Raw genomic sequence first — 288,358 nt, 5'->3', positions numbered from 1 at the left:
CTGTAGACTATAACTCCTAATTATAGTCAACATAGAAAATGTTTATCCAGATATATCAAAACTACCTGTGGGTACATAATTTGGCATCATTCCCAAGATCTTTAGCTAATAGCAAAATTAAATTTGATAAAAATATCTTTTTCTCTTTGGGTAAAGTTCTCCGTTTTGAGATCTTGCTCCATACAGGATCTTGAGTCTCTAATAATCTCTTTCAAGAGCTGAGCATTGTTTGTGCGTTGACATTCAAAGATTCTGTTAAATCTCTCCTTCCACATCCACCAAATAGTGCATCTGAAAGTAACCTTTGCCAGTTGTGTGAGAGGCACCTTTCTTGAGAAACATTGCATGAGGTCGCCTAGTTCTTGGTGCAAGTTTGGTTGCGGTAGTCTATTGAGTTCAAATCGCTGGAGAATCTCCTTCCATATCCATTTTGTATAATCACAAGCAAAATAGAGGTGGTCAACAGTTTCTTCTTGTTGCATACAAAGGGAGCATTGGTTAACATGATAGATACCTCTTCTTTTTATATTGTCTATTGTAGGTAGTTTATTGAGAAGGGCCTGCCATGTATATAAGGAATGTCTTTGTGATCCCAGTCGATCCCATGTCCAACTGCTTGGGAACCACTTGTTATTTCTTTGCCTAATTTGATTCCATGCAGATGTGACACTAAATTTACCATTGTAATGAGGCCAAATAAGTATATCTGAAGAGTTGTTCCTGATTGGAATAGCTATAATAGTCAGCCAAAGTGATAACATTTCGGGAGAAATAGGATTAAGGAGACACCAGGTACCGTTAGCAATGAACTCGGAAACCTTCCAATCTTTGGGAGCCCCAAGATCTTTTCGTATTCTATCACCATATAATTAAAATATACTCTTCCCATTCACCCAAGGATCATACCACATATTAGTACTAGTTCCAGAAGAGATTGCCTAAGAAATGTGTTTGATTAGCCAATTCCTTGCCTTTAAAATTCCTTTCCAAGCTACAGAGTGGTATGTTCTTGTTGAAATTTCCCAGATTGATTCTTTTGAAAGATACCTATCAGAAACCTAATATGACCATAAGGAACATTTGTTTTGCAAAAGATCCCACAATTACTGTACCAGACATGCTTGATTCCAATCTCTAGTATTTCTCAAGTTTAGCCCCCCTTCATCTTTCGATTTACAAATGCTATCCCAATTTACCATATGCATTGCCTTATCATTTGTGCCATTCCAGAAGAAGTTCATTAATAACCGTTCAATATCTTGGAGAAGTCCAGCAGGTAGAAAAATGCATTACACCAATATATAGAGTAGGAGTGCAATACCGAACGGATGAGTGCGAGTCGTTCTGCTTTTGATAGAAACCTATTTTTCCAAAAAGAAATTCTATTCTTTATTTTTTGCAAGATAGGTTGACAGTGGGTTTTGTGAATGCCTGTGGATATGAGCGGGAGACCCAAATAAGGAACTGGTAAGCTTCCCTCACTAACCCCCAAAGTTTGTGCAATAAAGACCTTATCCTCAACGTAAGGGCTCATATATACTTTTCGTATGATTTAACTGAAGTCCAAAAACCATACCATAGTCATTCATAATAGTAGCCAGGTTCTTAACTAAAGTTGGTTCATTTTGGAGAAAGATAAGTAAATCATCTGCAAATGTTATATGTGATATATGAATAGAACCAGCAATGGGTACCTTAAATGCTGCCATTTAAGACTGCGTGTTCCAACATACAGCTAAGTCCTTCCATAGCAATAGTAAAGAGATACGGAGAGAGTGGATCACCTTGTCGGATGCCATTCGTGCTCCCAAAAAAACCAATAGGTAAGCCATTAAAGAGTATCGAAAACTTTGGAGTTTCCAGGCAAAATTGAATCCAATTAACCCATTGCTGTGGGAAGTTCATATTGAGGAGCATCTTATAGATAAATTTCCTATTAATTGAATGAAAGGCTTTCCGTAAATCAGCTTTAAAATAGATTTTTGTCCCTCTTGCTTTTGAATGCAAATCTTTGACCAAGTCATTAGCAAGCAAAATGTTATGATGTATGCTTCTCCCTTTGATGAAAGCAGCTTGATTTGGGCTAATGATCTTGTGTATTACCTTTTGCATTCTATTTGCCAATACTTTGGAGATGATCTTGTAAATAAAGTTGCATAATGATATGGGTCGATAGTCCTCTAGTGAATCAGTCCCTGCATTCTTCAGAATTAAAAAAATAAAAGTACAATTCATCTCTCTAAGAATATGACCTGAAGAGAAAATATGTTGGCAAGCCTTAATCACATCATTTCATATAATAGACCAAGCAGTTTGGTGACTTAAAGACAACACATACAATTTCGTCATCTGTAATTGGGGCATTGAGGATTGAAATAGCTTCCGAATCAAGTTTTCTAGTCGGCTCCACATGAATGTTATTAGGTTTCCCAGCTTGATTGAGTAAGGAATAAAAAAATTGCTCTGTGTGTGCTTTAACCTCATCTAAATTCTCAATAAGATTATCATCTTTGTCTCTGCATTTGCTGATACGGTTAACAGCCCTTCGAGTAGCAATTGAAGCATAGAAAAATTTAGTATTGGAATCCACTAGTGTAAGCCAATGCTATCGAGACTTCTGCTTTGCAAAACTTTCCTCCTGTTTTAAGGCTTACATGAAGTTATTTCTGGCTTCTGTCTCTTTGTAGATAATATTTTCATCATTTGGCTAAAGTTGCAGCTCATGTTGTAATGACATTAGTTCCTTTCTGCAAAATTGAACTCTGGTGGTAATATTGCCAATGGTATTTGTATTCCACTCCTTTAGTGCTGCTTTACAGGCTTTGAGCTTTTGACATAAGATATAAGGGGGGGATCCATGCACATTAACATTCCAAGCAGATCTGATAACATCAAGAAATTGAGGATGAGTACTCCACATGTTAAAGAATCTAAACGATTTCTTGCCTCTTGGTGTCGCTTTGTCTGCGTGTATATACATTAAAGAATGGTCAGAAAACAAAGGAGCACTATACTCAAGAAGTGAATCTGGGTAAACTGTTAACCATTCATGATTAATCAAACACCTATCAAGTTGAGCCATTATTTTTCTGTTAGCAGCACCTTGATTACTCCAGGAGAGCCAATTACCCACAGATTTCATATCAAACAATGCTGCAGTGTCAATGTAATCATTAAAACTTTGAAGCTGGCTTTCTGAAAGTTGTCTACCCCCCTCTTTTTCATTTGTGTATCGAACAGTATTAAAGTCTCCAAGAACAATCCAAGGTACATTGAGACAGCCATTTACAATATTAGTCAGGTCAGACCAAAGAGTATTTCTTTCTTGCATACTGTTTGAAGCATATATACTAGTGAAATTGAATTGACAGCCATTCTTTTTGTCCTCTACCTTAAGATGAATTAATTGATCAGTAGCAGAAATAAACCAAGCATTAATAGAGTTAGGATGTCATAAGACCCATATTCTACCAAAAGTTTCATTTGAGTCATTGGTAAACAGTTCTGCGTCCGGCCATATTAAATTATTTTGAGCTTGAACGCGCGATTGTTTAATTTTCGTTTCCACTATAATAACAATATCACATGCGGCAGACTTGATTATTCTGTTGAGCTCCCGACATTTCTCCAGCTTATTAAGTCCGCGAACATTCCAGCATGTTATCTTCATTAGTCTATGGCGATTGTTGGCTATGTGGTAGGTCTCAAAACATCTTATTTCCCACTATCCTCATTTATCAAAACTCGATGGGGAATATCGTCATTCGATCTTCATATGCTGGAGAACGGATTCTTTGTTTGCAAGCTATACTCTGAAGAAGATTTGCAACGAATCCTCGAAGGATTCTGGACTATCCGCGGTCATCCAATGATTCTACGATGTTGGTCTCCTGATGTCCGTTTGGAGTTAGATAGCCTACAGTCTATTCCATTATAGGTATCCTTTCAAGGACTGCCTCTACATCTTTGGAGTCGATGTTTTATTGCAAAGTTATGCAGCACTCTAGGACAGCCACTCTACATCGACAAAGCAACAGCAGCTCAGACGAGATTAGCATTTGCACGAGCATATATGCTGGTTTCTTCCGACAAAGATCTTCCTAATGAGGTTTTCTATCATGATCTTGACGGGAACACTCGGAAGGTACATGTCTCATATTCCTGGAAGCCATAACGATGTCAATATTGCTTATCTTTTGGTCATGCAAATGGAGCTTGTCAGCAAACCCCAAAACCAACCACAAAGGTCTATCGACCACGTCAAGCACCTCAGCAACAAAGTGATTCTTCTCTAATGGCAGTAGCACCGATGGTGGCGAAAACTATTGAGCATTCCGACTCGCAAGGAAAGCACCGCGGACAGAAGGACAAATCCAAAACTTTATCTCTTCCTATAATGTCAGAGACTTCCACAACAGAGGTTTCCCATGGTACTATTGGACAAGAGAAATATAAGTCAGGAACTTAATCTCTTCCAATATCATCGGATCCGTCCACAATAGCTCAACGAACTCAAGCCCAAACAAATCTCGCAACAAACTCAGGCCACAACAAACATCGCCAACAAGGATATTCTGTCTCAACAAACTCATGCCCCAACAAACCTCTCTAGCCAGGCTACTCCAACAAGTACTATCCAGGATATTGTGCTCCAACAATCTTATCGAGCTTCAACAAACCCTGCCAATCAAGACCACATGATTCAAGGTACTTTAAAGTTTAAAAATCTGCAAGCTGTAGATGAAGTGGATAAATATAGGAATAAAGCCATAAAAGGTAAGGATATTGTGTGGGAGGAAAATACAAAACCGAAGGATAAGAAAAAGGATGGTACTATCCATCCAAAGTCGGAGGATGAATACCTTACCACCTTGCTATCGTAGTTAATCATGCACATATAAAATATACTTCGATCTAGACAATTAATATTCATCATCAAGTATGATTTCAAAAAGTATGTTCAAGAAAAATCATTGAGACCAAATGAATGATACACTCATTTATTTTCAAAATATTCATCATGTTTATTTTCATGAGATTCACAAGATTGGTAAAATAAATTCATTAATCTCAATAGGATAGAAAATTCATTTCCATTTCATACAATTGAGGGTATTCAAGTCTTTTGTGAAAACATGTATCATCATTTAAAATTGAAACATAAGTTTCGTCATTAAGCTATCAAGACCAAACACATCATGATATCACATCTATCATCAAAAGACTATCAAGAAATTCATATATAGATATACATGCACTAAGTCATCTTAATATGTCATGAGAATATCATCTTAATTTATCATAAAAACGATTAGACCAAAAGCATGTTAATCTAAAATGAGAGTTTCAAATCAACATTTACTTCAAAAGCTCATGCATGACATAAAATCATCAAGATACACATGCATGGATTAATCCTAAGCATTATCACATATCATATAATTATAATTCCTAATGTTGCATATATCATTCAACATTTTAAAACATAACATGCATGAAACCTTAGCAATATACTTTTCATGATCAAATTTTTTATTTTTCAATTATGCTAAAAAGAAAAACATGATATAATTTTTGAAAAATAATTTTTTATTTCCTATTCCTACTATCTAAATTAAGCACTCATGAAAAACTTCAAGTAACTTCAAAATAATTCAAGAGAGTTGAGTTACTTACCTTGTAGTCGAAGCCCGTCAAAGCCCAATTTGTCGTTTCACCTTTGGAAGTTATTTTTTCATCTTTGGTTGCTTTCCTCTTCTTTGGCCTCTTCCTCCGTTCAAGTTAATTATTTATTTTAGATTTTTGTTTAATAAACTTATTAAGATTTAGTGTTCGAAGTTCAAGTTCATCATTGTCCTCATCACTTAAGTTATCGCTCAAGTGGTATTCATTTGTCTGGAGTTCCAAATCCTTCATATTCTTTGGAAGGTGGTTCAAGTGCTCATCGGGTTCAAAATGTTCCAAAAGTGTCCTTTCATAGGTCATTAATGACCCAATTAATTCTTCTAATGGAAAATCATTTAAATTTTTTATCTCTTGTATTGAGGTTATTTTAGGATCCCACCTTTTTGGAAAGGATCTTAAGATCTTGCTTATGAGATCAAAATTAAAAAAAGATTTACCAAGAACTCATAGATTATTGATGACATCCGTGAAACGGGTGTACATGTTGCCTATAGTCTCGCTTGGTTGCATTCGAAAAAGCTCAAAATCATGCAATAAAATGTTAACTTTTGAGTCTTTGACTCTACTAGTTCCCTCGTGTGTGATTTCAAGTGTTTGCCAAATATTAAAAGCCGTTTCGCATGTAGAAATCCGATTGAACTCATTTTTGTCCAAAGTGCAAAAAAAAGCATTCATAGCATTTGCGTTTAAAGAAAAATACTTCTTCTCCAAATCCGACCATTCGTTCATCGGTTTAGAGGGAAGTTGAAAATCGTTTTCAATAATATTCCATAAATCTAAATTTATAGAAATCAAGAAAACTCTCATTCGAGTTTTTCAATAAGTGTAGTCCAATCCGTTAAACAATGGTGGACGAACAACCGATAAGCCCTCTTGAAAGCCATGAAGAGCCATTTCTCTCGGGTGTAAATCCAAAATGAAAAATACCAGTCTCTGATACTAATTGTTAGGATCGGAGCAGCACTAAGAGGGGGGGTGAATTAGTGCAGCGGATTAAAACTCATAAGTTTGAAAATGATTTCGTAAATATGTAGAGATTTTGTTTTGATAGTAACTTGAGTAAAATGAGAAAATGAAATCCGAAAGCTAACAGTAGTGTAAATGACAATTTCAGGAAGGTAAATACTCACACATTCAAGGAATGCACCAATTTAAAGTGGTTCGGTCAAAATGTCCTACATCCACTCGCGAAGCCTTCTTCAATGAGGCTCCCAACTTCCACTAGCAAATCACTTTGAAGGAGAAGGACAAATACTCCTCTTACAACCTTTTACAAGTGTTCACACTCTTACAAATTTTCAATGAGAAAGAAGGAGGTGAACACTCAAGCAATTGAAAACAAGGCTTGCTAAAGACTTTGCTAAGGCTTTATCTCAATCTCTAACTTCTTAAAAGGTTGTATTCTCTGCTAAGAATTGAGGGGTATTTATAGGCCCCAAGAGGATTCAAATTTGGGCTCCAAATTTTGAATTCTCTTAGGTTTTCGAGGCTGGCAGTGCCACCGCCTATCGGTAGTGGTGCCACCGCCTATCGGTGGTGGTGCCACCGCCTATCAGTGTCTGACACTGATAGTGTACTAGCGGTGCCACCGCCCAGTCCGGCGATGCCACCGCCCCATCTCACGGGTTTTGGGCAGTGCCACGGCTTAGTTCTCGGGTTCTGGGAGGTGCCACCGCCTAATCCGGCAATGCCACCGCCTACACTATTTCAGCTCACTGGTTAGGCTCCAAACTTGGCCTAAACTAGTCCGAATTCGGGCCCAATTGGCCCCTAACTGGGTTATAGGATTAATCCTTAATCCTAACCCTAATTATATGCAAACTATGAGCTTAAGAGATAGTTCTAAGCAAGTTTTTAACCAAAAACATCGAGTTTCCTTTCGGTGAGCTTTTCGACAAACTTCCAATGGACTTCCGATACACCCTTGGATTTCTTCCAACGGACTCCCAACAGGCTCTCGGTCTTGTGGCGAGTTCTGCGAGTAGCCAAACCTTCTCGGTGATCTCCGCGAACCTTCGACGATCTCTTCGGCAGACTTTTGAAAACTTCGACGAGTCCCCGATTCCTTCTCGGTTGGTTCCGGTAGCATCTCCGATGAATCTTTGGACACCCATCGAACTTGACTCCAGTAGACTTACTTTATGTCTTCAAGCTTTCGTAGTTAATCCTGCATACTTAAAATAAAACTTTGATTGAGACAATTAATACAAAGCAATAGTTAAGTTGTCCGACATGTCATTGGTCCTACGATGCTTTGTCCGATTCTTCGGTGCATCGTCCTCTCTTGCGGTCTATTGCCCAATCGGTCAATTGACTCCACAACTTCGATATCCTTGGCACAATGCCCGCTCTTCTTGGCCCAATGCCCGAATCCACGGCCCGAAGTCTTCTGTTGATACGTTGACCAATCCATTGGCCCGACGTCCAATCTTCTGACATGTTCCTCCGGCACAACATGATTTTCCTGCTTTAATTATCTCATCCTGATCGAAGCATCCTGCGTTACTCAAAATGCAGATTAAATCATAAACACATATCAAGTGGTTTCATCATCAAAATACGAGATTCAACACCTGTATCACTCAAAACGCAGATTAAAATATAAACACTTATCAATTGATTTCATCATCAAAATCCGAGATTCAACAGTCCTTACAAGTATTTGCATACCTGAATCTGTTATGATAAAGTTTATGTTTGTATCGTAATATTTCATATAAGCACATGCATTTCGTTGTTCCACATGTGCTTCTGATATGTGCCAATTTTATTATTCACAATGTCCTTTTGTAATCTAGTGTTTGTGAGATAATATGAACTTTTACTAGAAATGATAAGGTAGCTATGCTTAGAGCTCGTGATGCTCTATCGGCTCCCTATGACTTCACTCAGACATAGGTGGATGGAGCTTCTAGACGTAGGAGACTTATGTTTGGTGGTCATTCAGAAATGGATGGACCATATTATGTTATGATCCTACTTCACCATTTATGTATTTGATATGATATCCAAAGCTTTGGTTATATGCTTCTATATGTGCTTTGGATAAGAATGAAATGTATGCAATGTCAAATGCGACGTTTGAGTTCTGTTTTATATTTGTTATTGATATGCTCCGAAATATTTTATATGCCATTGAAATATTCTGAAACATTTCATACGCTATTAATATGCTCCAAAATATTTCATCCACCATTGATATGCTTCGAAATGTTTTATATACTATTGATATGCTCCGAAATATTTCAAATGCCAATGATATGCTCTAAAATGCTTCATATGCCATTGATATATTCTGAAACATTTTATATGCTATTGATATGCTCCATAATATTTCATCTGCCATTGATGTGTTTCGAAACATTTCATTAGCTATTGACATTCTCCAAAATGCTTCATATGCCATTGATTTATTCTGAAATATTTTATACTTTATTGATATGCTCTAAAATGTTTCATCCACCATTGATATACTTCGAAATGTTTCATATTCCATTGATATACTCTAAAACATTTTATACGCCATTGATATAGTCTAAAATATTTCATATGCCATTAATATGTTCTGAAACATTTTATACGCCATTGATATGCTCCGAAATATTTCATATGTCATTGATATGTTCTGAAACATTTCATATGCCATTGTTATACTCCGAAATATTTAATATGTCATTTTTTAAAACATTTCATATGCTATTGATATCCGAAATGCTCCTTACGTCTTTAATATACTTCAATTAGTCTTTACTCACTTCTTATAAACAAAACATTCTTCGAATGAAATGACATTGTAATTCTGAATTCGTTGAGTGGCTATCTATGAACTCTTGTATCATTGTCTTATATTTAGTATCTTATTTGTTTGAAATTGTCCTCTTTCACTATGGATATATTAGTCACTTGCTGAGCTCTATATGCTCATTTCGTTGCCATATAAATTTTTCATGATAGCTTATCGCTCACAAAAAAATATTTAAATTGGGCTGAGGTAATGGAAAGCTGAAAGATTTTGTGGTAAAACTTTAGTGGATGATATATTTTATTGTATAAGTACACTTGGTGTCAATAAAATGTTGATAGTAAATCTAAACTTTTTTATAAAAATTTAAAAGACCTCTCATGTTTAGGATTTTGTAGTGTTAAGTTTAATTTATATAGTGATATGAACATGTGGTAAATATTGGTTTTTGTGATTATATAGAATACCACACTTATGGATTATGAGGTGATTATTATCTTGGTGAGTTGGCTTTAGATTTTATGATTCATCCAGTGATGTGGTATATGATTTTAAACTGCATAGGTTTTTTGAATTATGAATTATGGAAGAAATTTTATCTTGAATATTTTTTTAGTGACCTCAAATGTGTATTTGGATCCTAAATTATTATTGAATTATAATATTATTGATTTTAAGCTAGGTTCACACTTCTTGAACGTTAAAATTTGGGGGGGCATGACAAGAACTAGTAAGAGGAATCCCTAGTATCAAGTTTGTCAAAGACAAAGTATATGATACATGTTAACTAGGAAGCAAACAAAAGGTAGTTTCAAGTCAAAGAATCAAATAAGCACCTCTATACCATTGCAATTGATCCAAATAGATTTATTTGGACCAATTGATACAACAAGCCTAGGAGGTAGCAAATATGCCTTTGTAATTATTGATGATTATAGTAAATACACTTGGACATACTTCTTGGTATATAAAAGTGATTATTTTAAGTATTTTTCAAAATTTTATAAATTTATTCAGAATAAAAAAGGCTTTATTATTGTATCTATACATAATGATCATGGTGAAGGCATTTTTCTTGGATATTCTTCTTCTTCTAAAGTATTTCTTGTGTTTAATAAAAGAACTTTAGTTATAGAAGAATCTAGTCATGTTGTTTTTAATGAGGTTTCTGAATTTAAGAAAAATGATTTTGATGATGATTTTGATTTTGATACTTTAAATTTGAATGAAACCTCTCCTCCCAATAGCAACTTGGATCCATCTTCTTCTAAAGAATCCTTACCTAAGGATTAGAAGTATGTAGATACTCATCCTAAGGAGCTAATCATTGGAGACACTTCAAAAAGTGTTCAAACTCATTCTTCTCTTAAAAATTTTTGTGCGAATGCAATCTTTTTATCTCAAATTAATCCTAAATATATTGACGAGGCCCTGAAAGATGATTAATGGGTTATTGCAATGCTTGAGGAATTAAATCAATTTGAGAGAAATAAGGTATGGAAGTTTGTTCCTAGACTTAGTGACTATTTGGTAATTGGTACTAAATGGGTCTTCAGAAACAAATAAGATGAACTTGGTATCGTGGTTAGAAACAAGGCTAGATTAACAGCCAAAGGTTTTAACTAAGAAGAAGGTATTGATTATGAAGAAACCTTTGCTTCTGTGGCTAGACTTGAAGCCATAAGGATTCTCCTTGCCTATGCTGGTTGTAATAATTTTAAGTTATTTTAAATGGATATTAATAGTGTTTTTCTTAATGGCTTTATTTCTAAAGAAGTTTACATTGAACAACCTCCCGGATTTGAGAATACTAACTTTCTTATTCATTTGTTTAAGTTGACTAAGGCTCTCTATAGATTAAAACAAGCCCCTAGGGCTTAGTATGAGAGGCTTAGTTCTTTTCTTATTCAAAATAATTTTATGCAAGGCAAGGTCGGTACTATATTGTTTATCAAATATTTTGAAAATGATTTTCTCATTGTTCAAATTTATGTTGATGATATCATTTTCAGATTTTCAAATGAGTCTTTATGTGAATCTTTTGCTAATAGTATGAGCCATAAATTCAAAATGAGTTTGATGGGAGAATTAACTTTTTTCTTAGGTTTATAAATCAAACAACTTTGTGATGAATTTTTTGTTAGTCAAATAAAATATGCTTTAGATCTATCAAAACGATTTAATATGGATAATGCTAAGGCTATTAATATACCAATGAGCACTTTTACAAAATTAGATATGAACATCAATGGAGAATGTTTTAATCAAAAGACTTATAGAGGTATGATAGTTTATTATACCTCATAACAACTAGTCCCAATATCATGTTTAGTGTTGGACTATATGCTAGATTTCAATCTAATCATAAGCAATCTCACTTAAAAGCTATTAAAAGGATTTTTAGATACCTAAAAGGAACTCAATCTAGGATTATGATATTAAAAAACTAAAAATCATGAATTGATTGTTTATACCGATGTTGATTTTGCTGTTTGTCAAATAGATAGAAAAAGTACATCCGGAACATGTCAAATCTTAGGTTATGCACTTGCTCTTACTCTTCCAAGAAGCAAAACTCTGTTGCATTATCTACAACTAAAGCTGAATATATAGTAGCAGGTGTATGTTATGCATAAGTTATATGGATGAAAAATACTTTAGAAGATTATGAAATTTATTTGAAAAATATTCCTATAAAATACAATAATACTAGTGTAATATGTTTAACTAAGAATCCAATTCAACACTCTAGAACCAAACATATTGACATTATGCATCATTTTATTAGGGATCATGTTAATAATCATGATATATCTTTAGAATTTATTGATATAAAGCCTCAATTAGCCGATATTTTTATAAAACCATTGAATGAGGAACAAATTGATTTTATCAGAAGAGAATTAGGCATGTTAAGTCTTCCGAACGCATGAGTTCCTCTTGTATATTTTTTGGATTTCTCAACTTTTGAAAATTGAGTTTTCCTTTCGAGATTGTTTCCTTCATTCCTTCTTCTTGCTATTTACAAAAGAAAAGATTTGAATTTTGGACTTTTGGTATTCACAACTTGATTCTTTGTTTTTCATGTGATGATCATGAATCCTTCCTCGTTCTATTTACAAAAGAAGAGCCTTGATTCATGGATTTTTGGATTAATGACTTGATCTTTTATGCGATAATCTATTCCTATGAATTCCTCTTCCTTCTATTTACAAGAAAAGGGATTTGATTCATGAATTTTTTTTTATGGACATCTTGATCCTTTATGATGAATCCTTTCTCTTTGTGATAGTAGAAGCTTGATTCAATGAAACTCATTTATTATGGATTTGATTTGATTCTAATCCTTTCATGAATTTGATTCTTGATTTTTTTCTTATAGAGAATGAATTCCTCCCTTACTCTTCTTCCTCTTCTTCTTATTTTTATGATGAAGGAAGAAAGAAACTTGCACATCTCTAGAAGAACCAAAAAGCTCTTGCACATCTTAAGCAAAAATGCTAGCTTGCACATTTGAAAAAGCAAAAGCAGTTATCATGCAAAGTTTTTGCTTAACTTCTCATTTTTGCCAGCTTAGGTAAATTGGTGTAAAACTTATTTGAACAGTTTAAAACACTTGCATTGTTGAATGATTCTCCTTTTCGTTGATGACAAAGGGGGAGAAATGATGAATATATAGTATCATGAAATGATGATTGGTATTATGATAAAAATGTTGATTTAATACATGAAGTAATAAATGATTATAATTTTAATGTCTTGGCATCATGTATGTTATGCCCAAAATTATGTATCATGAATGCTTTAGTATCATCTATGATATGCCAAAAGTGATGTTGATTTATTTTTGGTGTCATGCATGAAGTGAGGATAAAATATAAGGTTTTAAAATTATGCATATTTTAATTTGAAGCTATAATAATGCACAACATATGAAATTTTGATATGATATATTGCATTCAATCACTATGATCGAAAGTGTTTAACTTGAATTCAAAGGTTGTGATTCCTTTTGAATTCAAATTTGTCTTATCTTAATATGGCATATAGATAGGGGGAATTAAGATTAACTCCATCATTAATTGGTTGTCATTATAAAAAAGGGGGAGATTGTTGAATCCCAGATTTTGATGATGAAATCAATCGATAAATTATATGTTGAGAAGAGTGTTATAGTATTAACTACAATAATGAATAATGTATAAAGTAGATGTTGGGACGGAGTCAAAGATCAAACAATACGTTGAAGATTCGGATGATGTGCCAAAAGCTCACCGAGAGTTCCTCGGGAGTTCGTCGAGAGTTCATCGGGAGTTCGCCAAGAGTTTGTTGGGAGTTTACTAAGGGTTCGTTGGGAGTTCAATAAGAATTCAGCAGGAGTTCACCAAAAGCTTACCGAGAATCACTAGAAGTTCGTCAAGACTTCACCGGAAGAACAATTGACATACCGGACAAAGATTGCTTAGTTAATGCCTTAATTATCATAGTTAGAACTAGATTGAGTTAGGATTGGAAGGTAATCCCACTAACTTAGTTAGGGGCCAATTGAGCCTAAAATAGGGTTGAGTTGGGCTAGATGGATGGCCCACTCGGCCACTTAGAGCCATGCCAAACGGTGGCACTACCCGTGGTGGGTGGTGGAACCGCTTGAGGCTCAACCTCCCAAGTGGTCTAGGCGGTGGTACCACCCAGACTGAGCAATGGTACTGCCGATAGTTAATTCTGTCAGGCAGTGGTATCGCCCTGTCAGGCAGCGATACCACTAGAGCCCAATCTTTGAGGCTCTGTCAAGCAGTAATACTACCAGACTGGGTAGTGATACTACCCAATATCAGAGTGTCAGGCGGTAATACCACCCAATAATAGCGGTGGTACCGTCGGTACCTTGGAAATCCAGGATAAGACACTTTTTAGCTCTAATTCTAAAACCTTTAGGGCCTACAAATACCCCACTCCTTTCTTCATGAAAGGATAACAAAATAGCAACAAAGTGTGAAGAAATCTTGAAGTGTTGGGGTGTAAAAGTTTTGTAAAAGTGCTAAGAGGTGTGAGACTTATAAAGATTATCTCCTAAAACTATGAAAAGGAGAAAGCATTGTAAGAAGGTGGTTGGTCTTCGCCTATTGAAGGAAGACCATTAGTGGACACTAGTGACCTCAACGGAGGAGAAATCGGAAGTGGACATTGGTCACAATGATCAAACCAATATAAACTTAGTGTGTTTTTTCCTTACTACTTACTTTCATTACTTATCTGCTTATTTCACTTTATATTTGTTAGGATCAAGAGCGGTATTAAGAGGGGGGGTGAATTAGTGCAGCGATAAAAAACGTTGATTCCGAAAAATATTCATTTTGATTCAATCCGTTTCGGAAAGATATTGAACTTGAAAGCTTTCATAAGAGTGCAAAGAGAAGGTTAAGAAAGTTTGTAGTAATGTAAATTGCACAAATAGAAAAGCAAACCATAATTTAGATTGGTTTGGTCATTGTGACCTATATCCACTTTCGATTCCTCCTCTGTCGAGGTCACCGACATCCACTAATGATCTTCCTTCAATAGGCAAAGACCAACCACCTCTTTACAGCGCTTTTACCTTTTCATGGGTTTATGAGATAACCCTTACAACACTCACATCTCTCTTGAATGATCTCAACACTTAGAAAGGGAGGAGGAGGACTCTAGCACTTTTACAATACTTTAACACTTCAATGATTAAAGATTATGCCAACACTTTCATGTCCTTTCATGCAGAAAAGGGCAAGGTATTTATAGGCTCCAATGGCTTCAAAATTAGAGCTAAAAAGTGTTACATCCCTGGATTTCGAGGTACTGGTGGTACCACCGTCATTATGTTAGGACTCTAGCTAGGAGAGTCCTAATTAAGAGGGACATTCATGTAAAATCTACCTAAGCCAACCCCTATTAAAGAGGTGAAGAGGCCAGCTAGGATTAGGAGATTGTTTCTTAGAGAAGAATTAGGAGTTGTAAAGGAATATGAGTCTTGAGTAGGAGTCCTATTAGGAGTTGGTTAGAAGTAGGAGTCTTGAGTAGGAGACGTATTAGGAGTTAGGGTTTAGAAGCCCTATAAATAGCCATGTATTCCTTCTCTTTTCATAAGCAGTAGATAAATCTTTACTGCAGCCTTTGAGCAGCAACTTGGAGGGAGGAACCCCTATAGAGTTCCAAGGAGGCCGATCCCCTAAAGATATCAACCCCAAGTTCAGAATCTGCAAGGGTTCTAACACCTAGTATCAGAGCAGCATTCTTGGCATCTCACTGCCCTTCCACAACCATCCATCAACCCTCCACATCCACCCAAAGTAATTTCCATAATTGTTTAAAAGATCATCGTCAAATTCCGTCGTCATCTCCACCACCACGGATCATCCTTTAATCTCCCCATGAATTGCAACAGGTTCTGGTTTCCTATCTTACTGCTACTGCAATTTAGTTATCCTTATTTGAAAATCTAAAAAAAATTATTCCTATATTGCTGCATAAACTTTTTGTCATAAAGTTTTCATCTCTACGACGAAAGATACATTGAAGAATTCCAACCATATAGCACCGTCTCTTTGATCTTGCTACTATATTTTTTCTATCCAAATCTCTACGAAACTTTTATAACATCTTTGACACTTACTAATAGTATATTTCCCTTTAGTTTTGTTAAAAAATACTCAATAAAAACTATTGTTATTTTATGTCTATTCTGCTATACTTGAAAATCTGCACCGTAAAATTTCAGCCACATAGTACTATTTGTTTGATCTTGATACTACATTGTTTCTATCCAAATCTGTACAAAATTTTAATGATAGCTTTGATACTTCATAACAGTAGATTTCCCTTTGGTTTCATTAAAAAATTCTCAATATAAACCACTAATCTTTTACGTCCAATCTGCTATATTTAAAAATCTGTGCTACAGAAAATTTTAGCCGCATATTGTTGCCTTAACCCATCTATTTGCAATCTTTTTTGAATGAAAATTCTTATACACTTCAAGATCATTTTGGCTTCCATCTAAGATTGATCTATTGAGGAATTCATCTCTAAAAACAATTTTGTGTTGCTGCAAATTTTCGTCGTATCCCGCTGAAATTTTTCGACGAGAATTCTACTATCATAACTTGCACCAATTTCCTTGCTGTTATACTGCTGAAATTTTCTTGATTAAATTAGACATCCTTGCTATCATATAAACTATGATTTTGCTATCAATTCCCTCCTCAATTCTCTCAAGTTTTTGGTGAAAATTATGTCGAGAAACCGTTGTTTCTTCGACAACAATTCTGCTCTTATAAGACAGCACATACTTGCTGCAACTTCCACTGATTTCTATCAAACCTTTGCTGTCATCTACTATAGATCCAAAACTTTTATCCATAAATCTAAAATTTCACCAAACCACACCCTCAAACTGCACCCAAAACAGCCACAAAACAAGCCTAAATCGTAGCCTACATCCATCGATCTACCAATCCTTTCGACCATCACTTCTCTCAACCTACACATGCCTTTAACCTGACAACAAAAGAGAGATCTTAACATCACATATTTGGAGGGATATACTATGGCATCTAGTGTAATATCCCCATTTTTGAAAATTTAGTAAATGCTTATTTGTAAATATGAGGATTATTTAATAATTTTTTATATTAAATAATATTATATTAAAGTTTATGGCTAAGGACCTAAGAGTAAATATTAAATGTTTGAGATGATTTATAGAATATTCAGAATTGAGTAAATAAAAATAAAATAAAATAAAATGGAGGACATGTGTCATTAACAAGGATGAGCCACTTAGCATTTATTCTAAAGTTGACACCTAAACCCCCATGCATGCTTGCCACCTCACTATTTTAGCATGAGCCAAACCTAAGTAATTTAAGGCACCATTAAAAAGAAAGTTTTCAGCCAACGTTAGTTTGAGGAGAAGAAGAAGAGAAGAAGAAGAGAAGAAGAAGAAGAAGAAGAAGAAGAAGAAGAAGAGGAAACTTTGTTTGAGGTTTTGCATCAACTCCCTATATTTGGGAATCAAACTCATCTAAGGCAAGTGATCTAACCTCTTCCTATAGAAAACCTTAATCTCTCTTTCTATTTTTATTCTGCAAAATTTGAATGATTTCAACTGAGAACCAGACCTTCTTTCGTTTTGATATAAAGATATGAATCTGTAATTTTTTGGTAATCTGACCTCTATGTAATATTTCAGTCATAACATTTTGTAGCAAACTCTGATTTAGACAAAACCTATTCCATTTGAAAGTAGACAAAAATATCTTTATTTTGACACTAAGATCGAATGATATGGAGTTTAAATGCCTACTAAGACTTCTATTTCAATTAACCCTATAGATTCTGCAAAATAGGGACTGAAATTTCTGACCTTCTGTTACTAAATTGCTCATAACTCTCTAGAGAAAATTCTGAACTAAGCAAAACTTAGTTCTTCGAAAACTAGATTCGTATATCTTTCTTTTGACACCTAGTTGGAAATTTTGAAGTATGTTTGCCTTCTGAAACTTCTGTTTAAATCGATCCTATCAAGTCTGCAAAACAGGGATGATCATTTCTGACCTTCCTTTACTCTATTTGTTGTAACATCCTGTTGAGAACTCAAAAAATTATAAATCTGAGTTCATCGGAAAATAGATTGATACGGATTTCTAATGACACCTATTTTGTATAAATTGGAGCATAATTGGTCATCCAAATCGTTCATATAATGTTCCTATCAAATTTTGCCAGAATCGAGCTTTGGTCGATTTCAGCTTTCTTTGTTTCTTCTCTTTGGAAATCGATTTCGGCAAAAACTCTTACTTCAGTTAAGCTTTACATTATTACCTTTAATTCCTGTATACTTTTGTCCTTTATTTATTTGTACATCTGCAGCTATCATCTAAAGATCATGTTTGCATCGTAATGATTCGGCACATGCATCCCATTGTTCCGCAATTGCTTTCGATATGTGCCTCTTCCAGTTTAATTTCATTGGACATTGAATTCACCTAACCTTCTTATTTCAATTAAGCTATATGTGATTTCTTGAAATCCTTGTATGCTCTTGCTTTTGTTTTCTTTCAAATCTGAATACATTTATGAAAGATTATGTTTGTGTCGTATTGACTCGAAAGGCATATGTATATTTTGTTGTTCCGCATGTGCTTCTGATATGTGCCAATGTTATTGTTCATACTACCCTTTTTGTACTCTGGTGTCTTGTGGGATATTGTGAACCTTTGCCAGAAATGGTAAAGGGAGTTATGCTTAGAGCCCGCGATTGCTCTGCCGGCCCCATTGACTTCACTCAGACGTGGGTGGATGGAGCTCCCAGACGTGGGAGACTTATGCTTGGTGGTCATCCAGAAATGGATGAATCACATTATGTATTGGTCCCACAGCGCCATCTATGTTTATTGATATGATATCCAAAGCTTTGTTTATGAGTTCATATTATGCTTTGGATAAAAATGGAATGCATGCTACATCAAAAATGACATACAAGCTTGTGTTTATTACTCGGTTCACTTGTTATACCTTGAAGTGTTTCGTATGTCATTGTTATGCTCTCAAACACTCTTATGCCTTTGATATGTACCTAAATGCCTCATGTGCCATTTGATACATGCCTAAATGTTTCTTTTGCCAATGAAATGCTCCAATTTCCTTTCTCCTATTGTTATGTCTAATGCCTGTTTTTGAACGAGGTAAACCTTTGTGATTTTATATCAAATGAGATGACTTCAAATGAACATTTGTATTTCTACTTTGTATCTTGGTACTGAACCTGCTTGAACTTCTCCTATCGCCATGGATATGTTAGACACTTGCTGAGCTCTTTATGCTCACCCCGTTGCTATATAAAATTTTCAGGGTAGCTTGCCACGCACTGAAAGCTAGAATTGGGTTAAAGCAGTGAAAGGCTAGAAGATTTTTGAGCTAATCTTTGTTGGATGATGGTTTTTGTTGTATAGTAAACTTTACCTCTGATGTAATGTTAAGGATCTATTGATACTTATGTGTTGTAAAATGTTAAAGGACCGCTCATGTGTATGGAATGATGAGTTTAAGATATGTAAGGATAAGAACTCATGGTAAATAATTATCTTTTTGTGATTGTATATACTTCTATGATTATGGATTTGTGTTGTGGTTGATGTTTAGTTGAGTTGCCTTTAGATTTCTCGAATCTTTGAGTGAAGTGGATAATGATTTATGTAACGTTCAGGTTTATGAATTGTGAATATTGATTTTGAATGATTCTTAGTATCCTCAAATTGTTAGTTTGGATCCTGGATTGAATTGATGATGAATTATAATATAATTGATTTTAGACAGGGTCACACCTCCTGAATATGATAATTCGGGGGGGGGGCGTGACAGAGTGGTATCAGAGCATGGTTTGAGGATTTCTAAGAATTTTGATATGCTAGATGTGTAATAAATTTTGAGGTTTAGTGATTTCTATTTAGAGACTGATCAAAAGTCTTCTTTTGTTATTTTTAGGAAGCAAGGATGACGAGGTCATCTAGTTCTCCTGTTGCATCTACTTCTGATCAATTGAGTGGAATTATGAAAACTCTAGAGGCGATGACACAAGTAATGCAACAACAAGTCCGACAAGGAAGAAATGATGAAGGTGGGAATTCAAACTAGACTGGGTTGGGAATTGAACAGTTTAAGAAGCTTAGTCCTCCCAGTTTTGGTGGTGAGCCTGATCCAATGGTAGCAGAACAATGGATGATGCGGATGGAGAAAATATTTGATGTTTTAAATTGCCCAGATGATAAGAAGGTTCCTCTTGCTACCTTCATGCTAGAAGGAGAGGCTGAGCACTGGTGGCGAACCATGAAGAGGATTTCTGAAGCTCGACAGGAGCCAATCACTTGGAAGGTATTTACAGAAAAGTTCAATGATAAATATTTTTCGGATTGTATCAGAGAGCAGAAAGAATTGGAATTCCTGAATCTCATCCAGGGAAATTTGACAGTAGCCAAATATGAATCTAAATTCACCGAGCTCTCTAGATTTGCCACACATATGATTGATGATGAATATAGGAAAACAAGAAGATTTGAAAGAGGATTAAGGCCAGCAATAAGAAGCCGGATATCAGTTTTAAAACTCCAAGTATACACTGATGTAGTAGAAAGAGCTTTCATACTTGAAAAAGACTTGGAGGAGATCCAAGAAATCAGGGACAAGAATAGCAAGGATAAGTTTGTTGGTAAAAGTAAGAGAGGAAATGAAGCAGAAAGAAGTAACAAGAAGGTAAAGATACCTAGATTTGAGGAAGGAACTCCATCGCAAAGAACTCTATCGTGTACAAAATGTGGACGTAATCATGAAATAAGTGAGTGTTTTTGGGTGACCGGAGCCTGTTTTGCTTGTGGAAAGTTAGATCATAAAGTCAGAGACTGCCCACTAAACAAGAAGAAATGAAGAAAGTTTATCCTCACCTTTTCGCTGAATGAGGTATGATAAATTTAGAGGACTAAATTTTCTTTTAAGGAGGGGAGAGTGTAATATCCCCATTTTTGAAAATTTAGTAAATGCTTATTTGTAAATATGAGGATTATTTAATAATTTTTTATATTAAATAATATTATATTAAAGTTTATGGCTAAGGACCTAAGAGTAAATATTAAATGTTTGAGATGATTTATAGAATATTCAGAATTGAGTAAATAAAAATAAAATAAAATAAAATGGAGGACATGTGTCATTAACAAGGATGAGCCACTTAGCATTTATTCTAAAGTTGACACCTAAACCCCCATGCATGCTTGCCACCTCACTATTTTAGCATGAGCCAAACCTAAGTAATTTAAGGCACCATTAAAAAGAAAGTTTTCAGCCAACGTTAGTTTGAGGAGAAGAAGAAGAGAAGAAGAAGAGAAGAAGAAGAAGAAGAAGAAGAAGAAGAAGAAGAGGAAACTTTGTTTGAGGTTTTGCATCAACTCCCTATATTTGGGAATCAAACTCATCTAAGGCAAGTGATCTAACCTCTTCCTACAGAAAACCTTAATCTCTCTTTCTATTTTTATTCTGCAAAATTTGAATGATTTCAACTGAGAACCAGACCTTCTTTCGTTTTGATATAAAGATATGAATCTGTAATTTTTTGGTAATCTGACCTCTATGTAATATTTCAGTCATAACATTTTGTAGCAAACTCTGATTTAGACAAAACCTATTCCATTTGAAAGTAGACAAAAATATCTTTATTTTGACACTAAGATCGAATGATTTGGAGTTTAAATGCCTACTAAGACTTCTATTTCAATTAACCCTATAGATTCTGCAAAATAGGGACTGAAATTTCTGACCTTCTGTTACTAAATTGCTCATAACTCTCTAGAGAAAATTCTGAACTAAGCAAAACTTAGTTCTTCGAAAACTAGATTCGTATATCTTTCTTTTGACACCTAGTTGGAAATTTTGAAGTATGTTTGCCTTCTGAAACTTCTGTTTAAATCGATCCTATCAAGTCTGCAAAACAGGGATGATCATTTCTGACCTTCCTTTACTCTATTTGTTGTAACATCCTGTTGAGAACTCAAAAAATTATAAATCTGAGTTCATCGGAAAATAGATTGATACGGATTTCTAATGACACCTATTTTGTATAAATTGGAGCATAATTGGTCATCCAAATCGTTCATATAATGTTCCTATCAAATTTTGCCAGAATCGAGCTTTGGTCGATTTCAGCTTTCTTTGTTTCTTCTCTTTGGAAATCGATTTCGGCAAAAACTCTTACTTCAGTTAAGCTTTACATTATTACCTTTAATTCCTGTATACTTTTGTCCTTTATTTATTTGTACATCTGCAGCTATCATCTAAAGATCATGTTTGCATCGTAATGATTCGGCACATGCATCCCATTGTTCCGCAATTGCTTTCGATATGTGCCTCTTCCAGTTTAATTTCATTGGACATTGAATTCACCTAACCTTCTTATTTCAATTAAGCTATATGTGATTTCTTGAAATCCTTGTATGCTCTTGCTTTTGTTTTCTTTCAAATCTGAATACATTTATGAAAGATTATGTTTGTGTCGTATTGACTCGAAAGGCATATGTATATTTTGTTGTTCCGCATGTGCTTCTGATATGTGCCAATGTTATTGTTCATACTACCCTTTTTGTACTCTGGTGTCTTGTGGGATATTGTGAACCTTTGCCAGAAATGGTAAAGGGAGTTATGCTTAGAGCCCGCGATTGCTCTGCCGGCCCCATTGACTTCACTCAGACGTGGGTAGATGGAGCTCCCAGACGTGGGAGACTTATGCTTGGTGGTCATCCAGAAATGGATGAATCACATTATGTATTGGTCCCACAGCGCCATCTATGTTTATTGATATGATATCCAAAGCTTTGTTTATGAGTTCATATTATGCTTTGGATAAAAATGGAATGCATGCTACATCAAAAATGACATACAAGCTTGTGTTTATTACTCGGTTCACTTGTTATACCTTGAAGTGTTTCGTATGTCATTGTTATGCTCTCAAACACTCTTATGCCTTTGATATGTACCTAAATGCCTCATGTGCCATTTGATACATGCCTAAATGTTTCTTTTGCCAATGAAATGCTCCAATTTCCTTTCTCCTATTGTTATGTCTAATGCCTGTTTTTGAACGAGGTAAACCTTTGTGATTTTATATCAAATGAGATGACTTCAAATGAACATTTGTATTTCTACTTTGTATCTTGGTACTGAACCTGCTTGAACTTCTCCTATCGCCATGGATATGTTAGACACTTGCTGAGCTCTTTATGCTCACCCCGTTGCTATATAAAATTTTCAGGGTAGCTTGCCACGCACTGAAAGCTAGAATTGGGTTAAAGCAGTGAAAGGCTAGAAGATTTTTGAGCTAATCTTTGTTGGATGATGGTTTTTGTTGTATAGTAAACTTTACCTCTGATGTAATGTTAAGGATCTATTGATACTTATGTGTTGTAAAATGTTAAAGGACCGCTCATGTGTATGGAATGATGAGTTTAAGATATGTAAGGATAAGAACTCATGGTAAATAATTATCTTTTTGTGATTGTATATACTTCTATGATTATGGATTTGTGTTGTGGTTGATGTTTAGTTGAGTTGCCTTTAGATTTCTCGAATCTTTGAGTGAAGTGGATAATGATTTATGTAACGTTCAGGTTTATGAATTGTGAATATTGATTTTGAATGATTCTTAGTATCCTCAAATTGTTAGTTTGGATCCTGGATTGAATTGATGATGAATTATAATATAATTGATTTTAGACAGGGTCACACCTCCTGAATATGATAATTCGGGGGGGGGGCGTGACAGAGTGGTATCAGAGCATGGTTTGAGGATTTCTAAGAATTTTGATATGCTAGATGTGTAATAAATTTTGAGGTTTAGTGATTTCTATTTAGAGACTGATCAAAAGTCTTCTTTTGTTATTTTTAGGAAGCAAGGATGACGAGGTCATCTAGTTCTCCTGTTGCATCTACTTCTGATCAATTGAGTGGAATTATGAAAACTCTAGAGGCGATGACACAAGTAATGCAACAACAAGTCCGACAAGGAAGAAATGATGAAGGTGGGAATTCAAACTAGACTGGGTTGGGAATTGAACAGTTTAAGAAGCTTAGTCCTCCCAGTTTTGGTGGTGAGCCTGATCCAATGGTAGCAGAACAATGGATGATGCGGATGGAGAAAATATTTGATGTTTTAAATTGCCCAGATGATAAGAAGGTTCCTCTTGCTACCTTCATGCTAGAAGGAGAGGCTGAGCACTGGTGGCGAACCATGAAGAGGATTTCTGAAGCTCGACAGGAGCCAATCACTTGGAAGGTATTTACAGAAAAGTTCAATGATAAATATTTTTCGGATTGTATCAGAGAGCAGAAAGAATTGGAATTCCTGAATCTCATCCAGGGAAATTTGACAGTAGCCAAATATGAATCTAAATTCACCGAGCTCTCTAGATTTGCCACACATATGATTGATGATGAATATAGGAAAACAAGAAGATTTGAAAGAGGATTAAGGCCAGCAATAAGAAGCCGGATATCAGTTTTAAAACTCCAAGTATACACTGATGTAGTAGAAAGAGCTTTCATACTTGAAAAAGACTTGGAGGAGATCCAAGAAATCAGGGACAAGAATAGCAAGGATAAGTTTGTTGGTAAAAGTAAGAGAGGAAATGAAGCAGAAAGAAGTAACAAGAAGGTAAAGATACCTAGATTTGAGGAAGGAACTCCATCGCAAAGAACTCTATCGTGTACAAAATGTGGACGTAATCATGAAATAAGTGAGTGTTTTTGGGTGACCGGAGCCTGTTTTGCTTGTGGAAAGTTAGATCATAAAGTCAGAGACTGCCCACTAAACAAGAAGAAATGAAGAAAGTTTATCCTCACCTTTTCGCTGAATGAGGTATGATAAATTTAGAGGACTAAATTTTCTTTTAAGGAGGGGAGAGTGTAATATCCCCATTTTTGAAAATTTAGTAAATGCTTATTTGTAAATATGAGGATTATTTAATAATTTTTTATATTAAATAATATTATATTAAAGTTTATGGCTAAGGACCTAAGAGTAAATATTAAATGTTTGAGATGATTTATAGAATATTCAGAATTGAGTAAATAAAAATAAAATAAAATAAAATGGAGGACATGTGTCATTAACAAGGATGAGCCACTTAGCATTTATTCTAAAGTTGACACCTAAACCCCCATGCATGCTTGCCACCTCACTATTTTAGCATGAGCCAAACCTAAGTAATTTAAGGCACCATTAAAAAGAAAGTTTTCAGCCAACGTTAGTTTGAGGAGAAGAAGAAGAGAAGAAGAAGAGAAGAAGAAGAAGAAGAAGAAGAAGAAGAAGAAGAGGAAACTTTGTTTGAGGTTTTGCATCAACTCCCTATATTTGGGAATCAAACTCATCTAAGGCAAGTGATCTAACCTCTTCCTACAGAAAACCTTAATCTCTCTTTCTATTTTTATTCTGCAAAATTTGAATGATTTCAACTGAGAACCAGACCTTCTTTCGTTTTGATATAAAGATATGAATCTGTAATTTTTTGGTAATCTGACCTCTATGTAATATTTCAGTCATAACATTTTGTAGCAAACTCTGATTTAGACAAAACCTATTCCATTTGAAAGTAGACAAAAATATCTTTATTTTGACACTAAGATCGAATGATTTGGAGTTTAAATGCCTACTAAGACTTCTATTTCAATTAACCCTATAGATTCTGCAAAATAGGGACTGAAATTTCTGACCTTCTGTTACTAAATTGCTCATAACTCTCTAGAGAAAATTCTGAACTAAGCAAAACTTAGTTCTTCGAAAACTAGATTCGTATATCTTTCTTTTGACACCTAGTTGGAAATTTTGAAGTATGTTTGCCTTCTGAAACTTCTGTTTAAATCGATCCTATCAAGTCTGCAAAACAGGGATGATCATTTCTGACCTTCCTTTACTCTATTTGTTGTAACATCCTGTTGAGAACTCAAAAAATTATAAATCTGAGTTCATCGGAAAATAGATTGATACGGATTTCTAATGACACCTATTTTGTATAAATTGGAGCATAATTGGTCATCCAAATCGTTCATATAATGTTCCTATCAAATTTTGCCAGAATCGAGCTTTGGTCGATTTCAGCTTTCTTTGTTTCTTCTCTTTGGAAATCGATTTCGGCAAAAACTCTTACTTCAGTTAAGCTTTACATTATTACCTTTAATTCCTGTATACTTTTGTCCTTTATTTATTTGTACATCTGCAGCTATCATCTAAAGATCATGTTTGCATCGTAATGATTCGGCACATGCATCCCATTGTTCCGCAATTGCTTTCGATATGTGCCTCTTCCAGTTTAATTTCATTGGACATTGAATTCACCTAACCTTCTTATTTCAATTAAGCTATATGTGATTTCTTGAAATCCTTGTATGCTCTTGCTTTTGTTTTCTTTCAAATCTGAATAACAAATCTGAATACATTTATGAAAGATTATGTTTGTGTCGTATTGACTCGAAAGGCATATGTATATTTTGTTGTTCCGCATGTGCTTCTGATATGTGCCAATGTTATTGTTCATACTACCCTTTTTGTACTCTGGTGTCTTGTGGGATATTGTGAACCTTTGCCAGAAATGGTAAAGGGAGTTATGCTTAGAGCCCGCGATTGCTCTGCCGGCCCCATTGACTTCACTCAGACGTGGGTGGATGGAGCTCCCAGACGTGGGAGACTTATGCTTGGTGGTCATCCAGAAATGGATGAATCACATTATGTATTGGTCCCACAGCGCCATCTATGTTTATTGATATGATATCCAAAGCTTTGTTTATGAGTTCATATTATGCTTTGGATAAAAATGGAATGCATGCTACATCAAAAATGACATACAAGCTTGTGTTTATTACTCGGTTCACTTGTTATACCTTGAAGTGTTTCGTATGTCATTGTTATGCTCTCAAACACTCTTATGCCTTTGATATGTACCTAAATGCCTCATGTGCCATTTGATACATGCCTAAATGTTTCTTTTGCCAATGAAATGCTCCAATTTCCTTTCTCCTATTGTTATGTCTAATGCCTGTTTTTGAACGAGGTAAACCTTTGTGATTTTATATCAAATGAGATGACTTCAAATGAACATTTGTATTTCTACTTTGTATCTTGGTACTGAACCTGCTTGAACTTCTCCTATCGCCATGGATATGTTAGACACTTGCTGAGCTCTTTATGCTCACCCCGTTGCTATATAAAATTTTCAGGGTAGCTTGCCACGCACTGAAAGCTAGAATTGGGTTAAAGCAGTGAAAGGCTAGAAGATTTTTGAGCTAATCTTTGTTGGATGATGGTTTTTGTTGTATAGTAAACTTTACCTCTGATGTAATGTTAAGGATCTATTGATACTTATGTGTTGTAAAATGTTAAAGGACCGCTCATGTGTATGGAATGATGAGTTTAAGATATGTAAGGATAAGAACTCATGGTAAATAATTATCTTTTTGTGATTGTATATACTTCTATGATTATGGATTTGTGTTGTGGTTGATGTTTAGTTGAGTTGCCTTTAGATTTCTCGAATCTTTGAGTGAAGTGGATAATGATTTATGTAACGTTCAGGTTTATGAATTGTGAATATTGATTTTGAATGATTCTTAGTATCCTCAAATTGTTAGTTTGGATCCTGGATTGAATTGATGATGAATTATAATATAATTGATTTTAGACAGGGTCACACCTCCTGAATATGATAATTCGGGGGGGGGGCGTGACAGAGTGGTATCAGAGCATGGTTTGAGGATTTCTAAGAATTTTGATATGCTAGATGTGTAATAAATTTTGAGGTTTAGTGATTTCTATTTAGAGACTGATCAAAAGTCTTCTTTTGTTATTTTTAGGAAGCAAGGATGACGAGGTCATCTAGTTCTCCTATTGCATCTACTTCTGATCAATTGAGTGGAATTATGAAAACTCTAGAGGCGATGACACAAGTAATGCAACAACAAGTCCGACAAGGAAGAAATGATGAAGGTGGGAATTCAAACTAGACTGGGTTGGGAATTGAACAGTTTAAGAAGCTTAGTCCTCCCAGTTTTGGTGGTGAGCCTGATCCAATGGTAGCAGAATAATGGATGATGCGGATGGAGAAAATATTTGATGTTTTAAATTGCCCAGATGATAAGAAGGTTCCTCTTGATACCTTCATGCTAGAAGGAGAGGCTGAGCACTGGTGGCGAACCATGAAGAGGATTTCTGAAGCTCGACAGGAGCCAATCACTTGGAAGGTATTTACAGAAAAGTTCAATGATAAATATTTTTCGGATTGTATCAGAGAGCAGAAAGAATTGGAATTCCTGAATCTCATCCAGGGAAATTTGACAGTAGCCAAATATGAATCTAAATTCACCGAGCTCTCTAGATTTGCCACACATATGATTGATGATGAATATAGGAAAACAAGAAGATTTGAAAGAGGATTAAGGCCAGCAATAAGAAGCCGGATATCAGTTTTAAAACTCCAAGTATACACTGATGTAGTAGAAAGAGCTTTCATACTTGAAAAAGACTTGGAGGAGATCCAAGAAATCAGGGACAAGAATAGCAAGGATAAGTTTGTTGGTAAAAGTAAGAGAGGAAATGAAGCAGAAAGAAGTAACAAGAAGGTAAAGATACCTAGATTTGAGGAAGGAACTCCATCGCAAAGAACTCTATCGTGTACAAAATGTGGACGTAATCATGAAATAAGTGAGTGTTTTTGGGTGACCGGAGCCTGTTTTGCTTGTGGAAAGTTAGATCATAAAGTCAGAGACTGCCCACTAAACAAGAAGAAATGAAGAAAGTTTATCCTCACCTTTTCGCTGAATGAGGTATGATAAATTTAGAGGACTAAATTTTCTTTTAAGGAGGGGAGAGTGTAATATCCCCATTTTTGAAAATTTAGTAAATGCTTATTTGTAAATATGAGGATTATTTAATAATTTTTTATATTAAATAATATTATATTAAAGTTTATGGCTAAGGACCTAAGAGTAAATATTAAATGTTTGAGATGATTTATAGAATATTCAGAATTGAGTAAATAAAAATAAAATAAAATAAAATGGAGGACATGTGTCATTAACAAGGATGAGCCACTTAGCATTTATTCTAAAGTTGACACCTAAACCCCCATGCATGCTTGCCACCTCACTATTTTAGCATGAGCCAAACCTAAGTAATTTAAGGCACCATTAAAAAGAAAGTTTTCAGCCAACGTTAGTTTGAGGAGAAGAAGAAGAGAAGAAGAAGAGAAGAAGAAGAAGAAGAAGAAGAAGAAGAAGAAGAGGAAACTTTGTTTGAGGTTTTGCATCAACTCCCTATATTTGGGAATCAAACTCATCTAAGGCAAGTGATCTAACCTCTTCCTACAGAAAACCTTAATCTCTCTTTCTATTTTTATTCTGCAAAATTTGAATGATTTCAACTGAGAACCAGACCTTCTTTCGTTTTGATATAAAGATATGAATCTGTAATTTTTTGGTAATCTGACCTCTATGTAATATTTCAGTCATAACATTTTGTAGCAAACTCTGATTTAGACAAAACCTATTCCATTTGAAAGTAGACAAAAATATCTTTATTTTGACACTAAGATCGAATGATTTGGAGTTTAAATGCCTACTAAGACTTCTATTTCAATTAACCCTATAGATTCTGCAAAATAGGGACTGAAATTTCTGACCTTCTGTTACTAAATTGCTCATAACTCTCTAGAGAAAATTCTGAACTAAGCAAAACTTAGTTCTTCGAAAACTAGATTCATATATCTTTCTTTTGACACCTAGTTGGAAATTTTGAAGTATGTTTGCCTTCTGAAACTTCTGTTTAAATCGATCCTATCAAGTCTGCAAAACAGGGATGATCATTTCTGACCTTCCTTTACTCTATTTGTTGTAACATCCTGTTGAGAACTCAAAAAATTATAAATCTGAGTTCATCGGAAAATAGATTGATACGGATTTCTAATGACACCTATTTTGTATAAATTGGAGCATAATTGGTCATCCAAATCGTTCATATAATGTTCCTATCAAATTTTGCCAGAATCGAGCTTTGGTCGATTTCAGCTTTCTTTGTTTCTTCTCTTTGGAAATCGATTTCGGCAAAAACTCTTACTTCAGTTAAGCTTTACATTATTACCTTTAATTCCTGTATACTTTTGTCCTTTATTTATTTGTACATCTGCAGCTATCATCTAAAGATCATGTTTGCATCGTAATGATTCGGCACATGCATCCCATTGTTCCGCAATTGCTTTCGATATGTGCCTCTTCCAGTTTAATTTCATTGGACATTGAATTCACCTAACCTTCTTATTTCAATTAAGCTATATGTGATTTCTTGAAATCCTTGTATGCTCTTGCTTTTGTTTTCTTTCAAATCTGAATACATTTATGAAAGATTATGTTTGTGTCGTATTGACTCGAAAGGCATATGTATATTTTGTTGTTCCGCATGTGCTTCTGATATGTGCCAATGTTATTGTTCATACTACCCTTTTTGTACTCTGGTGTCTTGTGGGATATTGTGAACCTTTGCCAGAAATGGTAAAGGGAGTTATGCTTAGAGCCCGCGATTGCTCTGCCGGCCCCATTGACTTCACTCAGACGTGGGTGGATGGAGCTCCCAGACGTGGGAGACTTATGCTTGGTGGTCATCCAGAAATGGATGAATCACATTATGTATTGGTCCCACAGCGCCATCTATGTTTATTGATATGATATCCAAAGCTTTGTTTATGAGTTCATATTATGCTTTGGATAAAAATGGAATGCATGCTACATCAAAAATGACATACAAGCTTGTGTTTATTACTCGGTTCACTTGTTATACCTTGAAGTGTTTCGTATGTCATTGTTATGCTCTCAAACACTCTTATGCCTTTGATATGTACCTAAATGCCTCATGTGCCATTTGATACATGCCTAAATGTTTCTTTTGCCAATGAAATGCTCCAATTTCCTTTCTCCTATTGTTATGTCTAATGCCTGTTTTTGAACGAGGTAAACCTTTGTGATTTTATATCAAATGAGATGACTTCAAATGAACATTTGTATTTCTACTTTGTATCTTGGTACTGAACCTGCTTGAACTTCTCCTATCGCCATGGATATGTTAGACACTTGCTGAGCTCTTTATGCTCACCCCGTTGCTATATAAAATTTTCAGGGTAGCTTGCCACGCACTGAAAGCTAGAATTGGGTTAAAGCAGTGAAAGGCTAGAAGATTTTTGAGCTAATCTTTGTTGGATGATGGTTTTTGTTGTATAGTAAACTTTACCTCTGATGTAATGTTAAGGATCTATTGATACTTATGTGTTGTAAAATGTTAAAGGACCGCTCATGTGTATGGAATGATGAGTTTAAGATATGTAAGGATAAGAACTCATGGTAAATAATTATCTTTTTGTGATTGTATATACTTCTATGATTATGGATTTGTGTTGTGGTTGATGTTTAGTTGAGTTGCCTTTAGATTTCTCGAATCTTTGAGTGAAGTGGATAATGATTTATGTAACGTTCAGGTTTATGAATTGTGAATATTGATTTTGAATGATTCTTAGTATCCTCAAATTGTTAGTTTGGATCCTGGATTGAATTGATGATGAATTATAATATAATTGATTTTAGACAGGGTCACACCTCCTGAATATGATAATTCGGGGGGGGGGCGTGACAGAGTGGTATCAGAGCATGGTTTGAGGATTTCTAAGAATTTTGATATGATAGATGTGTAATAAATTTTGAGGTTTAGTGATTTCTATTTAGAGACTGATCAAAAGTCTTCTTTTGTTATTTTTAGGAAGCAAGGATGACGAGGTCATCTAGTTCTCCTGTTGCATCTACTTCTGATCAATTGAGTGGAATTATGAAAACTCTAGAGGCGATGACACAAGTAATGCAACAACAAGTCCGACAAGGAAGAAATGATGAAGGTGGGAATTCAAACTAGACTGGGTTGGGAATTGAACAGTTTAAGAAGCTTAGTCCTCCCAGTTTTGGTGGTGAGCCTGATCCAATGGTAGCAGAACAATGGATGATGCGGATGGAGAAAATATTTGATGTTTTAAATTGCCCAGATGATAAGAAGGTTCCTCTTGCTACCTTCATGCTAGAAGGAGAGGCTGAGCACTGGTGGCGAACCATGAAGAGGATTTCTGAAGCTCGACAGGAGCCAATCACTTGGAAGGTATTTACAGAAAAGTTCAATGATAAATATTTTTCGGATTGTATCAGAGAGCAGAAAGAATTGGAATTCCTGAATCTCATCCAGGGAAATTTGACAGTAGCCAAATATGAATCTAAATTCACCGAGCTCTCTAGATTTGCCACACATATGATTGATGATGAATATAGGAAAACAAGAAGATTTGAAAGAGGATTAAGGCCAGCAATAAGAAGCCGGATATCAGTTTTAAAACTCCAAGTATACACTGATGTAGTAGAAAGAGCTTTCATACTTGAAAAAGACTTGGAGGAGATCCAAGAAATCAGGGACAAGAATAGCAAGGATAAGTTTGTTGGTAAAAGTAAGAGAGGAAATGAAGCAGAAAGAAGTAACAAGAAGGTAAAGATACCTAGATTTGAGGAAGGAACTCCATCGCAAAGAACTCTATCGTGTACAAAATGTGGACGTAATCATGAAATAAGTGAGTGTTTTTGGGTGACCGGAGCCTGTTTTGCTTGTGGAAAGTTAGATCATAAAGTCAGAGACTGCCCACTAAACAAGAAGAAATGAAGAAAGTTTATCCTCACCTTTTCGCTGAATGAGGTATGATAAATTTAGAGGACTAAATTTTCTTTTAAGGAGGGGAGAGTGTAATATCCCCATTTTTGAAAATTTAGTAAATGCTTATTTGTAAATATGAGGATTATTTAATAATTTTTTATATTAAATAATATTATATTAAAGTTTATGGCTAAGGACCTAAGAGTAAATATTAAATGTTTGAGATGATTTATAGAATATTCAGAATTGAGTAAATAAAAATAAAATAAAATAAAATGGAGGACATGTGTCATTAACAAGGATGAGCCACTTAGCATTTATTCTAAAGTTGACACCTAAACCCCCATGCATGCTTGCCACCTCACTATTTTAGCATGAGCCAAACCTAAGTAATTTAAGGCACCATTAAAAAGAAAGTTTTCAGCCAACGTTAGTTTGAGGAGAAGAAGAAGAGAAGAAGAAGAGAAGAAGAAGAAGAAGAAGAAGAAGAAGAAGAAGAGGAAACTTTGTTTGAGGTTTTGCATCAACTCCCTATATTTGGGAATCAAACTCATCTAAGGCAAGTGATCTAACCTCTTCCTACAGAAAACCTTAATCTCTCTTTCTATTTTTATTCTGCAAAATTTGAATGATTTCAACTGAGAACCAGACCTTCTTTCGTTTTGATATAAAGATATGAATCTGTAATTTTTTGGTAATCTGACCTCTATGTAATATTTCAGTCATAACATTTTGTAGCAAACTCTGATTTAGACAAAACCTATTCCATTTGAAAGTAGACAAAAATATCTTTATTTTGACACTAAGATCGAATGATTTGGAGTTTAAATGCCTACTAAGACTTCTATTTCAATTAACCCTATAGATTCTGCAAAATAGGGACTGAAATTTCTGACCTTCTGTTACTAAATTGCTCATAACTCTCTAGAGAAAATTCTGAACTAAGCAAAACTTAGTTCTTCGAAAACTAGATTCGTATATCTTTCTTTTGACACCTAGTTGGAAATTTTGAAGTATGTTTGCCTTCTGAAACTTCTGTTTAAATCGATCCTATCAAGTCTGCAAAACAGGGATGATCATTTCTGACCTTCCTTTACTCTATTTGTTGTAACATCCTGTTGAGAACTCAAAAAATTATAAATCTGAGTTCATCGGAAAATAGATTGATACGGATTTCTAATGACACCTATTTTGTATAAATTGGAGCATAATTGGTCATCCAAATCGTTCATATAATGTTCCTATCAAATTTTGCCAGAATCGAGCTTTGGTCGATTTCAGCTTTCTTTGTTTCTTCTCTTTGGAAATCGATTTCGGCAAAAACTCTTACTTCAGTTAAGCTTTACATTATTACCTTTAATTCCTGTATACTTTTGTCCTTTATTTATTTGTACATCTGCAGCTATCATCTAAAGATCATGTTTGCATCGTAATGATTCGGCACATGCATCCTATTGTTCCGCAATTGCTTTCGATATGTGCCTCTTCCAGTTTAATTTCATTGGACATTGAATTCACCTAACCTTCTTATTTCAATTAAGCTATATGTGATTTCTTGAAATCCTTGTATGCTCTTGCTTTTGTTTTCTTTCAAATCTGAATACATTTATGAAAGATTATGTTTGTGTCGTATTGACTCGAAAGGCATATGTATATTTTGTTGTTCCGCATGTGCTTCTGATATGTGCCAATGTTATTGTTCATACTACCCTTTTTGTACTCTGGTGTCTTGTGGGATATTGTGAACCTTTGCCAGAAATGGTAAAGGGAGTTATGCTTAGAGCCCGCGATTGCTCTGCCGGCCCCATTGACTTCACTCAGACGTGGGTGGATGGAGCTCCCAGACGTGGGAGACTTATGCTTGGTGGTCATCCAGAAATGGATGAATCACATTATGTATTGGTCCCACAGCGCCATCTATGTTTATTGATATGATATCCAAAGCTTTGTTTATGAGTTCATATTATGCTTTGGATAAAAATGGAATGCATGCTACATCAAAAATGACATACAAGCTTGTGTTTATTACTCGGTTCACTTGTTATACCTTGAAGTGTTTCGTATGTCATTGTTATGCTCTCAAACACTCTTATGCCTTTGATATGTACCTAAATGCCTCATGTGCCATTTGATACATGCCTAAATGTTTCTTTTGCCAATGAAATGCTCCAATTTCCTTTCTCCTATTGTTATGTCTAATGCCTGTTTTTGAACGAGGTAAACCTTTGTGATTTTATATCAAATGAGATGACTTCAAATGAACATTTGTATTTCTACTTTGTATCTTGGTACTGAACCTGCTTGAACTTCTCCTATCGCCATGGATATGTTAGACACTTGCTGAGCTCTTTATGCTCACCCCGTTGCTATATAAAATTTTCAGGGTAGCTTGCCACGCACTGAAAGCTAGAATTGGGTTAAAGCAGTGAAAGGCTAGAAGATTTTTGAGCTAATCTTTGTTGGATGATGGTTTTTGTTGTATAGTAAACTTTACCTCTGATGTAATGTTAAGGATCTATTGATACTTATGTGTTGTAAAATGTTAAAGGACCGCTCATGTGTATGGAATGATGAGTTTAAGATATGTAAGGATAAGAACTCATGGTAAATAATTATCTTTTTGTGATTGTATATACTTCTATGATTATGGATTTGTGTTGTGGTTGATGTTTAGTTGAGTTGCCTTTAGATTTCTCGAATCTTTGAGTGAAGTGGATAATGATTTATGTAACGTTCAGGTTTATGAATTGTGAATATTGATTTTGAATGATTCTTAGTATCCTCAAATTGTTAGTTTGGATCCTGGATTGAATTGATGATGAATTATAATATAATTGATTTTAGACAGGGTCACACCTCCTGAATGTGATAATTCGGGGGGGGCGTGACATCTAGGGAGGCAATCAATGCTAAATTTGAAGCCTTCGAGGCGTGAATGAAGGATAAGATTCGGACGCTCTTTACCGAACTCAGATTGGGCTGACCACTAAGCCCAAAGAAATCATATCAAGGAGAGGGCTTTGCCCAATCACACCAAGCCCGAAGAGATGACTTCCAAGGGAGGGGAGGCTCTATGACCAACCCCAACTATTCACGCATTAGATTGAACTTCCCTAGATGGGAAGAAGGAGGCCCGATTGGTTGGATTTCACGTGCAGAGTAATATTTTCGGTACCATAAAACCACGGACGCATCTATGGTGAAAATTACAGCTATACATCTTGAAGGGGATGCCATACAGTAGTTTGACTAGTTTGAACACACTTATGGAGTCCTTTCATGGTGACAATTTAAAGAAGGACTGTTGATCCGCTTCAAACCAATCGATTATGAGAATATTGACGGACAACTAGCAAAGATGCGACAAATCTCCACCATTCAGGAGTACCAAACCAGGTTGAAAAGGTTATCTACTCAAACTCATGATTGGCCTAAAAAATAGCTATTGAGGACCTTCATTGAGGGCTTGAAGCCAGAGATCTGAGGAGAAGTTAAAGCGCGACAACCGTACACGCTTATGGCAGTCATCTCTTTCGCATGACATCAAGAGGAGCAATTGAACCATGAATCTCGGTGGACTAGGGTTACTCCTTAACCAGCAATATTTAAGCTCTCAGCCCCCCCTACTGTCGACCGAGTCCCTACACCAAAGAGGTTAACAAGAGAAGAGCTTCGGGAGCGATATGCGAAGGGGTTATATTGGCATTGCGATGAGCCGTGGAGCCGTGAGCATCACTGTAGTAAAGGGAGACTTCTTATGATTGAATCAATAGAAGAAGCGGTCATTAAATATCCAGAAGAGAGCCTTGAACATAAAAAAGAAGATGCAGAAGAAGAGCCACAACCGACCGAAGTTACGGTACATGCACTAGCCAGCTACTCAAACCCTCAAACGATGAAAGTTGGAGGCCTTCTCAAACAACAACTGATCACTATTCTCATCGACACGGGCAGTACTAATAACTTTCTAAATAGTAAGGTTGCTATCCAAATGGCCTTACCTATCGAGAATTGCAGTAGGTTTGACGATAAGGTCGCCGATGGATGAATTTTGAAGTATGATCGTTGGCGCCTGCAAGTGAAACTGTTGTTGATCATGAGGCCTTACCAAGAGATAATTGCATATTTCTTCCTTCTCCCTCTTGACGATCATAAGGCCATGCTCAGAATTGAATTGTTGACGACATTATGTGATATTTCTTGGAATTTTATGAAACTAATTATAAAATTTTATAATAAGGGGAAACAGGTGATACTACATGGGAAATGTGGGGGTGACGTAACGACGATTTGTACACAACAAATGGAGAAGGTTTTGCATAAAGCATGCAGTGGCTTTTTAGTACAATTTAAGCAGCAAACTAAGGGAGAGCCAACAAAATTTGAAGATCCAAATCTACCTCCTTTGCTTGCTAAATTTTCAGATATATTTGATGAACCGCACAACCTACCTCTTACCCATCAGCATGATCATTATATAACTATTCTTTCAGGCAAACCTTCAGCAAATACTTGGCCATATCATTTAAACACATGATTAGGAAAATTATCATTCTCAAATCCGGAAGGTTGTTCAACATAAACTTCTTCGAAGATAAAGCCATTAAGAAAAATACTTTTAATATCCATTCAAAATAACTTAAAATTATTACTACTAGCATAGGCAAAGAGCATCCTATGGCTTCTAATCATACCACAGGAGAGAAGGTTTCTTCATAATTGATACCTTCTTCTTGGTTGAAACCCTTGGTCACTAATCTAGCCTTATTTCTAACCACGATACCAAATTCATCTTGGTTATTTCTAAAAACCCATTTAGTACCAATAACTAAATGGTCATTTGGCCTTGGAACAAGTTTTCACACTTCATTTCTCTCAAATTGATTCAATTCCTTTTGCACTGTGATGACCTATGAATCATCTTTCATAGCTTCGTCAATGCATTTTAGTTCAATTTTGGAGACAAAAGCAGCATTGGCACAAAAATTCTTAAGAGAAGAATGAGTTTGAACCGCTTTTCACATGTCTCCTATAATTAGCTCCTTAAGATGAGTATCTACATACTTCCACTCCTGCGGTAAAGAAGGTTCAGAAGAAGATGCATCCAAGTTGCTAGATGGAGAAAGGGATTTATTTAAATTCAAAGTATCAAATTTAAGATCATCGTCAAAATCATTTTTCTTAACTTCGGAAATTTCATTAAAAACAATATGAATTGATTCTTCTATAACTAAAGTTCTCTTATTAAATATTCAAAAAGCCTTTGAAATAGAAGAATAACTAAGAAAAATTTCCTCATCAGATTTATATCAAACTTTCCTAAGGTATCTTTTTCATTCAAAATAAAATATTTACATCCGAAAACTTTAAAGTATGAAACGTTGGGCTTTCTGTTGTTCCACGACTCATAAGAAGTTTTGAAAAGTAATAGTCTTACTAGAACCCTATTCATAACATAGCATGCTATATTTACGGCTTCAGCCCAAAAATATTTGGGTAGGCTGTGTTCGTTTAACATGGTTCTAGCCATTTATTGTAAGTTTCTATGCTTTCTTTCTACTACTCCATTTTGTTGAGGATTTCTTGGAGTAGAGAAGTTGTGGTCGTATCCATTAGACTCATAAAATTCTTGGAAATTATAGTTTTGAAATTCCCCACCATGATCACTTCGAATTGACGAAATCATAAAACCATTTTCATTTTGAACAAGTTTATAAAACTTAGAGAAATACCTAAAGCAATCATTTTTGTGTGCTAAGAAGTAAGTCCAAGTATATCTACTATAATCGTCAATAATAACAAAGGCATATTTGCTACCTCCTAGGCTTGATGTAGCAATTAGTACAAACAAGTCCATATGGATCAATTACAATTAGTACAAATAATAACAGATGTGCTTATTTGATTCTTTGGTTTGAAACTACCTTTTATTTGTTTTCATAGTTGACACGCATCACATACATTGTCTTTAACAAACTTAATGTGACGAATTCCTCTCACAAGTTATTTAGATGAGATTTGAGAGATTAGTTTCATGCTAAAATGACATAATCTCCTATGCTAAAGCCAAGCATCGTCATTCAAAATCGAAAAACACATTTCATTGTAAGGATCATTGATATCAATAGTGTATACATTATTTTATTTTAGTACAATCATAGATGTGTTTTTGTATGGTTTTTCAATGATGCAAGCACTAGATTCAAATTTTACAATATATCATTATCATACAATTGACTAATGCTTAAGAGGTTATACTTTAAGTCGTCAACCAATAACACATCTTTAATAAAAAGGTTGGATTTGTTACCTATGGCTCCTTCGCAAATGATTTTACCCTTGTTGTTGTCTTCGAAAGTGATAGATCCTTCGTCTAGGCTAGTAAGCTTAGAGAATTGAGATGGATCTCCGGGCATCTACTATCAAGGTACCATCTCTTGCTCCTAGCTTGTGATGATACATTTTTCTATAAAAAATGATGATTTTTTGGTACCTATTTGACCTTAGGTGCCTCAAAAATTAATCTACATATCTTATCATGTTGCATCGAGTCATTTGAGGTTCTTTTAGGAAGCCAAATCAATTTATGTAGATTATATCTTTTAAGTGGACATTTGTAGGCAATATGTCCAAGTTTGCAAAAAAAAAGTTACATTTGATGTGACATGAAACATGCAAGGTTGAGCCTTTAACAAAGGTGATTGTATTTTGGTTAGAGCAACTCATAAATCTAATTCCACTTCTCCTATGAACGCGACCCTTATTGGCAAGGATCATATTCAAATACTTGCTACCAACCTCAAATTTTTCTACAATTTTTTTGAGTAGTAAGTTTTCCTTTTTAAGTATTTCTAATTCATCACATTTCGTACAAGGAGTTAAACTACTATTATGCTCAACCTTTAATCTATCTAAATCACTAACAAGAGAAGCATGCTCCTTTTTTAACAATTTATATTTTTTACTAATTAATTTATATTCATCAAACAAATCATGAAAAGCACTTAATAATTCATCAAAAGATAAATTTGTGTCAATTGAATTACTTACCTCATCTCCAATAGCCATTAGCACATAGTGAACAACTTCCTTAGTGTTGGTTGGCTCCTCTTCTTCGGATGCACTTGAGTCGTCCCATATTGCTTTGAGAGCCTTCTTCTTTGGTTTCCTCTTCTTGGCTAGGGGACATTCGCTCTTGTAATATCTTGGTTTCTTGCATTCGTAGCATATTACTTGATTTTTCTTAGGTTCAAATTTATTTTTAGTGTCATTTTTAAATTTATTTATTTTTATGAATTTTTATGAATTTTTTGAATTTTTTTGTTAAGAGTGCCAAATCTTCATCAAGGTCCTCATCATTTGAGTTTTCTTTCAAGTGGTCTTTAAGAGTTCTTAGTGTCATATCCTTCTTGTTCTTTGAAAAGGCATCCTCAAGCTCTTCATGAGCTTTACAAGTCATCTAATAGGTCATTAGTGACTCAATTAGTTCTTCGAGAGGAAAATTATTTAGATCTTTGGCCTCTTGAATGATCGTTACTTTAGGATCCCAACTCTTTAGAAGGTATCTCAAAATTTTATTAATAAGTTCATAATCCAAAAAATTGTTACCAAGTTAAGAAATACGTGGGAAAACATGGCAGATCTTTTCGAGACTTCCATTCTCTATATGAGGAGAAAGACAGGTCAGTGGTAACATGTGCAATGTTTACTTCATAGAATCTGCTGTTTTCGATCCTCCATTGTTCTTGAGCTTGACTGATGTTTTCCATCTCAAGTGCTTTCCTTGATCTAATGCACGATTTCCACATTGACTATAGTGAAGTAAGTAGCACGTTGGATTTAGCAGCACCTTTTATTCATTGAATATCGGAGTACGTACTCTTCTTTGATAGATTCAACTCCTCTTTTTTCCTTTGTTAGCTAGTCATGCAAAATTAATTATACTTGAAATCTACAGAAAATTGAACGGACATGGTCAATGATTCTGCATATCTTCTCTATCTATTTTAATCGGCTAAGATAGATCTCAAATCGACTATTGGATCTGAGACCGATCAATACGTCAACCAATTCGGATATCAAATGTCCCGCCGATTCACTTAGTCAACTTCGCTATTTATATTAATGTGGTCAATGCCCAGATAAAAGCCCACTAACATGAGTTCGACCCCGAAAGTCCACCTATTAAGCCCATTTGCATGTTTCGGTGACATGAGTTATATCGATGTTGCCATGCTCGTGATCTTGGCTTTTAGACCATTGACAATATCCATAAATCGGGTGTACATGTCTCCAATGGTCTCACTTAGTTTTATTCGAAATAACTCATAAGTGTGCACTAAAAGATTAATTTTTGACTCCTTCACTCTACTAGTGCCTTTATGAGTCACATCGAGTGTGTGCCAAATATCAAAATGTCATTTCACAAATCGACACTCGATTAAACTTGTTTTTATCTAATGCACAAAACAAGGCATTCATAGCCTTGGCATTTAAAGTGAAAAGTCTTCTTCTCCAAATCATTCCAATCGTTCATTGGAAGAGAAGACTTTTGAAAACCATTTTCGACAATGTTTTGCAGCTCAAAATTCATTGAAATTAGGATGATCTTCATTCTAGTCTTCCAATATGTGTAATCCGTCCCATTGAACATAGGCGGATGTGTAATTGAATGACTCTCTTTGTTGCTGGCGAATGCCATCTCTCTTGGGTTTTAAACCAAACGAGAGTGAACCTCACTCTAATACAAACTGTTAGGATCAAGAGCGGTACTAAGAAGGGGGGGGTGAATTAGTGTAGTGAAAAATTCTTCTATTTTGTAAATTAATTCATACATTCGATGGAAATCGATTTGGAAAGATAGCAACTTGAAACGTAAGAGAGCGTAAGTATAGTGAAAGCAAGATGAGGAGGAGAAGCAATTTGCTATGAAATGATTTGCAGTTTAAAGTAAATTGCTCAAAATGAAATGTAAACCAGAATTTAGAGTGGTTCGATCAATGTGACATACATCCACTATCGAATTCCTCCTCTATCGAGGTCACTGGCGTCCACTAAAGGCCTTCCTTCAATAGGCGAAGACCAACTACCTTTTACAGCTCTTTCTCCTTTTGTCGGATTTAGGAGAGAACCCTCACAATCCTTACTCCTCTTTCTTTAATGGTTACAAAGCAAAGAGAGAGAGGAGAAAAACTATTAGGACTCTAGCTAGGAGAGTCCTAATTGAGAGGGACATTCTATTAGGAATCTAGCTAGGAGAGTCCTAATTGAGAGGGGCATTCATGTAGGAGGTGTTTTCTTAGAGAAGAATTAGGAGTTGTAAGGGAATAGGAGTCTTGACTAGGAGTCCTATTAGGAGTTGGTTAGAAGTAAGAGTCTTAAGTAGGAGTCCTATTAGGAGTTAGGGTTTAGAAGCCCTATAAATAGCCATGTATTCCTTCTCTTTTCATAAGCAATAGATGAATCTTTTTTGTAGCCTTTGAGTAGCAACTTGGAGGGAGGAACCCCTATAGAGTTCCAAGGAGGCCGATCCCCTAAAGAGATCAACCCCAAGTTTAGAGTCTGCAAGGGTTCTAACACCTGGTATCAGAGCAGCGTTTTTGGCATCTCGCTGCCCTTCCACAGCCATCCATCAACCCTCTACAACCATCCAAAGCAATTCCCACAATTGCTTAAAAGATCGTCACCGAATTCCGCCATCATCTCCACCACCGCAGATCATCTTTTGATCTCCCCGTGAATTGCAACAGGTTCTGGTTTCCTATCTTACTGCTGCTGCAATTTAGTTATCCTTATTTGAAAATCAAAAAAAAAAAAATTGTTCCTATATCGCTGCATAAACTTTTCGTCACAAAGTTTTCATCTCTACGACGAAAGATACATTGCAGAATTCTAACCGCATAGCACCATCTGTTTGATCTTACTACTATGCTTTTTCTATCCAAATTTCTACGAAATTTTTATGACATCTTTAACACTTCCTAACAGTAGATTTCCCTTTTGTTTTATCAAAAAATTCTCAATATAAACTACTGATCTTTTTTGTCCAATCTGCTGCACTTGAATTGCAGAATTCAAGCCGCATAGCACCATCATTTTGATCTTGCTACTATGCTTTTTCTATCCAAATTTCTACAAAATTTTTATAACATCTTTGACACTTCCTAACAGTGGATTTCCCTTTAGTTTCATCGAAAAATTCTCAATATAAACTACTGATCTTTTATGTCAAATATGCTGCACTTGAAAATCTATGCTGCAGAAAATTTCAGCTGCATATTGTTGCCTTAACCCATCTATTTGCAATCTTTTTTGAATGAAATTTCTTATACACTTCATAGATCATCTTTGCTTCCATCTAAGATTGATCTATTAAGAAATTCATCTCTAAAAATGATTTTATGTTGCTGCAAATTTTCATCGTAACCCGCTGAAATTTTTCGACGATAATTCTGCAATTACAACTTGCACCAATTTCCTTGCTGTTATACTGCCGAAATTTTCTTGATTAAATTAGATATCCTTGCTGTCATATAAAATATGATTTTGCTATTAATTCCCTCCTCAATTTTCTCAAGTTTTTGGTGGAAATTATGTCAAGCAACCGTTGTTTCTTCGATGACAATTCTACTCTTACAAGACAGCACATACTTGCTGCAACTTCCACGGATTTCTGTCAAACCTTTGCTACCATCTACCACAGATCCAAAACTTTCATCCACAGCCCTAAAACTCTACTAAACCACACCCTCCAATTGCACCCAAAACAGCCACAAAACAAGCCTAAACCGCAGCCTACATCCATCAATCCACCAACACTTTCGACCATCACTTCTCTCAACCTATACATGCCTTTAACCCAACAGCAAAAGAGAGATCTTAACATCATTGATTTGGGGCCTTATACTATGGCATCTAAGGAGGCAATCAATGCTAAATTCGAAGCCTTGGAGGTGCGAATGGAGGATAAGATTCGGACGCTCTTTACCGAACTCAGATTGGGCCGACCACTAAGCCCGAAGAAATCATATCAAGGAGAGAGCTTTGCCCAATCACACCAAGCCTGAAGAGATGACTTCCAAGGGAGGGTAGGCTCTATGACCAACCCCAACTATCCATGCATGAGAGTGGACTTCCCTAGATGGGAAGAAGGAGACCCGATTGGTTGGATCTCGCGCGCGGAGCGATATTTTCGGTACCACAAAACCGCGGATGTATCTATGGTGAAAATTGCAGCTATACATCTTGAAGGGGATGCTATACAGTGGTTTGACTGGTTTGAACATACTTATGGAGTCCTTTCATGGCGACAATTCAAAGAAGGACTGCTGATTCGCTTCAGACCAACCGATTACGAGAATATTAACGAACAACTAGCAAAGATCCGACAAACCTCTACCATTCAGGAGTACCAAACCAAGTTTGAAAGGTTATCTAATCAAACTCATGATTGGTCTCAAAAACAGCTATTGAGGACCTTCATTAAGGGCTTGAAGCCGGAGATCCAAGGAGAAGTTAAAGCGCGACGACTGTATACGCTTATGGCAGCCATCTCTTTCGCACAACATCAAGAGGAGCAATTGAACCATAAAGCTCGGAGGACTAGGGTCGCTCCTCAACTAGTAATATTGAAGCCCTCAGCCCCCCCTACTATCGACCAAGTCCCTACACCAAAGAGTTTAACAAGAGAAGAGCTTCGGGAGCGATATGCGAAGGGGTTATGTTGGCATTGTGACGAGCCGTGGAGCCATGAGCATCGCTGTAGTAAAGGGGGACTTCTTATGATTGAACCGATAGAAGAAGAGGTCATTGAACATCCAAAAGAGAGCCTTGAACATGAAGAAGAAGATGCAGAAGAAGAGCCACAACCGACCGAAGTTACGGTACATACACTAGCTGGCTACTCAAACCCGCAAACGATGAAAGTTGGAGGCCTTCTCGAACAACAACTGATCACTGTTCTCATCGACACGGGCAGCACTAATAACTTCCTAAATAGTAAGGTTGCTGTCCATATGAACTTATCTATTGAGAATTGCAGCAGGTTTGTCGTTAAGGTCGCCAACGGACGGATTTTGAAGTGTGATCATAGGTGCCGGCAAATAAAATTATTGCTGCAGGACCAAGAGATAATTGCAGATTTCTTCCTCCTCCCTCTTGATGATCATGAGGCCATACTCAGAATTAAATGGTTGATGACATTAGGTGATATTTCTTGGAATTTTATGCAACTAATTATAAAATTTTACAGTAAGGAGAAACAGGTGATACTGCACGGGAAACGTGAGGGCGACGTAACGACGATTTGCACACAACAAATGGAGAAGGTTTTGCATAAAGCATGCAGTGGCTTTTTGGTATAACTTGAGTAGCAAACTAAGGGAGAGCCAACAAAATTTGAAGATCCAAATCTACTTCCTTTGCTTGCTGAATTTTCAGATATATTTGACGAACCGCGCAACCTACCTCTTACCCGTCGGCATGATCATTGTATAACAATTCTTCCAGGCAAATCTCCAGCAAATGCTCAGCCATATCAGTATTCACATCTCCAGAAGGATGAAATAGAAAGGATTGTAAATGAGATGCTCAAAACAGGAGTTATTCGGCCATGTTGCAGCCCCTACTCTTCACCGGTGCTTCTCATACGAAAGAAGGATGTAATATGGCGATTATGTGTTGATTACCGAGCTCTCAATGGCATAACCATCAAGGATAAATACCCTATTCTAGTAGTATATGAGTTGCTAAGGGAGCACAAATCTTCACAAAGCTGGACCTTCGATCCGGGTATCATCAAATACGAGTATGCGAAGAAGACACACCGAAAACCACCTTTTGAACACACAACAACCACTATGAATTTTTGCTTTCTTCAAAAGAAGGTGGAATATCTTGGGCATATCATATCAGAGGAAGGTATGGCAGTAGACCCCTTCAAAATTGGAGCAATGCAAAACTGGCTGACCCTGAGGAACATAAAATTGCTACATGGCTTTCTGGGTTTAACAGACTACTACTGTAAGTTCATGAAAAACTATGGAGAGATTAGTGCACCAGTTACTTCCTTACTGAAAAAAGATGTCTTCCAATGGTCGGACAGAGCCTCCGCTATATTCGACAAACTTAAGATAGCCATGATGACGACGCCGGTGCTAACACTACCAGATTTCAACCGACCCTTCATTATTGAGGCCGACGCATCTGGAGTCGGAATTGGAGTCATTCTCATGCAAGATGGTCAACCACTCACATACACTAGCAAGGCATTATCTCTCTTCCATCAAAATAAGTCAACATATGATAAGGAGATGCTTGCCATTGTGCGCGCAGCAACGAGGTGGAGACCCTACTTGATTGGTCGACGATTTCAAATTAAAACCGACAATAAAAGCCTCGAGTACTTTTTGGAGCGAAAGATATCATCCCCTGAGCAGCAAAAATGGGTAACAAAACTTCTTAGATTTGATTATGAAATAACTTACAAAAAGGGGAAAGAGAATGTTCTTGCAGATGCGCTTTCGTAGCTACCCGAGCAAGCTAAAGTTTCGGCTATTTCACTTCCGACCTGCAACTTTCTTAAGGATATTAAGATGGAATGGCAGGAAGATTCAGAGACTAGTAAGATTATAAAAAAATTGGAGGAAGCACCAAGCTCCGTGGCTCATTACAATTGGGACTCAAAAGAATTACACTATAAGAGACGCATTATGCTTATGATAAATTCTACTTGCATCTTCACGAGTAGATTTTGGACCAAGTTATTCTATATGCAGGGTACTAAATTGAAAAGGAGTATGGCATATCACCCACAAATCGACGGTGAGATAGTTGTAAATAGGTGCTTGGAGACAGCCCAAAGCCACCCACGAAATATGACTACCCAAAGAGAACTCCAGATCCAGCGAAGTGCCATTATTGATCGATGGATCGTGACTCGACGACGACGACCCATTAATGAAGTTCTAATACAATGGGCGAACCTACCAATAGAAGATGCCACTTGGGAGAACTATAACGACTTGAAGATCAAATTCCCAGAATTCATGAATCATCAGCCTCGAGGACAAGGCTGATTTGAAGAGGGCGGGTCTGTTAGGACTCTAGCTAGGAGAGTCCTAATTGAGAGGGACATCCATGTAAAACTGTTAGGACTCGAGCTAGGAGAGTCCTAATTGAGAGGGACATTCTATTAGGACTCTAGCTAGGAGAGTCCTAATTGAGAAGGGCATTCATGTAGGAGGTGATTTCTTAGAGAAGAATTAGGAGTTGTAAGGGAATAGGAGTCTTAACTAGGAGTCCTATTAGGAGTTGGTTAGAAGTAAGAGTCTTAAGTAGGAGTCCTATTAGGAGTTAGGGTTTAGAAGCCCTATAAATAGCCATGTATTCCTTCTCTTTTCATAAGCAATAGATGAATCTTTTCTGTAGCCTTTGAGCAGCAACTTGTAGGGAGGAACCCCTATAGAGTTCCAAGGAGGCCGATCCCCTAAATAGATCAACCCCAAGTTTAGAATCTGCAAGGGTTCTAACAAAAACTCTAGCATTTTTACACCCCAAAGATTCAAGATTATAATCATACTTTCGATGCCCTTTCATGCAGAAAAGGGTGGTATTTATAGCCCCCAATGGCTTTAAAAATTGTAACATCCCTCATTTTTGAATTTTCGTATAAGTTTCTAATTATTATGTAAGTATCTATTTTCAATTTGATAAAAAGTCAAAGTATGAATCTAAGAAATTATTCATAAGATCTGGAGGATTTGTTAAAAAAAAAAATCTGAGGACCTATATGTAAACCCCGAGGACCTAATCGTAAATATAATAAATACAAGGACTAAACCGCAAAATACACTAGAATACAAATCCCACCGTTTAAGCCTCTCTGCCTTCATTCATAAGGAACCAGAGAAGGCAGCTACATGGAAGCACAGGAGAAAGAAAGAAAGAGGAAGAGAAGAAAAAGGGGGAAGAAGAAGAAGAAAAAAAATTTGGGGCTTCGAGGTTTCTTGCTCAAATCTTCTCATTTAGCGTCAAAATTCTCAAAGGCAAGTATTCTAACCCCATCCTACAGAAGTATTAGTCTATGTTCCTATATTGATTCTGAAAGATTTATACTTAGAATCCGATATTTCTCTCTTTGGACATAAAACCAAGGATCTGAAATTTTTTCGGTAAACTGACCCCTATATACTCTTTCATATATAATTTTTAGCACCAAATGTGGAATCAGGCAAGACTCAGCTTGTTTGAAATTAGACTCTTATATATTTCTTTTGACATTGATTTTATAGATTTTGGACACCGAATACTTACCCAAACGTCTGTTTCAAATGAGCCTATAGATGCTACAGAACAGGGATCAAAATTTCTGACCTTTAGATACTAAAATACCTATAAGTCCCTGTTGAAAATTCTGATTTGTACCAAACTAATTTCGTTCGAAAATAGACTTGTAGACCTTTCTTTTGAAATATATATTGAAAAATTTGGAATTCAAATTCCTACCCTATTATCTGTTGAATCTGACCCTATGAATTCTACAAAACAGTGATTTTGTTTTTGACCTTGTGTTACCAAATCAATGGTAACTCCTTGTTGGAAACCTTGATTCGTATAAAACTTATTTCATCGGAAAATAGATTGATTTATCTTTCAACAGTAGATATCTTAAGGGTATTGGAGCATAATTGATAATCTAAAATATTTGTTCAATGTGCCTCTTGAATCCTGACAGAAATCGAGCTTTGATCGATTTCGCGTATTCTGTTTCGTTCATTTGGAAATAGATTCCATTCAGTCCCCTTCGCTCAATTGAGGCTTATGCTAGTGCTTGAATTCTGGTATGCTCTTGCCTATAAATTATTTACATTCTTAAAATATTTTTATGTAACGTTTATACTATATCGCATTGACACATATAGGCACATGTATATCCCATTGTTCCGTATTTGCTTTTGATATGTGCCTATTATATTTTCATTCCTTTGGATATTGAATTCATCTAACCTTCTATTTGAATTGAGCTACATATGATTGCTTGGAATCCTGGTATACTCTTGCTTTCATTTCATTCCAAATCTGAATATATTTGTGAGAGATTGTTGCTTGCATCGTATTGACTCGTAAAGGCACATGTACGTTTTGTTGTTCTGCGTGTGCTTCCGATATATGCCCTTTTGTACTCTGGTGTTGTGAGATAATATGAACCTTTGCTAGAAATGGTAAAGGGAGTTATGCATAGAGCCTGCGATGCTCTACTGGCCCCCTCTAACTTCACCTAGACGTGGGTGAATGGAGCTCCCAAACGTGGGAGACTTCTGTCTGGTGGTCATTCAGAAATGGATGAATCACATTCTGTTTGTGGTCTCACTACACCTTCTATAAATTTGATATGATATCCAGAGCTTTGGTTATGTGTTTCTGTACATGCTTTGGATAAGAATGATATGAATGCAACGTCAAAGACGACGTTTGAGCTTCTGTTTGGTATTTGTTATTGATAAGCTCTGAAATGTTCCATATGCCGTTGATATACTCCGGAACATTTCATACGCCATTGATAAGTTCCGAAATATTTCATTCATTGTTGATATGCTTTGAAATGTTTCATATGCCGTTGATATGCTCCGGAACATTTCAAACGCCATTGATAATCTCTGAAATGTTTCATTCATTGTTGATATGCTTTGAAATGTTCCATATGCCGTTGATATGCTCCGGAACATTTCATACGCCATTGATAAGCTCTGAAATGATTCATTCATTGTTGATATGCTTCGAAATGTTCCATATGCCATTGATATGCTCCCGAACATTTCATACGCCATTAATAAGCTCTGAAATGTTTCATTCATTGTTGATATGCTTCAAAATGTTCCATATGCCGTTGATATGCTTCGGAAAATTTCATACACCATTGATAAGCTCCGATATGTTTCATTCATTGTTGATATGCTTCGAAATATTTCATACGCCGTTGATATGCTCCGAAACATTTCATACGTCATTCATATGCTCCGAAATGTTTCATTTATTATTGATATGCTCCGAAACATTTCATACGTCATTGATAAGCTCCGAAATGTTTCATTTGTTATTGATATGCTCCAAAACGTTTCATTCGTTGTTGATATGCTCCAATTACTCTATGCCCCATCTGTTATGAACCAAATATGTATGATTGAAATGGCAATTGTGATTCTGCACCTAATGATATTACGTCTATGAATTCGTATATTCTGCCTTGCATTTTGAAACTTTATCTCTTTGGAAATTGTCCTCTTTTGACATGGATATATTAATCACTTGCTGAGCTTTATATGCTCACCCCGTTGTTGTATAAATTTTTCAGGATAGCTTGTCGCTTGCTTAAATGTTAAGATTGGGCTGAGGCAGTGGAGAGCTATTCTGAATTATGGGCAAGTCTTGTTGGTTATTATGTTATTGTTGTATAAGCATATTTTGTATGAAATTAAATGTTGTCGATGAATCGAAATGGATATACTGTGTAAAAGTGTTAGAAGATCTCTCTTTATGATGATATGAACTTGTGGTGAATAGTTGGAGTTCTGATTGTATAATTTATTTAGCTTGTGGATTTATAAATGTTGTTCATGTTTGTTAAGTTGGCTTGGATTATCATAAATATGAATTATCAAGTGATTGATATATGATTATAAACAGCACAAGTTTTATAGATGTGGATTTGATAGAATGTTTTTCAGTGTCCTCAAATGTGTGTTTGGATCCTGGATGGATTTGCGATGAAAATTTTAAAATCATCGATATTATTTTTGAGGGGCGTGACAGAGGTGGTATCATAGCATGGTTTGAGGATCACTAAAATATTTGATATGTTGACGTGCAAAATATATTGAGGTATAGTGAACTATAGTGATTGGTGAAAATTTTCTTTGCTGCATTTTAGGAATCTAGGATAATGAGAACGTTTGTTCCTCCTATTTCATTTGGTTCTGATTAATTAAGGGGGATGAAAGGGTGGATCGAAGATACTAAATCAGAGTAGCGCAATGAAAGCATGGTAGACCTAATTTCATTGGTGGTAGAAAAATGGATAATGCGAATGGAAAAGATATTTGATGTACGAAATTGTTTCGATAATCAAAAAGATTTCTTTTGCTACCTTATATTGGAAGTAGAGACTAATTATTAATGGCAACAATGAAAAAATTTTTTGAAGATTTGTGGCAAGAATGATAAGGATAAGTTTACCAATAAAAATATGATTGGAAATGAATCAGAAAGTAATAACAAAAGGGTCAAGACATTTGGATTTAAAACGGGAAGTCACCACAAAAGACTCAATCATGTGTGAATTACAAGTTAAATTATGAAACAAATTTGTGTTTTCGGGTGATTGGAGTTTATTTTGCTTGTAGAAAATTGGATTATAAAATAAAAGACTGCCCTTTGAATAAGAAGAAAGAGTCACTGCCTCTTAAATCATCAGCTCATGTCAGAGTGTATGCTATCACTGAATATGATTCTAAAACTTCTGAATTAGTAGTCGAAGGTATTATGCATGTTTATGAAAGTATGCAAATATTTGTTTGACCATGGGTCCTATCTACGATTTCATTCGTAATATTTTGCTTGTCACTTGGGCATTCAACCTAGACCCCTACATTATGTGGTATATGTAAAATACAATCATTGGAGATTCTTTGATAACGAACTTGAATCTGGTCCTCTTGTCTGATTTTATTGGAGAACTTGAACTTTTTACTGATTTAGTTCTCCTAAAGATTTGGAGTTCGATATTATACTTGGCATGGATTGGTTATCTTCTCATCACGCTAGTATTGATTGTTGTAAAAAAATAATTACTTTCTGCATTCCAGATCAGCCTATATTTTACTTTGAGGGCATTAGGCATGATTTGCCTCCTTACTTGATCTCAGCACTTCAAGCTTATCGCCTTATGCAAAAGGGTTGTTTCTGTTATATGGTATGTGTAAAGGAGCATTCAAATCAGGAAACCCATCTAGATAAAATTTCTGTGGTCAAAGAGTTCCCTAATGTATTCCCAGATGACTTGCCTGGTTTACCTCTAGATAGAGAGGGTGAAATTGCTATTGATCTGGTCCCTAGTACAACCCCAATATCTAAGCCTCCCTACAAAATGGCACCACTCGAGCTAGAGGAATTAAAGAAGCAACTACAAGAATTATTAGATAAGGGTTTCATACGACCCAACATATCTCCATGGGGTGCTCCGGTACTATTAGTGAAGAAGAAGGATGGAACATTGAGGCTTTGTATTGATTATAGATAGTTGAATCAGGTGAAAAAAAAAAGTATCCCATACCCAGAATTGGTGATTTGTTTGATCAACTGCAGGGTGCACAAGTATTCTCTAAGATTGACCGGAGGTAAGGTTACTATCAGTTGAAGATCAAGGAGGAGGATATTCCAAAAACAGTTTTCAAAACTCGATATGGTCACTATAAATTCTTGGTGATGTCTTTTGGTTTGACTAATGCCCCTGCAGCTTTTATGGAACTAATGAATAGGATATTTCAACCGCTCTTGGATGGCTATGTAATTATATTTATTGATGACATATTGGTGTATTCAAGAAGTAATCAGGAGCATGAGGAACACTTGAGAAATGTATTGTCCATACTAAGAGAAAAGAAGTTGTATGCAAAGTTCAGCAAATGTGAATTGTGGTTGAATGAAGTTGCTTTCTTAGGCCATGTGATTTCAGGGAAGGGTATATCTGTTGATCCAAAGAAAATAAAAGTTGTAGTTGAATGGTAAGTACCAATAAATGTAATAGAAATTAGAAGCTTCTTGGGCATGGCAGGTTATTACAAGAGATTTATGGAGGGATTTTCTTAAATCGCTCAACCTCTCACCAAACTCACTAAAAAGAATGTGAAATTTGTATGGGGTGATGATTGTGAGCAAAGTTTTCAAGAGTTAAAAAGAAGATTGACTAGTGCTCCTATTCTCACTTTTCCAAGTGGTAGTGAGGGATTTATAGTTTATACTGATGCTTAAAGAAAGGGCCTTGGATGTGTTTTGATGTAGGAAGGGAGAGTATTTGCTTATGATTCTAGGCAACTAAAAGGTTATGAATTGAATTATCCAACTCATGATTTAGAATTGGCAGCAATTATTTTTGCTCTAAAGATTTGGAGACATTATTTGTATGGTCGATAATTTGAAATCTTTACTGATCACAAGAGTTTAAAATATATTTTCACTCAGAAAGAGTTAAACATGAGGCAACGAAGATGGATAGAACTTCTGAAGGATTATGATTGTGTCATCCGTTATCACCCGGGCAAAGCCAATGTTGTAGCTGATGCACTTAGTAGAAAATCTATAAGTTTTATGGCTAGTCTGTTCGTGAAGCAATGGAAGTTATTAGAAGAAAATTTTGATTTTAAAGCTTTGAGGAAAGAGCAAGACTCGATGATATTGATGGCCTCCATTCAAGTGCAATATGATCTTATTCAACAAATTAAGGAATGATAATTACGAGATCCACATTTAATCTACTTGAGGAATGAAGTAGAAAAAGTAATTGAAGCCAAAATTTCAAGTTTCAAAGGATGGCCTATTGAGATTTGGGGAGAGAGTATATGTACCAAATGAACCAGATATCAAGAATCAAATCCTAAAGGAAAGTCATACTTCAAAGTATACCATGCATCTTAGGAGCTAGAGGTATGATAAATTTAGAGGACTAAATTTTTCTTTTAAGGGGGGAGAGTGTAACATCCCTCATTTCTAAATTTTCGTATAAGTTTCTAATTATAAAGTAAGTATCTATTTTCAATTTGATAAAAAGTCAAAGTATGAATCGGAGAATTTATTCATAAGATTTCAAGAATTTGTTAAAAAAAAACTGAGGACCTATATGTAAACCCTGAGGACCTAATCGTAAATATAATAAATACAAGGACTAAACTGCAAAATACATAAAAATACAAATCCCACCATTTAAGCCTCTCTACCTTCATTCATAAGGAACCAGAGAAGGCAGCTACGTGGAAGCACAGGAGAAAGAAAGAAAGAAAAAGAGAAGAAAAAGGGGGAAGAAGAAGAAGAAAAAAAATTTGAGGCTTTGAGGTTTCTTGCTCAAATCTTCTCATTTAGGGTCAAAATTCTCAAAGGCAAGTATTCTAACCCTATCCTACAGAAGTATTAGTCTATATTCCTATATTGATTCTGAAAGATTTATGCTTAGAATCTGATATTTCTCTCTTTGGACATAAAACCAAGGATCTGAAATTTTTTCGGTAAACTGACCCCCATACACTGTTTCATCTATAATTTTTAGCACCAAATGTGGATTCAGGCAAGTCCTAGCTCGTTTGAAATTAGAGTCTTATATCTTTCTTTTGACACTGATTTTATAGATTTTGGACACCGAATACTTACCCAAATGTCTATTTCAAATGAGCCTATAGATGCTGCAGAACAGGGATCAAAATTTCTGACCTTTCGATACTAAAATAGCTATAAGTCTCTGTTGGAAATTCTGATTTGTACCAAATTAATTTTGTTCGAAACCAAACTTGTAGACCTTTCTTTTGACATATATGTTGAAAAATTTGGAATTCAAATGCTTACCCTATTATCTGTTGAATCCGACCCTATGAATTCTGCAAAACAGTGATTTTGTTTTTCACCTTGTGTTATCAAATCAATGGTAACTCCTTGTAGGAAACCTTGATTCGTATGAAACTTATTTCATCGGAAAATAGATTGATTTATCTTTCAACAGTAGCTTTCTTAAGGGTATTGGAGCATAATTGATAATCTGAAGTATTTGTTCAATGTGCCTCTTGAATCCTGACATAAATCGAGCTTTGATCGATTTCGCGTATTCTGTTTCGTTCATTTGGAAATAGATTCCATTCAGTCCCCTTCGCTCAATTGAGGCTTATGCCAGTGCTTGAATTCTAGTTTGCTCTTGCCTATAAATTATTTACATTCTTGAAACATTTTTGTGTAACGTTTATGCTATATCGCATTGACACATATAGGCACATGTATATCCCATTGTTCCGTATTTGCTTTCGATATGTGCCTATTCTATTTTCATTCCTTTGGATATTGAATTCATCTAACCTTCTATTAGAATTGAGCTACATATGATTGCTTGGAATCCTGGTATACTCTTGCTTTCATTTCATTTCAAATCTGAATATATTTGTGAGAGATTGTTGCTTGCATCATATTGACTCGTAAAGGCACATGTACGTTTTGTTGTTCTGCGTGTGCTTCCGATATATGCCCTTTTGTACTCTGGTGTTGTGGGATAATGTGAACCTTTGCAAGAAATGGTAAAGGGAGTTATGCATAGAGCCTACGATGCTCTGCCGGCCCCCTCTGACTTCACCTAGACGTGGGTGGATGGAGCTCCCAGACGTGGGAGACTTCTGTCTGGTGGTCATTCAGAAATGGATGAATAACATTCTGTCTGTGGTCCCACGTAGACATTATGTATGTTTGATATGATATCTAGAGCTTTGGTTATGTGTTTCTGTACATGCTTTGGATAAGAATGATATGAATGCAACGTCAAAGACGACGTTTGAGCTTCTATTTGGTATTTGTTATTGATAAGCTTCGAAATGTTTCATATACCGTTGATATACTCCGGAACATTTCATACGCCATTGATAAGCTCCGAAATATTCCGTTCATTGTTGGTATGCTTCCAAATGTTTTATATGCCGTTGATATGCTCCGGAACATTTCATACGCCATTGATAAGCTCTGAAATGTTTCATTCATTGTTGATATGCTTCGAAATGTTCCATATGCCGTTGATATGCTCCGGAACATTTCATACGCCATTGATAAGCTCTGAAATGATTCATTCATTGTTGATATGCTTTGAAATGTTCCATATGCCGTTGATATGCTCCGGAACATTTCAAACGCCATTGATAACCTCTGAAATATTTCTTTCATTATTGATATGCTTCGAAATGTTCCATATGCCGTTGATATTCTCCAGAACATTTCATACGCCATTGATAAGCTCCGAAATGTTTCATTCATTGTTGATATGCTTCGAAATGTTCCATACGCCGTTGATATGCTCCGAAACATTTCATACGTCATTGATAAGCTCCGAAATGTTTCATTTGTTATTGATATGCTCCGAAACATTTCATACGTCATTGATAAGCTCCGAAATGTTTCATTTGTTATTGATATGCTCCGAAACGTTTCATTCGTTGTTGATATGCTCCAATTACTCTATGCCCCATCTGTTATGAACCAAATATGTATGATTGAAATGACAATTGTTATTCTGCACCTAATGATATTACGTCTATGAATTCGTATATTCTTCCAAGCATTTTGAAACTTTATCTCTTTGGAAATTGTCCTCTTTTGACATGGATATGTTAGTCACTTGCTGAGCTTTATATGCTCACCCCGTTGTTGTATAAATTTTTCAGGATAGCTTGTCGCTTGCTTAATTGTTAAGATTGGGCTGAGGCAGTAGAGAGCTATTCTGAATTATGGGCAAGTCTTGTTGGTTATTATGTTATTGTTGTATAAGCATATTTTGTATGAAATTAAATGTAGTCGATGAATCGAAATGAATATACTGTGTAAACGTGTTAGAAGATCCTCTTATTTGGAATTTCAGAATGTTAAGTCTAATTTATGATGATATGAACTTGTGGTGAATAGTTGGAGTTCTGATTGTATAATTTATTTAGCTTGTGGATTTATAAATGTTGTTCATGTTTGTTAAGTTGGCTTGGATTGCCATAAATATGAATTATCGAGTGATGTGATATATGATTATAAACTGCATAGGTTTTATAGATGTGGATTTGATAGAATGTTTTTCAGTGTCCTCAAATGTGTGTTTGGATCCTGGATGGATTTACGATGAAAATTTTAAAATCATCGATATTATTTTTGAGGGGCGTCACATAGGTGGTATCAGAGAATGGTTTGAGGATCATTGAAATATTTGATATGTTGACGTGCAAAATATATTGAGGTATAGTGAACTATAGTGATTGGTGGAAATTTTCTTTGATGCATTTTAGGAATCTAGGATAATGAGGACGTTTAGTCCTCCTATTTCATTTGGTTCTGATTAATTAAGGGGGATAAAAGGGTGGATCGAAGATACTAAATCAGAGTAGCGCAATGAAAGCATGGTAGACCTAATTTCATTGGTGGTAGAAAAATGGATGATGCCAATGGAAAATATATTTGATGTACGAAATTGTTTCGATGATAAAAAAGATTTCTTTTGCTACCTTATATTGGAAGTAGAGACTGATTATTAATGGCAACAATGAAAAGAATTTTTGAAGATTTGTGGCAAGAATGATAAGGATAAGTTTACCAATAAAAATATTATTGGAAATGAATCAGAAAGTAATAACAAAAGGGTCAAGACATTTGGATTATGAAATGGGAAGTCACCACAAAAGACTCAATCATGTGTGAATTACAAGTTAAATTATGAAACAAATTTGTGTTTTCGAGTGATTGAAGTTTATTTTGCTTGTATAAAATTGGATTATAAAATAAAAGACTGCCATTTGAATAAGAAGAAAGAGTCACTGCCTCTTAAATCATCAGCTCATGTCAGAGTGTATGCTATCACTAAATATGATTCTAAAACTTCTGAATTAGTAGTCGAAGGTATTATGCATGTTTATGAAAGTATGCAAATATTTGTTTGACCATGGGTCCTATCTACGATTTGATTCGTAATATTTTGCTTGTTACTTGGGCATTCAACCTAGACCACTACATTATGTGGTATATGTAAAATATAATCATTAGAGATTCTTTGATAACGAACTTGAATCTGGTCCTCTTGTCTGATTTTATTGGAGAACTTGAACTTTTTGCTGATTTAGTTCTCCTAAAGATTTAGAGTTTGATATTATACTTGGCATGGATTGGTTATCTTCTCATCATGCTAGTATTGATTGTTATAAAAAAATAATTACTTTCTGCATACCAGATCAGGCTATATTTTACTTTGAGGGCATTAGGCATGATTTGCCTCCTTGCTTGATATCAGCACTTCAAGCTTATTGCCTTATGCAGAAGGGTTGTTTCTGTTATATGGTGTGTGTAAAGGAGCATTCAAATCAGGAAACCCATCTAGATGAAATTTCTGTGGTCAAAGAGTTCCCTAATGTATTCCAAGATGACTTGCCTGGTTTACCCCTAGATAGAGAGGGTGAAATTGCTATTGATCTGATCCCTAGTACAACCCCAATATCTAAGCCCCCCTACATAATGGCACCACTCGAGCTAGAGTAATTAAAGAAGCAACTACAAGAATTATTAGATAAGGGTTTCATACGACCCAGCGTATCTTTATGGAGTGCTCCGGTACTATTAGTGAAGAAGATATATGGAACATTGAGGCTTTGTATTGATTATAGATAGTTGAATCAGGTGACAAAAAAAAAAGTATCCCATACCCAGAATTGGTGATTTGTTTGATCAACTGCAGGGTGTACAAGTATTCTCTAAGATTGACCTAAGGTAAGGTTACTATCAGTTGAAGATCAAGGAGGAGGATAATCCAAAAATAGTTTTCAAAACTCGATATGGTCACTATGAATTCTTGGTGATGTCTTTTGATTTGACTAATGCCCCTGCAGCTTTTATGGAACTAATGAATAGGATATTTCAACCGCTCTTGGATGGCTATGTAATTATATTTATTGATGACATATTGGTGTATTCAAGAAGTAATCAGGAGCATGAGGAACACTTGAGAAATGTATTGTCCATACTAAGAGAAAAGAAGTTGTATGCAAAGTTCAGCAAATGTGAATTGTGGTTGAATGAAGTTGCTTTCTTAGGACATGTGATTTCAGGGAAGGGTATATCTGTTGATCCAAAGAAAATAAAAGTTGTAGTTGAATGGGAAGTACCAATAAATGTACTAGAAATTAGAAACTTCTTGGGCATGGCAGGTTATTACAAGAGATTTGTGGAGGGATTTTCTTGAATCGCTCAACCTCTCACCAAACTCACTAAAAAGAATGTGAAATTTGTATGGGGTGATGATTATGAGCAAAGGTTTCAAGAGTTAAAAAGAAGATTGACTAGTGCTCCTATTCTCACTATTCCAAGTGGTAATGAGGGATTTATAGTTTATACTGATGCTTAAAGAAAGGGCCTTGGATGTGTTTTGATGTAGGAAGGGAGAGTGATTGCTTATACTTCTAGGCAACTAAAATGTTATGAATTGAATTATCCAACTCATAATTTAGAATTGGCAGCAATTATTTTTGCTCTAAAGATTTGGAGACATTATTTGTATGGTCGACAATTCGAAATTTTTACTGATCACAAGAGTTTAAAATATATTTTCACTCAGAAAGAGTTAAACATGAGGAAACGAAGATGGATAGAACTTCTGAAGGATTATGATTGTGTCATCCGTTATCACCCGGGCAAAGCCAATGTTGTAGCTGATGCACTTAGTAGAAAATCTACAAGTTTTATGGCTAGTCTGGTCGTGAAGCAATGGAAGTTATTAGAAGAAAATTTTGATTTTAAAGCTTTGAGGAAAGGGCAAGACTTGATGATATTGATGGCCTACATTCAAGTGCAATATGATCTTATTCAACAAATTAAGGAAAGAAAATTACGAGATCCACATTTAATCTACTTGAGGAATGAAGTAGAAAAAGGAATTGAAGCCAAAATTTCAAGTTTCAAAGGATGGCCTATTGAGATTTGGGGAGAGAGTATATGTACCAAATGAACCAGATATCAAGAATTAAATCCTAAAGGAAAGTCATACTTCAAATTACACCATGCATCTTGGGGGCTAGAGGTATGATAAATTTAGAGGACTAAATTATTCTTTTAAGGGGGGGAGAGTGTAACATCCCTCATTTCTGAATTTTCGTATAAGTTTCTAATTATAAAGTAAGTATCTATTTTCAATTTGATAAAAAGTCAAAGTATGAATCTAAGAACTTATTCATAAGATTTGGAGGATTTGTTAAAAAAAAATCCGAGGACCTATATGTAAACCCTGAGGACCTAATCGTAAATATAATAAATACAAGGACTAAACTGCAAAATACATAAAAATACAAATCCCACCATTTAAGCCCCTCTACCTTCGTTCATAAGGAACCAGAGAAGGCAGCTACGTGGAAGCACAGGAGAAAGAAAGAAAGAAGAAAGAGAAGAAAAAGGGGGAAGAAGAAGAAGAAAAAAAATTTGGGGCTTTGAGGTTTTTTGCTCAAATCTTCTCATTTAGGGTCAAAATTCTTAAAGGCAAGTGTTCTAACTGTTGAATCTCAGATTTTGATGATGAAGTCAATTGTCATTTGTCGTCTAATCTATGTGTTGAGATAAGTGTGCAGGATTATCTACGATGAAAGTTAGACAAGCAGCAGGAGTTGCACCGGAGTCAAGTTCATGATCACATTGGAAGTTCGAGAGTTCGACGGAAGTTCGGACGGTCATCGGAGGTTCTGCGAGAACAGATCCGAGAAGTCCAGAAGCTTGCCAAACGAAGCTTGTCGGAACTTGCCAAGTGGATCATCGCAAAGTCCAGGAGTTTGCCGAAAGTCTGTAGGAGCATCACCGAGGGTTCATCGGATGATCGACGGAAGTTCGCCGGAAACTCGTCGGAAGAAGCGATTGACGCACCGAAGCAAAGCTACAGAAATTGTCCTAGATTTAATCGTAGTTAGCATGTTGATTAAGTTGGAAAATGAGAGGTGATCCCTTTGGCTTAATCTTGGGGCAATTGGGCCCTTGAAAGACTGAAATTGGGCCGAATGGAACTAACCATTCGGACCCTGATTGCACCAGGAGGTGCAACCGCCTAGGCCAGGAGGTGGCACCGCCTGGGCTAAGCCTCCCAGCGAGACTAGGCGGTGCAACCTCCCCAGCCGGGAGGTGGCATCGCCTGAGCTCAGTCTTCGAGCAAGACTGGGCGGTGCAACCTCCTTGACAAAGAGGTGGCACCGCCTGAGCTCAATCTTCGAGTAAGATTGGGCGGTGCAACCTCCCTGACAGAGAGGTGGCACCGCCTGAGCTCGATCTTCGAGCTCTGCCAGGCGGTGCAACCTCTCCAGTCAAGAGGTGCAACCGCCTGATCCCGGAATTCCGGGATTTGATCGTTTTGAGCTCGAAATTTGAATTGGGTTGGGGCCTATAAATACCCCACCCATTCAGCACTGAAAAGATACAGACCTACACCGAAATCTTGATCTTTTTTGTGATTCTAAGAGCTCAAAAGTGTTGTAAAGCCTTTAAGTCTCCTCCTTCTGTTCTTCAAGTTCTTAAGTTGTAAAGTGAGGAGAGAAAGGTCTGTAAAGGTTGTCTCCTGAGCCTATCAAAAGGAGAGAAACTGTAAAAGGGCAGTTGGCCTTCGCCTATTGAAGGAAGGCCTCTAGTTGACGTCGGTGACCTCGTCGGTGGAGGAAGCCAAAAGTGGAGTAGGTCAAGACTGACCGAACCACTCTAAATCTCTGGTTTGCGTTTATTTTGAGCACTTTATCATTACTGCAAACCTCCTTCATAACTACTGCTTTCTGCGCTTCTACGAACAAGTTCTAAGTGCTGTTCTTTCAGAATCTGCATTCAGACGTAAATCGGTGTTTTCATACATTACAGTTTACGTTTACGTTTTGATTCTGCAAAACTGTCTTCTGCGTCTTCACGAACAAGTTTCTAAGTGCTGATCTTTCCAAATCTGTTTTCAGACGTAAACTAGTGTTTTTCGTACGATATTTACATTACAGTTTACGTTTACGCCTTGATTCTGCAAAATTATCTTCTACGCTTTTACGAACGAGTTTCTAAGTTCAGATCCCTTTGAAACTGCGTCTAGACGTAAAATTACGTTTAGACGTAAAACTGTCCAAACTGTGTTTAGACGTTTTAGACGTAATCTGAGTGTAGACGTAAATCTGCGTTTAGACGTAAATCTGCGTTTAGACGTAAATCTGCGTTTAGACGTAAAACTATGTTTTAGACGTAAACTGAGTTTGGACATAAATCTGCGTTTAGACGTAAATCTGCGTTTAAACGTAAATCTGCGTTTAGATGCAAACTGCATTTAAACGTAAATTGTGTTTAGACATAAACTACGTTTAGACGTAAACTGCACTTAATCATAAGTTATCTTAGAATCGGCTTTTGCTTCAAAACTGATTTTTATCGAACGAACGCAGCTTTTGTTTTTAATCGCTAAAAGATTTCTGCTGCACTAATTCACCCACCCCCCCCTCTTAGTGCTCTTGATCCTAACAATTGGTATTAGAGCAAGGTTAACTCTCTAACGGATTAAAACCCAAAGAGAAATGGCATATGCCGGAAACCAAGAGGGGCATTCTATTACTCGTCCACCCATGTTCAGTGGGACGGACTACACCTATTGGAAGACCCGAATGAGGATCTTTCTTATTTCTATGGATTTTGAACTGTGGAACCTTGTCAAAAACGGTTTTTCAAAGTCTTCTCTTCCAATGATCGATTGGAATGAATTGGAGTAGAAGGCTTTTCGCTCTTAATGCAAAGGCTATGAATGCCTTATTTTGTGCACTTGACAAAAACGAGTTCAACCGTGTTTCAACTTGTGAAACTGCATTTGATATTTGGCACACACTCGAAGTGACCCATGAGGGCACAAGTAGAGTAAAGGAGTCAAAAATCAATTTGCTGTTACATTCTTACGAACTTTTTCGGATGAAACCGAGTGAAACCATTGGCGACATGTTTACCCATTTCACGGATGTCGTTAACGGTCTAAAAGGACTCGGAAAGAGCTTTTCGGATTTTGAGCTTGTTAATAAGATACTAAGATCCCTTCCTAAGAGTTGAGATCCTAAAGTCACGGCTATTCAAGAGGCAAAAGATCTGCGAAATTTCCCTCTTGAAGAATTAATCGGGTCATTAATGACCTACGAAATGACTTGTAAAGCTCATGAAGAGCAAGAAGACATCCTTCCAAAGAACAGGAAGGATATGACACTCAAAACTTCTGAAGATCACTTGAGAGAAAATTCAAGTGATGAGGACTGTGATGACGACTTGGCACTTCTAACTAGAAAATTTAAAAAATTCATTAAAAGAAACAAGTTTAAGAATGATACTAAAAATAAACTTGAACCCAAGAAGGATCAAGTTATTTGCTATGAGTGCAAAAAGCCGGGACACTACAAGAGTGATTGTCCCCAAGCCAAAAAGAGAACAACAAAGAAGAAAGCACTCAAAGCAACATGGGATGATTCGAGCGCATCTGAGGAAGAGGAGTCCAACACCGAGCAAGTTGCTCATTACGCCTTAATGGCTATTGGAGAGGAGGTAACGAATTCATTAAATGCTGATTTATCTTTTGATGAATTATTAAATGCTTTCAATGACTTATTTGACGAATGCAAGAGTATCAATAGAAAATATAAATTGCTGAAAAAGGTGCATGATAGTCTTACTTGTGAGTTTGACAAGTTAAAAGTTGAAAGTCATGATAGTTTAAATTCATGTACCAAATGTCATGATTTAGAAACCTTCCAAAAAGAAAACCTGCTACTCAAGGATACCTTGAAGAAATTCGAGGTTGGTAGCAAGTCATTGAACATGATCCGTACAAATAAGGGTCACGTTCCCAAAAGAAGTGGAATTGGATTCGTGAGAAGTTCTCACCAAAATCCAACCACCTTCATAAAAGGCTCCATCTTACATGTTCAACATCAAAACAAATGCAACTTTTGTTGCAAATTTGGACACAAGACACATTGTTGTCCATTCAAGAAAATAAGTCCAAACAAATTGATTTGGGTTCCTAAAGGAACCATGACAAATTCTATGCAACATGATAGAAAATATAGATCTATTTGTGAGGCACCCAAAAGCAAATGGGTACCTAAAAATTATCCTTTCTTGTAGAAACCCACACCATCCCAAGCTAGGAGCAAGAGATGGTATCTTGATAGTGGATGCTCAAGGCATATGACCGGAGATCCATCTCAATTCTCTAAGCTCTCTAGCATAGATGAAGGCTATGTTACCTTCGGAGACAACAACAAGGGTAAAATCATTGGCAAAGGAACCATAGGTAACAAATCCAACTTTTTTATTGAAGATGTCTTGTTAGTTGATGGTTTAAAACATAACCTCTTGAGCATTAGTCAATTATGTGATAAAGGATACATTGTCAAATTCGAATCCAATGCTTGTATTATTGAAAAACCCCATAAAAACATGTCTATGATTGCATTAAAACAAAATAACGTATACACTATTGACATCAATGACTTGTGTAATGAAATGTGTTTTTCAGTTTTAAATGAAGATGCTTGGCTATGGCATAGAAGATTAGGTCATGCTAGCATAAAACTAATCACTCAAATATCATCTAAAGAACTTGTAAGAGGAATTTCTTATATCAAGTTCATCAAAGATAATGTATGTGATGCTTGCCAATTAGGTAAACAGATTAAGGGTAGTTTCAAGACTAAAAATCAAATAAGTACCTCTAGGCCCTTACAATTGATCCATATGGACTTGTTTGGACCAATCTCTTCATCAAGTCTAGGAGGTAGCAAATATGCCTTTGTCATTGTTGATGACTATAGCAGATATACATGGACCTACTTCTTAAAACAAAAAAATGAATGCTTTAGATATTTTACCAAGTTCTGTAAACTTGTTCAAAATGAGAAAGGTTCTATGATTTCGTCAATAAGAAGCGATCATGGTGGAGAATTTCAAAACCACGATTTCCAAGAATTCTGTGAACTCAATGGATATAACCATAGTTTCTCTACTCCAAGAAATCCTCAACAAAATGGGGTAGTAGAAAGAAAAAATCGAAATCTACAAGAAATGGCAAGAACCATGTTGAATGAACACAGCCTACCCAAATACTTTTGGGCCGAAGCCGTAAACACTGCATGCTATATTTTGAATAGAGTACTAGTAAGACCCTTACTCACCAAAACTCCTTATGAGTTATGGAATAACAAAAAATCCAATGTTTCATATTTTAAAGTCTTTGGGTGTAAGTGTTTTATCTTAAATGAAAAGGATAACTTAGGAAAATTTGATGCTAAATCCGATGAAGGAATCTTTCTTGGTTATTCTTCGGTTTCTAAAGCTTTTCGTATCTTCAATAAAAGAACCTTAATTATTGAAGAATCCATTCATGTTGTTTTTAATGAGATTTCCGAAATTAAGAAAAATGATCTTGATGATGATGTTAATTTTGATTCCTTAAATGAAACCCCTTTTCCAACTAGCAACTTGAATGCATCCACTTCCGAAACATCCGTACCCAAGGATTGGAAGTATGTAGATGCTCATCCTAAGGAGCTAATATTAGGAGACACATCAAAGGGGGTTCAAACACGATCTTCTTTTAAAAATTTTTGTGCCAACGCCGCCTTTCTCTCCCAAATTGAACCCAAATGCGTTGATGAAGCCATGAAAGATGATTCATGGATTATCGCAATGCAAGATGAATTGAATCAGTTTGAGAGAAATGAGGTGTGAACGCTTGTTCCTAGGCCAAATGACCATTTAGTAATTGGTACTAAATGGGTTTTTAGAAACAAGCAAGATGAAAATGGTATCGTGGTTAGAAACAAGGCTAGATTAGTGGCCAAAGGTTTTAACCAAGAAGAAGGTATCGATTATGAAGAAACCTTCGCACCTGTGGCTCGATTGGAAGCCATAAGGATGTTCCTTGCCTACGCTAGTAGTAATAATTTTAAGTTATTTCAAATGGATGTTAAAAGCGCTTTTTTAAATGGCTTTATTTCCGAAGAAGTTTATGTTGAACAACCTCCTGGATTTGAAAATAATAGCCTCCCTAATCATGTGTTCAGATTAACTAAAGCTCTCTATGGTTTAAAACAAGCCCCAAGGGCTTGGTATGAGAGACTTACTTCTTTTCTTATCAAAAATAACTTCACAAAAGGCAAGGTTGATACTACATTATTTATCAAGAATTTTGAAAATAATTTTCTTATTGTTCAGATTTATGTTGATGATATTATCTTTGGCTCTACAAATGAATCTCTTTGTGAATCTTTTGCTAAAACTATGAGTCTTGAATTCGAAATGAGCTTAATGGGAGAATTAACATTCTTCTTAGGTTTACAAATCAAACAACTAAGCAATGGCATCTTTATTAGTCAAACTTAATATGCCATGAGTGTATTAAAAATGTTCAATATGAACAAATCAAAGGCTAGTAACACTCCTATGAGCACCTCCACTAAGTTAGAAATTGATGAAAGTGGAGAAAGCTTTGATCAAAAAACTTATAGGGGTATGATAGGAAGTTTACTTTACCTCACTGCAACCTGACCAGACATCATGTTCAGTGTAGGACTTTGTGCTAGATTTCAATCAAACCCTAAGATATCTCATCTCAAAGCAGTTAAAAGAATATTTAGATATCTTAATGGTACCACAAATCTAGGATTATGGTACCCAAAATCAGAGAATTTTGAGTTAATTGCTTATGCTGATGCAGACTTTGCTGGTTGTAGATTAGATAGAAAAAGCACATTAGGATCATGTCAATTCTTAGGACATGCCCTTGTTTCTTGGTCATCAAAGAAACAAAACTCGGTTGCATATCAACAACCGAAGCTGAATATATTGCAGCAAGTGCATGCTGTGCACAAGTTGTATGGATGAAAAACACTTTAGAAGATTACAAAGTTAATCTTAAAGATATTCCCATTAAATGTGATAACACGAGTGCATTTTGCTTAACCAAGAATCCAATACAACATTCAAGAACAAAACATATTGATATTAGACATCACTTTATACGAGATCATGTCACTAATCATGACGTAACCATAGAATTCATTGACACTAAACATCAACTAGCTGACATTTTTACAAAACCTCTAAGTGAAGAACAATTTGATTTCATAAGAAGAGAATTAGGAATGTTGATATGTCCGAATAGATAAACTTGCTAACATTATTTTTCGGACTATATTGCATCACTTGATTGCCATGTTTCTATGTGAAAATCTGCAACAAAATCTTGTCCGAATGCATCTTATTTATTCGAATGCTATAAAACAGATTTTCTCGTACACTTTCATGAATAAATTTGATGAAGTGATATGTATGTACTCCAAAATTCCTCTATAAGCTTTTAAAGCAATCTTTATAAAGGGGGAAGAAGTTTTTAAAGCAATCTACGAAAAATTCCTCTATAAGCTTGCTAATATTTATTTTCCTGGTATCATAATTACTATGCTTTTTGTTGATGACAAAGGGGGAGAAATATATGAATTGATAAACACTGCTATGATTATGCCATCCTTGCATCATCAAGAAATATATGAACATATGAACATGTGCTGAAGTTTGCATTATGCCCAAAATTGATCATATGAAGAAAATACAAAACTTGCTAGAATACTTCAAATGTGTGCATCATGTAATAGTGTTTCACAGCTTTATATGATAATGTTTAAACTACATGATGAATAGTTATAAACACAATCATACAAACTTGTTGATGTATGTCAAGCCTTGACATCATCTTTGAAGAGATACATCATGATGAGTATCATGATGGGAGTATTGATAAGTTTAACTGATCTAACTTATCAATACGTCACTTGAATTCTTAGGTCTTGAATTCAAGATTGACTTATCTCAACTATGGCATATAGACAGGGGGAGTTAAGGATAACTCAATTATCAATTGATTGTCATCATCAAAAAGGGGGAGATTGTTGAATCTCGGATTTTGATGATGAAGTCAATTGTCATTTGTCGTCTAATCTATGTGTTGAGATAAGTGTGCAGGATTATCTATGATGAAAGTTAGACAAGCAGCAGGAGTTGTGCCGGAGTCAAGTTCATGATCACATTGGAAGTTCGAGAGTTCGACGGAAGTTCGGACGGTCGTCGGAGGTTCTGCGAGAACAGATTCGAGAAGTCCAGAAGCTTGCCAAACGAAGCTCGTCGGAACTTGCCAAGTGGATCGTCGTAAAGTCCAGGAGTTTGCCGGAAGTTCGCAGGAGCATCACCGAGGGTTCATCGGATGATCGACGGAAGTTCGCCGGAAACTCGCCGGAAGAAGCGATTGACGCACCGAAGCAAAGCTACAGAAATTGTCTTAGATTTAATCGTAGTTAGCACGTTGATTAAGTTGGAAAATGGGAGGTGATCCCTTTGGCTTAATCTTGGGGCAATTGGGCCCCTGAAAGACTGAAATTGGGCCGAATGGAACTAACCATTCGGACCCTGATTGCACCAGGAGGTGCAACCGCCTAGGCCAGGAGGTGGCACCGCCTGGGCTAAGCCTCCCAACGAGACTGGGCGGTGCAACCTCCCCAGCCGGGAGGTGGCACCGCCTGAGCTCAGTCTTCGAGCAAGACTGGGCGGTGCAACCTCCTTGACAGAGAGGTGGCACCGCCTGAGCTCAGTCTTCGAGCAAGACTGGGCGGTGCAACCTCCCTGACAGAGAGGTGGCACCGCCTGAGCTCGGTCTTCGAGCTCTGCCAGGCGGTGTAACCTCTCCAGTCAAGAGGTGCAACCGCTTGATCCCGGAATTCCGGGATTTGATCATTTTGAGCTCGAAATTTGAATTGGGTTGGGGCCTATAAATACCCCACCCATTCAGCACTGAAAAGATACAGACCTACACCGAAATCTTGATCTTTTCTGTGATTCTAAGAGCTCAAAAGTGTTGTAAAGCCTTTAAGTCTCCTCCTTCTGTTCTTCAAGTTCTTAAGTTGTAAAGTGAGGAGAGAAAGGTCTGTAAAGGTTGTCTCCTGAGCCTGTCAAAAGGAGAGAAACTGTAAAAGGGCAGTTGGCCTTCGCCTATTGAAGGAAGGCCTCTAGTTGACGTCGGTGACCTCATCGGTGGAGGAAGCCAAAAGTGGAGTAGGTCAAGACTGACTGAACCACTCTAAATCTCTGGTTTGCGTTTATTTTGAGCACTTTATCATTACTGCAAACCTCCTTCATAACTACTGCTTTCTGCGCTTCTACGAACAAGTTCTAAGTGCTGTTCTTTCAGAATCTGCATTCAGATGTAAATCGGTGTTTTCGTACATTACAGTTTACGTTTACGTTTTGATTCTGCAAAACTGTCTTCTGCGTCTTCACGAACAAGTTTCTAAGTGCTGATCTTTCCAAATCTGTTTTCAGACATAAATCAGTGTTTTCGTGCGATATTTACATTGCAGTTTACGTTTACGCCTTGATTCTGCAAAACTGTCTTCTGCGCTTTTACGAACGAGTTTCTAAGTTCAGATCCCTTTGAAACTGCGTCTAGACGTAAAATTGCGTTTAGACGTAAAATTGTCCAAACTGTGTTTAGACGTTTTAGACGTAATCTGAGTTTAGACGTAAATCTGCGTTTAGACATAAATCTGCGTTTAGACGTAAATCTGCGTTTAGACGTAAAACTATGTTTTAGACATAAACTGAGTTTGGACGTAAATTTGCGTTTAGACGTAAATCTGCGTTTAAACGTAAATCTGCGTTTAGACGTAAAACTGCGTTTAGACGCAAACTACATTTAAACGTAAATTGTGTTTAGACGTAAACTACGTTTAGACGTAAACTGTACTTAATCATAAGTTATCTTAGAATCGGCTTTTCCTTCAAAACTGATTTTTATCGAACGAACGCAGCTTTTGTTTTTAATCGCTAAAAGATTTCCGCTGCACTAATTCACCCCCCCCCTCTTAGTGCTCTCGATCCTAACACTAACCCCATCCTACAGAAGTATTAGTCTATGTTCCTATATTGATTCTGAAAGATTTATGCTTAGAATCTGATATTTCTCTCTTTGGACATAAAACCAAGGATCTGAAATTTTTTCGGTAAACTGACCCCCATACACTGTTTCATCTATAATTTTTAGCACCAAATGTGGATTTAGGCAAGACATAGCTCGTTTGAAATTAGAGTCTTATATATTTCTTTTGACACTGATTTTATAGATTTTGGATACCGAATACTTACACAAACGTCTGTTTCAAATGAGACTATAGATGCTGTAGAACAGGGATCAAAATTTCTGACCTTTAGATACTAAAATACCTATAAGTCCCTGTTGGAAATTCTGATTTGTACCAAACTAATTTCGTTCGAAACTAGACTTATAGACCTTTCTTTTGAAATATATATTGAAAAATTTGGAATTCAAATGCCTATCCTATTATCTATTGAATCCAACCCTATGAATTCTGCAAAACAGTGATTTTGTTTTTGACCTTGTGTTACCAAATCAATGGTAACTCCTTGTTGGAAACCTTGATTTGTATGAAACTTATTTCATAGGAAAATAGATTGATTTATCTTTCAACAGTAGCTTTCTTAAGGGTATTGGAGCATAATTGATAATCTGAAGTATTTGTTCAATGTGCCTCTTGAATCCCGACAGAAATCGAGCTTTGATCAATTTTGCGTATTCTGTTTCATTCATTTAGAAATAGATTCCATTCTGTCCCTTTCGCTCAATTGAGGCTTATGCCAGTGCTTGAATTCTAGTTTGCTCTTGCCTATAAATTATTTACATTCTTGAAACATTTTTGTGTAACGTTTATGCTATATCGAATTGACACATATAGGCACATGTATATCCCAATGTTCCGTATTTGTTTTCGATATGTGTCTATTCTATTTTCATTCCTTTGGATATTGAATTCTTCTAACCTTCTATTTGAATTGAGCTACATATGATTGCTTGGAATCCTGGTATACTCTTGCTTTCATTTCATTCCAAATCTGAATATATTTGTGAGAGATTTTTGCTTGCATCGTATTGACTTGTAAAGGCACATGTACGTTTTGTTGTTCCGCGTATGCTTCCCATATATGCTATTCATTGTTCATACTGCCCTTTTGTACTCTGGTGTTGTGGGATAATGTGAACTTTTGCCAGAAATGGTAAAGGGAGTTATGCATAGAGCCTGCGATGCTCTACCGGACCCCTCTGACTTCACCTAGACGTGGGTGGATGGAGCTCCCAGACGTGGGAGACTTTTGTCTGCTGGTCATTCAGAAATGGATGAATCATATTCTGTCTGTGGTCCCACTACACCTTCTGTATGTTTGATATGATATCCAGAGCTTTTGTTATGTGTTTATGTACATGCTTTGGATAAGAATGATATGAATGCAACGTCAAAGACGACGTTTGAGCTTCTGTTTGGTATTTGTTATTGATAAGCTCTGAAATGTTCCATATGCCGTTGATATACTCCAGAACATTTCATACGCCATTGATAAGCTCCAAAATATTTCATTCATTGTTGATATGCTTCGAAATGTTCTATATGCCGTTGATATGCTCCGGAACATTTCATACGCTATTGATAAGCTCTAAAATGTTTCATTCATTGTTGATATGCTTCGAAATGTTCCATATGCCCTTGATATGCTCCGGAACATTTCATACGCCATTGATAAGCTCTAAAATGTTTCATTCATTGTTGATATGCTTCGAAATGTTCCATATGCCATTGATATGCTCCGGAACATTTCATACGCCATTGATAAGCTCTGAAATGTTTCATTCATTGTTAATATGCTTCGAAATGTTCCATATGCCGTTGATATGCTCCGGAACATTTCAAACGCCATTGATAAGCTCTGAAATGTTTCATTCATTGTTGATATGCTTCGAAATGTTCCATATGCCGTTGATATGCTCCGGAACATTTCATACGCCATTGATAAGCTCCGAAATGTTTCATTCATTGTTGATATGCTTCGAAATGTTCCATACGCCGTTGATATGCTCCGAAACATTTCATACGTCATTGATAAGCTCCGAAATATTTCATTTGTTATTGATATGCTCCAAAACATTTCATACGTCATTGATAAGCTCCGAAATGTTTCATTTGTTATTGATATGCTCCGAAACGTTTCATTCATTGTTGATATGCTCCAATTACTCTATGCCCCATCTGTTATGAACCAAATATGTATGATTGAAACGACAATTGTGATTCTGCACCTAATGATATTACGTCTATGAATTCGTATATTCTGCCTGGCATTTTGAAACTTTATCTCTTTGGAAATTGTCCTCTTTTGACATGGATATGTTAGTCACTTGCTGAGCTTTATATGCTCACCCCGTTGTTGTATAAATTTTTCAGGATAGCTTGTCGCTTGCTTAAATGTTAAGATTGGGCTGAGACAGTGGAGAGCTATTCTGAATTATGGGCAAGTCTTGTTGGTTATTATGTTATTGTTGTATAAGCATATTTTGTATGAAATGAAATATTGTCGATGAATCGAAATGGATATACTGTGTAAAAGTGTTAGAAGGTCTCTCTTATTTGGAATTTCAGAATGTTAAGTCTAATTTATGATGATATGAACTTGTGGTGAATAGTTGGAGTTCTGATTGTATAATTTATTTAGCTTGTGGATTTATAAATGTTGTTCATGTTTATTAAGTTGGCTTGGATTGCCATAAATATGAATTATCGAGTGATGTGATATATGATTATAAACTGCACATGTTTTATAGATGTGGATTTGATAGAATGTTTTTCAGTGTCCTCAAATGTGTGTTTGGATCCTGGATGGATTTGCGATGAATATTTTAAAATCATCGATATTATTTTTGAGGGGCGTGACAGAGGTGGTATCAGAGCATGGTTTGAGGATCACTGAAATATTTGATATGTTGACGTGCAAAATATATTGAGGTATAGTGAACTATAGTGATTGGTGGAAATTTTCTTTGATGCATTTTAGGAATCTGGGATAATGAGGACGTTTGGTCCTCCTATTTCATTTGGTTCTGATTAATTAAGGGGGATGAAAGGGTGGATCGAAGATACTAAATCAGAGTAGCGCAATGAAAGCATGGTAGACCCAATTTCATTGGTGGTAGAAAAATGGATGATGCGAATGGAAAAGATATTTGATGTATGAAATTGTTTCGATGATCAAAAAGATTTCTTTTGCTACCTTATATTGGAAGTAGAGACTGATTATTAATGGCAACAATGAAAAGAATTTTTGAAGATTTGTGGCAAGAATGATAAGGATAAGTTTACCAATAAAAATATGATTGGAAATGAATCAGAAAGTAATAACAAAAGGGTCAAGACATTTGGATTTGAAATGGGAAGTCACCACAAAAGACTCAATCATGTGTGAATTACAAGTTAAATTATGAAACAAATTTGTGTTTTCGGGTGATTAGAGTTTATTTTGCTTGTAGAAAATTAGATTATAAAATAAAAGACTGCCCTTTGAATAAGAAGAAAGAGTCACTGCCTCTTAAATCATCAGCTCATGTCAGAGTGTATGCTATCTCTGAATATGATTCTAAAACTTCAGAATTAGTAGTCGAAGGTATTATGTATGTTTATGAAAGTATGCAAATATTTGTTTGACCATGGGTCCTATCTACGATTTGATTCGTAATATTTTGCTTGTCACTTGGGCATTCAACCTAAACCACTGCATTATGTGGTATATATAAAGTACAATCATTGGAGATTCTTTGATAACGAACTTGAATCTGGTCCTCTTGTCTGATTTTATTGGAGAACTTGAACTTTTTGCTGATTTAGTTCTCCTAAAGATTTGAAGTTTGATATTATACTTGGCATGGATTGGTTATCTTCTCATCACGCTAGTATTGATTGTTATAAAAAAATAATTACTTTCTGCATACCTGATCAGGCTATATTTTACTTTGAGGGCATTAGACATGATTTGCCTCCTTGCTTGATATCAGCACTTCAAGCTTATCGCCTTATGCAGAAGGGTTGTTTCTGTTATATGGTGTGTGTAAAGGAGCATTAAAATCAGGAAACCCATCTAGATGAAATTTCTGTGGTCAAAGAGTTCCCTAATGTATTCCCAGATGACTTGTCTGGTTTACCTCTAGATAGAGAGGGTGAAATTGCTATTGATCTGGTCCCTAGTACAACCCCAATATCTAAGCCTCCCTACAGAATGGCACCACTCGAGCTAGAAGAATTAAAGTAGCAACTACAAGAATTATTAGATAAGGGTTTCATACAACCCAGTGTATCTCTATGGGGTGCTCCGGTACTATTAGTGAAGAAAAAGGATGGAACATTGAGGCTTTGTATTGATTATAGATAGTTGAATGGGATTACCTCCCAAATCAAACTCTAATTATCATTCTAACAATGATTAAGGCAAGCATGGTCCGGTATATCGATTCTTTCACTCGGCAATCCTCTGGTGAACTTCTCGACGACTCTTCCGACGAACTTTCGACCAACTCTCACTAGTATTCTGGCATGCTTCCGGCGATCTCCTGATGAGCTTTCGGTGAGTCTTCCAGCATCTTTCAGTGATCTCACGATGAACTCTCGATGAGCTCCCGGTATATCATCCGAGTCTTCGACTCTGCCCCATCATTTGCTTTATGCCTTTTTGCTATCGTAGTTAATCCTACATACTTATCTCAACACATGGATTAGATCAAATAATTTACCAATTGATTTCATCATCAAAATCTGAGATTCAACAAGTATTGGATCTTCATTCAACTAGTCAAGCCTCTTAGATTAGTGGATCTCTATCCAACAATCTCTTATGGGCTTTTATTGGATCTCGTCCATAGGATCCAATAATTCAACGGCTTATTGGATATCCAATAAGATAGGGGTTCCAATGAATATCTCATATCTGAACCTCCACTCATTGCAATGCCTACCATATGTGTGCAACCCTCTAGACCTAATATCAAGCTGGCTGTGAGTCATACCTATCAAAACTCCTTCTAGCTCTGTAAATTATTATCTCCATATTAATTCATTCGACTTATTGATTGCGGACGTACTAGGCTACTATGCCGTAGTCCCTATATGATATAGGGGAATTCAATCCATTGGACCTGTCTATCCTCAGTTACCATGTACCTATAGTTCCTCATCCATCTAATATCCCAAAGACCATATACCGGGCATGGTATTGTCAAACCCATACGGTTTCTACTCGAGTCTTGCTCTAATCGGATTCTTCCGGAGAAATTTCTCTCTCAATCCAAGTGACCTTGGTTAGGGATTTATCTAAGCAATAATAATACATGGGATATTTCTCTCATGACATCGAGAGTGGATGATCCTCTATCATCCTACACATGTAAAAAAATACTTCGATCTAGACAATTAATACTAAGCATTAATCAAGTTGTCCGATATGTCATTGATCCCTTGACGCTTCGTCCGATTCTTCAGCATATCGACCTCTCTTGCAGCCTATTGCCCAATCGATCAGTTGACTCTGCAACTCTGATATCCTTGGCACAATATCCGCTCTACTTGGCCTGATACTCGAATCCACGGTCCGAAGCCTTCTATCGATACGTCGACCGATCCACCGGCCCAACGTCTCTAATCTTCTGATATGTTCCTCCGGCCCAACATGATTTTTTCTACTTTAATTGTCTTATCCTAATCGAAGCATCCATCATCACTTAAAAGGCAGATTAAATCATAAATATATATCAATTGGTTTCATCATCAAAATACGAGATTCAATAGTTTCTAACCACAATACCAAATTCATCTTGCTTGTTTCTAAAGACCCATTTAGTTCCAATAACTAAATAGTCATTTGGCTTCGAAACAAGCTTCCATACCTCATTTCTCTCAAATTGATTCAACTCTTCTTGCATTACGATAACCCATGAATAGTCTTTCAAGGCCTCGTAATGCATTTAGGTTCAATTTGGGAGAGAAAAGCGGCATTGGCATAAAAATTCTTAAGAGAAGAATAAGTTTGAACCCATTTTGATATGTCTCCTATGATTAGCTCCTTAGGATGAGCATCTACATACTTCCATTCTTTAGGTAAGGATATTTCAAAAGAAGATGCATCCAAGTTGCTAGATGGAGAAAAGGTTTCATTTAAATTCAAAGCATCAAAATTAAGATCATCATCAAAATCATTTTTCTTAACTCCGGAAACTTCATTAAAAACAACATGAATAGATTCTTCTATAACCAAAGTTCTTTTGTTAAAGATACAAAAGGCCTTAGAAATAGAAGAATAGCCAAGAAAAATCCCTTCATCGGATTTTACATCAAACTTTCCTACAGCATCTTTTTCATTCAAGATAAAACATTTACACCCAAAAACTTTAAAATATGAAACATTGGGTATTTTGTTGTTCCACAACTCATAAGGAGTTTTGGAGAGTAATGGTCTTACTAGAACGCTATTCATGACATAGCATGTCATATTTATGGCTTCAGCCCAAAAATATTGGGTAGGCTATATTTGTTTAACATGGTTCTAGCCATTTCTTGTATGTTTCAATTTTTTATTTCTACTACTCCATTTTGTTGAGGATTTCTTGGAGTAGCGAAACTATGGTTGTATCCATTAGATTAATAAAATTCTTGGAAATCATGATTTTAAAATTCATCACCGTGATCACTTTAAATTGATGAAATCATGAAACCCGTTTCATTTTGAATAAGTTTATAGAACTTAGAAAAATACCTAAAGCAATCACTTTTGTGTGCCAAGAAGTATGTCTAAGTGTATCTACTATAATTATCCACGATGACAAAGGCGTATTTGCTACCTCCTAGGATTGATGTAGCAATTGGTCCAAATAAGTCCATATGAATTAATTGCAATGGTCTAGAGGTGCTTATTTGGTTCTTCGGTTTGAAACTATCTTTTATTTGTTTTCCTAGTTGACATGCATCACACACATTATCTTTAACGAACTTAATGTGAGGAATTCCTCTTACAAGTTCTTTAGATAAGATTTGAGAGATTAGTTTTGTACTAGCATGACCTAATCTCCTATGCCAAAGCCAAGCATCATCATTCAAAATCGAAAAATACATTTCATTACAAAGATCATCAATGTCTATAGTGTATATATTATTTTGTTTTAGGGCAATCATATATGTGTTTTTGTGTGGTTTTTCAATAGTGCAAGCATTGGATTCAAATCTAATGATGTATCCTTTATCACACAATTGACTAATGCTCAAAAGGTTATGTTTTAAGCCATCAACCAACTACACATCTTCAATAAAGAAGTTAGATTTGTTACCTATGGTTCCTTTACAATGATTTCACATTTGTTGTTATCTCTGAAGGTGACATATCCTTCGTCTAGGCTAGTGAGCTTAGAGAATTGATATGGATCTCCGGTCATGTGCCTTGAGCATCCACTATCAAGGTACCATCTCTTACTCCTAGCTTGTAATGGTAAATATTTCTACAAAAAAGGGTGATTTTTAGGTACCCATTTGACTTTGGGTGCCTCAAAAATCGATCTATACAATTTATCATGTTGTATTAAGTCATTTGATGTTCCTTTAGAAACCCAAATCAATTTGTGGGGACTATATCCCTTAAATGGACATTTGTACGCAACATGACCAAATTTGCAACAAATGTTGCATTTGTTTTGGGGTGAAACATGCAAGGTAGGGCCTTTAACAAAGGTGGTTGGATTTTAGTGAGAGCTAATCAGAAATCTGATTCCACTTCTTTTATGAAAGTGACCCTTATTGGCAAGGATCATGTTCAAGGACTTGCTACCAATCTCAAATTTTTCTAAGATTTATTTGAGTAGTAAATTTTTCTTTCTAAACATTTCTAATTGATTGTATTTTATGCAAGGAGCTAAACTATCATCATGCTCAATTTTTAGTCTATCAAAATCACTAACAAGAGAAGCATGCTCCTTTTTGACAATTTATATTTTTTACTAACTAATTTATATTCATCGAATAAATCTTGAAAAGCACTTAGTAATTCATCAAAAGATAAACTTGCATCTAATGAGCTACTTACCTCATCGCCAATAGCCATTAGCGCATAGCGAGCAACTTACTCGGTGTTGGTTTACCCCTCTTCTTCGGATGCACTTGAGTCATCTCATGTTGCTTTTAGAGCCTTTTTCTTCTTTGGTTATTTCTTCTTTGCTTGGGGACATTCACTTTTAAAATATCCTAGCTTCTTGTATTCGTAGTAAATGATTTATTCTTTTTTGTGTTCAAATTTATTTTTAGTGTCATTTCTAAATTTATTCTTTTTTATGAATTTTTTAAACTTTCTTGTCAAGAGTACCAAGTCATCATCATAGTCCTCATCACTTGAATTTTCTTTCAAGTGGTCTTCTTAAGTTCTTAGTGTCATATCCTTCCTGTTCTTTGGAAGGGTGTTCTCAAACTCTTCATGAGTATTGCAAGTCATCTCATAGGTTATTAATGATCCGATTAGTTCTTCGAGAGAAAAGTTATTTAAATCCTTGGCCTTTTGAATGACCATTACTTTAGGATCACAACTCTTTGGAAAGGATCTTAAAATTTTATTAACAAGTTCAAAATCTAAAAAACTTTTACCAAATCCTTTTAATCCATTGACAACATCTGTAAATCGGTTTACATGTCTCTAATGGTCTCACTCGGTTTCATTCGAAACAACTTATAAGTATGAAGTAAAAGATTAATTTTCGACTCCCTCTACTAGTGCCTTGGTGAGTCACTTTGAGTATGTGCTAAATATTAAAAGCCATTTGTCGGTAAACGCTATCTCTCTTGGGTTTCAAACCAAATGAGAGTGGCTGAGCTCTGATACCAATTGTTAGGATTAAGAGCGGCACTAAGAGGGGAGGGTGGGGGTGAATTAGTATAGCGAAAAAATTACAAATTTCAAAAGTCTTTGTTTCGATTAAACTCGATTCTGTTAGGATCAAGAGCACTAAGAGGGGAGGGGGGTGAATTAGTGCAGCGGAAATCTTTCACTATTAAAATCGAAAGCTACGTTTGTTTGATAAAAATGATTTTGATGTAAAAGCTGATTCTAAAATTACTTTAACTTAAGATTAAGTGAGATGACGTTAAAGTAAATCTATGAAGGCAGTTTGCAGTTTATGATGAAAATCAGAATGCAAGCGCAAACTGAAATGCGACGTTCGTACGATAAAACTGGTTTACATCTAAATGCCAATTTTGAAGATACTAAACTTTGAGATATGTTTTATAAATGTGCAGAAGGCAGTTTGCAGTTATGATTGAAATCAAAACATAAACGTAAACTGAAATGTAATGATCGTACAAAAAAGCTGATTTACGTCTAAACGCAGATTCGGAAAGCTCTGAACTTAGAAACTCGTTCGTAAAAGCGCAGAAGGCAGTAGCTATTTAGGAGGCTTGCAGTAAAGATAAAATGCTCAAAGTAAATACAAACCGAGATTTAGAGTGGTTCGGTCAATCTTGACCTACTCCACTTTTGCCTTCCTCTAGCGACGAGGTCACCGACGTCAACTAGAGGCCTTCCTTCAATAGGCGAAGGCCAACCACCCTTTTACAGTTTCACTCCTTTTGACGGGCTTAGGAGACAACCCTTACAGAAATTTTCTCTCCTCTCTTTACAACTCAAAACTTTGAAGAACAGAGGGAGGAGAACTTTTGGCCTTTACAACAATTTTGAGCTCTAAGAATCACAGAAAGAGATCAAGATTTCGAGTGTAAGTTCTGTTCTTTCAGTGCTGAATGGGTGGGGTATTTATAGGCCCCAACCCAGTTCAAATTTGGAGCTCAAAACTATCAATTCCCAGAATTCCGGGATCAGGCGGTTGCACATCCTGACTAGGGCGGTTGCACCGCTTGGCAGAGCTCGAAGACTGAGCCTCTGGGCGATGCCACCTCTGTCAGGGGCGGTTGCACCTCTCTGCCAGAGCTCGAAGACCGAGCTCAGGTGATTGCACCTCCTGACTGGGGCGGTTGCACCGCCTGCCAGAGCTCGAAGACCGAGCTCAAGCGGTGCTACCTCCTATCAGGGGAGGTTGCACCGCCTAGTCTCGCTCAGAGACTGAGCCCAGGCGGTGCTACCTCCTGGCTGGGGCGGTTGCACCACCCAGTCTCGCTGGGAGACTTAGCCCAGGCGGTGCCACCTCCTGGCTTGGGCGGTTACACCTCCCACAGCAATCAGGCTCCGAATGGGTTGATCCATTCGCCCCAATTTGGGTTTTTTTAGGGGCCCAATTGCCCCAAGATTAAGTTAATGGGATCACCTCCCATTTCCAACTTAATCATTGTGCTAACTACGATAATTCCTAAGACAATTTCTGCAGCTTGCTCCAGTGCGTCAATCGCTTCTTCCAGCGAGTTTCCGGCGAACTTCCGTCGATCATCCAATGAACCCTCGGTGATGCTCCTGCGGACTTCCGGCAAACTTCTGGACTTGCGATGATACGCTTGGCAAGTTCCGACGAGCTTCTTTGGCAAGCTTATGGACTTCTCGGATTTGTTCCCGCAGAACCTCCGACGACTGTCCGAACTTCCGTCGAGCTCTCGAACTCCCAACATGATCATTGTCATGACTCCGGCGCAACTCCTGCTGCATGTCTTACTTTCATCATAGTTAATCCTGCACACTTATCTTAACATATAGGTTAGACAACAAATGACAATTGACTTCATCATCAAAATCCGAGATTCAACAGATTCCGATGGAAATCATTTCATAAAGATTTTAACTTGAAAGGGTATGGGAGCATAGAGAAAGCAGTACGAAGCTAAAGTAGCTTACTAGAAAGGTAAATTACTCAAGACGAAATATAAACTAGAATTTAGAGTGGTTCGGTCGTTGCGACCAATATCCACTTTCGGATTCCTCCTCCGTCGAGGTCATCGGTGTCCACTAATGGCCCTCCTTCAATAGGCGAAGACCAACCACCTTTTACAAAGCTTTCTCTTTTTCATGGGTTTAGGAGATAACCCTTACAAGTCTCATACTTCTCTTGAATGATCTCAACACTTAGAAAGGGAGGAGGACTCTAGCACTTTTTACAACACTTTAATACTCCAAAAATTCAAGATTATGCCAATGCTTTCATGCCCTTTCAAACAAAAAAGGGTGGGTATTTATAGGCGCCAATGGCTTCTAAATTGGAGCTAAAAAGTGTCACATCCCTGGATTTCGGGGTACTGGCAGTACCACCGTCATTACTGGGTGGTACTACAACCTGATAGAGCTCGGAGACCGAGCTCTAGCGGTACCACCACCTGATAGGGGTGGTATCATGGCCTGACAGGGGTGGTACCACCGCTTGACAACATTAATTATCAGTGGTACCATTGCCCAATCTGGGCGATACCACAGCCTAGACCACCTAGGAGACTGGGTCACCGTTTGCCCTAGCGGTGCCACCACTAGTTGTGGTTTCAGGTGCTGAATGGGCTATTCAATCAGACCCAATTCAGCCCTGTTAAGGGCCCAATTAACCCTAACTGAATTAGTGGGATTACCTCCCGATCCTAACTCAACTAATGTTATAACTACCATTAAGGCAAGCAATTATTTTGGTATGTCAATTTTTCTTTCAGCGAGCCTCCAGTGAACTTCTTGATAAGTCTTCCGACGAGCTTCTGGAGAACTCCTGATGAACTCTCGGCAATCTTTGGATGAACTCTCAGCGATCTTCCGATGAACTCTCGGCGATATTCAGACGAGCTCTCGGCGAGCTCCCGGTACATCGTCCGAATCTTCGACTCTGGCCCATCATCTGCTTTACACCTTACCACTATTGTAGTTAATCCTGCACACTTATCTCAACACATAGATTAGGTCAAACAATTTACTAATTGATTTCATCATCAAAATTTGAGATTCAACAATTGGAGCATAATTGGTTATCCAAACAATTTACCGCTTTGTAGCTGATGCACTTAGTAGAAAATCTACAAGTTTTATGGCTAGATAGGTTATGAAACAATGAAATTTATTGGAAGAAAATTTTGATTTGAATGTTATGAAGAAAGGGCAAGACTCAATGATGTTGATGGCCTCAATCCAGGAGCAATCTTGATCTCAACTTTTCGTCGAAGGAGGTATGACAAATTTATATGACTAAATTTTTCTTTCAAGGAGGGGAGAGTGTAACATCCCTTATTTTTAAAAATTTTGTAAGGACTTATTTTTAGTGTAGGGACCCAAATGTAAATATTAAAAATATGATATGATTTGAGAAAGATTTATATTAGCTTTTATGAAAAATAAAAATGGTGGACATTTGTCACTAGCTAACCTAAGGTTGGTAATACCTATGTTTGTTCTAAGGATGACACATAGGCTTCTTTCATATATGCTTGCCACCTTGCAATCATTATGTTACCCAAACCTAAGTAATTAGATGAGAGATTAAAGGAAAACTTTGTTAGGATCAAGAGCACTAAGAGGGGGGGGGTGAATTAGTGCAGCGAAAATCTTTCAGTGATTAAAATCGAAAGCTGCGTTTGTTTGATAAGAACTGTTTCAATGCAAAAGCCAATTCTAAGATTACTTATGATTGAGTACAGTTTACGTCTAAACACAGTTTGCGTCTAAGCGCAGTTTACGCAGTTTGCGTCTAAATGTAGTTTGTGTCTAAATGCAGATTGCGACTAAGCGCAGTTTGCATCTAAGTGCAGTTTGCATCTTAGGCTCAGATTGCGTCTAAGCGCAGTTTGCGTAGTTTGCGTCTAAGCACAGATTGCGTCGAAGCTCAGATTGCGTCTAAGCGCAGATTGCGTTTAAGCGCAGTTTGCGTCTTAAGCGCAGATTGCGTCTAAGCGCAGTTTGCGTCTAAACACAGTTTTACGTCAAAACGTAGATTCGGAAAGATTTGAACTTAGACACTCGTTCGTAAAAGCACAGAAAACAGTTTGCAGTTATAAATGGAATGTAAACGTAAACTGCAGAGAAACTCGTTCGTAAAAGCGCAGAAATCAGTTTGCAGTTATAAACAGAATCAAGACGTAAACGTAAACTGCAAAGAAACTCGTTCGTAAAAGCGCAGAGAGCAGTAGCTATGTAGGAGGTTTGCAGTAATGATAAAGTGATCAAAATAAAAGCAAACCAGAGATTTAGAGTGGTTCGGTCAGTCTTGACCTACTCCACTTTTGGCTTCCTCCACCGACGAGGTCACCGACGTCAACTAGAAGCCTTCCTTCAATAGGCGAAGGCCAACTACCCTCTTACAGATTCACTCCTTTTGACGGGCTTAGGAGACAACCCTTACAAAAGTTTTCTCTCCTCTCTTTACAACTCAAACTTGAAGAATAGAAAGAGGAGAACTAGCAGTTTTGAGCTCTAAGAAACACAAAAAGATAGCAAGATTTCGAGTGTGTGTTCTTTTCTTTCAGTGCTGAATGGGTGGGGTATTTATAGGCCCCAACCCAGTTCAAATTTGGAGCTCAAAACGATCAAATCCCGGAATTCCGGGATCAGGCGGTTGCACCTCCTGACTGGAGAGGTTGCACCGCCTGGCAGAGCTCGAAGACTGAGCCCAGGCGGTGCCACCTCTTGACTGAGGCGATTGCACCTCTCTTGCCAGAGCTCGAAGATCGAGCTCAGGCGGTGCCACCTCTCTGTTAGGGAGGTTGCACCGCCCAATCTTGCTCGAAGACTGAGCTCAGGCGGTGCCACCTCTCTGTCAGGGAGGTTGCACCGCCCAGTCTAGCTCGAAGACTGAGCTCAGGCGGTGCCACCTCCTGGCTGGGGAGGTTGCACCGCCCAGTCTCGCTGGGAGGCTTAGCCCAGGCGGTGCCACCTCCTGGCCTAGGCGGTTGCACCTCCTAGTGCAATCAGGGTCCGAATGGTTAGCTCCATTCGGCCCAATTTCAGTCTTTCAGGGGCCCAATTGCCCAAAGATTAAGCTAATGGGATCACCTCCCATTTTCCAACTTAATCAACGTGCTAACTATGATTAGATCTAAGACAATTTCTGCAGCTTTGCTTCGGTGCGTCAATTGCTTCTTCCGACGAGTTTCCGGCGAACTTCTGTCGATCATCCGATGAACCCTCGGTGATGCTCCTACGGACTTCCAGCAAACTCCTGGACTTTGCGACGATCCACTTGGCGAGTTCCGATGAGCTTCGCTTGGCAAGCTTCTGGACTTCTCGGATCTATTCTCGCAGAACCTCCGACGACCGTCCGAACTTCCGTCGAACTCTCGAACTCCCAACGTGATCATGAACTTGACTCCGGCGCAACTCCTGCTGCTTGTCTAAATTTCATCGTAGTTAATCCTGCACACTTATAACAAAACTTCGATCAAGACAATTAATCCTAAGCAATTAACCAAGTTGTCCGGCATGTCATTGGTCCCTCGATGCTTCGTCTGATTCTTCGGCGCATCGTCCTCTCCTGCGGCCTATTGCCCAATCGGCCAGTTGACTCCGCAACTCCGATATCCTTGGCACAATAACTGCTCTTCTTGGCCCGATGCCCGAGTCCACTGCCCGAAGCCTTCTGTCGATACGTCGACCGATCCACCGGCCCGACGTCCAATCGTCTGACATGTTCCTCCGGCACAACATGATTTTCCTGCTCTAATTGTCTCATCCTGATCAAAGCATCCTGCATCACTCAAAACGCAGATTAAATCATATATCAAGTAGTTTCATCATCAAAATACGAGATTCAACAATCTCCCCCTTTTTGATGATGACAACCACTTGATGACGGAGTTAAACTTAACTCCCGGAGTTTAAACAAACTCCCCCTATCAATATGCCATATTGATAGAAACTCTTAGATTCAAAAATCTAAGCAACATGTCATCATAAACGGAGTTAACCTTAACTCCCAGAGTTTAAACAAACTCCCCCTATCAATATGCCATATTGATTGAACCTTGAATTCAAACTGAATTCAAGTCATTGCAATATTCATCATGAATACTTGCAACATGTTATCATGAACTTATGCATAAACTTATGCATGTCATGTCATCAAATACTTATGCATGTCATGTCATCAAATACTTCTCCCCCTTTGTCATCAACAAAAAGGAGAAGTACCACAATCAAGTGTTTGTGATATTGGTTCAACTCATTGCATGAAAAACATAATATCAAGTTTTATCATCATGCAATTTTGCTAGAAAATATAGCAAGTGTTGAATCATGCTTAGAATATTCAAGCTATCAAGTTTTAGATATGCAAGTTTTATAGCATACAAGATAGCACTTGGTATGAAAATTAGAGATGTTCAAGATAGCAAGTTCTACATCATGCAAGCTAGCAAATTAGAGATGTTCAAGAAGGCAACTCTTGCTTCTTGAAATATGAAAATTTTGTCCACTTTGCTAGATGCGCAAGTTAGCATGTTTTGCTTCTTGAGATAGGCAAGATAGCACCTTTGTTCTTTTTGTTTCTTAAGATGTTCAAGATAGCAATTTCTTCTCTTTTGAGAAGTGAAAATTTGCTTTCTTCTTGAATTGTGCATGCAAGTTATCTCCTCCTTAGTCATTGTCAAAAAGAAGGGAAAACCCTTTCCGTCAATTTCTAAATCATGACAAAGGTGAGTAATCATTTTTATTTCAAATTTCCATAATTGAGATAAACCTTGAATTCAAATCAAGACAATTTTAATCAAGGTTCATATCATATGCAATACATTACGTAGAAAGCATAAGTATTGCATGCATCATTTTAGCAACAAATCGTAACATTTCATCACATGGCAAGATATCATCAAGTAGAATTATGATGCAAGTTCTTGATATCTTAATATGATGAAAATACAAATATGGCACTTATAGTATCAATTCATATATTTCTCCCCCTTTATCATCAACAAAAGGAGAAGTAGCTCTAGCTATTTTAAAATATATGCAAGTTTTTATAACATGAAGCTATATTTTCATCACAACATATAAGCACAAAAGCATAGCAAGATTCTTAGGTTCAATCATGGCAATTCAACACTTGCTTCATGTGCAAGATTACACTTGCTTTTCTTTGTATGTTCTAACTAGCAAAAGCTTTCTCCCCTTTGTTTTTGTCGAAAAGAAGGGAGAAATCAATGGCCAAAAATTTTTAATTATTATACAGGCCATATTACAAAATCTTGTCATGATATCAAGAAAGTTCAAGAAGGACATGATCCATTCAACAAATCCTTTTAATAGAGCAAAGGAATTATATAACCAAGAATCATGATTAAAATATTTCAATATCATAGATCAAGTCATGATTCGTGATTCATCATAAAGCAAATTAATTTTCAGTCATCACATAAGGCATTTAAAGAATTTTTGAAACATAGAAGAATGATTAATTTAAGCATGTAATGTTTCAACCAAAATCAAGTCATGAATACCAATACTTTCATATTGTGAGTATCAATTCATGAATACCAAAAGATATTATTTGTGATTTCAATTTTGCAAGATCATGATTATGATTTAGACATAACTTATTCAAATCAAATCGTCAACTTGAAACTCATAATCAAGTCATTAAAATTAATTTTAAAATTCACAAAATATCATGAAATCAAAAGACAAGTTGCATTTCATTTGAAGAACTCCTTTTTGATAAATGTAGGGAGCATAATGAACGATCTTGATTTATAAAGAGCTTCATGTTATAATTATCAAGATCATGATTTTAATAATTATTCTCTTTAGCAAAGAATCACAAAAGCACTTTATTTTTGCATAAGAAATCTCATTGTATTATGATTTATAAATTTTTTTTCTGCACATGAATCATAGGAGATATGTATGTGAAACAAATCTTTGCAAGCAAAGACACTATCATTCATATTTCAAGATGGAATTTATAAGCATGAATCATTTCATCAAATCCATTTTAGAAAAATATTTTTCATAAGTGTATGAGAAAATCCAATTGTTAGGATACCAATTGTTAAGTGAATCCGAAAATGAAATTAGTACTTTCATGCATTCGGATAAGATTTTGCTATAGATTTTCAAGTTTAATTATGAAGATAAAATATGCTCATGATCATAAAAATTTATGTATCCAAAACATATAATTTCCAACATGTTATAGTGTAAAATCATCATAGCAATTAAGTGTTTTGAACATTGAATCAAGAATGTCCGAAAAATAATCTTAACACGTTCATGCATTCGAGCACATTTTTGCCATAGTTTTTCAAATATACTCATGAGAATAACACATGCTTATCGTTGGCTTAAAATCTCATGCATAAAATTGTTAATCAAAATATTTAATTTCATCATTATGCATTTCTTCAAATCGATCTTTAATCAAAATCGAGAAATAACAATGGAAATCAACGTAATACACATTATTACTTCTTAACCATGATTTCATATTTTCAATCAAGATCATTTTATTTGTTTGCAATATTATCATTTTCGAAATTACTTAGTATGATCATAATAAATTTTTTTTTTTTTAACATGTAATTTTTAAGAAAATTAATTCTAAACTAAAAGAGAAAAATATATCATGAAAGCATCAAGTAATTTCAAAATAAATTAGGGGGATTTCGATTACCTCATCATTTTAGGCTGTTAAGGCGTAGTTTGTCGCCTTGCTTTTGTTGACTTTCTCTTCTTCGGAGGAGCTCGATTCATCCCAATTTTTGTTCTTCTTCTTGCGTTTAAAGCAAGTAGTTTGATTCTTTTTGCTTTTTAATTTTCGTTTCATTTGTAGTTTAAGTTCACCATCACTTGAGCTTATGCTTGAGTGGTCTTCAAATGTTCTATGTCCCAAATCCTTCCTGTTCTTTGGAAGGTTGTTTTGTTCATCATTGTCCTCATCACTTGAGTCATCGCTCAAGTGGCATTCATTTGTCTAGAGTTCCAAATCCTTCCTGTTCTTTGGAAGGTGATTGTGTTTAACATGTTCATCGTGTGCATTGTGCACCATTTCATAAGTCATCAATGAACCAATTAGTTCTTCAAGTGGTAAGTTGTTTAGGTTTTTAGCTTCTTGTATTGCAGTTACTTTTGAATCCTAAGTTTTAGAAAGTGAGCGCAAAACTACGAGTTCAAAATCCGAAAAGCTTTTACCAAGTGATTTTAAACCATTGACGACATCCGTAAAACGGGTGTACATGTCAACAACGGTTTCGCTTGGTTTCATATGAAAAAGCTCGAAATCATGCAGTAAAATATTAACTTTCGAGTCTTTGACTCTACTAGTTCCCTCGTGCGTGATTTCAAGAGTGCGCCAAATATCGAAAGCCGTTTCGCACAAAGAAACCCGATTGAACTCATTTTTGTCCAAAGCGCAAAATAAGGCATTCATAGCCTTTGCGTTTAAAGAAAAATACTTCTTCTCTAAATCCGACCATTCGTTCGTCAGTTTAGAGGGAAGTTGAAAACCGTTTTCAACGATATTCCATAAATCCAGATTTAGAGAAATCAAGAAAACTCTCATTCGAGTTTTCCAATAAGTGTAGTCCAATCCGTTAAAGAACGGTGGACGAAAGACCAAAAAGCCCTCTTGAAGAGCCATTTCTCCCGGGTGTAAATCCGAAATGAGAAATACCCCGCTCTGATACCAATTGTTAGGATCGAAAGCACTAAGAGGGGGGGGGGGGGGGTGAATTAGTGCAGCGGAAATCTTTCAGCGATTAAAATCGAAAGCTGCGTTTGTTCGATAAGAACTATTTCGATGCAAAAGCCGATTCTAAGATTACTTATGATTGAGTACAGTTTACGTCTAAACACAGTTTGCGTCTAAATGTAGTTTGTGTCTAAATGCAGATTGCGACTAAGTGCAGTTTGCATCTAAGTGCAGTTTGCGTCTTAGGCTCAGATTGCGTCTAAGCGCAGTTTACGCAGTTTGTGTCTAAGCGCAGATTGCGTCGAAGCTCAGATTGCGTCTAAGCGCAGTTTGCGTTTAAGCGCAGTTTGCGTCTTAAGCGCAGATTGCGTCTAAGCGCAGTTTGCATCTAAACACAGTTTTACGTCAAAACGTAGATTCGGAAAGATATGAACTTAGACACTCGTTCGTAAAAGCGCAGAAGTCAGTTTGTAGTTATAAATGGAATGTAAACGTAAACTGCAGAGAAACTCATTCGTAAAAGCGCAGAAATCAGTTTGCAGTTATAAACAGAATCAAGACGTACACGTAAACTGCAAAGAAACTCGTTCGTAAAAGCGCAGAGAGCAGTAGCTATGTAGGAGGTTTGCAGTAATGATAAAGTGCTCAAAATAAAAGCAAACCAGAGATTTAGAGTGGTTCAGTCAGTCTTGACCTACTCCACTTTTGGCTTCCTCCACCGACGAGGTCACCGACGTCAACTAGAAGCCTTCCTTCAATAGGCGAAGGCCAACTACCCTCTTACAGATTCACTCCTTTTGACGGGCTTAGGAGACAACCCTTACAGAAGTTTTCTCTCCTCTCTTTACAACTCAAACTTAAAGAATAGAAAGAGGAGAACTAGCAGTTTTGAGCTCTAAGAAACACAGAAAGATAGCAAGATTTCGAGTTTGTGTTCTTTTCTTTCAGTGCTGAATGGGTGGGGTATTTATAGGCCCCAACCCAGTTCAAATTTGGAGCTCAAAACGATCAAATCCTGAAATTCCGGGATCAGGCGGTTGCACCTCCTGACTGGAGAGGTTGCACCGCCTGGCAGAGCTCGAAGACTGAGCCCAGGCGGTGCCACCTCTTGACTGAGGCGGTTGCACCTCTCTTGCTAGAGCTCGAAGACCGAGCTCAAGCGGTGCCACCTCTCTGTCAGGGAGGTTGCACCGCCCAGTCTTGCTCGAAGACTGAGCTCAGGCGGTGCCACCTCTCTGTCAGGGAGGTTGCACCGCCCAGTCTAGCTCGAAGACTGAGCTCAGGCGGTGCCACCTCCTGGCTGGGGAGGTTGCACCGCCCAGTCTAGCTCGAAGACTGAGCTCAGGAGGTGCCACCTCCTGGCTGGGGAGGTTGCACCGCCCAGTCTCGCTGGGAGGCTTAGCCCAGGCGGTGCCTGTTGGGAAATCATAGGGGGGGGGCGACATCATATGCGCAGCGGAAGAACAAGAAAACAAAAATCCCCGATTCCCAAAAAGATGTTCATCGTCGTGCGAAGATTGGTGCGCAAAATCCGCAAAAAACACAAAACTGCGTATAGAGATTATGTTACCTAGGGAGATCGTATATCCCTGTTTCCTTGCAGATCCTTAGGAGAGGGTGAAGGAGGTCAAGCGTCCTCCTCTCTAGCGGTGATCCACACAGCAGGGTTGCGACGACGCTCCTCAAAACTCCAGGCCTACTCTGAGGTGGAGAGGGAGAGGAGAATAGGAAGGGCAAGCAAAGACTCTAGCCTATGAGGCTGTTAATCCCTCCTATTTATAGAGATCCCGTGTCAAAACCCTAATGGGTCCTTTCCCTAGTGGGTATTGGATCTGCATCCAATAAGACAAGGGCTCCGTCGGATATCTCATATCCGAACCTCTACTCATCGCAATGCCTACCATATGTGTGTGACCCTCTAGGCCCAATATCGAGCTGGCCGTGAGTCATACCTGTCAGAACTCCTTCTAACTAAGTGAATTATTATCTCTGTAATAATTCACTCGACTCATCGACTACGGAAGTACTAGGCCACTACGCCGTAGTCCCCAGACAATACAGGGGAATCCAATCCATTGGACCTGTCTGTCCTCAGTTACCATGTACCTATAGTCCCTCATCCATCTAATATCCCAGAGACCGTATATCAAGCATGGTGCTGTCAGACCCATACGGTTTCTACTCGAGTCTCGCTCTAATCGGATTCTCCCGGAGAACTCTTTCTCTCTCAACCCGAATGACCCTGGCTAGGGATTTGTCTGAGCAAGAACACATGGGATATTCCTCTCATGATACCGAGAGTGGATGATCCTCTATCGACACTCAATAGCCCTCGTAAGGTCGACTACCACTCCCAATGACCAGCTGTACTAGATCTGGGAACAGCCAAACCTATAAGTCTGGTATCAAAGAGTGGAGCACTCATACAGGACATCCTTGGTGTCTCAAGTCTAAGAACCAGATACACCACTAGGACTACGGAATTGTTGTTTGACAATAAGGCATCATCAACCATCCAGCATTCCGTAAGCGGATCAATCAGTGAACTCATTCTCCAATGAGCACCTGTACTGTATCCCTAGTGTCCCTACACGAGCAGCTATGAGACCAGCTGCATCCATTATATGGACGGGTATACAGCACACCAGTCTATCCGGTTATCATGATGTCCCTCTCGAGTAACCTATGACCGGGATTATTTAGGATATGTGTTTAAAGGTGAATCGATCTCATTATCGTGATCTCATCACGATCCGATTCCCATTGCACAAATCCAAGGACATCACAATATATATGCATTTATGCAATAGTTATAAAGTGATATACGCCAAAATATAATAAGCAAAAAGATTCTGTATCAAGTCACACGTGCCATCACTCACGTGATTGGCTTGCTGGGCACTTATGACTAGCAATCTCCCACTTGACCTAAAGCCAATCACCTATGTGTCTGATCCCCATCAGACCCCTGTGACGCTCAAAGACAATCTGAGACAATGGCTTTGTTAGTGGATCTGCAATGTTATCTTCGGATGGAACTCTTTCCACTGCTACATCTCCTCGGGTCACGATCTCTCTGATAAGGTGGAACCTCCTCAGAACATGCTTAGATTTCTGATGAGACCTAGGTTCCTTCGCTTGAGCAATTGCCCCGTTGTTGTCGCAATATAGGGAAATCGGCTCCTCACTATCCGGCACGACTCCCAAATCTGTGATGAACTTCTTCAACCAGACTCCCTCCTTTGCTGCATCTGATGCAGCAATGTACTCCGCCTCTGTGGTCGAGTCAGCAGTGGTATCTTGCTTGGAACTCTTCTAGTACACTGCTCCTCCATTCAAGGTGTACACATACGCTGAATTCGACTTGCTATCATCGACATCAGACTGAAAACTTGAGTCAGTGTAGCCTTCAACCTTAAGGCTATTACCTCCATATACTAGTAAAAGATCCTTAGTCCTTCTCAAGTACTTAAGGATACACTTTACTGCTTTCCAGTGCTCCAAGCCTGGATCCGCCTGATACCTGCTCGTGACACTCAGAGCATGCGCTATATCAGGCCTAGTACATAGCATGGCATACATGATAGACCCTATTGCTGAGGCATAAGGTATCATATCCATGTTCGCCCTTTCTTCTGGAGTCTTTGGGGACATACTCGTAGAAAGCGATATCCCATGTCTCATCGGTATGAGACCTCTTTTGGAATTTTCCATGCCAAACCTTTTGACAATAGTTTCTATGTACCTGGACTGGGACAAGCCAAGCATCCTTTTGGATCTATCTCTATAGATTCTAATCCCCAAGATATAAGATGCTTCTCCTAAGTCCTTCATGGAGAAGTGTCTAGATAACCAAGCCTTTATTGTGGATAGCATTCCTATGTCATTCCCAATGATGAGGATGTCATCCACATATAACACCAAAAAGCTAATAGCGCTCCCACTTACCTTTCTGTATACACAAGGCTCATCTTCGTTCTTAACGAAGTCATAAGATCTGATTGCCTCATCAAATCTTATGTTCCAACTTCGGGAAGCTTGCTTTAGTCCATAAATGGATCTAAGCAACCTACACACCTTATCTGGGCAGTTCTTGGACACGAATCCCTCAGGTTGCATCATATACACCTCCTCCTCCAGGTTCCCGTTGAGGAATGCGGTTTTCACATCCATCTGCCAGATCTCATAATCATAGTGTGCTGCAATAGCCAATAGAATTCTGATGGATTTTAGCATTGCTACGGGTGAGAAAGTTTCGTCGTAGTCAACACCTTGCCTTTGACGATACCCCTTAGCCACTAGCCTTGCTTTATAGGTCTCTACCTTTCCATCTACTCCGATCTTTTTCTTAAAGATCCACTTGCAACTGATGGGTACAATACCTTCGGGTGCATCAACTAGGTTCCAAACCTTATTGGAGTACATAGAATCCATCTCAGAATTCATGGCTTCTTTCCACTTCCCGGAGTCTATACTCATAATAGCCTCCTCGTAGGTCTGAGGATCAATATCCTCTACATCCTCTGCTCTAATATGTCCCACATATCTCTCAGGAGGATGAGATACTCTATCAGACCTGCGTAAAGTTGAAACTTGTGTATTAGATACCTGAACAGACTCGGGCTGTAGAGATCCCGTGTCAAAACCCTAATGGGTCCTTTCCCTAGTGGGTATTGGATCTGCATCCAATAAGACAAGGGCTCCGTCGGATATCTCATATCCGAACCTCTACTCATCACAATGCCTACCATATGTGTGTGACCCTCTAGGCCCAATATCGAGCTGGCCGTGAGTCATACCTGTCAGAACTCCTTCTAACTAAGTGAATTATTATCTCTGTAATAATTCACTCGACTCATCGACTACGGAAGTACTAGGCCACTACGCCGTAGTCCCCAGACAATACAGGGGAATCCAATCCATTGGACCTGTCTGTCCTCAGTTACCATGTACCTATAGTCCCTCATCCATCTAATATCCCAGAGACCGTATATCGAGCATGGTGCTGTCAGACCCATACGGTTTCTACTCGAGTCTCGCTCTAATCGGATTCTCCCGGAGAACTCTTTCTCTCTCAACCCGAATGACCCTGGCCAGGGATTTGTCTGAGCAAGAACACATGGGATATTCCTCTCATGATACCGAGAGTGGATGATCCTCTATCGACACTCAATAGCCCTCGTAAGGTCGACTACCACTCCCAATGACCAGCTGTACTAGATCTGGGAACAGCCAAACCTATAAGTCTGGTATCAAAGAGTGGAGCACTCATACAGGACATCCTTGGTGTCTCAAGTCTAAGAACCAGATACACCACTAGGACTACGGAATTGTTGTCTGACAATAAGGCATCATCAACCATCCAGCATTCCGTAAGCGGATCAATCAGTGAACTCATTCTCCAATGAGCACCTGTACTGTATCCCTAGTGTCCCTACACGAGCAGCTATGAGACCAGCTGCATCCATCATATGGACGGGTATACAGCACACCAGTCTATCCGGTTATCACGATGTCCCTCTCGAGTAACCTATGACCGGGATTATTTAGGATATGTGTTTAAAGGTGAATCGATCTCATTATCGTGATCTCATCACGATCCGATTCCCATTGCACAAATCCAAGGACATCACAATATATATGCATTTATGCAATAGTTATAAAGTGATATACGCCAAAATATAATAAGCAAAAAGATTCTGTATCAAGTCACACGTGCCATCACTCACGTGATTGGCTTGCTGGGCACTTAATACTAGCAGTGCCACCTCCTGGCCTAGGCGGTTGCACCTCCTGGTGCAATCAGGGTCCGAATGGTTCGCTCCATTCGGCCCAATTTCAGTCTTTCAGGGGCCCAATTGCCCCAAGATTAAGCTAATGGGATCACCTCCCATTTTCCAACTTAATCAACGTGCTAACTACGATTAGATCTAAGACAATTTCTGCAGCTTTGCTTCGGTGCGTCAATCGCTTCTTCCGGTGAGTTTCCGGCGAACTTCCGTCGATCATCCGATGAACCCTCGGTGATGCTCCTGCGGACTTCCGGCAAACTCCTGGACTTTGCGACGATCCACTTGGCGAGTTCCGACGAGCTTCGCTTGGCAAGCTTTTGGACTTCTCGGATCTGTTCTCGCAGAACCTCCGACGACCATCCGAACTTCCGTCGAACTCTCGAACTCCCAACGTGATCATGAACTTGACTCCGGCGCAACTCCTGCTGCTTGTCTAACTTTCATCATAGTTAATCCTGCACACTTATAACAAAACTTCGATCGAGACAATTAATCCTAAGCAATTAACCAAGTTGTCCGGCATGTCATTGGTCCCTCGACGCTTTGTCTGATTCTTCGGCGCATCGTCCTCTCCTGCGGCCTATTGCCCAATCGGCCAGTTGACTCCGCAACTCCGATATCCTTGGCATAATAACCGCTCTTCTTGGCCCGATGCCCGAGTCCACTGCCCGAAGCCTTCTGTCGATACGTCGACCGATCCACCGGCCCGACGTCCAATCTTCTGACATGTTCCTCCGGCACAACATGATTTTCCTGCTCTAATTGTCTCATCCTGATCAAAGCATCCTGCGTCACTCAAAACGCAGATTAATTCATATATCAAGTAGTTTCATCATTAAAATACGAGATTCAACAAACTTAACAAAGGAGGGATACTTGTAGCAGCCAACGTGGGTTTGAGAGGAGAAGGGAAGAGGAATTAAAGTAGAATAATGGGAAGAAGCTTTGATTTGCTTGAGGTTTTACATCAATTCCCAACATTTGCTAAACAAACATTTCTAAGGCAAGTGTTCAAACCCCTTCTTACTGATATCTTGGTCTCTGATTTCATCTTAATTCTAAAAACTTTAGAAGATTTTGGTTTCATACTTGATATTCTATCATTTGAGAATAAAACTATGAATCTAGAATTTTTTTGAGATTAGACCTTTATGTATTGTTCTAGCTATAACTTTCTGCACCAATTTTAGATTTAGAAGAAACTAAATACATCCTAAAATAAACTCATAGCTCTTTATTTTGGTACCATGATTGATAAATTTGGAGTCTATTTACCTACTAAAACTATTATTTGAATTGACCCTATGAAATCTATAAAATAGAGACTATCGATTTTGACCTTTTAGTACTCTCTTGCTTATAACTCTCTATTGAAAACTTTGATTTATGTGAAACATAATTTATTAGAAACTAGACCCATAAACCTTTCTTTTTATATCTGATTTAAAATATTTAGAGTATAAATACCTATTGAATCATCTATTCTAATCAACTCTATGAATTCTGCGAAATAGAGATAATGTTATCTAACCTTTGGTTACTAAATTATTTATAACTCTTTACTGGAAACTGCTATTCATATAAAACATAATTTATCTAAAACTAGATTGATACATATTTTGAATGCCCTCATATTTTTGAAATTGGAGCATAAATGGTTATCCAAATAATTCATGAAATGTGCTTCTTAAATTATATCAGAATCGAGGTTGATTTCACCTATTCTTGTTTTATATATTTGGAAATTGATTTCAGCTAAAATATTTACTTCAGTTGAGCTTTACATTATTGCTTTGAATTCCTATATACTCTAGTCCTATAAGTATTTGCTTACCTGAATCTATTATGTAAAATTCATGTTTATATTGCAATGTTTCGTATAGGCACATACATTCAATTATTCCGCATATGTTTATGATATATCCCAATTTATTATTCATAATACTTTTTTGTACTCTGGTGTTTGTGGGATAATATGAATCTTTGTTAGAAATGGTAAAGAAATTCTTTGGACCTTTGCTAGAAATGGCAAAGGGTATGTGCTTAGAGCCCGCGATGCTCTAGATTATGTTTAGTGATTATTCAGAAATGGATGGACCATATTATGTTATGATCTCATTTCATCATCTATGTGTTTTATATGATATCCAGAGCTTTGGTTATGTACTTCTATATTTGCTCTGGATAAGAATGAAATGTGTGCAACGTCAAATGATGTTTGAGCTTCTATTTCGTATTTGTACTTTGATATGCTCTAAAATGCTTCATATGTCATTGATATACTCCAAAATATTTATTTGTTACTAATATGCTCCGAAACATTTCATACGCTATTGATTTACTTCGAAATGCTTCATATGCCATTGATATGTTCCGAAGCATTTCATATGCCATTGATATATTCTGAAGTATTTTATACACCATTGATATGTTCAGAAATGTTTTATCCCCTATTGATATGCTCCGAAATGCTTCATATGCTAATGATATACTCTGAAATGTTTCATATGCCATTGATATATTCCGAAGCATTTCATCCACCATTGATATGTTTCAAAATATTTCATCCGCCATTGATATGCTTCGAAATGCTTTATATGTCATTGATATGTTCCGAAGCATTTCATCCACCATTGATATGTTCTGAAATGTGTCATCCACCATTGATATGCTCCAAAATATTTCATATGCCATTGATATTTTTTGAAACATTTCATTCATCCTTGATATGCTCTGAAATACTTCATATGCCATTGATATGCTCCGTAACATTTCATACACCATTGATATACTCCGAAATGCTTCCTATGCCATTGATATACTCCAAAATGCTTCATATGTCATTGATATATTCTGAAACATGAATGGTTAACATGAATGGCTCATAGAGTGCTGCTAACAAAAAAATAATACTTCATATGTCATTGATATATTCCGTAATCAAGGTGCTGCTAACAGAAAAATAATGGCTCGACTTGATAGGTGTTTGATTAATCATGAATGGTTAACAGTTTACCCAGATTCACTTCTTGAGTATGGTGCTCCTTTGTTTTCTGACCATTCTTTAATGTATATACACGTAGACAAAGCGACACCAAGAGGCAAGAAACCATTTAGATTCTTTAACATGTGGAGTACTCATCCTCAATTTCTTGATGTTATCAGATCTGCTTGGAATGTTAATGTGCATGGATCCCCCCCTTACATCTTATTTCAAAAGCTCAAAGCTTGTAAAGCAGCACTAAAGGAGTGGAATACAAATACCTTTGGCAATATTACTACTAGAGTTCAATTTTGCAGAAAGGAACTAATGTCATTGCAACATGAGCTGCAACTTCAGCCAAATGATGAAAATATTATCTACAAAGAGACAGAAGCCATAAATAACTTCATGCAAGCCTTAAAACAGGAGGAAAGTTTTGCAAAGCAGAAGTCTCGACAGCATTGGCTTACACTAGGGGATTCCAATACTAAATTTTTCTATGCTTCAATTGCTACTCGAAGGGTTGTTAACCGTATCAGCAAATGCAGAGACAAAGATGATAATCTTATTGAGAATTTAGATGAGGTTAAAGCACACACAGAGCAATTTTTTTATTCCTTACTCAATCAAGCTGGGAAACCTAATAACCTTCATGTGGAGCCGACTAGAAAACTTGATTCGGAAGCTATTTCAATCCTCAATGCCCCAATTACAGATGACGAAATTGTATGTGTTGTCTTTAAGTCACCAAAGCACAAAAGCCCAGGTCCAGATGGATTTCCAGCTGAATTTTACCAAACTACTTGGTCTATTATTGGAAATGATGTGATCAAGGCTTGCCAACATTTTTTCTCTTTAGGTCATATTCTTAGAGAGATGAATTGCACTTTTATTTCTTTAATTCCGAAGAATACAGGGGCTGATTCACTAGAGGACTATCGACCCATATCATTATGCAACTTTATTTACAAGATCATCTCCAAAGTATTGGCAAATAGAATGCAAAAGGTAATACACAAGATCATTAGCCCAAATCAAGCTGCTTTCATCAAAGGGAGAAGTATACATCATAACATTTTGCTTGCTAATGACTTGGTCAAAGATTTGCATTCAAAAGGAAGAGGGACAAAAATCTGTTTTAAAGCTGATTTACGGAAAGCCTTTGATTCAGTTAATAGGAAATTTATCTATAAGATGCTCCTCGATATGAACTTCCCACAGCAATGGGTTAATTGGATTCAATCTTGCCTGGAAACTCCAAAGTTTTCGATACTCTTTAATGGCTCACCTATTGGTTTTTTTGGGAGTACGAATGGCATCCGATAAGGTGATCCACTCTCTCTGTATCTCTTTACTATTGTGATGGAAGGACTTAGCTGTATGTTGGAACACGCAATCTTAAATGGCAACATTAAGGTACCTATTGCTGGTTCTATCCATATATCACATATAACATTTGCAGATGATTTACTTATCTTTCTCCAAAATGAACCAACTTCAGTAAAGAACCTGGCTACTATTATGAATGACTTTGGTATGGTTTCTGGACTTCAGTTAAATCATGCGAAAAATAAAGTATATATGAGCCCTTACGTTGAGGATAAGGTCTTTATTGCACAAACTTTGGGGGTTAGTGAGGGAAGCTTGCCAGTTCCTTATTTGGGTCTCCCACTCATATCCACAGGCATTCACAAAACCCACTATCAGCCTATCTTGCAAAAAATAAATAATAGAATTTCTTCTTGGAAAAATAGGTTTATATCAAAAGCAGGACGACTCGAACTCATCCGTTCGGTATTGCACTCCTACTCTATATATTGGTGTAATACATTTCTTCTGCCTGTTGGACTTCTCCAAGATATTGAACGGTTATTAATGAAATTCTTCTGGAATGGCACAAATGATAAGGCAATGCATATGGTGAATTGGGATAGCATTTGTAAACCGAAAGATGAAGGGGGGCTAAACTTGAGAAACACTAGAGATTGGAATCTAGCATATCTGGTACATCAATTGTGGGATCTTTTGCAAAACAAATGTTCCTTATGGTCACATTGGGTTTCTGCTAGGTATCTTTCAAAGGAATCAATCTGGGAAATTTCAACAAGAACATACCACTTTGCAGCTTGGAAAGGAATTTTAAAGGCAAGGAATTGGCTAATCAAACGCATTTCTTATGTAATCTCTTTTGGAACTAGTACTAATATGTGGTATGATCCTTGGGTGAATGGGAAGAGAATATTTCAATTATATGGCGACAGAATACGAAAAGATCTTGGGGCTCCTAAAGATTGGAAGGTTTCCCGAGTTCATTGCTAACGGTACCTAGTGTCTCCCTAATCCTATTTCTCCCGAAATGTTATCGCTTTCGCCGACTATTATAGCTATTCCAATCAGGAACAACTCTTCAGATATACTTATTTGGCCTCATGACAATGGTAAATTTAGTGCCACATCCGCATGGAATCAAATTAGGTAAAGAAATAACAAGTGGGTCCCAAGCAGTTGGACATGAGATCGACCGGGATCACAAAGACATTCCTTATGTACATGGCAGGCCCTTCTCAATAAACTACCTAAAATAGACAATATGAAAAGAAGAGGTATCTATCATGTTAACCGATGCTCCCTTTGTATGCAACAAGAAGAAACTGTTGACCACCTCTATTTTGCTTATGATTATACAAAATGGATATGGAAGGAGATTCTCCAGCGATTTGAACTCAATAGACTGCCGCAACCAAACTTGCACCAAGAACTAGGCGACCTCATGCAATGTTTCTCAAGAAAAGGGCCTCTCACATAACTGGCAAATGTTACTTTCAGATGCACTATTTGGTGGATGTGGAAGGAGAGATGTAACAGAATCTTTGAATGTCAACGCACAAACAATGCTCAGCTCTTGAAAGACATTATTAGAGACTCAAGATCCTGTATGGAGCAAGATCTCAAAACGGAGCACTTTACCCAAAGAGAAAAAGATATTTTTATCAAATTTAATTTTGCTATTAGCTAAAGATCTTGGGAATGATGCCAAATTATGTACCCATAAGTAGTTTTGATATATCTGGATAAACATTTTCTATGTTGACTATAATTATGAGTTATAGTCTACAGCATGTGTAGTCATAACTATCGCATTCGCACTCTATGAGTTACTTGGCTTTGTCTATGACTTTTTTTTTGTAAGTAAAAGTAAATTGATTATGTGTAAAGTTTCTACAAATAGCTTTATCTATACAAGTCATAGACAAAGCCAAGTAACTCATAGAGTGCGAATGCGATAGTTATGACTACACATGTTGTAGACTATAACTCCTAATTATATTCAACATAGAAAATGTTTATCCAGATATATCAAAACTACCTGTTGGGTACATAATTTGGCATCATTCCCAAGATCTTTAGCTAATAGCAAAATTAAATTTGATAAAAATATATTTTTCTCTTTGGGTAAAGTGCTCCGTTTTGAGATCTTGCTCCATACAGGATCTTGAGTCTCTAATAATCTCTTTCAAGAGCTGAGCATTGTTTATGCGTTGACATTTATAGATTCTGTTACATATCTCCTTCCACATCCACCAAATAGCGTATCTGAAAGTAACCTTTACTGGCTGTAAATGAGAATATCATCGAAAAATACCAACACAAATTTACGAAGAAAGCTCCGAAATATATCATTCATGAGACTTTGAAAGGTTGAAGGAGCATTAGTGAGTCCAAAAGGTATTACCAAGAATTCATAATGGCCATCATGTATGCGAAATGCAGTTTTTGGAATGTCATTGTCACATACCCGAATTTGGTGGTAACCGGATCGGAGGTCCAACTTCGTGAAGACTCGAGCTCCTTTCAATTCATCAAGAAGTTCATCCACCACTAGTATTGGGTATTTGTCCTTGACAGTGATGCCATTTAAAGCTCGGTAGTCGATGCACATCCGCCAAGTTCCGTCCTTCTTACGTACAAGTAGCATCGGTGAGGAATAGGGGCTGCAACTTGGCCAAATCACCCCTGTTTTAAGCATCTCCTTTACGATCTTTTCAATTTCATCTTTCTGGATGTGTGGATATCAGTACGGTCGAGTGTTCGCTGGTGGCTTGCCCGGAAGGATTGGAATTCGATGGTCATGTTGCCGAGAAGGAGGAAGACCGCGCGGTTCAACAAATATGTCGGCAAATTCAGTAAGCAATTGGGCAATATTTTGATCTTCGATTTCTATTTTCTTCCCCTCTGGTTGCTACTGGAGGTGCATCAAAAAGCCACCATTTACCTTGTGTAAAACTTTCTCCATTCGTTGGGTTGAAACAGTGGTAACGTTGCTTCCGCGCTTCCCGCGTAGGATAATCTGTTTGCCCTTACAGTAGAATTTCATAATTAATTTAGAAAAGTTTCAAGAGACATCACCTAGTGTAGTCAGTCATTCTATACCAAGCACTGCCTCATAGTCATCGATTGGTAGGAGGAAGAAATCGGTGATAATTTCTTGGTCTTGTAGTAATAGTTTCACCTGCAGGCATCTTTGGTCGCATTTTAGGATTCTGCCATCGGCAACCTTTACATCGAACTTGCTGCAACCTTCAATATGCAGTGCCATCCGAGCAGCAACCTTATTATTCAGGAAGTTATTAGTGCTACCCGTGTCGATAAGAACAATGATCGGCTGTTGTTTAAGAAGGCCTCCAACTTTCATCGTTTGCGGATTTGAGTAGCCGGCTAGTGCGTGTACCGTAATGTCGGTCGGTTGTGGCTCTTCTTCCATATCTTCTTCTTCATGTTCAAGACTCTCTTCTAGATGTTCAATGACCTTTTCTTCTACTGGTTCAATCATAAGAAGTCTACCTTTTTTACAGCGATGCTCGCGGCTCCATGGCTCGTCACAATGCCAACATAACCCCTTCGTAGATCGATCCCGAAGTTCTTCTCTTGTTAACCTTTTCGGTGCAGGAACTCGGTTGATAGTAGGGGGGGTTGAGGGCTTTAGTATTGTAGGTCATGGAGTGATCCTAGTCCTCCGGGCTTCATGGTTCAATCGCTCCTCTTGAAGTCGTGCGAAAGAGATGGCTGCCATAAGCGTGTAAGGTTATCGCGCCTTAACTTCTCCCCGGATCTCCGGCTTTAAGCCCTCAATAAAGGTCCCCAATAATTATTTTTCAGACCAATCACGAGTTAGATTAGATAACCTTTCAAACCTGATCTGGTACTCCTGAATGGTGGAGGTTTGTCGGATCTTTGCTAGTTGTCCGTCAATGTTCTCGTAATAAGTTGGTCCGAAGCGGATCAGTAGTCCTTCTTTGAATTGTTGCCATGAAAGGACTTCATAAGTGTGTTCAAACTAGTCAAACCATTATATGGCATCCCCTTCAAGATGTATAGCTACAATTTCCACTATGGATGCATTCGCAGTTTTATGGTATCGAAAATATCTCTCCGCGCGCGAGATCCAACCAATTGGGTCTCCTTCTTCCCATCTAGGGAAGTCCACTCTCATGCGCGAATAGTTAGGGTTTGTCATAGAGCCTCTCCTCTTTTGGAAGTCATCTCTTTGGGCATGATGTGATTGGTTAAAGCTCTCTCCTTGATGTGATTTCTTCGGGGTTGGTGGTCGGCCGAAACTGAATTCAGTAAGGAGAGTTCGAATCTTATCCTCCATTCGTGCCTCAAAGGCTTCAAATTTAGCATTGATTGCCTCCTTAGATGCCATAGTATATGACTCGAAATCTGTGATGTTAAGATTTCTCTTTTGTTGACGGGTTAAAGGCAATGTATAGGTTTGATAGAAATTAGTGAAAGTTTGCTGCAGAATTATGTTGTCTTGTAAGAGTAGAATTATCATCGAAGAAATAGCGGTTTCTCGATGAAATCTCCACAAAAAATTTGAAAGATTTGAGGAGGGAATTGACAGTAATATCTCAGTTTATATGACAGCAAGGATGTCCAATTTAATCAAGAAAATTTTGGCAGTAACAGCAAGAAAATTGGTGTAAGTTGCGATAACAGAATTCTCGTCGAAAAATTTCATCAACTTACGATAAAAATTTGCAGTAATATAGGAACGAAATTTTTTTTTTTTTTGGATTTTTGAATAGGGATAACTAAATTGTAGCAGTAGTAAGGTAGGAAACCAGAACCTATTGCAATTCACGGGGAGATCAAAGGATGATCTGTGGTGGTGGAGATGATGACGGTGGAATTTGGCGACGATCTTTTAAGCAATTGTGGGAATTACTTTGGGCGGTTGTGGATGGTTGATGGATGGCATTGGAAGGGCAGCGAGATGCCAAGAACACTGCTCTGATACCAGGTATTAGAAACCTTGTAGATTCTAAACTTTGGGTTGATCTCTTTAGGGGATCGGCCTCCTTGGAACTCTATAGGGGTTCCTCCCGCCAAGTTGCTGCTCAAAGGCTGCAGAAAAGATTCATCTATTGTTTATGAAAAGAGGTGGAATACATGACTATTTATAGGGCTTCTAAACCCTAACTCCTAATAGGACTCCTACTTCTAACCAACTCCTAATATGACTCATACTCAAGACTCCTATTCCTTTACAACTCCTTATTTTTCTCTAAGAAACAACCTCTTACATGAATGTCCCTCTCAATTAGGACTCTCCTAGCTAGAGTCCTAACAAATCCAAAAGTGGATGTAGGTTAAGATTGACCGAACCACTCTAAATCTCGGTTTGTATTTACTTTGAGCATCTTATCTTTACTGCAAACCTCCTCAGTAGCTTACTGCCTTCTGCTCATTTACGAACGTGTTTCATAATTAAGTATTTTCCGAATTGGCGTTAAGATGGAAATCAGTTTTATCGTACGAATATCATATTTCAGTTTGCGCTTACATTCTGATTTCTACCTTAACTGCAAACTGCCTTCCTTACTTTACTTCAAATACGTTTTCGTAAACTTTCAAAGTTATTATCTACATGAAATGACTTTTACGTCGGAATCGGATTTCAACGTACGAATGCATTTTTAATCGTCGAAAGTTTTCCGCTGCACTAATTCACACACCCCACCCCCCCTCTTAGTGCTCTTGATCCTAACACTAACAATTAGGGCTTTTTGGAAAAAAATTATACTTTTACCGAATTTTAGAAAAATATAAGTTAATTAAAAAATTTAATTAACTATTATTATTTATCTAGTAGTCCTATATAATGATATGTACATGTGATGTATGATGTGGACGAGTGATCATGGATTATGTGATGTGATCATTATTATTATTATTCTTAGGCATGCAAGTCTCTATTTTTTCTCGTTTATTGTTAGGCCTATGTGCTTATGATTATGTTACAATTACATGAGAAGGTACAGTAGGAGCGTGGATGCGATAATGAGACCCACGATGCTAGGACAGACGATCGCGACGCATGGAGATGTGTCGAGATGCTAACAGAACAAATGAGGATGAGATGGATGATCACAGGGCATGAAGATGCACCGATGCACATATAGATCATGATTTGAGTGATTGGGCCTACTGGCTCGGGCCTGATCACATTAGGCTATGGTCTATGATCATTTGGTGTGATTGCTCATGTGATATGTAATTGTTGAATCTCATATTTTGATGATGAAACCAATCAATATGTGTTTATGTTTTAATCTGCGTTTTGAGTGATGCAGAATGATTCGATTAAGATGAGACAATTAAAGTAGGAAAATCATGTTGGGCCGGAGGAACATGTCAGAAGATTGGACGTCGGGTCGGTGGATCGGTCGACGTATCGACAGAAGGTTTCGAGCCGTGGATTCGGGCATCGGGCCAAGAAGAGCGGACATTGTGCCAAGGATATCGGAGTTGTGGAGTCAACTGGCCGATTCGGCAATAGGCCATAGGAGAGGACGATGCATCAAAGAATCGGACAAAACGTCGAGGGACCAATGATATGCCAGACAACTTGATTAGATGTTTAGGATTAATTGTCTAGATCGAAGTGTGTTTTACATGTGCAGAATTAACTACAATAGCTTGAAGACATAAAGTAAGTTTATCGGAGTCAAAATCGATGGGTGTTCGAGAGTCCGCTGAAAGTCCGAAGAATCGTTAGAAGTGCTGCCGGAACCAACCGAGAAAGAATCGGGGACTTGCCGAAGTTTTTGGAAGTTTGCCGGAAAGATCATCGGAGGTTTGCGGAGATCACCGAGAAGGTTCGGATACTTGCCAAAGACTCGTTGAACTCGTCACAAGACCGGGAGCCTACTATGAGTCCGCCAAAAGAAATCCGAGGGTGTATATGAAGTTCGCTGGAAGTTCGCCGGAAAGCTCACCGAAAGGAAACTCGATGTTGCCGGTTAAAATTTGCTTAGGGCAATATATTAATTTAGTAGTTTGCATATAATTTGGGTTAGGATTAAGGGTTAATCCTATAACTTGGTTAGGGGCCAATTGGGCCCGAGTTTGGACTGGTTTGGGCCAAGTTTGGAGTCCAACCAGTGAGCTAGAATAGTCCAAGTGGTGGCACCACCCAGAACTTGAGAGGTCCGGCGGTGGCACCACCAGTACACTACCGGACTGGGCAGTGGCACCGCCCAAAACCCGAGAGGTCCGATAGTGGCACCGCTAGTACACTACTGGACTGGGTGGTGGCACCGCCCAGAACCCGAGAGGTCTAGCGGTGGCACCGCCAGTACACTGTCAGTGTTAGACACTGACAAGCGATGGCACCGCCAGCACCCGAAAACCCAAAAGTAATTCAAATTTGGAGCCCAAATTTGAATCCTCTTGGGGCCTATAAATACCCCACAATTATTAGTAGAGACAACACCTTTTTGACAAGTTAGAAAGTGAGAAAAAGCTCTAGCAAAGTCTTGTTTTCAATAGCTTAAGTGTTCACCTTCCTCTTTCTCTTTGAAAAATCTGTAAGAGTGTGAATGTTAGAACTCTAGCTAGGAGAGTCCTAATTGAGAGGGACATTCATGTAAAACCTACCTAAGCCGACCCCTATTAAAGAGGTGAAGTGGCCGGCTAGGGTTAGGATGTTATTTCTTAGAGAAGAATAAGGAGTTGTAAAGGAATAGGAGTCTTGAGTAGGAGTCCTATTAGGAGTTGGTTAGAAGTAGGAGTCTTGAGTAGGAGTCCTATTAGGAGTTGGTTAGAAGTAGGAGTCTTAAGAGTCCTATTAGGAGTTAGGGTTTAGAAGCCATATAAATAGTCATGTATTCCACCTCTTTTCATAAGCAATAGATGAATCTTTTCTGCAGCCTTTGAGCAGCAACTTGGAGGGAGGAACCCCTATAGAGTTCCAAGGAGGCCGATCCCCTAAAGAGATCAACCCCAAGTTTAGAATCTGTAAGGGTTCTAACACCTGGTATCAGAGCAGCATTCTTGGCATCTCGCTGCCCTTCCACAGCCATCCATCAACCCTCCACAACCGCCCAAAGCAATTCCCACAATTGCTTAAAAGATCGTCACCAAATTCCACTACATCTCCACCACCACGGATCATCCTTTGATCTCCCCGTGAATTGCAACAGGTTCTGGTTTTCTACCTTACTGCTGCTGCAATTTAGTTATCCTTATTTGAAAATCCCAAAAAAATTATTCCTATATTGCTGCATAAACTTTTCGTCATAAAGTTTTCATCTCTACGACGAAAGATACATTGCAGAATTCCAACCGTATAGCACCGTCTGTTTAATCTTGCTACTATTTTTTTTCTATCCAAATCTCTACGAAATTTTTATGACATCTTTGACATTTCCTAACAGCATATTTCCTTTGGTTTTGTCAAAAAATTCTCAATATAAACCATTGATATTTTACGTCTAATCTGTAATACTTGAAAATCTGCACTATAAAATTTCAGCTGCATAGCACTGTTTGTTTGATCTTGATACTATGTTGTTTCTATCCAAATCTCTACGAATTTTTTATGATAGCTTTGACACTTCCTAATAGTGGATTTCCCTTTGGTTTCATAAAAAATTTCTCAATATAAACCACTGATTTTTATGTCCAATCTGCTATACTTAAAAATCTGTGTTGCAGAAAGTTTCAGCCGCGTATTGTTGCCTTAACCCATCTATTTGCAATCTTTTTTGAATGAAATTTCTTATACACTTCATAGATCATCTTGGATTCCTTCTAAGATTGATATATTAGGGAATTCATCTCTAAAAACTATTTTGTGTTTTCGCAAATTTTCATCGTAAGCCGCTGAAATTTTTCGATAAGAATTCTACAATCGCAACTTGCTCCAATTTCCTTGCTATTTTACTGCCAAAATTTTCTTGATTAAATTAGACATCCTTGCTGTCATATAAACTGTGATTTTGCTATCAATTCCCTCCTCAATTCTCTCAAGTTTTTGGTGGAAATTACATCGAGAAACCGTAGTTTCTTCGATGACAATTCTACCCTTACAAGACAGCACATACTTGCTGCAACTTCCACTGATTTCTATCAAACCTTTGCTACCATCTACCACAGATCCAAAACTTTCATCCACAGCCCTAAAACTCCACCAAAGCACACCCTCAAACTGCACCCAAAATAGCCACAAAACAAGCCTAAACCGTAGCCTATATCCACCAATCCACCAACCCTTTCGACCATCACCTCTCTCAACCAATACATGCCTTTAACCCGACAACAAAAGAGAGATCTTAACATCGCAGATTTGGCGGCATATACTATGGCATCTGAGGAGGTAATCAATGCTAAATTCAAAGCCTTCGAGGTGTGAATGGAGGATAAGATTCGGACGCTCTTTACCGAACTCAGATTAGGCCGACCACTAAGCCCGAAGAAATCACATAAAGGAGAGAGCTTTGCCCAATCGCACTAAGCCCAAAGATATGACTTCCAAGAGAGGGGAAGCTCTATGACTGACCCCAACTATCCTTGCATGAAAGTGGACTTCCCTAGATAGGAAGAAGAAGACCCGATTGGTTGGATCTCGCGCGCGGAGCGATATTTTTGGTACTACAAAACCGCGGATACATTTATGGTGAAAATTGCAGCTATACATCTTGAAGGGGATGCTATACAGTGGTTTGACTAGTTTGAACATACTTATAAAGTCCTTTCATGGTGACAATTCAAAGAAGGACTGCTGATCCACTTCAGACCAACCAATTACGAGAATATTGACGGACAACTAGCAAAGATCCAACAAACCTCCACCATTCAGGAGTACTAAACTAGGTTTGAAAGGTTATCTAATCAAACTCATGATTGGTCTCAAAAATAACTATTGAGGACCTTCATTGAGGGCTTGAAGTCGGAGATCCGAGGAGAAGTTAAAGCACGACAACCGTACACGCTTATGGCAGCCATCTCATTCGCACGACATCAAGAGGAGCAACTGAACCATGAAGCTCGGAGGACTAGGGTCACTCCTCAACTAGCAATATTGAAGCCCTCAGCCCCCCCTACTATCGACCGAGTCCCTACACCAAAGAGGTTAACAAGAGAAGAGCTTCGGGAGCGATATACGAAGGGGTTATGTTGGCATTGCAACGAGCCGTGGAGCCGTGAGCATCGCTGTAGTAAAGGGAGACTTCTTATGATTGAACCAATAGAAGAAGAGATCATTGAATATCCAGAAGAGAGCCTTGAACATGAAGAAGAAGATGCAGAAAAAGAGCCACAACCGACCGAAGTTACGGTACATGCACTAGTCGGCTATTCAAACCCGCAAACGATGAAAGATGGAGGCCTTCTCAAACAACAACCGATCACTGTTCTCATCGACATGGGCAGTACTAATAACTTTCTAAACAGTACGGTTGCTGTCCAGATGGCTTTATCTATCGAGAATTGCAGCAGGTTTGACGTTAAGGCCGCCGATGGTTAGATTTTAAAGTATGATCGTAGGCGCCCACAAGTGAAACTGCTGCTGATCATAAGGCCTTACCAAGAGATAATTGCATATTTCTTCCTTCTCCCTCTTGATGATCATGAGGCCATGCTCAGAATTAAATGGTTGATGACATTAGGTGATATTTCTTGGAATTTTATGCAACTAATTATGAAATTTTACAGTATGGAGAAATAGGTGATAATGAACGGGAAACGTGGGGGCGACGTTGTTGGGAAATCATAGGGGGGGCGACATCATATGCGCAGCGGAAGAACAAGAAAACAAAAATCCCCGATTCCCAAAAAGATGTTCATCGTCGTGCGAAGATTGGTGCGCAAAATCCGCAAAAACACAAAAACTGCATATAGAGATTGTGTTACCTAGGGAGATCGTATATCCCTGTTTCCTTGCAGATCCTTAGGAGAGGGTGAAGGAGGTCAAGCGTCCTCCTCTCTAGCGGTGATCCACACAGCAGGGTTGCGACGACGCTCCTCAAAACTCCAGGCCTACTCTGAGGTGGAGAGGGAGAGGAGAATAGGAAGGGCAAGCAAAGACTCTAGCCTATGAGGCTGTGAATCCCTCCTATTTATAGAGATCCCGTGTCAAAACCCTAATGGGTCCTTTCCCTAGTGGGTATTGGATCTGCATCCAATAAGACAAGGGCTCCGTCGGATATCTCATATCCGAACCTCTACTCATCGCAATGCCTACCATATGTGTGTGACCCTCTAGGCCCAATATCGAGCTGGCCGTGAGTCATACCTGTCAGAACTCCTTCTAACTAAGTGAATTATTATCTCTGTAATAATTCACTCGACTCATCGACTACGGAAGTACTATGCCACGACGCCGTAGTCCCCAGACGATACAGGGGAATCCAATCCATTGGACCTGTCTGTCCTCAGTTACCATGTACCTATAGTCCCTCATCCATCTAATATCCCAGAGACCGTATATCGAGCATGGTGCTGTCAGACCCATACGGTTTCTACTCGAGTCTCGCTCTAATCGGATTCTCCCGGAGAACTCTTTCTCTCTCAACCCGAATGACCCTGGCCAGGGATTTGTCTGAGCAAGAACACATGGGATATTCCTCTCATGATACCGAGAGTGGATGATCCTCTATCGACACTCAATAGCCCTCGTAAGGTCGACTACCACTCCCAATGACCAGCTGTACTAGATCTGGGAACAGCCAAACCTATAAGTCTGGTATCAAAGAGTGGAGCACTCATACAGGACATCCTTGGTGTCTCAAGTCTAAGAACCAGATACACCACTAGGACTACGGAATTATTGTCTGACAATAAGGCATCATCAACCATCCAGCATTCCGTAAGCGGATCAATCAGTGAACTCATTCTCCAATGAGCACCTGTACTGTATCCCTAGTGTCCCTACACGAGCAGCTATGAGACCAGCTGCATCCATCATATGGACGGGTATACAGCACACCAGTCTATCCAGTTATCACGATGTCCCTCTCGAGTAACCTATGACCGGGATTATTTAGGATATGTGTTTAAAGGTGAATCGATCTCATTATCGTGATCTCATCACGATCCGATTCCCATTGCACAAATCCAAGGACATCACAATATATATGCATTTATGCAATAGTTATAAAGTGATATACGCCAAAATATAATAAGCAAAAAGATTCTGTATCAAGTCACACGTGCCATCACTCACGTGATTGGCTTGCTGGGCACTTATGACTAGCAATCTCCCACTTGACCTAAAGCCAATCACCTATGTGTCTGATCCCCATCAGACCCCTGTGACGCTCAAAGACAATCTGAGACAATGGCTTTGTTAGTGGATCTGCAATGTTATCTTCGGATGGAACTCTTTCCACTGCTACATCTCCTCGGGTCACGATCTCTCTGATAAGGTGGAACCTCCTCAGAACATGCTTAGATTTCTGATGAGACCTAGGTTCCTTCGCTTGAGCAATTGCCCCGTTGTTGTCGCAATATAGGGAAATCGGCTCCTCACTTTCCGGCACGACTCCCAAATCTGTGATGAACTTCTTCAACCAGACTCCCTCCTTTGCTGCATCTGATGCAGCAATGTACTCCGCCTCTGTGGTCGAGTCAGCAGTGGTATCTTGCTTGGAACTCTTCCAGCACACTGCTCCTCCATTCAAGGTGTACACATACCCTGAATTCGACTTGCTATCATCGACATCAGACTGAAAACTTGAGTCAGTGTAGCCTTCAACCTTAAGGCTATTACCTCCATATACTAGTAAAAGATCCTTAGTCCTTCTCAAGTACTTAAGGATACACTTTACTGCTTTCCAGTGCTCCAAGCCTGGATCCGCCTGATACCTGCTCGTGACACTCAGAGCATGCGCTATATCAGGCCTAGTACATAGCATGGCATACATGATAGACCCTATTGCTGAGGCATAAGGTATCATATCCATGTTCGCCCTTTCTTCTGGAGTCTTTGGGGACATACTCGTAGAAAGCGATATCCCATGTCTCATCGGTATGAGACCTCTTTTGGAATTTTCCATGCCAAACATTTTGACAATAGTTTCTATGTACCTGGACTGGGACAAGCCAAGCATCCTTTTGGATCTATCTCTATAGATTCTAATCCCCAAGATATAAGATGCTTCTCCTAAGTCCTTCATGGAGAAGTGTCTAGATAACCAAGCCTTTATTGTGGATAGCATTCCTATGTCATTCCCAATGATGAGGATGTCATCCACATATAACACCAAAAAGCTAATAGCGCTCCCACTTACCTTTCTGTATACACAAGGCTAATCTTCGTTCTTAACGAAGTCATAAGATCTGATTGCCTCATCAAATCTTATGTTCCAACTTCGGGAAGCTTGCTTTAGTCCATAAATGGATCTAAGCAACCTACACACCTTATCTGGGCAGTTCTTGGACACGAATCCCTCAGGTTGCATCATATACACCTCCTCCTCCAGGTTCCCGTTGAGGAATGCGGTTTTCACATCCATCTGCCAGATCTCATAATCATAGTGTGCTGCAATAGCCAATAGAATTCTAATGGATTTTAGCATTGCTACGGGTGAGAAAGTTTTGTCGTAGTCAACACCTTGCCTTTGACGATACCCCTTAGCCACTAGCCTTGCTTTATAGGTCTCTACCTTTCCATCTACTCCGATCTTTTTCTTAAAGATCCACTTGCAACCGATGGGTACAATACCTTCGGGTGCATCAACTAGGTTCCAAACCTTATTGGAGTACATAGAATCCATCTCAGAATTCATGGCTTCTTTCCACTTCCCGGAGTCTATACTCATAATAGCCTCCTCGTAGGTCTGAGGATCAATATCCTCTACATCCTCTGCTCTAATATGTCCCACATATCTCTCAGGAGGATGGGATACTCTATCAGACCTGCGTAAAGTTGAAACTTGTGTATTAGATACCTGAACAGACTCGGGCTGTAGAGTGGTGCTTGAGCTTGGTTCTCCAACCTCGCTCAATTCTATCATTCTCCCACTATCTCCGTCAAGAATGTGTTCCTTCTCAAGGAACACTGCTCTCTTAGCTACAAAGACCTTTTGGTCCTCGAGATGATAGAAGTAATACCCACAAGTTTCCTTGGGGTATCCCACAAATTTACATCGCCCTGTCCTTGATTCTAACTTATCGGGGTTGTGTCTTTTAACATGGGCAGAGCAGCCCCAAATCTTAACTACTTTAAGATCAGGCTTCTTCCCTTTCCATATCTCATATGGTGTAGACACCACCGACTTAGTTGGAACTCTGTTCAGAAGGTAAGCTGCGGTTTCTAGGGCATATCCCCAGAATGAGATGGGTAGGTCAGCGAAACTCATCATGGACCGTACCATATCTAATAATGTACGATTTCTCCTTTCAGAGACACCATTGAGCTGAGGTGTATAAGGAGGTGTCCATTGGGATAATATCCCATGGTCCTTGAGGAAGTGAGTAAACTCTGTACTTAAGTACTCACCTCCTCGATCTGATCGAAGAGTTTTGATACTCTTTCCAGTCTGGTTCTCCACCTCATTCTTATACTCTCTGAATTTCTCAAAGGCCTCGGACTTGTACTTCATTAAGTACACATATCCATACCTTGAGAAATCATCAGTAAATGTAATGAAGTAGGAGTAACCTCCAATGGCATGAGTTGACATGGGTCCACATACATCACTATGTATGAGTTCCAACAACTCAGTGGCTCTCTCTCCAGTTCCACTAAATGGAGAGTTGGTCAGTTTTCCACGAATGCAAGGCTCACAAGTTGCATATGACACATAGTCGAATGGATCTAGATATCCATCATTTAGCAACTTTTGAATCCTTCTTTCATGGATGTGACCTAGCCTACAATGCCACAGGTATGCACTGTTCAACTCATCTCGTTTCCTTTTGGACACATTTATATTCATGATATGTGGAGTGGTGTCTAACATAAATAAACCATTATGCAATGTTCCTTTCGTGATGATCTTATCATCTAATAATATCGAACAACCATTGTTCTCAAAAACAAATTTATATCCACTAACTGTTAAACATGAAATGGAGATAATGTTTTTGATAATAGAAGGAACAAAATAACATGCATCTAATGCAATAAAAGCTCCACTAGGCAGATGTAGGGCGACCTCGCCAACAGCTAATACAGCAACTTTTGCTCCATTACCCATCTTGAGGTCCATCTCGCCTCTCTCTAGTCTCCTAGGCCTTGCCAGAACCTGCAACGAATTACATATATGATAAGCACTACCGGTATCTAATACCCATGTGTTATCATAAGAGTCTGACAAATGGAGACTGATCATGAATGTACCTGAAGCTTCATCAAGCTTTTGTTTCGCCCTTTCTGCAAGGTACTCTTTGCAGTTTCTCTTCCAGTGCCCATCTTTACCACAGTGGAAGCACTGGCCTTTGTCCTTTGTTGGGTCTTTCTTAGCAACCTTTGCTTTACCTTGTTTGCCCTTGCCCTTTCCCTTCTTAAGGGACCTTTCTGCTTTCCTTTTCTTTCTGGTCTCACCAGTGTAGAGAACTGGCTTCTCTTTCTTAATAGTACTCTCTGCCTCCCTCAACATATTGAGGAGCTCTGGGAGAGTCACCTCAAGCTTGTTCATATTAAAGTTCATTATGAACTGTGAAAAGGAATCTGGTAGGGACTGAAGCACAATGTCCACACACAAGTTATCCTCTAGGACCATTCCTAGACCTGTGAGTTTCTCTATCCACTCAATCATCTTTAGGACATGGTTCTGAACTGGTGTCCCCTCAATCATCCTAGCGTGGAAAAGGCTCTTGGATATCTCATATCGTTGAGTCCTTCCCTGTTCCTCAAACAATTTACGGACATGTAGGAGAATGGATCTGGCATCCATCTTTTCATGTTGTCTCTGTAACTCTGGAGTCATAGAGCCCAACATATAGCACTGAGCAAGAGTGGAGTCATCAATGTACTTCACGTAGCGAGCGATCTCATCCTCGCTTGCCCCTTCTTCGGGCGTAGGCATCACTGTATCAAGGACTTACATGATTTTCTCCGCTGTGAGAACAATTCTCAAGTTACGGAGCCAATCCGTATAATTTGGACCAGTGAGGCGGTTGACATCAAGTATGCCACGTAAGGGATTTGAAAGCGACATTTTCTGAAAATAAAGATGTAGCAAAAATGAATAACATGCAGATTTTGCAAGAAATAAACTATCAAGATATGGACTTCTATCTTAATATGCTCCCACTATTTTACTAACGAGTCACGCGACACCCTCAGCACGTGAAACGGAAGTCTCCGGCAGACTTCTAGTGGGGATCAGGATCCAATCAGCGTCTTAGTGTAACCTCGAGGGACTCGACCAATCACACTAAGCCTAAAAGGTAGACAACTCTTGCCGATCACAACTCCTTGTGATTCCCGTCCTGTTCGGCCTCCGAATCACCATGGCCTCGAGGGACTCGACCAACCATGATGCTCGGTTAAGTCAACACCTTCGTTACAAGATGAGTCTGATTTGATGATATACCCTCGAGGGACTCGACCAAGCATATCATGCCCTCAGGTCACCGGTGACATCTCTATGTCGTAAGCAAGATAGCGAATCGCGATATAGGTGAGTCTCGAGGGACTCGACCAACTCAACCTACACCGGGATTCGGTTCCTACTCATAACGATGGAAGGCCACGTGGGTCAATCTAATTGCCTCACGTTTACCGACTTAATATTATCGAGAGATGTTTCTATGATTTGGTCTCCTAATATGACATGTCACACATATACATATTTAATATATATCTACATCGCATGCAAATATATATACATATCTAGTATGTGTATAAGCAATCACACCAGATGATCATGGACCACAACCTAATATGATTAGGCCCGAGCCAGTAGGCCTAATCACTCACATCAAGATCTATGTGTGCAACGGTGCATCTCCATGCCTTGTGATCGTCCATCTCGTCCTCGTTGGTTCCGTCGACATCTTGATGCATCTTCATGCATCACGATCGTCCGTCTCGTGGGTCCCGCTATGGCTTCCACGCTCCCGCTGCGCCTCCTCATGTGATTACAACTTAATCATAGGCACGCAGGCCCGACAATAAACGAGAAATATAATGGAGGTTCGCAGACCTCAATAATAATAATCACAAGTACACACATCACACGGTCCATGATCATCCGTCCACTCATCATACATCACATGTATAAATAATCATCATCATGTAGGACTACTAGATAATAATAAAAATAATAATCAACTAAACCTTTTAATTAATTAATATTTTCTAAAATCAGGGATATATAGGGAATTTCTCAATTCCTAAGGGTATTTTCGTAATTTGGACAAAAGACAGAAACTGGAATTTCTCAAATTCCGAGGGGCAAAACTGTCTTTTGCGTAGAAAACCCTAATACCCTTTCCCCTTTTCGCTGCTGCGCCGCCGCCGCCGCCACCCTGCTGGCGGCGGCCTGTGCGGCGAGGGCGAGGGCACTGCCCTCGCCTGCAGGTGGCACGCCCGCTGGGGTCGCTGCCGCTGCAGGTGGGCGCCGCCGCCTTCGCGGGCGGTTCTGCCCGCGAGTCAGCGCCCGCAGGTGGTGCTGTCTCGCTGGCGGCCGCCCCTGTGGGGTTTTTGCCCGTGGGAGCAGCGGCCACAGGCACCGCTGCCCTGCGGTGCCTCAGCCCGCGCTGCTGCCCCGCGACGCCTCTGCCCGCGGGCTCAGTGGCCGTAGGCGCTTCTACCGAGCGGGCTCCCAGCCCCGCCGGCCGCAAGCCTGCTGCAAGCAGACCGCCGGCCGGCTGCTGCAGGCACAGCGCTTGCGCATGCGCCGGCGCTGTGCTGCCTGGCTGCGGCTGCGGCTGGCTGCAGGCATGCAGATCGAGGGCAGCAACTGTTGCTGCCCTTCCTTGCTTTTGCGTCAACGATTTTGACGTCAATATTCTTCCTAAACACAACACACGCAGTTCAAAAACCAATCATTCGCACGAACAACCTGGCTCTGATACCACTGTTGGGAAATCATAGGGGGGGCGACATCATATGCGCAGCGGAAGAACAAGAAAACAAAAATCCCCGATTCCCAAAAAGATGTTCATCGTCGTGCGAAGATTGGTGCGCAAAATCCGCAAAAACACAAAAACTGCGTATAGAGATTGTGTTACCTAGGGAGATCGTATATCCCTGTTTCCTTGCAGATCCTTAGGAGAGGGTGAAGGAGGTCAAGCGTCCTCCTCTCTAGCGGTGATCCACACAGCAGGGTTGCGACGACGCTCCTCAAAACTCCAGGCCTACTCTGAGGTGGAGAGGGAGAGGAGAATAGGAAGGGCAAGCAAAGACTCTAGCCTATGAGGTTGTGAATCCCTCCTATTTATAGAGATCCCGTGTCAAAACCCTAATGGGTCCTTTCCCTAGTGGGTATTGGATCTGCATCCAATAAGACAAGGGCTCCGTCGGATATCTCATATCCGAACCTCTACTCATCGCAATGCCTACCATATGTGTGTGACCCTCTAGGCCCAATATCGAGCTGGCCGTGAGTCATACCTGTCAGAACTCCTTCTAACTAAGTGAATTATTATCTCTGTAATAATTCACTCGACTCATCGACTACGGAAGTACTAGGCCACTACGCCGTAGTCCCCAGACGATACAGGGGAATCCAATCCATTGGACCTGTCTGTCCTCAGTTACCATGTACCTATAGTCCCTCATCCATCTAATATCCCAGAGACCGTATATCAAGCATGGTGCTGTCAGACCCATACGGTTTCTACTCGAGTCTCGCTCTAATCGGATTCTCCCGGAGAACTCTTTCTCTCTCAACCCGAATGACCCTGGCCAGGGATTTGTCTGAGCAAGAACACATGGGATATTCCTCTCATGATACCGAGAGTGGATGATCCTCTATCGACACTCAATAGCCCTCGTAAGGTCGACTACCACTCCCAATGACCAGCTGTACTAGATCTGGGAACAGCCAAACCTATAAGTCTGGTATCAAAGAGTGGAGCACTCATACAGGACATCCTTGGTGTCTCAAGTCTAAGAACCAGATACACCACTAGGACTACGGAATTGTTGTCTGACAATAAGGCATCATCAACCATCCAGCATTCCGTAAGCGGATCAATCAGTGAACTCATTCTCCAATGAGCACCTGTACTGTATCCCTAGTGTCCCTACACGAGCAGCTATGAGACCAGCTGCATCCATCATATGGACGGGTATACAGCACACCAGTCTATCCGGTTATCACGATGTCCCTCTCGAGTAACCTATGACCGGGATTATTTAGGATATGTGTTTAAAGGTGAATCGATCTCATTATCGTGATCTCATCACGATCCGATTCCCATTGCACAAATCCAAGGACATCACAATATATATGCTTTTATGCAATAGTTATAAAGTGATATACGTCAAAATATAATAAGCAAAAAGATTCTGTATCAAGTCACACGTGCCATCACTCACGTGATTGGCTTGCTGGGCACTTATGACTAGCAGACGTAACAACGATTTGCACACAACAAATGGAGAAAGTTTTGCATAAAGCATGCAGTGGCTTTTTGGTACAACTTGAGCAGCAAACTAAGGGAGAGCCAACAAAATATGAAAATCCAAATCTACTTCCTTTGCTTGTTGAATTTTCAGATATATTTGACGAACCGTGCAACCTACCTCTTACCCGTCGGTATGATCATTGTATAACGATTCTTCCAGGTAAATCTCTAGCAAATGCTCAGCCATATCAGTATCCATATCTCCAAAAGGATGAAATAGAAATGATTGTAAAAGAGATGCTTAAAACAAGAGTTATTCGGCCATGTTGCAGCCCCTACTCTTCACCGGTGCTCCTCATACGAAAGAAGGATGGAATATGGCGATTATGTGTTGATTACTGAGCTCTCAATGGCATAACCATCCTGGATAAATACCCTATTCCAGTAGTAGATGAGTTGCTAGATGAAAGGGAACATAAATCTTCACAAAGCTGGACCTTCGATCCGGGAATCATCAAATACGAGTATGCGAAGAAGACATACCGAAAATCACCTTTTGAACACACAACAACCACTATGAATTTTTGCATTCTTCAAAAGAAGGTGGAATATCTTGGGCATATCATATCAGAGGAAGGTGTGACAGTAGACCCCTTCGAAATTGGAGCAATGCAAAACTAGCTGACCCTAAGGAACATAAAATTGCTACATGGCTTTCTGGGTTTAACAGGCTTCTACTGCAAGTTCGTGAAAAACTATGGAGAGATCAGTCCACCACTTACTTCCTTACTGAAAAAAGATGTCTTCCAATGGTCGGACAGAGCCTCCGCTGCCTTCGACAAACTTAAGGCAGCCATGACAACGACGCCGGTGCTAACACTACCAGATTTCAACCAACCTTTCATTATTGAGGTCGACTCATCTGGAGTCAGAATTGGAGCCATTCTCATGCAAGATGGTCAACCACTCACATACACTAGCAAGGCAATATCTCCCTCCCATCAAAATAAGTCAACATATGATAAGGAGATGCTCGCCATTGTGCGCGCAGCAATGAGGTGGTGACCCTACTTGATTGGCTGACGATTTCAAATTAAAACCGACCATAAAAGCCTCAAGTACTTTTTGGAGCGAAAGATATCATCCCCTGAGCAACAAAAATGGGTAACAAAACTTCTTGGATTTGATTATGAAATAATTTACAAAAAGGGGAAAGAGAATGTTCTTGTAGATGCGCTTTCGTAGCTACCCGAGCAAGTTGAAGTTTCGGTCGTTTCACTTACGACCAGCGACTTTCTTAAGGATATTTAGATGGAATGTCAGGAAGATTTAGAGACTAGTAAGATTATAAAAAAAATTGGAGGAAGCACCAAGCTCCATGGTTTATTACAATTGGGACTCAAAAGAATTACACTATAAGGGACGCATTGTGCTTATAATAAATTATACTTGCATCTTCACGAGCAGATTTTGGATAAAGTTATTCCATATGCAGGGTACTAAATTGAAAAGGAGTATGGCATATCACCCACAAACCGACGGCCAGACGGAAGTTGTAAATAGGTGCTTAGAGACAGCCCAAAGCCACCCACCAAATATGACTACCCAAGGAGAACTTCTGACTCAGCCAAGTGCCATTATTGATCGACGGATCGTGACTCGACGACGACGATCCACTACTAAATTGCTAATACAGTGGGCAAACCTACTAATAGAAGATGCCACTTGGAAGAACTATGATGACTTGAAGATCAAATTTCCAAAATTCATGAATCGTCAGCCTCGAGGACAAGGCTGATTTGAAGAGGGCAGGTTTGTTAGGACTCTAGCTAGGAGAGTCCTAATTGAGAGGGACATTCATGTAAAACCTACCTAAGCCGACCCCTATTAAAGAGGTGAAGTGGCCGGCTAGGGTTAGGAGGTTATTTCTTAGAGAAGAATAAGGAGTTGTAAAGGAATAGGAGTCTTGAGTAGGAGTCCTGTTAGGAGTTGGTTAGAAGTATGAGTCTTGAGTAGGAGTCCTATTAGGAGTTGGTTAGAAGTAGGAGTCTTAAGTAAGAGTCCTATTAGGAGTTAGGGTTTAGAAGCCATATAAATAGTCATGTATTCCACCTCTTTTCATAAGCAATAGATGAATCTTTTCTGCAGCCTTTGAGCAGCAACTTGGAGGGAGGAACCCCTATAGAGTTCCAAGGAGGCCGATCCCCTAAAGAGATCAACCCCAAGTTTAGAATCTGCAAGGGTTCTAATATTGAACCACTTATAAGAAGGTTGTAAGAGTGGTATTTGGTCCATCCCCTTCAAAGTGATTTGCTAATGGAAGTTGGGAGCCTCATCGAAGAAGGCTTCGAAAGTGGATGTAGGTCACTTGTCCAAAAGACTATATGTCATGGAGTTCCTTGAATGTGTGAGTGTTTAATGTTCTGAACCATTTCTCTACTTAGTTGCAAATTATTCGGTTTTCATCTCCCTACTCTTGACTACCTTTACTTGAGCTATTTTAGCTAAGTCATCCTTCGTCGAATCGAAATCTCTATACATTTACGAAATTGATTTCAAACTTATCAGTTTTAATCCACTGCACTAATTCACCCCCCCCCCCCCCCCCCCCCCGCCCCCTCTTAGTGCCGCTCCGATCCTAACAATTGGTATCAAAGCAAAGCAAGGCTCACTCTCATATTTGGTTTAATACCCAAGAGAGATGGCTTACTCTGGCATGCAAGAGGGTCACTCTATTACACGTCCGCCTATATTTAATGGGACGGATTACACTTATTGGAAGACTCATATGAGGATCTTCCTTATTTCCATGGATTTTGAGCTTTGGACTATTGTTGAAAATGGATTTCAAAAATCTTCTCTTCCGATGAGCGAATGGGATGAATCGGAGAAGAAGGTTTTTGCTTTAAACGCAAAGGCTATGAATGCCTTGTTTTGTGCACTTGACAAAAATGAATTTAATCACATTTCAATTTGTGATTCAGCTTTTGATATTTGGAAAACTCTTAAGGTTACTCATGAAGGCACTAGCCAAGTGAAAGAGTCCAAAATCAATATTCTTGTGTATTCTTACAAATTTTTCTGGATGAAACCAAGTGAGTCCATCGGAGACATGTACACCCGTTTCACGGATGTCACCAATGGACTCAAAGCTCTTAGTAAAGGTTTTTCTAACTTTGAACTAGTAACTATAATTTTAAGATCCCTTCCAAAGAGTTGGGATCCAAAAGTTACGGCCATTCAAGTGGTCGAGGACCTTAAAACATTTCCTCTCGAAGAACTTATTAGGTCTCTAATAACCTACGAAATGAACAATGTGGCAAAAAAGGAACTCGAGAACAACCTTCCAAAGAATACAAAGGATTTGGGACATAGAACATTTGAAGACCACTCGAGCATAAGCTCAATTGATGGTGAACTTAAACTACAAATGAAACAAAAATAAAAAAGAAAAAAGAACGGAACTACTTGCTTTGAACGCAAGAAGAAAAACAAAAATTGAGATGAATCGAACTCCTCCGAAGACGAGGAGAAAATAAAAAAAGGCGAGATGACAAATTACGCCTTAATCGCATTCAACGATAATATAATTGAAACCCCCTTAATTTATTTTGAAATTACTTGATGCTTTCCATGATACACTTTTTTTTTCTTAGAATAATTATTTTTAAAAATTGCATGTTTTAAAAATTAAAAATGCAAAAATTAGGAATCATGCTTATCATTCTAGTAATTTTGAACATAATCATGAAAATTGTATGTTTATGATAAACAAAATGATTTTGATTAAAAATGCCTTATGAAATCGTGCTATATGTGGCTAAGAAGTAATAATGTGTATCATGTTGATTTCCATTGTTATTTCTTGATTTTGATTAAATGAAATCATGTTTGATTTGAAGTAATGCATAATGATCATGCTTAATGAGTTTTGTTTCAAAATTATGCATAATAATTTTTATGATTTATGGATTATCGATTTTCACGATAATAAAATAGGTTTTTTTGGTTTAAAAAATGATGCATGTTTTGATTTGACATAAATGAAATAGGCATGCTTATATGAAATAGTGTAAGTGTCATGCTTGACGATTGTATACTTAATGATGCATAAAGTTGTAATGAAAATATTGAAATTTTGATACCATGATTTGATGATTTTATGCATGAGATTTTAAAGTTATACATGATGATTTTTGTGGTTTATTGATCTTGGTGGTTTTCATGACGAAATTTATTTTTCGATCCTAAACATTGATGCATGGTTTTAACATAAGAACAAATATTTGAGCATGCTAATATAAAATCAATCACATAAATTAAAACAACTAAAAAGTGAAAAGTATTTTTCTGAAAAATTATTTTTCTCTATTTTATTGACTTTAATGAATCTATTTGATCATCTTAAAAATTATTTTGATGATTTTGATGATTTGAATGAGTTTCATCTAACCACGATTTTTATCTTGATTTCTAAAAATTATAACTTGAAATTTTATTTTATAAATCAAGATTGTCTATTATGATTCTTTCTTTTCACTATTTGAGTTATTCAAAAAGAATCTAATATGTCTCTTGATATTCAAAATTTATGTTCACTATTTATGCATCTCATCACCAAAATTATTTTTGATATTCTTCATGTGATGATATGAATGCATGAAACACTCATGTTATGATTTTTATACAATTCCGTATATTCATGAAATATATATCTTATCACTCAATTAATTATTCTTGATGTTCCTAATGTGATGAAATGAAATCATGCATGAAATACAAATGAGAAGTTAATGATCATGTATGATAGGATGTAATGAACTTTGACATTTAGATACCATCAATTGAAAGCTATGATCATGTTACCAAAATGATGTATCATGAATGCTTGAATATCATGTATGATATGCTGATAATGATGATTGATTTATTTGTATCATGTATGAAAAATGAAATGTATGGTTTTGAAATTGTGCATGTTCGGATTTTAAAATATGATGATGCATAATGATGAAATTATCTAATGAAAATATTAAACATTTTGAAACCATGTTTTATTGTCATGCATAATGATCATGCTTAATAAATTTTGAAATTATGCATGGTGATTTTTAAGTAATTTATGGATTATCGATTTTTATCATGATGAAATGTTACATTTTCAGTTTTAAGTATGATGTATGTTTTCATACAAAAAACTTGGGCATATTGATTTGAAATCATGTTTAATGATTTTACAATTCGAAATTATACATGATGAATCTTACGATTTACAGATTATTGATTTTTACCAAAATGAAAGTGCCTTATTGATCTTTATCGTAATAAATCTTACACTTTCAGTTTAAAACATGATACATGTTTTTATTTGGCATAAATGAAATAAAATCATATGAATTGAAACAACTAAAAAGAGGAAAATATTTTTTCTTGAAAATTATTTTTATCTATCTTATTGATCTTGATGATTATTAAGATAAATCTATATATACCATTTTGAATCTCCTGAAAGTAATGTTGAGATTTTGATGAATTTAACGATTTGAATTTGAATGAGTTTGTATTCAAATCATTTCTCGGATTTACTATTTGAAATTTTTTTTTAATCACGATCTCTTCTTTGTACACCTACAATTTTTGTTATTTATAAAAAGAAGAGATTTGATAAAATGAATCTTGTCTTTTGTAATTCAATATGTCTTATATTTCATGACATGATGTCGTTGGATTTATGGCTTATATGCCTTGAAATAATTGAAATATTTTACACTATTTTGTTCTTTCTTTATTCTTTCTTGTTTATAATGATAAAATGGAAAAAATTATGATCATGCATGGTGTTATGGTAAATAACTTTTTTAGCCGTGGCCTCGGGGCCGTCGCGGCTTGGTTTGGGTCCGGAAGGCGGGGATCTCCGCGGGGGCGCTCCTCGAGCCCGCTGAATCTCCGAAGGCGGGGATCTCCGAAGGCTTCGCACCTGCACAAAGGTCGGGTCGGGGTGCTCGACCCGACCCCTTCGACGATCAAGTCAGCGAAAGATGTGGAGGGGGTTTCGAGAGAAGTAGTGTTTTGGGGTGTGTCCCGCCTCCCTTCCCCTTTAGCATTCAAGGGTATTTATAGGGAAGCTTACTATGCCTGAACTGCCCGCTTGCAGGGGGCAGGCTGGTACTTCTGACAGTAGTGATGGCGTAGCATGTTGGACTTGGCTTTTGCAGGATATTAATGTGCCTCGGTCAGCGTTATGATCAATTCCGAGGTGTATGACATCATCTGGAGCAGCTGACGTTGTCCTGAGACTGTTTGCCATTTTTACCCTTATCATATTCCCCCCCGAAAGGAGCTATGCATCGGTTGTTGTAAGAGGAGTCCGATGCATGGCTTCTGTCTTCAGGCGGGCTGGCCGCGCAGACGCGGTTTCGGGGAGAATGGAGCCGAAGAGCCGAGGAGCACGACACAGGCGAGCTAGCCGCGCAGGTGCGTCCTGGGTGGCGTAAAGCCGAAGAGCCGAGGAGCACGACGCAGGCGGGCTGGCCGCGCAGGCGTGGTCTCGGGTGGCGTAAAGCCGAAGAGCCTAGGAGCACGACGCAGGCGGGCTAGCCGCGCAGGCGTGGTCTTGGGTGGCGTAAAGCCGAAGAGCCGAGGAGCACAACGTAGGCGGGCTGGCCGCGCAGGCGTGGTCTCCGGTGGGCAGGCCGCACAGGCGTGGGCTCGGCCGTCTATGGCCGAGGGATATGGCAAAGAGCCGGGAGACTCGATTCAGGCGGGCAGACTGTGCTGAGGTGCATCTCGGCGGTGTGGCCAAGGGACACCGCTCAAGCGGGCAGACCACACTGAGGTGAACTCGGGAGCATATGGCTGAGAAGCTCGACGCAGGCAGGCTGCGGCCGAGGGACGTGACCCAGGTGGGCAAGCCTCCCTGAGATGGACTTGGCAGTGAATATGGCAGAGGAGCTCGGCGCAGGCAGGCTGGACGCGCGGACGTGTCTCGGGGAGTATGGAGCCGAGGGGCACGTAGTAGGCGGGCTGGCCGTGCTGGTGTGTCTCGGGAACACGGAGCCAAGGAGCATGACGCAGGCGGGCTGGTCGCGCAGGTGTGTCTCGGGGATGATGGGAGCGAGGAGCACGACGTAGGCGGGCAGGCCGCGCAAGTGTGGTCTCGGGCATCATTCCACTGAGGAGCACGACGCAGGCGAGCAGACCGCGCAGGCATGGTCGCGAGGGCCATGCGGCCGAGTAGCACGACGCAGGCGGGCAGGACGTGCGGACGTGGTCTCGGGCACCATGCGGCCGAGCAGCACGACACAGGCGGACAGGCTGCACCGAGGTGGATCTCGGTAGTGTGTGGCCGAGGTGCTCGGCGCAGGCGGGCAGACCGTGCATGGGGCCGAGACAGCGGGCTGCGCCGTCAGCCGAGCAACTGAGGCGGGCGGCCGCGCATGGGGCCGAGGAGTCGAGGTAGCGGGCTGCATCGTCAGCCGGGCAGCTGAGGCGGGCGACCGCGCATGGGGCCGAGGAGTCGAGGCAGCGGGCTACACCGTCAGCCGGGCTGCTAGCGTGGGCGACCGCACATGGGGCCGAGGCAGCATGTTGGCTGTGCATGGGCCCAAGGGGCCGAGGCAGCGTGTTGGCTACGCATGGTGCCGAGGGGCCGAGGCAACGTGTTGGCTGCGCATGGTGCCAAGGGGCCGAGGCAGCGTGTTGGCTGCGCACGGGGCCGAGGAGTCGAGGCAGCAGGCTGCTAGCGCGAGCTGGCCGTGCATGGGACCGAGGCAGCAGGTCGCACCATCAGCCGACGAGCTGACACGGGCTGACCGCGCATGGGGTCGAGGCAGCAAGCTGCGCTGTCAGCCGAGCAACCGAGGCGGGCGACCATGCATGGGGCCGAGGGGACGAGGCGCGCGGGCCGGCCGCGTGCATGGGGCCGAGGAGCCGAGGCGCTCGGGCTGGTCGCGCGCGTGGGGCCGACGCGGGCGGGTTGGCCGCGCGCGTGGGATCGAGGGGTCGAGGCGCGCGGGGCCGAGGGGCCGAGGCGTGCGGACTGGCCGCACGCGTGGGGCCGAGGAGCCGAGGCGCATGGGCGGGTCGCGCGCGTGGGGCCGAGATGTCGAGGCACGCCGGCTGGTCGCGCGCATGGGGCCGACGCGGGCGAGTTTTCCGCGCGCTTGGGACCGAGGGGTCGAGGCGCACGGGGCCGAGGGGCCGGGGCGCGCGGACTGGACGCGCGCATGGGGCCGAGGCGCGGGGGCTGGCCGCGCGCATGGGGCCGAGATGCCCGAGGCGCGCTGGCTGGTCGCGCGCGTGGGGCCGACGCGGGCGGGTTGGCCGCGCGCGTGGGACCGAGGGGTCGAGGCGCGCGGGGCCAATGGGCCGAGGCGTACGGATTGGCCGCGCACGTGGGATCGAGGGGTCGAGACCATCCCCAGAAGTTGCTACTGCTGGTGCAGGTCGGCTGTAGTGGAGCAACCAAGGAGAAGGTTAATGTACCGTCATTCCGGGCCCTTCCTCTAGCGCCAATCTATTATGGTAAATAACTTTTTTAGCCATGGCCTCGGGGCCGTCGCGGCTTGGTTTGGGTCCGGAAGGCGAGGATCTCCGTGGGGGCGCTCCTCGAGCCCGCTGAATCTCCGAAGGCGGGGATCTCCGAAGGCTTCGCACCTGCACAAAGGTTGGGTCAGGGTGCTCGACCCGACCCCTCTGACGATCAAGTCAACGAAAGATGTGGAGGGGGTTTCGAGAGAAGTAGTGTTTTGATGATGTATGTGTCCCGCCTCCCTTCTCCTTCTCCTTTAGCATGCAAGGGTATTTATAGGGAAGCTTACTGTGCCTGAGCTGCCCGCTTGCAGTGGGCAGGCTGGTACTTCTAACAGTAGCGATGGTGTAGCGTGTTGGACTTGACTTTTGCAGGATATTAATGTGCCTCGGTTAGCGTTCTGATCAATTCCGAGGTGCGTGACGTCATCTGGAGCAGCTGACGTTGTCCTTAGACTGTATGCCATTTTTACCCTTATCACATGGTATGATGCAATTTGATAGATTAATACCATGATGATTTGAAATATTTATAATTTGTAATGATGCATATGCTGTTTATTATGATGATGTATGTGATGTATTGCATATGATGTGTATCATGAATACTTAAAATGATAAATGTTTGGTACCAACAATCATGAAGCGTATCATGTTAGATGATTTTACATTTTTTGCATGATGAGTTATAGTGATGATTGAAACAATGATTGAAATAATATGAATGATGATTTGGAATCATTTATATAATGATGAGTTTATATGTTTTGAAAATATATATGATGATTTAGTATTATGCATGCAATACTTTAACGTATGATAATGATGCATGCAATGATGAAATATTCATGATAAAATAATTGTTTTGACATTCAAGACTTGAATTTTCATCTATGCTATTTACCTTATAATTTAGAAATTAACGTAAAGGGTCTTCCCTTCTTTTTGACAATGACAAAGGGGGGGCAAAACATGCTAGAAAGCTAATTTGCTAGCTCGTACAATTGAAAAAAAAAGCAAAAATTATACTTCTCAAAAGAAAAGAAATTGCTATCTTGAACATCACCAAGGAGTGCTATCTTGCCAATCTCAAGAAGCAAAAAGTTAACTTGCACATCTAGCAAAACTTATATTTCAAGAAGCAAGAGTTGCTTTCTTGAACATCTCAAAATGACTAGCTTGCGTGTCTTAAAATGTTAAAAAATTTTTTGCTAGCTTGTATATTGTAAACTTGCTATCATACTACCATGTATATTTATGATGATAGCAAACTTGAATTTTTTTTCAAGTGGTCTTCTTGAGTTCTTAGAGCCATATCCTTTATGTTCTTTGGAAGGTTGTTCTCTGGCTCTTCATGAGCATTATAAGTCATATCATAGGTCATTAGTGACCCGATTAGTTCTTTGATAGGAAAGTTATTTAAGTCTTTGACCTTTTGAATGACCGTGACTTTAAGGTCTCAACTCTTTGGAAGGGATCTTAAAATTTTATTAACAAGCTCAAAATCCGAGAAACTTTTACCAAGTCCTTTTAGATCATTGACGTCATCCATAAATCGGGTGTACATGTCTCCAATGGTTTCACTTGGTTTCATTCGAAATAACTCATAAGTATGCACTAAAAGATTAATTTTTGGCTTCTTCACTCTACTAGTGCCTTCATGAGTCACTTCGAGTTTGTGCCAAATATCAAATGTCGTTTCACAAATGGACACATGATTAAACTTGTTTTTATCTAGGGCACAAAACAAGGCATTCATAGCCTTTGCATTTAAAGTGAAAGTCTTTTTCTCCAATTCATTCCAACCATTCATTGGAAGAGAAGACTTTTGAAATCCATCTTCTACAATATTTCATAATTTGAAATCCGTTAAAATTAGGAAGATCCTCATTCTCGTCTTCTAATATGTGTAATCTATCCCATTGAACATAGGCAGACAGGTAATTGAATGACCCTCTTGGTTGCTTGTAAATGTCATCTCTCTTGGGTTTAAAACCAAATGGGAGTGAACTTTGCTCTGATATCAACTGTTAGGATCAAGAGCGGCACTAAGAGGAGGGGTGAATTAGTGCAGTGGAAATCTTTCTTGATTTCAGAAAAATATTAATTTGATTAAAATCGATTCCGACGAAAATGGTTTCGATTCAATCCGTTTCGGAGAGAAGATGAACTTGAAAGATTTCGTAAAAGTGCAAGAGAAGATTAGGAATATTTGCAGTAATATAAATTACACAAAAGAAAAGCAAACCAGAATTTAGATTGGTTCGATCAATGTGACCTACATCTACTTTTGGATTCCTCCGCTGACGAGGTCACCGACGTCTACTAAAGGCCTTCCTTCAATAGGCGAAGGCTAATCACCTTTTACACTTCTTTCTCCTTTTGCCGGGTTTAGGAGACAACCCTTACAAGTCTCACTCCTCTTTTTTGGATGGTTACAAGGCTAAGAGATGAAGGAGGAGAACTCTTTCTAACTTTTACAATACTTTTAAGACTCAAGAATTCAAGATTATGCTAATACTTTCATGCTCTTTCATGTAGAAAAGGGTGGGGTTTTTATAGGCCCCAATGGCTTCAAAAGGAGCCAAAAAGTATCACATTCCCGGATTCTGAGGTACTAGCCATACCACTACCATTACTGGGTGGTACTATCGTCGCTGATCTGACACTGGGTGGTACTACCGCTGGTAGCATTCACTACAGACGGTATCACCACCCAGTCTAGGTGGTACCATCACCTAGTCTGGGTGGTACCACCACCTAGAAATCTTGGGGCACTGCTTTCTAGGTGGTGCCACCGCCAGCCATGTTTTCAGGGGCTGAATTTACTACTCAATTCAGCCCTCTTAAGGACCCAATTGGCCCCCTAATTAAGTTAGTGAGATTATCTCCCAATCCTAACTTAATTTATGCTCTAAATATGATAATTAAGATATAATCATAGCAATTCTTATTTCGGTGCATCAATTGCTCTTCTGGTGAGCTTCCAGCGTACTTCCGACGAACATCCGATGAACTCTCGACAATGTTCCGACGGACTCCTGACAAGCTCCTAGACTTTATAATTATCTTCTTGGTGAGTTCCGATGAGCTTCTTTGGCAAGCTCCTAGACTTCTCGGTCAGTTCCGGCAAAACTTTCGACGAATGTACAGACTTCCAACGAACTCTCGAACTCCCAATGAGATCTTGATCTTGACTCTAGCACAATACCTGCTTTATTTCTTACTGCTATCGTAGTTAATCCTGCACACTTTTCTCAACATATAGATTAGATCAAACAAATTACAATTGACTTCATCATCAAAATCTGAGATTCAACATTTCTATGATTTGGTCTACTAATATGACATATCACACATATACATATTTAATATATATCTTCATCGCATGCAAATATAAATATACATATCTAGAAGGTGTATAAGTAATCACACCAGATGATCATGGACCACAGCCTAATGTGATCAAGCCCGAGCTAGTAGGCCTTGTTAGGATCAAGAGCACTAAGGGGGGGTGAATTAGTGCAGCGGAAAACCTTCTACGATTAAAATCGAAAACTGCTTTCGTTCGATAGAAGTGATTTTGGTAAGAAAGCCGATTCGTAAATCACTTCAACTTTTGACTAGGAGAGATGCAACAAAGATATGAACGCAGTTTGCAGTTATAATAGAAATCAGAATATAAGCGCAAACTGAAATACGACGTTCGTACGATAAAAGTGATTTCGGTATAAAAGCTGATTCATAAACCACTTTAACTTGAGGTAAGGCAAGATGCAGTTAAAGCAAAGATATAAAGTCAGTTTGCAGTTATAATGGAAATCAGAACGTAAGCGCAAACTGAAATACGACGTTCGTACGATAAAACTGATTTGTGTCTTAAACCTCGATTCGGAAAGCACTGAACTTTGAAACACGTTCATAAAAACACAGAAGGTAGTAAGCTATTGAGGAGGTTTGCAGTAAAGATAAGATGCTCAAAGTAAATGCAAATCGAGATTTAGAGTGGTTCGGTCAATCTTGACCTACTCCACTTTTGGCTTCTTCCATCGACGAGGTCACCGACGTCAACTATAGGCATTCCTTCAATAGGCGAAGGTCAACCACCCTTTTACAGTTTCACTCCTTTTGACGGGCTTAGGAGACAACCCTTACAGAATTTTCTCTCCTCTCTTTACAACTCAAAACTTGAAAGAATAGAGGGAGAAGAACTTTTGGCCTTTACAATAATTTTGAGCTCTAAGAATCACAGAAAAAGATCAAGATTTCGGTGTAAGTTGATACCCTTTTAGTGCTGAATGGGTGGGGTATTTATAGGCCCCAACCCAGTTCAAATTTGGAGCTCAAAACTGTCAATTCCTGGAATTCCGGGATCCGGCGGTTGCACTTCCTGACTGGAGCGGTTGCACCGCCTGGCAGAGCTTGAAGACTAAGCCTCTGGGCGGTGCTACCTCCTGTCAGGGGCGGTTGCACCTCTTGCCAGAGCTCGAAGACCGAGCTCAGGCGGTTGCACCTCCTAACTGAGGCGGTTGCACCGCCCGGCAGAGCTCGAAGACCGAGCTCAGGCGGTGCCACCTCCTATCAGGGGAGGTTGCACCGCCTAGTCTCGCTCGGAGACTGAGCCCCAAGCGGTGCCACTGCCTGGCTGGAGCGGTTGCACCTCCCAGTCTCGCTCGGAGATTGAGCCCAGGCGGTGCAACCTCCTGCCTTGGGCGGTTCAACCGCCTGGCAGAAATCAGGGTCCAAATGGGTTGATCCATTCGGCCCAATTTAGGTTTTTTAGGGGCCCAATTGCCCTAAGATTAAGTTAATGGGATCACCTCCCATTTCCAACTTAATCAATGTGCTAACTACGATTTTTCCTATGACATTTACTGCAACTTGCTCCGGTGCGTCAATCGCTTCTTCTGGCGAGCTTCCGGCGAACTTCTGTCGATCATCCGATGAACCCTCGGTGATGCTCCTGCGGACTTCCGGCAAACTCCTGGACTTGCGACGATTCACTTGGCGAGTTCCGACGAGCTTCTTTGGCAAGCTTATGGACTTCTCGGATTTGTTCCCGTAGAACTTTCGACAACTGTCTGAACTTCCGTCGAACTCTCGAACTCCCAACGTGATCATTGTCTTTACTCCGGCGCAACTCCTGCTGCATGTCTCACTTTCATCGTAGTTAATCCTGCACACTTATCTCAACATATAGATTAGATAACAAATGACAATTGACTTCATCATCAAAATCCGAGATTCAACAATCTTCCCCTTTTTGATGATGACAATCAATTGATAATGGAGTTAACCTTAACTCCCCCTGTCTATATGCCATACTTGAGATAAGTCATTCTTGAATTCAAAACCTAAGAATTCAAGAGACATATTGATAAGTTAAAATCATTTGAACTTATCAATACTCCCATCATGATTCCCATCATGATGTATCTCTCTAAAGATGATGTCAAGGCTTGACATTCATTTTCAAATATAACAAGTTTAAATGATGTAATAGTAGTAATTCATCATATAGTAAGATATCAACATATAAAGCTGTGAAGTAAGATTTTGATATCATTACATGATGTACACATTTCAAATATTTTAGCAAGTATTGTATTTCTTCACATGGTAAGATATCAACTCAAGGCATAATACAAATTAATGTATGGCATCTGTTCATATATCTCTTGGTGATGCAAGCATGGCATAATCATAACATCAGTGTTTATAGCATTACTTCATATATTTCTCCCCCTTTGTCATCAACAAAAAGCATGGTAGTTGTGATACGTAGATTGGGTTGAATATTTCTTCCTCTTTTTTTGTTATAATCCTTTTTGCATGAAGGAAGAAAGCCATTTGTGATACCAACTATTTGTGAGTTTACTTTGAGTCAAGATATGTGTGTGAAACAGCTTTTTGCAAGTTAAAATACTATCATCCATATTTCAAGATGGAATTCGTAAGCAGGAATCATTTCATCAAATCCATTTCAGAAAAAAATATTTTTCATAAGAGTGTATGAGAGAATTCGATTTTTAGCATTCTAATTGTTAAGCGAATCCGAAAAATGAAATGAACTCTTTCATGCATTCGGACAAGACTATGCTATAGATTTTCAGATACAATACAAAACATTTTTGTATTCAACACATAATTTCCAACATGTTATTTAGGCATGTAATGGCAATCAAGTGATTTGAGCATTTAATAAAGTCTGAAAAATAATTTTAACTAATTTATGTATTCGGACACATCAACATTCCTAATTCTCTTCTTAGGAAATCAAATTGCTCTTCACTCAGAGGTTTTGTAAAAATATCAGCTAGTTGATGTTTAGTATCAATGAACTCTATGGTTACGTAATGATTAGTAACATGATATCGTATAAAGTGATGTCTAATATCAATATGTTTTGTTCTTGAGTGTTATATAGGATTCTTGGTTAAGCATATTGCACTTGTGTTATCACATTTAATGGGAATATTTTTAAGATGAACTTTGTAATCTTCTAAGGTGTTTTTCATCCATACAACTTGTGCACAGCATGCACTTGCTGCAATATATTCAGCTTCGGTTGTTGATAGTACAACCGAGTTTTGTTTCTTAGATGACCAGGAAACCGAGTTTTATCTAATATCAATATGTTTTGTTCTTGAGTGTTATATAGGATTCTTGGTTAAGCATATTGCACTTGTGTTATCACATTTAATGGGAATATTTTTAAGATGAACTTTGTAATCTTCTAAGGTGTTTTTCATCCATACAACTTGTGCACAGCATGCACTTGCTACAATATATTCAGCTTCGGTTGTTGATAGTACAATCGAGTTTTGTTTCTTAGATGACCAGGAAACAAGGGCATGTCCTAAAAATTGACATGATCCTGATGTGCTTTTTCTATCTAGTCTACAGCCAGCAAAGTCCGCATCAGCATAAGCAATTAACTCAAGATTCTCTGATTTTGGGTGCCATAATCCTAGATTTGTGGTACCATTAAGATATCTAAGTATTCTTTTAACTGCTTTGAGATGAGATATCTTAGGGTTTGATTGAAATCTAGCACAAAGTCCTATACTGAACATGATGTCTGGTCTAGTTGCAGTGAGGTAAAGTAAACTTCCTATCATACCCCTATAAGTTTTTTGATCGAAGCTTTCTCCACTTTCATCAATTTCTAACTTAGTAGAGGTGCTCATAGGAGTGTTAATAGCCTTCGAGTTATTCATATTAAACTTTTTTAATAAATTCATAGCATATTTAGTTTGACTAATAAAGATGCCATTGCTTAGTTGTTTGATTTGTAAGCCTAGGAAGAATGTTAATTCTCCCATTAAACTCATTTCAAATTCAAGACTCATAGTTTTAGCAAACGATTCACAAAGAGATTCATTCGTGGAACCAAAGATAATATCATCAACATAAATCTGAACAATGAGAAAATTATTTTCAAAATTTTTGATGAATAATGTAGTATCAACCTTGCCTTTTGTGAAATTATTTTCAATAAGAAAAGAACTAAGTCTCTCATACTAAGCCCTTGGGGCTTGTTTTAAACCATAGAGAGCTTTAGTTAATCTAAACACATGATTAGGGAGGCTATTATTTTCAAATCCAAGAGGTTGTTCAACATAGACTTCTTCGGAAATAAAGCCATTAAGAAAAGCGCTTTTAACATCCATTTGAAACAACTTAAAATTATTACTACTAGTGTAGGCAAGGAGCATTCTTATGGCTTCCAATCGAGCCACTGGAGCGAAGGTTTCTTCGTAATCGATACCTTCTTCTTGGTTGAAACCTTTGGCCACTAATCTAGCCTTGTTTCTAACCACGATACCATTTTCATCTTGCTTGTTTCTAAAGACTCATTTAGTACCAATAACTAAATGATCATTTGGCCTAGGAACAAGCTTCCACACCTCATTTCTCTCAAATTGATTCAATTCATCTTGCATTGCGATAATCCATGAATCATCTTTCATGGCTTCGTCAACACATTTGGGTTCAATTTGGGAGAGAAAAGCGGCGTTCACACAAAAATTTTTAAGAGAAGATCGTGTTTGAACCCCCTTTGATGTGTCTCCTAAGATTAGCTCCTTGGGATGAGCATCTACATACTTTCAATCCTTGGGTAAGGATGTTTCGGAAGTGGATGCATCCAAGTTGCTAGTTGGAGATGGGGTTTCATTTAAATTTAAGGAATCAAAATTAATATCATCATCAAAATCATTTTTCCTGATTTTGGAAATCTCATTGAAAACAACATGAATGGATTCTTCAATAATTAAGGTTCTTTTATTGAAGATACGAAAAGCTTTAGAAACCGAAGAATAACTAAGAAAGATTCCTTCATCGGATTTAGCATCAAATTTTCCTAAGTTATCCTTTTCATTCAAGATAAAACACTTACACCCAAAAACTTTAAAATATGAAACATTGGGTTTTTTGTTGTTCCATAACTCATAAGGAGTTTTGGTGAGTAAGGGTCTTATAGAACTCTATTCAAAATATAGCATGCAGTGTTTACGGCTTCGGCCCAAAAATATTTGTGTAAGCTATGTTCATTCAACATGGTTCTTGCCATTTCTTGTAGATTTTGATTTTTTCTTTCTACTACTCCATTTTGTTGAGGATTTCTTAGAGTAGAGAAATTATGGTTGTATCCATTGAGTTCACAAAATTCTTGAAAATCATGGTTTTGAAATTCTCCACTGTGATCACTTCTAATTGACGAAATCATAGACCCCTTCTCATTTTGAACAAGTTTACAAAACTTGGTAAAATATCTAAAGCATTCATTTTTCTGTTTTAAGAAGTAAGTCCATGTATATATGCTATAGTCATCCATAATGACGAAGGCGTATTTGCTACCTCCTAGGCTTGATGTAGAGATTGGTCCGAACAAGTCCATATGGATCAATTGTAAGGGCCTAGAGGTGCTTATTTGATTCTTAGATTTGAAACTTCCCTTAATTTGTTTACCTAATTGGCAAGCATCACATACATTATCTTTGATGAACTTGATATGAGGAATTCCTCTTACAAGTTCCTTAGATGATATTTGAGTGATTAGTTTCATGCTAGCATGACCTAATCTTCTATGTCATAGCCAAGCATCCTCATTCAAAATCGAAAAACACATTTCATTACACAAATCATTGATGTCAATAGTGTATACGTTATTTTGTTTTAATGCAATCATAGACATGTTTTTGTGTGATTTTTCAATGATGCAAGCATTAGATTCGAATCTGACAATGTATCCTTTATCACATAGTTGACTAATGCTCAAGAGGTTATGTTTTAAACCATTAACTAATAAAACATCTTTAATAAAGAAGTTGGATTTATTACCTATGGTTCCTTTGCCAATGATTTTACCCTTGTTGTTGTCTCCGAAGGTGACATAGCCTTCGTCTATGCTAGTGAGCTTAGAGAATTGAGATGGATCTCCGGTCATATGCCTTGAGCATCCACTATCAAGGTACCATCTCTTGCTCCTAGCTTGCGATGGTATAGGTTTTCTACAAGAAAGGATGATTTTTAGGAACCCCTCAAAAATAGATCTACATTATTTATCATGTTGCATATAATTTATTATGGTTCCTTTAGGAACCCAAATTAATTTGTTAGGACTAATTTTCTTGAATGGACAATAATACGTTTTGTGTCCAAATTTGTAACAAAAGTTGCATTTGCTTTGGTGTCGAACATGTAAGATGGGGCCTTTTATGAAGGTGGTTGGATTTTGGTGAGGACTTCTCACAAATCCAATTCCACTTCTTTTGGGAACGTGACTCTTGTTTGCAAGGATCATGTTCAATGATTTGCTACTAACCTCGAATTTCTTCAAGGTGTCCTTAAGTAGCAAGTTTTCCTTTTGGAGAGTTTCTAGATCATGGTATTTTATGCATGAACTTAAACTATTATGATATTCAATTTTTAACTTATCAAAATTACAAGTAAGACTATCATGCTCCTTTTTTAGCAATTTGTATTTTCTACTAATAATCTTGCATTCATCAAATAAGTCATGGAAGGCATTTAATAATTCATCAAATGATAAATCAGCATCTATTAAATTTGTTACCTCCTCTCCGATGGCCATTAAGGCGTAGTGAGCAACTTGCTCGGTGTTGGACTCCTCTTCTTCGGACACACTCGAGTCATCCCACGTTGCTTTGAGTGCCTTCTTCTTTGATGTTCTATTTTTGGCTTGGGGACAATCACTCTTGTAGTGTCCCGGCTTTTTGCACTCATAGCAAATAACTTGGTCCTTCTTGGGTTCAAGTTTAATTTTTGCATCATTCTTAAACTTGTTTCTTTTAATGAATTTTTTAAATTTTCTTGTTAGAAGTGCCAAGTCATCATCACAGTCCTCATCACTTGAGTTTTCTCTCAAGTGGCCTTCTGATGTTTTAAGTGCAATATCCTTCCTATTCTTTGGAAGGATGTCTTCTTGCTCTTCATGAGCTTTGCAAGTCATCTCGTAGGTCATTAATGACTCGATTAGTTCTTCAAGAGGGAAGTTGCTTAGATCTTTCGCCTCTTGAATAGCAGTGACTTTAGGATCCCAACTCTTAGGAAGGGATCTTACAATCTTATTTACGAGCTCAAAATCCGAAAAACTTTTTCCGAGTCCTTTTAGACCGTTGATGACATCCGTGAAACGGGTAAACATGTCGCCAATGGTTTCACTCGGTTTCATCCGGAAAAGTTCGAAATAATGTAACAGAAGATTGATTTTTGACTCTTTCACTCTACTTGTGCCTTCGTGAGTCACTTCGAGTGTGTGCCAAATATCAAATGCGGTTTCACAAGTCGAAACACGGTTAAACTCATTTTTATCAAGTGCACAAAATAAGGCATTCATAGCCTTTGCATTAAGAGCGAAAGCCTTCTTCTCCAATTCATTCCAATCGATCACTGGAAGAGAAGGCTTCGAAAATCCGTTTTCGACAAGATTCCAAAGTTTAAAATCCATAGAAATAAGAAAGATCCTCATTCGGGTCTTCCAATAGGTGTAGGTGTAGTCCGTCCCACTAAACATGGGTGGACGTGTAATAGAATGGCCCTCTTGGTTTCCGACGTATGCCATCTCTCTTGGGTTTAATCCGTTAGAGAGTTAACCTCGCTCTGATACCAATTGTTAGGATCAAGAGCACTAAGAGGGGGGGGGGGGGGGGGGGGGTGAATTAGTGCAGCGGAAAACCTTCTGCGATTAAAATCAAAAACTGCTTTCGTTCGATAGAAGTGATTTTGGTAAGAAAGACGATTCGTATATCACTTCAACTTTTGATAAGGAGAGATGCAGCAAAGATATGAATGCAGTTTGTAGTTATGATGGAAATCAGAATATAAGCGCAAACTGAAATACGACGTTCGTACGATAAAAGCGATTTCGGTATAAAAGCTGATTCATAAATCACTTTAGCTTGAGATAAGGCGAGATGCAGTTAAAGCAAAGATATAAAGTTAGTTTGCAGTTATAATGGAAATAAGAATGTAAGCGCCAACTGAAATACGACGTTCGTACGATAAAACTGATTTGCGTCTTAAACCTCTATTCGGAAAGCATTGAACTTTGAAACACGTTCGTAAAAACACAAAAGGCAGTAAGCTATTGAGGAGGTTTGCAGTAAAGATAAGATGCTCAAAGTAAATGCAAACCGAGATTTAGAGTGGTTCGGTCAATCTTGACCTACTCCACTTTTGGCTTCCTCCACCGACGAGGTCACCAACATCAACTAGAGGCCTTCCTTCAATAGGCGAAGGCCAACCACCCTTTTACAGTTTCACTCCTTTTGATGGGCTTAGGAGACAAACACTTATAGAATTTTCTCTCCTCTCTTTACAACTTAGAACTTGGAAGAACAGAGGGAGAAGAACTTTTGGCCTTTACAATAATTTTGAGCTCTAAGAATCACAGAAAAAGATCAAGATTTCAGTGTAAGTTGATACCCTTTTAGTGCTGAATGGGTGGGATATTTATAGGCCCCAACCCAGTTCAAATTTAGAGCTCAAAACTGTCAATTCCTGGAATTCCGGGACCAGGCGGTTGCACCTCCTGACTGGAGCGGTTGCACCGCTTGGCATAGCTCGAAGACTGAGCCTCTAGGCGGTGTTACCTCCTGTCAGGGGTGGTTGCTCCTCCTGCCAGAGCTCGAAGACCGAGCTCAGGCGGTTGCACCTCCTGACTAAGGCGGTTGCACCGCCCGGCAGAGCTCGAAGACCGAGCTTAGGCGGTGCCACCTCCTGTCAGGGGAGGTTGCACCGCCTAGTCTCGCTCGAAGACTGAGCCCCAGGCGGCACCGCCTGGCTGGAGTAGTTGCACCTCCCAGTCTCGCTCGGAGACTGAGCCAAGGCGGTGCAACCTCCTGCCTTGGGCGGTTCAACCGCCTGACAGAAATCAGGGTCCGAATGGGTTGATCCATTCGGCTCAATTTGAGTTTTTCAGGGGCCCAATTGCCCAAGATTAAGTTAATGGGATCACCTCCCATTTCCAACTTAATCAATATGCTAACTACGATTTTTCCTAAGACATTTACTGCAACTTGCTCCGGTGCGTCAATCGCTTCTTCCGGCGAGCTTCCGGCAAACTTCCGGCGAGCTTCCGGCAAACTTCCGTCGATCATCCGATGAACCCTCGGTGATGCTCCTGCGGACTTCCGGCAAACTCTTGGACTTGCGACGATTCACTTGGCGAGTTCCGACGAGCTTCTTTGGCAAGCTTATGGACTTCTCGGATTTGTTCCGCAGAACTTCCGACGATTGTCAGAACTTCCGTCGAACTCTCGAACTCCCAACGTGATCATTTTCTTGACTCCGGCATAACTCCTGCTGCATGTCTCACTTTCATCATAGTTAATCCTGCACACTTATCTCAACATATAGATTAGATAACAAATGACAATTGACTTCATCACCAAAATCTGAGATTCAATAGTCCTAATCACTTACATCAAGATCTATGTGTGTAGCGGTGCATCTCTATGCCCTGTGATCATCCATCTCGTTCTCGTCGGTTCCATCGACATCTCGAGCATCTTCATGCATCACGATCATCCGTCTTGTGGGTCCCGTTATCGTTTCCATGCTCCTGCTATGTCTTCTCGAGTGAATACAACTTAATTATACATACGCAAGCACGACAATAAACGAGAAATAAAATGGAGGCTCATAGTCCCCAATAATAATAATCACAAATACACACATCACACGGTCTATGATCATCCGTCCATACATCATACATCACATGTCTGAATTATTATCATGCAGTACTACTAGATGATAATAAAAATAATAATCAATTAAATTTTTTAATTAATTAATATTTTTGAAATCAGGGACATATAGGAAATTTTTTGAATTCTAAGGGATATTTTCATAATTTGGACAAAAAGGACAGAACTAGAATTTATTAAATTCACAAGGGCAAAACTATCTTTTTACCTAAGAATGCCCTGATCCCTTTCTCCACTACTGTTGCAACCATTGCCGCCACCTACTAGCAGCGGGCTATACGGCGGAGTGTGGGGGCGCGAGCTCTGCCTGCAGACGACTCGCCGGCGGGTGACATCGCACTTGCAGGTGGGCACCCCTATGGGTGGTGCTGCCTTGCCGAGCGACCGCCCCTATGAGTGGTTTTGCCCGTGGGAGCGACAGCCGCTGCAGGCCCCATGGGTGCCGCTGCCGCAAGCGCCATTGCCCTGCGGCGCCTCTGCCAATGGGTCCAGCACCGGCAGGCACCACCCTTGAACGCGGATGTAGTGCCCTGCCTGCACGCGACCGGCCTTGCGGCTACCGCTGCAAGCGGCCTGCCTGCACCCAGATGGCAGTGCTGCCATCTACAACGACAGCAAGGGCAGCAACAATTACTGCCCTTTCTTGCTTTTGCGTTAACGATTTTGACGCCAAAAGCTTTTCCAAAGCACAACACACAGTTCAAAACCAATCTATTGCACGAACAACCTGGCTCTAATACCACAATTAGAAAATCTTGGGGGCGACATCACTTGAGCAACGGAAGAACAGAAAACAAAATCCCCAATTTCCTAAAGATTTTTTCATCATCATGAGAAGATTGGTTCGCAAAATCTGCAAAACAAAAAACTACGTATAGTAAAGATTATGTTACCTAGGGAGATCGTATGTCCCTAAATCCCTATAGATCTCTAGGAGAGGGTGAAGCAGGTCAAGCGTCCTCCTCTCTAGAGGTGATGCACACAGCAGGACTATGATGATGCTCCTCAAAACTCTAAGCCTACTCTGAGGTGGAGAGGGGGAGGAGAATAAAAGAGACAAGCAAAGGATCTAGCCTATGAACCACTAAATCCCTCCTATTTATAGAGGTCCCCTGTCAACTTATTATTAGTACTCTAGCTTGGAGAGTCCTAATTGAGAGGGACATTCATGTAAAACTATTAGGACTCTAGCTAGGAGAGTCCTAATTGAGAGGGACATTTTGTTAGGACTCTAGCTAGGAGAGTCCTAATTGAGAGGGGCATTCATATAGGAGGTTTTTTCTTATAGAAGAATTAGGAGTTGTAAGGGAATAGGAGTCTTGAGTAGGAGTCCTATTAGGAGTTGGTTAGAAATAAGAGTCTTAAGTAGGAGTCCTATTAGGAGTTAGGGTTTAGAAGCCCTATAAATAGCCATGTATTCCTTCTCTTTTCATAAGCAATAGATGAATCTTTTCTGCAGTCTTTGAGTAGCAACTTGGAGGGAGGAACCCCTATAAAGTTCCAAGGAGGTCGATCCCCTAAAGAGATCAACCCCAAGTTTAGAATCTACAAGGGTTCTAACACTTATCCCTAATGGATCCTCCCCTATAGGGTATTGGATCTTCATCCAACTACCCAAGCCTCTTAGATTAGTGGATCTCTATCTAATAATCTCTTATGGGCTTTTATTGGATCTCGTCCATGGATCCAATAATTTTGAGGCTTATTGGATATCTAATAAGATAGGGGCTTCGACGGATATCTCATATCCGAACCTTTACTCATCGCAATGCCTATTATATGTGTGACCCTCTAGGCCCAATATCAAGTTGGCCGTGAGTCATACCTATCAAAACTCCTTTTAACTCAGTGAATTATTATCTCCATAATAATTCATTTAGATAATAATTCACTCGACTCATCGACTACGGATGTAATAGGGCACTACGTTATAGTCCCTAGATGATACAGGGGAATCCAATCCATTGGACCTGTCTATCCTTAGTTATTGTGTACCTATTGTTGGGAAATCATTGGGGGCGACATCATATGCGCAGCGGAAGAACAAGAAAACAAAAATCCCCGATTCCCAAAGCAATGTTCGTCGTGCGAAGATTGGTGCGCAAAATCCGTAAAAACACAAAACTGCGTATAGAGATTGTGTTACCTAGGGAGATCGTATATCCCTGTTTCCTTGCAGATCCTTAGGAGAGGGTGAAGGAGGTCAAGCGTCCTCCTCTCTAGCGGTGATCCACACAGCAAGGTTGTGACGACGCTCCTCAAGACTCCAGGCCTACTCTGAGGTAGAGAGGGAGAGGAGAATAGGAAAGGCAAGCAAAGACTCTAGCCTGTGAGGCTGTGAATCCCTCCTATTTATAGAGATCCCGTGTCAAACCCTAATGGGTCCTTCCCTAGTGGGTATTGGATCTGCATCCAATAAGACAAGGGCTCCGTCGGATATCTCATATCCGAACCTCTACTCATCGCAATGCCTACCATATGTGTGTGACCCTCTAGGCCCAATATCGAGCTGGCCGTGAGTTATACCTGTCAGAACTCCTTCTAACTCAGTGAATTATTATCTCTGTAATAATTCACTCGACTCATCGACTACGGACGTACTAGGCCACTACGCCGTAGTCCCCAAACGATACAGGGGAATCCAATCCATTGGACCTGTCTGTCCTCAGTTACCATGTACCTATAGTCCCTCATCCATCTAATATCCCAGAGACCGTATATCGAGCATGGTGCTGTTAGACCCATACGGTTTCTACTCGAGTCTCGCTCTAATCGGATTCTCCCGAAGAACTCTTTCTCACTCAACCCGAATGACCCTAGCCAGGGATTTGTCTGAGCAAGAACACATAGGATATTCCTCTCATGATGCCGAGAGTGGATGATCCTCTATTGACACTCAATAGCCCTCGTAAGGTCGACTACCACTCCCAATGACTAGCTGTACTAGATCTGGGGACAGCCAAACCTATAAGTCTGGTATCAAAGAGTGGAGCACTCATACAGGACATCCTTGGTGTCTCAAGTCTAAGGACCAGATACACCACTAGGACTACGGAATCACTGTCTGACAATAAGGCATCATCAACCATCCAGCATTCCGTAAGCGGATCAATCAGTGAACTCATTCTCCAATGAGCACCTGTACTATATCCCTAGTGTCCCTACACGAGCAGCTATGAGACCAGCTGCATCCATCATATGGACGGGTATACAGCACACCAGTCTATCCGGTTATCACGATGTCCCTCTCGAGTAACCTATGACCGGGATTATTTAGGATATGTGTTTAAAGGTGAATCGATCTCATTATCGTGATCTCATCACGATCCGATTCCCATTGTACAAACCCAAGGACATCACAATATATATATGCATTTATGCTATAGTTATAAAGTGATATACGCCAAAATATAATAAGCAAAAAGATTCTGTATCAAGTCACACGTGCCATCACTTATGTGATTGGCTTGCTGGGCACCTATGACTAGTAATCTCCCACTTGACCTTAAGCCAATCACCTATGTGTCTGATCCCCATCAGACCCCTGTGACGCTCAAAGACAATCTGAGACAACGGCTTTGTCAGTGGATCTGCAATGTTATCTTCGGATGGAACTCTTTCCACTGCTACATCTCCTCGGGTCACGATCTCTCTGATAAGGTGGAACCTCCTCAGAACATGCTTAGATTTCTGATGAGACCTAGGTTCCTTCGCTTGAGCAATTGCCCCGTTGTTGTCGCAATATAGGGAGATCGGCTCCTCGCTACCCGGCACGACTCCCAAATCTGTGATGAACTTCTTCAACCAGACTCCCTCCTTTGCTGCATCTGATGCAGCAATATACTCCGCCTCTGTGGTCGAGTCAGCAGTGGTATCTTGCTTGGAACTCTTCCAGCACACTGCTCCTCCATTCAAGGTGTACACATACCCTGAATTTGACTTGCTATCATCGACATTAGACTGAAAACTTGAGTCAGTGTAGCCTTCAACCTTAAGGCTACTACCTCCATATACTAGTAAAAGATCCTTAGTCCTTCTCAAGTACTTAAGGATACACTTTACTGCTTTCCAGTGCTCCAAGCCTGGATCCGCCTGATACCTGCTCATGACACTCAGAGCATGCGCTATATCAGGCCTAGTACATAGCATGGCATACATGATATACCATATTCCTGAGGCATAAGGTATCATATCCATGTTTGCCCTTTCTTCTGGAGTCTTTGGGGACATACTCGTAGAAAGCGATATCCCATGTCTCATCGGTATGAGACCTCTCTTGAAATTTTCCATGCCAAACCTTTTGACAATAGTTTCTATGTACCTGGACTGGGATAAGCCAAGCATCCTCTTGGATCTATCTCTATAGATTCTAATCCCCAAGATATAAGATGCTTCCCCTAAGTCCTTCATGGAGAAGTGTCTAGATAACCAAGTCATTACTGTGGATAGCATTCCTACATCATTCCCAATGATGAGGATGTCATCCACATATAACACCAAAAAAGGTGATAGCGCTCCCACTTACCTTTCTGTACACACAAGACTCATCTTCGTTCTTAACGAAGTCATAAGATCTGATTGACTCATCAAATCTTATGTTCAAACTTCGGGAAGTTTGCTTTAGTCCATAAATGGATCTAAGCAACCCACACACCTTATTTGGGCAGTTCTTGGACACGAATCCCTCAGGTTGCATCATATACACTTCCTCCTCGAGGTTCCCATTGAGGAATGCGGTTTTCACATCTATCTGTCAGATCTCATAATCATAGTGTGCTGCAATAGCCAATAGAATTCTGATGGATTTTAGCATTGCTACGGGTGAGAAGGTTTCGTCGTAGTCAACACCTTGCCTTTGACGATACCCTTTAGCCACTAGCCTTGCTTTATAGGTCTCTACCTTTCCATCTACTCCGATCTTTTTTCTTAAAGATCCACTTGCAACCAATGGGTACAATACCTTCGGGCGCATCAACTAGATTCCAAACCTTATTGGAGTACATAGAATCCATCTCAGAATTCATGGCTTCTTGCCACTTCCCGGAGTCTATACTCATAATAGCCTCCTCGTAGGTCTGAGGATCAATATCCTCAGCATCCTCTCCTCTAATATGTCCCACATATCTCTCAGGAGGATGAGATACTCTATCAGACCTGCGTAAAGTTGAAACTTGTGTATTAGGTACCTGAACAAACTCGGGCTGTAGAGTGGTGCTTGAGCTTGGTTCTCTAACTTCGCTCAACTCTATCATTCTCCCACTGTCTCCGCCAAGAATGTGTTCCTTCTCAAGGAACACTGCTCTCTTAGCTTCAAAGACCTTTTTGTCCTCGAGATGATAGAAATAATACCCACAAGTTTCCTTGGGGTATCCCACAAATATGCATCGCTCTGTCCTTAATTCTAACTTAGCGGGGTTGTGTCTTTTAACGTGGGCAGGGCAGCCCCAAATCTTAACAACCTTAAGATCAGACTTCTTCCCTTTCTATATCTTATATGGTGTAGACACTACCGACTTAGTTGGAACTCTGTTCAGAAGGTAAGCTGCGGTTTCTAGGGCATATCCCCAGAATGAGATGGGTAGGTTAGCGAAACTCATCATGGACCGTACCATATCTAATAACATACGATTTCTCCTTTCAGAGACACCATTGAGCTGAGGTGTGTAAGGAGGTGTCCATTGGGATAATATCCCATGGTCCTTGAGGAACTGAGTAAACTCTGTACTTAAGTACTCACCTCCTCGATCTGATCGAAGAGTTTTGATACTCTTTCCAGTCTGGTTCTCCACCTCATTCTTATACTCTCTGAATTTCTCAAAGGCCTCAGACTTGTACTTCATTAAGTACACATATCCATACCTTGAGAAATCATCAGTAAATGTAATGAAGTAGGAGTAACCTCCAATGGCATGAGTTGACATGGATCCACATACATCACTATGTATGAGTTCCAACAACTCAGTGGCTCTCTCTCCAGTTCTACTAAATGGAGAGTTGGTCAATTTTCCACGAATGCAAGGCTCACAAGTTGCATAAGACACATAGTCGAATGGATCTAGATATCCATTATTTAGAAACTTTTGAATCCTTCTTTCATGGATGTGACCTAGCCTACAATGCCACAGGTATGCACTGTTCACCTCATCTCGTTTCCTCTTAGACACATTTACATTCATGATATGTGGAGTGGTGTCTAACATAAATTAACCATTATGCAATGTTCCTTTCGTGATGATCTTATCATCTAATAATATCGAACAATCATTGTTCTCAAAAACAAATTTATATCCACTAATTGTTAAACATGAAATGGAGATAATGTTTTTGATAATAGAAGGAACAAAATAACATGCATCTAATGCAATAAAAGCTCCACTAGGCAGATGTAGGGCGACCTCGCCAACAGCTAATACAGCAACTTTTGCTCCATTACCCATCTTGAGGTCCATCTCGCCTCTCTCTAGTCTCCTAGGCCTTGCCAAAACCTGCAACGAATTGCATATATGATAAGCACTACCGATATCCAATACCCATGTGTTATCATAAGAGTCTGACAAATGGAGACTGATCATGAATGTACCTGAAGCTTCATCAAGCTTTTGTTTCGCCCTTTCTGCAAGGTACTCTTTGCAGTTTCTCTTCCAGTGCCCATCTTTACCACAGTGGAAGCACTGGCCTTTGTCCTTTGTTGGGTCTTTCTTAGCAACCTTTGCTTTACCTTGTTTGCCCTTGCCCTTTCCCTTCTTAAGGGACCTTTCTGCTTTCCTTTTCTTTCTGGTCTCACCAGTGTAGAGAACTGGCTTCTCTTTCTTAATAGTACTCTCTGCCTCCCTTAACATATTGAGGAGCTCTGGGAGAGTCACCTCAAGCTTGTTCATATTAAAATTCATTATGAACTGTGAAAACGAATCTGGTAGGGATTGAAGCACAATGTCCACACACAAGTTATCCTCTAGGACCATTCCTAGACCTGTGAGTTTCTCTATCCACTCAATCATCTTTAGGACATAGTTCTGAACCGGTGTCCCCTCAGTCATCCTAGCACGGAAAAGGCTCTTGGATATCTCATATCGTTGAGTCCTTCCCTGTTCCTCAAACAATTTACGGACATGTAGGAGAATGGATCTGGTATCCATCTTTTCATGTTGTCTCTGTAACTTTGGAGTCATAGAGCCCAACATATAGCACTGAGCAAGAGTGGAGTCATCAATGTACTTCACGTAGCGAGCGATCTCTTCCTCGCTTGCCCCTTCTTCGGGCGTAGGCATCATTGTATCAAGGACGTACACGATTTTCTCCGCTGTGAGAATAATTCTCAAGTTACGGAGCTAATCCGTATAATTTGGACCAGTGAGGCGGTTGACATCAAGTATGCCACGTAAGGGATTTGAAAGCAACATTTTCTAAAAATAAAGATGTAGCAGAAATGAATAACATGCAGATTTTGCAAGAAATAAACTATCAAGATATGGACTTCTATCTTAATATGCTCCCACTATTTTAATATCGAGTCACGCAACACCCTCAGCACGTGAAACGGAAGTCTCCGGCAGACTTCTAGTGGGGATCAGGATCCAATCAGCGTCTTAGTGTAACCTCGAGGGACTCGACCAATCACACTAAGCCTAAAAGGTAGGCAACTCTTGCCGATCACAACTCCTTGTGATTCCCGTCCTGTTCGGCCTCCGAATCACCATGGCCTCGAGGGACTCAACCAACCATGATGCTCGGTTAAGTCAACACCTTCGTTACAAGATGAGTCTAATTTGATGATATACCCTCGAGGGACTCGACCAAGCATACCATGCCCTCAGGTCACCGGTGACATCTCTATGTCGTAAGCAAGATAGCGAATCGCGATATAGGTGAGTCTCGAGGGACTCGACCAACTCAACCTACACCGGGAATCGGTTCCTACTCATAACGATGGAAGGCCACGTGGGTCAATCTAATTGCCTCACGTTTACCGACTTAATATTATCGAGAGATGTTTCTATGATTTGGTCCCCTAATATGACATGTCACACATATACATATTTAATATATATCTACATCGCATGCAAATATATATACATATCTAGTATGTGTATAAGCAATCACACCAGATGATCATGGACCACAACCTAATATGATTAGGCCCGAGCCAGTAGGCCTAATCACTCACATCAAGATCTATGTGTGCAACGATGCATCTCCATGCCCTGTGATCGTCCATCTCGTCCTCGTTGGTTCCGTCGACATCTTGATGCATCTCCATGCATCACGATCGTCCGTCTCGTGGGTCCCGCTATCGCATCCATGCTCCCGCTGCGCCTCCTCATGTGATTACAACTTAATCATAGGCACGCAGGCCCGACAATAAACGAGAAATATAATGGAGGCTCGCAGACCTCAATAATAATAATCACAAGTACACACATCACACGGTCCATGATCATCCGTCCACACATCATACATCATATGTATAAATAATCATCATCATGTAGGACTACTAGATAATAATAAAAATAATAATCAACTAAACCTTTTAATTAATTAATATTTTCTGAAATCAAGGACATGTAGGGAATTTCTCAATTCCTAAGGGTATTTTCGTAATTTGGATAAAAGACAGAAACTGGAATTTTTCAAATTCCGAGGGGTAAAACTGTCTTTTTCCCAGAAAACCCTAATTCCCTCTTACTGCTACCGCAGCCGCCGCCGCCACCCTGCTTGCGGCGGCCTGTGCGGCAGGGCGAGGGCGCTGCCCTCGCTTGCAGGCCGCCCGCTGGCGGCGCTGCCGCTGCAGGTGGGCTCCCCTTTCGGGCGTCGCTGCCTCTGCAGGCAGTGCTGTCCCGCCGGGCGGCCGCCCCTATGGGGGGGTTTCGCCCGCGGGAGCAGCGGCGGCAGGGGCCGCTGCCCTGCGGAGCCTCTGCTCGTGGGCTGCCAGCCCCGCCAGCAGCAAGCCTGCTGCAAGCAGACCGTCGGCTAGAGTCCTAATAGAATGTCTGGCATGCGCCGGCGCTGTGCTGCCTGGCTGCGGCTGCCGCTGCCGCTGCAGGTGGCTGCAGGCATGCAGATCGAGGGCAGTAATTGTTGCTGCCCATCCTCGCTTTTGCGTCAATGATTTTGACGTCAAAATTCTTCCTAAACACATTACACGTAGTTCAAAACCAATCATTCGCACGAACAACCTGGCTCTGATACCCTGTTGGGAAATCATTGGGGGCGACATCATATGCGCAGCGGAAGAACAAGAAAACAAAAATCCCCGATTCCCAAAGCAATGTTCGTCGTTGTGCGAAGATTGGTGCGCAAAATCCGTAAAAACACAAAACTGCGTATAGAGATTGTGTTACCTAGGGAGATCGTATATTCCTATTTCCTTGCAGATCCTTAGGAGAGGGTGAAGGAGGTCAAGCGTCCTCCTCTCTAGCGGTGATCCACACAGCAGGGTTGCGACGACGCTCCTCAAGACTCCAGGCCTACTCTGAGGTGGAGAGGGAGAGGAGAATAGGAAAGGCAAGCAAAGACTCTAGCCTATGAGGCTGTGAATCCCTCCTATTTATAGAGATCCCGTGTCAAACCCTAATGGGTCCTTCCCTAGTGGGTATTGGATCTGCATCCAATAAGACAAGGGCTCCGTCGGATATCTCATATCCGAACCTCTACTCATCGCAATGCCTACCATATGTGTGTGACCCTCTAGGCCCAATATCGAGCTGGCCGTGAGTCATACCTGTCAGAACTCCTTCTAACTCAGTGAATTATTATCTCTGTAATAATTCACTCGACTCATCGACTACGGACGTACTAGGCCACTATGTCGTAGTCCCCAGACGATACAGGGGAATCCAATCCATTGGACCTGTCTGTCCTCAGTTACCATGTACCTATAGTCCCTCATCCATCTAATATCCCAGAGACCGTATATCGAGCATGGTGCTGTCAGACCCATACGGTTTCTACTCGAGTCTCGCTCTAATCGGATTCTCCCGGAGAACTCTTTCTCTCTCAACCCGAATGACCCTGGCTAGGGATTTGTCTGAGCAAGAACACATAGGATATTCCTCTCATGACGCCGAGAGTGGATGATCCTCTATTGACACTCAATAGCCCTCGTAAGGTTGACTACCACTCCCAATGACCAACTATACTAGATCTGGGGACAGCCAAACCTATAAGTCTGGTATCAAAGAGTGGAGCACTCATACAGGACATCCTTGGTGTCTCAAGTCTAAGGACCAGATGCTAGTCATAAGTGCCCAGCAAGCCAATCACGTGAGTGATGGCACGTGTGACTTGATACAGAATCTTTTTGCTTATTATATTTTGGCATATATCACTTTATAACTATTGCATAAATGCATATATATTGTGATGTCCTTGGATTTGTGCAATGGGAATCGGATCGTGATGAGATCACGATAATGAGATCGATTCACCTTTAAACACATATCCTAAATAATCCCGGTCATAGGTTACTCGAGAGGGACATCGTGATAACCGGATAGACTGGTGTGCTGTATACCCGTCCATATGATGGATGCAGCTGGTCTCATAGCTGCTCGTGTAGGGACACTAGGGATACAATACAGGTGCTCATTGGAGAATGAGTTCACTGATTGATCCGCTTACGGAATGCTGGATGGTTGATGATGCCTTATTGTCAGACAACGATTCCGTAGTCCTAGTGGTGTATCTGGTTCTTAGACTTGAGACACCAAGGATGTCCTGTATGAGTGCTCCACTCTTTGATACCAGACTTATAGGTTTGGCTGTTCCCAGATCTAGTACAGCTGGTCATTGGGAGTGGTAGTCGACCTTACGAGGGCTATTGAGTGTCGATAGAGGATCATCCACTCTCGGTATCATGAGAGGAATATCCCATGTGTTCTTGCTCAGACAAATCCCTGGCCAGGGTCATTCGGGTTTAGAGAGAAAGAGTTCTCCGGGAGAATCCGATTAGAGCGAGACTCGAGTAGAAACCGTATGGGTCTGACAGCACCATGCTCGATATACGGTCTCTGGGATATTAGATGGATGAGGGACTATAGGTACATGGTAACTGAGGACAGACAGGTCCAATGGATTGGATTCCCCTGTATCGTCTGGGGACTACGGCGTAGTGGCCTAGTACTTCCGTAGTCGATGAGTCGAGTGAATTATTACAGAGATAATAATTCACGTAGTTAGAAAGGGTTCTGACAGGTATGACTCACGGCCAGCTCGATATTGGGCCTAGAGGGTCACACACATATGGTAGGCATTGCGATGAGTAGAGGTTCGGATATGAGATATCCGACGGAGCCCTTGTCTTATTGGATGCAGATCCAATACCCACTAGGGAAAGGACCCATTAGGGTTTTGACACGGGATCTCTATAAATAGGAGGGATTCACAGCCTCATAGGCTAGAGTCTTTGCTTGCCCTTCCTATTCTCCTCTCTCTCTCCACCTCAGAGTAGGCCTGGAGTTTTGAGGAGCGTCGTCGCAACCCTGCTGTGTGGATCACCGCTAGAGAGGAGGACGCTTGACCTCCTTCACCCTCTCCTAAGGATCTGCAAGGAAACAGGGATATACGATCTCCCTAGGTAACACAATCTCTATACGCAGTTTTGTGTTTTTGCGGATTTTGCGCACCAATCTTCGCACGACAATGAACATCTTTTTGGGAATCGGGGATTTTTTGTTTTCTTGTTCTTCCGCTGCGCATATGATGTCGCCCCCCCTATGATTTCCCAACAGTGGTATCAGAGCCAGGTTGTTCGTGCGAATGATTGGTTTTTGAACTGCGTGTGTTGTGTTTAGGAAGAATATTGACGTCAAAATCGTTGACGCAAAAGCAAGGAAGGGCAGCAACAGTTGCTGCCCTCGATCTGCATGCCTGCAGCCACCTACAGCCGCAGCCGCAGCCAGGCAGCACAACGCCGGCGCAGTGCCTGCAGCAGCCGGCCAGCGGTCTGCTTGCAGCAGGTTTGCTGCCGGCGGGGCTGGCAACCCACGGGCAGAGGCGCCGCAGGGCAGCGGCGCCTACCGCCGAAAGGAAGCGGCGCCTGCCGCCGCAGGGCAGCGACGCGCGACGCCTGCCGCCGCAGGGCAGCGACGCGCGACGCCTGCCGCCGCTGCTCCCGCGGGCGAAACCCCCCCCACAGGGGCGGCCGCCCGGCGGGGCAGCACCGCTTGCGGAGGCAGCGACGCCCGAAGGGAGAGCCCACCTGCAGCGGCAGCGCCGCCAGCGAGCGTGTCGCCTGCAGGCGAGGGCAGCGCCCTCGCCCCGCCGCACAGGCCGCCGCCAGCAGGGTGGCGGCGGCGGCAGCGGCAGCAGAAAGAGGGAATTAGGGTTTTCTGGGAAAAAGATAATTTTGCCCCTCGGAATTTGAGAAATTCCAGTTTCTGTCTTTTGTCCAAATTACGAAAATACCCTTAGGAATTGAGAAATTCCCTATATATCCCTGATTTCAGAAAATATTAATTAATTAAAAGGTTTAGTTGATTATTATTTTTATTATTATCTAGTAGTCCTACATGATGATGATTATTTATACATGTGATGTATGATGAGTGGACGGATGATCATGGACCGTGTGATGTGTGTACTTGTGATTATTATTATTGAGGTCTGCGAACCTCCATTATATTTCTCGTTTATTGTCGGGCCTGCGTGCCTATGATTAAGTTGTAATCACATGAGGAGGCGCAGCGGGAGCGTGGAAGCCATAGCGGGACCCACGAGACGGACGATCGTGATGCATGGAGATGCATCAAGATGTCGACGGAACCGACGAGGACGAGATGGACGATCACAAGGCATGGAGATGCACCGTTGCACACATAGTTCTTGATGTGAGTGATTAGGCCTACTGGCTCGGGCCTAATCATATTAGGTTGTGGTCCATGATCATCTGGTGTGATTGCTTATACACATACTAGATATGTATATATATTTGCATGCGATGTAGATATATATTAAATATGTATATGTGTGACATGTCATATTAGGAGACCAAATCATAGAAACATCTCTCGATAATATTAAGTCGGTAAACGTGAGGCAATTAGATTGACCCACGTGGCCTTCCATCGTTATGAGTAGGAACCGAATCCCGGTGTAGGTTGAGTTGGTCGAGTCCCTCGAAACTCACCTATATCGCGATTCGCTATCTTGCTTACGACATAGAGATGTCACCGGTGACCTGAGGGCATGATATGCTTGGTCGAGTCCCTCGAGGGTATATCATCAAATCAGACTCATCTTGTAACGAAGGTGTTGACTTAACCGAGCATCATGGTTGGTCGAGTCCCTCGAGGCCATGGTGATTCGGAGGCCGAACAGGACGGGAATCACAAGGAGTTGTGATCGGCAAGAGTTGTCTACCTTTTAGGCTTAGTGTGATTGGTCGAGTCCCTCGAGGTTACACTAAGACGCTGATTGGATCCTGATCCCCACTAGAAGTCTGCCGGAGACTTCCGTTTCACGTGCTGAGGGTGTTGCGTGACTCGTTAGTAAAATAGTGGGAGCTTATTAAGATAGAAGTCCATATCTTGATAGTTTATTTCTTGCAAAATCTGCTTGTTATTCATTTTTCTACATCTTTATTTTCAGAAAATGTCGCTTTCAAATCCCTTACGTGGCATACTTGATGTCAACCGCCTCACTGGTCCAAATTATACGGATTGGCTCCGTAACTTGAGAATTGTTCTCACAGCGGAGAAAATCGTGTACGTCCTTGATACAGTGATGCCTACGCCCGAAGAAGGGGCAAGCGAGGATGAGATCGCTCGCTACGTGAAGTACATTGATGACTCCACTCTTGCTCAGTGCTATATGTTGGGCTCTATGACTCCAGAGTTACAAAGACAACATGAAAAGATGGATGCCAGATCCATTCTCCTACATGTCCGTAAATTGTTTGAGGAACAGGGAAGGACTCAACGATATGAGATATCCAAGAGCCTTTTCCGCGCTAGGATGACTGAGGGGACACCGGTTCAGAACCATGTCCTAAAGATGATTGAGTGGATAGAGAAACTCACAGGTCTAGGAATGGTCCTAGAGGATAACTTGTGTGTGGACATTGTGCTTCAGTCCCTACCAGATTCCTTTTCACAGTTCATAATGAACTTTAATATGAACAAGCTTGAGGTGACTCTCCCAGAGCTCCTCAATATGTTGAGGGAGGCAGAGAGTACTATTAAGAAAGAGAAGCCAGTTCTCTACACTGGTGAGACCAGAAAGAAAAGGAAAGCAGAAAGGTCCCTTAAGAAGGGAAAGGGCAAGGGCAAACAAGGTAAAGCAAAGGTTGCTAAGAAAGACCCAACAAAGGACAAAGGCTAGTGCTTCCACTGTGGTAAAGATGGGCACTGGAAGAGAAACTGAAAAGAGTACCTTGCAGAAAGGGCGAAACAAAAGCTTGATGAAGCTTCAGGTACATTCATGATCAGTCTCCATTTGTCAGACTCTTATGATAACACATGGGTATTAGATACCGGTAGTGCTTATCATATATGCAATTCGTTGCAGGTTCTGGCAAGGCCTAGGAGACTAGAGAGAGGCGAGATGGACCTCAAGATGGGTAATGGAGCAAAAGTTGCTGTATTAGCTGTTGGCGAGGTCACCCTACATCTGCCTAGTGGAGCTTTTATTGCATTAGATGCATGTTATTTTGTTCCTTCTATTATCAAAAACATTATCTCCATTTCATGTTTAACAGTTAGTGGATATAAATTTGTTTTTGAGAACAATGGTTGTTCGATATTATTAGATGATAAGATCATCACGAAAGGAACATTGCATAATGGTTTATTTATGTTAGACACCACTCCACATATCATGAATATAAATGTGTCCAAAAGGAAACGAGATGAGTTGAACAGTGCATACCTGTGGCATTGTAGGCTAGGTCACATCCATGAAAGAAGGATTCAAAAGTTGCTAAATGATGGATATCTAGATCCATTCGACTATGTGTCATATGCAACTTGTGAGCCTTGCATTCGTGGAAAACTGACCAACTCTCCATTTAGTGGAACTGGAGAGAGAGCCACTGAGTTGTTGGAACTCATACATAGTGATGTATGTGGACCCATGTCAACTCATGCCATTGGAGGTTACTCCTACTTCATTACATTTACTGATGATTTCTCAAGGTATGGATATGTGTACTTAATGAAGTACAAGTCCGAGGCCTTTGAGAAATTCAGAGAGTATAAGAATGAGGTGGAGAACCAGACTGGAAAGAGTATCAAAACTCTTCGATCAGATCGAGGAGGTGAGTACTTAAGTACAGAGTTTACTCACTTCCTCAAGGACCATGGGATATTATCCCAATGGACACTTCCTTATACACCACAGCTCAATGGTGTCTCTGAAAGGAGAAATCGTACATTATTAGATATGGTACGGTCCATGATGAGTTTCGCTGACCTACCCATCTCATTCTGGGGATATGCCCTAGAAACCGCAGCTTACCTTCTGAACAGAGTTCCAACTAAGTCGGTGGTGTCTACACCATGTGAGATATGGAAAGGGAAGAAGCCTGATCTTAAAGTAGTTAAGATTTGGGGCTGCTCTGCCCATGTTAAAAGACACAACCCCGATAAGTTAGAATCAAGGACAGGGCGATGTAAATTTGTGGGATACCCCAAGGAAACTTGTGGGTATTACTTCTATCATCTCGAGGACCAAAAGGTCTTTGTAGCTAAGAGAGCAGTGTTCCTTGAGAAGGAACACATTCTTGACGGAGACAGTGGGAGAATGATAGAATTGAGCGAGGTTGGAGAACCAAGCTCAAGCACCACTCTACAGCCCGAGTCTGTTCAGGTATCTAATACACAAGTTTCAACTTTACGCAGGTCTGATAGAGTATCCCATCCTCCTGAGAGATATGTGGGACATATTAGAGCAGAGGATGTAGAGGATATTGATCCTCAGACCTACGAGGAGGCTATTATGAGTATAGACTCCGGGAAGTGGAAAGAAGCCATGAATTCTGAGATGGATTCTATGTACTCCAATAAGGTTTGGAACCTAGTTGATGCACCCGAAGGTATTGTACCCATCGGTTGCAAGTGGATCTTTAAGAAAAAGATCGGAGTAGATGGAAAGGTAGAGACCTATAAAGCAAGGCTAGTGGCTAAGGGGTATCGTCAAAGGCAAGGTGTTGACTACGACGAAACTTTCTCACCCGTAGCAATGCTAAAATCCATCAGAATTCTATTGGCTATTGCAGCACACTATGATTATGAGATCTGGCAGATGGATGTGAAAACCGCATTCCTCAACAGGAACCTGGAGGAGGAGGTGTATATGATGCAACCTGAGGGATTCGTGTCCAAGAACTGCCCAGATAAGGTGTGTAGGTTGCTTAGATCCATTTATGGACTAAAGCAAGCTTCCCGAAGTTGGAACATAAGATTTGATGAGGCAATCAGATCTTATGACTTCGTTAAGAACGAAGATGAGTCTTGTGTATACAGAAAGGTAAGTGGGAGCGCTATTAGCTTTTTGGTGTTATATGTGGATGACATCCTCATCATTGGGAATGACATAGGAATGCTATCCACAATAAAGGCTTGGTTATCTAGACACTTCTCCATGAAGGACTTAGGAGAAGCATCTTATATCTTGGGGATTAGAATCTATAGAGATAGATCCAAAAGGATGCTTGGCTTGTCCCAATCCAGGTACATAAAAACTATTGTCAAAAGGTTTGGCATGGAAAATTCCAAAAGAGGTCTCATACCGATGAGACATAGGATATCGCTTTCTACGAGTATGTCCCCAAAGACTCCAGAAGAAAGGGCGAACATAGATATGATACCTTATGCCTCAGCAATAGGGTCTATCATGTATGCCATGCTATGTACTAGGCCTGATATAGCGCATGCTCTGAGTGTCACGAGCAGGTATCAAGCGGATCCAGGCTTGGAGCACTGGAAAGCAGTAAAGTGTATCCTTAAGTACTTGAGAAGGACTAAGGATCTTTTACTAGTATATGGAGGTAATAGCCTTAAGGTTGAAGGCTACACTGACTCAAGTTTTCAGTCTGATGTCGATGATAGCAAGTCGAATTCAGGGTATGTGTACACCTTGAATGGAGGAGCAGTGTGCTGGAAGAGTTCCAAGCAAGATACCACTGCTGACTCGACCACAGAGGCGGAGTACATTGCTGCATCAGATGCAGCAAAGGAGGGAGTCTGGTTGAAGAAGTTCATCACAGATTTGGGAGTCGTGCCGGATAGTGAGGAGCCGATTTCCCTATATTGCGACAACAACGGGGCAATTGCTCAAGCGAAGAAACCTAGGTCTCATCAGAAATCTAAGCATGTTCTGAGGAGGTTCCACCTTATCAGAGAGATCGTGACCCGAGGAGATGTAGCAGTGGAAAGAGTTCCATCCGAAGATAACATTGCAGATCCACTAACAAAGCCATTGTCTCAGATTGTCTTTGAGCGTCACAGGGGTCTGATGGGGATCAGACACATAGGTGATTGGCTTTAGGTCAAGTGGGAGATTGCTAGTCATAAGTGCCCAGCAAGCCAATCACGTGAGTGATGGCACGTGTGACTTGATACAGAATCTTTTTGCTTATTATATTTTGGCATATATCACTTTATAACTATTGCATAAATGCATATATATTGTGATGTCCTTGGATTTGTGCAATGGGAATCGGATCGTGATGAGATCACGATAATGAGATCGATTCACCTTTAAACACATATCCTAAATAATCCCGGTCATAGGTTACTCGAGAGGGACATCGTGATAACCGGATAGACTGGTGTGCTGTATACCCGTCCATATGATGGATGCAGCTGGTCTCATAGCTGCTCGTGTAGGGACACTAGGGATACAATACAGGTGCTCATTGGAGAATGAGTTCACTGATTGATCTGCTTACGGAATGCTGGATGGTTGATGATGCCTTATTGTCAGACAACGATTCCGTAGTCCTAGTGGTGTATCTGGTTCTTAGACTTGAGACACCAAGGATGTCCTGTATGAGTGCTCCACTCTTTGATACCAGACTTATAGGTTTGGCTGTTCCCAGATCTAGTACAGCTGGTCATTGGGAGTGGTAGTCGACCTTACGAGGGCTATTGAGTGTCGATAGAGGATCATCCACTCTCGGTATCATGAGAGGAATATCCCATGTGTTCTTGCTCAGACAAATCCCTGGCCAGGGTCATTCGGGTTGAGAGAGAAAGAGTTCTCCGGGAGAATCCGATTAGAGCGAGACTCGAGTAGAAACCGTATGGGTCTGACAGCACCATGCTCGATATACGGTCTCTGGGATATTAGATGGATGAGGGACTATAGGTACATGGTAACTGAGGACAGACAGGTCCAATGGATTGGATTCCTCTGTATCGTCTGGGGACTACGGCGTAGTGGCCTAGTACTTCCGTAGTCGATGAGTCGAGTGAATTATTACAGAGATAATAATTCACTTAGTTAGAAAGGGTTCTGATAGGTATGACTCACGGCCAGCTCGATATTGGGCCTAGAGGGTCACACACATATGGTAGGCATTGCGATGAGTAGAGGTTCGGATATGAGATATCCGACGGAGCCCTTGTCTTATTGGATGCAGATCCAATACCCACTAGGGAAAGGACCCATTAGGGTTTTGACACGGGATCTCTATAAATAGGAGGGATTCACAGCCTCATAGGCTAGAGTCTTTGCTTGCCCTTCCTATTCTCCTCTCTCTCTCCACCTCAGAGTAGGCCTGGAGTTTTGAGGAGCGTCGTCGCAACCCTGCTGTGTGGATCACCGCTAGAGAGGAGGACGCTTGACCTCCTTCACCCTCTCCTAAGGATCTGCAAGGAAACAGGGATATACGATCTCCCTAGGTAACACAATCTCTATACGCAGTTTTGTGTTTTTGCGGATTTTGCGCACCAATCTTCTTCGCACGACAATGAACATCTTTTTGGGAATCGGGGATTTTTTGTTTTCTTGTTCTTCCGCTGCGCATATGATGTCGCCCCCCCTATGATTTCCCAACACCAGATACACCACTAGGACTACGGAATCGCTGTCTGACAATAAGGCATCATCAACCATCCAGCATTCCGTAAGCGGATCATTCAGTGAACTCATTCTCCAATGAGCACCTGTACTGTATCCCTAGTGTCCCTACACGAGCAGCTATGAGACCAGTTGCATCCATCATATGGACGGGTATACAGCACACCAGTCTATCCGGTTATCACGATGTCCCTCTCGAGTAACCTATGACCGGGATTATTTAGGATATGTGTTTAAAGGTGAATCGATCTCATTAACGTGATCTCATCACGATCTGATTCCCATTGCACAAATCCATGGACATCACAATATATATATGCATTTATGCAATAGTTATAAAGTGATATACGCCAAAATATAATAAGCAAAAAGATTCTGTATCAAGTCACACGTGCCATCACTCATGTGATTGGCTTGTTGGGCACCTATGACTAGCACCTATAGTCCCTCATTCATATAATATCCTAGAGATGGTATACTAGTCATGGTGTTATCAAACCCATACAGTTTCTACTCGAGTCTTGCTCTAATCGGATTCTCTCGGAGAACTCTTTCTCTCTCAATCCGAATGACCCTAGCCAGGGATTTGTCTAAGCAAGAATACATGAGATATTCCTCTCATGACACAGAGATTAGATGATCCACTATCGATACTCAATAGCCCTCGTAAAGTTGACTGTCACTCCCGATGATCGGCTGTACTAGATCTGGGACATCCAAACTTATAAGTCCGGTATCAAAGAGTGAAGCACTCATTTAGGACATCCTTGGTGTCTCAAGTCTAAGGACCAGATATACCACTAGGAATATAGAATCACTATCTGACAATAAGGCATCATCAACCATCTAATATTCTGTAAACGGATCAATTAGTGAACTCATTCTCCAATGAGCACCTGTACTTTATCCCTAGTGTCCCCACATGAGCAGCTATGAGACCAACTGCATCCATCATATGAATGGGTATATAACATACCAGTCTGTCCGGTTATCTCAAGATCCCCCTCGAGTAACTTATTGCCACGCCCCTCAAAATATCCATGATATTAAAACTTTCATCGCAAACCAATCCAAGATCTAAACTAACATTTGAGGACACTGAAAAACATTCTATCAAATTCACATCTATAAAACCTGTGCAGTTTATAATCATATATCACATCACTCGATAATTCACATTTATGGCAACCCAAGCCAACTTGACAAACATGAACAATATTTATAAATCCACAAGCTAAATAAATTATACAATCAGAACTCCAACTATTCACCACAAGTTCATATCATCGTAAACTAGACTTAACATTCCGAAATTCCAAATAAGAGATATCTTCTAACACTTTTACAAGGTATATCCATTTCGATTCATCGACAAATTTTATTACGTACAAAATATGCTTATACAACAATAACATAATAACCAACAAGACTTGCCCATAATTCAGAATAACTCTCCACTGCCTCAGCCCAATTCAAACATCTCAAAGAGTGACAAGTTGACCTGAAAGATTTATATAACAACGGAGTGAGCTAAAAACAACTCAGTAAATAACAAAGCATATATAGCACAAGAAGGGACAGTTTCAAATAAACAAGATATCACAATGCATGACAGAATCCAAGAGATTCAAGGATATCATCTCATTAGATATAGAATCACAAATGCCATTTCATTCATAACATATTTGGTTTATAACAAATGGAGCATAGAGTAATTGGAGCATATCAAAAGCGTATGAAATGTTCCGGAGCATATCAATGACATATGAAACATTTCGAAGCGTAACAATAACAAATGAAACATTTAGGAGCATATCAAAGGCGTATGAAATGTTTCGGAGCATATCAATGACAAATGAAACATTTCGGAACATATCAATGGCATATGGATCATTTCAAAGCATATCAAAGAATGAATACGAAATAGAAGCTCAGACGTCATACCCTAGCATAGTGCATGTGAGGTTTAACTCAGTGGTGGCTCCACGCCGTGATGAGTTCTCGACTCCATCCACGGGTAGCCCTTTCCTACTCGAGCCCTGTCACCCTACCCAAGTGCTAGGTCGGCTCAGAATTTCATATGAAACAGATAGAAGGTGAAGTGGGATTCCAAACATAATATGGTCTATTCATTTCTAAATGACCACCAAACATAATCTAGAGCATCGCGGGCTCTAAGCACATACCCTTTACCATTTCTGGCAAAGGTCCAAATAATCCCACAAACACCCAAGTACAAAAGGGTATTGTGAACAATAAATTGGGACATATCAGAAGCACATGCGGAACAACGAAATGTACATGTGCCTTTGTAAAACATTACGATACAAATTAATTTCCAAAGGAATGTAACTAGAATATGTGAAATTGACCAAAGCTCGATTTCTAGTAGAAATCAAGAGGCACATTGAACAAATAATTCAAACCATCAATTGTGCTCCAATATACTCAAGAAAGCTATCAAAAGAAAGGTTTATGAGTCTATATTCTGATCAAATAAGTTTTGTCGAAATCAGAGGTCAATACATGAAGTTATAACCATAACAAGGTAGAAAGGTCAGAATCTCAAAAGTTGCACAGATTTGAATCGTTACGTCTAAACAAGAGATATATCAAATGCAAGGCTAGAACAATACAAAGTTCCTCATATTCAAATCAAATGTAGAGATAAAATTACAGTAAGGAAAGATTAAGACACTTGCAATAGGAAAGATTAGAAAGCTTGCAATAGGAAGGATCGGAACACTTGCATAATTACAGGAGAAACGATCGGTAAACTTGCAATAGGTAAGATCGGAACACTTACAATAGGAAGGATTGGAACACTTGCACGAGGAAGATCATAATACTTGCAATAAGAAAAATTAGAATAATTACAGGAGAAACGATCGGGAAACTTGCAATAGGTAAGTGTTAGAACCCTTGCAGATTCTAAACTTGGGGTTGATCTCTTTAGGGGATCGGCCTCCTTGGAACTCTATAGGGGTTCCTCCCTCCAAGTTGTTGCTCAAAGGCTGCAGAAAAGATTCATCTATTGCCTATGAAAAGAGGAGGAATACATGACTATTTATAGGGCTTCTAAACCCTAACTCCTAATAGGACTCCTACTCAAGACTCCTACTTCTAACCAACTCCTAATAGGACTCCTACTTAAGACTCCTATTCCTTTACAACTCCTAATTCTTAAGACTCCTATTCCTTTACAAATCCTAATTCTTCTTTAAGAAACAACCTCCTAACCCTAGCCGGCCTCTTTACCTCTTTAATAGGGGTCGGCTTAGGTAGGTTTTACATAAATATCCCTCTCAATTAGGACTCTCCTAGCTAGAGTCCTAACAGACCCGCCCTCTTCAAATTAGCCTTGTCCTCGAGGTTTACGATTCATGAATTCTGGGAATTTGATCTTCAAGTCGTCATAGTTCTCCCAAGTGGCATCTTCTGATAATAGGTTCGCCCATTGTATTAGCACTTCAGTAGTGGGTCATCATCGTTGAGTCACAATCCTTCGATCAATAATAGCACTTGGTTGTGTCTGGAGTTCTCCTTGTGTAGTCATATTTGGTGGGTGGCTTTGGGCTATCTCCAAGCACCTATTTACAACTTTCGTCTGGCCATCGGTTTGTGGGTGATATGCCGTACTCCTTTTTAATTTAATACCCTGCATATGGAATAACTTTGTCCAAAATCAATTTACTTTTACTTATAAAAAAAAATAACTTTGTCCAAAATCTGCTTGTGAAGATGCAAGTAGAATTTGTCACAAGCAAAATGCATCCCTTATAGTGTAATTCTTTTGAGTCCCAATTGTAATGAGCCACGGAGCTTGGTGCTTCCTCCAATTTTTTTATAATCTTACTAGTCTCTGAATCTTCCTGCCATTCTATCTTAATATCCTCAAGGAAGTCACTGGTCGGAAGTGAAATGGCCGAAACTTCAGCTTGCTCGGGTAGCTGCGAAAGTGCATCTACAAGAACATTCTCTTTCCCCTTTTTGTAAGTTATTTCATAATCAAATATAAAAAGTTTTGTTGCCCATTTTTGCTGCTCAGGGGATGATATCTTTCACTCCAAAAAGTACTTAAGGCTTTTTTGGTCGGTTTTAATTTGAAATCGTCGACCAATCAAGTAGGGTCTCCACCTCGTTGTTGCGCGCACAATGGCAAGCATCTCCTTATCATATGTTGACTTATTTTGATGGGAGGGAGATAATACCTTGCTAGTGTATGTGAGTGGTTGACCATCTTGCATGAGAATGACTCTAATTTCGACTCCAGATGCGTTAGCCTCAATAATGAAGGGTCGGTTGAAATCTGGTAGTGTTAGCACCGGCGTCGTCGTCATGGCTGCCTTAAGTTTGTCGAAGGCAGCGAAGACTCTGTCCGTGTTAGGACTCTAGCTTGGAGAGTCCTAATTGAGAGGGACATTTATGTACAACTGTTAGGACTCTAGCTAGGAGAGTCCTAATTGAGAGGGACATTCTGTTAGGACTCTAGCTAGGAGAGTCCTAATTGAGAGGGGCATTTATGTAGGAGGTTTTTTCTTATAGAAGAATTATGAGTTGTAAGGGAATAGGAGTCTTGAGTAGGAGTCCTATTAGGAGTTGGTTAGAAGTAAGAGTCTTAAGTAGGAGTCCTATTATGAGTTAGGGTTTAGAAGCCCTATAAATAGCCATGTATTACTTCTCTTTTCTTAAGCAATAGATGAATCTTTTCTGCAGCCTTTGAGCAGCAACTTGAGGGAGGAACTCCTATAGAGTTCCAAGGAGGCCGATCTCCTAAAGAGATCAACCCTAAGTTTAGAATCTGCAAGGGTTTTAACACCTAGTATCAGAGCAGCGTTCTTGGCATCTCGCTGCCCTTCCACTGCCATCCATCAACCCTCCACAACCGCCCAAAGCAATTCCCATAATTGCTTAAGAGATCGTTGCCAAATTTCCGCCATCTTCTCCACCACCGCGGATCATCCCGTGAATTACAACAGGTTCTGGTTTCCTACCTTACTGCTGCTGCAATTTAGTTATCCCTATCCGAAAATCCAAAAAAAAAAAAAAAAAATTTTGTTCCTATATGTCTGTAAATTTTTATCGTAAGTTGCTGAAATTTTTTGACGAGAATTCTGCTAACGCAACTTACACCAATTTTCTTGCTATTACTATCGAAATTTTCTTGATTAAATTGGACATCCTTGCTGTCATATAAACTGAGATATTGCTATCAATTCCCTCCTCAAATCTCTCAAATTTTTGTGGTGATTTCATCGAGAAACCGCTATTTCTTCGACGATAATTCTGCTCTTACAAGACAACACAATTCTGCAGCTAACTTTCACGGATTTCTATCAAACCTATACATGCCTTTAACCCGTCAACAAAAGAGAGATCTTAATATCACAGATTTGGAGTCATATACAATGGCATCTGATGAGGCAATCAATGCAAAATTTGAAGCTTTTGAGGCACGAATGGAGGATAAGATTCGGACTCTCACCGAATTCAGTTTGGGCCGACCACCAAGCCCGAAGAAATCACATCAAGGAGAGAGCTCTAACCAATCACATCATGCCCAAAGAGATGACTTCCAAAAGAGGGGAGGCTCTATGACTGACCCCAACTATTCGCGCATGAGAGTGGACTTCCCTAGATGGGAAGAAGGAGACCCAATTGGTTGGATCTCGCGCGCGGAGCGATATTTTCGATACCATAAAACTACGGATGCATCCATGGTGGAAATTGCAGCTATACATCTTGAAGGGGATGGCATACAATGGTTTGACTGGTTTGAACATACTTATGGAGTGCTTTCATTGCAACAATTCAAAGAAGGACTGCTGATCCGCTTTAGACCAACCGATTACGAGAATATTGATGGACAACTAGCAAAGATCTGACAAACTTCCACCATTCAGGAATACCAAACCAGGTTTGAAAGGTTATCTAATCAAACTCATGATTGGTCTCAAAAACAGCTATTGAGGACCTTCATTGAGGGCTTGAAGCCGGAGATCCGAGGAGAAGTTAAAGCGCGACAACCATATACGCTTATGGCAACCATCTCTTTCGCATGACATCAAGAGGAGCAATTGAATCATGAAGCTCAGAGGACTAGGATCGCTCGTCAACCAGTAATATTGAAGCCCTCAGCCCCCCCTACTATTGACCAAGTCCCTACACCAAAGAGGTTAACAAGAGAAGAGCTTCGGGAGCGATATGCGAAGGGGTTATGTTGGCATCGTGACGAGCCGTGGAGCCATGAGCATCGTTGTAGTAAAGGACTTCTTATGATTGAACTGATAGAAGAAGAGGTCATTGAACATTTAGAAGAGAGCCTTGAACATGAAGAAAAAGATGCAGAAGAAGAGCCACAACCGACCGAAGTTACGATACATACACTAGCTGGCTACTCATACCCGCAAACGATGAAAGTTGGAAGCCTTCTCAAACAACAACCGATCACTGTTCTCATCAACACGTGTAGCACTAATAACTTCCTAAACAGTAAGGTTGCTGTCCATATGAACTTACCTATTGAGAATTGCAGCAGGTTTGTCGTTAAGGTCGCCAACGGACGGATTTTGAAGTGTGATCATAGGTGCCCGCAGGTGAAACTGTTACTGCAGGACCAAGAGATAATTGCAGATTTCTTCCTCCTCCCTCTTGATGATCATGAGGCCATACTCAAAATTAAATGGTTGATGACATTAGGTGATACTTCTTGGAATTTTATGCCAGTTTTGCATTGCTCCAATTTTGAAGGGGTCTACTGCCATACCTTCCTCTGATATGATATGCCCAAGATATTCCACCTTATTTTGAAGAAAGCAAAAATTCATAGTGGTTGTTGGGTGTTCAAAAGGTGGTTTTCGGTATGTCTTCTTCGCATACTCGTATTTGATGATACCCGGATCGAAGGTCCAACTTTGTGAAGATTTGTGCTCCCTTAGCAACTCATCTACTACTAGAATAAGGTATTTATCCTTGATGGTTATGCCATTGAGAGCTCGGTAATCAACACATAATCGCCATATTCCATCCTTCTTTCGTACAAGGAGCACCAGTGAAGAATAGGAGCTGCAACATGGCCGAATAACTCCTGTTTTGAGCATCTTTTTTACAATCCTTTCTATTTCATCCTTCTGGAGATGTGGATACTGATATGGCTGAGCATTTGCTGGAGATTTGCCTGGAAGAACTGTTATACAATGATCATGCCGACGGGTAAGATGTATGTTGCGCGGTTCGTCAAATATATCTGAAAATTCAGCAAGCAAAGGAAGTAGATTTGGATCTTCAAATTTTGTTGGCTCTCCCTTAGTTTGCTGCTCAAGTTGTACCAAAAAGCCGCTGCATGCTTTATGCAAAATATTCTCCATTTGTTGTGTGCAAATCGTGGTTATGTCGCCCCCACGTTTCCCGTGCAATGTCACCTGTTTCTCCTTACTGTAAAATTTCATAATTAGTTTCATAAAATTCCAGGAAATATCACCTAATGTCATCAACTATTTAATTATGAGCATGGCCTCATGATTGTTAAGAGGGAGAAGGAAGAAATATGCAATTATCTCTTGGTCCTGCAGCAATAGTTTCTCCTGCGGGCGCCTATGATCATAGTTCAAAATCCGTCCGTCGGTGACCTTAACATCAAACCTGCAGCGATTCTCGATAGGTAATGATATCAGAATAGCAAGCTTACTATTTAGGAAGTTAATAGTACTGCCCGTGTCGATGAGAACAGTGATTGGTTGTTGTTTGAGAAGGCCTCCAATTTTCATCGTTAGCGGGTTTGAGTAGCCAGCTAGTGTGTATACTGTAACGTCGGTTGGTTGTGGCTCTTCTTCCGCATCTTCTTCATAATGTTTAAGGCTCTCGTTTGGATGTTCAATGACCTCTTCTTCTATTGGTTCAATCATAAGAAGCCTCCCTTTACTACAGCGATGCTCACGGCTTCACAGCTCGTCACAATGCCAACATAACCCCTTCGCATATCGCTCCCGAAGCTCTTCTTTTGTTAACCTCTTTGGTGTAGGGACTTGGTTGACAGTAGGGGGGGCTAAAGGCTTCAATATTAATGGTTGAGGAGTGACCCTAGTCCTCCGAGCTTCATGGTTCAATTGCTCCTCTTGATGTCGTGCGAAAGAGATGGCTGCTATAAGCGTATACGGTTGTCGCGCTTTAACTTCTCCTCGGATCTCCGGCTTCAAGCCCTCAATGAAGGTCCTCAATAGCTGTTTTTGAGACCAATCATGAGTTTGATTAGATAACCTTTCAAACCTGGTTTGGTACTCTTGAATGGTAGAGGTTTGTCGGATATTTGCTAGTTGTCCGTCAATATTCTCATAATCGGTTGGTCTGAAGCGGATCAGCAGTCCTTCTTTGAATTGTCACCATGAAAGGACTCCATAAGTATATTCAAACCAGTCAAACCACTGTATAGCATCCCCTTCAAGATATATAGCTGTAATTTTCAACCATAGATGCATCCGGATGTCTAATTTAATCAGGAGAATTTCGGCAGTATAACAGCAAGAAAATTGGTGCAAGTTGCGATAGCAGAATTGTCGTCGAAAAATGTCAGCAGGTTACGATGAAAATTTGCTGCAACACAAAATTATTTTTAGAGATGAATTCCTTAATATATCAATCTTAGATTGAAGCCAAGATGATCTATGAAGTGTATAAGAAATTTGATTCAGAAAAGATTGCAAATAGATGGGTTAAGGCAACAATATGCCGCTGAAATTTTCTGCAGCACAGATTTTTAAGTATAGCAGATTGGATGTAAAAGATCAGTGGTTTATATTAAGAATTTTTTATGAAACCAAAGCGAAATCTACTGTTAGGAAGTGTCAAAGCTATCATAAAAATTTCATAGAGATTTGGATAGAAACAGTATATTATCAAGATCAAACAAAAAGTACTATGCGGCTGAAATTTTATAGTGCAGATTTTCAAGTATAGCAGATTAGACGTAAAAAATCAATGGTTTATATTGAGAATTTTTCGAAAAAACGAAAGAGAAATCTGCTGTTAGGAAGTGTCAAAGATGTTATAAAAATTTCATAGAAATTTGGATAGAAAAAGCACAGTGGCAAGATCAAACAGATGGTGCTATGCGGTTGGAATTCTGCAATGTATCTTTCGTCGTAGAGATGAAAACTTTGTGACGAAAGGTTTATGCAGCAATATAGGAACAGTTTTTTTTTTTTTTTGGATTTTTGAATAAGGATAACTAAATTGCGGCAGTAGTAAGGTAGGAAACCAGAACCTGTTGCAATTCACGGGGAGATCAAAGGATGATCCACGGTGGTGGAGATGATGGCGGAATTCGGCGACGATCTTTTAAGCAATTGTGGGAATTGCTTTGGGCGGTTGTGGAGGGTGATGGATGGCAGTGGAAGGGCAGCGAGATGCCAAGAACGCTGCTATGATACCAGGTGTTAGAACCCTTGCAGATTCTAAACTTGGGGTTGATCTTTTTAGGGGATCGGCCTCCTTGGAACTCTATAGGGGTTCCTCCCTCCAAGTTGCTGCTCAAAGGCTGCAGAAAAGATTCATCTATTGCCTATGAAAAGAGGAGGAATATATGACTATTTATAGGGCTTCTAAACCCTAACTCCTAATAGGACTCCTACTCAAGACTCCTACTTCTAACCAACTCCTAATAGGACTCCTAATTCTTAAGACTCCTATTCCTTTACAACTCCTAATTCTTAAGACTCCTATTCCTTTACAACTCCTAATTCTTCTTTAAGAAATAACCTCCTAACCCTAGCCGGCCTCTTTACCTCTTTAATAGGGGTCGGCTTAGGTAGATTCTACATAAATGTCCCTCTCAATTAGGACTCTCCTAGCTAGAGTCCTAATAGTAAGATCGGAACACTTACAATAGGAAGGATTAGAACACTTGCACGAGGAAGGTCATAATACTTGTAATAAGAAAAATTAGAATAATTACAAGAGAAACGATCGGGAAACTTGCAATAGGTAAGATCGGAACACTTACAATAGAAAGGATTGGAACACTTGCACAAGGAAGATCATAATACTTGCAATAAGAAAAATTAGAATAATTATAGGAGAAATGGTCGGGAAACTTGCCTTTTGAAGGTTTTGGTCCAAAGATTTGAAGAAGGTGTACGCTCGAATCATTTTCTACTTTTCCTCCGTCCCCTCCCTGTTTCGTTTTGTGCACTCGTTTTCTTTCTTTTTTCGCAACTACACCACGTGCCGAATATCGAGGCACAGTTACCTGCTCTCTCTTACTCTCATTCCTTCTTTTTCTTTCCCAAACGTAGCTGCCACAACCACCGCCGCTGCTACTGCCACAGTCATTGCCCCTTCCACCGCACTGCCTTCTTCCTCCCCTTCTTTCACAGACACAACTGCTGCATACGCAGTCTCTGCCGCTGCGGTCGCAATCCCGTCCGTAGCCCCTTTTTTTTCCCCCTTCCTTTCCTTTCTTTCCTAGCTGCAACTGCCGCAGTCGCAATCGCAGCCATGGCCGTAGCCACCACAACCGTAGCCTCTTCTTCCTCCCCTACTCTATTTCCTCTCCTTCTCTTCCAGCTGTAGCTGCCACTGCCACTGCTGCCTCCCCTTCTCCTCTTCCTCTCTTCTTCCCTTTTCCTTTCTCTTCCTCTTCCTTTCCTTCTCTTCTTTCCCAGCTGCACTGCTGCAGTCGTAACCTCAGCCACGGCCACAGCCTCTTCTTCCTCCCCTGCTCATCTTCCTGTCCTTCTTCTCTTCCAACTGCAGCTGCCATCGCTGCAGCCACAGCCCCTTCTCTTCTTCCTCTCCTTCCCTTCTTCCTTTCCTTCTCTTCTTTCCTAGCTGCACTACTGCAGTCGCAGCCTCAGCCACGACCACAGCCTCTTCTTCCTCCCCTGCTCACCTTCCTCTTCTTCTTCTCTTCCAACTACAGCTGCCATCGCCGCAGCCGCAGCCCCTTCTTCCCCTTCTCTTCTTCCTCTCCTTCCCTTCTTCTTTCCTCTTCCTCTTTCCCTGCCACAGCTGCAGCTGCCACAACCGCAGCCACAGCTACTTCTTTCCCTTCTCCTCTTCCTTCTCCTTCCTTTCTTCTTCTTCTCTTCTTCTCCTTCCTCCCCTTCTTCTCCCCGACGAACAGCACCTCCTTTCCTCTGTTTCCTCCTGCAGGAAACAGAGGTGCCGCCTCTTCACCCGCTTCTACTTCTTCTCTTCTTCCTCACCATCTCTTCCTCTCCTTCTCTTCCAGCTATAGCTTCCACCGCCGCAGCCGCAGCTCCTCCTTTCCCTTCTCTTCTTCTTCCCTCCTCCTCCCCAGCATCACACACACCCTCTCCTCTGTTTCCTCTGCAGGAAACAGAGGTATCACAACCTCTTCTCCTGCTTCCTCTTCCTCTTCTCTTCCTCTTCTTCTTCTTCTCCTCTTCGAACGCCCCACACCTCTCCTCTGTTTCCACCTGCAGGAAATAGAGGTGCTGCAGCCCTAGCTGCTGCCACCTCTCGCTCCTCTCCCTCTTCCCTCTCTTTTCCCTCTTCTTCTCCTTCTCTTCTTCTCCTCTTCCTTTTTCCTCCCCAACGCCACACACCTCCTCGCTGCAGCCTTGCCACAGCTATCCTCCTCTCTTCTTCTTCTTCTTCTTCTTCTTCTTCTTCTTCTTCTTCTTCTTCTTCTTCTTCCTCCTTTTCCCTTCTCCTCCCCAACGCCCCACACATCCTCTCCTCTGTTTCCACCTACGGGAAACAGAGGTGCTGCAGCCCTAGCTGCAGCTGCTGCCTCTCTCTCTCCTCTCCATCTTCCCTCTCTTCTTCTTCTTCTTCTTCTTTTCTTCTCTTCTCCCTCTTCTTCTTCTCCCCATGCCCCACCGCTCCTCTCTCTGTTTCTAGCGTGGGAGGCGGTGGGATAAAACCGAAATTTTTGATTTTCTTTATTTTTTTTCTTTTTGCAACTTAACAGTTAGTCCTTAAAATTTCTATATTTACATATAGGTCCTCCAATTTACATATAAATTCTTATTAATAATTTTTAAAAGTGAGGGATATTACACCTATGATAGGGATTATTTAGGATCTATGTTTGAAGGCGAATCGGTCCAATTATCGTGATCTCATCACGATCCGATTTCTATTACACAGATCCAAGGACAACACAATATATACATGCATATATACAATAGTCAATATAAAGTGATAAATACCAAAATATAATAAACAAAACAATTGCGTATCAAGTCACACAACATAATCAAAAAATTCAATAGCGGCTAATTTCACCTTTTTCTCTTCCGTGTAGTTGTGACATTCAAATATCATCTCCACTTTTCGTTCCCACTCCAAATAGGTATCTGGATTATTCGTCCCTTGAAAAGAAGGAATTTTCATTTTGATGCTGCCTATGTTTCTATCCACAACATCAAAACTTCCTCTCCTAGTTTGTCTCCTAGGATTAACATCTTGACCAATTAGAGTAACTTGGTCATCATCCACGTCATCGCCACCATCATATTCATCATTGACAAAGGTTGGTTGTCTCCTACGCCGTGGTTCACCTTGCAATCTATTAATTATATCATCATGCCTTTCTAGATGATCTCTTACATCTCCCATCACTTTGAACATACATTCAAATTGTTGCTACATTGCTTGAACTAAAAGATCATTTGATGAAGAACTTGCTCCTTTATCTTTAGACATGTATACAACCTAAAGAAAAAAAAGGTTAGAACAACCTCAACAACACTCCCTCACGTGTTTCACTCTAGATTTGATTCACTCCACTCGTGTTTCACATAATTTTTGGCTTGTCTCGATACTGATCTCACCACTTTTGTCTTTTACTTCTCTTGTTTTATTATTTGAGTTCTTAGATTAACTACGATACCTAAACAAATAATTCAGATTATGGCAATTCAAAAATAGTGAAATTGGGTAGGTTTAAAAGCAAACAAAAGGTAGGCCAATTTAAAGGTGTGTGTAATACAGTTTAATCATAAGCAAAGACTAGAATTCAAATATCAATTGAATAAAGAAAATTTATTTGGAATGAAGAAATATTTCGAAATCAAAGCAGGAATTCAAATGAACAAAGATAGAATTATGTAATTTGCAAGAATTCCTTCAATCTGTATTTTTTTTTAATTCTGATCTCTTTTTTTTTTTTTGACGTTTGATTTTACCTATTTTTTTTACCTTTAATTTTCACTCCTTTTTTTTTTACTTTTTGATCCTCTTTTTTTTATTTTTTATTTTTTATACTATAAAGTGTGGAATTACAAAGAAGAATAGTAATAACACAAGAAGCACAACAATGAAGATGAAGGAAGAATAATAATTATAGATATTGTCTAAAAAGAAGAAGAAGAAGAAAAACGGAAAATATAAAAGATAGCAAACCTCAAACTTGAGCCAAGCTTTGATACCAATTGATGGAAATCATCAACTTAGCAACCATATACCCCTATAGCTAAATAGCTATGATATATATGGAATGCAAATTGACCCCCTCCAACGAATTGAAAGAAGAAGGATCATTCAAGATTGAAGTTAGGGAAACTATTCTAATCACTTTATCAATGACAATTTGATGAAGTAATTAGAATAGTACTTTGATTCCCTTAAAACGTCACAAACTAAGCTTGATTAGTTGAAAAGAAAAACAAAGGTTTTTGGGTTTTGAATGCCACAAGCAGAAAAGCTTGATAAGTTCAAAAGTTTATGCAAGAACTTCAAAATAAAACACTCACCGGTGTTGAAAGTTAAATACACTTCTGAATTGTATTCCTTACAAAGAGAGTCAGCATTGTTTATATAGTACAAAGGCCAAGTTCAAAGAGAATGAATCCATTAAATATATTAAATGACATTCATATTCTTAATGCATGAATGATTATTCATGAATCTACCTTGAATTGATTTGAATGATTATTCATGAATAAGCCCACAATTCCTAATATGGTCCAATAAAGCTGAATAACCTTTATTCTTCAAAATTGGTTAAAAATTCATCCTTCTCTCAAGGCTCGACTTTCTCTTTCCGATATGGACTTATTTAAATCAGGTTGACTATTTTATGCTCTTCTTGTATCTATAGAACCTTGACCAAGTTTTGACCAGCTTGCTCCTTCCAAATGCCTTCCAATAAACTGTTAGGAACGGGTTCGACACTAAGAGGGGGGGTGAATTAGTGCAGTGGTAAAATCACATCTTCAAAAATGTTTCATTTCGATAAAATCGATTTTGTAAAGATGTTAACTTGAAATTATATGTAAACATAGTGAAGGAGGAATTTAGTTTGCAATAAGGTAAATAGCAGGAAGTAAATGCAAACCAGAGAACACGCCAATTTTATAGTGGTTCGATCGTCGTGACCAACATCCACTCCACCGATTCCTCTTTCGTCGAGGGCACCAGCATCCACTATTGATCTTCTTTTATTGGGTTGGCCCAAATCCAAGCCCAATTACATACTAACTACGAAATCCTAAGACACTTGCTAAACTAAACAGTCCCCATGTCTATTTTTCCGTTGAGATTCCGGCGAACTTCCGACGATCTCTCGGCAATGTTCCAATGGACTCTCGGCAAGCTCCTGGACTTCACGATGATCTTTTTGGAGAGTTTTGATGAGCTTCTTTGGCAAGCTCTTAGACTTCTCGGTTGGTTCCTCCAGAACATCTAACGAACTCTCGAACTCCTAACGAAATTGCGTCCTTGACTTCGGGACTTCATTTTGCTTCATGCCTTGCTATTGTAGTTAATCCTGCATATATAAAACATTCTTTGATCTAGATAACTAATACTAAGCATTAATCATGTTGTCCGGTATGTTATTGGTCCCTCGATGCTTCGTTTGTTTATTCGGTGCATCGTCCTCTCTTGCGGCCTATTGCTCAATCGGCCAATTAACTCCGCAACTCCAATATACTTGGTGCAATATCCACTTTTCTTGGCCTGATGCTTGAATCCATGGCCCGATGCCTTTTGTCAACACTTCGACCGATCCTCCGGCCCGACGTCCAATCTTCTAACATGTTCTCCTCCAGCCCAACATGATTCTTCCTGCTTTAATTGTCTCATCCTGATCGAAGCATCCTACATCACTCAAAACGTAGATCAAATCATAATCATTTATCAATTGGTTTCATCATCAAAATCCGAGATTCAACATAAACAAGTTAAGGCTTCTTTCATCCTTTTAGTTTTAGCTTTTATCATTAGTCCTCCATGAATAGTTAAAGGGTCTTTGGCAGAATTATAATCAACTTATTCATATCATAGTGTCTACAACTTATGAGATATAGAAAAGGAATAAACTCAATCTTAATGTTATTAAGATTTGGGGCTACCCTGCCCATATTAAGAGACACAACCCCGACAAGTTAGAATCCAGGACAGAGCGGTTCAAGTTTGTGGGTCACCCCAAGAAAACTTATAGGTATTATTTCTATCGCCCCGAGGACCAAAAGGTCATTGTAGCCAAGAGGGTAATGTTCATTGAGAAGGAACACATTCTTGGTGGAGAAGTGAGAGCATGATAAAGTTGAGCGAGGTTGGAGAACCTAGCTTAGGCACCATTCCATAGACCAAGTCTATTCAAGTACCTAGCACACAAGTTTTGACTTTACGTAGATATGGCAGAGCACCCCATTCTCCTAAGAGATATGTGGGATATATCAGAGAAGAGGATATTAAGGATATTGAGCCTCAAACCTACAAGGAGTCTATTACGAGTATAGACTCTAGGAAGTGGTAAGAAGTCATGAATTTTGAGATGGATTCCATATACTCCAATAAGGTTTAGAACTTAGTTGATGCACCCGAGGGTATTATACCCATAGGTTGTAAGTGGATCTTCAAGAAGAAGATCAGAGTAGATGGAAAAGTGGAGACCTATAAAGCAAGGCTAGTAGCTAAGGGGTATCGTCAAAGGCAAAGTGTTGACTATGACAAAACCTTTTTACCCATAGCCATGTTAAAATACATTCGAATTCTATTAGCTATTACAGCATAATATGATTATGAGATATGACAGATGGATGTGAAAATCATGTTCCTCAATGGCAACCTCCAAGAGGAGGTGTATATGATACAACTTGAGGGATTCGTGTCCAAAGAAAGTCCAAATAAAGTGTAGAGGTTGGTTAGGTCCATCTATGGACTGAAGCAAGCTTCCCAAAGTTAGAACATAAGATTTGATGAGATGATCAGATCTTATGACTTTGTAAAGAATGAAGATAAGTCTTGTGTGTATAGGAAGGTAAGTGGGAGTGCTATCACCTTCTCGGTGTTATATGTGGAAACATCTTGATCATTAGGAATGATGTAGGAATGCTCACCATAGTAAAGGCTTAGTTATCTAGACATTTGTAATGAAGGACATAGGGGAAGAATCCTATATCTTGAAGATTCGAATCTATAGAGATAGATCCAAGAGGAAGCTTAGCTTGTCCTAGTCTAGGTATATAGACAACATAGTTAAAAGGTTTGACATGAAAAATTTCAAAAGATGTCTCATGCCGATGAGACATAGGATATCACTTTCTAGGAGTATGACCCCAAAGACTTCTGAAGAAAGGGAAAACATGGATATGATACCTTATGCCTTAGTGATAGGGTCTATCATATATGTTATGCTATGTATCAGGCCAGATATAGAACATACTCTTAGTGTCATGAGCAGGTATCAAGTGGATTCATTCTTGGAGCACTGAAAAGTAGTAAAGTATATCCTTAAGTATTTAAGAAGGACTAAGGATTTTTACTAGTATATAGAGGTAGTAGCCTTAGGGTTGAGGGCTATACAGACTCGAGTTACCAATTCGATCAATGACAGCAAGTCTAATTCAGGGTTTGTGTTCACCCTGAATGAAGGAATAGTATGCTAGAAGTGTTCCACTACTATTGACTCGACCATAGAGGTGGAATCTATTACTATGATAGAGGCAACAAAGGAGGGAGTTTGGATAAAGAATTTCATCAAAGATCCAAGAGTTGTGCTAGGCAACGAGGAGTCGATTCATTTATATTATGATAACTACGGGGTGATTGCTCTAATGAGAGAACCCGAGTCTCATTAGAAGTGTTCTGAGGAGGTTCTAGCTTATTAGAGAGATAATGTCCTAAGGAGATGTAGTAGAAAGAGTTTCATCCAAAGATAATATCACAGATCCACTAACAAAGCATTATCTCAGATTGTCTTTGAGTGTCACAAGGGTCTGATGGGGATCAGACACATAGATGATTAGCTTTAGGTCAAGTAGGAGATTACTTGTCAAAGGTGCCCTGCAAGCCAATCACATGAGCGATATCTATGGATCTGTACAATGGGAATCAAATCATGATAAGATCATGATAATGAGATTGATTCACCTTTAAACACAAACCCTAAATAATCCTGATCATAGGTTACTCGAGAGAGACATCGAGATAACTAGACAGACCGATGTGTTGTATACATGTCCATATGATGGAGGGAGATGGTCTCATAGCTACTTGTGTGGGGACACTATGGCTATAGCGCAGGTGCTGATTAGAGAATGAGTTCACTGATTGATACGCCCATGGAATGATAGATGATTTATGATACCTCATTATTAGACAGTGATTCTGTCATCCTAGTAGTGTACCTGATCCTTTGACATAAGACACTAAGGATATCTTGTATGAGTGCTCCACTCTTTGATACCAGACTAATAGGTTTGAAAGTTTCAAATCTAGCATATTCGGTCATCGAGAGTGGTAGCCAACCTTAAAATGACTATTGAGTGTCAATTGAGGAATATTCACTCTCGGTATAATGAGAAGAATATCTCATGTGTTTTTGCTCAAACAAATCCTTGACCAAGGTCATTTGGATTGAGAGAGAAAGAGTTCTTCGGGAGAATCCGATTAAAGCGAGACTTGAGGAGAAACCGTATGGGCCTGACAGCACCATACCTAATATATAGTCTTTAGGATATTAGATAGATGAGGGATTATAGGTACATGGTAACTGATGATAGATAGGTCTAAAAGATTAGATTCTCTTGTATCGTTTGGGGACTACGGCGTAGTGGCCTAGTACGTCTATAGTCAATGAGTCGAGTGAATTACTATGGAGATAATAATTCGCTAAGCTAGAAAGAGTTCTGATAAGTATTGCTAGTCATAGGTGCCCTGTAATCCAATCACATGAGTGATGGCATGTGTGACATGATACGTATTATTTTAGCTTATTATATTTTTATATTTTATCACTTTATATTGCTTATTGCATATATGCATATATATTATGATGTCCATGGATATGTGCAATGGGAATCAGATTGTGATGTGATCACGATAATAAGACTAATTCACTTTTAAATACATACCCTAAATAATCCTAGTCATAGGTTACATGAAAAGGAAATCGAGATAACCGGACAGACTAGTGTATTGGATACCTGTCTATATAATGGAGGCAGTTGGTCTCATAGCTGCTCGTGTGAGGACATTGGGGCTACAATGCAGGTGCTCATTGGAGAATTTGTTCACTGATTGATCTCCTCACAGGATGCTAGATGGTTAATGAACCTCATTGTCAAACAATGATTTAGTTATCCTAATGGTGTACCTGGTCCTTAGACTTAAGACACCAAGGATATCCTGTATGAGTACTCCACTCTTTGATGTCAGACTTATAGGCCTAGAAGTTCTAGATCTAGCACAGTCGGTTATTAAGAGTTATAGCTAAACTTACGAGGACTATTGAGTGTCAATAGAGGATCATCCATTCTCAGTGTCATGAGAAGAATATCCCATGTGTTTTTGCTTAAACAAATCCCTGGCCATAGTCATTCAAATTAAGAGAGAAAGAGTTCTTCGGGAGAATCCGATTAGAGCGAGACTCGAGTAGAAACCATATGGGTTTGATAACACCATTCACAATATAAGGTCTCTAGGATATTAGATGGCTGAGGGACTATAGGTCAAAAGGATTGGATTCCTTTGTATTGTCTGGGGACTACGATGTAGTGGCCTAGTACGTCCGCAATCGATGAGTCGAGTGAATTATTATAGAGATAATAACTTATTGAGCCAAAAGGAGTTTTGATATGTATGACTCATGACCAGCTCGATATTGGGCCTGAAGGGTCATATACATATGGTAGGCATTGCGACAAATAGAGGTTCAGATATGAGATATCAGCCGAAGCCCCTATCTTATTAGATATCCAATAATCCCTTGAATTATTGGATCTTATGGATGAGATCCAACAAGTGCTAATGAGAGATTATTGGATAGAGATCCACTAATCTAAGAGGCCTGGGTAGTTGGATAGCGATCCAATACCCAATAGAGTAGGATCCATAGGGTTAAGTTGACTAGGGGCCTATATAAATAGGAGGGAAATAAATACCCATAATCTAGAGGTTTCTTGGTTATCACCTCCTATTCTCCTTTTTGTCAGGATCGGGGTCGGAATGAAGGGGGGTGAATTAATGCAGCAGTAAAAATTACATCTTAAAAAATGTTTCAATTAAAACCGTTTCCGACGTAAAACTAATTCGTAAAGGTAATACCTTGAAAGCGAACGTTTATGAAGTGAATGCAGTAGACAAGTAAAGATTCAGTTTGTAGTATATAAATGGTAGGAAGTAAATGCAAACCAGAGAGCACACCAATTTTATAGTGGTTCGGTCATCGTGACCTACATCCACTCCGTCGATTCCTCCTCCGTCGAGGCCACTAGCATCCACTATCGATCTTCCTTTAATAGGCAAAGATCAACCTCCTTCTTACACCCCTCTTCTCCTTTTACTAGGTTTAGGAGACAACCCTTACAAGCACTCACTCCTCTCTTACAGAATTCTAACACTTAGACTAGAGGAGGATTCTCACAAGAGATTTCTACTGCGTTTTTCTACTTTTAAACTATTTTTGCTTGTATCTTTTAACCAAGGATGAGAGGGATATTTATAGGCTTCAAGTTGATTCAAACTTAGAGCCTAAAAACATCTCATCTTGGGTTTCTCGAGTATGGGCGGTACCACCGCCTACGTTGCGCGGTACCACCGCTAGTGTCAGTCTAACACTAACATTGCGCTGGGCGGTACCACCACCCAGTCTAGCATTACCACTGCCTGGGATGCTGTGCTAGGCGGTACCATCGCCCAGACTAGTGGTACCACTGCCTGGCACCCTGCCAGGGGCGGTACAACCACCTAGACTTGTGGTACCACCGCTTGACCTAGTCTCGAAGATTGTGCCATGACGGTGCCACTTCTTAGGGCACTATTTGGGTCTTTTTATTGGGCCTAACATAATTCTTACATGGGCCTAGCTAGCCCCTAATTGGGTTGGCCCAAATCCAAACCCAATTATGTACTAACTATGATTCCTAATATATTTGACAAGCTAAATAAGTCCCTATATCTTGGTTTATTCTGATGAGCTTCCGGCGATCTTCCTGCGAACATCTAACAATCTCTTGGCAATGTTCCGGTGAACTCTCGACAAGCTCCTATACTTCACGACGATCTTCTTGGCAAGTTCTGATGAGCTTCTCTAGCAAGCTCTGAGACTTCTCGACTGGTTCCGATAGAACTTTCGACGAACGTCCAGACTTCCGACGAACTCTCGAACTCCCAATGAAATTATGTCCTTGACTCCAGGACTTCATTTTGCTTCATGCCTTGCTACTGTAGTTAATCCTGCACATGTAAAAACATACTTCGATCTAGACAATTAATACTAAGCATTAATCATGTTGTCCGGCATGTCATTGGTCCCTTGACGCTTCATCCGATTCTTCAGTGCATCGTCCTCTCTTGCGGCTTATTGCCCAATCGGCTAGTTGACTCCACAACTCCGATATCTTTAGCACAATATCCGCTCTTCTTGGCCCGATGCCTGAATCCATGGCCCGAAGCCTTCTGTCGATACGTTGACCGATCTACCGGCTCGTTGTTCAATCTTCTAACATGTTTTCCTCCGGCCCAACATGATTTTTCCTGCTTTAATTGTCTTATCCTAGTCAAAGTATCTCGTATCACTCAAAATGCAGATTAAAACATAAATACTATCAATTGGTTTCATCATCAAATTATGAGATTCAACAATCTCGCCCTTTTTTATGATAACAACCAATTGATGATGGAGTTAACCTTAACTCCCGAACTTTAACTAACCTCCCCCTATCATTAATATGTCATATTGATAGAACCTTGAATTCAAGCCGAATTCAAGTCGTTGCAAATTTCATCATGAATATTTGCAACACTTCATCATGCATAACATGATCATACTTCTCCCCCTTTTCATCAACAAAAAGGAGAATGTGTTTGGACATAAAATTTAAATCATTGCATAATTAAAATAATTTTTAGTTTTATCATCAAGCAAGCTAGCAATAATTGTACAACATTTTAAAATATACAAGCTAGCAATTTTGAAATGTTCAAGAAAGCAACTCTTACTTCTTGAAATATACAAGTTTGTAAATTTTGCTAGATGTGCAAGCTACAAGTTTTCCTTCTTGAGATAGGCAAGTTAGTGATGTTCAAGATAGTAAGCTTTTTCTTCTTGAAATGTATAACTTAGCACACATTGCTTCTCTTAAGATTTGCAAGCTAGCAAAATTTGCTCCCCCTATGTTATTGTCAAATAGAAGGGAATAAAAATATAATAGTGTAATTCATTTCCATTTACTATAATCTTCAAATCATGACAAGGGTTAAGTATCAATCTTATTTCAATATGTTTGTACATCATTATCATTTCAATTTACAACATGCACAATTTTAAAACTTTATATTTCATTTTTCATGCATGATACCGAAATATAAATCAATCTTCATTATGAGCATATCATATATGATGCTAAAACATTAAAATTTTTAAGCATTTATCAACATTTTGATCATGATACCAAACATTCATCATTTAGAGCATTCATGATTCACATTATATACAATACATCACATACAACATTATAATAAAAAGCATAAGTATTGTATACATCATTCCAAATCATAAATATTTCACATCATGATGGTATCAATTTGTCAAATTTTATCCTACCATGCATGATCATAACTTTTCCCTCTTTTATCATTTGTATGTATCAAAATAAATTCATAAATATTTCATGCATTCATATCATCACATAACGAATATCAAGAAGAATTAATTGGGTGATGAGATAAATATTTCATGAATACAAGGAATTGTACATAAAAATCATATCATGAGAGATAAAATATCAAAGATCGTGAAGATAAATCATGAGTATCAATAGACATATTATGATTCCTTTTTAATAACTCAAATAGTGAAAAAAAATAATTATAGTAGACAATCTTGATTAATAAAAAGAATTTTCAAGTTAAAATTATGAGAATTCAAGAGAAAGCATGATTCATTTTAACAAATCTCCTCTTAAATAAATAACGAAAAGAATTCTTAGAAGATCATGATATAGGTAGAATTCATTTAATCTTGTAGAAGAGTAAGATATTAATTCATGCATATAAAATCTCTCAATTCATTATGAATCAAAAACATTGTAATTCCAAAAAAAATCATGATTCATTTAGGAAATTTTCTTCTTTAGTAAACGACAAGAAACATGGGAGATTAAATAAGAGATCTTGATTCATAAAAGATTTCATATTATAAATCTCAAAAAATCAAGATAAAGCTTATTCAAATTCAAATCATCATATCAAAATTATTTTCAAGAGATACAAAAAAAAATATAAATAGATTTGTAAATCAATCCTTATTGAAAATCGATAAGTAGAGAAAAAGAAATTTTTCAAGGAGAAAGCTTTCCTCTTTTTAGTGTTTCGATTCATATGATTGATTTCATATATGCCAAATAAAAATATGTATCATGTTTAAAACTGAAAGTGCAAGATTTATTACGACAAAGTTCAATAGGGCATAAATCACACAGAAATCATCATTCATAATTTCAAAATATAAAACCATTTAACATAATATCAAATTAATATGCTCAAGTTTTTGTATGAAAACCTTCCATCTTATTTAAAACCGAAAAAGTAACATTTCATCATGATAAAAATTGATAATCCATAAATCGCAAGAATCATCATGTATAACTTTAAAATCTCATGCACAGAATAAAATCGTCAATCATGGTATCAAAACTTTTAATGTTTTCATTATTATGCATCATTAAATCATTAAGCATTATTTCATTAAACATGAAGCATCTTCAATCAAAATCAAGAAATAATATGAAAATCAACATTATACACATGAATGCTTCTTAAAAACATTCATAGGATTTATCTTAAGCATTAGATTTAAGTCTAACATTTTATTCCTTTATCATGCAATTTTCATGATCATTTTCAAAAAATTATTAGAAGGGTAAGCATGATTCCTAATTTTTTTAAACATGCAATTTTCAAGAAACATAATTATTCTAAACAAAAAAATTGCATCATGGAAAGCATCATGTAATTTTCAAATAAATTAGGGGGATTTTGATTACCTCATCGTCGAAAGCCATTAAGGCATAGTTTGCCCCCTCACCTTTGTTGACTTTCTCCTCATCTTCAGAGGAGCTCGATTCATCCAAGATTGCATCATTCTTCTTGCATTCAAAGTAAGTAGTTGCATTCTTTTTAAGTTTATTTATGTTCTTTAATCCTTGTTTCATGAACCTTTTAAATTTCATTGTGATGAGTTCAAGTTCACCATCACTTGAGCTTATGCTCGAGTGGTCTTCGATTGTTCTAAGTCTGAAATCCTTCCTGTTTTTTGGAAGGTGGTTCTCATATTCGTCAAGTGCCATATTAGTTATTTCATATGTCATTAAAAACCCAAATTAGTTCTTCAAGTGGTAGGTTGTTTAGGTTTTTAGCCTCTTGTATTATCGTTACTTTTGGATCCCAACTCTTTGGAAGGGATCTTAAAATCTTAATAACGAGTTCAAAATCCAAAAAACTTTTACCAAGTGCGTTTAAATCGTTGACGACATCCGTAAAACGGGTATACATGACTCTAATGGTTTCACTTGGTTTTATATAAAATAATTCAAAATCATGCATTAAAAGATTAACTTTAGAATCCTTGACACTACTTGTGCCTTCGTGTGTGATTTCAAGAGTATGCCATATATTGAAAGCAATTTCGTAAGTAGAAACCCGATTAAACTCAGTTTTATCTAAGGTACAAAACAAGTCATTCATTGCCTTTGCATTTAGAGAAAACATCTTCTTCTCCAAATCATTCTAATTGTTCATTGGAAGAGAAGACATTTCAAATCTGTTTTCGACTATGTGCCATAAATCGAGATTCAATGAAAGCAAGAAAACTCTCATTCGAGTTTTCCAATAAGTGTAGTCCATCCCATTGAAAAAGGGAGGATGAATGAGAGAGTGACCCTCTTGAAAGCCGAAAAGAGTAAGTAGAAACCCGATTAAACTCAGTTTTATCTAAGGTACAAAACAAGTCATTCATTGCCTTTGCATTTAGAGAAAACATCTTCTTCTCCAAATCATTCTAATTGTTCATTGGAAGAGAAGACATTTCAAATCTGTTTTCGACTATGTGCCATAAATCGAGATTCAATGAAAGCAAGAAAACTCTCATTCGAGTTTTCCAATAAGTGTAGTCCATCCCATTGAAAAAGGGAGGATGAATGAGAGAGTAACCCTCTTGAAAGCCGAAAAGAGTAATTTCTATTTGGGTGTTAAACCAAATAAGAAAACGAGGCTCTGATACCAATTGTCAAGATCAGGGTCGGCACTAAGGGGGGGGAGGGGGAGGGGGGGGGGGGGGGTTTGATTAGTGCAGCGGTAAAAATTACATCTTAAAAAATATTTCAATTAAAATCGTTTCCGACGTAAAATAGTTTCATAAAAAATTACTCTGTGCTCATCGGAGGAGAAAGCCGGAAGTGGATGTAGGTCACGTTGACCGAACCACTCTAAAACTCGATTTACATTTACTTTGAGGAACTTTCTTTTATAGCAAACTGCCTCTCCTCCATACTGTGCTTTAACTACGTCTAACACTGACACTGTGCTGGGCGGTACCACCACCTAGTTTGGCGGTACCACCTCTTGGGATGCTGTGCTAGGCGGTACCACTGCTTGGCACCCTACCAAGGGCGGTACAACCACCTAGACTAGCGGTACCACCACTTGACAAAGTCTCGAAGACTATGCCATGATGGTGCCACTTCTTGGGGCACTATTTGGGCCTTTTCATTGGGCCTAACATAGTTCTTATATGGGCCTAGCTGGCCCCTAATTGGGTTGGCCCAAATCCAAACCCAATTACGTGTTAACTACGATTCCTAAGACATTTGCTAAGCTAAATAAGTCCCTATGTCTTGGTTTCTTCCAACGAGCTTCTAGCGATCTTCCTACGAACTTCCGACGATCTCTCGGCAATGTTCCGGTGGACTCCCGACAAGCTCCTAGACTTCACGATGATCTTCTTGGCAAGTTCGGATAAGCTTCTCTGGCAAGCTCTGAGACTTCTCGGCTGGTTTCGCTAGAACTTTCGACGAACATCCGAACTTCCGACGAACTCTCAAACTCCTAATGAAATCACGTCCTTGACTTCGGGACTTCATTTTGCTTCATTCCTTGCTATCGTAGTTAATCCTGCACATGTAAAAACATACTTTGATCTAGACAATTAATACTAAGCATTAATCATGTTGTTCGGCATGTCATTGGTCCCTCGACACTTTACCCGATTCTTCAGCGCATCGTCATCTCTTGCAGTCTATTGCACAATTGGCCAGTTGACTCTGCAACTCCGATATCTTTGGTGCAATATCTGCTTTTCTTGGCCCGATGCTCGAATCCATGGCTCGAAGCCTTCTGTCGGTACGTCGACCGATCCATTGACTTGATGTCCAATCTTCTGACATGTATTCCTCCAGCCCAACATGATTTTTCCTGCTTTAATTGTCTCATCCTGGTCGAAGCATCCTATGTCACTCAAAATATAGATTAAAACATAGATACTATCAATTAGTTTCATCATCAAAATATGAGATTCAACACTTTTCTCTTCTCATACTCAGATAGCAGGTGTAGAGATTTGGGCAGTAATGTGAGGAGCGTCGTCACTGCCCTACTGTGTGGATCAATGCTAGAGAGGAGGATGCTTGACCTCCTTCGTCCTCTCCTACCTCCTGTCAACAAGCATTGTACATAGTTGATTTGAATGATTTGGAGCATAAATGCTTATTGAAACATCTGTTCTAATCAACTCTATGAATTCTGCAAAACTAAGATAATGTTCTCTGACATTTGGTTACTAAACTGTTTATAACTCGTTGTTCGAAACTCCAATTCATACAAAACTGGATTTATCTAAAACTCTATGAATTCATATGCCTTACTATCATACTTCATTTTGCTTCTTGAGATAAAGCAAGATATCACTTCTTTCTCCATGTAATTTGTAAGCTAGCAAATTTTTGCTTCCTTTGCAATATTTGAGCTAGCAATTTTGTTTCCTTTGTAAAGTGTAAGTTTTTAAATTTTACAAGATGAGCTAACAATATTTCTCCCCCTTTGTCAATGTTCAAAAGAAGGGAAGAATACAATGTTGTAATTCTTTTCCCTTTACAACAATTTTCAAAGCATGACAAAGGTAAACAACAAAAATGAATGTCTTAATTAAACAGTCGGATTAAGACATTCCTTATGTACATGGCAGGCCTTTCTCAAAAAATTACCTACAATAGACAATATGAAAAGAAGATGTATCTATCATGTTAACCGATGCTCCCTTTGTATGCAACAAGAAGAAACTGTTGACCACCTCTATTTTGCTTGTGATTATACAAAATGGATATGGAAGGAGATTCTCCAGCGATTTGAACTCAATAGACTGCCGCAACCAAACTTGCACCAAGAACTAGGCGACCTCATGCAATGTTTCTCAAGAAAAGGGCCTCTCACACAACTGGCAAAGGTTACTTTCAGATGCGCTATTTGGTGGATGTGGAAGGAGAGATGTAACAGAATCTTTGAATGTCAACGCACAAACAATGCTCAGCTCTTGAAAGAGATTATTAGAGACTCAAGATCCTGTATGGAGCAAGATCTCAAAATGGAGCACTTTAACCAAAGAGAAAAAGATATTTTTATCAAATTTAATTTTGCTATTAGCTAAAGATCTTGAGAATGATGCCAAATTATGTACCCACAGGTAGTTTTGATATATCTGGATAAACATTTTCTATGTTTACTATAATTAGGAGTTATAGTCTACAGCATGTGTAGTCATAACTTACCAAAAAAAAAAGTGTAGTCATAACTATCGCATTCGCACTCTATGAGTTACTTGGCTTTGTCTATGACTTGTATAGATAAAGCTATTTGTAGAAACTTTACACATAATCAATTTACTTCTACTTACAAAAAAAAAAAAATGAATGTCAAAATATCATATATCATTTTTGACAAGAAAGCATGATGGGAAAAATAATCTTGATACAAAAGAAGATTCAAGTCTAAAATTCGAGAAATCAAGATCATGATCCGAAAAAGAATGTATAAGGAGAGTTTATCCATTTTTTGTAATTTGGCTAAATTTAACATTCAAACTAGCAATTTTCTTTCTCCCCTTTATTGTGTAATCAAGGAAGAAGTAGAGTAGAAGAATACAATTTTTACATCAATGCTCTACTTATAACATGAGGTTTACAACCACAAATACAAAGGAATTTACACATCATGTCATGAAAGACATATCAAATATCATGTGAATACTGATAGACATGATTTATTTTGATAAGTATTCTCTTTAATAAAATACAAGAAGTTGTTCGAGAATAAAAGTGAGGGATCTTGATTTATGTAAAGAAATTATCAAGTTTTGATTCCGAGAATTCAAGATCAATGATATAGACAAAGATTTTCCTATAGCAAATAAAGTCATGAGAAAACACAAACAATCTCGATTCATAATAAATCTTAATTTGTAAATATCAAGGAATCAAGAACATGATTTGGATAAAAATTTATTCAAATTTAAATCATGAAATCATCAAAATCACTTTCGTAGTTCAAGAGATTCAAAATAATATAAATATATATTTCAATCTCTTATTCAAAACTCGATAAGATAGAGATATTTCATTTTAAGTTGTTAGTTTCATACAAGTATTTCTTTATCTTTTTATGCCAAATAAGTACATGCATCAATCGTTTAGGATCAAAAAATAAATTTTGTCATAAAAACCATCAAGGTCAATAAACTATAAATTACCCAAATATCATCATTTCTTCAAATCATCATGCATAGATTCACATTAATCATGATATCAAACCTCTTAACATTTTTATTAAGACATTACATCATTATGCATCATTAAATCATTAAGCATGATTTCATTAAACATGAAGCATCTTCAATCAAAATAAAAAAGAAATACGAAAATCATTAAGACACACATTATTTCTTCTTAAAAACCTGCATAGGATTTATTATTAGATTTAAATCTAATATTTTATTTCTTTATCATAAAACATGCAGTTTTCATTATCATTTTCTCAATTACTAGCATGATCCCAATTTTTTTATCATTTTCATTACATTATTAAACAAGCAATTTTTAAGAAAAATAATTAAACTATATTAAATATAACTCAAGAAAAGCATCATGGTTTTTCGAAATAAACTAAGGGGATTTTGATTACCTCGTCATCAAAAGCCGTTAAGGCATAGTTTGCCACCTGGCCTTTGTTGATTTTGTCTTCGGAGGAACTTGATTCATCCCAAAGTTCTTCCCTCTTCTTGCGTTCATAGCAAGTAGTTACGTTCTTTTTGTTCTTTAATTTTTGTTACATGAAGTTTTTAAATTTCATAGCGATGAGTTCAAGTTCACCATCACTTGAGTTTATGCTCAAGTGGTCTTCAATTGTTCTTAGTCTAAAATCCTTCTTGTTCTTTGGAATGTGGTTCCAAGGTTCTTTACGTGCATTGCATGTCATTTCATAGGTTATTAGTGTTGAATCTCAGATTTGGATAATGAAATCAATTAATGGGTTAATTGATCTAATCCATATTATTGAAGTTAAGTGTGTAGGATTAACTACGATAGCAAGCAAGGATACTGGAGTCAAGTTCGATGGACGTTTGAGAGTCCGAAGATTCATCGGAGATGTTGTCGGAACCAACCAAGAAAGATCGGAGACTTGTCGAAACTTTCGGAAGTCTGCTGAAGAGATCATCAGAGGTTTGCAGAGATCACCGAGAAGGCTCGGCTACTCGTTGAATTCATCACAAGATCGGGAGCCTGCTGGGAGTCCACCGGAAGAAACCTGAGGGCGTATCGGAAGTCCGCCGGAAGATCACCGGAAAGCTCACCGGAACAAGACTCAACATTTGCTGGTTAAAAACTTGCTTAGGATTATGTTTCTATGTACGTAGTTCATATGTAATTAGGGTTAGGATTAAAGGATAATCCTATATCCTGGTTAGGGGCCAACTGGGTCCAAAAGTGACCTGGTTCGGGACAGACTTGAAGCCTAACCAAAGATCAGTAAGGATGGGCAGTGGAACCGCCGGATTGGGCGGTGGCACCACTCAGAGCCCGAAGTGTCAAGCGGTGGCACTGCCCAACACCCGAGATCAGGCGATGGCACCGCCAGTACATTGTTTGGCAGACATTGACAGGCAATGGCACCGCCACCGACAGGCGGTGGCACCGCCAGTCTCGGAAACCCAAGAGAATTCAAAATTTAGAGCCCAAATTTGAATCCTCTTGGGGCCTATAAATACCCCTCAATTCTCAGCAGAGAATACAACTTTTGAAAAGCAATAGTTTGAGATAAGAGCCTTAGCAAAGTCTTAGCAAGTCTTGTTTTCAAATTGCTTGAGTGTTCACCTCTTTTCTTCTTGTTGAAAAAATTGTAAGATTGTGAACCACTTGTAAAGGTTATAAGAGGGGTATTAGTCCTTCCCCTTCAAAGTGATTTGCTAGTGGAAGTTGGGAGCCTCATTGAAGAAGGCTTCGCAAGTGGATGTAGGTCATTTGACCGAACCACTTTAAATTGGTGTGTTCATTGAATCTGTGAGTACTTACCTTTCTGCAATCGTTTCCGGTTTTTTACTTTACTCAAGTTACAATCAAAGCGAAATCTCCTTGCATTTTACGGAATCATTTTCGAACTTACAAGTTTTAATCCGCTACACTAATTCACCCCCCCCTTTTAGTGCCGCTCCGATCCTAACAATTAGAGACCCGATAAGTTCTTCGATCACAAAAGTATTCAAATTTTTTGATTCTTATATAGCCATTATTTTCGAATCCCAATTCTTAGAAAATGATCGTAAAATCTTATTAACAAGCTCAAAATTAGAAAAGTATTTGCCAATAGCTTTTAAACTATTAACGACATCCGTAAAATGGGTGTACATGTCAACAACAGTTTCGCTCAACTTCATTCGAAAAAGTTCAAAATCGTGCATTAAAAGATTTATTTTAGAATCTTTTACTCTATTAGTGCCTTCATGTGTGATTTTGAGAGTGTGCCATATATCGAAAGTCATTTCGCAAGTAGAAATCCGATTAAACTCGTTTTTGTCTAAGGCATAAAATAGAGCATTCATAGCTTTAGCATTTAAATAAAATGTCTTCTTCTCTAAATCATTCCAATGGTTCATTTGAAGAGAGAACTTTCAAAAATTATTTCAACAATGTTCCATAAGTTCAAATCCAAAGAAAATAAGAAAACTCTCATTCGAGTTTTCTAATATGTGTAGTCCATCTCATTAAAAAAGGGAGGACGAATGAGAGAGTGACCCTTTTGAAAGCCAAAAAGAGTTATTTCTCTTGGGTGTTAAACCAAATGAGAAATACGAGGCTCTGATACCAACTATTAGGATCAAGAGCTGATACTAAGAGAGGGGGTTGAATTAGTGTAGCGGTTAAATACGTCGGTTCTGGAAAATCTCTTCATACGATAAAAACAGAACTTGGAAATGCTTAACTCTAAAAGTGTGTTCGTCAAAGTATTGAAGGCAGTAAGCAAGTAAAATAGTTTGCAGTAAATTAAATGTCAACAATAGAAATGCAAACTAGAGAACACGCTAATTTTATAGTGGTTCGATCGTCGTGACATGCATCCACTCCGTCGATTCCTCTTCTGTCGATGCCACCGACATCCACTATCGGTCTTCCTTCAATAGGCGAAGACCAACCACCTTTTACACCCCTCATCTCCTTTTCACAGGTTTAGGAGACAACCTTTACAAGCACTCACTCCTCCTAAACATAATTTTAAACTTAGATTAGAGGAGGGGATTTCTCAAGTGATTGCAACAGCGTTTCTTCACTTTTAAACTATTTGTGCTTGTGTATCTTAATCAGGGATGAGAGGGGTATTTATAGGCCTTAAGTTGATTCAAACTTAAAGCCTAAAAATATCTCATCTTGGGTTTCCTAGGTTCGGGTGGTACCCACCGCCTATGCTGGGCGGTACCACCACTAGTGTTAGTCTAACACTGACACTACATTGGGCGGTATCACCGCCCAGTCTGGTGGTACCACCACCTAGCTCCCAGCCACTGGGCGGTACCACCACCCAAACTAGTAGTACCATTGCTTGGCACCCTGCTAAGGGTGGTTCCATCGACCACACTAGCGGTACCATCGCCTGACATAGTCTCGGAGACTATGCCACAATGGTGTCACCTCTTGGGGCACTATTTGGGCCTTTTCATTAGGCCCAACACAATTCTTACATGGGCCCAACTGACCCCTAATTAGGTTGGCCCAATTCCAATCCCAATTATGTGCTAACTATGAATTCTAAGACATTTCCTAAGCTAAACAAGTTCGTAAGTCTAGTTTCTTCTAGCCAGCTTCTAACGATCTTCCTGCGAGCTTCTAACGATCTTCCAGCGAACTTCTGACGATCTCTTGGCAATATTCCAGTGGACTCCCAGCAAGCTCCTAGACTTCATGACGACCTTCTTGGCAAGTTCTGACGAGCTTCTTTGGCAAGCTCCTGGACTTCTCGGTTGGTTCCGGCAAAACTTCCGATGAACGTTCGGACTTCCGACAAACTCTCGAACTCTCAACGAAATTGCATTCTTGACTCTGGGTCTTTATTTTGCTTTATGCCTTGCTATCATAGTTAATCCTACACATGTAAAAACACACTTTGATATAGATAATTATTACTAAGCTTGAATCATGTTGTTTGGCATGTTATTAGTCCATCGACGTTTCGTCCGATTCTTCGGTGCATTGTCCTCTCTTGCGGCCTATTGCCCAATCGGCCAGTTGACCTCCGCAACTCCGATATCCTTGGCATAGTATCCGCTCTTCTTGGCCCATTGCCCAAATCCATGGCTCGAAGCCTTCTATCAATACGTCGATTGATCCTCCAGCCCGACGTCCAATCTTCTGACATGTTTTCCTCTAGCCCAACATGATTTTTCCTACTTTAATTGTCTCTCCCTAATCAAAGCATCTTGTGTCACTCAAAATGCAGATTAAATCATAAACACTTATTAATTGGTTTCATCATCAAAATACGAGATTCAATAAGTTTATGTTTGTATCATAATGTTTCATATAGGCACATGCATTCCGTTGTGCCGCATGTGCTTCCGATATATGCCAATTTTATTGTTCACAATGTCCTTTATACTTTGATATTTGTGGGATAATATGAACTTTTATTAGAAATGGTAAAGGGAGTTATGCTTAGAGCCCGCGATGCTCTGCTAACCCCCTATGACTTCACTTAAACGTTGGTGGATGGAGCTCCCAAACGTGGGAGACGTATGTTTGGTAGTCATTCAGAAATGGATAGACCATATTATGTTATAATCCCACTTCACCATCTATATGTTTGATATGATATCCAGAACTTTGGTTATATGCTTCTATGTGTGCTTTGGATAACAATGAAATGTATGCAATGTCAAATGCAACGTTTGAGCTTCTGTTTTTTATTTGTTATTTATATGCTTTGAAATGTTTAATATGCTATTGATATATTCTGAAACATTTTATACACCATTGATATGCTCTGAAATGTTTCATCCGCCATTGATATGCTTCGAAATATTTCATCTACCACTGATATGCTCCGAAATGTTTTATATGCCATTGATATGCTCCAAAACATTTCATATGTCAATGATATGCTCCAAAATGCTTCATATGCCATTGATATATACTGAAACATTTTATATGCTATTAATATGCTCTGAAATATTTCATTCACTATTAATATGCTCCGAAACATTTCATACGCTATTGATATACTCCAAAATGCTTCATATACCATTGATATATTCTGAAACATTTCATACGCTATTGATATGCTCCAAAATGATTCATCCGCTATTGATATGCTTCGAAATGTTTCATGTGCTATTAATATGCTATAAAATATTTCATATGCCTATGATATGCTCCAAAATGCTTCATATGCCATTGATATATTCTGAAACATTTCATACGCTATTGATATGCTCCGAAATATTTCATTTGCTATTGATATACTCCGAAACATTTCATACACCATTGATATACTCCAAAATGCTTCATATGCCATTGATATATTCTGAAACATTTCATACGCTATTGACATGCTCCGAAATATTTCATCTGCCATTGGTATGCTCCGAAATATTTCATATGCCATTGATATGTTCCGAAACATTTCATACGCTATTGATATGCTCCGAAATGTTTCATATGTCATTGATATATTCTAAAATATTTCATATGCCATTGATATGCTACGAAACATTTCATACACTATTGATATGCTCCAAAATGTTTCATATGCCATTGATATGTTTTGAAACATTTTATGCACCATTAATATGCTCCGAAATGTTTCATATGTCATTGTTATATTCTGAAACATTTTATACGCCATTATTATGCTCTGAAATATTTCATATGCCATTGATATGTTTTGAAACATTTCATATGCCATTGATATCTAAAATGCTCCTTACATCATTGATATGCTCCAATTTATCTTTACTCCCTTGTTATGAACAAATCATACTTCGAATGAAATGACTTTGTAATTCTACATTTGTTGAGTGGCTATTTATGAACTCTTATATCCCTACCTTATATTTGGTACCATATTTATTTGAAACTATCCTTCTTTCACCATGGATCTGTTAGTCACTTGCTGAGATCTATATGCTCACTCCATTGCTATATAAATTTTTTAGGATAGCTTGTCGCTCGCTAAAATGTTTAAATTGGGTTGAGGCTTTGGAAAGCTAGAAGATTTTGGGGCAATCCTTTAGTGGATGATATGTTTTTGTTATTTAAGTTCGCTGGGTGTCTAATGGAATGTTGATGGTAAATCTAAACTTATGAGTTTTGTAAAAGTTGAAAGGACTTCTCATGTTTAAGATTTTGGAGTGTTAAGTTTAATTTGAATAATGATATGAACATTTGGTAAATATTACTTTTTGTGATTATATAGAATACCATACTTGTGGATTTATGAGGTGGTTATTATCTTGGTGAGTTGGCTTCAGATTTTATGATTCATCGAGTGATGTGATATATGGTTTTAAATTGCACAAGATTTATGACTTGTGAAATTATAAATGTGAATGAATTGAATGTTTTCTTAGTGGCCTCAAATATGTGTTTGGATCTTGGATTATTGTTGAATTATAATATTATTGATTTGAGAGACTGTGTGTGGGTGGTACTACCGCCTAGTTTGGTGGTACAACCGCCTGATATAATCTTGAATATTGTGTTTGGTCAGTACCACTACCCAGTCTGGGCGGTACCATCGCCAGACCTTGCTAAAGGATACTGAATGACCAAATAGCAGGCCCAATTTAGCCCTAATTCTGGCCCAATATCTCCCCTAATTGAGTTGGCCTAATTCCAACCCAATTACTGTTAGTCATAAGTGTCGTGCAAGCCAATCACGTGAGTGATGGTATGTGTGACATGACATGCAGTCTTTTTACTTATTTTTTTATTATTTGGCATTGTATCACTTTATATTGCTTGTTGCTTGAATATATTGTGATGTCCAAGGATCTATGCAATAGGAATCGGATCGTGATGAGATCATGATAATGAGACCAATTCACCTTTAAACATAGATTCTAAATAATCCTAGTCCTAGGTTACTCGAGAAGGAAATCGAGATAACCGGACAAACTAGTGTGCTATATACCCGTCCATATGATGGATGTAGTTAGTATCATAGCTGCTCATGTGGGGACACTAGGGATATAGTATAAATGCTCATTGGAGAATGAGTTCACTAATTGATCCGCTTACGGAATGTTGGATGGTTGATGATGCTTTATTGTTAAATAGTGATTCTGTAGTCCCAATGGTGTATCTGATCCTTAGACTTGAGATACTAAGGATGTCCTATATTAGTACTTCATTCTTTGATACTAAATTTATAGGTATGGAGGTTTCAGATTTAGCATAGCCGGTCATCAGGAGTGGCAGCCAACCTTATGAGGACTATTGAGTGTCGATAGAGGATTATCCACTCTCCGTGTTATGAGAGGAATATCCCATGTGTTCTTGCTCAGATAAATCCCTAGCTAGGGTCATTCAGATTGAGAGAGAAAGAGTTATCCGAAAGAATCCGATTAGAGAAAGACTTGAGCAAAAACCGTATTGGTCTTAAAGCACCATGCAGGGTATATGGTCTCTAGGGTTTTAGATGGATGCAGGACTATAGGTATATGATAACTAAGGACAGACAGGTCCAATAGATTGCATTCACCTATATCGTTTGGGGACTATGGCATAGTGTCCCAATACATCCGTAGTCGATAAGTCGAGTGAATTATTATAGAGATAATAATTCATTGAGTTAGAAGGAGTACTGATAGGTATGACTCACGGCCAGCTCATTATTGGACCTAGAGGGTCACACACATATGGTAGGAGTTACAATGAGTAGAGGTTCGGATATGAGATATCCGTCGGAGCCCCTATCTTATTAGATATCCAATAAGTCTCTGAATTATTGGAGCCAAAGGATGCGATAAAATAAGAGCCAATGAAAGATTATTAGATAGAGATCCACTAATCTAAGAGGCTTGGGTAGTTGGATGGAGATCTAATACCTAATAAGGCAGGATCCATTAGGGTTAAGTTGATAGGGGACCTTTGTAAATATGAGGGAACCAATGGTTTATAGTCGAGAGCCTCTCTGGGTTACCATCTCCTATTCTCCTTCCCTTCTCCTCCTTAGATAGCAGGCTTGGAGACTTGACCTCCTTCACCATATCGTAGAGATCTACAAGGATTCAAGGATATACGATCTTTCTAGGAAACATAATCTTTAATATATGTAGTTTTAAGTTTCACGGATTTTGCATACCGATCTTTGCATGACGACGAATGCATCAATTAAAAATTTGAGGATTTTATTATTATGTTTTTCTACTACATATGTGATGCCCTCCATGATTTTCCTATAGTGGTATCAGAGCTTGGTTATTCATGCGAAAGATTGGTTTTTAACTAAATGTGTTGTGTTTTAGAGAAGCTTTTGCCATCAAAATCATTAACACAATTGCGAGAAAGGGCTGCAACTATTGCTGCCCTCGTAGATAGAAGCCTTGGCTGCCATCTGCGTGCAAGGGGCTTGCGGCTAGCGGTCGACGGCTGTTAGGCTACTATAGTAGGCTGCCAGTAGTGGTGCCCATAGGGGTGGGCCTTGCACCGTAAGGGGCGGCACCTGCAGGTGCTACCCTCACGGGCACCTACTAGGGTGCCAGCCCGAGGTGTGGCATCGCCCGTGGGCACACTTGCCCGCGTGGCCAATGCCCATAGGGCAGGGGCGGCCGCCGCACGCCCCCCCCCCACAACCCCCCCACCCCCCGCAGCATAGAGGGCTGTCGTCGGCAAGGTGGCACCTGGCGCAACAAGCAAGCAAGAGGAGAAGGGTTAGGTTTTTTTAGGCAAAAAGATAATTTTGCCCCTATAAATTTAAGAAATTTCAAGTTCTATCCTTTTGTCCAAATTATCAAAATACCCCTCATAATTTTAAAAATTCCCTGTATGTCACCAATTTCAGAAAATATTAATTAATTAAAAAGTTTAATTGGTTATTATTATTTTTATTATCTAGCAGTCCTACATGATGATGATGTATACATGTGATGTATGATGTGGACGGATGATCATGGACCGTGTGATGTGTGTGTACTTATGATTATTATTATTTGGGCCTACGAGCCTCCATTTTATTTCTCGTTTATTGTCGGGCCTGCGTTTCTATGATTAAGTTGTAATCACACAAGGAGGCACAATAGAAGCGTGTAGCGATAACGGGGCCCACGAGCACGAGACGAACGATTGCGATGCATGAAAATGAGAACGATCGCGATCGCCAATTGAACCGATGAGGATGAGATGGACGATCATAGGGCATGGAGATGTACCACTGTATACATAGATCTTGATGTGAGTAACTAGGCCCATTGGCTCACGCTTGATCACATTAGGCTCTGGTCCATGATCATCTGGTGTGATTGCTCATGTGATATGTGATTGCTTGTACACTTACTAGATATGTAAATATATTTGCATGCGATGTAGATATATATTTAATATATATGTGTGTGACATGTTATATTAGGAGACTAAACCAAAAATCCTCTTTCTCAATAATATTAAGTCGGTAAATGTGAGGCAATTAGATTGACCCACGTGACCTTCTATCATTATAGGTAAGCACCGATTCTTAATGTAGGTTGAGTAGGTCAAGTCCCTCGAGGCTCACCTATATTGCGATTCGTGATCTTGCCTACGATATAAAGATGTCATCGATGACCTGAGGACATAGTATGCTTGGTCGAGTCTCTTGAGGGTATATCATCGAATCAAACTCAACTTGTAATGATCGTGCTAACTTAACCAAACATCATTATTGGTCAAATCCCTTGAGACCCTAATGGTTCGGAGGCCAAATAGGATGAGAATCACAATGAGTTATGATCGACATAAGTTGCCTACCTTTTGAGCTTAGTGTGATTGGTCAAGTCCCTCGAGGTTACACTAAGACGCTGATTAGATCCCGATCCCCACTAGAAGTCTACCGGAGACTTCTGTTTCACGTGCTGAGGGTGTCGAGTGACTCGCTAGTAAAATAGTGAGAGCATATTATGATAGAAGTCCATATCTTGATTGTTTATTTTTCTAAAAAAGCTACATATTATTTATTTCTACTGCATCTTTATTTTCAAAAAATGTCATTTTTGTTAGGATCAAGAACGTAACTAAGAAGCAGGGGGGTGGTGGTGGGAGGGAGGGAATTAGTGCAATGGATAAAAATGACAGATTTAAACAATTTTGAAAAACTTCATATGATGAAACTCTTAGGTCTACAAAAACCATTTTGGAAAGAAGTTTGACTCGAATAAGTTTGTAAGTGAGTAGAGAGGAGGGGATTGGACCATTTGCAATGAAGTAAAGTAGAATGCAGTAAAGTATTCACTAAGAAGAGAACATGCCAATTTTATAGAGGTTTGGTCGTTTGACCTACATCCACTACCGACACCTCCTCTAATGAGGTCACCGGTTTTCACAATTGATCTTTCTTTAAGGGCAAAGATCAATCACCCATTTATAGAATTTTCACAAGTGGCTCACTCTTCTTTTACAAACTTTCATACTTAGATGGAGGTGAACTCCCAAATTTTGTAAGCTATTTCACTATAGTTTCAATACAGTTCTTATCAATTCTTTGTGCTTTACCAACTAAGAAGCAAGGGTATTTATAGCCCTCAATTGGCTTCAGAATTGGAGTAGAAAGTGTCACATCCTTGATTTTCATAGTACTGGGCGGTACCATCGCCTAACAAAGCTTCAGAGACTGGGCTCTTACGGTACCACTGCTTGACAGGGTGGTACCACCGTTTGGTAGCATTAACTGCCGACGGTACTACCGCTTGGCAGCATTAACTGCCGACAGTATGTTAGGACTCTAACTTGGAGAGTCCTAATTGAGAGGGATATTTATGTAAAACCTACCTAAGCCAACCTGTTAGGACTCTAGCTATGAGAGTCCTAATTGAGAGGGACATTCATGTAGGAGGTTTTTTCTTAAATAAGAATTAGGAGTTGTAAGGGAATAGGAGTCTTGAGTAGGAGTTCTATTAGGAGTTGGTTAGAAGTAAGAGTCTTAAGTAGGAGTCCTATTAGGAGTTAGTGTTTAGAAGCCCTATAAATAGTCATGTATTCTTTCTCTTTTCTTAAGCAATAGATGAATCTTTTCTGCAGCCTTTGAGCAGCAACTTGGAGGGAGGAACCCCTATAGAGTTCTAAGGAGGCCAGTCTCCTAAAGAGATCAACTCCAAGTTTAGAATCTATAAGGGTTCTATCACCTGGTATCAGAGCAGCGTTCTTGGTATCTCACTGCCCTTCCACAGCCATCTATCAACCCTCCCCAACTGCCCAAAGCAATTCCCACAATTGCTTAAAAGATCATCGTCAAATTCCATCGTCATCTCCACCACCGCGGATCATCCTTTGATCTCCCCGTGAATTGCAACAGGTTCTGGTTTCCTACCTTACTACTGCTGCAATTTAGTTATCCTTATTTGAAAATCCCAAAAAAAAATTATTCCTATATTGCTGCATAAACTTTTCGTCATAAAGTTTTCATCTCTACGACGAAAGATACATTGCAGAATTCCAACCGATCTATTTGATCTTGCTACTATGTTTTTTCTATCCAAATCTCTACGAAATTTTTATGACATCTTTGACATTTCCTAACAGCAGATTTCCTTTGGTTTTGTCAAAAAATTCTCAATATAAACATTGATATTTTACGTCTAATCTGCTATACTTGAAATTCTGCACTGTAAAATTTCACCCGCATAGCACTGTATATTTGATCTTGATACTACATTGTTTCTATCCAAATCTCTACCAAATTTTTATAATAGCTTTGATACTTCATAACAGTGGATTTTACTTTGGTTTCATCAAAAAATTCTTAATATAAACCACTAATATTTTACATCCAATCTGCTATACTTAAAAATCTGTGCTGCAGAAAATTTCAGCCGCATATTATTGCCTTAACCAATCTATTTGCAATCTTTTTTGAATGAAATTTCTTATACACTTCATAGATTATCTTGGCTTCCATCTAAGATTGATCTATGAAGAAATTCATCTCTAAAAACGATTTTGTGTTGCTGTAAATTTTCATCGTAACCCGCTGAAATTTTTCGACGAGAATTCTGCAATCGCAACTTGCACCAATTTCCTTGCTGTTATACTGCCGAAATTTTCTTGATTAAATTAGATATCCTTGCCATCATATAAACTATAATTTTTCTATCAATTCCCTTCTCCATTCTCTCAAGTTTTTGGTGGAAATTATGTCGAGAAACCGTTGTTTCTTCGACGACAATTCTACTCTTACAAGACAGCACATACTTGCTGCAACTTCCACTGATTTCTATCAAACCTTTGCTACCATCTACCACAGATCCAAAACTTTCATCCACAGCCCTATAACTCCACCAAACCATACCCTCAAACTGCACCCAAAATAGCCACAAAACAAGCCTAAACCGTAGCCTACATCCACCAATCCACCAATCCTTTCGACCATCATCTCTCTCAACCAATACATGCCTTTAACCCGACAACAAAAGAAAGATCTTAACATCACAGATTTGGTGGCATATACTACAGCATCTGAGGAGGTAATCAATGCTAAATTCGAAGCCTTCGATGCGCGAATGGAGGATAAGATTCAAACGCTCTTTACCGAACTCAGATTGGGCCGACCACTAAGCCCGAAGAAATCACATCAAGGAGAGAGCTTTGCCCAATCGCACCAAGCCCGAAGATATGATTTCCAAGAGAGGGGAAGCTCTATGATTGACACCAACTATCCATGCAAGAGAGTGGACTTCCCTAGATGGGAAGAAGGAGACCCGATTGGTTGGATCTCGCGCGCGGAGCGATATTTTCAGTACCACAAAACCGCGGATGCATCTATGGTGAAAATTGCAGCTATACATCTTGAAAGGGATGCTATACAGTGGTTTGACTGGTTTGAACATTCTTATAGAGTTCTTTCATGGCGATAATTCAAAGAAGGACTGCTAATCCGCTTCAGACCAACCGATTACGAGAATATTGACGGACAACTAGCAAAGATCCAACAAACCTCCACCATTCAGGAGTACCAAACTAGGTTTGAAAGGTTATCTAATCAAACTCATGATTGGTCTCAAAAATAGCTATTGAGGACCTTCATTGAGGGCTTGAAGCCGGAGATCCGAGGAGAAGTTAAAGCGCGACAACCGTATATGCTTATGGCAGCCATCTCTTTCGCACGACATCAAGAGGAGCAATTGAACCATGAAGCTCAAAGGATTAGGGTTGCTCCTCAACATGTAATATTGAAGCCCTCAGCCCCCCCTACTATCGACCAAGTCCCTACACCAAAGAGGTTAACAAGAGAAGAGCTTCGGGAGTGATATGCGAAGGGGTTATGTTGGCATTGCGACGAGCCATGGAGCCGTGAGCATCGCTGTAGTAAAGGGAGACTTCTTATGATTGAACCAGTAGAAGAAGAGGTCATTGAACATCCAGAAGAGAGCCTTGAACATATAGAAGAAGATGCAGAAGAAAAGCCACAACCAACCGAAGTTATGGTATATGCACTAGCTGGTTACTCAAACCCGCAAACGATGAAAGTTGGAGGCCTTCTCAAACAACAACCGATCACTGTTCTTATCGACACGGGCAGTACTAATAACTTCTTAAATAGTAAGGTTGCTATCCAGATGAACTTACCTATTGAGAATTGCAGCAGGTTTGTCGTTAAGGTCACCAACGGACGGATTTTGAAGTGTGATCGTAGGTGCCCACAGGTGAAATTGTTGCTGCAGGACCAAGAGATAATTGCAGATTTCTTCCTCCTCCCTCTTGATGATCATGAGGCCATGCACAGAATTGAATTGTTTATGACATTAGGTGATGTTTCCTAGAATTTTATGAAACTAATTATGAAATTTTATAGTAAGGGGAAGTAGGTGATACTGCATAGGAAATGTGGGGGCGACGTAATAACGATTTGCACACAACAAATGGAGAAGATTTTGCATAAAGTATGCAGCAGCTTTTTGGTACAACTTGAGCAGCAAACTAAGGGAGAGCCAATAGAATTTGAAGATCCAAATCTACTTCCTGTGCTTGCTAAATTTTCAGATATATTTGATGAACTACGTAGCCTACCTCTTACTCGTCGGTTTGATCATTATATAACGATTCTTCCAAGCAAATGTCTAGCAAATACTCAGCCATATCAGTATCCATATCTCCAGAAGGATGAAATAGAAAGGATTGTAAAAGAGATGCTCAAAATAGGAGTTATTTAGCTAAGTTGCAACTCCTACTCTTCACTGGTGCTCCTCGTACGAAAGAAGGACGGAACATGGCGATTCTATATTGATTACCGAGCTCTCAATGGCATAACCGTCAAGGACAAATACCCTATTCCAATAGTAGATGAATTGCTAGATGAAAAAGAGAGCATAAATCTTCATAAAGCTAGACCTTTGATCCGGGTATCATCAAATACGAGTGTGCGAAGAAGACATACCGAAAACCACCTTTTGAACACACAACAACCACTACGAATTTTTGCTTTCTTCAACAGAAGGTGGAATATCTTGGGCATATCATATCAGAGGAAGGTGTAGCCGTGGACCCCTCTAAAATAGAAGCAATACAGAACTGGCCGACCCCGAGGAACATAAAATTGCTGCATGGATTTATGGGTTTAATAGGCTACTACCGTAAGTTCGTGAAAAACTATGGAAAGATCAGTACACCACTTACTTCCTTACTGAAAAAAGATGTCTTCCAATGGTCGGACAGAGCCTCCACTGCCTTCAACAAACTTAAGGTAGCCATGACGACGATGCCGGGGCTAGCACTACCAGATTTTAACCGATCCTTCATTATTGAGGTCGACGCATTTGGAGTCAGAATTGGAGTCATTCTCATGCAAGATGGTCGACCACTCACATATACTAGCAAGGCATTGTTTCCCTCCCATCAAAATATGTTAACATATGATAAGGAGATGCTCGCCATTGTGCACGCATCAACGAGATGAAGACCCTACTTGATCGGTCGACAATTTCAAATTAAAATCGACCATAAAAGCCTCAAGCACTTTTTGGAACAAAAGATATCATCCCTTGAGTAGCAAAAATGAGTAACAAAACTTCTTGGATTTGATTATGAAATAACTTACAAAAAGTGGAAAGAGAATGTTGTTGCAGATGCGCTTTCGCAGCTACCTGAGCAAGCTGAATTTACAGCCGTTTCACTTCCAACCAGCGACTTACTTGAGGATATTAAGATGGAATGGCAGGAAGATTCAGAGACCAGTAAGATCAAAAAAAAATTAGAGGAAGCACCAAGCTCCGTGGCTCATTACAATCGGGACTCTAAAGAATTATGCTATAAGGGACGCATTATGCTTGTGACAAATTCTACTTGCATCTTCAAGAGCAGATTTTGGATAAAATTATTCCATATATAGGGTACTAAATTGAAAAGGAGTACGACATATCACCCACAAACCAACAGCCAGACGGAAGTTTTAAATAGGTGCTTGGAGATAGCCCAAAGCCACCCACCAAATATGACTACCCAAAGAGAACTCCAGACCCAACCAAGTGCCATTATTAATCGACGGATCGTGACTCAACGACGACGACCCACTAATGAAGTGCTAATACAATAGGCGGACCTACCAATAGAAGATGCCACTTGGGAGAACTATGACGACTTGAAGATCAAATTCCCAGAATTCATGAATCATCAACCTCGAGGACAAGGCTGATTTGAAGAGGGACATCCATATAGGAGATTTTTTCTTAAAGAAGAATTAGGAGTTGTAAGGGAACAGGAGTCTTGAGTAGGAGTCCTATTAGGAGTTGGTTAGAAGTAAGAGTCTTAAGTAGGAGTCCTATTAGGAGTTAGGGTTTAGAAGCCCTATAAATAGTCATGTATTCCTTCTCTTTTCTTAAGCAATAGATTAATCTTTTTTGCAGCCTTTGAGCAACAACTTAGAGGGAGGAACCCCTATAGAGTTCCAAGGAGGCCGGTCCCCTAAAGAGATCAACCCCAAGTTTAGAATCTACAAGGGTTCTATCATAGTACCACTGCTCAGACTTCTTGGGAGGCTGAGCCTTAAGCGGTTCCACCGCCCACGCTGGGCGGTGCCACTGTTGGGAAATCATAGGGGGGGGGCGACATCATATGCGCAGTGGAAGAACAAGAAAACAAAAATCCCCGATTCCCAAAAAGATGTTCATCGTCGTGCGAAGATTGGTGCGCAAAATCCGCAAAAACACAAAACTGCGTATAGAGATTGTGTTACCTAGGGAGATCGTATATCCCTGTTTCCTTGCAGATCCTTAGGAGAGGGTGAAGGAGGTCAAGCGTCCTCCTCTCTAGCGGTGATCCACACAGCAGGGTTGCGACGACACTCCTCAAAACTCCAGGCCTACTCTGAGGTGGAGAGGGAGAGGAGAATAGGAAGGGCAAGCAAAGACTCTAGCCTATGAGGCTGTGAATCCCTCCTATTTATAGAGATCCCGTGTCAAAACCCTAATGGGTCCTTTCCCTAGTGGGTATTGGATCTGCATCCAATAAGACAAGGGCTCCGTCGGATATCTCATATCCGAACCTCTACTCATCGTAATGGCTACCATATGTGTGTGACCCTCTAGGCCCAATATCGAGCTGGCCGTGAGTCATACCTATCAGAACTCCTTCTAACTAAGTGAATTATTATCTCTGTAATAATTCACTCGACTCATCGACTACGGAAGTACTAGGCCACTATGCCGTAGTCCCCAGACGATACAGGGGAATCCAATCCATTGGACCTGTCTGTCCTCAGTTACCATGTACCTATAGTCCCTCATCCATCTAATATCCCAGAGACCGTATATCGAGCATGGTGCTGTCAGACCCATACGGTTTCTACTCGAGTCTCGCTCTAATCGGATTCTCCCGGAGAACTCTTTCTCTCTCAACCCGAATGACCCTGGCCAGGGATTTGTCTGAGCAAGAACACATGGGATATTCCTCTCATGATACCGAGAGTGGATGATCCTCTATCGACACTCAATAGCCCTCGTAAGGTCGACTACCACTCCCAATGACCAGCTGTACTAGATCTGGGAACAGCCAAACCTATAAGTCTGGTATCAAAGAGTGGAGCACTCATACAGGACATCCTTGGTGTCTCAAGTCTAAGAACCAGATACACCACTAGGACTACGGAATTGTTGTCTGACAATAAGGCATCATCAACCATCCAGCATTCCGTAAGCGGATCAATCAGTGAACTCATTCTCCAATGAGCACCTGTACTGTATCCCTAGTGTCCCTACACGAGCAGCTATGAGACCAGCTGCATCCATCATATGGACGGGTATACAGCACACCAGTCTATCCGGTTATCACGATGTCCCTCTCGAGTAACCTATGACCGGGATTATTTAGGATATGTGTTTAAAGGTGAATCGATCTCATTATCGTGATCTCATCACGATCCGATTCCCATTGCACAAATCCAAGGACATCACAATATATATGCATTTATGCAATAGTTATAAAGTGATATACGCCAAAATATAATAAGCAAAAAGATTCTGTATCAAGTCACACGTGCCATCACTCACGTGATTGGCTTGCTGGGCACTTATGACTAGCAATCTCCCACTTGACCTAAAGCCAATCACCTATGTGTCTGATCCCCATCAGACCCCTGTGACGCTCAAAGACAATCTGAGACAATGGCTTTGTTAGTGGATCTGCAATGTTATCTTCGGATGGAACTCTTTCCACTGCTACATCTCCTCGGGTCACGATCTCTCTGATAAGGTGGAACCTCCTCAGAACATGCTTAGATTTCTGATGAGACCTAGGTTCCTTCGCTTGAGCAATTGCCCCGTTGTTGTCGCAATATAGGGAAATCGGCTCCTCACTATCCGGCACGACTCCCAAATCTGTGATGAACTTCTTCAACCAGACTCCCTCCTTTGCTGCATCTGATGCAGCAATGTACTCCGCCTCTGTGGTCGAGTCAGCAGTGGTATCTTGCTTGGAACTCTTCCAGCACACTGCTCCTCCATTCAAGGTGTACACATACCCTGAATTCGACTTGCTATCATCGACATCAGACTGAAAACTTGAGTCAGTGTAGCCTTCAACCTTAAGGCTATTACCTCCATATACTAGTAAAAGATCCTTAGTCCTTCTCAAGTACTTAAGGATACACTTTACTGCTTTCCAGTGCTCCAAGCCTGGATCCGCCTGATACCTGCTCGTGACACTCAGAGCATGCGCTATATCAGGCCTAGTACATAGCATGGCATACATGATAGACCCTATTGCTGAGGCATAAGGTATCATATCCATGTTCGCCCTTTCTTCTGGAGTCTTTGGGGACATACTCGTAGAAAGCGATATCCCATGTCTCATCGGTATGAGACCTCTTTTGGAATTTTCCATGCCAAACCTTTTGACAATAGTTTCTATGTACCTGGACTGGGACAAGCCAAGCATCCTTTTGGATCTATCTCTATAGATTCTAATCCCCAAGATATAAGATGCTTCTCCTAAGTCCTTCATGGAGAAGTGTCTAGATAACCAAGCCTTTATTGTGGATAGCATTCCTATGTCATTCCCAATGATGAGGATGTCATCCACATATAACACCAAAAAGCTAATAGCGCTCCCACTTACCTTTCTGTATACACAAGGCTCATCTTCGTTCTTAACGAAGTCATAAGATCTGATTGCCTCATCAAATCTTATGTTCCAACTTCGGGAAGCTTGCTTTAGTCCATAAATGGATCTAAGCAACCTACACACCTTATCTGGGCAGTTCTTGGACACGAATCCCTCAGGTTGCATCATATACACCTCCTCCTCCAGGTTCCCGTTGAGGAATGCGGTTTTCACATCCATCTGCCAGATCTCATAATCATAGTGTGCTGCAATAGCTAATAGAATTCTGATGGATTTTAGCATTGCTACGGGTGAGAAAGTTTCGTCGTAGTCAACACCTTGCCTTTGACGATACCCCTTAGCCACTAGCCTTGCTTTATAGGTCTCTACCTTTCCATCTACTCCGATCTTTTTCTTAAAGATCCACTTGCAACCGATGGGTACAATACCTTCGGGTGCATCAACTAGGTTCCAAACCTTATTGGAGTACATAGAATCCATCTCAGAATTCATGGCTTCTTTCCACTTCCCGGAGTCTATACTCATAATAGCCTCCTCGTAGGTCTGAGGATCAATATCCTCTACATTCTCTGCTCTAATATGTCCCACATATCTCTCAGGAGGATGGGATACTCTATCAGACCTGCGTAAAGTTGAAACTTGTGTATTAGATACCTTAACAGACTCGGGCTGTAGAGTGGTGCTTGAGCTTGGTTCTCCAACCTCGCTCAATTCTATCATTCTCCCACTGTCTCCGTCAAGAATGTGTTCCTTCTCAAGGAACACTGCTCTCTTAGCTACAAAGACCTTTTGGTCCTCGAGATGATAGAAGTAATACCCACAAGTTTCCTTGGGGTATCCCACAAATTTACATCGCCCTGTCCTTGATTCTAACTTATCGGGGTTGTGTCTTTTAACATGGGCAGAGCAGCCCCAAATCTTAACTACTTTAAGATCAGGCTTCTTCCCTTTCCATATCTCATATGGTGTAGACACCACCGACTTAGTTGGAACTCTGTTCAGAAGGTAAGCTGCGGTTTCTAGGGCATATCCCCAGAATGAGATGGGTAGGTCAGCGAAACTCATCATGGACCGTACCATATCTAATAATGTACGATTTCTCCTTTCAGAGACACCATTGAGCTGAGGTGTATAAGGAGGTGTCCATTGGGATAATATCCCATGGTCCTTGAGGAAGTGAGTAAACTCTGTACTTAAGTACTCACCTCCTCGATCTGATCGAAGAGTTTTGATACTCTTTCCAGTCTGGTTCTCCACCTCATTCTTATACTCTCTGAATTTCTCAAAGGCCTCGGACTTGTACTTCATTAAGTACACATATCCATACCTTGAGAAATCATCAGTAAATGTAATGAAGTAGGAGTAACCTCCAATGGCATGAGTTGACATGGGTCCACATACATCACTATGTATGAGTTCCAACAACTCAGTGGCTCTCTCTCCAGTTCCACTAAATGGAGAGTTGGTCAGTTTTCCACGAATGCAAGGCTCACAAGTTGCATATGACACATAGTCGAATGGATCTAGATATCCATCATTTAGCAACTTTTGAATCCTTCTTTCATGGATGTGACCTAGCCTACAATGCCACAGGTATGCACTGTTCAACTCATCTCGTTTCCTTTTGGACACATTTATATTCATGATATGTGGAGTGGTGTCTAACATAAATAAACCATTATGCAATGTTCCTTTCGTGATGATCTTATCATCTAATAATATCGAACAACCATTGTTCTCAAAAACAAATTTATATCCACTAACTATTAAACATGAAATGGAGATAATGTTTTTGATAATAGAAGGAACAAAATAACATGCATCTAATGCAATAAAAGCTCCACTAGGCAGATGTAGGGCGACCTCGCCAACAGCTAATACAGCAACTTTTGCTCCATTACCCATCTTGAGGTCCATCTCGCCTCTCTCTAGTCTCCTAGGCCTTGCCAGAACCTGCAACGAATTACATATATGATAAGCACTACCGGTATCTAATACCCATGTGTTATCATAAGAGTCTGACAAATGGAGACTGATCATGAATGTACCTGAAGCTTCATCAAGCTTTTGTTTCGCCCTTTCTGCAAGGTACTCTTTGCAGTTTCTCTTCCAGTGCCCATCTTTACCACAGTGGAAGCACTGGCCTTTGTCCTTTGTTGGGTCTTTCTTAGCAACCTTTGCTTTACCTTGTTTGCCCTTGCCCTTTCCCTTCTTAAGGGACCTTTCTGCTTTCCTTTTCTTTCTGGTCTCACCAGTGTAGAGAACTGGCTTCTCTTTCTTAATAGTACTCTCTGCCTCCCTCAACATATTGAGGAGCTCTGGGAGAGTCACCTCAAGCTTGTTCATATTAAAGTTCATTATGAACTGTGAAAAGGAATCTGGTAGGGACTGAAGCACAATGTCCACACACAAGTTATCCTCTAGGACCATTCCTAGACCTGTGAGTTTCTCTATCCACTCAATCATCTTTAGGACATGGTTCTGAACCGGTGTCCCCTCAGTCATCCTAGCGCGGAAAAGGCTCTTGGATATCTCATATCGTTGAGTCCTTCCCTGTTCCTCAAACAATTTACGGACATGTAGGAGAATGGATCTGGCATCCATCTTTTCATGTTGTCTCTGTAACTCTGGAGTCATAGAGCCCAACATATAGCACTGAGCAAGAGTGGAGTCATCAATGTACTTCACGTAGCGAGCGATCTCATCCTCGCTTGCCCCTTCTTCGGGCGTAGGCATCACTGTATCAAGGACGTACACGATTTTCTCCGCTGTGAGAACAATTCTCAAGTTACGGAGCCAATCCGTATAATTTGGACCAGTGAGGCGGTTGACATCAAGTATGCCACGTAAGGGATTTGAAAGCGACATTTTCTGAAAATAAAGATGTAGCACCAATGAATAACATGCAGATTTTGCAAGAAACAAACTATCAAGATATGGACTTCTATCTTAATATGCTCCCACTATTTTACTAACGAGTCACGCGACACCCTTAGCACGTGAAACGGAAGTCTCCGGCAGACTTCTAGTGGGGATCAGGATCCAATCAGCGTCTTAGTGTAACCTCGAGGGACTCGACCAATCACACTAAGCCTAAAAGGTAGACAACTCTTGCCGATCATAACTCCTTGTGATTCCCGTCCTGTTCGGCCTCCGAATCACCATGGCCTCGAGGGACTCGACCAACCATGATGCTCGGTTAAGTCAACACCTTCGTTACAAGATGAGTCTGATTTGATGATATACCCTCGAGGGACTCGACCAAGCATATCATGCCCTCAGGTCACCGGTGACATCTCTATGTCGTAAGCAAGATAGCGAATCACGATATAGGTGAGTCTCGAGGGACTCGACCAACTCAACCTACACCGGGATTCGGTTCCTACTCATAACGATGGAAGGCCACGTGGGTCAATCTAATTGCCTCACGTTTACCGACTTAATATTATCGAGAGATGTTTCTATGATTTGGTCTCCTAATATGACATGTCACACATATACATATTTAATATATATCTACATCGCATGCAAATATATATACATATCTAGTATGTGTATAAGCAATCACACCAAATGATCATGGACCACAACCTAATATGATTAGGCCCGAGCCAGTAGGCCTAATCACTCACATCAAGATCTATGTGTGCAACGGTGCATCTCCATGCCTTGTGATCGTCCATCTCGTCCTCGTCGGTTCCGTCGACATCTTGATGCATCTCCATGCATCACGATCGTCCGTCTCGTGGGTCCCGCTATGGCTTCCACGCTCCCGCTGCGCCTCCTCATGTGATTACAACTTAATCATAGGCACGCAAGCCCGACAATAAATGAGAAATATAATGGAGGTTCGCAGACCTCAATAATAATAATCATAAGTACACACATCACACGGTCCATGATCATCCGTCCACTCATCATACATCACATGTATAAATAATCATCATCATGTAGGACTACTAGATAATAATAAAAATAATAATCAACTAAACCTTTTAATTAATTAATATTTTCTGAAATCAGGGATATATAGGGAATTTCTCAATTCCTAAGGGTATTTTCGTAATTTGGACAAAAGACAGAAACTGGAATTTCTCAAATTCCTAGGGGCAAAACTATCTTTTGCGCAGAAAACCCTAATACCCTTTCCCCTTTTCGCTGCTGCCGCCGCCGCCACCCTTCCGGCGGCGGCCTGTGCGGCGGGGCGAGGGCACTGCCCTCGCCTGCAGGCGGCACGCCCGCTGGCGGCGATGCTGCTGCGGGTGGGCGCCCTCTTCGGGCGCCGCCGCCTCCGCGGGCGGTTCTGCCCGCGAGTCAGCGCCCGCAGGTGGTGCTTCCTCACTGGCGGCCGCCCCTGTAGGGTTTTTGCCCGTGGGAGCAGCGGCCACAGGCGCCGCTGCCCTGCGGTGCCTCAGCCCGCGCTGTTGCCCCGCGGCGCCTCTGCCCGCGGGCTCAGTGGCCGCAGGCGCTTCTACCGAGCAGGCTCCCAGCCCCGCCGGCCGCAAGCCTGCTGCAAGCAGACCGCCGGCCGGCTGCTGCAGGCACAGCGCTTGCGCATGCGCCGGCGCTGTGCTGCCTGGCTGCGGCTGGCTGCAGGCATGCAGATCGAGGGCAGCAACTGTTGCTGCCCTTCCTTGCTTTTGCGTCAACGATTTTGACGTCAATATTCTTCCTAAACACAACACACGCAGTTCAAAAACCAATCATTCGCACGAACAACCTGGCTCTGATACCACTGTTGGGAAATCATAGGGGGGGGGGGGCGACATCATATGCGCAGCGGAAGAACAAGAAAACAAAAATCCCCGATTCCCAAAAAGATGTTCATCGTCGTGCGAAGATTGGTGCGCAAAATCCGCAAAAACACAAAACTGCGTATAGAGATTGTGTTACCTAGGGAGATCGTATATCCCTGTTTCCTTGCAGATCCTTAGGAGAGGGTGAAGGAGGTCAAGCGTCCTCCTCTCTAGCAGTGATCCACACAGCAGGGTTGCGACGACACTCCTCAAAACTCCAGGCCTACTCTGAGGTGGAGAGGGAGAGGAGAATAGGAAGGGCAAGCAAAGACTCTAGCCTATGAGGCTGTGAATCCCTCCTATTTATAGAGATCCCGTGTCAAAACCCTAATGGGTCCTTTCCCTAGTTGGTATTGGATCTGCATCCAATAAGACAAGGGCTCCGTCGGATATCTCATATCCGAACCTCTACTCATCGCAATGCCTACCATATGTGTGTGACCCTCTAGGCCCAATATCGAGCTGGCCGTGAGTCATACCTGTCAGAACTCCTTCTAACTAAGTGAATTATTATCTCTGTAATAATTCACTCGACTCATCGACTACGGAAGTACTAGGCCACTACGCCGTAGTCCCCAGACGATACAGGGGAATCCAATCCATTGGACCTGTCTGTCCTCAGTTACCATGTACCTATAGTCCCTCATCCATCTAATATCCCAGAGACCGTATATCGAGCATGGTGCTGTCAGACCCATACGGTTTCTACTCGAGTCTCGCTCTAATCGGATTCTCCCGGAGAACTCTTTCTCTCTCAACCCGAATGACCCTGGCCAGGGATTTGTCTGAGCAAGAACACATGGGATATTCCTCTCATGATACCGAGAGTGGATGATCCTCTATCGACACTCAATAGCCCTCGTAAGGTCGACTACCACTCCCAATGACCAGCTGTACTAGATCTGGGAACAGCCAAACCTATAAGTCTGGTATCAAAGAGTGGAGCACTCATACAGGACATCCTTGGTGTCTCAAGTCTAAGAACCAGATACACCACTAGGACTACGGAATTGTTGTCTGACAATAAGGCATCATCAACCATCCAGCATTCCGTAAGCGGATCAATCAGTGAACTCATTCTCCAATGAGCACCTGTACTGTATCCCTAGTGTCCCTACACGAGCAGCTATGAGACCAGCTGCATCCATCATATGGACGGGTATACAGCACACCAGTCTATCCGGTTATCACGATGTCCCTCTCGAGTAACCTATGACCGGGATTATTTAGGATATGTGTTTAAAGGTGAATCGATCTCATTATCGTGATCTCATCACGATCCGATTCCCATTGCACAAATCCAAGGACATCACAATATATATGCATTTATGCAATAGTTATAAAGTGATATACGCCAAAATATAATAAGCAAAAAGATTCTGTATCAAGTCACACGTGCCATCACTCACGTGATTGGCTTGCTGGGCACTTATGACTAGCAGCCACTACCTGGCAGGGCTCCAAGTGGTCGAGTGGGCCTTCTATCCGGCCTAACTCAACCCTATTTTGGGCCCAGTTGGCCCCTAACAGAGTTAGTGGGATTACCTCCCAATCCTAACCCTAATAATGTGTTAACTTTGATTTTTAAGACATACACTATATAAAACAAGTCTAGTAAGTCTAGGTTTCTTCCGACGAGCTTCTAGCAATCTTCCGATAGACTTCCGACGATCTCTCGGCAATCTTCCAATGGACTCCCGGTAAGCTCCTAAACTTCATGATGATCTTCTTAGCGAGTTCTGACGAGCTTCTTTGGCAATGTCACGCCCCTCCAAATATCGACAATATTTAAAATTTTCATCACAACTAATCCAGGATCCAAACACACATTTGAGGTCACTAAGAAAACATTCAGATCAAAAATTTCACCTCTATAGTCTACAATTTCATAACCCTGTGCGGTTCATAAACATCCCACACATCACTCGATAATTCAAACAAACTGAACTTAACTCGTCAAAATAATAACCACAACATAATTTCACAAGTGGGGAAGTCTATGCAGTCACCAAACCAACGATTACCATAAGTTCGTATCTTTACATGTATTTAGCTTAACATTCCAAAATCCTAAACATGAGGGATCCTTTAACTTACACAAAATCCACAGGTTTAGATTCATCGTCAACATTTCATTAGATGCAGAGTGGCTTATATAGCAAATACATATATGCTAACACAGATCTACCCAAAATCTTCTAACTTTCCACTGCCTCAGCCCAATCTTAACATTTAAGCAAGCGATACGCTATCCTGAAAAATTTATCAACAAACGGGGTGAGCATATAGAGCTCAGCAAGTGACTAATATATCCATATCAAAATAGGACAATTTCCAAAGAGATAAAGTTTCACAATATGAGGCAGAATATACGAATTCGTAGACATAATATCATTAGGTGCAGAATCACAATTGTCCTTTCAATCATACATATTTGGTTCATAACATACGGGGCATAGAGTAATTGGAGCATATCAGAAACGAATGAAACGTTTTGGAGCATAACAATAACAAATGAAACATATCGGAGCTTATCAATGGCATATGAAATGTTCCAGAGCATATCAACAGCGTATGGAACATTTCGAAGCATAACAACAATGAATGAAACATTTCGGAGCTTATCAATATTACATACCAAACAGAAGCTCAAACGTCGTCGTTGACGTTGCATTCATATCATTCTTATCCAAAGCATGTACAAAAACACATAACCAAAGCTCTGGATATCATATCAAACATACAGAAAGTATAGTGGGATCTCAAACAGAATTGTGATTCATCCATTTCTGAATGACCACCAGACAGAAGTCTCCCACGTCTGGGAGCTCCATCCACCCACGTCTAGGTGAAGTCAGAGGGGGCCGGCAGAGCATCGCAGGCTCTAAGCACATACCCTGTACCATTTCTGGCAAAGGTCCAGACAATCACATAAACACCAGAGTACAAGAGGGCAGTTTTATCAATAAGTAGCATATATCGGAAGCACACGCGGAACAACAAAACATACATGTGCCATTTCGAGATAATACGATGCAAGGAACAAATCTCTCACAAATGTATTCAAATTTGGAATGAAAGGAAAGTAAGAGTATACAGGGATTCCAAGCAATCATATTTAGCTCAATTCAAATAAGAAGGTTGGATGAATTCCATATCCAAAGAAATGAAACAGAATACGCGAAATCGACCAGAGCTCGACTTCTAACAGAATTTAAGTGGCACACAGAACAAATACTTTAGATTATCAATTATGCTCCAATACCCATAAGAAAACTATTATCGAAAGATATATCAATCTGTTTTCTGTCGAAATAAGTTCGTATGAATCAGGGTTTCCCACAAGGAGTTACCTTTGATTTGGTAACACAAGGTCAAGGACACAATCACTGTTTTGCAGAATACATAGGGTCAGATTCAACAGATAATAGGGTAGGCATTTGAATTCCAAAATTTTCAAACTATATGTCAAAAGAAAGGTCTCAAGTCTAGTTTCAGACGAAGTCAGTTTGGTACAAATCAGAATTTTCAACAGAGAGTTATAGGTATTTTAGTATCGAAAGGTCAGAAATCTTGATCCCTATTTTGCAGCATCTATAGGCTCATTTGAAATAGATGATTGGGTAAGTATTCGGTGTCCAAAATCTACAAAATCAGTGTCAAAAGAAAGAATAAGAGTCTAATTTCAAACAAAATAGTTCCTACCTGAATTCACATTTTGTACTAAAAATTATAGCTGAAACAGTGTATAGGGGTCAGTTTACCGAAAAAATTTCAGAATCCATGGTTCTATGTCCAAAGAGAGACATATCAGTTTCTAAATAGAAATCCTTCAGTTTATTTTGAAGCAACATGAAAACAGAGACTAATTTTCTATAGGATGAGGTTAGAAACACTTGCCTTTGGGAATTTTGACCCTAAGTGAAAGGATTTGGGCAAGAACCCTTAAAGCCCCAAATTTTTTTTTTCTTCTTCTTCTTCTTCTTCTCCTTCTTCTTCTTCTTCTTTCTTTCTTTCCCTGATCATCCATGCAGCTGCCTTCTTTGCTTCCTTAAGAACGAAGGCAGAGAGGCTTAAGCGGTGGGATTTGTCATTTTGTGCGTTTTGCAGTTTAGTCATTATTTTTATCATATTCACGATTAGGTCCTTAGGGTTTACATATAGGTCCTCAGATTCTTTTTTTTTTTTTTGAACAGATCTCCCAAATCTTAAAAATAAGTTATCTCTAATTCATACTCTATTTCTTTTGTCAATTTAAAATAGATGCTTACATTATCACCAGAAATTTATACGAAAATTCGGAAATGAGGGGTGTTACAGGCAAGCTCCTGGATTTCTTGGCTAATTCTAGCAGCACTTCTAATGAACCTCCGGACTCCCAACAAACTCTCAAACTCCCAACGAATTCTCGATCTTGACTCCGGCACTTCATTTTGCTTTATGCCTTGATCGCTATCATAGTTAATCCTACACATTTTTCTCAACATATAGATTTGATCAAATAATTTACTAATTGATTTCATTATCAAAATATGAGATTCAATAATCTCTTCCTTTTTTATGATGATAATCAATTCATGATGGAGTTAACCTTAACTCACCCTATCTATATGCCATACTTGAGAAAAGACACTCTTGAATTCAAGGGCTTTGAATTCAAGCATCAAACCGATAAGTTATATGCATACTAATTATGATTTACCATATCAAAATATGATACCACGTATTTATTAAAATAAAAATGTTGCCAAGGCATGACATCCATTTTCAAGTCCAATATCGAATGATGAAATACATTCATCATTTTCAAGTGTAATACAAATTTCAAATATGAGATTTAGCAAGATTCAAAGTTTAATTTTTATAAAATATGACAATTTATCAATCCAAGGCATGATACTAATTGTAAGTAGGAAATTAAGCATGATAAGTTCGATACCTCATCATAGACATTTATCATTTTGATACGAAATCAAGCATGATTTTAAGAATGAAACATTTTTAAGTATCCATGCCACATTATGATGCATTTCAAGCATTCATGATACATTTCAAGTATCTACGGTACATAAGATACATATGTGATACATTTTGATATTTTTCAAGTATGTATAATTTATTTGATGATACCAGTCATATTTCAAGCATTCGCAAAACATTCAAGCATTTATGATACGATACATTTTACATATTATTTCAAACATTCATAATGTCAAATTGTCATCAATTTACCACATTTCTTCCCCTTTGTCATCAACAAAAAGGAGAACCATTCAACAATGCAAGTTTTTTAAAATCAATTATTCAAGTAAGTTCTACACCAATTTATCCAAGCCAAAAAAAACAAAGAAGTTAAGCAAAATCTTTGCATGAAAAATGAGAAATTAGTATTTTCGCTTAAGAGCTTTTTGGTTCTTCTTAAGATTTGCAAGTTTCTTTCTTCCTTTATCATAAAAAGATAAAAAGAAGAGGAAGGGATGAATTCATTCTCCACAAAAAAATCAAGAACCAAATTCATGAAAGGATTTGAACCAAGTCAAATCCATAATAAATGAGTTTCATTGAATCAAGCTTCTATGAATAAAAATTATCATCACATACTAAAGAGAAAGGATTCATTATCATCACATACTAATAAATGAGTTTCATTGAATCAAGCTTCTTAGTAAAGAGAAAGGATTCATTAAAAGTATCAAGATATCCATACAAAATCAAATCCCTATTCTTGCAAATGATCATGACATACTAAAAGTCCATGAATAAAAATTCTTCTAAGAAGAGTGAGGAAGAATTCATGGGAGAGGATCATCAAATGAAGGATCAAAAATCCATGAATAAATTAAATGCTTTTTCTTGTAAATAGAAGAAAGAATGATTCAGAGGAATAGATAAAAGATCAAGTTATTAATCCAAAAATCCATGAATCATGGCTCTTCGTTTGCAAATAGAAGAAAGAATGACTCATGATCATCATCACATGAAAATAAGACATTAAGTTGTAAATACCAAAAGTCGAATATTTTCTTTTGTAAACATCACAAGAAAGAAAAATGATCTCGACTTAAAAAGAAAACTCAAGTTACGAAAAATTGAAAAGTTCAAAAAACGTATCAAGGAATTTATCTATTCAAAAGATTTATCATGCCTAATTCTTAGAGTGATGCAAGCTTTAAACCATCATCAAGAAGCGTATCATAATATTAAAAAGTACATAACATCAAAAGGTACATCATAGAATATAAGAAGTATAGTATATCAAAGAGTATAACTCATCATGGTACTTTTTAGTTCCATACTCCCTTTTATCAATAAAAGGAAATACACAATCTATTCAGGTGGTAGTAAATCAAAATGCCTATACAAAGTATTCAGTTGCCAATGAATTTACTACATCTCGGTTAAGATATAATATTGACGTAGTTCAATTCGATCTAGTCTAGTCATTATTGGATCAGTAGATGAGGAGAGTGCTTGCTCTATTGAAGTTGCTGCCTCAAAGGGACTAGTAGTAGGAGAATGACTTTCCCTATATATAGATGTTTCTAGTTTTGGTTCAGGTGAGGGAGGTTCAATCCTCCTAGGTAATCTAGTCCAATTTATATTTCTTACTATACATCTTAATCTTCTTAACAGATTTCTATTGATGACATTGAATCGATCTAGTTTTAAGGTTTCTTCATCAGGTAGAAAAACTATGTTATGGGCATGTATCATATCTTTTGTTGAGAGTTCAATCATATTATTTTGTATTAGATATCTAAAACAGTTGTCATGTCCTACCATAATCCAATATATTGTTCTCAATTCCATTTGACTAACATCATCATAATGATCTTGTTTTGGAAGTAGGATACTTATCACAATGTGATGAAGCAATTTTGTGCTAAAGGGTATCAAATGTTTATAACTTTTTGGAACGACAGATACATTTTGGGTTACCATAGATAGTGCCTAATGCCTCAAAATATGTAACCCCAATCGATTCAATGTCCCATTATCCTCTAAAGTAGCAACCTCTTCTTTTTTAAGGAATTCCTATAAGGTTATGAATTACATTATCCGTGATGGTTATGTGATGCCCTAAGAGATAAGTGGATACCCTATCGTTTTTATCCACATGCAAGTTGTTGTAAAACAAACGAACAAGTCTAGGATAAATGGGTTCACTTATTTGGAGGATTGGAAGGACAACTAAGTTGGCAAACTATTGAATTGGTTCTAAATCACTCAATTCTTCTAGATCCATATATTTTCCCTTATGAACACTTCTAGACTCAAAGGTTGAGAATTTAAGGGCATGTTGAGGGGAATCAAAGAGTATGGAATCATAGGTTTCATCTACTCTCCTCTTTCCTTTATCCCTTGAGGATCTTTTAGATGCCATGAGACTACATATGCTATCAATGAGAATACTATAAGAAGAAAGATCTATCAATGAATTGAGAGAAGGGTTTTGAGGATTACCCTTGTAGTAATCTCTTGAAGAGTTAAGATTGATATTTAGATTTGAAAAGGATGAGGATTTTCTTGAGTTTCTAGAGGGATAGTAAGAGGACTAGGGGGTGTGGAGAGGTTTAGAGGGATGTAGAGAGAGTTGGGGGCAGTTCTGTCATGCCCCCCCCCCCCCCTCGAATTGATACATTCAAGAGGTGTAACCTTGTCTTAAATCGATAATAGTAAAATTAAGCAATAATCAACTCCAAGATCCAAATGCACATTTGAGGACATTGAGAAAATATTCAAGTCATATCTATAATTCCATAATTCATAAGACTTGTGCAGTTTAAAATAATATACCACATTACTCGATGAATCGTAAAATCTAAAACTAACTCACGAAGACAATAACCACCTCATAAATCCATAAGTGTGGTACTCTATACAATCACAAAGACTAATATTTAGCACATGTTCATATCATTACACAAATTTACTTAACACTCCAAAATCCTTAACATGAGAGGTTCTTTAAACTTTTACAAAACTCATAAGTTCATATTTACCATCAACATTCCATTAGACACCAAGTGTACTTATACAATAAAAATATATCATCCACAAAAGGTTTTCCAAAAGTCTTCTAGCTTTCTATAACCTCAGCCCAATTTAAACATTCTAGCGAGTGACAAGCTATCCTGAAAAATTTATAAAGCAATGGAGTAAGCATATAGAGCTCAGCAAATGACTAACATATCCATGGTGAAAGAGGATAGTTTTCAAATAAATAAGGTACCAAATACAAGATAGGGATACAAGAGTTCGTAGATAGCCACTCAACAAATGCAGAATTACAATATCATTTCATTCGAAGCATGTTTTGTTCATAACAAGGGAGTAAAGACTAATTGAAGCAAATCATTGACGGAAGGAGCATTTCGGGGTATTTTAATGACGTATGAAATGTTTCGGAACATATTAATGGTATAAGAAACATTTCGGATCATACCAATGGCGGATGAAATATTTTGGAGCATATCAATAGCGTATGAAATGTTTCGGAACTTATCAATGGCATAAGAAACATTTCGGAACGTATCAATGGCGGATGAAATATTTCGAAGTATATCAATGGCGTATGAAATGTTTTGGAACATATCAATGACATATGAAGCATTTTGGAGCATGTCAATGGTGGATAAAATATTTCGGAACATATCAATGGCAGATGAAATGCTTCAGAACATACTAATGGTGTATGAAATATTATAGTGCATATCAATGGCATATGAAGCATTTTGAAGCAAATAAAGGATGTATGAAATGTTTTCGAGCATATTAATAATAAATAAAATATTTTAGAATATATCAATGATGTAAAGCTCAACTAAACAAAGGATATTAGCTGAAATCAATTTCCAAAGAGATGAAACAAGAATATGGGAAATCAACCAAAGCTCGATTCTGACACAATTTCAGAGGCACATTATATAAATTATTTGGATAACCAATTATGCTCCAATTTGCATAACATAGGGGTCATTTGAAATATGTATCAATCTAGTTTTAGATAAATCATGTTTTCTAAGATTAATAATTTCCAATAAAGAGTTATAAAGAATTTAGTAATTAAAGTTTGGAGAACATTATCTCTATTTTGCAGAATTCATAGAATTGATTAGAATAGATGATTCAATAGACATTTATACTCCAAATCTTTCAAATCAGATACATAAAGAAAGATTTATGAGTCTAGTTTCTAATAAATCATATTTCACATAAATCAAAGTTTTGAACAGAGAGTTATAAGCAAGAGAGTACTAAAATGTCAAAACTGATAGTCTCTATTTTACAGATTTTATAGGGTCAATTCAAATAATAGTTTTGGTAGGTAAATAGACTCCAAATTTATTAATTATGGTATCAAAATAAATAGCTATGAGTTTATTTTCGGATGTATTTGGTTTCTTCTAAATCCAAAATCGATGTAAAAAGTTATGGCTAGAATAATACCGAAAGGTTAAATCTCAAAAAATTCCAGATTCACAGTTTTATTCCCAAATGATAGAAATATCAAGTATAAAGCCAAAATCATCTAAAGTTTTCAGAATTAAGATAAAATTAGAGATCAAGATTTCTGTATGAAGGGGTTAGAACACTTGTCTTAGAAATGTTTGATTCCCAAATGTGAGGAATTGATGCAAAACCTCAAGCAAAGCAAAGCTTCTTCTCATTATTCTACTTCAATTCCTCTTCCCTTCTCCTCTTAAACCCACATTGGCTGTTGTAAGCATCCCTCCTTTATTAAGTTTTCCTTTAATCTCTCATCTAATTATTTGGCTAACATAAGGATTGCAAGGTGGCAAGCACGCATGAAAGAAGCCTATTTGTTATCCTTAGAACAAACATAGGTGGCACTAACCTTAGGTTAGCTAATGACACATGTCTACCATTTTTATTTTTCATAAAAGCTAATATAAATCTTTTACAAATTATATCACATTTCTAATATTTACATTTGGGTCCCTACATTAAAAATAGGCCCTTATAAAATTTTTTTTAAAAAATGAGGGATGTTACACTCTCCCCTCCTTTAAAGAAAATTTTAGTCCTCTAAATTTATCATACCTCCTTCGACGAAAAATTGAGATCAAGATTGCTCTTGGATTGAGGCCATCAACATCATTGAGTCTTGCCCTTTCTTCATAACATTCAAATCAAAATTTTCTTCCAATAAATTCTATTGTTTCACAACCTATCTAGCCATAAAACTTATAGATTTTCTACTAAGTGCATCAGCTACAAAATCAGTTTTACCCGAGTGATAATAGATGGTACAATCATAATCCTCTAGAAGTTCTATCTATCTCCGTTGCCTCATGTTTAACTCTTTCTGAGTAAAAATATACTTAAAACTCTAGTGATTAGTAAAGACTTCAAATGTTCGCCTATATAAGTAATGTCTCCAAATATTTAGAACAAAACTAATTGCTACAAATTCCAAACCATGAGTTGATAATTCAGTTCATAACTTTTAAGTTGTCTAGAAACATATGCAACCACTTTCCCTTCTTGCATCAAAACACATCCAAAGCTCTTTCTTGACGCATCGGTATATGATACCGGGGAGGGTAAAAATACAGAATAGATTTCGAAAGAACACCGATAGAACAATTGTTCAGATAGAAAATATCACAGAAGGCAATGAACGAACTCTTGACGAAACTTCGGTAAAACGAAATATAGTTCACCACCAAGTTTAAAAATCAAAAGGGATACAGAAAGATCACCACCATAATGATAATAAACAAGGATACAGAACTGAAAGCAAAAGACTCACCACTCAAGGACGTATCCAAGAGATACAGAGTTCAAAAGAGCACTCTAAGAGAGCTTCTGCTAATATCCTCAGTTTTCTAAAACCTCTTCTAAGCCCTAAACCCCAAAATAAATACTAGTGCATGAAACAACCCTTCATGCATAGGAAATTTCGAAATTAAGTGCTTTACAGCTACCAACCAACTCCATTAATGAATTCCTTAGCCATGAAGAAAAGCTTTACAACTGCCAACCATCTCCATTAATGTATTCCTTTGTGCTGGGAATATGCTGATGAGCTGTCTTATCTGAGTAGGCTGAGTTGAAGATTATGTAGCAATATTGTTGGCTGAAAAAAAATCATATTATCAGTATGATCTATATGAGCAGATTGTAGCAAATTAGACACTCTCGTGTCAATCTCCCCTGGTTGAAAAAGACTTGTCCTCAAGTTCTTGTTTGTTTCGTCATTATGATTATAAAAAGGACTTAAGTCAGCCACATTAAATGTTGGGGATACTCCATGTCACGCCCCTAAAAATATCCATGATATTTAAATTTTTTCGCCACAACTAACCCAGGATCCAAACACACATTTGAGGTCACTAAGAAAACATTCAGATCAAAAATTTCACTTCTATAATCTATCAATTCATAACCCTGTGCAATTCATAAACATAGCACACATCACTCGATAATTTATACAATCTGAACTCAACTCATCAAAATAAAAACCACAATATAAATCCACAAGTGGGGAAATCTATGCAGTCACCACAATCATCGATTTACCATAAGTTCATATCATTACACGAATTTAATTTAACATTCCAAAACCCTATACATGAGGGATCCTTTAACTTACACAAAATCCACAGGTTTAGATTCATAGTCACATTTCATTAGATGCAACGTAGCTTATATACAACTACATATATGCTAACAAAAGTTCTGCCCAACGTCTTCTAAACTTTCCACTGCCTCAGCCCATTCTTAACATTTAAGCAAGCGATACGCTATCCTGAAAAATTTATCAACAAATGGGGTGAGCATAAAGAGCTCAGCAAGTGACTAACATATCCATATCAAAATAGTACAATTTCCAAAGAGATGCAGTTTCAAACACAAAGCAGAATATACGATTTCGTATACATAATATCATTAGGAGCAGAATCATAATTGTCCTTTTTAATCATACATATTTGGTTCCTGACAGATGGGGCATAGAGTAATTGGAGCATATCAGAAACAAAGGAAACATATCGGAGCTTATCAATGGCATATAAAATGTTCCAAATCACATCAACGACATAGGGAACATTACGAAGCAAAATCAGCAGTGAATGAAACATTTCAGAGCATATCAAACTCATATGTCGTACAGAAGCTCAAACGTCGTCCTTGACGTTGCAATCATATCATAACTATCCAGAGCACGAACAGAAATAACTCACCAAAACTCTGGATGTCATATCAAACATATAGAGGGTGTAGTGGGATCTCAGTCAGAATGTGATTCATCCATTTCTGAATGACCACGCAATATCCCACAAAGCGGGACCCCACAAAGCGGGCAAATAAGCGCATACCAGAATATCCCACAAAGCGGGACCCCACAAAGCGGGCAAATAAGCGCATACCAGAATATCCCACAAAGCGGGACCCCACAAAGCGGGCAAATCAGCGCATACCCTTTACCATTTCTGGCAAAGGTCCAGACAATCCCACACACCAGAGTACAAGAAGGCAGTTTCAACAATAAGTAGCATATAACGGAAGCACACGCGGAACAACCAAACGTACATGTGCCTTTTCAAAAGCAATGTGATGCAAGGAACAAATCTCTCACGAAAGTATTCATTTTAGGAAAGAAATGAAAGCAAGAGTGTACAGGGATTCCAAGCAATCATAATCAGCTCAATTCCAATAAGAAGATTAGGCGAATTCAAGTATCCAAAGGAAATGGAACAGAATATGCGAAATCGACCAAAGCTCGATTTCGGACAGAATTCCAATGGCACATCAAACAAATATTTCGGAATAACAATTATGCTCCAATACCCATAAGAAGGCTATGGTCGAACCATATATCAATCTATATTCGGATGGAACAGATTTCATATGAAACAGAGCTCCCAACACAGAGTTACCTGTGATTTGTTAACACAAGGTCAAAATCACAATCACTGTTTTGCAGAATTTATAGGGTCGGATTCAACAGACGATAGGGTGGGCAATTGAACTCCAAATTTTTCAAACTATATGTCAAAAGAGAGAATTTCAAGTCTAGTTTCAAATAAAATCAGTTTGGTACAAACCAGAATTTTCAACAGGGAGTTATAGGCGTTTTAGTATCGAAAGGTCAGAAATCTTGAACTCTATTTTACAGCGTCTATAGGCTCTTTTGAAACAATTTTTTGGGTAAGTATTCGGTGTCCAAAATCTACAAAATCAGCGTCAAAAGAAATACATAGGAGTCTAATTTCAAACAAAAATAGTTTCTGCCTGAATACTCATTCTGTACTAAAACTTATAGCTAAAACAATGCTTAGGGGTCAGTTTACCGAAAAACTTTCAGAATCCATGGTTTTTTGTCCAAGGAGAGACATATCAGTTTCTAAATTGAAATCTTCCAATTTATTTTGAATCAATATAAAAACAGAGTCTAATACTTCTGTAGGATGGGGTTAGAACACTTGCCTTTGCAAATTTTGACCCGAAGTGACAAGATTAAAGCAAAAACCCTAAAAGCCCTAATATTTTTCTCTTCTTCTTCTTCTTCTTCTTGTTCTTCTTCTTCCTTTCTTTCCCTGATCACCCACGAGCGGCCTCCTCTGCTTCCTTAAGAACGAAGGCAGAGAGGCTTAAGCGGTGGAATTTGTCATTTGGTGCATTTTGCAGTTTAGTCCTTGTTTTTATCATATTCACGATTAGGTCCTTAGGGTTTACATATAGGTCCCCAGATTCTTTCTTTTCTCTTTTTTTTTTTTTAAAACAGATCTCCCAAATCTTACAAATAAGTTACCTCTGATTCATACTCTATTTCTTTTGTTAATTAAAATAGATGCTTACGTTATCACCAGAAATTTATACGAACATTCGGAAATGAGGGGTGTTACACTCTCCCCCCCTTAAAAGAAAAATTTAGTCCTCTAAATTTATCGTACCTCTATTCGATGAAAAGACGAGGATACACCTTTTTCATTTCCTCTTCTAGCTCCCAAGTTGTCTCTTCTCCAGAATGATGTCTCCAATTTACTTGAACTAGTGGGATGACCCGATTCCTTAGGACTTTTTCTTTCTTATCAATAATCTGAATAGGCTCTTCCACATAGGATAAATCTTTATCGAACTCCACCAGCTCATACTTAATGATGTGAGAAGGGTCATACATATACTTTCTAATCATCGAGACATGAAATATATCATGGACATGGCTCAATGCTGGTGGTAAGGCAATCCTGTAAGCGACAGAACCAACCCTCTCAAGAACCTCAAAAGGTCCAATAAATCTTGGGCTTAACTTTCCTTTCTTCCCAAACCTTATAATGCCTTTGGAAGGGGAGACTTTTAAGAATACAAAATCTCCGATTTCAAACTCAATATCTCGTCTCCTATTATCGGCATAACTCTTTTGACGACTCTGAGCAGCTTTTAACCTTTTCCTTATAACTTGAATTTTCTCGGTAGTTTCTTGTACCTTGTCCGGTGCTAATAACTTTCTGTCCCCAACTTCCTCCCAACATATAGGTGTTATGCACTTTCGCCCATATAAAGCTTCATAAGGAGCCATCTGAATACTTGAATGATAACTATTGTTATACGTGAACTCAACAAGTGAAATATCCTTATCCCATTCACCTTTCCAATCCATAACATAGGCTCTAAGCAAATCCTCAAGTGTTTGAATTGTTCTTTCTGACTGACCATCGGTCTGAGGATGATATGCAGTGCTAAACTTAACTTTAGTGCCCATAGATTCCTGTAATCTTCTCCAGAATCTAGAGAGAAATCTGGAGTCTCTATCAGAGATGATCTCCTTTGGAATACCATGAAGTCTTACTATTTCATTAACATATAAATCTGCAAGTCTATCAAGCGAATAAGTCATATTAATCGGAAGGAAATGTGCAGATTTTGTTAACCTATCAATGATAACCCAAATAGCATCATGCTTCCTCGAGGTTCTGGGTAGTCCTGAAACAAAATCCATAGTAATACGTTCCCATTCAACTACAGCTTCTATTTTCCTTGGATCAACAGATATACCCTTCCCTGAAATCACATGGCCTAAGAAAGCAACTTCATTCAACCAAAATTCACATTTGCTGAACTTCGCATACAACTTCTTTTCTCTTAGTATGGACAACACATCTCTCAAGTGTTCCTCATGCTCCTGGTTACTCTTTGAATACACCAATATGTCATCAATAAATACAATTACACAGATATCCAAGAGCGGTTGAAATATCCTATTCATTAGTTCCATAAAAGCTGCAGGGGCATTTGTCAAACCAAACGGCATCACCAAGAATTCATAATGACCATATCGAGTTCTGAAAGCTGTTTTTGAAATATCCTCCTCCTTGATCTTTAACTGATAGTAACCTGACCTCAGGTCAATCTTAGAGAATACTTGTGCACCCTGCAGTTGATCAAACAAATCATCAATTCTAGGTATGGGATATTTGTTTTTGATGGTCACCTGATTCAACTGTCTATAATCAATACAAAGCCTCAATGTTCCATCCTTCTTCTTCACTAATAGTACCGGAGCACCCCATGGGGACACACTGGGTCGTATGAAACCCTTATCTAATAATTCTTGTATTTGCTTCTTTAATTCTTCTAGCTCAAGTGGTGCCATTCTGTAGGGAGGTTTAGATATTGGGGTGGTACTAGGGACTAGATCAATAGCAAATTCACCCTCTCTATCTAGAGGTAAACCAGGCAAGTCGTCTGGAAATACATCAGGGAATTCTTTGACCACTGAAATTTCATCTAGGTGGGTTTCCTGATTTGAATGCTCCTTTACACACACCACATAACAAAAACAACCTTTCTGCATAAGATGATAAGCTTGAAGTGCGGATATTAAGCAAGGAGGCAAATCATGCTTAATGCCCTCAAAGAAAAATATAGGCTGATCTGGTATGCAGAAAGTAATGATTTTTTTGTAACAATCAATACTAGCGTGATGAGAAGATAACCAATCCATGCCGAGTATAATATCAAAGCCCTGGATCTCTAGGAGAATCAAATCAGCAAGGAATTCGTGGTCTCCAATAGAGATCAAACAAGATGGGTAGACCAAGTTTGTTGCCAATGAATCTCCAACAGTAGTTGTTACATATAACATATAATCCAGGGGTTTAGGTGGAATATCCAAGTGACAAGCAAAGTATTTTGAAACAAACGATAAGTTGGAGCCGGGATCAAACAAAACTTTTGCATTTCTTTTAGAAACATGAAGAATACCTTCCACCACTGATTTAGAAGCTCTAGAATCTTATTCAGTGATAGCGTATACTCTAGCATGGGCTGAGGGTCTAGGAGACAGTGGCTCTTTTTTCCTGTTCAGTGGGCAATCTTTTATTTTATGATCCAACTTTCCGCACGCAAAATAGACTCTAGCCACCCACAAACACAAACTTATTTCATAATTTAAACTTGCATCACACATGATTGATTCTTTTGTGGTGACTTCCATTTTCAAATCCAAATGTCTTGATCCTCTTGTTATCACTTTCTGATTCATTTCCAATCATATTTTTATTGCTAAACTTATCCTTATCATTCTTACCACATATCTCCAAAAATTCTCTTCATTTTCGCCAATAATAATCAGCCTCTACTTCCAATATAAGGTAGCAAAAGAAATCTTTTGATCATCAGAACAATTTTATACATCATATATCTGCTCCGTTTGCATCACTCATTCTTCTACCACCCATAAAATTAGGTCCACCATGCTTCTGCTGCGCCACTCTAATTCAATATCCCCGATTACCCCTTTCCTCACACTTATTTAATCAGAATCAAATGAAATAGGAGGACCCAAATGTCCTCATCATCCTAGATTCCAAAAATGCATCAGAGAACATTTTCACCAATCATTAAAGTTCACTAGACCTCAATATATTTTGCATGTCAACATATCAAATATTTCAGTGATCCTCAAACAATGCTCTGATACCACCTCTGTCACGCCCCTAAAAATATCCATGATATTTAAATTTTTTCGCCACAACTAACCCAGGATCCAAACACACATTTGAGGTCACTAAGAAAACATTCAGATCAAAAATTTCACTTCTATAATCTATCAATTCATAACCCTGTGCAATTCATAAACATAGCACACATCACTCGATAATTTATACAATCTGAACTCAACTCATCAAAATATAAACCACAATATAAATCCACAAGTGGGGAAATCTATGCAGTCACCACAATCATCGATTTACCATAAGTTCATATCATTACACGAATTTAATTTAACATTCCAAAACCCTATACATGAGGGATCCTTTAACTTACACAAAATCCACAGGTTTAGATTCATAGTCACATTTCATTAGATGCAACGTAGCTTATACACAACTACATATATGCTAACAAAAGTTCTGCCCAACGTCTTCTAAACTTTCCACTGCCTCAGCCCATTCTTAACATTTAAGCAAGCGATACGCTATCCTGAAAAATTTATCAACAAATAGGGTGAGCATAAAGAGCTCAGCAAGTGACTAACATATCCATATCAAAATAGTACAATTTCCAAAGAGATGCAGTTTCAAACACAAAGCAGAATATACGATTTCGTATACATAATATCATTAGGAGCAGAATCATAATTGTCCTTTTTAATCATACATATTTGGTTCCTGACAGATGGGGCATAGAGTAATTGGAGCATATCAGAAACAAAGGAAACATATCGGAGCTTATCAATGGCATATAAAATGTTCCAAATCACATCAACGACATAGGGAACATTACGAAGCAAAATCAGCAGTGAATGAAACATTTCAGAGCATATCAAACTCATATGTCGTACAGAAGCTCAAACGTCGTCCTTGACGTTGCAATCATATCATAACTATCCAGAGCACGAACAGAAATAACTCACCAAAACTCTGGATGTCATATCAAACATATAGAGGGTGTAGTGGGATCTCAGTCAGAATGTGATTCATCCATTTCTGAATGACCACGCAATATCCCACAAAGCGGGACCCCACAAAGCGGGCAAATAAGCGCAAACCAGAATATCCCACAAAGCGAGACCCCACAAAGCGGGCAAATAAGCGCATACCAGAATATCCCACAAAGCGGGACCCCACAAAGCGGGCAAATCAGCGCATACCCTTTACCATTTCTGGCAAAGGTCCAGACAATCCCACACACCAGAGTACAAGAAGGCAGTTTCAACAATAAGTAGCATATAACGGAAGCACACGCGGAACAACCAAACGTACATGTGCCTTTTCAAAAGCAATGTGATGCAAGGAACAAATCTCTCACGAAAGTATTCATTTTAGGAAAGAAATGAAAGCAAGAGTGTACAGGGATTCCAAGCAATCATAATCAGCTCAATTCCAATAAGAAGATTAGGCGAATTCAAGTATCCAAAGGAAATGGAACAGAATATGCGAAATCGACCAAAGCTCGATTTCGGACAGAATTCCAGTGGCACATCAAACAAATATTTCGGAATAACAATTATGCTCCAATACCCATAAGAAGGCTATGGTCGAACCATATATCAATCTATATTCGGATGGAACAGATTTCATATGAAACAGAGCTCCCAACACAGAGTTACCTCTGAGTTGGTAACACAAGGTCAAAATCACAATCACTGTTTTGCAGAATTTATAGGGTCGGATTCAACAGACGATAGGGTGGGCAATTGAACTCCAAATTTTTCAAACAATATGTCATAAGAGAGAATTTCAAGTCTAGTTTCAAATAAAATCAGTTTGGTACAAACCAGAATTTTCAACAGGGAGTTATAGGCGTTTTAGTATCGAAAGGTCAGAAATCTTGAACTCTGTTTTACAGCGTCTATAGGCTCTTTTGAAACAATTATTTGGGTAAGTATTCGGTGTCCAAAATCTACAAAATCAGCGTCAAAAGAAATACATAGGAGTCTAATTTCAAACAAAAATAGTTTCTGCCTGAATACTCATTCTGTACTAAAACTTATAGCTGAAACAGTGCTTAGGGGTCAGTTTACCGAAAAACTTTCAGAATCCATGGTTTTTTGTCCAAGGAGAGACATATCAGTTTCTAAATTGAAATCTTCCAATTTATTTTGAATCAACATAAAAACAGAGTCTAATACTTCTGTAGGATGGGGTTAGAACACTTGCCTTTGCAAATTTTGACCCGAAGTGACAAGATTAAAGCAAAAACCCTAAAAGCCCCAATTTTTTTTCTCTTCTTCTTCTTCTTCTTCTTCTTCTTCTTCTTCTTCCTTTCTTTCCCTGATCACCCACGAGCTGCCTCCTCTGCTTCCTTAAGAACGAAGGCAGAGAGGCTTAAGCGGTGGAATTTGTCATTTGGTGCATTTTGCAGTTTAGTCCTTGTTTTTATCATATTCACGATTAGGTCCTTAGGGTTTACATATAGGTCCCCAGATTCTTTCTTTTCTCTTTTTTTTTTTTTAAAAACAGATCTCCCAAATCTTACAAATAAGTTACCTCTGATTCATACTCTATTTCTTTTGTCAATTAAAATAGATGCTTACGTTATCACCAGAAATTTATACGAACATTCGGAAATGAGGGGTGTTACACTCCATAATCTTTAGGTAGCTCAATCTCATAAGTATTGTTGCCAATTCTCTTAAGCACCTTGAATGGACCATCAGCCTTAGGTTTCAGTTTTCCAAATTTTTCCGGCGGAAACCTCTCCTTCCTTGGATGAATCCAAACCAAATCACCTGCATTATACTCCATAAGTTTTTTGTGTTTGTTAGCAGCTTGCATGTACCTCTCATTTTGTTTCTCAATGGTTGCTTTCACACCCTCATGTAGCTCCTTTATCTGCTTAGCTCTTTCATCAGCATCTCCACTAAATTGCTTTGTTGTAGAATGAGGGATTAAGTCCAAAGGACCAGCAGGATTAGCACCATAAACTACCTCAAAAGAACTCTTACCAAGACTATGATGCATAGAACGATTGTAGGCAAACTCAATTTGTGGAAGAATGACATCCCATTGCTTAATATTCTTGCCAACATAGCTTCTAAGCAAATTTCCCAAGCTTCGGTTTGTTACCTCAGTTTGCCCATCGGTTTGTGGATGATGCAAGCTGCTGAAATTCAAAGAAGTACCCAACTTCCTCCAAAGAGTTCTCCAAAAATGACTAACAAATTTTGAATTTCGATCAGACACCATAGTTCTTGGAATACCATGCAATTTAACAATCTCCTTAAAATATAAATCAGCAATATGAGATGCATCATTTGATTTATTGCATGGAACAAAGTGAGACATTTTTGAAAATCTATCAACAACAACCATGATAGAATCCTTGTTCCTTTGAGTTCTTGGCAGTCCCAAAACGAAATCAAGACTCACATCCTCCCATGGAGCATTTGGCACTGGCAATGGAGTGTACAAACCAGAATTTTGACTTCTTGTTTTTGCCAAATGACACAATCGGCATTGCTTCACATGCCTATCCACATCTCTGAACATTTTAGGCCAGTAGAAATTTGATTGAACAAGAACTAGAGTCTTGTCCCTACCGAAATGTCCTCCCAAAACACCATCATGAGCTTCAGCTAGAATTACTTGTCTCAAAGAACAAGATGGAACACACAAAGCATTAGCTCGAAAAAGAAAACCATCAAAGATAAAAAAATTGTTGAAAGGAACCTGATTTACAATTCTGCCATATCGAGCCAAAATCCACATCATTCTCATATAGATCTTTGAATGTTTCAAATCCAACCACTTTGACTTCCATTGCTGATAATAAAGAATGCTTTCTGCTCAATGCGTCAGCAACTACATTTTGAACACCAGATTTGTGCTTGATTGTAAAGTTGTAAGATTGTAAAAACTCCACCCAAGCTGCATGCCTCTTGTTTAGCTTGTGCTGGTGATTAATGAACTTTAACGCCTCATGATCAGAATATAGAACAAATGACTTGGCAAGAAGATATTGACTCCAATGAGACAAAGCTCGATAAATTGCATAAAACTCCTTATCATAAGTAGAGTATTTCTTTCTTGCATCATTCAACTTTTCACTAAAAAATGCAATGGGCCTTCCGTCTTGACTCAAAACAGCACCAATTCCCACATTAGATGCATCACATTCAACTTCAAACACATTATCAAAATTTGGTAGAACTAAGATAGGAGCTTCAGTAACCTTTCTTTTCAAAAGCTCAAAAGCATCGTTAGCCTCACTAGTCCATTTGAATTTATCACATTTCAGACATTCGGTGATTGGAGCGATAATAGAGCTGAAACCCTTGATAAATCTTCTGTAAAACGAAGTTAAGCCATGGAAACTCCTCACATCATGAAGTAGGTGTTGGCCAACTGAGAATAGCCTCTACCTTACTTTGATCCATCATGATTCCATTTTTTGAAATATTATAACCCAGAAACACCACACTAGAAGTAAAGAAATCACACTTCTTTAGATTAGCATAAAGCTTTTGATGCCTCAAAATAAGAAAGATCTCTTTCAGATGATTTATATGCTCCTCTTCGCTCTTGTTGTACACCAATATATCGTCAAAATAAACTACAACAAATATTCCAATGCATTGCTTAAGTATGTGATTCATAAATCTCATGAAGGTGCTAGGAGCATTAGATAGGCCAAATGGCATAACCAACCATTCATATAAACCTTCTCTAGTTTTAAATGATGTTTTCCACTCATCTCCGGGCCTCATTCTTATTTGGTGATAGCCACTCCTCAAATCAATTTTTGAGAAAATACAAGCACCACACAATTGATCAAGTAAATCATCTAACCTTGGAATAGGAAATCAATAGTCCACTATGATTTTGTTGATGGTGCGACTGTCCACGCACATTCTCCAAGAACCATCCTTCTTAGGCACTAACAAGGCAGAAACCGCACAAGGACTCATGCTCTCCCGGATTAACCCTTTTTTAACCAATTCATCAACTTACCTTTGAAGTTCTTCATGCTCCTTGGGACTCATTCTATATGCTGCCTTATTAGGTAGAACAGCCCCCGGAATAAGATCAATGTGATGCTGGATATCTCTCAAGGGTGGAAGGCCATGTGGAATCTCTTCTGGTATAACATCTTCAAACTCTTCCAAGATTTGTTTCATGATTTCTGGTGTCTCGTGTTGTTCATTTTCTTCTACTATTAGTAGAGCCATAACATGACCACCCTTGTCTAATTCACCTTTGCATTCACCATACGACATAAAAGTGTTAACTTTCTTCTTTGGTGCACTGATTTCGGATGGTTGTAATGGAGCTAAAATAATCTTCTTTTCATTCACCTTAAAAGAATAAGTATGTTTGTAGCCGTCATACAACACCCTTCTATCATAATGCCAAGGTCTTCCCAACAGCAGATGACAAGCATCCATAGGAGCAACATCACACCATACTTTATCTTTATAATACTTGCCAATAGAAAATGAAACTAAACATCTTTTAGTTACATTGATGTCATTTCCTTTTTGCAGCCAACATAACTGGTATGGATGCGGATGAGGGATGGTGTCCAACTTTAGCTTCTGTACTATCTCCAAAGATACCACATTCTCAAAGCTGACGTTGTCGATGATTACCAAGCATACTTTGCCGAGAGAAGTGCATTTAGTGTGAAACACATTTTTTCTCACCCAACTTTCATCGTCGGCCACATATGACACTTGTAAACTACGTTGCAATACAATAGACAAACCATGATCAGCACAAGTAATCTCTTCCTCATCATCATCGTATTTTGGTTCGTCATCAGTTTCATCTTCTCCTCCATCACTATGATCTTCAACCAAAGTTACAATCCTCCTATTTGGACAATCTGATGCGATATGCCCAAAACCATGACATTTGAAGCATTTTCGGCCACTTGGGGTAGAAAAATTAGGTGTTTTTTTACTGCCAGCAGATTCTTCACCCTTTTCTTGCACCTTCGATATCACCTTGCTTTGGACAGTAGGCTTGGAACTTCCTCCTTTTGTGTAGCCTTCTTTTGAGCCATACCGAAAACTCTTTTCAAACTTCTGTTGCTTTTCAACTTTTAATGCTAGCTTGCTCACATCATTCAACGACTAATATTGCTGTAGCTGAACAACTTTAGCAATCTCATACTTCAGACCTCCCAAGTATCTTGCAATTGTTTGCTCTTCCGGTTCCACAAGTTCTCCTTTTAACATCAAATTATCAAATTCTACAGTATACTCCTCCACACTAAGATCTTTTTGCTTGAAATCATGTATTTTGAGAAAGATCTCTTGCCTATAATTATGAGGTAAATATTTTCTCTTTAGCTCCCTTTTCATTTTCTCCCATGTAACGATCTTACTCTTCCCCTCACGTTCTCTTTGTTTCTTCAGATTTTCCCACCAAAAAGATGCATTCCACCTGAGTTTGAGTGCCACAAGTTTGACCTTCTTTTGTTCTGGTGGTTCATGAAAATCAAAAATTCTTTCTACTATATTAAGCCAATCGATAAAGTCATCAACATTTATTTTACCTTCAAATTCTGGAATATCAAATCTGGGGTTATATTTATTCTGCCACTTGTCTTGCACTTCATTTCTTCTCCGACATCTTCTCGACTCCCATGGAAGATGTGTATTATCATCTGAAGTAAACTCTCGAGCTTCATTTTCATGTTGGTTATGTCTACTTTGAAGTTCGTCGATTATTTCATTTTTTTCTTGTAGGCTACGCAGCAATTTTCGTAGCTGCAGCCTCAACGACTCAGCATCATCTTCGTGGTCGCTACCTTCACCAACTACATCTTTTCCATTCCGTCTTGTCATGATCTCTAGCCTTTAGCTCTGATACCAAACTGATACCGGGGAGGGTAAAAATATAGAATGGATTTCGAAAGAACACCGATAGAACAGTTGTTCAGATAGAAAATATCACAGAAGGCAATGAACGAACTCTTGATGAAACTTCGGTAAAACGAAATATAGCTCACCACCAAGTTTAAAAATCAAAAGGGATATAGAAAGATCACCACCCTAATGATAATAAACAAGGATACAGAACTGAAAGCAAAAGACTCACCACTCAAGGACGCATCCAAGAGATACAGAGTTCAAAAGAGCACTCCAAGAGAGCTTCTGCTAATATCCTCAGTTTTCTAAAACCTCTTCTAAGCCCTAAACCCCAAAATAAATACTAGTGCATGAAACAACCCTTCATGCATAGGAAATTTCGAAATTAAGTGCTTTACAGCTACCAACCAACTCCATTAATGAATTCCTTAGCCATGAAGAAAAGCTTTACAACTGCCAACCATCTCCATTAATGTATTCCTTTGTGCTGGGAATATGCTGATGAGCTGTCTTATCTGAGTAGGCTGAGTTGAAGATTATGTAGTAATATTGTTGGTTGAAAAAAATATCATATTATCAATATGATCCATATGAGCAGATTGTAGCAAATTAGACACTCCCGTGTCAGTATAAACTATAACTCCGTCATAACCACTTGAAATAGTGATAATAGGGGCACTAGGTCAATATTTTTTTTGAACTATTGAAAACTTCACTCTCAATCATCACCCCATATAAATTTCACATTCTATCGAGTGAGTTTTCCTTTTCTAAATCTATACATCTTGACCCTCTTATAACTTATTTTAGATTCTTTCCCTCTCTTATTTACACTGATAAACTTGTCCTTATCTTTCTTACCCCTGATTTTTTTAATTTCCTCCAAGTCTCGTTCAATTATCAAAGCCCTTTTTATCATATCACCATGTTCTAGGAGTTTTAAGGCCGATATCCGACTTCTTATTGCTAGTCTTAGGTCCATTTTCAAATTTCTTTGCTTTTCTATTTTCATCATCGGTTATATGAGTGGCAAATCTGGAGATTCATACTTTGCTATCGTCAAGTTTCCTTAGATTAGATTCAAGAACTCCAATCATTTTTACTCTAATGCAATCTGAGAAATAATTATCGTTGAACTTTTCTATAAATACCTTCCATGTGATTGGCTCATGTTTGTCTTCAAAAATCCTTTTTGTCGTTCTCTACCAGTGCTCAACCTCTCCTTCTAACATAAAGGCAGCAAGAGAAACGGATTATCAAAGCAATATAAGACGTCAAATATTTTCTCTATCCACATCATTCATTGATTTGCTACCATTAGATCAGGCTCACCACTAATTTGATATCCCCGATCAACACTTTTATCCTACTCAATTACTCAAAAGAAGATGAAGCAAGAGGACCAAATCTCCTCAACATCATAGATTCCTAAAAGACATCAAAGTAATTTTCACCGATCACTATAGTTTACTAGACCTCAATATATTTTGCACAGCAAACAAATCAAATATCTTAGTGATACTTAAATCATGCTCTGATACCATCTCTATCACGCCTCCCGAATCGATAATATTAAAATTCAACAAACAATCCATTCTAGGATCCAAACACACATTTAAGTATATTAAGAAAACATTCAAGTCACATCCATAATTCTATAATTCATAAGACCTATGTAGTTTAAAATAATATGTCACATTACTCGATGAATCATAAAAACTAAAACCAACTCACCAAGATAATAATCACCTCATAAATCCACAAGTGTGGTATTCTATACAATCACAAAGACCAATGTTTACCACATGTTCATATCAGTACACAAATTTACTTAACACTCCAAAATCTTTAACATGAGAGGTTCTTTAAACTTTTACAAAACTCGTAAGTTCATATTTACTATAAATATTCCATTAGACACCAAGTGTACTTATACAACAAAAAATATCATCCACAAAAGGTTTGCCAAAAGTCTTCTAGCTTTCCACAGCCTCAGCCCAATTTAAACAATCTAGCAAGTGACAAGCTATCCTAAAAAATTTATCTAGCAACAGAGTAAGCATATAGAGCTCAACAAGCGACTAATATATCCATCGTGAAAGAGGACAGTTTTCAAACAAATAAGGTACAAATACAAGGTAGGGATACAAGAGTTTGTAGATAAATACTTAATGAATGCAGAATTAGAGCAAATCATTGACGTAAGGAGCATTTCGGGGCATTTCAATGGCGTATGAAATATTTCGGAATATATCAATGGCATAAGAAACATTTCAGATCATATCAATGGCGGATGAAATATTTCGGAGCATATCAATGGCGTATGAAATATTTCAGAACTTTTTTTTGGTAAGTAAAAGTAAATTGATTATGTGTAAAGTTTCTACAAATAGCTTTATCTATACAAGTCATACAAAGCCAAGTAACTCATAGAGTGCGAATGCGATAGTTATGACTACACATGCTGTAGACTATAACTACCTGTGGGTACATTATTTGGCATCATTCCCAAGATCTTTAGCTAATAGCAAAATTAAATTTGATAAAAATATCTTTTTCTCTTCGGGTGAAGTGCTCGGATTTGAGATCATGCTCCATACAAGATTTTGAGTCTCTAATAATCTCTTTCAAGAGCTGAGCATTGTTTGTGTGTTGACATTCAAAGATTCTATTACATCTCTCCTTCCACATCCACCAAATAGCGCATCTGAAAGTAACCTTTGCCAGTTGTGTAAGAGACCCTTTTCTTGAGAAACATTGCATAAGGTCGCCTAGTTCTTGGTGCAAGTTTGGTTGCGACAGTCTATTGAGTTCAAAACGCTGGAGAATCTTCTTCCATATCCATTTTGTATAATCACAAGCAAAATAGAGGTGGTCAACAGTTTCTTCTTGTTGCAAACAAAGGGAGCATCGGTTAACATGATAGATATCTCTTCTTTTCATATTATTTATTGTAGGTAGTTTATTGAGAAGGGCCTGCCATGTACATAAGGAGTGTCTTTGTGATCCCGGTCGATCCCATGTCCAACTGCTTGGGACCCACTTGTTATTTCTTTGCCTAATTTGATTCCATGCGGATGTGGCACTAAATTTGCCATTGTCATGAGGCCAAATAAGTATATCTGAAGAGTTGTTCCTGATTGGAATAGCTATGATAGTCGGCCGAAGTGATAACATTTCGGGAGAAATAGGATTAGGGAGACACCAGGTACCGTTAGCAATGAACTCGGAAACCTTCCAATCTTTGGAAGCCCCAAGATCTTTTCATATTCTATCACCATATAATTGAAATATACTCTTCCCATTCACCCAAGGATCGTACCATATATTAGTACTAGTTCGAGAAGAGATTGCATACGAAATGTGTTTGATTAGCCAATTTTAAAGACAAGGAATATTTCAGAACTTATCAATGGTATAAGAAACATTTCGGATCATATCAATGGAGGATGAAATATTTTCGAGCATATCAATGGCATGTGAAATGTTTCGGAACATATTAATGGAATATGAAGTATTTTGGAGCATATCAATGGCGGATAAAATATTTCGGAACATATCAATGGCGAATGAAATACTTCAGAAAATATCAATAGCGTATGAAATATTACGGAGAATATCAATGGCATATGAAGCATTTCAAAGTATATCAAGGATGTATGAAATGTTTCATAGTATATCAATAATAAATAAAATATTTTGAAATATATAAATGACGTTTGAAATGTTACAAAGCATATCAATGGCATATGAAGCATTTTAGAGTATGTCAATGGTGGATGAAATATTTCAGAACATATCCATGGTGGATGAAATGTTTCAGAATATTTTTTTTTTTTTGGTAAGTAAAAGAAAATTGATTATGTGTAAAGTTTCTACAAATAGCTTTATCTATACAAGTCATAGAAATAACAACTGGGTCCCAAGCAGTTGGACATGGGATCGATTGGGATCACAAAGACATTCCTTATGTATATGGCAGGACCTTCTCAAAAAACTACCTACAATAGACAATATGAAAAGAAGAGGTATCTATCATGTTAACCGATGCTCCCTTTGTATGCAACAAGAAGAAACTGTTGACCACCTCTATTTTGCTTGTGATTATACAAAATGGATATGGAAGGAGATTCTCCAGCGATTTGAACTCAATAGACTGCTGCAACCAAACTTGCACCAAGAACTAGGCGACCTCATGCAATGTTTCTCAAGAAAAGGGCCTCTCACACAGCCCTTCTCTTGAGACTCACTTTTAGCATTTATGGAATGTTTTGACGATCCTTCGGGAGAATACTCTTTTTGTTAAGCAACCAAAGTGCAGCTTTCTCCAGCAAAAAGTAGAGTACCTTGGGCATATAATATCAGAAGAAGGAGTGGCGGTAGACTCAAAAAAAATTGAGGCAATGCATGGCTGGCCGAAACCTACAAACGTGAAATTACTGCGGGGGTTCCTTGGACTAACGGGCTACTACCGAAAATTTGTTAAGGACTATGGGAAGATCAGTGCACCACTCACTTCTTTACTGAAAAAAGATGCTTTCCAATGGTTGGACAATGCCTCTATTGCCTTCGACAAACTTAAAGCAGCCATGACAACGACGCCGGTGCTTGCACTACCAGATTTCAATAGACCCTTCATCATTGAGGCCGACACATCTGGAGTCAGAATTGGAGCTGTTCTCATGCAAAATGGTCGACCACTCGCATACACTAGTAAAGCATTATCTCCCTCCCATCAAAACATGTCAGTATATGATAAAGAGATGCTTGCCATTGTACACGCAGTAACGAGGTGGAGACCCTACTTGATCGGCCGGCGATTTCAAATTAAAACTGACCATAAAGGCCTCAAGTACTTTTTGGAGCAAATGATATCATCTCCTGAGCAGCATAAATGGATAACCAAACTTCTTGGATTTGATTATGAAATTATTTACAAAAAGGGAAAAGAAAACAATGTTGCAGATGCACTCTCACGGCTACCTGAACAAGCTAAGGTTTCAGCCATCTCCCTTCCTACCACCGGTCTCCTCGAGGACATTAGGGAAGAATGGAAGAAGGATCCAGAGATCAGCAACATCATAAAAAAATTGGAGGAGGATCCAAGTGCAATAGCCCACTACACCTGGGATTCGAGAGATCTACGCTACAAAGGTCGCATTGTGCTTATACCTGACTCCCCTTGCATAACAATCATCTTGCATGAAATGCACTCCATACCTTCAGTAGGGCACTCTGGATTCCTAAGAACCTACAAAAGAGTGAAACAAAATTTTTATTGGAGAGGGATGAAAAAAATTATTGCTGAATATGTGGCACAATGTGATGTATGTCAACAGCACAAGGGTGAAACTGTGGCAAATTCAGGGAAGCTAGAACGACTACCCATACCAGACTCGGTGTGGACTGACATCTCCATGGACTTCATTGAAGGGCTACCATCTTCCAAAGATAAAAGTATGATTCTCGTGGTGGTTGATCGACTTACGAAATATGCTTATTTTTGTACTGTGAGAAATCCCTACACTGCTGCTAGTATTGCCCAGATTTTCATAGAAAATATTGTTAAACTGCATGGGATGCCAAGGTCCATCGTAAGTGATTATGATAGGATCTTCACTAGTAAATTTTGGACCGAGTTATTTCAGTTACAAGACACCAAACTCAAGTTGGACCTCCGATCCGGTTACCACCAAATTCGGGTATGTGACAATGACATTCCAAAAACTGCATTTCGCACACATGATGGCCATTATGAATTCTTGGTAATGCCTTTTGGACTCACTAATGCTCCTTCAACCTTTCAAAGTCTCATGAATGATATATTTCGGGGCTTTCTTCGTAAATTTGTGTTGGTATTTTTCGATGATATTCTCATTTATAGCCCTTCTCTTGAGACTCACTTTCAGCATTTACGGATTGTTTTGACGATCCTTTGGGAGAATACTCTTTTTGTTAAGCAACCAAAGTATAGCTTTCTCCAGCAAAAAGTAGAGTACCTTGGGCATATAATATCAGAAGAAGGAGTGGCGGTAGACTCAACAAAAATTGAGGCAATGCAAGGCTGGCCAAAACCTACAAACGTGAAATTACTGCGGGGGTTCCTTGGACTAATGGGCTACTACCGAAAATTTGTTAAGGACTATGGGAAGATCAGTGCACCACTCACTTCTTTACTGAAAAAAGATGCTTTCCAATGGTCGGACAATGCCTCTATTGCCTTCGACAAACTTAAAGCAGCCATGACAACGACGCCGGTGCTTGCACTACCAGATCTCAATAGACCCTTCATCATTGAGGCTGACGCATCTGGAGTCGGAATTGGAGCTGTTCTAATGCAAAATGGTCGACCACTCGTATACACTAGCAAGGCATTATCTCCCTCCCATCAAAACATGTCAGTATATGATAAAGAGATGCTTGCAAATGTACACGCAGTAACGAGGTGGAGACCCTACTTGATTGGCCAGCGATTTCAAATTAAAATTGACCATAAACGCCTCAAGTACTTTTTGGAGCAAAATATATCATCCCCTGAGCAGCAAAAATGGATAACCAAACTTCTTGGATTTGATTATGAAATTATTTACAAAAAGGGAAAAGAAAACATTGTTGCAGATGCACTCTCACGGCTACCTGAACAAGCTAAGGTTTCAGCCATCTCCCTTCCTACCACCGGTCTCCTCGAGGACATTAGGGAAGAATGGAAGAAGGATCCAGAGATCAGCAACATCATAAAAAAATTGGAGGAGGATCCAAGTGCAATAGCCCACTACACCTGGGATTCGAGAGATCTACGCTACAAAGGTCGCATTGTGCTTATACCTGACTCCCCTTGCATCACAATCATCTTGCATGAAATGCACTCCATACCTTCAGCAGGGCACTCTGGATTCCTAAGAACCTACAAAAGAGTGAAGCAAAATTTTTATTGGAGAGGGATGAAAAAAATTATTGCTGAATATGTGGCATAGTGTGATGTATGTCAACAGCACAAGGGTGAAACTGTGGCAAATTCAGGGAGGCTACAACCACTACTAATACCAGACTCAGTGTGGACTGACATCTCCATGGACTTCATTGAAGGGCTGCCATCTTCCAAAGGTAAAAGTACGATTCTCGTGGTGGTTGATCGACTTACGAAATATGCTCATTTTTGTGCTGTGAGAAACCCCTACACTGCTGCTAGTATTGCCCAGATTTTCATAGAAAATATTGTTAAATTGCATGGGATGACAAGGTTCATCGTAAGTGATCGTGATAGGATCTTCACTAGTAAATTTTGGACCGAGTTATTTCAGTTACAAGGCACCAAACTCAAGTTGGACCTCCGATCCGGTTACCACCAAATTCGGGTATGTGACAATGACATTCCAAAAACTGCATTTTGCACACATGATGGCCATTATGAATTCTTGATAATGCCTTTCGGACTCACTAATGCTCCTTCAACCTTTCAAAGTCTCATGAATGATATATTTCGGAGCTTTCTTCGTAAATTTGTGTTGGTATTTTTCGATGATATTCGAATTTACAGCCCTTCTCTTGAGACTCACTTTCAGCATTTACGGATTGTTTTGACGATCCTTCGGGAGAATACTCTTTTTGTTAAGCAACCAAAGTGCAGCTTTCTTCAGCAAAAAGTAGAGTACCTTGGGCATATAATATCAGAAGAAGGAGTGGCGGTAGACTCAACAAAAATTGAGGCAATGCAAGGCTGGCCGAAACCTACAAACGTGAAATTACTGCGGGGGTTCCTCGGACTAACGGGCTACTACCGAAAATTTGTTAAGGACTATGGGAAGATCAGTGCACCACTCACTTCTTTACTGAAAAAAGATGCTTTCCAATGGTCGGACAAAGCCTCTATTGCCTTCGACAAACTTAAAGCAGCCATGACAACGACGCCAGTGCTTGCACTACTAGATCTCAATAGACCCTTCATCATTGACGTCGACGCATCTAGAGTCAGAATTGGAGTTGTTCTCATGCAAAATGGTCGACCACTCGCATATACTAGCAAGGCATTATCTCCCTCCCATCAAAACATGTCAGTATATGATAAAGAGATGCTTGCCATTGTACACGCAGTAACGAGGTGGAGACCCTACTTGATCGGCCTGCGATTTTAAATTAAAACTGACCATAAATGCCTCAAGTACTTTTTGGAGCAAAAGATATCATCCCCTGAGCAGCAAAAATGGGTAACCAAACTTCTTGGACTTGATTATGAAATTATTTACAAAAAGGGAAAAGAAAACATTGTTGCAGATGCACTATCATGGCTATCTGAACAAGCTAAGGTTTCAGCCATCTCCCTTCCTACCACCGGTCTCCTCGAGGACATTAGGGAAGAATGGAAGAAGGATCCAGAGATCAGCAACATCATAAAAAAATTAGAGGAGGATCCAAGTGCAATAGCCCACTACACTTGGGATTCAAGAGATCTACGCTATAAAGGTCGCATTGTGCTTATACCTGACTCCCCTTGCATCACAATCATCTTGCATGAAATGCACTCCATACCTTCAGTAGGGCACTCTGGATTCCTAAGAAACTACAAAAGAGTGAAGCAAAATTTTTATTGGAGAGGGATGAAAAAAAATTATTGCTGAATATGTGGCACAATGTGATGAATGTCAACAGCACAAGGGTGAAACTATGGCAAATTCAGGGAAGCTACAACCACTACCCATACTAGACTTAGTGTGGACTGACATCTCCATGGACTTCATTGAAGGGCTGCCATCTTCCAAAGGTAAAAGTATGATTCTCGTGGTGGTTGATCGACTTACGAAATATGCTCATTTTTGTGCTGTGAGAAATCCCTACACTACTGCTAGTATTGCCCAGATTTTCATAGAAAATATTGTTAAACTGCATGGGATGCCAAGGTCCATCGTAAGTGATCGTGACAGGATCTTCACTAGTAAATTTTGGACCGATTTATTTCAATTACAAGGCACCAAACTCAAGATGAGCACAGCGTATCATCCACAAACTGACGGCCAAACAGAGGTGGTAAATAGGTGCTTAGAGACGTACCTCCTGTGTTTCACTAGCGACCGACCAAAAAAGTGGGCGAAATGGCTTTCCTGGGCCGAATGGTGGTATAATACTACATATCATTCATCTACAAAATATGCCCCTTATGAAGCATTGTATAGTCGACCAGCCCCTATGATTCCAAAGTATGTAATTGGCTCGGCCAAGGTAGATCAGGTTGACCAAGAATTGATTGATAGGGACAAACTCTTACAACTGTTAAAAGACAATCTCTCTACCGCTCAAGCTAGAATGAAGCAGCAAGCCAACACACGACGAAGTGAAAGAGAATTTTCAGTGGGAGATTGGGTTTATCTTCGCCTACAACCATACAAGTAACTCTTTATTAACACTCGAGCCTCCATGAAGCTATCCCTTTATTTTTATGGGCCCTATCAGATCACAAAGCGTATTGGAGCCATGGCGTACAAACTTAAATTACCTGAAGATGCCAAAATTCACTCTGTCTTCCATGTATCATGCCTAAAGCCCAAGTTGGGAGAACACGAGTCACCCCAGATCCAACTGCCCAACACAACTGAAGATGGAGTTATTCAAGCCCAACCACAAGGCATCCTCGATCGCAGGATCATGATGCGTCGCCGACATCCATCTACCGAAGTACTAGTGCATTGGAATAATCTACCACTTGAAGACGCCACATGGGAACCATATGAGGAGCTGAAGACCCGGTTCCCTGAGTTCGTGGAATCTCAACCTTGAGGACAAGGCTGATTTGAAGAGGGCGGGTCTGTTAGGACTCTAGCTAGGAGAGTCCTAATTGAGAGGGACATTCTGTTAGGACTCTAGCTAGGAGAGTCCTAATTGAGAGGGACATTCTATTAGGACTCTAGCTAGGAGAGTCCTAATTGAGAGGGACATTCATGTAGGAGATTGTTTCTTAGAGAAAAATAAGGAGTTGTAAAGGAATAGGAGTCTTGAGTATGAGTCATATTAGGAGTTGGTTAGAAGTAGGAGTATTGAGTAGGAGTCCTATTAGGAGTTAGGGTTTAGAAGCCCTATAAATAGTCATGTATTCCAACTCTTTTCATAAGCAATAGATGAATCTTTTCTGCAGCCTTTGAGCAGCAACTTGGAGGGAGGAACCCCTATAAAGTTCCAAGGAGACCGATCCCCTAAAGAGATCAACCCAAAGTTTAGAATCTACAAGGTTTCTAACAAGCTTCCTCCACCAACGAGGTCACCGACATCCACTAGAGGCCTTCCTTCAATAGGCGAAGGCCAACCACCCTTTTACAGTTTCACTCAAAATGTAAATTAAAACATAAACACATATTGATTGGTTTCATCATCAAAATATGAGATTCAACAATTACATATCACATGAGCAATCACACCAAATGATCATAGACCATAGCCTAATGTGATCATGCCCGAGCCAGTAGGCCCAATCACTCAAATCATGATCTATATGTGCATCGGTGCATCTCCATGCCCTGTGATCATCCATCTCATCCTCATTTGTTCTGTTAGCATCTCGACACATCTCCATGCGTCGCGATCATCTGTCCCGGCATCGTGGGTCTCATTATCTCATCCACACTCCTACTGTACCTTCTCATGTAATTGTAACATAATCATAAGCACATAGGCCTAACAATAAACGAGAAAAAATAGAGACTTGCAGGCCTAAGAATAATAATAATAATGATCACATCACATAATCCATGATCACCATCCACATCATATATCACATGTACATATCATTATATAGGACTACTAGATAAATAATGATAGTTAATTAACTTGTATTTTTCTACAATTCGGTAAAAGTATAATTTTTTTTCCAAAAAGCCCTAATTGTTAGTGTTAGGATCAAGAGCACTAAGAGGGGGGGTGGGGTGTGTGAATTAGTGCAGCGGAAAACTTTCGACGATTAAAAATGCATTCGTACGTTGAAATCCAATTCCGAAGTAAAAGTCGTTTCATGTAGATAATAACTTTGAAAGCTTACGAAAATGTATTTGAAGTAAAGTAAGGAAGGTAGTTTGCAGTTAAGGTAGAAATCAGAATGTAAGCGCAAACTGAAATATGATGTTCGTACGATAAAACTGATTTCCATCTTAACGTCAATTCGAAAAATACTTAATTATGAAACACATTCGTAAATGAGCAGAAGGTAGTAAGCTACTGAGGAGGTGTTTGCATTAAAGATAAGATACTCAAAGTAAATACAAACCGAGATTTAGAGTGGTTCGGTCAATCTTGATCTACATCCACTTTTGGCTTCCTCCACCAACGAGGTCACTGACATCCACTAGAGGCCTTCCTTCAATAGGCGAAGGCCAACCACCCTTTTACAGTTTCACTCCTTTTGACGGGCTTAGGAGACAACCCTTACAAACTTTTCTCTCCTCTCTTGAAAGATCAAAACTTGGAAGAAGAGAGGGAGGAGAACTTCTAGACTTTCCAACACTTTTGAGCTCTATAATCACAGAGTAAGATCAAGCTTTCGGTGCTCTTTCATGTAGGAAAGGGTGGGATATTTATAGGCCCCAAACTAGTTTGAATTTTGAGCTCAAAACTGTCATCTCCCAGAATTCCGAGGTCTGGCGGTTGCACCGCCTGGCAGAGCTCGGAGACTGAGCCTTTGGGTGGTGCCACCGCCTGATGGGGCGGTTGCACCGCTTGGCAGAGCTCAGAGACTGAGCCTCAGGGTGGTGCCACCTCTTGTCAAGGGCGATTGCACCGCTTGGTAGAGCTCGGAGACCGAGCTCAAGTAGTTCCACTGCCTGTCAGGGGCGGTTGCACCGCCCAAACTCGCTCGGAGACTGAGCCCAAGCGGTGTCACCGCCTGACCTGGGTAGTTGCACCGCCCAGCGTTCTTGGGAGACCATCTCCTAGGCGGTGCCACCGCCGACCCTAGCGATGCCACCGCCTAGCAGGAATTCTTTTTTTTTTTGTAAGTAAAAGTAAATTGATTATGTGTAAAATTTCTACAAATAGCTTTATCTATACAAGTCATAGACAAAGCCAAGTAACTCATAGAGTGCGAATGCGATAGTTATGACTACACATGCTGTAGACTATAACTCCTAATTATAGTCAACATAGAAAATGTTTATCCAGATATATCAAAACTACCTATGGGTACATAATTTGGCATCATTCCCAAGATCTTTGGCTAATAGCAAAATTAAATTTGATAAAAATATCTTTTTCTCTTTGCGTAAAGTGCTCCGTTTTGAGATCTTGCTCCATACAGGATCTTGAGTCTCTAATAATCTCTTTCAAGAGCTGAGCATTGTTTGTGCATTGACATTCAAAGATTCTATTACATCTCTCCTTCCACATCCACCAAATAGCGCATCTGAAAGTAACCTTTGCTAGTTGTGTGAGAGGCCCTTTTCTTGAGAAACATTGCAAGAGGTCGCCTAGTTTTGGTGCAAATTTGGTTGCGGCAGTCTATTGAGTTCAAATCGCTGGAGAATCTCCTTCCATATCCATTTTGTATAATCACAAGTAAAATAGAGGTGGTCAACAGTTTCTTCTTGTTGCATACAAAGGGAGCATCGGTTAACATGATAGATACCTCTTCTTTTCATATTGTCTATTGTAGGTAGTTTATTAAGAAGGGCCTGCCATGTACATAAGGAATGTCTTTGTGATCCCGGTCGATCCCATGTCCAACTGCTTGGGACCCACTTATTATTTCTTTGCCTAATTTGATTCCATGCGGATGTGGCACTAAATTTGCCATTGTCATGAGGCCAAATAAGTATATCTGAAGAGTTATTCCTGATTGGAATAGCTATGATAGTCAGCTAAAATGATAACATTTCGGGAGAAATAGGATTAGGGAGACACCAGGTACCGTTAGCAATGAACTCGGAAACCTTCCAATCTTTGGGAGCCCCAAGATCTTTTCGTATTCTATCGTCATATAATTGAAATATACTCTTCCCATTCACCCAAGGATCATACCACATATTAGTACTAGTTCCAGAAGAGATTGCATAAGAAATGTGTTTGATTAGCCAATTCCTTGCCTTTAAAATTCCTTTCCAAGCTGCAGAGTGGTATGTTCTTGTTGAAATTTCCCAGATTGATTCCTTTGAAAGATACCTAGTAGAAACCCAATGTGACCATAAGGAACATTTGTTTTGCAAAAGATCCCACAATTGCTGTACCAGACATGCTTGATTCCAATCTGTAGTATTTCTCAAGTTTAGCCCCCATTCATCTTTCGGTTTACAAATGCTATCCCAATTTACCATATGCATTGCCTTATCATTTGTGCCATTCCAGAAGAAGTTCATTAATAACCGTTCAATATCTTGGAGAAGTCCAGCAGGCAGAAGAAATGCATTACACCAATATATAGAGTAGGAGTGTAATACCGAACGGATGAGTTCGAGTCGTCCTGCTTTTGATAGAAACCTATTTTTCCAAGAAGAAATTCTATTCTTTATTTTTTGCAAGATAGGCTGACAGTGGGTTTTGTGAATACCTGTGGATATGAGCGGGAGACCCAAATAAGGAACTAGCAAGCTTCCCTCACTAACCCCCAAAGTTTGTGCAATAAAGACCTTATCCTCAACGTAAGGGCTCATATATACTTTACTTTTTGCATGATTTAACTGAAGTCCAGAAACCATACCAAAGTCATTCATAATAGTAGCCAAGTTCTTTACTGAAGTTGGTTCATTTTGGAGAAAGATAAGTAAATCATCTGCAAATGTTATATGTGATATATAAATAGAACCAGCAATGGGTACCTTAATGCTGCCATTTAAGACTACGTGTTCCAACATACAGCTAAGTCCTTCCATCGCAATAGTAAAGAGATACGGAGAGAGTGGATCACCTTGTCGGATGCCACTCGTGCTCCCAAAAAAACCAATAGGTGAGCCATTAAAGAGTATCGAAAACTTTGGAGTTTCCAGGCAAGATTGAATCCAATTAACCCATTGCTGTGGGAAGTTCATATCGAGGAGCATCTTATAGATAAATTTCCTATTAACTGAATCAAAGGCTTTCCGTAAATCAGCTTTAAAATATATTTTTGTCCCTCTTGCTTTTGAATGCAAATCTTTGACCAAGTCATTAGCAAGCAAAATGTTATGATGTATACTTCTCCCTTTGATGAAAGCAGCTTGATTTGGGCTAATGATCTTGTGTATTACCAATTTGGGTCTGAATAGTTTGATCCATTCGACCCAATTTGGGTCTATCAAGGGCCCAATTGCCCCCAAATTAAGTTAATGGGATCACCTCCCATTCCTAACTTAATCTTCATGCTAACTACGATATTTCTTACGATATTTACTGCAACTTGCTCCGGTGCATCAATCGCTTCTTCCGGCAAGCTTCCAGTGAACTTCTGGTGAACATCCGACGAACCTTCGGCGATGCTCCGACGGACTTCCAGCAAACTCTTGGACTTGCGACGATCCACTTGGCGAGTTCCACCAAGCTTCTTTGGCAAGCTCCTGGACTTCTCGGATTTGTCCCCATAGAACCTCCGACGACTGTCCGGACTTCCATCGAACTCTCAAACTCCCAACGTGATCATAGTCTTTGACTCCGGAACAACTCCTACTGTATGTTTTACTTCCATCATAGTTAATCCTACACATATAAAACAAAACTTCGATCGAGACAATTAATCATAAGCAATTAACCAAGTTGTCCGGCATGTCATTTGTCCCTCGACGCTTGGTCCGATTCTTCGGTGCATCGTCCTCTCCTACGGCCTATTGCCCAATCAGCCAATTGACTCTGCAACTCCGATATCCTTGGCACAATACCCACTCTTCTTGGTTCAATGCCCGAGTCCTTGGCCGAAGCCTTCTATCGATACGTCGACCGATCCACCGACCCGACGTCCAATCTTCTGACATGTTCCTCCAGCACAACATGATTTTTCCTGCTTTAATTGTCTCATCCTGATTGAGGCATCCTACGTCACTCAAAATGCAGATTAAATCATAAACATATATCAAGTTGTTTCATCATCAAAATACGAGATTCAACTTAGGACCAAGTCGGTACCAAAAGGGGGGAGGGTGAATTAGTGCTTTCGTAAAATCCTCAAAGAATCGGAAAACTTCTCGTTTGATAAAATCATATCGGAAAGATGCTTGACTTGAAAGCATGTTCATAAGGTAGTGAAAGTAATAAGCAAGTAAATTAGTTTGTAATATAAATAAAAAGCATGAAAGAAATACAAACTGAGTTTTATAGTAGTTTGGTCGTCGTGACTACACCACTCTCGATTCCTCTTCACTCGAGGCCGTCGGCTTCCACTACCGATTTTTCTTCAATGGGTGAAGATCAACTACCCTTTTACACTCTCTCTTTTTCATGAATTTAGGAGACAACCCTTACAAGCCTCACACCTCTCTTGAATGATCCCAAAACTAGAAAGGGAAGAGGAGGACACATAGCAATTTTATAACCTAGAATAACAACCTCTTTCTGCTCTAATTCATGCTATGCCAAGTAGGAATAGCTGGGGTATTTATAGACCCTAAATGATTTCAAAAATGGAGCTAAAAAAGGTCTCATCCCGGGTTTCTCGGGTCTTGGTAGTACCACCGCCTGTGTTGGGCGGTACGACTACCTACAACAATAACACTAGGCGGTACCAACATCTAGTCTAGCGGTACCACTACCTGACATAGTTTGGTAGACTTTGTCTAGGTAGTACCATCGCTTGACACTGGGCAATACCACCACCCAGTCTGGTGGTACTACCGCCTTACATAGTCTCGGAGGCTGTGTCTTGGAGACTGAGCCTCTAGCGGTGCCACCGCTTGACCCAACTTTTGAATCATTGAATAGGACTTTCTCTTGGCCCAAAGCAGCCCAAACATAGGCCCAATTGGCCCCTAATTGAGTTGGCCTAATTCCAAGACAATTACAACTTAAAACTACTTTGATCTAGACAATTATTACAAAGCATTAATCACATGTTGTCTGGCATGTCATTGGTTCAACGACGCTTTGTCCAATCCTTCGACTTATTATCCTCTTTCGCGGTGTTTTTCCTAGTCTGCATGTTGACCTCCACAACTCCGATCTTCTTGGTGCAATGTCTACTTTCTTCTAGGCCCAATGCCCGAACTCATGGCATGAAGCCTTCTACCGACACGTCGACCGATCCTCTGGCTTGACGTCCAATCTTCTAACATGTTCCAACCCAATATTGATTCTTCCTTCTTTGGTTATATTTTCATGATCGAAGCTAGTCCTGTGTTACTCAAAATGTAGATTAGATCATAAACTCTATTAATTGGTTTCATCATCAAAATCCATGATTCAACAACTATTTTTATAATGACAACTAATTGATGATGGAGTTTAAACCAAACTATTCCTATCAATATACCATATTGATAGAAACATAAATTCAGACATAAATTATGAATCCAAGCAATATATGTCATCATAAAATCATACATAATCAAAATTTCAATACATCATTCCATGATCGTCATAATTTCTCTCCCTTTGTCATCAACAAAAAGGAGAAGTGCAACTAGCAAGTTTTTGAGACATAATTTCAAATCATTGCATTATAAACATAGTTTCAAGTTTTTGAAACATCATTGCATATATCATCATGCAAGCTAGCAAGTTTTTCAGATATGAAAGTTAGCAAAACTTTTGCATCTTTTAAGATGTGTAAGATAGCATATTTTCTGCATCTTCTTTAATGTGTAAGTTAGCAAACATTGCTTCTCTTGAGATTTACAAGATACTACTTCTTGCTTGAGATTACAAGCTAGCAATTTTTTCTTCCTTTTGCAATGTGCAAATTTGTAAATTTAGCATGATTTACATCATTTTAGAACATGTAAGCTAGAAAATTTTACTTTTTTTAGAACATGCATGTTAGCAATTTTGCTTTTCTTTGCGATGTGCAAGCTAGTGTGATTTGCTTCTTCTTGAATTGTGCAAGCTAGCAAATTTTGAGATGTGCAAGTTAGAACATGCATCATGAGTATTTCTTCTCTTGAGATGTGTAAGATAGCACTTCTTACTTCTCTTTTGAGATAAGCAAGCTAGCAAGTTTTGTGTCTCTTTGCGATGTGCAAGTTTATAATTTTTGCTTCTCTTTTGAGTTGAGTAAGCTAGCATGATTTGCTCCCCCTTTGTTATTGTCAGAAAGAAAGAAGAAGATAAGAGGGGAATAATACAATGATGCAATTCATTTCCTTCTAACATCAATGCTTCTAAGCATCACATAAGGTATACAACCATAAATATAAAGAATTTGTACATAACAAAACTCAAGTCATAAATGATTAAAATGTCAAGTGGCATATAACGGTTTATTAGGATAAGTGACCTCTTTAGTGAATAACAAAAAGAATCGTAGGAGAACAAAATATGAAAAATCTTCATTCATAATAAATTTTAATTTATGAATATTAAGTGAAAGAAATAAGATTCGTTTGGATGAATCTCTTCGAAAAGGAACATAGGAGAATAAAAGATCTTGTTCATATATAAAAAATCTCAAGTTGTCAAGATCATGATTCATAAAAAAAATCCTCTTAAATAATATGAAAAAACATAATAGAAGATCTTGATTCATAAAATATTTCAAGTTATAATTTCGAGAAATCAAAATCAGTTTCAAGAGATTCAAAATAACATAAATAGATTTATCAATTTCTTATTGAAAAATCGATAAGATAGAGAAAGAGAAAATTTCAAAATGCATTCACTTTTTAGTTGTTTCAATTTATGTGATTTATTTTATACAAGCATTCCTTTGTCTTTTATGCCAAATAAAGATATGCATCATCGTTTAAACTCGAAAAACAAGAATCATCATGAAAAATCATCTTCAAACAAAAGATTAAATTTGTTAATAATCATTTTAATTCCAATGGTCTTTCTTTTGTTATTATTTGTTGTAGTAATACAATTTCCTTCTTAAGTGAATCTAACTTTTCATAGTTAGTGCAAGGAATTAACATACAATAGTCATGATTATTAATGATTTAAAAAAAATAAAATCATTAGAAAAAGAAGAATGATCCCTTTTTTATTTTTTTTATATTTTATATTCTAATTAAAAAATAACTCATGAAAAGCATCAAGTAATTTCATAGCAAAGTAAAGGGGTTCTGGTTGAGTCACTTACCTTTGTTGTCGAAAGCCACCAAAGCATAGTTCGCTTCCTCGTCTTCGGATCCACTCATTTCATCCTCCACTATCGCCTTGAGTGTATTCTTCTTCTTTTGTACAAGCACCTTCTTCTTTAGTTGTGGACATTCACTTTTGAAGTGCCCCAGTCGATTGCATTCATAGCAAATTGTTTTATCCTTTTTAAGTTTGTTTTTATTCTTTAATTGTTATTTCATGAACTTTTTAAATTTTATAGTGAGAAATTCAAAGTTATAATTATCACTTAGAGTTATCACTCAAGTGGTATTCTATTGTTTGAAGTGTCAAATCATTCCTATTCTTTAGAAGGTAGTTCTCATATTCATCATATTCAGTATAAGTTATTTCATAGGTCATTAAAGACCCGATAAGTTCTTCAAGTGGAAATTTGTTTAAATCCTTTGTCTTTTGTTTTGTCGTCACTTTCGGATCCCTACTTTTTGGAAGGGATCTTAACATTTTATTAACTAGTTCAAAAATTTTAAAAATATTTACCTAGTACTTTCAAACTATTGATGACATCCGTAAAATGGGTGTATATGTCAACGATAGTTTCACTTTGCTTCATTCAAAATAATTCAAAATCATGCATCAAAAAATTAACTTTTGAATCTTTAACTTTACTTGTGCCTTCGTGTGTGATTTCAAGAGTGTGCCAAATGTCATAAGGCATATAGATAGGGGGAGTTAAGGTTAACTCCGTCATCAATTGATTGTCATCATAAAAAAGGAGGAAATTGTTGAATATCGGATTTTGATGATGAAATTAATTGATAAATTATTTTATCAAATCTATATATTAAGAAAAGTATGTAGGATTAACTACGATAGTAATCAAGATATAAAGCAAAACAAAGTGCAGGAGTCAAGATCGAGATTTTATTGGGAGTTTGAGAGTTCGTCGGGAGTCTGGAGGTATGTCGGAAATGCTGCTGGAATTAACTAAGAAGAAGCTCATCGAAACTAGTCAAGAAGATCGTCATGAAGTCCGAGAGCTCGCCGGAAGTCCGCTGTAAGATTGTCGAGAGATCGTCGGAAGATCGTCGAAAACTCACCGAAAGAAACCTAGACTTACTAGGCTTATTTTGTTTAGTGTATGCCTTCAAAATTATAGTTAGCATATAATTACGGTTAGGTTTGCGAGGTAATCTCATTAGCCCTTAAAAGGGCCAATTGGGCCCATAATTGGACTAGTTTGGGTCAGATTCAAAGCCCAACCAGGTTGCTGGACCTTGTTTGGTGGTGGCACCGCTAGTCTGGGGTGGTGGAACCACCCAAGAAGTGGTCTCCCAAGTGGTCTCGCTGGTGGTACCACCCAGACTAAGCAGTGGTACCATCGATAATTATTACTGCCAAGTGATGGTACTGTTCAAGAGCAGCACTAATAGAGGTAGTGAATTAGTGCAGCGGACAATTTTTCTGATTTCAAAAGTCTTCATTTCGATTAAAACTAATTCCAATGAAAATCATTTTGATTCAATCCATTTCAGAGAGAAATTAAATTTGAAAGCTTTTATAAAAGTGCAAATAAAAGATTAAGGAGGTTTGTAGTAATGTAAATTGCACAAATGAAAAGTAAACCAGAATTTAGAGTGGTTCGATTGATGTGACCTACATCCACTTTTGGATTCCTCCTCCGTCGAGGTCACTGCGTCCACTAATGGCCTTCCTTCAATAGGTGAAGACCAAACACCTCTTTACAGTGCTTTCTCCTTTTCCCGAGTTTAGAAGATAACCCTTACAAGTCTCACTCCTCTTTCTTGGATGTTTATAAAGCTAAGAGAGGGAGGGGAGGACTCTTTCTAACTTTAACAACACTTAACACCCCAGAGATTCAAGAATATGTTAAACACTTTCGTGCCCTTTCATGCAAAAAAAGGTGGGGTTTTTATAGGCCCCAATGGCTTCAAAATTAGAGTCAAAAGTGTCACATCCCTGGATTTCAGAGTACTGGCGATACCACCACCGTTACTAGGTGGTACTACCGCTTGATAGGGGTGGTACCACCGTTGGCAGCATTCACTACCGGCGGTACCACCACCCAGACAACCCGGGACATTGTCTTCCAAGCAGTGCCACCATCGGCCCTAGTGGTGCCACTACCGGCCAATATTTCAGGTGCTGAATAGGCTGCTCAATTCGACCTAATTCATCACTATTAAGGGCCCAGTTGGCCCCTAATTAAGTTAGTGGGATTACCTCTCAATCCTAACTTAATTTACTATCTGACAATGATAATTAGACATAATCATAGTACTTTTTATTCCGATGCATCAATTGCTCTTCTAGCGAGCTTTTGGTGAACTTCCGGTGAACATCCGACGAACTCTCGACAATGTTCCGGTGGACTCCCGGCAAGCTCTTGGAGTTTACGATGATCTTCTTGGTGAGTTACAATGAGATTCTTTGGCAAGCTCCCAGACTTCTCAGTTGGTTCCAACAGAACTTCCGACGAACGTTCGGACTTCCCTTGAACTCTTAAACTCCTAATGAGATCTCGATCTTGACTCCGGTACAACACCTGCTTTATGTCTTATTGCTATCATAGTTAATCCTGTACACTTTTCTCACCATATAGATTAGATCAAACAATTTACAATTGACTTCATCATCGAAATCCGAGATTCAACAATCTCTCCCTTTTTTACGATGATAATAAATTGATGATGGAGTTAACCTTAACTCCCCCTATTTGTAACATCCCCCATTTTTGAAAATATTATAGATGCTTGTTTGTAAATATGAGGATTAGCTAATAATTCTTTTGTATTAAATAATTTTATATTAGAAGTTTATGGCTAGGGATCTAAATGTGAATATTAAAAATTTAATATGATTTATGAAAGATGTAGATTTAAGTTAAAGAAAAAAAAAATGGTGGACATATGTCACTAGCTAAACTAAGGTTGGTGCCACCTATGTTTGTTCTAAGGATGACACATAGGCTTCTTTCATGCATGCTTGCCACCTTACAATCTTTATATTAGCTAAATCTAATATATTAGAGGAGAAATAAATGGATGAAAACTTAAGAAGCTATTGCCAATGTTGGTTTGGGACGAGAAGGGAAGAGGAATTAAAAAGAAGAAGAAGAAGAAGAAGAAGAAGAAGAAGGAGTTTTGTCTTGCTTGAGGTTTAACATCAATTCCACACCCATGGGACTCAAATTTGTTTAAGGCAAGTGTTTTAACCCCATCTCACAAAAATCCTAATCTCTTTTTTTATTTTAATTCTATAAAATTTAAAATATTTCAGCTGAGAACTAAACATTTCTTTTATTTTGATACAAAGCCATGAATCTATAATTTTTTGGTAATCTGACCTCTATGTATTTTTTCGAACTAAACTTTTAGCACTAAACTCTGATTTAGGCAAAGCGTAATTCATTTGAAAGTAGACTCAAAGATCTTTATTTTATTACTAAGATTAAATGATTTGGAGTTTAAATACCTACCAAGACTTATGTTTCAGTTAACCCTCCCTACAGATTCTACAAAATAGGGACTGTAAATTTCTGACCTCTTGTTGCTGAACTGCTTATAACTTTCTACTGGGAACTCAGATTAATACAAAGTATAATTTATTGGAAACTAGACTCATAAAACTTTCTAAGTATATCTAACTTGAATGATTTGGAGCATAAATGCCCATTAAATCATCTGGTTAAATCAACTCTATAAATTTTATAAAACAGAGATAATGTTCTCTGACCTTTGGTTACTAAATTATTTATAACTTCTTATAGGAAACTCCGATTCATACAAAACTTGAGTTATGACAAACTAGATTGATATTCTATTGAATGACCTCTGTTTTGTGTAGATTGGAGCATAATTGGTTATCCAAATAATTCATGCAATGTGCCTCTCAAATTCTGTCAGATTCGAGCTTCGGTTGATTTCATCTCTTATTGTTTTATCTCTTTGGCAATTGATTTCAGCTAAAATCCTTACTTTAGTTCAGCTTTACATTACTACTTCAAAAGTTTTATATACTCTTGTCCTACATTTATTTAAATACCTAAATCTATTATGTAACCTTCATGTTTGTATCGCAATGTTTCGTGTAGGCACATGCATTCCGTTGTTTCGCAAGTGTTTCCGATATATCCCAATTTATTGTTCACAATACCTATTTGTACTCTAGTGTTTGTGGGATTATTTGGACCTTTGCTAGAAATAGTAAAGGGGTTATCTAGAACTTTGCCAGAAATGGTAAATGGTATGTGCTTAGAGCCCGCGATGCTCTAGATTATGTTTGGTGGTCATTCAGAAATGGATGGACCATATTCTGATTGGGATCCTACACCACCTTCTATCTACTTGATATGATATCTAAAGCTTTGATTATATGCTTCAATCTGTGCTTTGGATAAGAATGAAATATATGCAATGTCATATGTGACGTTTGAGCTTTTGTTTCATATTTGTTCCTTGATATGTTCCGAAATATTTCATCCGCCATTGATATGCTTAGAAATGCTTCACATCCCATTGATATGCTTTGTAATATTTTATATGCCATTGATATCCGAAATGCTCCTTACGTCAATGATATGCTCCAACTAATCCTACTCCTTTGCTATGCGTCATTTGAGCTTCTATTTTATATTTGTTCTTTGATATGCTTTGAAATGTTTATATGTCCTTGATATGCTTTGAAACTATTCTCTTTCATCATGGATATGTTAGTCGCTCACTGAGCCCTATGTGCTCACTCCGTTGCTATAAATTTTTTTCAAGATAGCTTGTTGCTCGCTAAAATGTTTAAATTAGGCTGAGGTAGTGGAAAGCTAGAAGACCTTGGGCAAACCTTTATTAGATGATATATTTTTGTTGTATAACTATACTTGGTATCTAATGGAATGTTTATGGTAAATATGAACATAGGAGTTTTGTAAATGTTTGAAAAGTACCTCTCATGTTAGGATTTTGGGAATATTAAGTTCAAATTGTGTAATGATATAAACTTGTGATACATGTTGGTTTTGTGATTGTATAGATTCCTATAACTATGGATTTATGATGTAGTTATAGTTTAGTTGAGTTGGCTTTGGATTTTATGAATCATTAAGTGATATGATGTATGGTTATAAACTGCACAGGTTTTGTGAATTATGGATTATAGAGGTGAATGACTTGAATATTTTCTTAGTGGCCTCAAATGTGTGATTGGATCTTGGATTGTTTGTTGAATAGTAATATTATGAATTATTGTTGGGGCATGATACTATCTATATGCCATACTTGAGAAAAGATATTCTTGAATTCAAAGCCTTTGAATTCAAGAAACAAACTGATAAGATAAGTTCATTAAACTTATCAACATGTACATCATGATTCCCATCATGATCTAACATTCACAAAATACGATGTCCAATATTTATCAAAATGATGTCAAGGCATGACATCCATTTTTAAGTATGATATTTCAAATATGAAAGATGACAAAAATAGCAATTCATCATTCTATGGCAAGATATCAATTGTAAAATAGCAAGTTAAGCTCTAGATATCTTATCATAATGAAATAAATTTATCAAGCAAACATTTCAAGTATATATGATGAAATATATTACATACATTTGTCATAAATTTACTAAATTTTGGTATTATTTTTTTCCTTTTATCATCAATAAAAAGGAGAATAATTCAATAATGCAAGTGTGGTAAAAAAAATTCAAGCAATTTTCACACTCAAAAGTTCTTATCATTAAATGTTATCAATATTAAAGCGATAGATTCCATCAACTGCTCCCCCTTTGTCATCACAATTTTGTATGAATAAGAGGAAAGAAGGTAAGGAGGGAATCCACTAAGAACTAAATTTGTGAAATGATTTGAATCAAGTCAAAAACAATAAATAAGTTTTTGTTAAAACATGCTTTCATTTTGACAAAGAGAAAGGATTCATGAAAAGGATCGAGATATCCAAATCAAATCCCCAATCTTGCAAATAATTATCACACACAAAAATTCATCTTTCAAGGATTAAGATATCCATTGGAATTTATAAAATTCATCTTTTATGGGAAGAATAAGGAAGAATTCATAGGAGAGGAGCATCACAAATGAGACTTCATAAATCATGAATTTATTTTTTAAAAAAAATCATTAAGTGATGAAGCAAGGATATGAAGTAAACTTGATATCAAGGAAGATAAAAAAGAAATAAATTCATGAAAACTCCATTCACGAAATTCATTAAGAGAAAGATAGTTCGTAAAAGATATACATTAAATTCATGCATTCGAACAAATTAACATTCCTAATTCAATTCTAATAAAATCAAATTATTCTTCACTTAAAGGCTTTGTAAAAATATCAGCTAATTGATGTTTTGTATCAATAAACTCTAAGATTACATCATGATTATTAACATAATCTCGTATAAAGTGATGCCTAATATCAATATGTTTAGTTCTAGAGTGTTGAATGTGATATTTTGTTAAACATATTGCACTTATGTTATTATATTTTATGGGAATGTTTTTAAGATAAATCTTATAATTCTCTAAAGTATTTTTCATCCACACAACTTGTGCACAATATGCACTAACTGCAATGTACTCAGCTTCGGTTGTAAATAGTGCAACCGAGTTTTGTCTCTTAGAAGACCAAGAAACAAGTGTGTGTCCTAAAAATTGATATATTCCATATATGTTTTTTCTATCTAATCTACATCCAACAAAATCTGCATCAGCATAAATAATTAGTTCAATGTTCTCAGATTTTGGATACCATAATCCTAGATTAGTGGTACCTTTAAGATAGCTAAGAATTCTCTTAACTGCTTTAAGATGAGATATCTTAGGATTTGATTGAAACCTAGCATACAGTCCTATACTAAACATGATATCCGGTCTAGTTATGGTGAGGTATAGTAAACTTCCTATCATACCCCTATAAGCTTTTTGATCAAAGCTTTCTCCACTTTCATCAATGTTTAACTTAGTAGAGGTACTCATACGAGTATTTATAGCCTTTAAGCTATCCATATTAAACCTTTTTAGCAAATCTAAAGTATATTTTGTTTGACTAAGAAAAATACCATTGCTTAGTTGTTTGACTTGTAAGCCTAAAAAGAAAGTTAATTCCCCCATCAAACTCATTTCAAATTCAAGACTCATATTTTAGCAAATGATTCACAAAGAGATTCATTTGTGGAACCAAAAATAATATCATCAACATAAATTTGAATAGTAAGAAAATTATTTTTAAAATTTTTGATAAACAATGTAGTTTTGTCATTGCCTTTAGAAAAATTATTTTCGATAAGAAATGAGCTAAGTCTCTCTTACCAAGCCCTTGGTGCTTGTTTCAATCCATAGAGAGCTTTAGTCAATGTAAACACATGATTAGGGAGATTATCATTCTCAAATTTGGGAGGTTGTTCAACATAAATTTATTCAGAAATAAAGTCATTAAGAAAAGCACTTTTAACATCCATTTGAAATAACTTAAAATTGTTACTACTAGCATAGGCAATGAGCATCCTTGTGACTTCTAATTGTGCCATAGGAGCGAAGGTTTCTTCATAATCGATACCTTCTTCTTGATTGAAACCCTTGGCCACTAATCTAGCCTTGTTTTGAACCACGATACCAAATTCATCTTACTTGTTTCTAAAGACCCATTTAGTACTAATAACTAAATGGTCATTTGGCCTAGGAACAAGCTTCCACACCTTATTTCTCTCAAATTGATTCAACTCTTCTTGCATTGTGATAACCCATGAATCATCTTTCAAGGTCTCGTCAATGCATTTTGGTTCAATTTGAGAGAGAAAAGCGGTGTTGGCACAAAAATTCTTAAGAGAAGAACGAGTTTGAACCCTTTTTGATGTGTCTCCTATGATTAGCTCCTTAGGATGAGCATCTATATGCTTCTATTCCTTGGGTAAGGATGTTTCGGAAGAAGATATATCCAAGTTGCTAGATGGAGAAGAGGTTTCATTTAAATTCAAAGCATCAAAATTCACATCATCATCAAAATCAATTTTCTTGACTTCAAAAACTTCATTAAAAACTATATGAATAGACTCTTCTATAATTAAAGTTCTTTTGTTAAAAATATGAAATACTTTAGAAATAGAAGAATAGCTAAGAAAAATCCCTTCATCGGATTTTATATCAAATTTTCCTAATGCATCATTTTCATTCAAGATAAAACACTTATACCCAAAAATATTAAAATATGAAACATTGGGTTTTTTGTTGTTCCACAACTCATAAGGAGTTTTGGCAAGTATTGGTCTTACTAGAACTCTATTTATGATATAGTATGCTGTATTTATGGCTTCAGCCCAAAAATATTTGGGTAGGCTATGTTCGTTTAAGAAGGTTCTAGCAATTTCTTATAAGTTTCTATTTTTTCTTTCTACTACTTCATTTTGTTGAGGATTTCTTGGATTAGATAAATTATGGTTGTATCCATTAGATTTATGGTTGTATCCATTAGATTCATAAAATTCTTAGAAATTACGGTTTTGAAATTTACCACCGTGATCACTCCGAATTGATGAAATCATAAAACCTTTTTTATTTTGAATAAGTTTACAAAACTTAGAGATATACCTAAACCAATCACTTTTGTGTACCAAAAAGTAAGTCTATGTGTATCTACTATAATCATCCATGATGACAAATGCATATTTGCTACCTCCAAGGCTTGATATAGCAATTGGTCCGAATAAGTCCATATGGATTAATTGCAATGGCCTAGAGGTGCTTATTTGGTTCTTTGGTTTAAAACTACTTTTTATTTGCTTTCCCAATTGACATGCATCACACACATTATCTTTGATGAACTTAATATAAGGAATTCCTCTCACAAGTTCTTTAGATAAAATTTAAGAGATTAGTTTCGTGTTTGCATGACCTAACCTCCTATGCTAAAGCCAAGCATCGTCATTCAAAAACCGAAAAACACATTTCATTACAAAGATCATTAATGTCGACAGTGTATACATTATTTTATTTTAGAGCAATCATAGATGTGTTTTTGTATGATTTTTGTTAGGACCCTTTTTCTGAGCTTTTGAATAATGTTTATTGAGTTTGTTTAGTCCAATTGTTTATTGAGTCGATTTGGTTCAGTTAGAGTCAAGTAGAGGTTTATTTAATATTTATTTATTATTAGAGTTCAAGTCCTGATGGACTCTGGGTGAAACTCTATAAATAGAGATGTAACTACTTCTTTTCAGTTATCTATGAAAAATATTATTCTGTCTTTTGACAAACCCTAGGAGGCCAATCCCCTTGAAGCGATCAAGGAGGGCCGATCCCCTCGAAGCGATCAAGGAGATCCCCTTTCTCTTCTTCTTTTTTACGATAAGACTTTAGGGTCTTATCATTTGGTATCAGAGCGACGATAAGACCTTTAGGGTCTTATCATTTGGTATCAGAGCAGCGATCCTTGGCGTTCTCGCTACAACAAAGCTATCAAAAAAAAAAAGGGAAACAAAAGAAAGAAAGAAAGAAAGAGAGAAGAAGAAGCAGCAACCGCAGCCATGCACCCCTGCTTCCCCTACTTCCAACCAGCCCACCCATCGCCCGTCGCTGCTCTCTGACCAACAACCGACTCTGCCCCACTTTTGGCCAGAGTCCATCGCCGCCTCCCACCCGAGCCACCACCGCTGCTAGGAGACGATGCTGCCAGCGTCCCACTCCGCCGCAGCCCTGCTCCTCTTCTCTACTGCCGCTGCAGGGCAACTCCTTCTCCACCGCCGCCGCTGCTTCCCGGTCGAACGATCACCGTCGCTCGCCTCCCAACCGCAACCCTAGCCATGCCCCCCAATTGGGTCGCAGCCGTAGCCACCAGTTGCTGTAGCCCCTCATTGTAACGGTTGCAGAAATAGAGTTCCTCTGTTGCCGTAGCCCCTCGTCGATCGCAGCCGCGCCTCCACCAGCCGTGCCGCCTCCAGCACTCCTCTTCCCCTCCAGCGCCGTCGCCGCCCAACTGACCCAACACCGTTGCGGGCCACCGTGCGACGACCGCCGCTCGCCTCCCAGCTACCGCTCCACCTTGCTCTACATCCTTTGTAACCGAAATAGAGCACAGGCAGCTCACCTTGCTGCCCTTGTTTCCAACCGCACCATAGTCGTGGGTCCCCTTGTTACTACGAATCCCAACTGCCATCACCGTCGCTGCTACTGCCCAACCAGTGAAAACGCTTCTCACCGCCCAGCCGTGATCCTCGCTGCCTCTCCCTTGCTCTGGTAACAGAAACAGGGTAAATCACCGATTGCCTTTGTTCCCGCAGAGCCACCGTCGATTCCTATTCTCCACTGCAACCTCAACCCTAGTCACTTCAACGCTGCCTCTCCCTTGCTCTACCACCGCTGTTGCAACCGCCGGATGCCATCATTGCAGTCTCAACCTCACTATTTAGTGATCACTTTCGTGAGTCACAACAGTTACAGTCATCACCTTCTAGCCCCCGGCGCTCTCATCTCACGCATCAACTGAAACACAAGGCAGCAACTCTTCCTCCGTCACAGCCACCGCATCGACGAGCCCTTGCTGACGCTGCCCCCAACCGCACCACCATCGCTACCTCCCAGCCCTCAGCAGTAGCGATCCCTCCACGCAGCGACCACAGCAAGCATCGTTGCCTCCTACGCAGCGAACACAGCTACATCCCCACATCCTCGCAGCAACCCTTCATTCCAATAGTGCTATCACCGATTGCATCACAACAACAGCACGGAGTAGGACAGTAATTTATGCCCTAGTCTTGACACCAGAAATATGAGTTGAGATTACAGATTTGCAGTCTTACAAAATGGCCACCGATAACTCAATGAAAGCACAAATGGAAGCATTGAAAATCAGAATTGAGAATCGGCTGTAAGAAACACTTAATGATTTAAAAAAAAAGCCTACTATAGAGCCTCAGCAAATTTTAACAAGATGGGAGCTCAAGTTCTATGTTGCACAGATCTGAAAATACTGGAAAAGGGCCCCAATATTGTGACACAAATTACTCACACATGAAGATAGAATTTCCGAGATGGAAAGATGGAGATCCGACCAATTGGATCTCTAAGGTAGAAATTTTTTTTCGTTTTCACAGAACCCCAGAAGAATCCAAGGTGTCCTCGTCAAGGCCCGACATATCCCAGAACCCTAGCATAGTGCATGTGAGGATTAACTTAGTGGTGGCGACATATCCTAGAACCCTAGCATAGTGCATGTGAGGATTAACTTAGTGGTGGCTCCACGCCGTGATGAGTTCTCTGACTCCATCCACGGGTAGCCCTTTCCTCCTCGAGCCCTCTCACCCTGCCCTAATGCTAGGTCGGCTTTGATACCAAATGTCACGACCCGGGTTTGATGAGCTAACTAGCCAGTAACTCCATTTTGGTCCTCAACGGCGAACCAAAATGCTTAAACGGGAGTTTTCGTAGTACACTCATCAGGCCCTTATAAGCTAATCATACACATTCCCCACTTTCGATGTGGGACTAATGGGATATTACAGCAAGTTTTCCTTTTGAAGTATTTCTAGTTCATCACATTTCATATATAGAGCTAAACTATCATTGTGCTCAACTTTTAATCTATTGAAATCACTAATAAGAGAATCATTCTTTTTCAATAATTTATATTTTTTACTAATTGATTTGTATTCATCAAATAAATCATAAAAAGCATTTAATAGTTCATCAAAGGATAAATTTGCATCAAATGAACTACTCACCTCATCTCTAATAGCCATTAGCACATAATGAGCAACTTGCTCGGTGTTGGTTGGCTCCTCTTTGCTTGGGGACATTTACTCTTGAAGTGTCCCGGCTTCTTGCATTCATAACATATCACTTATTCTTTCTTAGGTTCAATTTTATTTTTAGTATCATTTTTAAATTTATTTCTTTTTATAAATTTTTTGAACCTTTTTTTTAAGAGTGTTAAGTCTTCATCAAAGTCCTCATCACTTGAATTTTCTTTCAAGTGGTCTTCTTGAGTTCTTAGAGTAATATCCTTCCTGTTCTTTGGAAGGTTGTTCTTAATCTCTTCATGAGCATTATAAGTTATCTCATAGGTCATTAGTGACCCGATTAGTTCTTCGAGAGGAAAGTCATTTAAATTTTTGGCCTCTTCAATAGCCGTGACTTTAGAGTCCCAACTGTTGGGAAATCTTGAGGGCAACATCACATGCGCAGCGGAAGAACAAGCAAACAAAATCCCCGATTCCCAAAGAGATGTTCGTCGTCGTGCGAAAATTGGTGCGTAAAATCCAAGAAACTTAAAACTGCGTATAGAGTAGATTGTGTTACCTAGGGAGATCGTATATCCCTATTTCCTTACAAATCTTTAGGAGAGGGTGAAGGAGATCAAGCATCCTCCTCTCTAGTGGTGATCCACACAGCAGGGCTACGACGACGCTCCTCAAAACTCCAAGCCTGCTCTGAGGTGGAGAGGGGGAGGAGAATAGGAGAGGCAAGCAAAGACTCTAGCCTATAAGGCTCTGAATCCCTCCTATTTATAGAGGTCCCCTGTCAAACCCTAATGGATCCTCCCCTAGTGGGTATTGGATCTGCATCCAATAAGATAAGGGCTCCGTCGGATATCTCATATCTGAACCTCTACTCATCGCAATGCCTACCATATGTGTATGACCCTCTAGGCCCAATATCGAGCTGGCCGTGAGTCATACCTGTCAGAACTCCTAACTTAGTGAATTATTATCTCTGTAATAATTCACTCGACTCATCGACTACGGACGTACTAGGCCACTACGCCGAATCCCTAACGATAAGGGGAATCCAATCCATTAGACCTGTTTGTCCTCAGTTATTATGTACCTATAGTCCCTCATTCATCTAATATCCTAGAGACTATATATCGAGCATGGTGCTATCAGACCCATACGGTTTCTACTCGAGTCTCGCTCTAATCAGATTCTCCCGGAGAAACCTTTCTGTCTAACCCGAATGTCCTTAGCCAAGGATTTGTCTGAGCAAGAACACATGGGATATTCCTCTCATGATGTCGATAGTGGATGATCCTCTAACGACACTCAATAGCCCATGTAAGGTCGACTACCACTCCCAATGACTAACTGTACTAGATTTGGGACAGCCAAACCTATAAGTCTGGTATCAAAGAGTGGAGCACTCATATAGGACATCCTTAGTGTCTCAAGTCTAAGGACCAGATACACCACTAGGACTACGGAATCGCTGTCTGACAATAAGGCATCATCAACCATCCAACATTCCGTAAGCAGATCAATTAGTGTACTCATTCTCCAATGAGCACCTGCACTATATCACTAGTGTCCCTACACGAGCAGCTATGAGACCAGCTGCATCCATCATATGGACGGGTATACAGCACACTAGTCTGTCCGGTTATCACGATGTCCCTCTCGAGTAACCTATGACTGGGATTATTTAGGATCTATGTTTAAAGGTGAATCGATCTCATTATCGTGATCTCATCACGATTCGATTCCCATTGCACAAATCCAAGGACATCACAATATATATATATATATATATATATATATATATATATATATATATATATATATATATATATATATATATATATATATATATATATATGCAATAGTTATAAAGTGATATATGCCAAAATATAATAAGCAAAAAGATTCTGTATCAAGTCACACGTGCCATCACTCACGTGATTGGCTTATTGGGCACCTATGACTAGCAATCTCCCACTTGACCTAAAGCCAATCACCTATGTGTCTGATCCCCATCAGACCCTTGTGATGCTCAAAGACAATCTGAGACAACGGCTTTGTTAGTGGATCTGCAATGTTATCTTCGGATGGAACACTTTCCACTACTACATCTCCTCGGGTTACGATCTCTTTGATAAGTTGGAACCTCCTCAGAACACTTCTGATGAGACCCGAGTTCCCTTATTTGAGTAATCGCCCCATAGTTGTCGCAATATAAGGAAGTCGGCTTCTCGCTATTCGGCACGACTCCCAAATCTGTGATGAACTTCTTCACCCAGACTCCCTGTTTTGCTACATCTGATGCAGCAATGTACTCCACCTCTGTGATCGAGTCAGCAATAGTATCTTGCTTGGAACTCTTCCAACACACTGCTCCTCCATTCAAGGTGTACACATACCCCGAATTTGACTTGTTATCATCGACATCGGACCGAAAACTTGAGTCTGTGTAGCCTTCAACCTTAGGCTACTACCTGCATATACTAGTAAAAGATCCTTAATCCTTCTCAAGTACTTAAGGATACGCTTTACTGCTTTCCAGTGCTCCAAGCTTGTATCCGCCTGATACCTGCTCATGACACTCAGAGCATGCGCTATATCAGGCCTAGTACATAGCATGGCATATATGATAGACCCTATTGCTGAGGCATAAGGTATCATATCCATGTTTGCCCTTTCTTCTGAAGTCTTTGGGGATATACTCGTAGAAAGCGATATCTCATGTCTCATCGGTATGAGACCTCTCTTGAAATTTTCCATGCCAAACCTTTTGACAATGGTTTCTATGTACTTGGACTGGGACAAGCTAAGTATCCTCTTGGATCTATCTCTATAGATTCTAATCCCCAAGATATAGGATGCTTCCCCTAAGTCCTTCATAGAGAAGTGTCTAGATAACCAAGCTTTTACTGTAGATAGTATTCCTACATCATTCCCAATGATCAGGATGTCATCCACATATAACACCAAAAAGATGATAGCGCTCCCACTTACCTTCCTGTACACACAAGGCTCATCTTCGTTCTTAACGAAGTCATAAGATCTGATTGCTTCATCAAATCTTATGTTCCAACTTTAGGAAGCTTGCTTTAGTCCATAAATGGATCTAAGCAACCTACACACCTTATTTGGGCAGTTCTTGGATACGAATCCCTCAGGTTGCATCATATACACCTCCTCCTCGAGGTTCTCATTGAGGAATACGGTTTTCACATCCATCTACCATATCTCATAATCATAGTGTGCTGTAATAGCCAATAGAATTCTAATGGATTTTAGCATTGCTACGGGTGAGAAGGTTTCGTCGTAGTCAACACCTTGCCTTTGACGATACCCCTTAGCCACTAGCCTTGCTTTATAGGTCTCTACCTTTCCATCTACTCTGATCTTTTTCTTAAAGATCCACTTGCAATCGATGGGTATAATACCTTCGGGCGCATCAACCAGGTTCCAAACCTTGTTAGAGTATATAGAATCTATCTCAGAATTCATGGCTTCTTGCCAATTCCCAAAGTCTATACTCAAAATAGCCTCCTCGTAGGTCTGAGGATCAATATCCTCAACGTCCTCTCCTCTAATATGTCCCATATATCTCTCAGGAGGATGAGATACTCTATCAAACTTACGTAAAGTTGAAACTTATGTATTAGGTACCTAAATAGACTCAGGCTGTAGAGTGGTGCTTGAGCTTGGTTCTCAAACCTCGCTCAACTCTATCATTCTCCCACTATCTCCGCCAAGAATGTTCTTTCTCAAGGAACACTACTTTCTTAGCTACAAAGACCTTTTTGGTTCTCGAGATGATAGAAATAATACCCACAAGTTTCCTTGGGGTATCCCACAAATTTGCATCGCTCTGTCCTTGATTCTAACTTATCAGGGTTGTGTCTTTTAACGTGGGTAGGGCAGCCCCAAATCTTAACAACCTTAAGATCAGACTTCTTCCCTTTCCATATCTCATATGGTGTAGACACTACCGACTTAGTTGGAACTCTGTTCGGAAGGTAATCTACGGTCTCTAGCGCATATCCCTAGAATAAGATGGGTAGGTCAGCGAAACTCATCATGGACCACACCATATCTAACAGCGTACGATTCCTCCTTCCAAAGACACCATTGAGCTGAGGTGTATAAGGAGGTGTTTATTGGGATAATATCCCATGGTCCTTGAGGAATTGAGTAAACTCTGTACTTAAGTACTCACCTCCTCGATCTGATCGAAGAGTTTTGATACTCTTTCCAGTTTGATTCTCCACCTCATTCTTATACTCTCTGAATTTCTCAAAAGCCTTGGACTTGTACTTTATTAAGTACACATATCCATACCTTGAGAAATCATTAGTAAAGATAATGAAGTGGGAGTAACCACCAATGGCATGAGTTAATATGGGTCCACATACATCACTCTGTATGAGTTCCAACAACTCAATGTCTCTCTTTCTAGTTCCACTAAATAGAGAGTTGGTCAGTTTTCCACGAAGGCAAGGCTCGCAAATTGCATATGACACATAGTCGAATGGATCTAGATATCCATCATTTTGCAACTTTTGAATCATTCCCTCATGGATGTGACCTAGCCTACAATGCCATAGGTATGCACTGTTCACCTCATCTCGTTTCCTCTTAGACACTTACATTCATGATATGTGGAGTAGTGTCTAGCATAAACAAACCTTTATGCAATATTCCTCCCGCCAATCTCCTCTCGGCTTTGCTAGAATTTACAATAAATTGTAGATGTGATAAGCAATACCGGTATCAAATACCAATGCACTATCACAAAAATCTGACAATTGGAGATTGATCATGAATGTACCTGAAGCATCTCCAAGCTTCTATTTCACCGGATCTGCAAGGTACTCTTTGCAGTTCCTCTTCCAATGCCCATCTTTACCACAGTGGAAGCACTAGCCTTTGTCCTTTGCTGGGTCTTTATTAGCAACCTTTGCTTAACCTGGTCTGCCCTTGCCCTTTCCCTTCTTAAGGGAACTTTATACTTTCCTTTTCTTTCTGGTCTCACCAGTGTAGAGAACTGGCTTCTCTTTCTTAATAGTACTCTCTACCTCCCTCAATATATTGAGGAGCTCTGGGAGAGTCACCTCAAGCTTGTTTATATTAAAATTCATTATGAACTATGAAAAAGAATCTGATAGGGACTAAAGCACAATGTCCACACACAAGTTATCCTCTAGGACCATTCCTAAACCTGTGAGTTTTTCTATCCACTCAATCATCTTTAGGACATGGTTCTGGACCGGTGTCCCCTCAGTCATCCTAGCGCAGACGAGGCTCTTGGATATCTCATATCGTTGAGTCCTTCCCTGTTCCTCAAATAATTTACGGACATGTAGGAGAATGGATCTGGCATCCATCTTTTCATGTTGTCTCTGTAACTCAGGAGTCATAGAGCCCAACATATAGCACTGAGCAAGAGTGGAGTCATCAATGTACTTCACGTAGCGAGTGATCTCATCTTCGCTTGCCCCTTCTTCGGGCGTAGGCATTACTGTATCAAGGACGTATACGATTTTCTCCGTCGTGAGAACAATTCTGAAGTTACGGAGCCAATCCGTATAATTTGGACCAGTGAGGCGGTTGACATTAAGTATGCCACGTAAGGGATTTGAAAGCGACATTTTCTAAAAGTAAAGATGCAGTAGAAATGAATAACATGTAGATTTTATAAGAAATAAACTATCAAGATATGTACTTCTATCTTAATATGCTCCCACTATTTTACTAACGAGTCACGCGACACCCTCAACGTCTTAGTGTAACCTCGAGGGACTCGACCAATCACACTAAGCCTAAAAGGTAGGCAACTCTTACCAATCACAACTCCTTGTGACTCCCATCCTGTTCGGCCTCCGAATCACCATGGTCTCGAGGGACTCGACCAACCATAATGCTCGGTTAAGTCAACACCTTCGTTATAAGATGAGTCTGATTTGATGATATACCCTCGAGGGACTCGACCAAGCATACCATGTTCTCAAGTCACCGGTGACATCTCTATGTCGTAAGCAATATACCCTCATGGGACTTGACCAACTCAACCCACACCGGGAATCGGTTCATACTTATAACGATGGAAGGCCACGTTGTAATATCCCTCACTTTTAAAAATTTATTAATAAGGATTTATATGTAAATTGGAGGACCTATATGTAAATATAGAAATTTCAAGGACTAAACTGTTAAGTTATAAAAAGAAAAAAATAAAGAAAACCAAAAATTTTGATTTTATCCCACCGCCTCCCACGTTCTCTGTTCCCGAAACAGAGGAGAGGTGTGGGGCGTTCGAAGAGGAGAAGAAGAAGAAGAAGAGGAAGCAGGAGAAGAGGTTGTGATACCTCGGAAACAGAGGAGAGGGTGTGTGTGACGCCAGGGAGGAGGAGGGAAGAAGAAGAGGAGAAGAAAAGAAGGGAAAGGAGGAGCTGCGGCTGCGGCGGTGGCAGCTACAAGTAGAAGAGAAGGAGAGGAAGAGAAAGTGAGGAAGAAGAGAAGAAGAAGAAAGGAAGGAGAAGGAAGAAGGAGAAGAAGAGGGAAAAGAGAGGGAAGAGGGAGAGGAAAGAGAGATAGCTGCAGCAGCAAGGGCTGCAGCACCTCTGTTTCGTGTAGGAGGAAACAGAGGAGTTCATGTGTGGGGGCATCGGGGAGGAGAAGAAGAGAAGCAGAAGAAGAAGAAGAAGAAGAAAAGAGGAGGTGGCTGCGGCAAGGGCTGCAGCCAGGAGCTGTGGGGCATTGGGGAGGAGAAAGAAAGAAGAGGAGAAGAAGAAAAGAAGAAGAAGAGGAAGAGAAGAAGAAGTGGTTGTGATACCTCTGTTTCCTGCAGAGGAAACAGAGGAGAGGGTGTGTGTGACGCCGGGGAGGAGGAGGGAAGAAGAAGAGGGAAAAGAAGAGAGGAAGAAGAGGAAGAAGAGAAGCAGAAGAAGAAAAGAGGAGGTGGCTACGGCAAGGGCTGCAGTGAGGAGCTGTGGGGCATTGATGAGGAAGAAGAGGGAGAAGAGAAGAATAGAAGAAGAAGAAAAAGAGAGGGGAGTGGGAGAGGAGCGAGAGGTGGCAGCAGCTAGGGATGTAGCATCTCTATTTCCTGCAGGTGAAAACAGAGGAGAGGTGTGGGGCGTTCGAAGCGGAGAAGAAGAAGAAGAGGAAGAGAAGAAGAAGAGGTTGTGATACCTCTATTTCCTGCAGAGGAAACAGAGGAGAGGGTGTGTGTGATGCCGAGGAGGAGGAGGGAAGAAGAAGAGGAGAAGAAGAGAAGGAAAAGGAGGAGCTGCGGCTGCGACGGTGGCAGCTGCAGCTGGAAGAGAAGGAGAGGAAGAGAAGGTGAGGAAGAAGAGAAGAAGAAGAAAGGAAGGAGAGGAAGAAGAGAAGGGGAAGAAGGGGCTGCGGCTGCGGCGATGGCAGTTGCAGCTGGAAGAGAAGAAGGAGAGGAAGATGAGCAGGGGAGGAAGAAGAGGCTGCGGCCGTGGCTGAGGCTGTGACTGCAGCAGTGCAGTTGGGAAGGAAGAGAAGGAAAGGAAGAAGAAGAGAAAGGAAAAGAGAAGAAGAGAGGAAGAGGACAAGGGGAGGCAGCTGCGGCGGTGGCAGCTGCAGCTGGATGGAAGGAGAGAAAACAGAGTAGGGGAGGAAGAAGAGGCTGCGGCTGTGGTGGCTGCGGCCATGGCTGCGACTGCGGCTGCGACGTTGGCTGCGGTAGCTGCGGCAACGGTGGTGGCTGCAGCAGCTGCTTTTGGGAAATAGAAAGAAAGGAAAGGGGAAAAAAAAAGGGGCTGTGATCGTGATTGCGGCTGCGGCTGCGGCGGTGGCAGCTACGGTTGGAAGAGAAGGAGAGTAAGAGAAGGTGAGGAAGAAGAGAAGAAGAAGAAAGGTCGGAGAAGGAAGAAGGAGAAGAAGAGGGAAAAGAGAGGGAAGAGGGAGAGGAGCGATAGGTGGTAGCAGCTAGGACTATAGCACCTCTGTTTCCTGCAGGTGGAAACAGAGGAGAGGTGTGGGGCATTCGAAGAGGAGAAGAAGAAGAAGAAGAAGAGAAGAAGAAGAGGAAGCAGGAGAAGAGGTTGTGATACCTCTGTTTCCTGCAGAGGAAACAGAGGAGAGGGTGTATGTGACGCCGGGGAGGAGGAGGGAAGAAGAAGAGGAGAAGAAGAAGAGAAGGGAAAGGAGGAGCTGCGGCTACGGCGGTGGCAGCTGCAGCTGGAAGAGGAGAGGAAGAGAAGGTGAGGAAGAAGAGAAGAAGAAGAAAGGAAGGAGAGGAAGAAGAGATGGGGAAGAAGGGGCTGCGGCTGCGGCGATGGTAGTTGCAGCTGGAAGAGAAGAAGGAGAGGAAGATGAGCAGGGGAGGAAGAAGAGGTTGCGGCCATGGCTGAGGCTGCGACTGCAGCAGTGCAGCTGGGAAGGAAGAGAAGGAAAGGAAGAAGAAGAGAAAGGAAAAGGGAAGAAGAGAGGAAGAGGACAAGGAGAGGCAGCTGCGGCAGTGGCAGCTGCAGCTGGATGGAAGGAGAGAAAACAGAGCAGGGGAGGAAGAAGAGGCTGCGGCTGTGGTGGCTGCGGCCGTGGCTATGACTGTGGCTGCGGCTGCGACGTTGGCTGCAGTAGCTGCGACAACGGTGGTGGCTGCAGCAGCTGCTTTTGGGAAATAGAAAGAAAGGAAAGGGGAAAAAAAAAGGGGCTGTGGTCGTGATTGCGGCTACGGTGGCGGTGGCTGCATCTACGGCAACTGTGTTTGAGAAAGAAAAAGTAGGAACGAGAGAAGGGAGGAAGGAAGTAGTGCAGAGGAAGGGGCTGCAGTTGTGACAGCAGCTGCGGTCGTGGCTACGATATTGGTAGTGGCAACGGCGATGGCTGCGATAGCTGTGTTTGAAAAAAAAAGAAAACAAAGGAATGAGAGTAAGAGAGAGCAGGTGACTATGCCTCTATGTTCTGCATGAGCTACAGTTGTGGAGGAAAAAGAGAAGACATATGTAGAACACGAAACAGGGAGAGGACACAGAGGAAAAGTAGAAGGATTTGAGCTGACACCTTCTTCGAATCTTTGGATCGAAACCTTCAAAAGGCAAGTTTCCCGATCGTTTCTCCTGTAATTGTTCTAATCTTTCTATTACAAGTGTTTCGATCTTTTCTATTGCAAGTGTTTCGATCCTTTCTATTGCAAATGTTTCGATCCTTTTTATTGCATGTTTTCCGATCGTTTCTCCTGTAATTGTTCTAATTTTTCTTATTGCAAGTATTATGATCTTCCTCATGCAAGTGTTCTTATCTTTCCTATTGCAAGAGTTTCTATCCTTTCTATTGCAAATGTTTCGATCCTTTCCTATTGCAAGTGTTTCGATCCTTTCTATTGCAAGTGTTTCGATCCTTTCCTATTGCAAGTGTTCCGATCCTTCCTATTGCAAGCTTTCTAATCTTTCCTATTGCAAGTGTCCTGATCTTTCCATACTGCAATTTTATCTCTACATTTGATTTGAATATGAGGAACTTTGAATTGTTTTAGCCTTGCATTTGATATATCTCTTGTTTAGACATATCGATCCGAATCTGTGCAACTTTTGAGATTATGACCTTTCTACCTTGTTATGATTATAACTTCATGTATTGACCTTTGATTTGGACAAAACTTATTTGATCGGAATATAGACTCATAAACCTTTCTTTTGATAGCTTTATTGAGTATATTAGAGCACGATTGATAGTTTGAATCATTTGTTCAATGTGCCTCTTGAATTCTGCCAGAAATCGAGCTTTGGTCGATTTCGCATATTTTGGTTTCATTCCTTTGGAAATTGATATCCTTTGGCTTTCTTATTCAATTGAGCTTTATATCACTACTTTGAATTCTTGTATGCTCTTGTCCTTAAAATTATTTGTATTATTGAAAACTATTGTGTAACGTTTATGCTATATCGTATTGACTCATATAGGCACATGTATATCCCATAGTTCTGCATTTGCTTTCGATATGTGCCTATTCTAGTTTCATTCCTTTGGATATCGAATTCATCTAACCTTCTTATTTGAATTGAGTTGTATGTGATTGCTTGGATTCCGTGTGTGCCCTTGCTTTCATTTCCTTTCAAGTCTGAATACAATGGTGAAAGATTATTGCTTACTTCTTATCGACTCGTAAAGGCACATGTACGTTTTGTTGTTCCACGTGTGCTTCCGATATGTGCTATTCATTGTTCATACTATCCTTTTGTACTTTGGTGTTTGTGGATATTGTGAACCTTTGCCAGAAATGGTGAAGGGAGTTATGCATAGAGCCTGTGATGCTCTGCCGGCCCCTATGACTTCACTCAGACGTGGGTGGATGGAGCTCCCAGATGTGGGAGACCTCCCAGACGTGGGAGACTTATGTTTGGTGGTCATTCAGAAATGGATGTACCATATTATGTTATGATCCCACTTCACCTTCTGTATGTTTGATATGGTATCCAGAGCTTTGGTTATGTGTTTCTATACATGCTTTGGATAAGAATGAAATGAATGCAATGTCAATTCAATGTTTGAGCTTCTGTTTCGTATTCGTTCTTTGAAATGCTCCGAAATGGTCCATTCGCCATTGATATGTTCTGAAATGTTTCATTTATCATTGATATGCTCCGAAACATTTCATACGCCTTTGATATGCTCCGAAATGTTTCATTTGCTATTGTTATGCTTCGAAATGTTCCGTATGTAGTTGATATGCTTCGGAACATTTCATACGTTATTGATATGCTCCAATTACTCTATGCTCTATCTGTTATGAACCAAATAGGTTTTGAATGACATGACACATATGATTTTGTATCTAATGAGATGGTATCCTTGAGAATTCTTGTATTATGCCTTGCATTATGATATCTTACTTGTTTGAAACTATTCCTTTGTTCTGAATATACTTTGTCACTTGCTGAGCTGTTTTTAGCTCACTCCGTTGTTATATAAATCTTTCAGGTCAAGTTGTCACTCTTTGAGATGTTTTGAATTGGGCTGAGGCAGTGGAAAGCTATTCAGAATTATAGGCAAGTCTTGTTAGTTATTATGTTATTGTTGTATAAGCATATTTTGTATGTAATGAAATGTTGTCGATGAATCGAAATGGATATACTGTGTAAAAGTGTTAGAAGATCTCTCTTATTTGGAATTTCAGAATATTAAGTCTAATTTATGATGATATAAACTTGTGGTGAATAGTTGGAGTTCTGATTGTATAATTTATTTAGCTTGTCGATTTACAAATGTTGTTCATGTTTGTCAAGTTGGCTTGGGTTACTATAAATATGAATTATCGAGTGATGTGATATATGATTATAAACTGCTTAGGTTTTATAGATGTGAATTTGATAGAATGTTTTTTAGTGTCCTCAAATGTGTGTTTGGATCCTGGATGGATTTGTGATGAAAATTTTTAATATCTTGGATATTTTGAGGGGCATGACACACGTGGGTCAATCAATTGCCTCACGTTTACCGACTTAATATTATCGAGAGAGATGTTTCTATGATTTGGTCTCCTAATATGACATGTCACACATATACATATTTAATATATATTTACATCGCATGCAAATATATATACATATCTAGTATGTGTATAAGCAATCACACCAGATGATCATGGACCACAACCTAATGTGATTAGGCTCGAGCCAGTAGGCCAAATCACTCACATCAAGATCTATGTGTGCAATAGTGCATCTCCATGCCCTGTGATCATCCATCTCGTCCTCGTCGGTTCCTTCGACATCTCGATGCATCTTCATGCATCGCGATCATCCGTCTCGTGGGTCCCACTATCACATCCACGCTCCCGCTGCGCCTCCTCATGTGATTACAACTTAATCATAGGTACGCAAGCCCGACAATAAACGAGAAATATAGTGGAAGCTCGTAGACCCCAATAATAATAATCACAAGTACACACATCACACGGTCCATGATCATCCGTCCACACATCATACATCACATGTATAAATAATAATCATCAGGTAGGACTTCTAGATAATGATAAAAATAATAATCAACTAAACCTTTTAATTAATTAGTATTTTATGAAATCAGGGACATATAGGAAATTTCAGAATTCATAGGGGTATTTTAATAATTTGAACAAAAGATAGAAACTAGAAAAACTATTTGTAGAAACTTTACACATAATCAATTTACTTTTACTTACCAAAAAAAGATAGAAACTAGAATTTCTCAAATTCACAAGGGCAAAACTATCTTTTTGCCTAAAACCCTAAGCCCCTCTCCCTTTCCTACTACAGGCGGGGCGAGGGCGCTGCCCTCGCTTGCAGGCGGCATGCCCGCTGGCGGTGTTGCCGCTGCAGGTGGGCGCCCCCGCAGGACCCGCCGCCTCTACGGGTGGTTCTGCCAGCGGGGCAATGCCCGCAGGCAGTGCTTCCCCTGTAGGTGGGTGCCCCTACGGGCGCCGCCACCTCTGCGGGCGGTTTTACCCACGGGGCAACGCTTGTAGGCGGTGCTGTCCCGCCGGGCGATCGCCCCTACGGGGGGGTTTCGCCCGCGGGAGCAGCGGCGGCAGGCGCTGCTGCCCTGCGGTGCTCACCTTGCGGGAGAAGCGGCCGCAAGCGCCTCTGTCTGCAGGCAGCTAGCCCCGTCGGACGCAAGCCTGCTGCAAGTAGGCCGCCAGCCGGCTACTACAGACGCAGCCCCTATGCTGCCTGCCTGTGGCTGCGTTACACGCACGTAGATCGAGGGTAGCAACTGTTGCTGCCCTTTCTCGCTTTTGCGTCAACGATTTTGACGTCAAAAGTTTCTTCAAAACACAACACACGCAGTTCAAAACTATTCAATCGCACGAACAACCTTGCTCTAATACCACTATTGGGAAATCTTGGGAGCGACATCACATGTGCAGCGGAAGAACAAGAAAACAAAATCCTCAATTCTCAAAGAGATGTTCGTCATCATGCGAAGATTGGTGTGCAAAATCTGCCAAACTTAAAACTACGTATAGAGTAGATTGTGTTAACTAGGGAGATCGTGTGTTAGGACTCTAGCTAGGAGAGTCCTAATTGAGAGGGACATTCTGTTAGGACTCTAGCTAGGAGAGTCCTAATTGAGAGGGACATTCTGTTAGGACTCTGTTAGGACTCTAGCTAGGAGTGTCCTAATTGAGAGGGACATTCTGTTAGGAGGTTTTTTCTTAGAGAAGAATTAGGAGTTGTAAGGGAATAAGAGTCTTGAGTAGGAGTCCTATTAGGAGTTAGGGTTTAGAAGCCCTATAAATAGCCATGTATTCCTTCTCTTTCATAAGCAATAGATGAATCTTTTTTGCAGCCTTTGAGCAGCAACTTGGAGGGAGGAACCCCTATAGAGTTCCAAGGAGGTTGATCCCCTAAAGAGATCAACCCCAAGTTTAGAATCTGCAAGGGTTGTAACACCTGGTATCAGAGCAGCGTTCTTGGCATCTCGCTGCCCTTCCACTACCATCCATCAACCCTCCACAACCACCCAAAGCAATTCCCACAATTGCTTAAGAGATCGTTGCCAAATTTCCGTCATCTTCTCCACCACCGTGGATCATCCCGTGAGTTGCAACAGCAAACTTTCACGGATTTCTATCAAACCTATACATGCCTTTAACCCATCAACAAAAGAGAGATCATAATATCACAGATTTGGAGTCATATACTATGGCATCTGAGGAGGCAATCAATGCAAAATTTGAAGCCTTTGAGGCACGAATGGAGGATAAGATTGAGACTCTCCTTACTGAATTCAGTTTGGGCCGACCTCCAAGCCCGAAGAAATCACATCAAGGAGAGAGCTCTAACCAATCACATCATGCCCAAAGAGATGACTTCCAAGAGAGGGGAGGCTCTATGACCGACCCCAACTATTCGCGCATGAGAGTGGACTTCCCTAGATGGGAAGAAGGAGACCCAATTGGTTGGATCTCGCGCGCGGGGCGATATTTTCGATACCATAAAACTGCGGATGCATCCATGGTGGAAATTACAGCTAAACATCTTGAAGGGGATGCCATACAATGGTTTGACTAGTTTGAACACCCTTATGGAGTCCTTTCATGGCGACAATTCAAAGAAGGACTACTGATCCGCTTCGGACCAACTTATTACGAGAACATTGACAAACAACTAGCAAAGATCCGACAAATCTCCACCATTCAGGAGTACCAGACCAGGTTTGAAAGGTTATCTAATCAAACTCATGATTGGTCTGAAAAACAGTTATTGGGGACCTTTATTGAGGGCTTAAAGCCGGAGATCCGGGGAGAAGTTAAGGCGCGACAACCTTACACGCTTATGGTAGCCATCTCTTTCGCACGACTACAAGAGGAGCGATTGAACTATGAAGCCCGAAGGACTAGGATCACTCCATGACCTATAATACTAAAGCCCTCAGCCCCCCCTACTATCAACTGAGTCCCTGCACCGAAAAGGTTAACAAGAGAAGAACTTCGGGAGCGATCTGCGAAGGGGTTATGTTGGCATTGCGACGAGCCGTGGAGCCACGAGCATCGCTATAAAAAAGGTAGACTTCTTATGATTGAACCAGTAGAAGAAGAGGTTATTGAATATCTAGAAGAGAGCCATGAACATGAAGAAGAAGATATGGAAGAAGAGCCACAATCGACCGACATTACAGTACACGCACTAGCTAGCTACTCAAATCCGCAAACGATGAAAGTTGGAGGCCTTCTCAAACAATAGCCGATCACTATTCTCATCGACACGGGTAGCACTAATAACTTCTTAAATAGTAAGGTTGCTGCTCGGATGACACTGCATATTGAAGGTTGCAGCAAGTTTGATGTAAAGGTTGCCGACGACAGAATCCTAAAGTGCGACCAAAGATGCCCGCAGGTGAAACTATTACTACAAGACCAAGAAATTATCACCGATTTCTTCCTCCTACCAATCGATGACTATGAGGCAGTGCTTGGTATAGAATGGCTGACTACACTAGGTGATGTCTCTTGGAACTTTTCTAAATTAATTATGAAATTCTACTGTAAGGGCAAACAGATCATCCTACGCGGGAAGCGCGGAAGCAACGTTACCACTGTTTCGACCCAACGAATGGAGAAAGTTTTGCACAAGGTAAATAGTGGCTTTTTGATGCATCTCCAGCCACAACAAGAAGAGAAGAAAATAGAAATTGAAGATCAAAATCTTGCCCAATTGCTTACTGAATTTGCCGATATATTTGCTGAACCGCGCGGTCTTCCTCCTTCTTGGCAACATGACCATCGAATTCCAATCCTTCCGGGCAAGCCACCAGCGAACACTCGACCGTACCAATATCCTCACCTCCAGAAAGATGAAATTAAAAAGATCGTAAAGGAGATGCTTGAAACAAGGGTGATTCGGCCAAGTTGTAGCCCCTATTCCTCACCGGTGCTACTTGTACGCAAGAAGGACGGAACTTGGCGAATGTGCATCGACTACCGAGCTTTAAATGCATCACCGTCAAGGACAAGTACCCAATACCAGTGGTGGATGAACTTCTTGATGAATTAAAAGGAGCTTGAGTCTTCACGAAGTTGGACCTCCGATCCGGTTACCACCAAATTCGGGTATGTGACAATGACATTCAAAAAACTGCATTTCGCACACATAATGGCCATTATGAATTCTTGGTAATGCCTTTTGGACTCACTAATGCTCCTTCAACCTTTCAAAGTCTCATGAACGATATTTTTCAAAGCTTTCTTCGTAAATTTGTGCTAGTATTTTTCGATGATATTCTCGTTTACAGCCCTTCTCTTGAGACTCACTTTCAGCATTTACGGATTGTTTTGACGATCCTTCGGGAGAATACTCTTTTTGTAAAGCAACCAAAGTGCAGCTTTCTCCAGCAAAAAGTAGAATACCTTGGGCATATAATATCAGAAGAAGGAGTGGCGGTAGACCCAACAAAAATTGAGGCAATGCAAGGCTGGCCGAAACCAACAAACGTGAAATTACTACGGGGGTTCCTTGGACTAACGGGCTACTACCGAAAATTTGTTAAGGACTATGGGAAGATCAGTGCACCACTCACTTCTTTACTGAAAAAAGATGCATTCTAATGGTCGGACAAAGCCTCTGCTACCTTCGACAAACTTAAAGCAGCCATGACAACGACGCCAATGTTTGCGCTACCAGATTTCAATAAACCCTTCATCATTGAGGCCGACGCATCTGGAGTCGGAATTGGAGCCGTTCTCATGCAAAATGGTCGACCACTCACATACACTAGCAAAGAATTATCTCCCTCCCATCAAAACATGTCAGTATATGATAAGGAGATGCTTGCCATTGTGCACGCAGTAACGAGGTGGAGACCCTACCTGATCGGTCGGCAATTTCAAATTAAAACTAACCATAAAAGCCTCAAGTACTTTTTGGAGCAAAAGATATCATCCCCTGAGCAGCAAAAATGGGTAACCAAACTTCTTGGATTTGATTATGAAATTATTTACAAAAAGGGGAAAGAAAACATTTTTGCAGATGCACTCTCACGGCTACCTGAACAAGCTAAGGTTTCAGCCATCTCCCTTCCTACCACCGGTCTCCTCGAGGATATTAGGGAAGAATGGAAGAAGGATCCAGAGATTAGCAATATCATAAAAAAATTGGAGGAGGATCCAAGTGCAATAGCCCACTACACCTGGGATTCGAGGGATCTACGCTACAAAGGTCGTATTGTGCTTATACCTGACTCCCCTTGCATCACAATCATTTTGCATGAAATGCACTCCATACCTTCAGTAGGGCACTCTGGATTCCTAAGAACCTACAAAAGAGTGAAGCAAAATTTTTATTGGAGAGGGATGAAAAAAATTATTGCTGAATATGTGGCACAATGTGATGTATGTCAACAGCACAAGGGTGAAACTGTGTCAAATCCAGGGAAGCTACAACCACTGCCCATACCAGACTCACTGTGGACTGACATCTCCATGGACTTCATTGAAGGGCTGCCATCTTCCAAAGGTAAAAGCACGATTCTGGTGGTGGTTGATCGACTTACGAAATATGCTCATTTTTGTGCTGTGAGAAATCCCTACACTACTGCTAGTATTGCCCAGATTTTCATAGAAAATATTGTTAAACTATATGGGATGCCAAGGTCCATCGTAAGTGATCGTGACAGGATCTTCACTAGTAAATTTTGGACCGAGTTATTTCAGTTACAAGGCACCAAATTCAAGATGAGCACAGCGTATCATCCACAAACTGACGACCAAACAGAGGTGGTAAATAGGTGCTTAGAGACGTATCTTCGGTGTTTCGCTAGCGACCGACCAAAAGAGTGGGCGAAATGGCTTCCCTGGGCCGAATGGTGGTATAATACTACATATCATTCATCTTCAAAATGTGCCCCTTATGAAGCATTGTATGGTCGACCAGCCCCTGTGATTCCAAAGTATGCAATTGGCTCAGCCAAGGTAGATCAGGTTGACCAAGAATTGATTGATAGGGACAAACTCTTACAACTGTTAAAAGATAATCTCTCTACCGCTTAAGCCAGAATGAAGCAGCAAGCTGACACACGACGAAGTGAAAGAGAATTTTCAGTAGGAGATTGGGTTTATCTTCGCCTACAACCATACAAGCAACTCTCTATCAACACTCGAGCCTCCATGAAGCTATCCCCACGTTTTTATGGGCCCTATCAGATCACAAAGCATATTGGAGCCATGGCGTACAGACTTAATTTACCTGAGGATGCCAAAATTCACCCTGTCTTCCATGTATCATGCCTAAAGCCCAAGTTGGGAGAACACGAGTCACCCCAGATCCAACTGCCCAACACAACGGAGGATGGAGTTATTCAAGCCCAACCACAAGCCATCCTCGATCGCAGGATCGTGATGCGTCGCCGACATCCCTCTAATGAAGTACTAGTGCATTGGAATAATCTACCACTTGAAGATGCCACATAGGAACCATATGAAGAGCTGAAGACTCGGTTCCCTGAGTTCATGGAATCTCAGCCTTGAGGACAAGGCTGATTTGAAGAGGGCGGGTCTGTTATGACTCTAGCTAGGAGAGTCCTAATTGAGAGGGACATTCTGTTAGGACTCTAGCTAGGAGAGTCCTAATCGAGGGGGACATTCTGTTTGGACTCTATTAGGACTCTAGCTAGGAGAGTCCTAATTGAGAGGGACATTCTATTAGGAGGTTTTTTCTTAGAGAAGAATTAGGAGTTATAAGGGAATAGGAGTCTTAAGTAGGAGTTCTATTAGGAGTTAGGGTTTAGAAGCCCTATAAATAGTCATGTATTCCTTCTCTTTCATAAGCAATAGATGAATCTTTTTTGCAGCCTTTGAGCAGCAACTTGGAGGGAGGAACCCCTATAGAGTTCCAAGGAGGCCGATCCCCTAAAGAGATCAACCCCAAGTTTAGAATCTGCAAGGGTTCTAACATCGTGTATCCCTATTTCCTTGCAGATCTTTAGGAGAGGGTGAAGGAGGTCAAGTGTCCTCCTCTCTAGCGGTGATCCAATAGCAGGGCTGCGATGACGCTCCTCAAAACTCTAGCCTATGAGGCTCTGAATCCCTCAAATTTATAGAGGTCCCTTGTCAGACCTTAATGGATCCTCCCCTAGTGGGTATTGGATCTGCATCCAATAAGACAAGGGCTCCGTCGGATATCTCATATCCGAACCTCTACTCATCACAATGCCTACCTTATGTGTGTGACCCTCTAGGCCCAATATCGAGCTGGCCGTGAGTCATACCTGTCAGAACTCCTTCTAACTTAGTGAATTATTATCTCTATAATAATTCACTCGACTCATCGACTACGGACGTACTAGGTCACTACGCCGTAGTCCCCAGATGATAAGGGGAATCCAATCCATTGGACCTATCTATCCTTAGTTATCGTGTACCTATAGTCCCTAATCTATCTAATATCCTAGAGACCGTTTATCGAGCATGGTACTGTGAGACCCAAACGGTTTCTACTCGAGTCTCGTTCTAATCAAATTCTCCCGGAGAAACCTTTCTCTCTCGACCCGAATGACCCTGGCTAAGGATTTGTCTGAGTAAGAACACATGGGATATTCCTCTCATGACGTTGATAGTGGATGATCCTCTATCGACACTCAATAGCCCTCGTAAGGTCGACTACCACTCCCAATGACCAGTTGTACTAGATCTAGGATAGCCAAACCTATAAGTCTGGTATGAAAGAGTGGAGCACTCATACAGGACATCCTTGGTATCTCAAGTCTAAGGACCAGATACACCACCAGGACTACGAATCACTATTTGACAATAAGGCATCATCAACCATCCAGCTTTCCGTAAGTGGATCAATCAGTGAACTCATTCTCCAATGAGCACCTGTACTGTATCCCTAGTATCCCTACACGAGCAGCTATGAGACCAGCTACATCCATCATATGGACGGGTATACAGCATACCAGTCTGTCCGGTTATCACGATGTCTCTCTCGAGTAATCTATGACCGGGATTATTTAGGATATGTGTTTAAAGGTGAATTGATCTCATTATTGTGATCTCATCACAATCTGATTCCTATTGCACAAATCCAAGGACATCACAATATATATATATGCATATATGCAATAGTTATAAAGTGATATATGCCAAAATATAATAAGCAAAAAGATTCTGTATCAAGTCACACGTGCCATCACTCACCTAATTCGCTTGTTGGGCACCTATGACTAGCACCAACTCTTTTGAAGGTATCTTAAAATTTTATTAACAAGCTCAAAATCTGAGAAACTTTTACCAAGTGTTTTTAGACCATTGACAACATCTGTAAATCGGGTGTACATGTCTCCAATGGTCTCACGCGGTTTCATTCGAAACAACTCATAAGTATGCATTAAAAGATTAATTTTCGATTCCTTCACTCTACTAGTGCCTTCATGAGTCACTTCGAGTGTGTGCCAAATATCAAAAGCAATTTCACAAATAGATACACGATTGAGCTCATTTTTATCTAAAGCACAAAACAAGATATTCAGAGCCTTGGCGTTTAAAGTGAAAGTCTTCTTCTCCAATTCATTCCAATCGTTCATTAGAAGAGAAGACTTTTGAAACCCATTTTCTACAATATTCCATAATTCGAAATCCATTGAAATTAGTAAAATCCTCATTCGAGTCTTCCAATATGTGTAATCCGTCCCATTGAACATGGGCGGACGTGTAATTGAATAACCCTCTTGGTTGCCGGCAAATGCTATCTCTCTTGGGTTTAAAACCAAATGAGAGTGAACCTTGCTCTGATACCAACTGTTAGGATCAAGAGCGGCACTAAGAGGGGGGTGAATTAGTGCAGTAGAAAACTTTCCCAATTTCAAAAGTCTTCGTTTTGATTAAAATTGATTCTGACGAAAATTATTTTGATTCAATCTGTTTCAGAGAGAAATTAAATTTGAAAGCTTTCGTAAAAGTGCAAAGAGAAGATTAAGGAGGTTTGCAGTAATGTAAATTGCATAAATGAAAAGCAAATCAGAATTTAGAGTAGTTCAGTCGATCTGACCTACATCCACTTTCGGATTCCTCCTCCGTCAAGGTCACTGGCTTCCACTAAAGGCCTTCCTTCAATAGTTGAAGACCAAACATCTCTTTACATTGCTTTCTCCTTTTCCTAGGTTTAGGAGATAACCCTTACAAGCCTCACTCCTCTTTCTTGGATGTTTACAAAGCTAAGAGAGGGAGGGGAGAACTCTTTCTAACTTTTACAATACTTAACACCCCAAAGATTCAAGAATATGTTAAACACATTCATGCCCTTTTATACCAAAAAGGGTGGGGTTTTTATAGGCCCCAATGGCTTCAAAATTGAAGCCAAAAAGTATCACATCCTCGGATTTTGGGGTACTGGTGGTACCACCGTCGTTACTGGGCGGTACCATCGCCGTTGGTCTGACACTAGGCGATACCACCACTTGATAGGGGTGGTACCACCGCTGGTAGCATTTACTCCTGGTGGTATCATCACCTAGTCTGGATGGTACCATCGCCCAAACAACCCGAGACACTATCTTCCAAGTGGTGCCACCATTGGCTAAGATTTCAAGTGCTGAATGGGCTGCTCAATTCGACCCAATTCAGCCCTGTTAATGGCCTAGTTGGCCCCTAATTAAGTTAGTAGGATTACCTCTCAATCCTAACTTAATTTACGATCTAAATACAATAATTAAGACATAATCATAGTACTTCTTGTTTCAGTGCGTCAATTGCTCTTTCGGCGAGCTTTCGACGAACTTCCGGCGAACATCTAACGAACTCTCGGCAATGTTCTAGCAGACTCCCGACAAGCTCCTGGACTTTACAATGATATTCTTGGTGAGTTCCGACTAGCTTCTTTAGCAAGCTTTTGGACTTCTTGGTTGGTTCTGATAGTACTTCCGATGAACGTCCGGACTTCCGACGAACTCTTGAACTCCCAACGAGATCTCGATCTTGACTCCGGCACAATACTTGCTTTATGTCTTACAACTATCATAGTTAATCCTGCATACTTTGCTCAACATAGAGATTAGATCAAACAATTTACAATTGACTTCATCATTAAAATCTGAGATTCAACAAGTACCGCTAGAGCCTAATCCCCGAGGCTATGTCAGGTGGTAGTTGTAGGGAAATCTTGGAGGCAACATCACATACGCAGCGAAAAACTATTGAATCTCGAATTTTGGTGCTAAAATCAATTGATGAGTTTGTGATCTAATCTACGTTTCGAGTGATGTAGGACTAGATTTGATCAATGAGAGGTAAATTAATTAAAGTAGGAAGAATCATATTCGGTCGGAGTGAACATGTCAAAAGATTGGACGTCAGGCCAGACGATTAGTCGACGTCTCGGTAGAAGGCTCATGTCGTGAATTTGGGCATCGGGTCGAAGGATCGAACATTGCACCAAAGAGATCGAAAGTTGTAGGAGTCAACATGCCGATTGGGCAATACATAGAGGACGATGCGTTGAAAGATCAAATGAGTGCTGGATAAACCAATGACATGCTGGATAAAGGCTTCATGCTTTGTCATCATATGTCTAAGATCGAAGTAGTTTGGGGGGTTTGTTGGGTTAGCTTTTGGTGTAATCATGCTAACTCAATTAGGGGCCAATTGGGCCTTAGTTGGGACTGATTTGGGCTCATTGGGAGGCCCATTCAGTGACCCAAAAGTTGGGTCAAGCGGTGGCACCGCCAGAACAGGCGATGGAACCGCTTGTGAGTTGGAAAACTCAAAAAACCCAATCTCCGAGGCTGTCAAGTAGTGGTACTGCCAGTCTGGGTAGTGATACCACCCAAACACAGTCTCCCAAGTGGTAGTGGATGCTAATGGCCTTGACGGAAGAGGAATCGACGAAGTGGATGTAGGTCACGATGACCGAACCACTATAAAATCTGGTTTGCATTTATGCTTTGCTATTTACATTTATTACAAACTGCCTTCCTTGCTTAACTTTCACATTACACTTTTCCGTTCACTTTCAAGTTAAACTCACTTTGTTGAAATTGGTTTTCAACGTATAAAGATTTTCGAACCGATGTAATTTTGTCGCTGCACTAATTCACCACCCCCCCCCCCCCCCCCTCTAGTGTTGACTCATTCCTAATAGTTAGTATCAGAGTCACATTATTTTTTATTTGTTTAACACCCAAGAGAAATGACTCTTTTTGGATTTCAAGAGGGTTTTTCTATCGTTTGTCCTCCCATGTTCAATTGGATGGGCTACACATATTGGAAAACTCAATTCCATAGACTTAAACTTATGGAATATCATTCAAAATGGATTTCAAAAGTCTTCTACTCTAATTCACGAATAGAATGATTTGGAGAAGAAAACTTTTTTTTTGAATGCTAGAGATATGAACGTTCTATTTTGTGCTTTGAGCAAAAATGAGTTTAATCGGGTTTCTACTTGTGAAACAACTTTCTATATTTGGCACACTCTTAAAATCATACACGAAGGCACTAGTATAGTTAAAGATTCGAAGATTTATTTTTTGATGTATGATTTTGAGTTATTTTGAATGGAACCAAGTGAGACTATTGAAGACATGTATACCCGTTTTACGGATGTCGTCAATAGACTAAAAGCTTTTTGTAAAATTTTTTGAACCTTGAACTTATGAACAAAATTTTATGATCTCTTTCTAAAAATTGGGATTCTAAAGTAACAATCATTCAAGAGGCCAAGGATTTAAATAACTTTCCTCTTGAAGAACTTATTGCGTAACTAATGACCTATGAGATGACTTGCAATGCTCATGAAGAGCTTGAGAACTACCTTCCAAAGTAAAGGAAGGATTTTATACTTAGAATATTAGAAGACCACTCGAGCGAAAGCTCAAGTGATGAACTTGAACTTCTCACAATAAAGCTTCAAATGTTTTTAAACAAGAATCAAAGAATAAAAATAAACTTAAAAAGAACGCAACTACTTGCTATAAATGCAAGAAGAAGGAAGTACCTTAGGATGAATCAAGCTTATCCAATGATGAGGAGTAAACCGATGAAGACGAAACGACGAAGTTCGCTTTGATGACTCTCGACAATGAGGTAAACAACTCAAACGAAACTCCTTTACTTTATTTTAAAATTACTTGATGATTTTTCATGAGTTATTTTTAAATTATTTAGTAAAAAATTAAAAATTTAAAATTACAAAAAATATTTAAATCATGCTTCTTTTTATTTTAGAAAATGATCATAAAAATTACATGTTTTATGATAAAGGAACAAAATGTTAGATTTAAATCTAATGATAATCCTATGTATGTTTTTAAGAAGAAATAATATGTATCTTGATTTCTGATTTTGATTGAAAATGCTTTATGTCTAATGAAACCATTCTTGATATTTTAATGAAAATGTTAAGAGGTTTTATATCATGCTTAATGAGTTTATAGTTTGAAATTATGCATGTTATATCTTGAAAACTTAAAACCATGTTTTAGTATTATGCCCAAAGCAATGATGCATAATGATAATGTTTAATGAGTTTTTCTTTCAAAATTATGCATGATGATTTTTGTGATTTATGGATTATTGATCTTTGCCATAATGAAAGTTCTTTTCAGTTTTAAACATTGATGTATGATTTTATTTGGCATAAATGAAAAAAGGCATTCTTCTATGAAATAAATCATATGAATTGAAACAACTAAAAAGAGAAAAGCATTTTTCTGAAAATTTTTTTTTCTCTATCTTATCGATTTTTCACTAAGAGATTGATAAAGTTGTTTATGTTATTTTGAATATCTTGAAAAAAATTTTGACGATTTGATTATTTGAATTTGAATGAGTTTTATCTTGATTTTTTGATATTTATAACTTGAGATTTCTTATGCATGAATCAAGATATTATATCATTTGATCTCCTATATTTCTTTTTGTCATTTATAAAAAAGAAGAGATTTGTTGAAATACATTATGTCTTGTGGCATTCATGATTTGATATTAATATCTTTCATGTCATGATTTTCATATGACACCTGTGTATTTTTGTGATGACTTGAACATTTACACCATTATGTTCCTCTCTTCTTCTTTCTTGTTTACAATGACAAAATGGGAAAGAAAACAGCTAGCATCTCAAGAGAACCAAATTTGCTAGCTTGAATGATAAACTTATATATGTTAGAGTTCCTAAATGCATAAATTCTTCTTATACATTTTTTGAATCATGATCTTGATTTCTCGAATTTTAGACTTGATCTCTCTTTTTTGGTGATTGAAATAATACTTGGAATATTGATGTAATTATGAATGATGATTTGATATTATGCATGCAATACTTTAACTTA

Source organism: Musa acuminata, chromosome BXJ1-9, assembly GCF_036884655.1.
Source record: "Musa acuminata AAA Group cultivar baxijiao chromosome BXJ1-9, Cavendish_Baxijiao_AAA, whole genome shotgun sequence".
Taxonomy (NCBI): domain Eukaryota; kingdom Viridiplantae; phylum Streptophyta; class Magnoliopsida; order Zingiberales; family Musaceae; genus Musa; species Musa acuminata.
The sequence above is the reverse complement of the archived record's forward strand: the minus strand, read 5'-3'. Positions refer to the sequence as shown.